Source organism: Patella vulgata, chromosome 2 (assembly GCF_932274485.2).
Source record: "Patella vulgata chromosome 2, xgPatVulg1.2, whole genome shotgun sequence".
NCBI lineage: Eukaryota > Metazoa > Mollusca > Gastropoda > Patellidae > Patella > Patella vulgata.
The window spans coordinates 30,145,106-30,384,412 of NC_065880.2; the positions used below are offsets into that span (position 1 = coordinate 30,145,106).

At 35.6% G+C, this 239,307-nt stretch overlaps 4 protein-coding genes across 7 annotated transcripts; 2 read left to right on the forward strand and 2 right to left on the reverse strand.

The window, feature by feature from the left end:
- Positions 1-7,563: 7,563 nt before the first annotated feature.
- Positions 7,564-14,467, reverse strand: LOC126811452 (nucleolar protein 12). The gene is made up of 5 exons (XM_050537090.2): positions 14,340-14,467; positions 10,263-10,368; positions 9,759-9,926; positions 8,393-8,484; positions 7,564-7,811 (listed from the first exon to the last, which is right to left on the reverse strand). The coding sequence occupies exons 1-5, from the start codon at positions 14,432-14,434 to the stop codon at positions 7,664-7,666; spliced, it is 609 nt and encodes a 202-aa protein (XP_050393047.1). The 5' UTR covers positions 14,435-14,467; the 3' UTR covers positions 7,564-7,663.
- Positions 14,468-20,693: 6,226 nt separating this feature from the next.
- LOC130010900 (guanylate cyclase 32E-like) lies at positions 20,694-56,136 on the forward strand. Its single transcript, XM_056099075.1, has 9 exons — positions 20,694-21,021; positions 29,846-30,149; positions 35,763-35,915; positions 39,134-39,327; positions 46,931-47,066; positions 47,350-47,501; positions 48,822-48,915; positions 51,165-51,243; positions 56,106-56,136. The coding sequence occupies exons 1-9, from the start codon at positions 20,803-20,805 to the stop codon at positions 56,134-56,136; spliced, it is 1,362 nt and encodes a 453-aa protein (XP_055955050.1). The 5' UTR covers positions 20,694-20,802.
- A 137-nt stretch (positions 56,137-56,273) lies between these two features.
- LOC126811449 (speract receptor) lies at positions 56,274-73,043 on the forward strand. Its single transcript, XM_050537087.2, has 13 exons — positions 56,274-56,358; positions 57,858-58,013; positions 58,662-58,766; positions 60,489-60,560; positions 61,095-61,260; positions 62,219-62,368; positions 63,020-63,200; positions 65,719-65,859; positions 66,370-66,493; positions 67,771-68,014; positions 69,419-69,517; positions 70,230-70,321; positions 70,576-73,043. The coding sequence occupies exons 1-13, from the start codon at positions 56,305-56,307 to the stop codon at positions 71,179-71,181; spliced, it is 2,190 nt and encodes a 729-aa protein (XP_050393044.2). The 5' UTR covers positions 56,274-56,304; the 3' UTR covers positions 71,182-73,043.
- A 793-nt stretch (positions 73,044-73,836) lies between these two features.
- On the reverse strand, positions 73,837-184,130 carry LOC126811438 (guanylate cyclase 32E). 4 transcript variants are annotated; one of them, XM_050537040.2, is made up of 22 exons: positions 183,815-184,130; positions 158,765-158,826; positions 120,864-121,417; positions 113,770-114,082; positions 108,662-108,808; positions 107,920-108,104; positions 107,356-107,497; positions 106,865-107,013; positions 105,202-105,295; positions 104,850-104,937; positions 101,965-102,073; positions 100,171-100,464; positions 97,761-97,832; positions 92,318-92,483; positions 90,674-90,823; positions 89,533-89,710; positions 86,564-86,716; positions 84,864-84,987; positions 79,597-79,840; positions 78,628-78,726; positions 76,825-76,916; positions 73,837-75,352 (listed from the first exon to the last, which is right to left on the reverse strand). In XM_050537040.2, the coding sequence occupies exons 3-22, from the start codon at positions 121,269-121,271 to the stop codon at positions 74,777-74,779; spliced, it is 3,783 nt and encodes a 1,260-aa protein (XP_050392997.2). In that variant the 5' UTR covers positions 121,272-121,417; positions 158,765-158,826; positions 183,815-184,130; the 3' UTR covers positions 73,837-74,776. The 4 variants fall into 4 exon arrangements, with proteins under 4 accessions (XP_050392997.2, XP_050393001.2, XP_050392998.2 ...); XM_050537044.2 differs by having other exon boundaries at positions 86,576-86,716; positions 183,815-184,128; XM_050537041.2 differs by lacking the exon at positions 158,765-158,826.
- Between the last annotated feature and the right edge of the window lie 55,177 nt (positions 184,131-239,307).

Below are 239,307 nucleotides of genomic sequence, written 5' to 3' on the forward strand. Positions count from 1 at the left end.
AGAAGCCTATTGAATTTCAGCAATTTCCGTTTACTACATCTAGTGTTATGGCCTTTGTTTCACTTTATTGAACCTTGTGAACGCTGTTTACACCAAAAGTTATCACCCAATCTTTGTGAAATTTATATGCATGATTCAAATTAGTGAAACGAGGAGACTATTGAATTTCAGGAATTTCTGTTTATTACATCTAGAGTTATGGCCCTTGTTTCACGTTATTGAACCTTGTGAATGCTGTTATCACCCAATCTTTGTGAAATTAATATGCATTTTTTAAATTAGTGAAACGAGGAAGTCTATTGAATTTCAGGAATTTCTGTTTATTACGTCTAGAGTTATGGCCCCTGTTTCACTTTGTTGCACCATGGGAATGATCTGTATGAAATATACATGTGTTATTTAAATTAGTCAAGAGAAGAATCCTATTGAATTTCAGCAATTTCCGTTTATTACTTCTAGAGTTATGGCCCATGTTTGACTTTGTGAACGCTCTAACCTCTAAAATTAACTGCCGATCTGTATGAAATTTATATGTGCCATTTAAGTTAGTAAAAAGAACAATCCTATTGAATTTAAGCAATTTCCGTTTATTAGGTCTAGAATTATGGCTTTTTTAACTTTACTGAACCTTGTGAACGCTCCAACGCGGAAAGTTATCATCGGATATTTGTGAAATTTATATGCATTATTTAAATTAGTGAAACCACGAAGCCTATTGCATTTCAGCAATTTACAATAATTACTTCTAGAGTTATGGCCCTTGTTTCACTTTGTTAAACCTTGTTAATGCTTGATTGATGAAAGTTATCATCCAATATGTATGAAATTTATATGCATCATTTAAATTTGTGAAACAGAGGTCTATTGAATTTCAGCAATTTCAGTCATTAATTTCTAGAGTTATGGCGATTTGTGAATGTTTGTTTCAGTTTGTAGAACCTTTTAAACCCTCAAATGACAAAATTTATAATCTGATCTGTATGGAACTGTCTTGTAAAGGCCCCCAATTACCTACTACCTACTACAAAGGAATAAATATGCGACAACCCTTGTCGATCGCTCGGACAATTTAGCTGCTGCCGGCGTATGTTTCGTTGCTGGCAACCTATCTTTACAGTCTCATGTGGTATTTGGATGACCTTATATGATAAGGTCTGTCATTGAGGGAAGTGGAATGGTTTCGAACCCATATTTGTTTATGACAAGAGGGTACTGGTAGATGCAAGGGCCACCAGAATAATTTCTTGACTTTTCTCTGGGACATCCCATAAACATGAGACTGTGGAGGCAATATTTTTGAATGACAACTTTCTAGTCTAATTCAGAGGGCTTTTTTTTTTTTTTTTTGAAGAATTGTAGATTTTTAGAATTGGAATATATAAGGGAGATAAAATTATGAATTTCCCCCAAAATGTATTATCCTGCAAATGTGGACACAACTCACCAAATATTCCTACACTGGTCACCAATGAATAAAAGGCGAAAACTATTTTTACCTGTAAAACTTTTCATACGTCTGCATTCTTAATGTGAACTATTATGCTGTCACCCCTGTGGGTAGCCTATAGTCCACAATTCTTAACGGATGGTCTTGAAATAAGCATACCTGCATACCCTATGTTGATCCCTATTGTTTTTTTAGAATTGTGCCATACCTCAAGGAACTTAGCCACATCCAATTTTTATACGCCCACATTGAAATGTGGTCGTATATTGTCGTCGCCCCCGTCCGTCGGTCCGTCGTCCACAATTGCTTGTGGACGCTCTAGAGGCTAAAGTTAATATCCGATTGACTTTAAATTTATACACAGTGTTTAAGGTCATGAGACGAAGAAGCCTATTGATTTTCAGCGATTCCCGATAATTACTGCCAGAGTTATGGCCCTTGATCACTTCAAAAAATCTTGTGGACGCTCTAGAGGTCAAAGTTAATATCCGATTGACTTCAAATTTATACACAGTGTTTAAGGTCATGAGACAAAGAAGCCTATTGATTTTCACCGATTTCCGATAATTACTGCCAGAGTTATGGCCCTTGATCACTTTGAAAAATCTTGTGGACGCTCTAGAGGTCAAAGTTAATATCCAATTGACTTCAAACTTATACACAGTGTTTAAGGCCATGAGATGAAGCCTATTGATTTTCAGTGATTTCCAATAAATACTGCCAGAGTTATGGCCCTTGATCCCTTTGAATAATCTTGTGGACGCCCTAGAGGCTAAAGTTAATATCCGATTGACTTTAAATTTATGCACAGTGTTTAAGGTCATGAGACAAAGAAGCCTATTGATTTTCAGCGATTTCCGATAATTACTGCCAGGGTTATGGCCCTTGATCACTTTGAAAAATCTTGTGGACGCTGTAGAGGCTAAAATTATTATCCGATTGACTTCAACGATTTTCAACGATTTCGGATAATTACTGCCAGAGTTATGGCCCATGATCACTTTGAAAAATCTTGTGACGCTCTAGAGGCTAAAGTTATCACCGATTGACTTCAGATTGGTACACAGAGTTTAGGGTCTTGAGACGAACAAGTATATTGATTTTCAATGAATCTTTATGACTTGAACAGCTAAATCCATGATGTTAAAAGTTTTGTATACTAAACATTAGCATGGGACAGAACTTTATAAAAACCAAACAAATTCTAATGGTTTTCTGATAATTACTTAATGAGTTGTTACTCTTAATCAGATTTTAATGTATTATAAATGTTTCATTACCGAAAAAAGTAAAAATATGCGACAACTCTTGTTGACTGCCCGGACGATATAGCTGCTGTGGGCGTATGTTTCATTGCCTGGAAACCTATCTTTGTGTTTATCGCATACAGGTAGCAATTCTGAATGGATTGTTTGGAACTTATTCCTTACACCCCAAGGACAGCCATTTAATGATATAATTTAAAAATGGAGAAGCGATGCTAAGACTTGAATATACAAGTAATAATAATAATAATAATAATGGACATTTATAGAGCGCCAACTTCCAGCTAGATTAGCTGCTCTGGTGCACTAAAAAAAAAAAAAAAAAATTGAAGATCGCATGGGGGAATCGTGAAAGCTTCGTTAAAAAAATGAGTTTTTAGTTTCTTTTTGAAAATGTATATGGTGTCTACACTTTTCAGTGTAAGTGGAAGTTCGTTCCATAGTGCCGGAGCAGCCACTTTGAAGCTTCGGAGACCAATATTACTTCTTACTTTTGGTACAACTAATAGGTTCTGGTTCTCTGAGCGAAGGCTTCTAGTTGGTTGGTATTGTTGTAGCAGTGTGGATATGTATTCAGGGAATTCAGTAGAGTAAAGGGAACCGTATGTGAAACATAAGAGTTTGAATTTAATGCGATACTCTAAGGGCAACCAGTGCAGTTCTTTGAGTACAGGTGTAATATTAGTGAATGGTTTTGATCTGGAAACAATTCTTGCTGCTTTGTGCTGAATAAGTTTTAATGGTCAAATAGATTTTGCCGGAATATTGATCAGGAGTGAGTTACAGTAATCTAATTTTGAGGTGATCAGTGCATTTACTAGAAGTTTCGTTGTTTTGAGGTTTAGGTATTTTCTGATTTTGCCAATTTGGTAGATATGAAAGTTACAGGATTTTGTTACGGCTGATATATGATCTTGCATAGAAAGAGTGCTGTCAAATGTGACTCCAAGGTTTTTAACAGTTTTACTGACGGGTATAGCACAGTCTCCAATATTAACACCGTCGTCGCCGATTTGATTTAAAATATGTTTTGTACCAAGTTTTATAAAGTCAGTCTTATCGTCATTTAGTTTTAACAGGTTTGATTTCATCCAGTGACGAATCTCAGCCACACAGTTTTCTAATTTGGCTTTTTCAAATGTTTGAGTAGATGGTTTAAGTGCGATATACAGCTGCGTATCATCAGCGTACAGGTGGAAGTCAAGTCCATGATTTGAAATAATGTCGCTTAAAGGAGAAGTATATGTAGTGAACAATAACGGCCCAAGAACGGACCCTTGTGGTTCTCCATATTTTAGGATAGTGGCTTTTGATTGAATTCCGTTGACAGATATAGTTTGTGTTCTTGAAGTCAGGTAAGATCTGAACCAGCACAGCGCAGTGCCTGAGATTCCGAAACGGGACCAGAGTCGCTCTAGTAGGATTTCATGATCGACCGTGTCAAATGCTGCGCTCAAGTCAAGTAAGAGAAGATATACACTGTTTTTATTGTCGATATGACATAAGACGTCATTGTATACTCGAAGCAAAGCTGTTTCTGTACTATGGTATGACTTGTAGGCAGATTGGAATTTGTTGTCGATGCTTTGACACTTGATGTGGGCTTTCAATCTAAATGAGACTATCTTCTCAATAGGTTTAGATAAAAATGACAAGTTGGAAATGGGTCTATAGTGTTTCAGAATGTCTTGGTCAAGTGTGGGTTTCTTTAAAAGTGGTGTGACAACGGCTTGTTTAACAAGTACTGTGGTTACGATAATAAGGAAAAGATGCACACATCTTATGAAAACTACAAACAGTAATAACTTGGCACAGAATAAAGTAATTTGAATAAAATTTTCAATACATTTGCATTATCTTTTTTTGAACCATTATAGCAAGAACAACCAGCTTTTTATCTAAATCTTACATAATGTATCTTTAAGTTCTACATAACTTAAATATTCTCTGCACCCACTGGGCAGTGCCTAGCAATATACTGTGGGAAATTTTACATGCATGTCAATGTGTACACAGGACCTAGGTTTTTTTTGTCCCATCCAAATGACTAGACAGTGTCCTTGCCAGGCCCTCCATCCTGTACCACGGATATGCAGAAAACAGAAAACATGATGGAAAAACACTTTTAGGGGCCAACCCCGTGATTGAGCCTCTGCAGCTCTCATCAAATACTGAAAGTATCAAGTTAAGAAGCCAAGTAAAACGAAATACCAGTAATAATAATTTATAAATATCAATCATTTTAATTTTAAAATATTAATATTTACAAACTATCATAAGGCCATATCAAAAATAATATTCTTATTGTCAGATACTCCTGCATCACTTAAGTGCTGGAAGACATGTTTTTATTTCTCATTAATTCACTCATGTATAAAATGAGATTTAACATCCTACTTTTCTGAACTGATTGGACTAATGAAGACGAGCTATGGCCTACTGTCCCAGGTACTTGTGAATGACTACACTGTACCATCCGAATGACTAGACACTGTCCTTGCCAGGCCCTCCGTCCTGCACCACATATAAGGGGAGGAACTTTCCTGACCAACAACCTAAGACCTCCTGGATAACGAGCAAGTGTCTTGATCACTGAGCCACCGACACCCTGATGTTACCAACAATCATATTCGTAAATAATGCTGGATAATCACACATTCCTTTAAACAGCATGATGATATAGATGTACGCTGTGAGAAGTCATTTAGCCCAGTTGTGTTCCTTTGACAAAATAAAATAACCAGCGGCTGCCAGACAGGATACGCCCACATTTTGCAAGAAATGGATAGAGAAAAAGTGAAACAAAAAGCAATTTTTTGAACAATCAAGGGCCATAATTCAGAAAGTTACGATCCGATATGCGCAAATATCGACAGGAACCAAGACCTTTGGGTTCTAAAGATATATTTCAAGTTTCATCAAAATCAGATCAAAATTGTGAATTCTAGAGGGTCTAAAACCTTGACATACCATATATTTACACTATTTTGTCTGGCAGCGGTCCGATTTTCACAAATTACAAACTCAACCATCAATAGGATGTAACGGTGATATACTAAAATGTTTTTTCAAATCGGATAAAAATTGTGACCTCTAGAGGGACCACAAGCTAAAAACATGATTTTTCGTACAATCAAGGGCCATAATTCAGGAAGTCAGGAATCGGATACGCGCAAATATCTAAACGAACCAATATCTGTGGATTATAGACATGTATTTCGAGTTTCATCAAAATCGGATCAAAATTGTGACCTCTAGAGGGTCCACAACCTTGATATACCAGATGTTTACACTATTTGCGTACGAGGGGCGGCCATTTTGTCCGACAGTTTTGGTCCGATTTTTACGAAATTCAAACTCAACCGACATTATGATGTAACGATGATATATTTGAACGTTTTTGTAAATCAGATAATAATTGTGGCCTCTAGAGGGACCACAAGCCAAAAAATGCTATACAATCTGGGGACATAATTCAGGAAGTAACGATCTGATATGCGCGAATATTGATAGCAACCAAGATCTTTGGATTTTAAACATGCATTTCCAGTTTCATCAAAATCGGATCAAAATTATGACCTCTAGAGAGTTCACAACCTTGATAATGATATACCATATTTTTACACTATTAGCGTACGAGGGGCGGCCATTTTGTCCATCAGTTTTGGTCCGATTTTCACGAAATTCGAACTCAACCATCATTACGGTTTAACGGTGATCTATTCACACGTTTTTTTAAATCGGATAATAATTGTGACCTCTAGAGGCACCACAAGCTAAAAACGTGATTTTTCGTCCAGTGAAGGGCCATAAATCAGGAATTTACGATCCGATATGCACAAATATCGAAAGGAACCAAGATCTTTGGGTTATAAACAAGTTTCATCAAAATCGGATTGAAATTGTGAGCTTTCGAGGGTTCACAACCTTGATATACCATATTTTGACACTGTTTGCGTACGAGGGGCGGCCATTCTGTCCGGCAGTTTTGGTCCAATTTTCACGAAATTCAAACTCAACCGTCATTAAGGTGTAACGGTTATATATTCAAATCTTTTTTTAAATCAGAATAAAATTGTGACCTCCATAGGGTCCACAAGCTAAAAAACAGATTATTTGTACAATCAGGGGCCTTAATTCCGTAAGTTACGGTCCGATATGCGCGAATATCGAAAGGAACCAAGATCTTTGGGTTATAAACTTATATTTCAAATTTCAACAAAACCAGATAAAAATTATGACCTCTATAGTGTCCACAAGCTAAAAACACGATTTTTCGTACAATCAAGGGCCATAATCCATTAAGTTATGGTCCGATACATGCCAATATCGAGAGGAACCAAGTTCTTAGGGAGATAAACCTATATTTCAAGTCACGTTGAAATCGGATAAAAATTGTGACCTGTAGAGTGTCCACAAATAATTGCGGACGTGTCCACAAATAATTGCGGACGGACGGACAGGGGCAACGACAATAATCGTCTACATGAAAATGTGGGCGTATAAAAACCTCCTTACCACATCATATCTTTTTGAAGGATTGTCTGAGAACCCGAATAATTTTGTTTATAGCCTAAATTGTTGAGACTGAAAAAATGTCAGTATTTTTGTTTTTTTGAGATGAACATGGTAATTCTTATTTCTATGGGTAAATGTGGAATAAAAGAGGTGAATGTGTCCTCAACAGCTGCAGTTTTGCCTTCTCTTCAAGATATCTCTATTCTCTAACATTCATGCTAATGTGTACATAGATGGACCAAAGAATTTCATCCCATCTGAATGACTTGCAATCGCCAATCTTGACAATAAACACACTTAAAAATCCCTACGTTAACTACTTTAACAGCTTCAAACACTTTCAAGTTCTGTATTTATTATGATAATACATATATATTCATTATGGTAATAACTACATAATTTTATTTACAGGATAAGTTAAAGACAAAATCAATTATTTCTTTCTACCGCCTTTCTTGTTTCCTTTCTTCATCTTTGACTTGTTGCCCCTGCGACGTTTTTTATGTTTATTTTTTGCTTTACATTCAAGTTTATCGGTTATCATCTTGTGTTTTACTTCCAATGTGCTGATGTGCTCCATTCTGTGAAAAAAATGGCAGTATTAAATCATATATTCTTTAGTAAGATCATTTATAATAGATCATATCTAGTGTATGATATTTAAAGTCTCATTGGGTCATTTTAGCGCAATAGGAATCCCTTTGAAAAACTACAATATTGTGAAAGATGAATCCCCAATAGGAATATCAGTCAAAAATTTAATAAGTTGTCACCATTTTGTTGTTCTTGAACATAACTGATGGTCCTGTTCTAAATCCAATTTAATCCAAGCCGAGAGATTATCTAGTGTTGGTATTTTGATATTTTCCTAATCAAATGTTAAATAATCAATCTGAGTACATATTAGTGTGGGTTAAGCCATGGGAAATTTGATATTGTAGCAAAAATGCACATAAAGCAATGGGACTTTAAAGACTGCAAAACTTTTTCCCTTTCCATTTGGCTTCATCAATCATCCAGTAGCTTGTTTGAGGCTTTTAATTTTAGCATGGAACAAAAAACCCCAATGTAACTGGACTATCTAGTCACATCATGAGCACATCGCATCTCGTGATAATAATGTAATAATAATCTAAGATTCCCCACAAGATAATCTGATTACCTTTTCTTCATAGCTGACTTCTGTTTGGTTAATTCTTTTACATCTTTATTTTGTTTGTACTCGGATGTATAATCTTCTTTTGCATCATTTACCTTTAACAAAAACATAGTTTATAAGTTTACTGTATAATATATGGGGAGTCACGGTGGCTAAGTGGGTAAGACGCTGGCTCGCTAGCCTGGAGGTTGCATGTTCGATCCCTGCATTGGCCGAGAAAGTGCATCAGGATTTTCCGACGTGTTTTCCCCATATCGGTGGTGCAGGACATTGGGCCTGACAAGCACAGTTGTCTAGTCAGTCGCAAGGGACGAAAAAACGAGGACCTGTGTATACATCATCGTGCACGTAAACTGTATAATATATATGGTTATATTTTACATGTAAACCATATAATATATGTGGTTATATTTAACATCTAAACTGTATTTTACATGTAAACTGTATAATATAATTATGGGGTTATATTTTACATGTAAATTATATAATTATGTGGTTATATTTTACATTTAAAATATATAGTATTTATGGTTATATGTTACTTGTAAGCTGTATTAATTATGTGGTTATATTTTACATGTAAGCTGTATGATTTATGTAGTTATATCTTACATGTAAGCTGTATGATGTATGTGGTGATATTTTACATGCAAACTATATGATGTATGTGGTATATATTTTACATGTAAACTGTATGATGTATGTGGTTATATCTTACACCTTACATGTAAACTGTACAATGTATGTGGTTATATTTTACATGTAAAACATATAATGTATGTAGTTATATTTTATTTGACTGTTAAGTCGCCATTTAATATCTTAAACCTAACAAAGAAATCTAAGTTTTATTTTACTTATAAATAACAAATAAATGTACCTAGAACTATTTTACCTAGAAATAAGTATCATTATTATACTTAAATATGAATGGCATCTAATATTTGAACGGTATATAGACATGATACAATTCTATGGAGTGCCGAGTGAGATTTTGGGTTTCTTGAGTATGGTGCTGGTTCATTAACCAGGAGGTCCTGTGTTGAATCAAATGCTGGCCAAGAAAGATCCTCATTTTTTCCAGGGTGGTTTCCCTTTGTCAATAGTGCAGGATGGAGGAACTGACAAGGCAAGTGACTAGTCATTCAGATGATGCAAAAAAGCAAGGTCCTGTCTATAAATTGGATTGCATATCAAAGAACACCTGCCACTTGGAATTTATAGATGGAAACACCAATGTCTGGTTTAAATTTATTTCATAACACACTGCATGCCACATGCCCATCTTCATTAGCCAAGTCAATGCAGAACAGTACTACACTAAACCCCACTTCATTTCATTTTCAATTATAAATGTGTTAATACTAACCAGATTTTTACCCAATCTTAGACCACATCCACCTGAGAAATCCACTTCTGTTATATCTGTTATAATAACTGTATGTTCTGGTAGATCAACAACAGTAGGCTTTACTAAGTCTTGAACATCAGGTAACATATCAGGCTCTAAATGAGCTTTACACATGAGTTCTTTAGCCTGCAAGTTGTCACAAATATAGCTTTACAAAAAATCAAATTTTCTGAAGACAGATATAATGTATTGGGTTCAATAGTGTCGGTTGTAAATTTATTTTATGCAGTAGAATTGAAATTTTTTTCAATTTTCCAATAGTTTGTAGGCATAAACCTCATTTTATCCCAACAGCAAAGGAAGAATTCTCTAGATACCATATAAGTTTGGGTTTAGTCATGGTATAATAGGCTTAATACAATCATTTGAAAGTCTTCATCAGCCTGATTGATGCATAAAAATACATTTAGGACATTAAACTTCATTTTATTTGTAGAAATGTGTATTCTATACAGTACTTACTTCTTTTCTGAATTCTTTCTTCTCATTTCTTATCTTATTTTCTAATTTCTCCTTATAATGGGTTTGTCTTTCCTTTTTACGTCTTCTGAAGCCTGTCAGGTAATCTCTAACAGATAATAAAAAAAAACAAGGTACTTGCAATAAGACAACAAAACATCTGTTTTACGACTGATGCTGATCTATTGTGAGTAGATTAGAGAGTAATTACTATATATTATCGAGACGAGTGCCAACAGTTTTTCTTCTGGTCGTTTTAGGCAAACCATGGGGCGTTTTGAGTATAAAATATTGGGCTGTTTTGTCTGTAACCCAATCTTTTATCAGGCCTACAATGTTAACCTTTCTAAAGAAACACTTTAAGTTGTTTGCCTTCTGGAGTAAAAATATAAACAGGAACTAAGATTTTAAAAGAAGTGAACCGTCATAAATTTTGAACGGATTTCTTTGATTATGAACAAACTACTTATTAACTTTGGTTATTATAAACTTATCTGTGTGTTTGAAATCACCTACTGTTAAATAAAATCCACGAATAATAGAGTTCACTCTTGTAAAATTGAAACCATCACACAAACTTGGACATCGAGAAATACAAAAATGGAAGCCAATTACGTCACTTTATTGGGATAGATCATTTCGTACAAGGAGGTAGCAGCAAGGCTTGTCTATCGTAATGGTGTCTGGCTCTTTTACGACAAATAAAATTTTGTGTATGAATAAGCTATTGCTCTCGGATCCATGCAGTAATGAGTTTGGGAGTTTACAAACATAAATACACCCTTAGTCTGTTATATTTTGTTTCTGTCTTGTATTAATTACTTGATTAGAGAGTTGGAACTTTTTTTTAACACAGGTGCAGAACAAAAAGAACGACATTTGTTTTACGGACCTTGAATCTGACCCTTTTGAATATTTTAATATTTCCTGTCAATCAACCTCAGCAATCGGCTGTAGCCGAGGTAAATCAGTAAATGCCAATGTATTTTACATTTTCTTCTGCAAAATAAATAACGGAGACCATTAAATCATTGAATATGTATATAACGTTATTTGATTTTTATAAATACCAAACATTATTTAACAAATCAACAAATCATACCGCACATCGGTTTAATTATGACAAATTGTTCCATTTCTTTTTATTTCTCTTCGTATACTATTTCCGTTGTTCAAAAACTGTTCAAATTTTATAATCGTGTGTCTTGGTAACACAATTTCAGAAAAGCCTGGCTTCGTTTTGATATTCACAGGGCAATGTTTTAATCACAAGTAGGGCCTACAACTCCATTTTGAAATCCGAGGAGAATGGAATTTTCTGATGGCATTTCGTAGATCACGATCATGCCTTAGCCAATCAACGCTTTGTATTCTAGTTTCCATGCCATTTGAGTTATTGTATACAACACAGATGCAGTGGAAATGGTTAAATTTAGTACGAAACTTGCACAAGTTTTTCTCACTGTCTGAATAATTAACACACGGGACCTAATAATATGTACGCGATGCCTCTTTTGACGGGTGATTTTTTGTTTTAAATTCATTTTATTAAGACAATAAATGATGTTTAGACATCCTGAACTATTCTTATCAAGAATATTTTGATTTCAGTATCTGTCGAATAAACAAAAAAAAAAACATAATTGTATCGGGAATATAATTGATATGAACAATCGGAACGTGAATTAAATATCGAAATTATTGAGAAGCTGCAACCTTTTTTTTTTCATATTTCATATGGTAATCATAAAACTTTGAAAATGGACTAATAATCACAAAGCATTGGGATCAGACCCCATTATGAAATATGATAAACTAAAATTATGAAATAAAGTGTGTTTATTTATAAATGTTGCCACTTTTTTAACTTTTCACGATAAGGGGGAACATCCGACCTCGCGCATGTTAAGTTCACCCAGCACCTTCATGTCATGTCCAACAAAGGATTTTGTGAGGTATTTCATTGAAGTTGAAGTTGCCTATAATTGACAGGGATGTACTGTAATATAATTTATAAAAATATGTATAATATACAGGGTATTTACAATTATGGGGTGATGATGATGTGAAAAGCAATATCTTATTTATGAGCATCCGGGTAATCAGTGATATATTCATTGTGAATATAATTTAGTAGACTGACAATTAAATTGTTTCCAAATTAATGTTATTGTCTTCAGTTGCTATTTTTTGTTGCCCAGACTCAAACATTGGAAAGGTTGCACGTTGTTTTGATTGAAGCACACGTAATTGTCAAAATTCTCAACCTTTACCCCCCCCCCCCTTCAACATCTTAGGATGGTTTAGCTCTCGTGTGACATGTGCAATGTTGTGACGAGCACAATCGAAAATGCAACCAAAAACATTGACTTTTCATGAGACAACTTTTTTTTCGTTGGGTTTTTAATTGGGCAATGGATTTTATTTAACGGGAGTTAATTTCAAACGATGGTTTAGCTCTCACGTGACGTGTGCAATTTCAAAACCAAAAACATTGACTTTTCAGGAGACAACTTTTTTTTCGTTGGGTTTTTTAATTGTGCAATGGATTTTATTTAACGGGAGTTAATATCAAACACATAGGCATAGGCAAGTTTTAAATAACAATTATTAAAGTAGCTAAGTCTCTAACTCAATATCATCCAAAATCTTCAACATTGAAAACACGATTTATTTGTCAAATTAAATCAACATTCATGTTGTGATCTTACCGGAAAAAGATGGGCTTTTGATATCCAATATTTAAGACAAAATAAACATTTTACCATTGGTACACGAATCGTGTACCATAGTGTGCTTCAGCCCCAGTTGTATCAAGAGACTCGAGGGACGAGGCTAGACACATTGCACCAAATCAAACGGCGTATGTAGACTGGAATAACCAGACGCTAGAAATCTGCACTCGCTTGAGACTGCTGGCTTATTTCGCCGAACATAACTGGTTTGAAATTAGAGTAAAAATGGAAACCATTGAATGTAAATCAGTTTATATACATTCATATCAGGGTTGTAAAAATCCACTAGCCCGACGCCCGGGGCTACCAAAAGTAACTTACGGGCTAGTGATCTATTTAGCCGTACTAGTCTTGGGCTAGTGCCCTTTCATTGGTTTATGACTCAAACTAGTGACGATATAAATAAATAAACTGTAAAATATCCCACATTTATTCCTCATATTCCAAGGAAAACTCAATCATAAGAATAGATTTTCTGTAGTATTTACTGTACCCCTTCTATTCCCTTTTATTCATTCATAATTGACATTTCATTTCTCCATCTTGCACGCTTTGACAGGTCATGTATAAGGTCATGTATAAACCAGTTGAAATCAGGTTGATTTAAAAACAAAAGACTCACTTATACTTTATATTAGATTAGTTCTGACATAAATATTTGAAAGCTTACCTTTGTATTTTTAAATACAAGATAATTTTGATTATTTAACATGTCGGGTATTTCCAAAGAATTTACTACACGTGTTCATTACACACACGCCATGATGAATGGTTCCAGTGATATGAAAACAAATATCGGTTTGTAGTTTTTTTTAACCGTTTCACCAGTGCAACCGAAGCGTTACCGGTTAACCGAGTAGCCGTAAACATCCTTAATTATTTGGCAATCAAGTCTACGATCTTTATTAAAAACGATAGGTTGGCAGGCAACAAAACATATGCCCAAATATTGAAGATTAAATCTTGTACCTTGTCAAACTATGGACTAGTGGATATTAATGCCAGGCTAGTGCCTGACAGTAGTACTAGTAGACTACTACAGCCCTGCCTAGTGGATTAAAAAAAAAATCTTACGCCCCTAGCTGATTCATATTACAGTATTATATGCGTTGCTACCCACTTTTGTCAATTTCTAGGTTCCAAATGTTAGCGATTTAGCCCCTTTAAGTAGTTTGTGCACAATCGTCATCGATTCATCGAAAAAATCGTTTAAAATTTACAACGGTTCAGAGACGTATAGTGAACCGACATGGTAGAGGTACGTTACTGAAATAGTACCCATTAGAATTAAATACTGTGTCTGGAACAACAAAATGTGTACGATTTTCAATGCAATTTTCTATACCTTCGTCTTGTTTCATCAAAAGATAAAATAAGTTTAGTTGCTCTGTTCTTTTTAGATTTATGTTTGGGTATTTTATTTTCTGTTTTATTCTCCATGCTTTATTTACTTGAGACTCTTTTCACCTTCCGGAACAGGTAACACACAAAGTCCTATAACTCTATGTTTAAATTCTATGGAGGCCGAAAAGGAGGCAGACCACCATTATTTTTCCATTGACTTCAATGTTAATTCTGGCCTCTTTGCCCACCTCCAACTTTTCCCCAAATTTTCGTTGGGCTGAATGCTTTTCACTACAGACAGAGGAACAAATGGCCATGTCTTTACACTAAAATTTGTATGAGGTTGACCACCAAAATTTTGAGATAAACAAACTTGAAAAAGCATACTAATACTAAAAAAATGTAACTAGTTGCCGTACATGTCACAGCAGCCAACCTGATAACCCCATTATCCTTCCGCCTCAAAATCATGAATATTTACCAAAACCTGACAGAAAATGTTAATTCAAACCCTCTTCGTCCATTCTAGACCAAAACATCAACAAAAATGGGCATGCAAAAGGGGAGAAAAGAGACAGAGAGAGACTTGCTATAAATAGACGAACTACAATTTAATGGTGGTCTGCCTCCAAAAGTGTTAAGTTGAAACTGTAACTGCTAATGATTGATGGACGACTTTAAAAACTATATATCAAATATGGAAAGCGTGCGGATTCCCACCCCACCCCGCGCAATGAATCAATAGTAATACAAATAAAAATAACAACAATCATAATAATTATCCTGGGGAAAAATAAAAGTCAATTTTTCTTGCACCAACCCGGATTCAAAGCTGCACTACCCTATGTGGGGAATATGTGGTGTGGAGAGAATATATGGGAAAAAGTGGGATGTAGGCCTAGATGATACTGTGAGATTTCCATATTATCTTCCCACATAAAAGTTAAGTCAAATACACATACTTTCCTTTATAATAATTTTTCGATCAAAAGCTAAATTGCTATGATAAACCTATTGACAATTGACTCGAACTGATCTAAAATGGGGTTTAACGTCATACTTTTCTGCATCGACTGGGCTTGTGAAGACTGACTCACGCCATACAGTGTGCTATGAGGGAAATTTGCCCGGAAAGTGGCGCTACGGTCTACTCCTATTTCGAATTATTCTTTATACTAAATTTATCTTTGGCCAATATGATATTCATTTGGCATTACACACAATAAATGAAGTCTAGCCAGAAAACAAGACTTAGTTGTTCACAAAATTTTAACATCATTTATTTGAAAAAAATCATCTATATAATCTATTCTTTGAATGGCATTTAGTAATTGGAACATAATCAAAAACACACTTTTATGGATAACAATTACTATGGTTTATTTCACTGCGACGTTTCAACAAGGTTTCACAAGTCGTTATCAAGCATATACACAAATCATATATGCTTGATAACGACTTGTGAAACCTTGTTGAAACGTCGCAGTGAAATAAACCATAGTAATTGTTATCCATAAAAGTGTGTTTTTGATCATCTATATAATCACTGAACAGCTTGTACATACATGTTATGTTATACTATAGTTTCCTACTATAGGCTGTGCTGTATAATGTGCATATCTAATTGTTGTCGTTATATGGAAGAATAGGCCTACATAATTTACATATATCAGACATAACGGAATGTTGTCTATAATTCCACATCTGTACTATCCGGGAGAATGGTATTGAATGGGGTTTAACGTCCCAACATGGTATTTTTATTTCTATGGTTATGTGTGCAATGGAATATATGCCGGGCTGCTGCGTTTTCCCCATGTATACTGTTCATAGAATTTCAGCTGCCAATGGTTCTTTTACGTGCACGACAATGTGTATACGAGTAGACACTGTCACATCCAAACTATACAACATTTGAGAAACAGACTTGAAAAATACCAGATGATCTTCTAGGTCCAAACGGGATATGAAACCGGGTTTTTCTGATTGAGGGGCCAAAGCTTTACCCCTCAAGTACAGCCTCCGTAGCCTAACCGAAGAAGCTAAATAAAATATAGTACAACTGGTCTGTTGTAAAAGCTAATCATTGTCGTTGTTATTCACCCGTGTATCATTTTTAAATTAACCAATCAAAAGAATACTATAAAACAAAAAATACATAGGTCGAAATTTTATACAGGTTGGTGTCCCCAGCTGTATTATGCGGTGTCTGGATAAAACCAGACATTTTTTAAATAAAAATAATATGTAGGTGAAATTTACCTTTCGTTATAAAGTACAGCACATGGGTCATTCACTGTATAGGCCCCTCAAGGAACGGGAATCGATTATTAGGTCACCCAACGTAAAAATTGACCCGAAATCTTAAAGGGGTTACGAGTCCGGATAAGCAGTTTTGACAATGAGGTCCAAACGACTCAATATTTTGAGTTGAAACTTTGAGACAAGGTAAATACACCATGCCTCTATATTTAGGCGCTTAAATTTCATACATACTCGGACTTTTATTTTTTAGACTCCGTTCAAATCGGGATAGTCCCTTTAATAATGAGTAATTGCTCCACCAATCCTCAGACATTCAGCAGTTCGTCGTGGCATGCTCCTAATCAACCGTCCATTCAGGATTTGGGGCAATCTGACCCACTCCTCTTGCAGTTTCACGACCAATTCTTGCAGTATTGTCGGTTGAAGTTAATGTCCCCCGATCAAATTAAACGTAACACACTAAAGCAAAGTTACTCTAAACAGTAAATCTTATGCAAGAACCGATAGGAAAGCAAACATGGTAAAGATAAACCAGCACGCGGCAGTTTTCATCAACCCTTCCTTGAAGTGTCAAATTTGACAATGAACGCCCCCCCCCCCCACGTGTATGGCGCTATTGCGTGTCGCATGTGCAGTTCAGTGGTTCTGTTGGGGCGATAACGTCTTCATCTGTGAAAATACTCTCAAAGCATGCCAAGTGTCCATGACTATTTATCATATCACAACCTGCATAGGTATTTGCATTTCAATATCCCCTACTTTTTTTGAAGAGTATATATACAGTTCTCGAAATATTTGGCGCTAAAATTTATTTTAGTTTAGATACGACTGATCATGAAAAGGTGACTTAAATTTACTTGTGCGGGTTGGAGTGTGGTGAACCCAAGTGCTGGTTCCCATTTTGTATCAAACCTTATTTGCTTATGAAGGAATCAAAAAAGGTTATTGAGCAGAATAGAGCCTTAAATTGCTCAGAATAAAGTAATTTGACGAAAGTTTCAATATATTCATGTTTCATTATCTATTTTTGAACTATTATATCAAGTAAAATATTATATAATGCACGTAATTTTAAAAAAGTAAGCGTATATACCGCCACACACTGTTGTGATACTGGATATACCTATTACGTATATAGATGTTGATTAATATGTAGCCTAGTCCATATAGTTTTAACAAGTTTCTTATTTTCTTAGCAATTGACATAACGTAATAAACACAAAAACATAATATGGAACACAATTACTATTTTAATTAAAGTGACGTTTCGTTGAGGGTTCTCTCAACGTTTTCAAGCAAATGATTGAAAACATGTGTGAAATAGCTTTATTTAACGTCCGCTTCCACCGAGGTGATATCGCAGACACATGTAATTTATTTTGTACGTTATTATAAGTTTCCCTTTGACCTGTAACTTTACTATGATTAGTGGTTTCCCCAATGGTTTATTGGCTATAATTAGTTGTTATATATGTTGTGTACATGATTTCATAAGCTTTTATTCTCATATCGGAGATTGACTTAATATATTAAATGGTTTTCCTGTTGATTATGATTAATTAGCTGTTACTTGTTTTTGTTCTGTACATTATTTTGATTATCTTGTCTGCGATATCACCTCGGTGGAAGCGGGCGTAAAATACAACTAACTTACACATATTTTCATTATCATTTGCTTTAAAACGTTGAGAGAACCCTCAACGAAACGTCGCTTTAATTAAAATAGTAATTTTGTTCCATATTATGTTTTTGTGTTTATTAAGTTTCTTATTGATTTTATGTATAATATTATGTTCTCCCAACATTTCCATTACGAAACTACACATTTTATTTTTGCCACATTTTCGAGCCTTTAGCGATAAATACACTTTATTATTATCAATACTTCCTGGTGTATATACAGACATTAAATGGCATTGTAAACAGATATGTAAACGTTTCTAAACCGTTGATCATTATTTGCATTTCTTCGGACAATATCGAATTTTTCACGGCTTAATCCATGTTAACCATATATATTAAAATTAAGTATTTAACATAACCTATAATTGTCTGCCAATGAATTATGTTATACTCGGATAAAACAAAATGTATAATATACAGAAACACTTAAAACCAGCTAATGTCGGAGTGAATTTAATCTAAGACAATATTTCGATATTATAATATACAAAAACGTATAAAACCTACTAACGTCAGAGTGAATATAATCTTAGACAACGTTTCGATATTATAATATACAAAAACATTAAAAAAGATATGAACTAGTCGCCCCTCCCCCCACACCGTCCCCAAACAATAAAAAAAATATGAAATATTTAAATATTTCCACCGAGGTAAAGATGAAATATTTTCACCGAGGTAAAGATGACATATTTTCACCGAGGTAAAAAGTCAGTGGTTACAATTATGCGACCTATTAGGAAGAATGTACTATCCAGAATGAATCCACCTGCTCCTGAATAAAGCTGAATCTCCCCTTTTCATCACCTGTATGACTACCGGAAATATCGCGGATAATAACAATAATTCTCTTTAGGGGTCGAATTAGCGTTCAAGAATCTCTAGCAGTTTGATACAAAAAAAATTGTAGGCGCACTGATCATATCATTGCACTCCACCCCACTTGCATATTTTGGTCTTTTCTTTGTTAAATATTAGTCGTTGGGGTTTTTTTATAACAGGGCGGTCATTTTTGTAACGCGACTCCAAATTAAAATTAGATATATTTGATTATAAAAAAATGTTATCCGAGATTCATTCCGTTATAATACTTTTAATACACTTATAGATGCGAGGAAAGGCATAAAGTGTTTTGATTCGCTTACTTAAAATACACAATTACATCGTAATTAGCGTACTTCGAGCTCGATTTGTCATTTTGATGTTCGCAAACAGCAAATTATACTATTTAAAGCTAGTCATGAATGACGAAAGGCGATAATCCAACAGTTTATCGCGAAATCGCCTGTATTGACTTTGCCCTACCCCGTAAATCTAACAAAGCTATAAAGCTCGTCAGAATTATTGTTAGGGGAGAGTTTACGTACTGGTGAGAATCGAAGCCCGAAGCATCGATGAAATTGGCTATAGATCGAGATAGCGATCGGATAGTTCACTGTTACTCGAGGCGGATATTGGCTGGATTTCACATCCAACATTGAGCAGACGACAAGCGAAAAGGTAAACTAACGACTACGAAGAGTCAGTTGAGCGTAGCCCGTACCCTTGGGCACAGTTGATGAGAAACCCTAAAGATAACATCTATACATGAATTCAATGACTGTCATACACTGACCCAATTGTGTTTCGTTGGACTTTTATTTATTTGGAAATTTTTAACTGTTATACGGACAAGTCGCCCTGACTAGAGCATTGATAATGATAATATTTTTTTCATGGAATGATAAAAGATGGTTATCAATCGTGACATCATGGCTAATGGATTAATAATATTATGTTCTTTTGGATATGCATTAAGGATTATGTTTTTTGATCCACCCAACGGAATCTGAAGTTAATACAGCACACTTCCGTAATCTATGAAGAACGCATGAAAAACAAATCGAAAGAGCAGGAAACGATCATATTAATAAAGAACGCAAACTTTTAAATATTATGAAATAACGGAATTCTTCATTAGTATACTGCAGGGTATTTTGAAAAAAAATCCAGGAACGTCAGTGCAGCAGCAATACATGCTTGACATTACAGCGTTGGAATCCACGGGATAATATTATCGGTGTAACGTACTTAACAACACAAAATGACATTAATTAATAGTGGAATATAACACGAGAGTAACGTATATTCTATGTTGTGTTTTGGGTAGTGTTTATATGGATTTTAGACGACTAGTGTAGACTTTTAATAATGTTATTAAATCGTGTGTGTTGCAGCAGGGCTAAAAGAAATGAAATAACAGAAAATTGTTCAGAAAAAATTGTTTAAGGTAATGTGAAAACGGTGATGCGTTTTATGCAAGATTTGAATTGGATAGTATCTTTATTAGTATCATAAATTACGACGCCATCTTAACTCGTCTTACCTGATTCAATATGCATTTTATATTAGTTTCTTGTGTAACTTTATTAATTTATTTAAAATACTGTAATTGTGATAACTTCACCGTGGGGTTTATCACAACTTTGAATATCGCGGATAGAAGTAAAGCTCAGGGCAGAAAAATAGCAGGGGCCATGAAACTGGCCATTGATCATGTAAATAGCAATCCCAGTGTATTAACTAATCATACCCTGCATTTTTTATTCGGAGATAATTTGGATGATCCCTTTGTTAGTATCAGTGTTGAAACGGAGCAATGGAAAAAGGGTGCCATCGCCTTTTTCGGCCCGGAAGATTACTGTGAAATTGAAGCCAGTGTAGCAGCAGCATGGAACCTACCAATGATATCCTACGTAAGTGTTTTAAAAAATATATTTTGTGTATTTTTTGTTTCAGAAATCAAATCATAAAAAAAGAACTTTCCTTATTCACCCGACCTTAGCTTTTCGTCCCACCGAACGACTAGACACTGTTCCTTGCCAGGCCCCTGCCCTGCACCATTGGCAAGGGGAAACCACTCTGGGGAACTCTCTCGGTCAACACTGTGACCCAACATCGGATTCCCTGGTTAGTCAGCCAGCGCCCTAATCACCAAGCCACAGTGGCTTCCTCCGAATCGTGCTATTTCTTCGGTCGGGCGGATCTTTGGGAAATATTATCATCTTTGCTTACACCGCGATTATACAGGTTTACCGTATTTAATTAACCCTGTGCATTTCCTTTGACAGATTCACTGTTTATGACCCGTATGCATAATGAAATACATCTCAGTCCAGAAATGACCTCTCTAGAGTGAACGTAAAAATTCATTTCTTTATTTGCCCCCTCCCCCCATTTGTGCTGATGTGGGCTTATATAGTATTATATTGACTAATATCTTTCGAACGCACAGCATGTGGTCTGCTGTTCGTCTTTTCCAGATATTAGATTATAAAAATACTTCATTCTGTGGTAATGTCTTTTTTCCCCGACATGCTAAAACATTAAATAGATTTAGTAAAGCCAGCCTTCAATAATTGGTAAACTAAATCCTGTCAAATTTCATCTGAACAACACGTGACAGGTTTTTATATTTCCAGACGTCTTTGAACCACATTTAGTACCATGTTTTATTACTGGTGTATGTTCTTTGTTGGCCTGGGATTGGGCATTGGATCACCAAAAACTTGTTGGCCATGGTTTACGACCCGTAAGAAATATGTTCTGCCTGAAGTGTGGTGATTAGATACTATATGATAGTATGTAAACTACGACACCGATGCCCGCAGCCATTTACTTTTTATTTATCCAATGGCTTACAATGTCAGTGTTTTGTTAATGTCAGGGTATTTTGTTGTTTTTCTATTTTGTGTTTATTTATAGATGTGTTTGTTGCAATCCTCCTACACTTGCTATCATATCTAATGGTAAAAGCGGGAGAACCGCAACACACACAACAACAGAACACTGCATAACCAAACACATAATACAGTCCCAGACCCAACGATATATGTTTCACTCAAAATGAAAACCATCTCATAACAAGGGAAACTACTCAAAAGCATTCCCAAACATTATGTTATTATACGGTATATCAAGACAAGCCGTGTGCTCATAAGAAACCTCAATGTAGATGCATTCATTTTGCTGAAATGATCGAAGTAATCGTTCTTTTTAAACTCACAAGTATTTGGGAAATATATGAAAATATAGGAATGAGTGTATTGAATTACCAAAATAGAAATCCCCCCCCCCCCCTCGCTCTTCAAAAAAAGAAAGAAGAAGAAATGAACTCTATACACTGGGCACAAGAAAGAAATGATTCAAAGAATGCGACTGATCACGTGACTCACGTCATTAAGCCACCATGGCAAAACCCTAGCAAAAATAAGGGCGGTAACCAGTCTATAATTTCAAAAGAAATGAACTCTATACACTGGGCACAAGAAAGAAATGATTCAAAGAATGCGACTGATCACGTGACTCACGACATTAAGCCACCATGGCAAAACCCTAGCAAAAATAAGGGCGGTAACCAGTCTATAATTTCAAAAATAATAGCTATAATGGTTAAAATTTACAATTAGAGAATAAATAAAAATTGCACTCTTTAATTGTATCACTCATTCAATCCATAAAATTATGATCAGTTATATACTGGTGGAAAATATAAATCTTTGTATGTTAAGATTTTTGAAATTATTGGTGGTATTGTCCCGTTAACCGGCGCCCCCCCCCCCACCCTGCTCCGCCCCCCACCCCCACACACCACCATCGACTTTCGATAATAATGCGTTTTGGTAAGAAATGATGAGTTTGTATGTATGATTTAAGGGCTAATTGGTTGAGTTACGTTGTATGTTCATTAACGTTGACCATTCTACGCCTAAATCGACGTAATAGGACAGCATATCGACTTACGGAAGAATCGCAATATTACAAATTGACATTATATAATGCAATGATACTATAGTTATTGATAAAAGGATTGAGATCGGATATTTAAGTCTAGAGTATGTTCGATCGAGCTAAATGAAAATCTTCAACCGTATATTGATATTGTTAGATTATCAATCACCATGAGCGCAAACCTACTTTGTAAGCGGTCCGATCTGAGAAAAAATATTTGGATACAGCCCATTTTTTCAAGGTGTATATCACCTAGGGCGAAAGCGACCTTATTTTAATAAGTATTAAAAATGAAATAATACTGTAAATTTATGACGACTCCTATAACTTGCCAGTGTCTAGGTGCGCTATTAAGTTGTACAGATCTATGCCTTTTTCTCTAACGGAGCAGCACTGGCTCAGTAAGGCGCGTTTTCACCAAAACAAAGTGTCCTGGGTTCGAACCCGATATTGGCGGAAGGATTTTCCCGGGTTTCCCCCCGTGTGAGTTCTCCTTCTTAGTGGTGCAGGACGAAGGGTCTAGCAATGAACAACGCCTAGCCAATCCAATGGGACGAAAAACACCAATTTCCCCCATAAGGATGGGTTTCTTTGGAAAAATGAAAAAAGAAGTTTACTCTGACGTCTTACAGTCTGTATGTAAAATGGAAAATAAGTAGTAACCGGTATCTTGCATTATGTCAGTGGTGCAGGAGGGAGGGCCTGGCACGAAACAGCGCCTAGTCATACGGATGTGAAGGAAACCCGAGGTCCGCGTACACGTAAGCGTGCGCATAAAAGAACCACAGACAGTTTGAATTCGAGCAGCGCCACGATCCAGAGAGAGAGAGAGAGAGAGAAAGAGATAGAGAAATGGGGCTTAACGTCCACTCGACACAAACCAGGTCATTTCAGGACGTACATATGATTCAATTTTATTTCCATAATTCGCTTGCACGTAGGAATCTTAACAGTGGGAGGAAACCGGAGGACCCGGAGAAAACCCACGAAGTTGGACAGGCAACCCTACTCCTTGTCACGTACAATCGGGGAACCGAAACCACGCCAGTTGACTCAATGACTGACAGACTTTATGGTACAGCGCGCACGTGCTAACCATTCAGCCATCCACCCCCCGCCGCGATCCAGGCAAACGTAGCCTCACAGAAGACTGTATTGTTTTTGCTCATCTTCATTAGCCCGGATGTTAAACCCTATTTTCATTTTTAACAGTTTCGTTTACCCTTTATACCTAAAACACTCCGAAAGAATTAGAAAGGCCTACATGTTAAAATGCACGAAGGAGTGTTAGTAATACGTCACAGCAATTTCAAACTAAATAATTCTTATATTGATGATATCATATATCGGGCAATCGTCAAAAATAACCGGAAACTATTTACCACTCACGTGACTCGTATAACAAATAAAAACTGATACCGAGGGGTAGTTATTTTAATATTCAATTATCTTATCTTGCCATCGTCAACAACCCTCAGTTTTCTTTTTATAACCGTTTTATTTCTACGCTTTGATGATAAAAAATAGGGTTGGGTTTTTAGTCGATGATCAGTTTTTCTTGAGGATATAAAATATGTGTTTTGTAAAAACATATTGCACATATATGTTTGTATTATTTTGGTATATTTAAAATATGAAGTTAAATCAATTGAAATGAGGTTTAACATCCTTATACTATTTTCGCCGATTGGGCTAATCATGAAGACGGGCATACGCCATACGGAGGAGATGCTAATTGTAGGCCGATTGGGGAGGTATACAATGGCCGCTTTTTATAAATGAGTATTTTGGGGGAATACTAACCCTAACCCTAACACTTTTATGAGTGGTAAAAGATAAAATTTAAGTCTTCTAAAAAGGGTTAGGCTTAGGTTTAGTATTCATCAAAATTATCATTTCCATAATGCAGCCATTGTGGACTCTGGAATACCCCAACCTCCCCAACCTGCTATACAATTAGCACGCCATACAGTGTGCTATGAGGGATATTTTGTCAGGACAGTGGCGGTACGACCTACTCTTATATCGAATTCCAATTGTTCCAAGGGTTCTTTTACGTGCACGCCAGCATGTGCACGTCCCATCCGAACGAATCTTCCATATGTTTGTGTTTTAACTACAAATTTTGGTGGATGTCATGCGTCAAGCAGGGCATGGTTGCTCTACAGGACCACCTTATGCTACGTTTATTAATTTTGTGAAAGTTATATGTGGTCTAGGTTTATCTAGTTAATAGCTCGAATCAGTTTGATGCTTTTGATTTAAATCAATTTGCGTTTGCTTTTGTTTGTTTATTTTTGTATACTTGTTTTTGGTTTCTGTTGTGTTGTTTTGTTTTGTGTGTGTCCGCTTTGCCAAATAGTTCCCTTGTTTAGTGAGTATACCTCAATTGATTCGATAAGCCTAAACATTTATCAAATCCATTTTTTAGGCGATTTGTCTTCTTAAGTTTCTAATAATATCAAAGAAAATTACAATTCGTATCAATATATATACTAATAATAGAAAGTTTGCTTGTATTGTTAAGACTTAGATTCATAGACGTTACATGTGATTAAATGTTTATTATTCCCTTGCAATATATTGGAATATAGAAATTTTGATATAAATCAGGAAAGGACGAGGCATATATTCTTTACACTTTAAATGGCCAACTCAAACCAACTGTGTAGAAGCCCCTATTGAAGCAATAGGACACCAAGTGACACGTTATATTTTATCGCCAACTCTATACGATCACCGGTGGATATTTAATTTTAAAAGTGACAATGTAACTACTTATTGAAATGAATAAACATGTTTTTAAAATGATAAAAGGACGGACGAAGCATATATTTCACACCCTTTAAAGGATCAACTGTCGAATTTGAGCTCCCGACAGCAGTACGGAACATCTTGTGTTTCTATGCTCAACGCAAAGATAAATATTTAATTTGAAAAGTGACACTGTAACTACTAATGGAAATGAATAAACATCTTTTTAAAAACATATCTAAGGTTAAAATAGGGACTGGCATATTTTATACAAAACAAGAATATCAGATAACGAATACATGGGATAAGGGGTCTGATTTTTGTATGATAAGAAAAACGCAATTTGTACCGTTACAAGTCAGGGTTGATATGTATATGTCCCCTGTCTACTATCCCTATATAAACCACTTCCTATTGATGTGTCAGTATTAAATTTGATACTCATCTTCCTATAACAAGTAGAGAATGTTTGGTGGTTTGCCGGTCAATAGATGACACATCCTTGGTGAAATTGCTTACTCATCTGTAAAGTTCTGAATTAACATCAGCCTATCTATGTATTATTTTTCGGCAATTGTTTCTCGTACCCCTACGGAGAACAGAGAGTGAATTCTATACATGATTAAATTACCCTTTTAGTTAAATATTTTAGGAATGTTCTGAAGTAATATGAATAATATATGCCTTCATCTTATAGAGAAATCTATTTAACCAACAATATTATACATCATTATCGTTTTCAACTTTTCTTAATAACCTGAAGTAATTAAATATGTACAGATGGCACCGATGTTCTATTTTATATGGGACATGGGCGACTGACATAAAGTAGATATATCGAGTGGCCCAGAAAAAAACCTGTACACCTGTTAAAGTTTAATAATTCAAAAAAGTATTATACCTACTATTCAAAAAAAGTAGGGGATATTTGATTTTGGGGGCATAATACTAAAATATGCAAATGACTACGAAAAAAGTCACTATAGAACCTAACAGAAGAAACATTTCCAGTTACATGTGACATACCAAACTTACCAATAGCTACCGCATGGAATGCAGGTGATGCTTGGGATCATCATGGGGGTCCAACCCAAGATTTGCACGACTCTGACTTTGAATGTTACAGTCATTGTGGCATTGAATTCCAGGGTGGAAACATCAGTTTAATTGTTTTAGTGACCAGAAAACAAATTTTGATATGCGTCGGCTTACCCAAAATGAAAGGTTACGTGCCCTTGGCATGCTACAGATCGGCACAACACAGGCGGTTGTGGCGCGGACGATGAATGTTTCTCAGTCTGTCATAAGCAGGCTATGGTCCAGATACCGTGATACACAATCTGTACAGGACAGACCACGCTCAGGTCGACCAAGGGCGACAACCCAAGCCCAGGATCGATTTATCCGTACCTTGGCCTTGAGAAATCGTGTCATCACAGCAAATCAGATCAGCGTTCGTCTTCAAACAGACACTGGTGTGAGAGTGAGTGGCCAGACGATTCGGAATCGACTGCATAGGGGTCACCTTCGCGCCCGACGTCCTCGCGTGATCCCTTGTTTGACAGATCATCACATTCAGGCAAGACGTCGTTGGTGTAGGGATCGTCAACACCGGGATAATCGACGCTGGAGCAATGTGATGTTTTCAGATGAGTCAAGGTTCACTGTTGATTTTTTGGACAGACGTAGGAGGGTGTGGCGTCGTCGAAACGAGCGCTTCCAAGACGTTAACGTCATCAGACATGATCGATTTGGGGGTGGTTCTGTTATGGTGTGGGGAGGCATCACTGTTGCTGGAAGAACGGCTTTACATGTTGTTGCAGGGCGTGTTACAGGCCAGTACTACCGGGACAACATCTTGGCAGTCCATGTTGTGCCGTTCGCACGACGTCATGGCCGCCGTTTCATCTTCCAGGATGACAACGCAAGATGTCACCTGGCCAGGATCGTTACAGGTTACCTCCAACAACAGAACATCACCACATTACCTTGGCCAGCACTGAGTCCCGACCTCTCCCCCATCGAGCATGTCTGGGACATGCTTGGACAGAGGTTACGTCAACGTCAACAACGTCCTGCCAATGTCCAAGAACTTGCTGCTGCGTTGCAACAGGAATGGGACAATCTGGACCAAAATGACCTTAGACGTCTCATTAGGAGTATGCCACGTCGGATCAATGCTTGTTTGGCAAACAGAGGAGGATTTACCCGTTACTGACTTGGTTGTGATGCTGTGGTAACTTTGCTGTTTGACCCCGGGTATCATTTTAGCCTTATAATGGTCAGTCTGTGCCTTACTTAGTCTAACGATCATTTGGAATAAATCGATGAATGTGAACTTCATTTCATTTTGTCATTTGTTTCTTCGTCAGTTTCATTAGGTGACTTTAATAACACTTAAAAATCAAATATCCCCTACTTTTTTTGAATAGTATATATCATTAAAATTTCACATGTGGTAAAAGTTCCCCACAACATGGATGTTTAACAACTTAACTCTAACTCCGATGGATTACTCCATCTGGAACAGTCTCTCGGATAAGGTTTATTAAGGACGTACGGAATCATTTACGGAAATTAAACCGAAGGATACAATTCGAGAAAATTGTGCAGAAAGAAGCCCTGTGTGTTTCTTTTTGTGTGTCGATTGAACAGAAATGTATTATATTTTGAAAATGTACGCCTGGTCGATATTTAAATAAAATGATTTTTTTTATGACATTTAAGTCTTTTGTTATGAATGAAAGCATCTTCTAGTATGAAGGCCAATAATAGGTTTAATAGTGGTCACGATAAGTTTCTATAGATTGTGGACAAAGAACGCAATTGGATTGTGAAATAATTGACTTATTGACAACATACTTTTTCTATTTTCTATAGCTTTCCCTAGATTTGTACAGAAAATTAGATGAAGATAATTGGAGTTATTTACTGGTCAAGATAGCCGTTAATTGTCCGTTAAATTGATCAATTTATCAAACTGTATAATTTTTTTTATCTCGTTTTAGAATTTTATTCTTTTGTCTTTTTTAAGTTGGCTTTACGTTTGTAGATAAATAGATATGGCGATCGCGTAAACATAAAAATTAATATAGTAGCCCTTGATAAACAGGGGGGTTAGCACGTGCGCGTTGTATGATAAGGTATGTCATTGAGTCAACTGGAGTGGTTTCGATTCCCCGGTTGTACGTGACAAGGAGTAGGGTAGCCTGTCCAATCTCGTGGGTTTTCTCCGGGCTCCCCAGTTCCCTCCCAGTCCCACTGCTGAAGACCCCTACGCGCAAGCGAATTATTGAAATAAAATTGAACCATATGTTGACTGTTGACTGTCATTTGCATTTTTAGGTCAATACTCAAATTGAGTATTTAACATTTAATTAAGAAAACAAAATAAAGATATCAACGGGAGATAATCTCCCGGCTTAGATTCAATAGGATTAAAAGATGGTCACGTAAGGATGCTACCCCGCATATAGAGGTGGCGCTAACTTGTTTCTGGTGATTCAGCATGTTGGGAAATGTTCAGTTCATCACATGTTTGTATAGAGAGATCATGATTCTATGGAATACAATTACTGCTTATGACCTGTATATTCCAGTTCAATTACTAAATACCATTGAAACAACATATCTTTGTAAATTCTGAAAGGAACTGAACAATTCTTGAACTGCTAATAATTGCAACAGCCTTCTTGCAGATCTCCGACAATGTCATTTTAAGCGCCTAAAACGAATACAGAACTCTACTGCCAAAGTGTCATTATGTTGACCAAATCAGCTAGATCCCGCCCCATCACATCCCTTCTAAATGATATAGAGTGCTCCACTGTTCCCACTTTTTTTTAAATGCGTAAATGGAAACGTCCCTATCCTTCACTGTTTGTTAACCTTCGCCAATGTACATCCTTAACATCATTCAAGAAACTGTATAAAGCTCATTTGTTTCAAACAAGTTATAACTATCAGCCAAAGACTCTAGGGGTATATTTCTGTGGAGCTTAATAGACATTTACTATTATGATTTTCTATTTTCAGAAATGTGATGATCCCGTTGTTTCGGATAAGGTGAGATTCCCAACATTCGCCCGAACTCAACCCCCAAGTACCTTATCAGCAAAATCTGTGATAGCTTTAATGCAACATTATAAATGGAATAAATTTACTATAGTCGTAGAAAGAAGAGACCTTATGATTCGTGCAGCTGAAAAACTGAAGGCGTTGGCCGAGTTCAACAATATGACAGTTAATGCTTTGGTCAATTTCACCGGTCCTTACGGTTCTTTTGAAAATTTTAATGAAATCCAGTCTCTAGTGATGAAGACGTACCTTCAAACTCGAGGTAAGTATATTCGAACATTTCCGTAGATACAAAGGTAATTGTTATTTTTGGCCCAGAAACTGGGCCACAAGAGCTACTCATTTTTTTTGCTGTTGTTCGTATGGGCTACACTCTTCAACAAAAAAATCTATGGCTCCGTCAATTCAAGTAAGATTGATATGAAACTTGGCATGTTCGTTACTTGATCATTTGCGCATCGGTTGAAGAACTCGATTCCAGAATTCCAATATGGTTGCGATGACGTCATGCAAGATTTCTGGCCAATACGGTACGCTCGAACTATATAATTTTACTATATAATTCACATACTTCGTAGTGTGTTATGTCGATAATTTATATTAATGGATATACGTATTGTAATATAATAAACATCTCCTTTTTCCTTTCCGTGACATAATTGTTTGGTGTGCATCAACACAGGGTCATAAATAGTTATGATTAATGGTTTCTTTTGTGGTATCATTTTTCTAAAATATAATAATATGTGTATTCCTGGGCGCAGTTGTTTATATACCCCTTAGGACTTCGATATTGTGGTGTATTACAAAGTTTCACCTGCTATTCTCTGTGACATCGAAAGGGGTGGGGAATAAATTCTTTCTGGTGAATAATGGGGCACGCTTATGTAATGGTGCTGCCACTGCTAACGTTCGCACTATTTAAGTAACATGTTTAATTGGCAAGATACCAGAATCCGTCCACCATTCATATTGGAATTGCAGCGAAAAGGAATAGAAGTAGTTGTTTGTTAGCTGCTAATGAACTGACTGTCACATCACCCCCTTGTATTTTATTCCATTTATAAATGAAAGTAAGGATCTCGTTTTAGTTTGTTAGTTGCTACATAGTTGCTTAGAAAGTCACGATTGCTCAGTGAGCTTGACACTGGTTCACGTACCTAACTAGGAGGTCTCGCGTTCGATCCCACTGTTGAACGAGAAAGATTCTCCGTATTTTCCAGTCGGGTTCATTTTCTTCAGTTGTACACGTCTAGTCATTCGGATGAGCCCCCAATAAATAGTTACGTACGTGTAGATGTTGACGTGCACGGAAAAGAGCCCTCGTCATTTGGAATTCGAGAAAATGAAATGTGGTTTAACGCCCTACTGTTCTGCTCCGACTGGACTAATGAAGACGGACATACGCCATACAGTGTGCCATGAAGGACATTTTGCCAGGACAGTGGCGCTATGGCAATCACTCTATAAAGCACAGGCATATATTTTGAATTTTGTATAGTTTCAAAAAATGTTATTATTTGGAAAAGTTATACTTCGCATTTCGAAACAGATATTAAATAATTATTGTATGTAATACCGGAAGGACCAGGCGTTCTGAAACAGAATATATAAAAATAGAAAAATAATTACTCTAAATATATTGGATTTTTCATGCATATATACAGATTATTTAGGAATAAAGGAAATATTATCCGTGTCACAATATGAAGCGAACAATACCCATGGTAACGACCTTAACAATCCCTTTCCTTATAACGAATTGATAAATATCCACGGGAGAAAACCGTATGCACAACCTACAATTTTCAAACATAAGTCGGAGTGTGTGTGTGTATGTGTTTAGGTGTGTGTGTGTGAGGGTGGGGTTTGGGGTGGGCGGTGTTTAAAATCATACTATATATATAGTAACTATATATATAACCAATATCTACAGTGTTATTAATGTCTCATTGCGTCATTTTAGTGCAAATGGAATCACTTGAAAACTACAATACTGTGAAAGATAAATCTCTAGGAATTTATGTCCAAACCGGGTTCAGTATTTACAAAAATATGTTGAATTAGTATTTCATCGATCTATGGTGCTCGCTATGTAATACGCCCGCCGCCATTTTGTTATGGGAGAACAGAATCGATGGGCGTGTTCAATATCCGATTGAATCTAAGCCAGGATATTATTTCTTGAATGTTAAATAATAAATCTGAATACATGTACATATGAGCGTGTATCTAACAGCCCTGACAATTTTAATATTATAGTGAAAAATACAAATGACGCACTGTTACTTTAATTAATTGAATGCTAAAGGATATTTAACACATTCATAGTATACAAATCAATAGTTCTATAAATACAACAATGAAGGCGTGTCATAATGACAAGAATGCCTACAGTCAGAAAAAGGTCAACCGTGATGAGACCATAGTTCGACCTGTAACTACTAGCAGTACAAAGTTTCTGTTCCATAAAACTTTAGTTCAATATTCCAAAGAACTGTACGAAGAGAATTCTGGAAAACTGAAATTTCCATGATTTTGCTTTATGAAATACAAGGAACTTAACTCTAGTAATGGGGGCCGATTGGAAAATAACTCAAACTTGATCTACACACTGTTACTTCAGTATCGCAACGCATTTTGGCAAAAAAAAATAAAGTTTCATGACTTTCGTTAAACACAACGCGAGCAATGTGAGGTATCTCAAACTTGATCTGTAACTACCCATTATACACCAGGTTTCAATTTTGAAAACTTTTCAAAATACTACAACACACTAGGAAGTTCAGCTCTTTTATTTATCGAACTTCTGAGTCGAGGCGGGGGGGGGGGGAGGAACTTTTGACCTTTAGAGATGAATTATTTATCATTTATCATCCTTTGGTAGTTGAGATCAAAGAAATGAAAGGGAATAGCTACATTAATCATTATTGTTATTCATGGCGAAAGACCAAACTTAACGCTAAAGTAATCTGGTTAAAAATTGGCGTAGTCTCAGCTTTTACATTGAAAACAGAGGGATGGGGTGTCAAACATGTGCACTTTAGATCATGGGGCCTGTCATTAAGTCGAGCGGCGTGGCCTCGAAACTAGGCCAGTAGGGTCGCCGGCCTAACCCTTTTGGTTTTCTCTCGCCCCCCCCCCCCCGTCCCACTGCTAATGACCCCTACGCACAAAATAATGGCTGAATTATGATTGTACCATGTTAGTCCCGAAATGACCTAGTTTGTATTCCATCCTTCTCTCTCACTCTTTCCTTCTCGCCATCTCTCTCTCCCTCTCTCTCTTGAAGAGTATTCTTTGATCGGTGTGAAATTGGTGTAGTGTAAAGTTTAAGTACCTACCACTTTTATATTGTCATTTTATACACTCTTTGAAACACTGGATTTTACCGGTAAAAGGTTTATACGTTTATCCGCTATTGTGGCAGCAAACGTTAAATTACCAGGGTTACAACAACTTCTATTACAACATCTACCCATGAATTACTGTTCTAAACCCGTAAATTGAAAGATGATCTACAACTAATTATATTAAGACAAAAACCACTTCCAAGAGAATTAGACAATGCCAGCCAAGATGAACCACCATCCTTATTTTGAGTTTCTTTACCGATTAGCCGCAGGCAATATGTTTTAACATACAACATGGTAAATCTAATTTGGGTACCGGTTAAAAAGTGCAAGTCTAGAATAAAACGACACATAATTCTAGCTTTAAGGCTGTTACATAGCAATGCCCTTTCAAGGAATTAAGAAGAATCACAGCATGTCATGTGTATTAAATGAGGGGTTATGGAATGTAAGTCACTTCTAGACTTATATAATGTTTAAAGTTCCATTTGGCCTAAACAATGCGCTATCCACTGTTTAGTTTCGAATCAGAGTTGAGATTCCAAAGTGTCCAGCCTGTCGATCATAACAACTGCCCGCAAGTGCACCATTAAGAGCAATGAAACGCCAAAATATGAAGTCTGCTCATAATCATAGAAGATGGCCTTCTGCTAGGGTATAATGACCTGGGAGCATGTTGTTGCAAGCGTTTATTTTTTTGATGATGAGAAAATGACTAGGTTATTAGATGAGTAGTTTCCTATTTAAATCTATAGCCGGTCGATAAGTAGCGTAAAATGACTACCTTAGAACGGGATATATGGCCGTATTACTTGCTAAATCACGAAATTCTTTAGTACATTTACAGACTACCGTTATTATACAAATTTATTTCATAATTTTATATTCTGAAAATACACATCATGGTAAAATTATTATTATGAACCCAAGAAAGTAATAATGAAATGGGGTTTAACATGCTACATTTTGACTCCAGTTGGGCTAACGAAGGCGGGCATGTTTGCATTCGAACAACTTGACACTGTTCCTTGCAAGAGCCCCGCACCATACCACTGAATTAAGGCCACTGAAAATCTTCTTTAGACTTAATTAAAACAACAAACGACAGTTACTAAAAATTAAAGATGGCGGTGTGAAATCTAAAGCAAGTAATGTAAACTTTAAATGGAGTTCACACTGTTGAATCTTTATCAGAAAGTTTGAAATAATTATATAAAATGAATGGGATTTAACGTCCTGCATATCTGCAAGACCCGGGCTTATGAAGATGGGTATACGTCATACAGTATAATATGTGAGCGAAATTTGTCCTTCACACAAACGAGTACATGACTAGACTTATTTGCCATGCAAATACTAACTAGACTGGACAAACCTGAGGAAATTTCATTCCCAATACCGGGATTAAACCCGTGATCTCATAGTTATTAAACCAGCACCATTATTTGGATGTGTATGCCGCTTATACGGAATATCAGATGAAAGGAAATCACGACCTGAAACGCCTTGAGAGCAGTTAGCCTACATATTTAGTTACAACCATATTCCTGATCATAAAATAGCTAATTCGTTGTTGGAGTTCTCTCTTTTATATGATTATACATTACACAGTTTGTAGATATGCTATTCCCCCAAGCCTTATCATCCTCCTAGCTCATATTTAATTTAATCTTAGAATGGATATATCTATCACATCACATTGTATTTCTACAGTAGTCGCAGACCTGTTTAAATAAAATAGGTTTTCTTGGAAATACCTAACATATTTACGTTGGGATTATTGCCTAAACGTACCATTATTATTTCCTAATCATCCCATTCTTATTTACTAATCAACCAATTATTATATACCAATCAGCCCATTCTTATTCAGTAACTAGCTCTTTCTCAATCTGATTGACAAATCCGCTCAATTTTATTCACCATTTATCTCATAATTATTGACCATTCAGCTCAATAATTTGTCTGAAATTATATCCCTAGCTATCGATAGAAGCACCCTTTTGGTATCTAGGGAGTGAGTCCCCGGAGAAAATGTTGCAGTTTTAAGCGCATTTTGCTCTAAATATTTGTTTAAATTCAAATTTAAACCCCTTGACAGCTTCATAAGGAACCAAGGTTCATGGAACGACAGCCCAAGTAAATTTTGCGACTTCGGCGACCCTTGAAAGGCTTTACCGTTCTACAGCCATTAAAATAAACCCAATAGAAATTTGACTTAAAAAGCTGGCAATACTTGTTTTGGTAATCACTTGTCCTAATTGTCAATTGGATACATTTACCCGGAAATGACATTTAGATTAAACCAGACTAGTTTCAACGATACCGTTTGATCTTGATGCCTTCATGAATACCTGTCCACATCCTATAATGGCCAATTTTTAGGGAACCTGGACATATTAACCTGACCATTTGGGACTGGGAAACTAGACTGATATTCTTGGGATTCATTTTTCTATTACCATTACTATTGATTTTCATTATACAATTTGACACTAAAGATTTGACTTTTTACCTTTCAGTGTATGTAATGTATTCGTATCCAGCAGCTTTTATAGATTTTGTGAGATTTGTACAGAAATTGGGTTTAACAGATACCGGAGAATATGTTATTATTGGTATCAGAGATGATGAAGTCTATGACGTGGCTGGTAATAACAATCTCATGTTTCAAGGTATCAGAAATCGTATATATTTATATCTAACTAGTCAATAATAACCAGATTTTCTATCTCTATTGTTCTTTTTATTTGTTTACAATTTGTTTGTTTTTTTCTATGTGGTGTAAAGAAAGTGTCGAAGGGTTAGGGTTTGGGGTTGATTTAACCAATATTTCGATACTATAAATTATTACCAAAAATAAGACCACGACACGCTTTCCTAATTTGCCACTACAACTGAAAAATACCGAAAAAAACTAATTACCTAAAAATACCGAGAAATTACCAAGCCCTGATAGGTTAGGGCTTAGGGTTGATTTAACCAATATTTCGATACTATAACTTATTACCAAAATAATAAGACCACGACACGTTGTCCTAATTTGCCACTATAACCGAAAAATACCGAAACAACTAATTACCTAAAAATACCGAGAAAAACCCCACTAATTACCGAAAAAATCCTAGGGCACACATGGGTCAGACCAGGCCAGGCATAAAAATTCTGGACACAATAGACGGGTATTGGGTCACGATCGGTCACGAATAAATAAAGGTTGGTTATGGATCATAATAGGTCCCTCATAAGACTTGTGGGCATTGTAGGTGGCTCATGGGTCAGGCTAGGTCACTTATAAAAATTGTGGGGTACTCTAGGTGGGCCACAGGTTAGGGTCTTTTCAGACGGCAATTTCTTCCGTTTACACCATTCAGCGCGGCATTTTCGTTATGAACTAATGGTCTGTGACACAGTCCACCAATGATGGTATATTGCGTCATAGTCCACCACTGAAGGTCTGTGTATCCCATTCCGTCACTGATGGTATGTGGCTCATCCCACCGTTGATCGTCTGCGTGTCCCAGTCTACCATTGGTGGTCTGTGTCCCAGTCCACCTTTGATTGTCTATTGTGTCATAGTCCACCACTGATTGTGTGTCCCAGTCTACCACTGATTGTCTGTGTTCCCAGTCCACCACTAATAGTCGGTGGGCCCCAGTCCACCACTGGTGACCTATTGTGTCATATTCCACTACTGGTGGTCTATTGTGTCATATTCCACTACTGATTGTCTATTGTGTCATAGTCCACCACTGATGGTCTATAACTCAAATCAGGGTGGGTAGGGTAACTTTAGAAAGTCCATATTTCCACAACCGTGTCCCCCATCAACGCGGAAACGGCCATATACGTCCTTTTTTGACTTATCTAAACGATTTTGACACTTTCGTGGCTCTAAATGGTTTCTAAATAGCAGGCCGCGAGATAATCGCTTAAGTTCACCCACAGACTCCTTTGCGAGCGTGCTTCGCCAACTTAATCCAGCTCAATTTTATGGCTAATATCTGAAACTTTCACTCGGGGTTTACAAGCGTTAAAGTTCAAATGAAAATAGTAGTAATGATCTATAAAAGTCATCACTAAAGGCACAAAGTCCACACGAAAAATAACCAGAAGTAGGTCTTCAATATGAGCACGTGGAATGAAATCAATGTTTGCATTTATTACAGTTAATGCAGTCCTGATCCCCTGTATATTTTTTTTCTGCATGTAGGGCATGGTCTTTTACTAGTAGGAAACCGAAAGTTATTTGATGAACTTTTAGGCTGCCCCGACTTTCCTCTTTTTTTCTTTGTTACCTCCAAACTTGGCATATCGACCGTCGGTTGATTGCTGAACATCAAAACACCAAAAACTAAAAGATGCTTACAACCTGCATTAGGATGTTTTATAACTAGTGTCCCACTATATTTAGGAGTGGCCTAGCGTGGCCCATTACCCACCTAGAATGTCCACCATTTTCATGCGTGACCCAGATTTCCCTACAATTTTTATATGTGGTCTATACCATGACCTATGACCCATTTGTATGTGTGAGCTAGGTATTTTTCGGTAATTATTGTTGTTTGTTCAGTATTTAGTGATGTTTCGGTATATAGAGTTTTTGTCGGATTTTTTTCGGTAATTAGTACCAAAAAAAGTATTTTCGGTGCTTTTTCGGATTTTTTTCGGAAGTTTTCGGTATTCTTCGGAATATAGTCCAGTCGATAAGGGTCACGCCTTATCTGGTAACGCTTAAAGTCATTCCATGATCTCTAAGGTAAAGTTCACTCGAATAAACAAAACTGTAAGATATGATTTGATGTTTAACACCCCCCCCCCCTCCCACATCTACCCAACGAAAAGAGCACCACTAAAGACACCCTACCGCTCAACATGACAATCATACACGGTAATAACAAGTCTGTTCGTGTTTTGTGTTAAGATGTCGACTCGTAGACTCGGATAAAGGATAACCAACAAAGAATAAGATAAATAATTCAACGATAACTGTTTGCAGTCTTTACTAATTACTATCAACAGTGTCTGAAGTCTTTACTTCTGTCAACTGACTGCAATATTTACTACTTACTGTCAACTGTTTGCAGTCTTTACTACTTAACGTCAACTGTTTGAAGTATTTATTAACTTCTATCAATTGTTTGAAGTCTTTACTAATTACTGTCAACTGCTTGAAGTCTTTATTAGCTACTCTCAACTGTGTGAAGTGTTTACTAATTACTGTCAACTGTTTGAAGTCTTCATTAGCTACTGTCAGCTGTTTGAAGTCTTTACTAACAACAGTTAACTGCTATAAAATGACCGTATCCCGATACACGATGGTACACAACATAACGAGTGTTTTTTGCTATCTACTATATGTTTAGAATAATACGTTAAACATACATTATGCAAGAGCTAAATCTGCCTATTGCAGGCCTTTCTTTAAGCGTGAAATGTTATCTAAATTATTAATTAGACATTAATTAACTTATCCAGAGCATAATCAACTCTCGATCTCAACGCTAGCCTGCGATTAGGATACCATTTACTGCTCCACTTTCATTCTTGATTTAATCATGAAATGGATAATCGAGACTATATTTTTTTTATCTTACCAACTTTAGTAATGATAATCGAGGCTAGACCGAAAATTCAATCGCTAAAATCTCGGTTCAGAGTGGATCAATTTGACTGAAATTTTAGGCCAATTCCCTTTACATTATCTAGTTGTTAACTATTATAGTGAGAACTGCCAGCTTTTTATCTAATCTCCCATAATGTATCTTTAAAATGCCTCACTGCTGTTGTAGTCACTGATTGGAACTTTGTATTTGAACTACGGGTTAGGATTGGTTGGGCTTCAATTTAATTAGTTGTATTATAAATAACTGTTAGATTTATATTTTATTAGATGTGGAATTCGTTCAAGATCGGTCGAATTCATCAGTTCAGGCATTCCGTCCAGTGCTACAACTAATGTCAAGTCCCCCAACTAATCCAAATTATACAGAATGGAAAAACGAAGTTAGAAGTTTGTTATATAAACCACCAGTTAGTCTACCCCCACCAAGCACCATTGAAATAATATTGGGTATTCAAGTTGAGGTAAGTTTTCAGACCCATTTAAGTATTATTCAAGTTGAGGTTCGTTTCTAGACGTATTTAAATATTATCAGGTATTAAAGGTCGAGATAAGGTTCTGTAGTAGTATTTGGTAAAACAGATAAAGTATGTTCATTTATATTTAAAATAACAACAATGAAGTAGCATTGAAGATATCCCCGGGTTGTTGATGTGGTATCAATGTTAAAGAGAAGGTACAGATACTTTGAGAACAACATTGTTAGAGTAGAAGTTTAATTCTTGATATATCATAAATCAATGTTAGAGTGATGGTACAGCCAGAAATCACTCAGAAAGCGTCTCTCGATCTAGACCCCAAGGAGTTTCGCTTCAAGGCCTAGGATGGTAGCTCCCCCCCCCCCACCGCAATCAAGAATTGCTTCCGCCGGTCCTGTATAAGTCTTGATATCAATGATATATGGTTTCAATCTGATGGCGCGCCATTATTAGAGGTGGCGGTATAAGTCTTGAAAGATGGTTTCAATCTGATGGAGCATCATTATTAGAGATGGTGATATAAGTCTTGATAAGTCTTGATATGTGGTTCGAATACTATAGATCATCATTGTTTGAGAGCGGTACAGATCATACAAGTGTATCAATGTTACAGGCGTGGTTGAAATCTTGATAGAGTATTGATCAATGTTTGAACGATGGTACACATGTATAGTGTCAATTTAGCTAGATGGTATATGTTTGGGTTATCAAGTTATTTAATATTATTTTGAAATTGCACATGGGAGAACATAAACTATCTATAAATTTTATGTGAATGTGTTGTATTTGTTTATTGCTGATTGAATAATAGATAGATGAGCATTACGGCGATAAATTCGAAACTGGCAATAAATTTAATTAAATGGTTTGCCGCTAATATTTTTACGATAAACATAGAATATATATACACCGTATTTTATTGGAGGAGATTTATTACATTGTTTACGACTAATATATATACAGTTAAGCCAAGAGCATGTGCATATGTATAGAATTTTATTTATTAGATTTGATCAAATATACGATTAAACTTTGTGTTCATATTTCTGGTTGGCGTATTACGCTATATCGTTTCGATAGTCGCTTTGGCTCACTGAGTAAGGCGCTAACCTGGTGTTCCAGGGTTCCGTCTCGTTGTTGGCCGATAAAGTTGTCCGGGATTTTCCAGTGTGGTTTCCCCTTGTCAGTGGTGCAGGATGGAGGGCCTGGCAATGACAGCGTCTAGTCGTTTGAATGGGACGAAAACCCGAAGTTCTGTGTATACGTAGACATAAAAATAACCATTAACAGTTGGGAGTTTGATATAAGACTAGGCCGTAACACCGCTGTCCGGACAAAATCTCTCTCGTAGCACACTGTATGGCGTATGCCCGTCTTCATTTCATTTTCATTACTGTAACTTTTATTTAATCGATTGAACAATTGTGCTACTTAATTTTAATATAATAATAACATGATCTAAATTTGATGTTATTACCCTGGGTGAAATTTACATGCTGAGAAACATGATAATATCTGATTTCACGCCAATGTGAATTTGAGTAATATTAATCAACAACTGCCTCAGCAAATTAAAAAAAAAACCAAAAAAAAAACCTATTGGACACAGTATTTATCGATTTAATTACTATAAAATAATATTTCGTATGTCATAGTGAACATTCATGCACGTCTTTACAGAAAATAAAATAAATATTCTAAAGATATATGTTAGTTCAACAGTAACGGATGCATAATGTTGAAGAAACGCTAATTCTCGCCCTTCCTATCTTTTTTAGTTTCTAGTACTTAAAGTTCAAGTTTTACATAGATTAAAGGAGCCCTTAAAGGGGCTAAGTCGCTAATATTTGGGACCTAGAAATTGACACGAATGAGTCTCAACGCATGTAATAATGTTATATGTAATCTGTAATCTCTAGCGTCTAGTTATTCCAATCTACACCGATAGTATTTATTGTTCATGCCCTCAAGATAGAATATGGTCCCTTGTTACAAATGGCGCTGAATCGCATTGTGGTACACGATTCGTGTACCAATGGTACAATGTTTGTCTTAAATATTGAATATCAGAAGCCCGTCTTTGCCCGGTAAAATCACAACATCAATGTTAATTTAAATTGACAAATAATTCGTGTTTTCAATGCCGAAGACTTTGGATGATATTGAGTTAGAGACTTCGCTACTTTAAGTTAATATATTTCGAGAATATGTGTAGAAAATGCTAAATATCAGGCGCGTGTCCGGGAGGTGTGTGTATGGGGGTGGGTTGGGCGGGGGTCGTTTAGGCCTTATTGCACTCTTATCCTATGCATGCATCTACTAAATGAGCCGATACTTGTCTCAAAGCGTCTCATTTTATAAAATTCCCGGGTAATCCGCCATAATTCACACAATACTTTGCATTGTCTCTATCTTGGAACACCCGCTGCTCAAATTGGGGAATATATGTACCACGAACTGATCCCTGTGGCAGCCCATTGGACAATGTTGTTGTACTATACGATTGATATTAGCAGATCGGCATTTTAACACACACGAGTTATTTTGAGAAATGCATTGTTTGAATTGCATTCGTGAATTAGTGTTAACTGTACTTGAAGAAGAAATTATTTAATGTTTGTTTTAATAATAAGATTTATGCCTGCAAGGTACGGTGACTGACACCATAAAGAGATTTGTCCAACATACTTAAAGGTGTGAAAAGAGATTATTTATCTGAGGATAAACATTAGCACGCATGGAATGATATGGATAATAGTACTTTCCTTTATTACCTATCATACACGACATTATCATTAATATATTGTACAGGCGGCGAGAAGACGATATCGATGATAATGATAGTCGTTTTAATGGGACATTCAGTCGAATATCTTTCCAATGCATATGAGTTATGTATGCAGTGAAATAAAATGTGGTTAACGCTCTACTTTTCTGCACCGCCTGGGCAAAATAAATTCGGGCATACACCACGCAGTATAAGGTACTGCCTACTATTCGTTCGAATTCCAACTGTCAAGGGTTCTTTTACGTGCACGCGAATGTTTACACGGGATTTAGGGTTTGCATCCCGTCCGAAAGAAAAAAAAAAGAAAAGAAAAAAAATTCGCATCGACCAGCCATATCTTTTGTTGCCAAGTAACGTAACAAGGGTATTTTTTTTATTTGGCCTAATAATATCCAAGCATTGCTGATCTAAATTTTGTCTCGCCTATCATTATCTTTAAACTTGATTTTACCCTTTTATGTGTTTCTTGAGGCATTTTGTGCCTATTAACATTATCTATGTACAGATCTAGATATTATATATTAACATGACATTGTCCAATATACCTTCTGTCACCAAACATTTCAATTACGCGGAAATTATTATTGTTGTTTGTGTATAGTTGTATTTTAAACCAAGAAAAACACACATTCAAAAGGAGCTAAACCTCTTAACACGATATTATCCAAAATATGTGAAATACAAAATGATATAAAAAAAACGTTGTAGAATGGACAAAGTAGGCGCAAACGACTGCTGTTCAATCTGGACTGTTTTGAATTTGAATCTCAACGAATTCTGGGCCGCTTTCCACTCAGACTAAAATGGAATGGTAATTGCGTTTCGTTTAATTTTGTAAATCCCGATATAACTTCACCTTTGAATTCCAAATCCCTCGTGGTGCACGGTTAACGCGCGTTCGTCGTCACATTCATCTATATAAAAAAACTGTGTTCATTTGCCTGGGTGGTTTCGAATCCCCGGTTGTACGTGGCAAGGAGTAGGGTCGCCTGTCCAACCTCGTGGGTTTTCTCCGGGGCCTCCGGTTTCCTCCCACTGCTAAAATTTATGTTAGTCCCGAAATGACCTAGTTTGTGTCGAGTGGACGTTAAACCCCATTTTTCTCTCTCTCTCTCTCATTTGCCTGGGCCCCGTTTCTCGAAATCTTAACTAAAGATAAAATCCAAATTTTAGTAGATAGTTCAATTTTGATTGGCTAAGCACTAAAGTCAACCTAATATTATCCAATCAAATTACTAAAATTTGGATTTTTATCTTAGTTAAAATTTCGTGAAACAGGTCCCAGAAATAAAATATCCTTAGCGTAAATAATCAACACAGGGTTTGTTTTAGTCAGATAAAAAAAGCGCTAATATAATTGCAAATGTATATGGTGTACGTATTTAATACCTAGTGATAGAATCTTAATATTATAATCAACTAAATTCATTTTTATAGAACGGGTGCGGAAGTTAAATATCCTCAAACAAACACGCAATCCGGTTTATAGCACTGGTCGGCATTATTGTTAACAATTAATGAAACGTTTAGATATTTCACTCATGTATTGAGCGAAAATGATATAATCTACATTTACTGAGAATATCCATTACGATAATAACTTAAGAACAAACCCCAGGAAAACGGTCACTTCCTATTTTCTAAACTTCTACATGTATTACCGGAATCAAATATCGATTATTTTAGCACCGTAAATTTATCTACACGCTACATTAATCAAAGGCCTTGCGTAAGGTCAAAAATAAAATGACATAATATACTCGTATTGATGAATTATTTCCCTTTGAAAAAATGATTAATCGATTATCGATAGTAAATCCATGATATTAGCAGAAGTGTATTAAAAAAATGGCGAGTTAAGACCATTAATAAGTTTACTATTGTCTGGTAAACATTTGAATCTCACAGAAGTCAATACGTCAATATTTCTTTCCTGCAAATCTGTTGACGCTTCCGTTGGATCCATGTACATACTTATGTATGTGAGTAATAGATCGTTTACTTGAGAATATTCTCAAAATAAGCGAATAACTGAAATAGGGTTTAACGTCCTACTTTTCTGCACCAATCGGGCTAATGGAGCCAGACAGCATTTGCCCGGACAACAAATGAATTCCAGCTGTCAAGGTTTCTTTTACGTGTACCTTCCTAACGACTATATGCTGTTCCTTGCCAGGCCCTCCGCCTGCACCACTGACAAGGGGAAATCACTCTTGAAAATCAAGGCCAACGCCGGTATCCAACCCCTGGCCTCCTTATTAGTGAGCCAGCACCCACTGAGCGACGAAGCTCCGAATATTCTCAGACAAATGATAAAATTTGCTAAATGCGCCGTATGACCTTTTCTCAAAATCTGAGTTTGTTTTGTTCAGACCATGTAACAAAGATGCGTTTATTGATTCGCCGGGTTCCTATTTCAACTTGATTTGATAAATGTAAAAATATAAACGTGATTAAACTGTTTCACATTGATTTATTTCTGTTGAGTAACATAGAACCGCTGTCATTAGTCGTTGATTCAATGGAATATTTATACGGATATAATTGAATTTGGATATTTTATTTATGCCTCAATAGATGGTTAATTTCTAAGCTGTCGAGCAAACATCAAAACATAAAAGTTGATATAAATAATTTGGTATCCTTCCATTGCGAGTAAACCGATACTTTGTGTCGAATGGACGTTAAACCTCCCACCAACCCTCTCTCTCTCTCAACTGCTCTTTGGCTCCTTTAATTGAGTACAATTTGCACTATCAGCAGCAATCTTCTTGATTGATATCGCCTTGTTAATTTATTTATTATCATTTATTAATGCTTTGCCAAGACTAAATAAATACTATTTGATTATTTGATTCGATGCCCCCCCCCACCCCCACTCCCAAGTTGTCTCGGTGAGTATTGAGCTAGCTCAATAACCAGGAAATCCCGGGTTCGATCTCTATGTTGGGATATTCCAAACAGGTTTCCACTCGACAGTGGTGCAGAGCATGGCAAGCAACAGACCTGTATGAAACGTTCTGTTCTGTCACAATCCCTAAATATGAATCTTACAGAATGATTATTATACTCAGAACCCACGAATAGATATTTTACCCCACAGCATGACCGGATTTTATTAGACGGTTGGTGCAGAACAATGCTAAATACCATTTTTATTCTCTCTCCCCCCCCCCCCTTCAGGAGTACTATACACATTAACAACGATTATATATTAATAATATACAAAAGCAGGGCTCGACAGCAACAAAAATAAATAAATAAATAAATAAAGATATTAAAGGCACGAAGCTAGAACCTACATATGTATTTCAAAGGTCACACAACCTATAGACGGTTGTTATGTAATTAGGCCGTATAACCCCACTTCATTTCATTTCATTGATATTTATATTAATCCGTTCAAAGTGTCCGTGGTCATTGTTAATGGTTGGATTTTCTCGATGATCTCCGCTAGGCAATAACTCTTTGATAACTCTATAATCGATTAACTGTGTAGGCCACGTTCTCTACGACCTTACTTAAGGCCAGAAAAATTACCCATGTTTAGGGTTAACCGCCCGGCCCTATATTGTGAACAAAAATCGCCGATCCTAAACATTTTTTCTCATTTCCCAGGTCGTATAAATCGGTCTTGGCATCGTTTTCTGCTGGAAAATTCGAACCCTAACATTTCGGTATTTACAACAATCAGTAGCGATATTATTTTCCAGAACCTACTCAATAATAAAGCTAGGAAATGAATTTGTGTTCTATATCACCCTAGGGGAAGCGGACGTCAAACGTCGATAAATAATAAACACTTTACCGTACTTAAAATGGTGTACAAAAGACTATAACACGCAAGAATCGATATAGGTTATTAAAGGTTTAATTTATCAGTCCAGTTTGTTCTGTCTAATCTTACCCGTCAAACCCCTTGAAAAAAATCTTTCGACCAACCGACTTTTGGGCCCAAGTAACGGTAAACAGAAGTATTATTTTTCTTAGCCTCATATCTAATTATACTACGACCTTATTATATGTGTTAATTTAATCATTTCTTTTTCTAATAAATCGCCACTTCTCGTTTCCTATACCATCAAATGCCGGTAGTACGTGGAATCGATGTATTGTTCCCTAAAACTTGACGTCATACTCATTTCCTGGAAGTCAATTTGCGAATAAAAAGTGAATGCAATGGTGCGAAATAACAATGGCTAGAAAGGAATTTAAGACAAAAGGTGAAATTATTTATGACCTTCTACCATGATGGACAGTTTATTGAAGACGCTCTTATTTTTATATTTCATTGTCAATCTTACGAATTTAGTAGTAAATCGATTTAGATTCAATATTTTATGTTCATGGCCGTACGTAGATTATAATAATTTGTCAAATAATACGTAAGAAAATTCTTATTGACCAAAACTGATTCTATTTGGGAAAAGCAAACGAAAGAGTGCCTCCTATATTTTAGAATTTAATTCTGATATACAGTCAAGTCAGGTTTCTGAGTTTAAAAAGTATTTTAACAAAACTGATTCCATTTTGAAATAGCGAATAAAAGAATGTCTCATATTAATTAGAATTCAATTTTGATATATGAGGTCCAGAGTTTAAGAAGTATTTGCAAGCCTAAATTTGATCTGCTATATCCTATCACCATTGTCATAATGTAAGGGTGTGTTAGGGGTCTGAGATATTCCAATCAGATTCGCAGAACTCATTTATTATATTATTACTGATTTATTGTTTTCAAAATCTTGTATTTGTCATTCAGATATAGGTCATATCTGCATTGCATTAATTTGTTTTCAGATTGATATATTTGCTGCATACTTATACGATGCTGTGATGGTTTATGCTCGGGCTTTAGATGAAGTGTTGCAAGCTGGGGGAAATCCGTATGATGGTCGAGCTATTGTCAACAAAATAAACGACAGAACATTTCAAAGTAGGTAAAACTTATACAAGGTTTGGTTCAAGTATTTTAAACTTAAACAATACACACTTCATTACATGTTTACATCTTTAAACTGAGAACTTTGACAAAGAATTTTATGTACCAATTCACAAACGATGTAAAAATATTAATTAATTTTGTTTTTGAGTGGGGAATACCTGTATTTATAAAACAGGACCGTTTGGTTTCCCACAACATTAAAATCTATAAATTATGACGTAAAATATGAATTTCTTTTTGCTTAAAATCTATCTCTTGTTTATACTTTTTGAAGGCATAATGGGGATACTGGGATACATAGATGAAAATGGCGATGCGGAAGCTAATTATACAGTATTAGCATTAGAACCAGATAACAGTAAATTTGGCTATGGTTTAAAACCTGTTGGTAGATTTCTCAGACATCCCGATAAAAATATAGACGTGGTGAGTATTTACTGTTAAACGATCTCTTTAATTTGATTGAATTATTTTCTTAATTTGCTTTATTGTACATAAAACAGTGTTTTGATAAAGATGTACTATGTAAGATATAGATAAAAAACTGACTGTTCTTGCTATACTAGTTCAAAAATAGATAATGAATATATTCAACATTTCAGTCAAATTACATTATTCTGAGCGAAGTTATGATTGTTTGAAGTTCTAACAAGAATAACAGAGCCCCGATTGACATTGCTTCAATGATAAACGATATCTCGATTTTCCATTTGTTGTTAACCATTCAAGTGGTCTAATCCAAGCCACCCGATGGTATAGAGAGTTTATAATGGGCTTGCCATTGGAAATGAATGTCTAAATAATAATTTAAATAACGTTTGAAGCCAGAAAAAAAGACCTTCAATAAGCAGATTTCGCTCTTACATAATGCAGCTTGAGAAATTTTGCAGTCATGCAATTGTTGAGGTATCCTGGATTTTGCGTTCGACAGTTTAGAGGCTTATATGAAAGGTATAAAAGCTATAACCATTTATATTGAATATAATCACACCAGGATCGAACCGGAGACATCTGGTTAGTAAGCCATTGTCAGTCTAGCTGAGACGTTGTGATCCCACTAGGACCATGCGCATTACAATCATAACGGTCATTTTATACAGTATGAAATACGATCACTAATATACATATAGCACAACGTTTCAACACGCATGCTCGTGTTGTTTTTAAGGACAAATGATGAAACGGACAAGAGAACACTTGCCGAAACGTCGTGCTATATGTATAACAATAAAGTGATTGTATACCATATAAATGGTTGTTGTGTTTTTATTGTGTTCACCCACTAAATACCTGTCGAAGATTGCTGTTAAACTTTGTTAAACTTTATAGACTGACACTGTAAGATTCTTGTGTTCAAATAAGATCAGTTGAGGGGAAATATACCATAAAATTTCATAATCGGTAATTTGTTGGAGCGATTTTTCAAAACCACGATTTTCATAACATTGATATAATTTATAGCTCTGACATTTTGAAGAATGATACAATAATCTCCCATATTAAAGTTGAAATTTTAATATTCCATTTCGAAGACTTTTCTGATGCAATTCTAGCAAGGCATAATTGGACTTTAATGTTTTGATTTTTGTCCACTGCCAGCCTGCTTGCACGTCTGTCCATTCGGTCAATTTTGTTAAAATATTCAAAACGTGTTCAACTTGAAATGATTTGTATTTTATTCCATATTTGATTTACAATACAAAAATTCAAATTTAAGAAATATTGAATATTTTTGTATATTTACAGGCTTATAATAAAGATATAGAAATATTTGGTGGCATTATACCTAAAGATGAACCGGCTTGTGGCTACGATGGGGCTAAATGTAAAAAAAACCCTAGTAAGTAAAATTACTGGATTTTTGGCTACTTTATAACCATGATGTAAGATACTACCTAGAAGAATCTTACAATTAATTTCATCAAATGAAATAGATTGTTGAGTGAAGTCTGTATCACTACAGGCCCGGAACTGTACAGCGCAGTGGGCGCTTACGGCTAGCCCCCGGATCCATTCACTTAATTTGATATGTTCGGTTGTTTGTGATTTCTGCGTATTGTGTCTTGTCCGTAGATTTGTTTTTATGTAAATTAGTACATAATTCAATAACTGCCTGCGTGACTGACAAAAAAGTCTAGCTCACTATTCAGGAGGTCCGGGGTTCGTTTCTGGAACCTCCCGGTTTGAATTCCGCTTGTCAGTGGTGCAGGAACAGTGTCTATTCGTTGGGAATGGGCGATAAACCGAAATCCCGTGTACGCGTTGGCGTGCTTGGCAGTTGTTGGAAATCGATGTAGAGTAGGCGGAAACGCACTGTCCAGGCAAAAGTTTCGCTATAGTACCCTGTATGGCGTCTGTCCGTCTTCATTAGATATTTTGATTTTGATACATATAAATAGGTCGTTAAACCCCGTTTCCACTCTGAACTTCCCGGTTTTATCCCATGAAATACGTCCATCACGACACTTTAATACCTTTTATCTTATAAGAAGTTTATAAAAGAAAATTTTTTTAATATTAATTTGAAACCCATGTATGCAAAATTATTATATAATGGAGAATGAGCTTCAAAGTATAATCAAGCATAACAGGAACTCTTGAAAAGTAATGAAAATGCGAACTGAAGCGCGTTGATGTCAAATTACAAGGTTTTTTTTTGAAGTTAAAGACGACTAATAACGTTCTATTTCCCGTACATGTTCCACGATATTTGATACCTTAAGTGTGGCTTAAAATATTCAAAGATAAATAAAAAAATACATTTTGTTGACAGTGACATTTGTCACGTTTAATAATAAAGTATATCAACTAACTTGATTAATTAACGATCTTCAAACATATCTTTTATAGATATTCGATATGCCATTACGGGAGAGAATTGTTAAAAAATAAACAAAAGTCTTGCGATGTCCGGTCTTCTGGGCGATATTGTCAATTACTCCCCGAGTAATTTATCTACCCATAAATGACACGTCGACCTATTGAAAATGGTTCGGTTAAGCTGCCTTCATTATTTTTCATACACTTTCCGTGATTGAATAATGGATTTTTATCCCACTTTACCGGATTTTCTGCCTATAGTTACGGAAGGATAAGTTTTTATAGTGTCTTCAATAACTGAGAAAATTTTCTATCTAATGATTAATACACGAACAAGTACCTAGTTTCGTGATTATATGGTGAATAATAAAAGATCGGCGTAGATCATTTAATTGATGATCAGCCTGATATCCTTTTCATGATACAATTATTGAAAATTATCTTCGTAATATAAAGGATATTTATGACGAGGTTTTTTATGCAGAATGTTCAACAATATACAACCATTATACGCCCTATATTGTCTTGCTTCTTGTTTACGTAATTGGTATAACGATTGGAGTTAGATTGTATGACTTATTATCGATATCCTCATTCTTATATATTTTAAAACATCGTTATGGTAATACGTATTCAGACATTTTAGAAAAATATATACTATATCATTCTTATACATATTTTTTTAAGACTTCGTTATGGCTCTACTATTATATATAGAAACAAATATATACCATGACTTGCAATTATATGCACCGACAATTTGAACTTAGACCAAAAAATCAAAGCTTCTTTATAGAAGGTATAGATCGACCGTAGAATATTTCGGGCTCTGTGTAGAGTATTCTGCCCGCCTTCCCCGTCCCCTGTCTACCTTGACACAAGCTAAATTTTCTTTCAATAATAATCATTTGATTTTAGTAGATTGTAAACAAACAATTTCACCAACAGATCAACAACCTTTACTACTATTACATACGTATTACTTTATTATTATCAAATACTTAAACTTTTAGACTCCCATCATCCCAAAGTTGTGGGCCCTGTGCATCCCGTACAATTTGAGGTTAATAATCCTTCAAAGAATCGGGTATTGTGACGCCCATCAAAGCATACGAAACACTGATCAAATGAAATAAATTATTTTGTGCGCATATTGATTTGGATGGTTACCCGTCTTGATTATCCCAGTGACTACACAAAGCGGGGCGCTAAATCCCATTTTAATTTTAGTGTTTATTTTAAAAGTGTATTAATATTTCTCTTATACAGGTTATGTTGGTTATATTGTGGGTGCTACATTAGGAGGACTTTTACTTATAGCTATTGTTGTATTAGTAATTGTTTACAGGTATTATATACTTTACCTATATTATTTATTGCTTATGTATTCTTATTTACTATATTCTATAATATAGGAATGCATGCATGATTTTGTGGATATACTTTATACAAACTACATAGATTCTATACATATTAAATATTACTTGTATTATTATAAATAAATTCTATATCCTTTACAAACAACTACATAAATTCTATACACTATTCCTCAAATGTTCTATAATTTTATTCATATATTCCCCATATATAACATACATACATTTTTATAATATAGTCTATACACTAATTATAATATTATTTATACATTCAAAACACTTTTTCCTTTATTCTTGTATTCTGTGTAGTATTATATTTTTATATATCAATGACAGATGTTTTTATGTTATTGATATCGTATGCTTATGTTACGTAAGTGATATATATTCTATATTATCTTATTCAAATAGTCTAGACCTTTTATACCAGATGGTTTTTAACCATCTTAGTAAAGTTAGAGTGACATTTATTATTATTCCAGTTCCTTGTCATTGCTACAAGCATCTGAACACAAATAGCTTTCACCCCATCCATGGCCTACAGAGTATATTTATTCGTATCGTAAATGTAAAGTAATTGTAATATACATAGATTATTAAGTCTAATGGAGAGCCACGGTGGTCCAGTGAGTAAGGCGCTGGCTCGCTAACCAGGAGGTGTTGGTCGCGGAAGTTCCTCGGGATATTTTCGGAGTTTTTACCTCTTGTAAGTAGGGTCTGGCAAGTACATCGACTAGTTGTTCGGATGGGACAAAATTAAACCCTGAGCATTGTTGGTTCAGAAAAAATTCACGTTAAACCCCCATTTCATTCATTCATTGTTTAACCCCATAATATAATCCAGATCCTAAAGGATTCCCTCATTATCAAGTCATTTATTTTCAGACAATATCTCATTTTCCACGGCTCAATCCATGCTAAAATGTATTCAAATTGATTATTTAACGTTTAATTAAGAAAACAAGACCAAAATATCAACAGTAGATAATCTAGTGGATTAGATTCAATCGGATTAAAAAGAGACCTATCAAAAGACAGGGCCGACGGAAGGAATTCATGATTGGGGATGGGGGCTACCATCCTAGGAATTTTACCTCTTCCCCATCCATTTCTTCCAAAATGTTGTCGTATCTTGCATGGAAACCGCTTGTTTTAACTGGCCATAAACAGTGAATTATTTGGGTATGGAACACACACAGAGTGTGAGAAAAACTATATCCCGTTGTGTTTTTTAATTACTTAATCTACCATAGATACAACGGAAATGAAATGGGCTTGAAATAAAGATCGACTGTTTAGTTAACTAATGGCAACTCTCGCAACTGGGAGATCAGTATAGAGTATAGCAGGTTTTTATTTTTTCTGAAAGTTTACATTCTAGAAGTCTCACTTCTATGATAAAATGAGGCTTCTTCCAGTTACATCATTGTATCTAACCGATTAGTTACTTGCGTGCAATAAACTAGAGAAAGGAGTACTTGTGGTCAAATTATTGGCGGACGGGCATCCCTTCGGAGAAGGGTCTTGGGTGCTCTTCCCCAGAAAATTTTGGAAAAAAGGGTTTGCACCTGAGGAGAGGAACTATGACAATGACATACGAATTTAGCGTACCTATAATAATTTATGAGAAAAACGAAAAGTTTCGGAATCGGGTAGGAGTGCGACTTGTATGAATTTTGAAGATTATCACGCCTGGTGCGCGCTTGAATCAATCTCATCCCCATCTAGGAGCTAGCTGACCGTTATTCCTAAACTCGCGGACAAAACTGGCACTATGCCTAACGGAGGCACCATGGTGGACGATGATCAGAATGGGAATTCTTAAGTTGCACATCCCCTGGGTTTAGGACCATACCCTATCAGTTGAAAAAGGAATCAAAGTTGTCCGTCATATTTGAAATAAACCTACGTACTCGGGTCACTAGGGGGCGATTTGAAGCCAAAAGCCAGGGGATTTTTTGTTCTGAAGGGCACTTTTAAAGTTTGCCTTAGCAACGTGAACATATGTAGCGATGATTAAGTTTGTCCGCAAAGATTTGAATTAAACCGACCTTTTCCGCGATTTCGGGGGCGTACAGCCCCTAAAGGAGAGGGAGAGAGAGAAATGGGGTTTAACGTCCACTCAACACAAACTAGGTCATTTCGGGACAAACATATGGTTTAATTTTATTTCAATAATTCGCTTGCGCGTAGGGGTCTTTAGCAGTGGGAGGAAACCGGAGGAACCGGGGAAAACCCACAAGGTTGGACAGGCGATCCTACTCCTTGTCACGTATAACGGCCCCTAAACCCAGGGGATGTGCAACTTAAGCATTTCCATTCTGAACATCGGCCATCATGGTGCCTCCGTTAGGCATAGTGCCAATTTTGTCCGCGATTTTAGGAATAACGGTCAGCCAGCTCCCCTACTAATCGTGAATTTGGCCTGGAAAATTCCTACATTCTCCAGTAGGTTTTCTTATAGTAGATTTTTTCGGGCGTAGGTATGCGGTCGGTTTCGTGGTTGGGCGCCTATGATCTCGTCGTGGGCGAAAAAACCAATCTCGGCATTATGGGCGCCCCTTCGCCATGGGGCACCCCACCAATCATGCCGTTTTGGGCGCCCCATTGATCAAGTCGTGGGCGCCCAACCAATCTCACTTGTCATTGTGTATTATGTACGGCTCGGCAATCATATATTGTCATTATAAGGCGCCCCACCAATCATGTCATTATGGGCGCCCCTCCGGGATAAGGCACCCACAGATCACGCCGTTTTGGGCGCCCCATCAATCAAGTTGACGGGGCGCCCATAAAACCAAGTGACATTGGTTTGGTGCCCCGCGAATCTCGCCGTGGGCGCCCAACCAATGACACTCGGCTTTAAGGGGCATCTATCTATACCGATATGGACACGTTGGTCGTTGGCTTCGTATTGCGCCCAATGGAAAGGGCACCCATTGGGTGCGCCGATTTTTTTCAATATGCAGAGGCAGCTGTCCCCTTGCCCCCTCCCGCTAGCTAATGATATAAGAAAATACCCAAAATATATAGGCTACTATATACTATTAACATAATGGAGGGTTAGCAAAATTAAAGGTTACTTATTCTTTCGATAATAAAAAATATATTGGCTGCTATTCGATATTAACATAATAATGGTTTGAACTTAATAAAAAGTTACTTATTCATTCATTCATTCATTCATTCATTCATTCAATAACAGACGAAAGTATCAATTATTGGCTACTATACAATATTAAAATAATGACCGGCTTTATTTGATTTTGCGATTGCTAATCTTGCTATATATTGTTTTAAGAATTAAATGTTATCACTGAAAGCCTCTGATCTTCATTTGAGGAGTTTTTGAAATGAAATGAAATGGGATTTAACTTCTCACTGTTCTGCTCCGAGTTGGGCAAATGAAGAAGGGCATACGCTATGCAGTGTGCTATGGGGGGGGGGGGGGTGCCTGGACAGCGGTGCTACGGCCTGCTCTTATTTTAAATTCGAACTGTCAAGGTTTCTTTTACGGGCACGCCAACGTGGACACAGAACCTCGGTTTTTCGCCCCATCCGAGCGACTATACGTTGTCCCTTGCCAAGCCGCCCCCCTCCCCCAAACATTTTTGGGCTAGCTACGGGCCATGAATGAATAAATAACTATCAATTTTTTCGAAACTCTCAATACATTGTTGGTGGATACAAAAATCCTTGTGTAATAATAATCGATCCTATTACTTTTTTTCTCTCCATTGTCAAACAATACCGAGTGATATAATCTGGAATGCCCCTAGATACTTTCAACTTTTCCATTTCTCCTACCAGTGTTACTTTGTTATTTTGATATCTTCATTAAGCTGAAGGCTACTGTTTGTTGTTTAAGCTCATTAACTAGAAAATTGAAGGAATTCTACGACAAACACAGTTATTGATAGGACTGTTGACTATTTATCGGTATAACAATCTTAAATTTTTGTCACTGGAGGTGAAAGGTCATCACCTCCACATGACATTGGGTCAGTGCTGTCTCACTAACCATATGAGGTTCCGGGTACGGATCCCCGTGTTGGTACAAAAACTGGGATCCATTCGTGTATTCGTGTAACAGAACCATAAGAGAGATTAAATTGGTCACGCGAAAACGACCAATTTAAACTTAAAATGACCATAAATTTGACATTGCAAACAAGACTTATTGGTCAATTTAAATCAACATTGATGTTGTTATCTTAACGTGAAAGATGAGCTTCTGATATACAATATTTAAGACAAAATGAACATTTCAAAAATGGCACACTAATCGCGTGCCAGAATGCTTTCGAGTGCCATTTGTAATGAAGCGACTCGATGAACGAGGCTAACCATATCCCATAGGAGAATACTACCAGTGTTGGCTGGAATAACCAAACGCCAAAGACTGCCATTCAATCTGGACAAAAACGATTGAATGTAAATCGATTTATATACATTATTATATATGCGTTGTGACCTATTTGTGCATTTGTGTCCATTTCTAAGTGCCAAAGAATAGGGATTTAAGTGGTTATGTTGCCCCCCTGCCCCCCTCCCCCTTTGCTAGCTACGACCCTGAAATGTATTTTGATCAAAGGTCTTAAACTCTTGTATTTAGCCTATATTTCTGTCATGTTAAAGACAAGAGAATTATAACCTGGTCAGAAATTTAGCTTTTCGTTAATTTTCAATTATTTCCTTTCGAATGTTTATAGACATTTTTCAAATATATTGCAAGTACCAGAGCTTAAACTGTAACAATTTCTAAATTATTAACACAAATATTAAAAACTATAGCAATTTCTAAATTAATAAATATATTAAAAACTGTATTAAGTTCTAAATTAACACAAATATTCAGCAATTAGTATGATAAAGAGCTGATGAATGACGACATATTTTTTTGCTTTGCCTAGACTTATTCTCACTGTAAGCTCGTTCTGGCTGTATTAACAATTTTGTTTGATGTTTGCAGAAATTGGAAATATGAACAAGAATTGGCTAGTTTAATATGGAAGATAGACTTGAAGGAGATTATGCTACAGCCGGATGCAGCACATTCAGCTCTATCATTTGCTAGTAATACACCAGTAAGTGTTATGAAGAACAGATTAAACCTCGCTGGAAATAAAAAAAATACATCTTCTGTATCCAGCAACTATATCCGTTTCCTGTCATCTATATAGCCGTATGCAAGAAAAATATTTTAATATGGTTAACGAAGATGAATTGTACTGTAATAGTCAATTTTAGTTCTGTGTTATTTCAAGGGCAAAATGACAATAAATGCTGTTATGATATTGGACAGGTGGAAATAAGGAACCATTATCTCACTATATACCTGTAATAATTATACCAAATTACCACAAGTGTAATTGGAATAATTTTGCAATTTCCCGATAGCTACATATCTGGCCAATTAACACGATAATAATAAGTAATGTAAGCACCCGCCCTTTTGAAGTCGTTCACAATAATGAGAAATATGAAGAAATTTAGAAGTTTCTGAGTGCGTTCCTGTTTTTATGTTCGCCAACTTAGTGTAGACACGTAAGACGTAATATCACTGTCAGGATACATCAGTCAATTTGTTCGCTTCTTTTGTGAACATTCCATAAAGCAGAGTTCGCAACTGACCTCTGCACAGAGAGAGAGAGAGAGAGAGAGAGAGAGAGGGTATGTCATTTCGGGGAGGGTATATCGTTATTTAAATCACAATATTGGTGTCAGTCATTATCACATTTCTGATAGAACTGTTTAAACACGTTCCAAATATAATTATTGCTACGATAGATGCGTTATAAAGATTTCAAAAACGGAAGTGACGAACGCAAAAAGAAAACATGGATTATCCTTCTATATAACTGATTGAAGTGACGAATGATAACAGATAAACGGGGGGATTTCTGCTCACTTATAATTCCTTCGAAGACGAAAAGCTGTTCTATGAGACTGTGGGAGGATATCTGAAAAACATTTTTTTTTCACTGTCACTAAATAAGAGAAAAGGAGAAAAATAGAAAAAGTCAGTGCATTACCCTGTTTTTATTAATGTACGGACTATTAAATATTTTTCTAGTTTTCCCTTATCTAGTGACATTCAATTTCTTTTGTAATTATCAGATATCCTCTCACAGCCTCACTTAACAACTTTTGGTCTTGGAAGGAATTATTAGTGAGCAAAGATTCGCCCATGTATCCCTTATCACTCGTCACTTCAGTCAGTTATATAGAAGGATAACCCGTGTTTTCCTTTTGCGTTCGTAACTTCCATTTATTGAAATCTTCATAACGTTTCTATCGTAGCAATGATCTCCGTGTTAAAATTATATTTGGAACGTGTTTTATTTGTTCTATCACAAAGCGGCCTTTAACATATTAATGCATATTGAAGTGAACATATTAACCCCTTGTAACCACACGTGAATTATTTATCCCCACGTTTAATAACACGTGAATTACACACTCATTCTTTCAAATCACACGCGAATTACTTATATATTGTTTGAATCACACGTGAACTACTTATCCTGTGTTTTACTACATATTAATATATTTTAACAAAGGTAATACATTTCTTTATTTTTAGAATATATTCAGCAGTCAGACCACAATAAGTCATGAACGTAATGAACAAACTTTTACACAAGCTGGTGTATATAGAGGTGTACTCGTGGCGTTAAAACTCGTTAAAAAGAAGAAAAATGTCGATCTATCACGAGAAGTTAAAATGGAATTAAAACAGGTAATTATAGATAAAATAACAACTATTTATACAAAACAGATTACTAATAATAATATGCCAACAGAATATATTACGCAGTAAAGTATTCACAGTGGCTTGCAGACTCGATTATACGGGCCTAGTACTCAATAGAAGATATTTTAAATTTTATGTCAAAATAAATAAACTATGAAATACATTTTTTATTCCAATTAAATATGGTAGCTTGTACAACAGAGTTACCAAACACCTTTTATTTAATTTCTCAGTGTGATTACATGCACCCCCGCCCCACCCCCCTTTCTCCTCTCCACTGAGTATTAAAAATGTCCAGTGGTACATATCAGTTATAGTATCTGAGATGTTTAAAGTACATATCCCCCCCGGCGCCCCTCCACACCCCCCCCCCCCCCCAAAAAAAAAAAATAAAAAAAAATAAGACGATCCTTATTCCAAATAGGTTAATCATCAAAAATATAGATTGTCCTTGTATGTAGTATATCTATCAAACTGTGCTTATAACAATAATTTTTGTTCAGAAATTAGCGGGGTATCCGGGATGTTGGTACAACACGATTACTTCCCTTTATACCTGAACTTATATTCACTTCCAAACGTTGATTTTGTGTCTTGTAATGTACATACTAAATGTCACTTCATTTTTTTTAGATGCGTGATTTACGTCACGATAATTTAACAGAGTTTATTGGTGCGTGTATAGAGTCACATGAAATCTATATTGTTACAGAATATTGCCCTAAAGGGAGTTTAGAGGTAACAAACCCTTTTTACATACACTCTCTTACTCACTAGTTATTCACCCTTTGTTTTAATTATGCGTGCGATAATCAATTATACTGATTCTCAGTTATACGCAAAAAGTGTTCCACTTAAGTTGTCATTACACATGAATTACTTACCCCTTCTTGATTATGTTCTGGATAAGTTAATTAATGTCTATTAGATAACATTTCAGGCCTAAAGAAAGACCTGCAATTGGCAGATTTGGCTCTTGCATAATGTATGTTTAATCACACGTGAATTACTTATCCTTAATTTTAATCACATGTAAAATATTTATACTTTATTTTAATTATACATGTACGTAAATAACTTATCCTTTGTTTTAATTACACGTAAATTTACTTTCCTTTGTTTAAATTTCACGTGAGTTACTTATTCTTAGTTTTAAGTACAATCACATGTACCATTAATTCTAATGATAATGTATTCTTGTTTTTTGTTAGAATAGTACCTTAATTACTCGTGCTAAGGCATCTTTGGAATATTTCAAAACTTGCGTCCAAACGAATAATTCGCGGATAGATCTTGACCCACCACCCACGTCCACATCCAGGCCAACAGAGTAAGAAAGTTTGAAATATTTCCGTTCATGATTCAATATTACATAATTAGCATTCAATTTATCATTTTCGATCCATGGTGTCGTCCAAGAATATCTACATGTGACTGGCGGAAAAGTTTAGCCTACTTAAAAAAATAACCCCTACGTAATTTACTCACCAATTGTTATAATTATTCGTGAATTGCATAACTTTACGGGTACGTGAAATGCCTTTACTTTAAATATACAATATGTACTTGAAATACCTTAACATTAAATATACATGATTAGTAACCCTTTTATTTCGAGACGCTGGCTTGGTAAAGAGGAGTTCTTGGCCGAGAAAGTTTGTTTGTGATTCAGGAAGGGGAAGGTCCAACAAGGAACAGTGTCTGTAGAAGGCACAGTCTACAGTGACTTGTAGAAGTAATCCCCTTGCGTTGTCCACCTAAGTCAAACACGCGTTCAATTTGTGAATAGGTTTATTACGTTTATTACATCGTTACGTTGAAATTGTTGCGTTGAAATACAGGAATGAACATTATTCGTTAATAATAAACACACACGTTATACGTTAATAACACACACGATATACAAGCGAAAGTAAACAGTTCAAAAAACAAATGTGTACAGTTCAACAAACGAACTAGTATTATCCTAACATTTTCAAAACTCTGCGGTATTAGGAAAATTGCCAAATCTTACAAAAAAAACATGTGGGAAATAGACCTAACAATATAAAATCCACCTACAACTTGTAAGGGGACTTAGGGACGTTTAACTTACCGTTGCGTTTTCTTTTTGACACTAGCGGCAGCCATTATGCGTCGATATGGTTACGCATAGTAAAAATTATGCACTACGATTCAAAGCGTCTAATTTATTGACCCGGATCAAATATTGATGCAAATATGGACTTCTGCCGTAACAGTGTCTAGTGGTTTGGATGAGGCGGAAAACCAAATTAGCTCGCACGTAAAATAAAATTTGACAGTGGAAATTTGAAATAAGAGTAGGCCGTAGTGCTGCTGTGTGGGCAATATTTCTCTCCTAGCATATGCCCGTCTTCATAAGCACAGAAACGTATGACGTTAAATCCCATTTCATTTCATTTCATTTATTCTAACTTCTTTTATACATTTTTTGACCAGGATATATTAGAGAACGATGATGTCAAGTTAGACAGTATGTTTATAGCTTCTATAATAGCTGATATCTTAAAGGTAAACCAGACTATATGCTTACTACTAAAACATATATATTATTAATACTAAATGTCTTAAATTTACAAATGCAGGAAACAAATTACAAAATATAGTCACTAGTATGTATTTGGTTATCATCAGGTCGGGTGCCTTTTAAAACCGAAATACTTAGATGTGGTTAAACACGTGTTTTGTGAACTGGACTGTTTTCATGTTTTCAAATAACAGTTATTATTTTTTCGGGATATCTTTTGTATGTCATTGAACTATAATCTATAGAATTAAGTAGATTTGTATCTCACCGTGCTAAGTGATTGGTCTTTTCAAACCTGAAGCGACACAGGACATAGCCCATGACATGGGACAGCGTCTAGGAACATTGGCGAGGTCCAATGTACACTATGCAATCCGTCAAAAGAAAAATACTGACAGAGTTTAGCAGTGAGGACGCTTTCATTGGTGCAAAAACGTAGGATGTTAAACCCTATTTCCTTATTTCCAAAATATCTCGTGTGTTGTTGATTGTGATCTCATACCTATGTCTTATTTCAGGGGATGATTTATCTACATATGAGTGTTATAAGATCACACGGTAATCTAAAGTCTTCTAACTGTTTAGTTGACAGTCGGTGGGTTGTAAAAATAACAGATTTTGGTTTGACTAAGTTTCAGTGTGGTCAGGAAATACCTTATCATGGCGAGCACGCTTTCTATAAACGTAAGTACACGGTATGTTCTTTCTTGATACAATTCAAATTATAATTTCAGTCAATTTATTAGGATTTCAAAAGTTTTAGCTAAAACTCCTTTTTTAATAAACAATATTTTTATTAAAGGAGCTAAATCGCTAATATTTGGGACCTAGAAATTGACACAAATGGGTCGCAACGCATATAATAATGTAATCTAATTGTATATAAACTGATTTACATTCAATTGTTTCAGTTATGTCCAGCGAAATACGGCATGAGTCTCAACTGAATGTCAATTTCTATCGTGTGGTTATTCCAGTCTATTGCGCATGCTCTCATGGCGTCACCGTTTGACATGAGTTATGGAATATGTCAAGCCTCGTTCTTTGGTCACTTTCTCGTTCTTTCTGACCACAACTTTAACTTTTAGTCAAAATGACCAAAACGTTTAGTCAAAATGAATAGCCATCCATAACTTTTAGTCAAAATGGCCATAACTAACTTTTCGTTAAAATGGCCATAGATTGGTCACAACGGCCATTAAACCCCGAATGAAATCTTTGTTATTTATTATGACCCCAATCATTTATGTAAATTTTGACCAAATTTTATTCTTTTGACAAACGTGAATTTTTGCCGTTTTTATTATACGTCGTTTTGACCACACCCCGTTTTTATCGATAGTACAGGTTTATGAATATTGATCGATAATTTGCATTCTTCTATCTTGGAAATTTATTGATCGTATGATAATATGCGCTGCGCAGGGTATCTTTTGGGGATTGTTTTTTCTCGTGTGGTGAACACACTTTCTGTCCTTACTTGATTGTTCTTAATTCATTTTATTGGAAATCGATTGTGCGTGAATTTTGATTTACCTTCTAGTTAATGTTCTTTTTTCTCCCGTCTACATTGACCCGGATGGAACAGACTAGTGGGACGTTAAAACTCCATTTCATTTCACTTGCTCTTGTTTCTATACAGGGTATCTTTGGACATCTCCTGAGTTGCTGAGACTAGATAAAGTTTTGTTGGGTGGAACGCAGAAAGGAGATGTTTATTCGTTTGGTATTTTACTGTATGAAATATTATCACGATCTGGTCCGTTTGGTAACAGTCTTTTTACACCAAAAGGTAAGACAGTTACATTAATCATTAGTTACATATTGGTTACATATTGGTTATAACTCATTTATGCGCAGACGTGGCCCTCGGATAGACGGAAGTCCGAGGGCCCAAATGGGGTTAGGGGCCCATTGGCCCTACTGGAAAAAAGATATTCACCTTCGCATCCACTGAAAAATATAATGGCCTAACCCCCCCCCCCCCAAAAAAAAAAAAATGATCTAAGGGTGGGGTACGGGAAAGGTGAATCGAGCTGGTTTCGTTTTCTCGTCATGACACATATTCTTCATTTTTATTTTAGCTTCATACAATATTATTATTTCTTTCAGCCAATAAAATAAAAATGTCTTTTGGTAAATTTTTCATAAATTATTACATTCTATTTACAAAATAATTATTTAATCAAATCTCCTGCTATTATTGGACGATAAAGAAATCCCGGTTTAAGGTTTTTGTTTACGACCAAATAGCATGATATGAGTTGTTAATGACTGACTTTCGTCGTTCGTGACCATTGTGAGGTGTAAAGTCAGTCAACCCCCAGAATATAATATGTATGCATACTTTACGAGGGCTATCGAAAGGAAAACTTGTCGTGAATTTCCAAATTCAAAGGAGTAACAAGTTAAAATAAAATGTTAATGTCATTTATTTTAACAGAAATAATTGAAAGGGTTAAAGCGGGACCAGAAAATGGGGTATATTTTCGACCTAGTTTATCTCAGTTAGATACAGAAGCTTATATACTGGAAGTAATGAGAGACTGTTGGTTGGAAGATCCTGAAATGAGACCAGATATGAAGACGTGTAGAAAAAGGCTTCGACCCATGCAGAAAGGATTGTAAGTAGTTTCATATTGGAATCCACTATATCGGATGGTCCAGAAAAAACGAACGGATCCAGAGGATGTTGTGGGGTTTGGGTTGTCCACGCTCCCCCTATCACTCACGGTCACGTGCGTTATTCTTTATCGTCACATGGTGGGATAGGATAGGCATTGAAAGCGCGAGATAATGTTATAGACATAGGCCTGTGTGATATAATAATTAATGCTTTGCATCAATGAAATTGAATCACAATGTAATCCTATTAATTCATAATAAAATTGTCTCTCTATAAAAATCTCAGTGTGTATGTATGCCTACTAATTTGGAGACAATGATGGTATCATGCATTGTCAACTGTCAAATTTCCTAACCAGGTCCTGCAAAAAATCCTGGATCCGCCCCTGATTGTATACTATTCAAAAAAAGTAGGGGATATTTGATTTTTAAGTGTTATTAAAGTCACCTAATGAAACTGACGAAGAAACAAATGACAAAATGAAATGAAGTTCACATTCATCGATTTATTCCAAATGATCGTTAGACTAAGTAAGGCACAGACTGACCATTATAAGGGTAAAATGATACCCGGGGTCAAACAGCAAAGTTACCACAGCATCACAACCAAGTCAGTAACGGGTAAATCCTCCTCTGTTTGCCAAACAAGCATTGATCCGACGTGGCATACTCCTAATGAGACGTCTAAGGTCATTTTGGTCCAGATTGTCCCATTCATGTTGCAACGCAGCAGCAAGTTCTTGGACATTGGCAGGACGTTGTTGACGTTGACGTAACCTCTGTCCAAGCATGTCCCAGACATGCTCGATGGGGGAGAGGTCGGGACTCAGTGCTGGCCAAGGTGATGTGGTGATGTTCTGTTGTTGGAGGTAACCTGTAACGATCCTGGCCCTGTGACATCTTGCGTTGTCATCCTGGAAGATGAAACGGCGGCCATGACGTCGTGCGAACGGCACAACATGGACTGCCAAGATGTTGTCCCGGTAGTACTGGCCTGTAACACGCCCTGCAACAACATGTAAAGCCGTTCTTCCAGCAACAGTGATGCCTCCCCACACCATAACAGAACCACCCCCAAATCGATCATGTCTGATGACGTTAACGTCTTGGAAGCGCTCGTTTCGACGACGCCACACCCTCCTACGTCTGTCCAAAAAATCAACAGTGAACCTTGACTCATCTGAAAACATCACATTGCTCCAGCGTCGATTATCCCAGTGTTGACGATCCCTACACCAACGACGTCTTGCCTGAATGTGATGATCTCTCAAAAGAGGGATCACGCGAGGACGTCGGGCGCGAAGGTGACCCCTATGCAGTCGATTCCGAATCGTCTGGCCACTCACTCTCACACCAGTGTCTGTTTGAAGACGAGCGCTGATCTGATTTGCTGTGATGACACGATTTCTCAAGGCCAAGGTACGGATAAATCGATCCTGGGCTTGAGTTGTCGCCCTTGGTCGACCTGAGCGTGGTCTGTCCTGTACAGATTGTGTATCACGGTATCTGGACCATAGCCTGCTTATGACAGACTGAGAAACATTCATCGTCCGCGCCACAACCGCCTGTGTTGTGCCGATCTGTAGCATGCCAAGGGCACGTAACCTTTCATTTTGGGTAAGCCGACGCATATCAAAATTTGTTTTCTGGTCACTAAAACAATTAAACTGATGTTTCCACCCTGGAATTCAATGCCACAATGACTGTAACATTCAAAGTCAGAGTCGTGCAAATCTTGGGTTGGACCCCCATGATGATCCCAAGCATCACCTTCATTCCATGCGGTAGCTATTGGTGCGTTTGGGCGTCACATGTAACTGGAAATGTTTCTTCTGTTAGGTTCTATAGTGACTTTTTTCGTAGTCATTTGCATATTTTAGTATTATGCCCCCAAAATCAAATATCCCCTACTTTTTTTGAATAGTATATATAATACTTGTTTGTCCCGCCAAAAAGGGAGTTGGCAGATAGCTTCGAAGTTATATTACTTCCGGTCAAGGCTCTACCCGTGCAACCTCGGGTCAAGGGTATAGTTGTATACTACATGTTTGTCCTTTCCAGAAGATCATTGACAGATCAATGTCGTTCGTTACTTCCTTCATGGTCGGTTAGTTTGAGTTTTTAATGTGTTAAGTATATGTCATTCGCTCTTTCCCACCCCTTTCCCGCTCAAATGGCAATTGTTTTGACTGGTTTGGATGAATATTTATAGTTTAAAAGCTCAATGTTAACAGCAAGGGTTGGTCACGGTGAGCTGTACGGCGAATAGTTACATGCTTACTAATATACTACTTCAAATTTTGACGCGAGACATTGTCCATGGTTACTCCTTCTCTAGTGAAGAGCAAGTCAGCCCTACTAAAAGTTCAGAAAAATTGGGAAGCAAAGTCATTGAAGTTAATATGAGAATATTTGTTGGTCTGCATCCATATAAAATTGTGTTATCTCCCCTTATCCGCGTGAGAAATCACGCTGCAATTGCAAATGACGGTTATTACATTAATTATATATTTCCAGGAAATCGAATATATTTGATAATATGATGATAATGATGGAGAAATATGCCAATAATTTAGAAACGATTGTAGCAGAAAGAACTGTAGAACTAGCAGAGGAGAAGAAAAAGACGGAAACTTTACTACATAGTATGTTGCCAAGGTAACACTATAGTTTGATATCAACAAATTCCGGAGGTTATGGTGGTCCAGTGCGTATGGTGCTTGATCATTATGGTTTGGATCCCGATACTTTCTTGAGAGAGTGCATGGCAAGAGAAATCACCCATTCTTTTGGCTTTACAGGAAAAGCAAGTACATGTGTATACATTCGCGTGCACATTGGCAGTTAGAATTCGAAGAGGAGTAGGCTATTTTATTTCATAGCAAATCCAACGATGCTTACTTTTTGTCTCATTTTCTGTTCTAATATATTGTGTTTTACCTGCAAAAACCGACCCAAAAAGTTCCCAAAAACAACGAATCAACAACCATATCCCTGAATCAAATATTAGCGCGAGTCAATTTTAAATTTTTAGCCATGTCCTCATATGAACCTTGTTCGAAATAAAGTAATTGGAACAATATATTAATAGGCAATCCGTGTGGATGGACGAGAGGCCTAAAAATAGCCCGATTTGGTGTTTACCATATAGTATTTTGATTATTTCAGATCTGTTGCTGCTCAGTTAGTACGAGGTCGGTCAGTGGTGCCAGAAGATTTTGATTCCGTAACAATATATTTTAGTGATATTTGTGGTTTTACCGCCATGTCTGCTAAAAGTACTCCATTCCAGGTAGGTGTCGTTTCTAGTGCCGAGAACTGGCAGTAAAACCCCCATAATGAACCTGCTCAATCATTCTTACGACGTTAAGCTAAGCCTTGGCTTATCGTCTAGACTTTAAATGTCCCACAGCGCTCCTTAACCTATACCATTCAGCTGACCCCACACACTGTCGTTTTTATGAGAGAGAGAGAGAGAGAGAGAGAGAGGGGAGTTGGGGGTTAACGTCTACGACTCAAACTTATTTCAGCAATTGGGATCTTTAGCAGTGGGAATAAACCTGAAGACCTAGAGAAAACCCACGAGGTTAAAAAGCGATCCTACTCCATGCCCCCTACAACACCACTTGACTCAATCATAGACCTTATGATCTAAATCATACGCGCTAGACTTTTGGACGCCCCCTCCCCCTGATTCTAGGAGTATTTATGACTTTTGTCCTGTCGCAGACTATCACGGGTTCTCGTAGCGTATCATTATAGCAAAAATCACAGTGTTTGTGAGCACGGCCTTACAAATATACATGATTAAATCTAATAGGTTTCTCTCAATGTTATATTTTTGTTATTTATATAGGATATATAATAACTCTTTGGATCTATTGAAAACTCAATCTTTAATATTTTTTTATCAATACGTTGGAAAAGGGAATTTAATTGTTTTCGAGGATATTTTTTATTGTGTGACAAGGAAGTCTGCGTAAGTTCCATATAAAATGTTTTTGTTTTTTGTTTTATAAATTTAAAACTTGGCAGCACAGCACAGACGCCTTGTCATGCTGTATGGCAAGTGAGTAATACTTCTGCCATGAAAAAAAACCCGATTCAATTCCAGCCATGTCAATTCTTAAAAAAACCAATTCTGTGTATATATCTTTCATCTTTACCGACATAAGAGATATATATATATATATATATATATATAGAGAGATAAATGAGGTTTAACGTCCACTCGATACAAACTAGGTCACTTTGGGACTAACACATGGTTCAATTTTATTTCAATAATTCGCTTGCAAGTAGGAGTCTTTAGCAGTGGGAGAAAACCGAAGGACTCGGAGAAACCCACGAGGTTGGACAGGCGACCCTACGCCTTGTCCCGTACACCCGGGAAATCGAAACCCCGCTAGTTGACTCAATGACAGACCGTATGATACAGCGCGCACGTGGTAACCATTAGGCCATCCACCCCCACCCCCCACCCATAAGAGATATAAGATGGACGTTAAACCCCATTTGATTTGCATTTCGTGTTGGTTAATTATGAGGGTTGTTTTTTTTTCTAACCAGGTTGTTGATCTATTGAATGATCTGTATACACTCTTTGATTCTATAATCAAGAATTACGATGTCTATAAGGTAGAGACTATAGGAGATGCTTACATGGTCGTCAGTGGATTACCCAATCGTAACGGATTAAACCATGCTGGAGAAATAGCATCCATGTCCCTACATCTTTTATCATCTATAAAACAGTTTAAAATTCGTCATATGCCAAATGAGATTATCAAATTAAGAATTGGATTACATTCAGGTAAATATACACTATATACATATAATAACCATATAAGAGTGGTAGGCATACTTTACACCACTTTCACACAAATCTAATTTGAATGAAATTTGTTTAAATGACTTTACACCAATTCCCACAAAACTGAGTAAATTATGCAATATATTTTCAATGGATTTGAATGGAAATTTGTATGAAATATATATAATCATACCACATTTACATGATCATTTTATGTACTATTTATTTGGTTGTCAAACTGTGCCAATCTCCTCAACAAGACCGACACATTATCCGGCAACATTTGCAGCTCTCTGTACTGCTGACCTTTGATTTTTACCCCTGGTTCCTACGTTTCACTGTAAAGTAAAGTTATTATAGGCCTATGTGGTCAAATCAATGGTGCATATTCGTTGCGTCTCTTAATCACATGAGTATTTCTTAAGATACAATAAATGTGCTTGGTAAGCGGTTTAATACTTGTGGAAGGGACGGATGGGTGTGTTATCGGTCCATGGCTTAGGGGGCGCAGTTCTTGACTTGCCGGCGCTGGCAATCCACGCTACTCCACTATTATTTCTCGATGATATTGTATTTTTGAGCTTTTAGCTCTGGGGGATAGCATAGTAACTCGTTTAATCGGCTGACTATATTAGCTTAAAGAGTACTGATGAAGTCAACATCTGAGGATTTCTTTGATTTCTGCATTTGCATATATTGGCATGCGAACAAAATGTTTAAAACTATTGTGTAAACATGTGTGTTTCCATGTCAAGAATATATTCTGTTAGTCAAAGGACCATAAGTGCAAGTCTCTTTGATCCATGTCATTAAGGAAACTCGTGTAGGTCATTTAAGTGGTAATCGTGAATTCGTTTGCTCGCATGTTGCACGACTGAAGTAAAATATTTATACACTGCCAGGCGTTTTGTTCTCAATAACACCAGCAATGTAGCTAACAAACAAAATTACAATAAAAACACCCAATATGCAATGTATCTGACGGTAATACAACATTAAAGGAGAACATAGCAGCTGCTAATTTAGAATATAGAATGATGTAATTATATGCCGACTGTGTAGAGAGTAATCATAATGCCAAAGGACAAAACAAATACAGCATTCCTGATAAACCAATTAATCATAAAGAACTGATGATATAAATAATGTTATCAGGGAAACTTCACAGGTGTCTCAGATCGAATTCGAACAAATTATATTTCAAGGCTACTATAAACATTTTAAAGCTAGTGAAACGTACACGGGAAAAGTTTCCAATGGAATGTTTAAAATGTTTTGGGATTGTTCATTACCCGAATTCACGATATACAAGATCAGATTACAGTGCTGTAGAAGTTCATACCGTGTTTTGTTTTATTATGTTTAATTATGTTTTTAATGAAATATCTTATTGTTATTATTTAGGCCCAGTAGTAACCGGGGTTGTAGGTTTAACTATGCCCAGGTATTGTCTATTTGGTGATACGGTCAATACAGCTTCCAGAATGGAATCCAATGGAGAACGTAAGTTCAGCCCCCCCCCCACCCTTTTGTTAAATTTTTGTATTATATTTTAATACATATTAAATTATTCTCTTCTGTCCACTAGTAAAACAAACCGTTTTGAAGGGATGACAATAAACCGGGGTCAATCTGTGAACACATTAGCGTGCATGTTAATGAACCACTGACAGTTGGAATTTAAAGAACCACTGACAGTAGAGTATGGGCCACTTCGCAACCATTGAAATGAAGATGACTTGTATTTTGTTGACACGACGTTTGACATGAAACGCTTTGTGTAATAAGGATGTGTGTGTAGTAGAGGGTGTTGTAGCGTTTATAGGGAGGACAGTTTGGTACTGTTTACAGCAAGGAGGTGTGGTAGAGAATGTGGTAGTGTTTATAGGGAGGAGAGTTTGGTAGTGTTTACAGCAAGAAGGTGTGGTAGAGAATGTGGTAGTGTTTATAGGGAGGAGAGTTTGGTAGTGTTTACAGCAAGGAGGTGTGTCAGAGAATGTGGTAGTGTTTATAGGGAGGAGGTGTGGTAGTGTTTATAGTGAGGAGGTGTTGTAGTATTTATAGGGAGGAGGTGTGGTAGTGTTTACAGGGAGGAGGTATAGTATGGTTTATAGGGAGGAGGGAGTGGTAGTGTATAGGGAAGAGGGCGTAGCAATGCATAGGACGGAGAATGTGGTAGTGTATAGACTACTGATTTATTAATGTTTTATTTCAGCTTTAAAGATTCACACTAGTGAACAATGTAAAGAAATACTGGATGAATTAGGTGGTTATGTTCTTGAAGGCAGGGGTTTAGTAGCAATGAAGGTTAGTTTCGTATCAATTCGTGCCTCTTTTTTCCTTTTTATCACATTCATGAAATTTGACTTAATACACATTCTCAAAGTGTATCGATTTTAGAAATTTAATAATAGTCCGACCAAGCATACGTTGCGTAATCATACATATCTCACGCTACACAGCAAATATAAAAACAGTATTTTAAAAAATATAGTATTCACACCTCTTGGTCAACTAAATATCTATTATCCATTTCAAGAAATCAACATTCTGTTTTTTAGGGCAAGGGAGAAGTTAATACGTATTGGTTGGTGGATGAAGATGAAACGGTGCGTGAAATACGCCTGAGTAATTCCACAGATAGTGGAGTCAACCTTGACCTTTCTTCTACTGTATTACCGGACCTTGATAGAAATATTCCTAAATTAAGGTCTAGTCTCAAACATATCTCACATCTCAATATGAATACAGCTATGCGTTCATCGGGAATATTTGACAGAAAAGCGTCACCCCGGACCAGTAATAACGAGTTCGATAATTTGCGAGTTTCATCTTCGGTCGAAACATCTAACGGAGAAACTGTTGTTCGCCCTCCAGCACTTTCGGACGTTGGCTTATGTAATGGCTACACAAATAACAATTTTATTATGAACGGCTCACTCAGGAGGTCAAAGAGTATTAAAAATGGAAATCTGAACATGGTTGAACCGGGGAAAAATGCCAATTCAAAAACATCATTACGGACAGGGTTGTTCCAGGTCAACAAGGTTCATCCCGAATCTAACGATTCTAATAACTTTCTAGTGGTCCGAGACCGTACAGACAGCAATGGGTCGCAGCATTCCAAACCCAACACAGTGACTTTCTCAGAGAACTCGTTTGTTTAATTGCGTAATTTGTATCAAACGGTTGCAATATGAACACGTTTGCTATTAGATAACTGAAGTACTGTTCACCTATGATCAGCAATTCAGGTATACTGAAAATTGGATTAATTTTTATTTCGTATTTTGTGTTGTTTCATTTACATTGTTCAGTTTCGTAATATTTCAATGGTTATCACGTAGTTGGTACAGTAACAACTGTGCTTGCAGCTTGACTTATTTTTTGTGATTGACCAAGATGGTATTATCAAACCGAACACATTGTTTAGTTTCGTAATATTTCCATGTTTATCACATAGTTGCAATAGTAATAATCGTGATTGCAGCTAGACTTACTGTTCGTGATTAGAATATTGAATATCATGAATTACGAGCGTATGTACAGTCAGAATCAGTATCAATAGCAATTTTGTTGTTGTCTATATCGGAGAGAAAAGACAAAGTACCAAACCCGCCACATTGTTTAGTTTCGGGATATTTCTTGTTTATCACATAGTTGCTATAGTAACAACTATTCTTGTAGCTAGACTTATTATCTCTGATTTGCATAATGACCGTGAAAGCAGTACCAATTTGTATTTTATTTTTGTCGTTGCTTAATTTGGAGAACAATTCAAGGTGGTAGTACCAAACCCAATCCAGTGTTTACTTTCGTAAAACAGTTCTAGCAACTGCTGTGAAAAACAATCCCAAGATGAAATTGTGAAATTCTACACTGCCGAAAATGAAATGGTGTTATTCTTTCTACAAAACGTTCTGGAGACCAATTGTTTCTTTGCAAAACTTGAAGCATAATAAAATAGTGTTCATAAGTATTTTTAGTATGTACATAATATATTATCAACATAAAGTGTTCATTTGTTAAACAAGGGTAGTCATAGCCCATATAGGTCGACTATACATAATTATAAAAACCCTTTCATAAATATAATAATAATTTTGTATTTTGCTGATGCCGTCAAATGTTGTGCCCATCTTATTATTGCCTTGGCCCTTCAGTTAAATGTTTTGATAACATAGGTATGTGCATAACCTTTTTGTGATATTGTAATAGTTGTTTTTCTAAAATTAATATCAGCCCATATGGTTCAATTCCCTTCAGTATGTTACAAAGACATACTAAATATAAATTTTCGCAACATTCAGCAGGCATTGCAGAAAATATAAAGAAGTTGGCGCCACCTATATGTGTTGGATAACATTTTGAAAATCAGGTTGTCAATGGGTATTTGTGGTGAATATATAGAACTCGAATATGACAATAAATTTCACCAGCTACAACCCTACTATACCACAACCAACAAAAAGCTCAAATTCACCTTAATATATAATAAGTGAATATTTTATACTGTCATGGAGAGGATGGGGGGGGGGGGCTGCTGGTACCTGGATCCACAATTGTCTGACATAAAGAGAGTGGGGCAGGGGGTGAGGGGTAACTAGGTCATTTCGGGATTGTCATATGTCAATAGCCGGAGAAATCCCACAAAGTTGAACATTTCCGGATTATCATATTTCAATACCCGGAGAAATCCCACAAAGTTGAACATGCGATCCTATACCTTGACTCGCTGCCAGACCTTAAACCATTCGGCCACCCAGCCCCCCCCCCCACATGATACTTGATTTGATTTCAAACCTGTCCACTCTCAGGTTGGGTTATTTAGCACCGCGATTTAGTTACGTGGTTTAAATTAGGTAGATTTTCTTCTGCTGCATTCGAGATGTAATTCCACTGATAGCGAAGTAAATGAGGTTGTTCCGATTGAACAAAAACCTTTTTGCGTATAATTGTCTCATTTGTCTTTTGTGAATGTAATTATTATAAGTTATTTCATGATTATTTTATCAATAAGTATTTTATTTTATTGTATATACATTTTATCAACATGTTAAAATAGAAATAATTCAATGTAAATAGTATATTATATGAATTAAATAATTACGATCTTTTATTGTAGTATGCATTATGTATTAAATACTGTGATCATTGAAACAAGATTTTTGGGATACCCATCATCAAGTGTCAACTCGGTGACTCTGGGAATTTGGGATTCAAATCTTCGATTTTTTATTGATGATTTCTGCTTAGGGCAGTCAGTGTACTCTACAAACGCTTGATTTTATTCCAAACTCGTCAAATGTGCGAGATGGCAATTCACCGAACCAGCGATGACATATTTATTTTATAGTACTGACTGTACTCAAAAGTTGTCTACAAACAGAACTTTGTTGTCAAAGATTCCCAGAGCCACATATTAAAGAATAAATGTGAAACAAGATGCACTCCAAATATAATAAAGTGATAAACTTTCAAAACTACTTAATTACTCAATGTAGAAAACATATTTTGAAAATGCCCTAGACTGAAATTTGTTTATTTTTGTTTCTTTACCATTTTGAATTTCGGAATCCACAATATTCTAAATTGTCCTGCTAATTATACATGAATAATTCATTTTATTTAGATTGCTTTCAAATTAATTTATGATATCGGAATCCCCAATGTCCACAAAATATTATGCCAATTTGAACTTTATTAATGTTTTTTAACACTTTATTGTTGGCAGTGTAGTCTATGGGGAATTCTATACGGCTGAATAAATACAGATATACAGTTATAACAGTAACAAATATTATCCGATGAACAATGATAAAAACAATAATAAGAGCATTTATTATAGCAGAACATGTTATCATAAGAACAATAATAAGAGCATTTATTATAGCATAACATGTTATCATAAGAACAATAAAAAGAGCATTTTTATAGCAAAATAAATATATGTTATCAGATGAACAATAATAAGAACATATCCTTTTGCAAAACAATTAAATGCTTCTATATTTAGATAACAATACAAGAATATTTTACAGAAAGCATTGAATATTCTGTTTAATGTGGACAATTATTCTTCAAATATTCTAAAATGTTTATTAAAAAATCAATCTCAATTATTATATAAACATGCTTATAACTATGTCCATTTTAGTTTTAAAGCCATTTATCCGGTATACAATATCTTGAAAATCTCGAAACTCTGTTTAAATTATGCACAATTAGAGAACGCCCTTTGGAATATACCCCTTTAGTAAACTCTTTATAAATTATGCACAGTAGGAAACGTTTTTTAAAATTATGCTTCTTTATTAAGACAATTTTTAAATCATACTAAATTTTAGAACAATAACCGCATATATCATTTATATGATTATAAATTGACACAAGGTTGGTTAAGGTATACTTATTGGTTAAGATCGAGAATAATGTATATAATAAGTTAAGTGTGTGTGTATTTATATGATGGATGCAACCCCCCCCCCCCCAGAGTAATAAACTTTAAAGGTTATATATTAAGTATTTTACTTCTGAATGACTTTTAGGATAAGAAGGACACTATATAATATTTAAAGTATATCTATATAAAACAAAAAATCATATATGAGTTATCCTTTCAACACAAATGATAATAGTTGTTTCTCAAAATAGGAGTTCTCCAAAAACACAATAATGTTGAAACACGACATGAGATTCAATAAAAATATACAAGTTGAAAATACTGCAGGCACCGAGAATAAAAACATGTTATTTAACTCATCACAGAATACTTTCTGGGACCGAACCATTCACTTGACTAAAATCATCACAAACATGACTTGGTTTCTTATTAAGCATGGAATTATGCTTTCTGACTTTATGGCACTGTTTGGCATGCTTAGTTTTCAATAGGCACTTCCGTTCATTTGGATCTTCAATTGTAAACGTCATTTGCTCACATTCGCTACACGTGGAGTCCGACTGGGGAGATCCTTCTCGGGAGGGTGTACCATTCATACTACTGGAACGACGTGGCAGATTTTCACGCACCAATAGAAAACTGTCCTTGGGGATTGTCGAATTAACGGTGTTTTTGTCCGTTATTTCCGGTCGTATGTCTGCTTGAACCACGGGATTCGAAGACTTGTCTGTTTGTGGCGGATTTTCAGTGGACTCTGAATTTTCCAGAAGAACATTGCCATTGACGAAGGCTTCATACGTTTTGAGCGAAGAGCTATAGTCAGGGTTACCAGATGAAACACAACGCTTGTCGTATTCTTTATCTGTTGAGATTCGACGAATTCTATGATTTTTATCTTCTCCGACTAGGAAATAAGTTAATCGTTCACCTTTACCCTGCAAAAAAAGGTCAAATAAACAATTCACTTATTTATTAAATTACAAATACGAATACCAGATGTCGCATTAGTTTTGTTTATGTTATTAGTGCAAAGGAGCAACTAAGGCGGTTTTAACCACGCGACCTTCTAGAATAAATGGAATACGGTTACGGAAACCTATATTACAAGCGTTCGGCACGACCGCTGTGGAAGCCACGGTGGCTAGGGGGTTAAGACGCTGGCCCGCTAGCCTGGAGGTCGGGTGTTCGATCCCTGCATTGGCCGAGAAAGTTCATCCAGATTTTCCGGCGTGGATTCCACTTGTCAGTGGTGCAGGACGGAGGACCTGACAAGGACAGCTGTCTAGGCTATAGTGCCGCTGCCCGGGAAAAATTTCCCTCATAGCACACTGTATGGCGTATGCCCATCTTAATTAACCCAGTATAGAAGCAGAACAGTAGGACGTTAAACCCCATTTCATTTCATTTCATTTCACGACCGCTGTGAGACGTATCAAATATTTATTCCCACGCATTGACAGGTGACGAGCACTAAACATCACTAAATTCCATTAAAGATCGTGTTAAAAAAACAGTTCTTTCATTCGTTCGTCCGGTGATTTAGTCGATCTCATTACTGGCCGAGAATTCCATATACAGTGTGCCATGAGGGAAATTAGTGAACCTGTGCCTTACACACTGAGCAAGCGCGACGCCCACATGACAATTTGCTATGATAGTGTATTTTACTTGACAATACTATAAAGAATTTCATCATTTTATTTCTTCACAGTGTTTAAACTCGTCCCCAAATAAACGTAATTAAATATTTAATCCCGAAGACCTAAAATAGCTATTTATAAGCCACATGCTATTGTGACATATGATTACGATGAGATTGATTTAAACTTTGGCTTTTGATTTTGATTTTCTGGAACATTGGACATAAGCTATAACGTTCTAATCGCATTTCAAAACTGGCTTTAAACGTACGTATTACCTTAAAGTTCCATCCTGCTCCCTAATGCTTAGTTACAGCCTTTTCAGATTTTTTTTGTAACAATAACATTTAACAGATTCTTGTCTCTGTTGCATGTTTCTGTGGGAATTAAGTCGAATTTAAGCTCATCGATTGATGGACTTGTACAGCCCACAAGATCCGAAACTTGAGCATGATCAGGATTAAAATATATTTACTTTTGTAATTCAAATCATGGTGTGTTATGACATATATCACAGTATGTAATACGTATTAGATGCATGTAAGATTTATCGCTTCAAACCTCCTGGTATGTTTCAGTTTCCATACATTTGAAGTTAATCTTGACAATAACAGGGTCACCACAATCGAATCATACGATTTATATTTAGTCTGAATTGGGGCGGCATCGCCTTATTCTAAATCATTAATGCCATCATGTTTATCGGCCATAACATGCTTTTTTTAAAATTTACTAAACTATACATTTATCTATAACATCAAAGTTACCTTCATTGCTGTAAATCCTCTCTCTTGTAGATTATACCCGCCCAACTTATCCAATATATTCTTTAATTCTTGACTGCAGTGAATCTTTAAGGCTGAAATTTGAAAATAAATATACTCAAGGCATTCTATATCGATAGACAAACATGTCACTTGCAAGCTGTCAATCAAACCACGTGATGTAAACAATTAGCCATGCGGCGTGAATTGAGGCACAGCATACGGTTCAGTATGAGTGAATTTACGCGACGGCTTTTTGTACTAAACGTTAAAAAAACATAAATTCCTGTTTATAATATCCTAACAAACAGCCCATTTGATCAGATTTTTGGCCAAAGGACGACGCTTGAACACAACACAGCAGTAAACTTATACCAAATCTGTACGCTTACTATAGAGCCCAGTGAGCGTGTTGAACCAACTATGTCACTTCCGGTTTTAATAAAAATTAATTTCGCGCTTACAAAACCATTTTTGCTTGTGTGACAGAGGGGATTATTTATCAATATATATTTAAGATTTATGGAAACCTTGTTGAAAATCGTTGGCCTTCCCCTTTGATTATTGTATTTAAAGTTGTCGTCCCATGTTCAAATTGGTGATTTGATGATTATGTTTATACTAAAAACTAATTAATTTATCAAAAAATGCTCCAAGTCCCTCTCACAACATTATATTCTCAAGGAAATGCCCCAAGCTAAATGGAAAGGTATTTAAAGAAGCCATGTTTGTGTAAATCGCCAAGATGAGGGAGAATTCATTGCATATAAAAGACGGTGTTGTCTTTGATCCCTGAGCCCATTTACCATAACTATCGCAGTCTAAGTAAATTCTGGGATTCTCCCCTGCCGTCAAGAATCTGTTTTATGTTTAAATCTCTAACTTTTTCTACGTCCGCTCACAGTCATGTTTATCAACATATACATAAAGCGCTCTCTAATGAAAAGTGGTCAGATAATCTACGCATGCAACATTTGACGTCACTCAAGCAGACAGCCCTAATCGTCAGGCTGCCAATTAGTGACATCATTACATTTTTGGGTGTCTTCACTTTCCATATTATACCAAAATTGCCATATTCTTATTGGAAATAACCACCCGATAAATACTTTTGTGGGAAAGTATCTTTAAATAGTGTAAAGCATCAATTAGTTTGCATTTCTAACCGATTTCAGAAGATTATGTAAGCTAGACTGTTTTAATTCTTCTTTAAATAAATATTATCACCAGTCCTGATCTGTCAATACAATAAGTATTAAAGTGATTATTGACCTCCTCATGCCAGTCAATTTTGTTGTTAAATTGTATAAAACAGTGTTTCTCGAATTGGAACGCCCGTCACAGCCGTGGGTCGTCGCGATGTTTTGATAGTGTGGGGAATTTAGGATTGAACTGTGGCAATTCTTCTTGGCAATAACTTTAAAACGTGTTTGAAAACGTTTAGGGATCACACCATGGATGCCCGTATATATCAGCCACGTCATACACGAGTATGCCCAATCGGACATCAAGATAGTTACAATTTTTTGTGAGGTTCTGGCGATTTTTCAGAGCTTGGAGTTTAAACGTTATATGCATTATTTTAAACAACATTCTGGATTATTTTCAAAGTTTGGTATGACAGCCATGGCAGAGAACATATACAGATACAGGGACTGGGCAATCCGTACAGCTAAATCGAAGGCTATTATAGCAGATTGGGCAATCCGTACAGCTAAATCGAAGTCGATTATGAGCGATTGGGTAACCTGTAAGGTGATTATGGATTTAATCAACCCCTTTAATCTTATAATCAGACTAGCTTACCTTCCCCCGTTGATTCCATTCTAGAAGCTGTATTAACTGTATCACCAAATAGACAATACCTCGGCATCTTATGACCAACCACTCCAGCACAACATGGACCTAATGATCAAATACAATATCATGAGGTCCTCTTGTCAATTTAAAGCAGCTTAATTTCTTTGATAAAGGTTAAAATAAAGTATTGAATTCGATAGATCTGTTGAGCTATTTGTATGACTAATGGTATGAAAAGCTTTAGGATTAAATTCAATTTCGAAAGATGAGGCGGAAGCGGAAGTAGGATTATTTACTAATTTTTAAATTCATTTTGTCTTACTGTGTCTACACGTAAACACACATTTCAACAGACCAACAAATGAAACCAAATAAAATCGGGACTTATAAATAAAAACAATGTCTTAAATATGTATGTTCAGACACTAACTTTCGTATAATAAAAGAATATACAAAGTTTGAATGACGAGAATGACGGGGGGGGGGGGGGGCCATTTTATTTTAAAGACCTACCAATTTGTAAAGGTTTAGCCTTTTCCATTGATCAATTTCTAGGATATCAGGATATATACTAAGAATATAATCAAAGATCGTGTAGATATTCTGGGTCACGAATTCAAAGTACACCTAACTTTGTGAACTTTCCGAATAATGAATACTTGCATCCATGGCTAAGCTAAATAATTATATTCGAAATAAAAAATAATTCGATTTCAAGACAAAAATTTGGTGCTTGGGGGATTATATTATTATTAAAAGACAGATAATAAAATTTCGTGATTTCGTTTCATTTCAATTTAATCTATATTTTATTCTACGAAATTTGATTCGTATCAGTCTCGTGCGACAAAATCTATAAATCATCAAAACGATATTATTTTACTGGAAACTACAGACACCCTATTAAAGACAGTAGGCCGGAAATTACAATTTAACATTTGACTTAAGTGACATGTCCAAATGGAATAATCTAACCTGAATGAATGCCGATTCTTATCTTAACTGATTGGTCTGGTTGATGACGAAGTCGGAACATTTCCAGACCACTTAGCAAATGTAGTGACATGGAGGCGATCTCTCCGGCATGATTGTCATGATTCCTAATTGGTAGACCACTGACCACGACGTAAGCGTCTCCGATAGTTTCCACCTTGTAGACGTCGTAGTTCTCTAATATGGAGTCAAATAAACTATACAGATCGTTTAGCATGTCAATAACCTGAAACACAATAAGAAAATAATAATTTGCAGGCTCAGATATTAAAGTTTGGATAAAAAAAGGATACATCCGCCATGTTTATTAATTAGAAAATCAATGGGGTCTAACGTCAACTCAATACAAAATGGGTCATTTCGGAACTAACATTTCGGTTCCTTATCAGCGGTAGGAAACCGGAAGACCGGAAGAAAACTCACGAGGCTAGACAGGCGACCTGACTCCTTGCCATGTTCAAGTGTACGATCGTAATCACGCACATGACGACAGATCTTCTGATCGAAGTTCTCGAGTTAAATCATTCAGCCACACAACCACCCTACCTGCTATACTAATTAATAATTACCAAACTCGAAAATTCTAAACATTTCAGTTGCATGTTTATTAGGCAACGTATCTATACTTGGTGGCAGGGGAGCACATATCGATTTTATTTGGGAATGTGTTTAGCAAACCTGTGACCGGCTGATGCACAGGCCCCTAATACGAATGACGCAGCCATGAGCCGAAAACAACTGGTGCGAGCTTTCTATTGGATGATCCGGGGGAAATTTCCTGGACTTTGGGGTAATTAATACTGTTGAAAAAAATTAAGTTACACGCTTATTAATTAGAAAAGCAATATGTCTATAATATGTCTATAATTGCCAAAGTAATTACTAATGTCAAGAAGTTAAGTTCTTTTAACACTTTGAAAACTAATAAAAACAGTACGGTTTTCAAGTTAAAACACACTCATCTTAGCGATATGGTGCGTGTCATCTGATATGAGCAGCATTATGTTAAATAGAACATTATGGGGGTTTAATGACAGCCCCAGGCCCCCAAACTCTAATGTTTCTAGAAATAGTTCTTCGCATTATTCTTATTACGTCTTTCATGTATATCATTCATTGTGTTATTTAGTCATTTTGAGTGAAGTCTGTATCATCACATGCCCATGACGGTACAGCTGCCGGATTCATTCACGTCATTTAATCAGTGTTCTTTATTTCTTGCAATGTCTGTGTAGTTTGTCTTTATCGTCGAAATATCACGTGTAGAATATTAATATACGAGCCACTAACGAACACTAATCACGATCTAGTTCTTTTCGGGACTATTATTTTATGTCGATAATACACTTACCAGAGAACCCAGTGTAAATCCACGAGGATAAGCAGCTAGACGACCACTTGAATATTGATGACAGGCCTTGGGATCTACACGCATGACACCCCTGCCTATTTTACTGAAGTGTTTTCCACACCTTTTTGATTGTATACAGACACAGACTACTATTATAATTATGAGCCACTGATAATAAATGATTGAGTTAGTTCAGCTCCAGCACAATTCCCACATATGGTACTTATCATTCAAACATTCCGACACAAACGAAAGAATGAGAACCCTGGAATATCAATGAAATTATTGCGGAATTTCGCCTCAGACAGACGATTGGAAGAAATTAGAATCTGGATGAGAAAGATGTAATATTTTTTTACGATAAGCTTTTCGATGTATATAATACAGTTATATAAGAAAGGTATTTTGATAACATTATATAAGAGACAAATTTCAGAGTAGTATATTAATTCTATCCGTAGCTGCTGCCTCTGCTGGGTGCAGGCTGTTTCGTAGCCTGGCTGTTTCGTACTTAGTTCATTCGTACCTCACTTCGTACCTTTACCTATGTTGTTGAAATCAGTTAAAAGAAATTGAATTTGCCGAACTAGAATTGGAATATGCACGAGATTTGTACCTCAAATTGATTAGTTCATTTTCCTAAATCCAACGGCTGCGCTAAATTTATAAAAAATGGCTGCCGAATTTTCATTTAAATATATTCTTGAACTTTATACCTTGAACTTTAAACAGCTGCGCGTCAATTTTACCCTTTTCTCCAAAACCTATACATATTGTAGAGGTAAGAGGCTTTGAGGCTTTGTGTAAATGCATGCGCAGTTGTTGCCTCTCTTACCCGAAAGTTATGAATCATAAACGTGTAATTGGACAATATTCTAGTGTAAATTGGAAAATGTCACATCAAGAGTGCCGTGGAAGTTTTCCACAAAGAAAGGGACCCAATGAGTTTTCGGACTAATTATTTCCGAAAGAATGCACCATTCTGTTCAAGTCCTTAGCAAATATCAGCAAATCATATTGTCCGATTTAAAATTATATATATCAAGATGAGATCAGGAAATGTAAACATACTTTTAAACTAGGTCAGGTACATACATGATAAGTACATTAAAGGGCAAAATTACACTAACACATAAAAATGGCATATGTATGAAGACAGTTTGATCATAAAGGCGAAAACATGTTTAGTCACACCACGGTTCAATTAAAAAGATGACTTAGTTCTATAGACTGATCATTTCTTATTCTCGCCTTATCGTATAAAATATGCAAATTAAAGTTAATATGCAAATATGGCACGGGAATTTAATCCACGGAGTTCATCTTGAGTGTCCTGTTCGCCACGTTATTCAATTATGCTAGATCAACTGTCTTATAATTCAGTGAAATGACGAAGATAACAGGACACACATACAACCGCGGCTTCCTGGTGATTTACAGACGATAAACTCGATTAACCAATCAACAATTGTAATCACCTGGTTTTATTTTGGAAATGAACAGAAGATAGATTATTCTCCTACACAGTTATATTAGTGTAATGTGCATGTATAAAATTGTAAACAAAGAACTTAGATTTCCAACGGGCAAAATGAGTGGTTTGTAAATAATCCAATTGATGATTGGCAACCTACAGTCACAAAAGTGAGGTGCTTTTAAGATCCGCGGCATAACTTTAATGACATTTTTGGAACACGCAATGGTATTGCTCTATTTCCGAATCCCACAGTAATTCAATGATGAACTGTTACCATGTATTATCGAAAACTATGAGATAAATACGGCATTGTATAAATTATTTCCCTTCCGTTTTGATTGAAAAAGAGAGATTAGGCGAATGAAGACGGGCATACGCCATGCATTGTGCTATTTGGAAAATGTTACCAACGTGTACGCGGGACCTCAGATTTTCGTCCCCCCCGAACGACTACACACTGCTTCTTTCCAGGCCCTCCGTTCTGAATCACAAGCAAGGGAAAATCACACGAACCGTGTATGAACATTGATTCTTGATGTAATTGTGTGTAAAACGGAGACCAATATTTGGAGTAAATGAGTTAATACGATCCCCCATGTCATTTATCTTAAATGTTGATTTCACGTGTCAGTCAACATAGATATAAATCAATGACGACAAGATGCTGTGTATTAATACCCCAGATAGTATAAACATAACACATCATTTCTCAACATCTATATTGTTATTGACATTCACAAACTCTACGATTACCCTAAAATGATCCCAGGAAGCCAATCTGGTACGGAACTCATCAATTAATTTAGAGATAATTCTAGTTCGTGTCAGTACATGAACATCAATCGATCAACTGGACTCGAATACAGCGTTAAGACTTAACGCCGAGTAGAGGGTTGTTCTCACACTTGGACAAAATTAATTCTTAGCAGCGATCAAAGAAGACAGTTCTTGAAATAAAATAAAGCGAACCCATCTGTAAATTATTTGTCACAAAAAGAATTAAGAGCGTTGTGTAACAAGAAACGTACCAAAGGTTCTTAAATACGATCAGATAATGGAAAATACGACATAGGATGTCCCGTTCTTTTATCTTTAAGTGGCATCAACGGTGATTGAGATTGATAGGAACATTAGGTTTTAGTTGAATTACATCATATACCTGGGAGTTCAGCATACCTATCCATTACAGAGATCCTATTAGACTAATTACGGTAATAAGAGAGATGGCCAACCGAAATAACCCCTTTCCCAAGAGATAAAACGGAGCAGATATATTGTACCTTGACGAAATGCGGTTATTTTCGGTACGAATTCTGACACGTCATGAAAAATGGAAGTATAAAAATAGACTTGCTCTAATTAACTGGGTAAGTTTACGAGTTACCGGAATGGAGTATTCCATTCTAATAATTTACACAAGCTAAAAATAAACTTGAAATAATAAGAGTTGTGGATTGAGGTGATAGAAGACCCGTTACTGTCTGATCCTATACACAACAAATATGAAAATAAGGCTTTTCCCACCACCTTGGTTCTAAGGCTATTTTGGAATCCTTACCGTTTAATATTATTATTATTATAATTTCTATCGCATGTGACAAGAAATGATTCCTTTTGGCGAACAAAGAAAGATCACGGTGAAAAATAGACGGTAAGGATTCCAAAATAGCCTTAGAATCGAGGTGGGGGAAAGCCTTATTTTCATATTAGTTGTATATAGAATCAGACAGTAACGGATTGGACAGAGTCAGATAAGAATCCGTTACTAAAGTAAATTGGGGAGAGTTGGTTCATTGTTTAACGTTTTTAGACATCATTGCCCAATAATTATTGAGTTTCATGGACTAGCATTTATATTGTGAGGATTAACCTACAACACGTAAATCTTTTTCCCTGAAAATGGAAGTATTCATTGTGTCCTACCTCCACCCCACCCAAACAAAATATTGTGAATTGGCACAGTAGTTTCGTGCGTGAAATAAAACGAAATGGGGTTTAACATCCTACTGTTCTGCCCAAACTGGTGGTTACATTGTGAGTATTGTATACTGTTCGTACCTTTAAACCCTGACCGGAAGATGGGAACACGTGATCTTTGGGTTGCGCCATTTATTAACAGCCGTAAAGTGAGAGTAGAATATAAAGTAACTATTGCATATTCAGGTTTTAGCATAATTTTGTTGTTTTTTTGTTTGTTTGTTTCTGCCCCACCCCACGCCTTACCCCCTTTGATAATTTCGCTTTCTTTCTACAGTCATTCCGACATATTTTCACTCCAGATCTCACATCTGTAGAAAGGAGGTGAAACGGTGCGATCAGTATACTAGTGTCCGTAGGCGTATTATATATCTAAATCTTTAGTGCTAAGCAAATTTTTAATCTTTTAAACAAAAAATGGTGAATAAAGAAAGTTAAACAAACCTGCATAGGTGTGCACTGTGCTGATAATGCTGTAAAACCAACAATATCGCTAAAATAGATACTGACACATTCATATTGTTCCGGTACAACCGGCTGTCCACGTTTTAATTGTTCTGCTACCGGTCTGAAAATACAAAAATCTATAGCCTATACTGCATTGACTATTTTATGTTACTTTAATTGCAGAAGGATTGAAGTTAAGCGGTCTTTGATAGCATAGAAACCATGGCGCAGTCAGGCAGAAGCAAATGAGCAAGAAGTACAGATTTCTTTGACGAGAGCTTTAATAGCAAAGACTCGAAATACCCCAGATTTTTAATTGCGCTGATACCAAAGGAGCAGGCAGATATTGTAAGCAAGAGAACACTATAGTAAATTTCAAATATTTCAAAATAAATTTACAACTATGTCAGTACAGTTTCCTCCGATAGGAATGCATCAGGATTTTACTCTTCCTCCCTCTGTAAGTTTCAAAAACAAAGATAAGTTGCCAAATAACAAATATACTTTTGTACGTATGAGACCATTTACTCAACACTAAAAACTGAACAAAGACAACAATATGAATAATTTATAGAAACAGTAAAATTTAGATAGATGTCAAGTTCTTCGTGCCGATAATATAAACGCTGATAGCGTTAACTGTCGGATTTAAGGGAATTAATAGATGTCTTTATCACAAGTATGACAGACCATATGGGTGACGACAATGTAAAAACATAAATTCTTCTTTTAAAAAGAAAATTGACAGACATTGTGGGAGTCAGCATTTGAAAGGTTAACAACTTGTATAAAAAAAATTAAATAAGAATACTATGGAGCTTATTATACGAGATATATATAAATAGGATTATATACTGGCCAATTTATTTAATAATACACAGTCTGTTCTCTATCATTCAGACACCCTCAAGACATCTTCTTACATATATTCAATAATGAGGCTAGAAATGCGTAAATGGCGAGGGAATCAGACATACGGATGACAGCTATTTGCATAATCAAGCAGTTACATGACCATGGAATGGTCTTAGGCTATCCTGAAGTCGATTCTATATGGATATCATAAAATATATTATAATTACTATTAGTATCAAATGGCGAACAGCCCAGAACACTTTTCAACACCATTGGCATCTAAATCATCTGAATCACTCAGACCAAGATGATATTTGTGTCATATTCTTAATGGTTCAACAGTGATCTATCACACTGTTCCCCTTGATTGCGTCCATTATCAACATGACTTTTATATTAATAAAACAATTCGCAATCATATTTATAGATCGAAAATGCATACAATTACTAAAATAATATAAAATTGAAAATGGAGATTGCAGATAGAATTACTGTGATCTGATAAAATAGATATTAACAAATGCCAGCAATTTGTCATTCCAGTGAAGCATATAACAGAAAGCGTAAATTGTAAAATATTATGATAGCTTCAAGTACTTAAGGCAGTTGATAAAACTATGCATTAAAGAGACTGTGTATTACTGCTTCATACTAATAGCTTTATCAAGTTGTTCTTATTAAAATAACTATTTGAAAGTATAGAAAGTATTTAAATCTAGAATTTGTATTAATTAATATAGATTATAAGAAATACTTAAGATAGCACAGATATTGAAATTAGTGAGTTGGACTGTTCTATTATTAGTGAAAATTTAAAAGGAAGAAATAAGTATAAAACCTACGACATATCATACCGTGGCAACATTCTCAATAGAAGGTTTTCTGTCATCTTTTTCTCTACGGATAATTGGTCAGTTCTTTCAGCTACCAAGGCTTCCAAATTATTAGCATATTTCTCCATCATAGCCAGCATATTGTCAAATATATTGGCTTTCCTAAAATGTATATACATGTAAACATGAATATTGGCATTCTTAAAATGTATTAAATGTACAGTTATATTGTTTTTAAACAATAGAAAATACAAAAGATTTCCACTGGCATCAATCATCGCTAAATCAAGTAAATGTTTAGACCATGTTATTCTTAAGGCCAGATTCACACAAAGATTATTGTTTGAGCAACAATATCCTTAAGGCCCTATTCACACTGGGGTCGCCAGATCAAACAAAGATTTAATTTTCTGAGCAACAATATTCACCGGCATCGCAAGAGTAAACAAACTTTTAAGTGTTCGAACCAGTATCCCTGAAAAATTGTCATTCAATAGAATGAACTTTAAATTCACTGGTCGATCAAACTAAGCATTTCTACTCGTTCACAAGCCACCATTTTAGTGGTTGCTACAATACGACAGAGCAGAACAAAATGCAAACAACATTCGAAGTGGTAGTTTCATTAGTAGTCCAAGAAAGAGTTGCCGTTTTCACTTTTTGTCTATTTTCTTAAAATATTGATTTTTGTTACTTGCTGGCAGTTGACCTATCAGTGCAATATTGCGCTACAACCCTTGATTGTTGGAGTTTGATGAAGAGTTGTCGGAAACGCCACTGCCCGTCTTTATTAGGGGTTTAACGTCCACTCGACACAAACTAGGTCATTTGGGGACTAACATATGGTTCAATTTTATTCCATTATTTCGCATGAGCGTTGGGGTCCTTAGCAGTCGGAGAAAAACGGAGAACCTACCCCTTGTCATGTACAAGCGAGGAATCGAAACCACGCCAAATGACTCAATTACAGACTTTATGACGCAACACACACGCGTTAACCATTCGCCCCCAAATGGATCAGTTTGTTCTTTTAGCTTGCTCTTTAAGTTATGATCATATTAGCCTTTTAATAATTTATTAGTTTTTTTTAGTTATATCATATAACTAGGGAAGAATATGGACTTCCGGTTTCAGCACAGAATACATTCATTATTATATTGTATTAAAGGGAACATCCGTGGGTACAGATGTTTTATATTTTACTAGCAGGATACCTGGCTTCGCTCGGGGGTCATAACTCCGAAACCGGAAGTGATAGACTAACGCCACCTGGCCTATGTTACTCCCCGGTCCGAGCTACCTGGCCTATGTTACTCCCCGGTCCGAGCTACCCCTATACCCCAAATTTCAGATTCGGGGCAGACCGAGTGTAGCCGCCAACCCCGAACAGACCGACTTCGCTCGGGGGTCATAACTCCGAAACCGGAAGTGGTAGACTAACGCCACCTGGCCTATGTTACTCCCCGATCCTAGCTACCCCTATACCCCAAATTTCAGACTCGGGGCAGACCTAGTGTAGCCGTCAACCCCGAACAGACAGACTTCGCCCGGGGGTCATAACTCCGACACCGGAAGTGGTAGACTAACGCCACCTGGTCTATGTTACTCCCCGGTCCGAGCTACCCCTATACCCCAAATTTCAGACTCGGGGCAGACCTAGTGTAGCCGCCAACCCCGAACAGACCGGCTTCGCTCGGGGGTCATAACTCCGAAACCGGAAGTGGTAGACTAACGCCACCTGGCCTATGTTAATCCCCGGTAGGAGCTACCGCTATACCCCAAATTTCAGACTCGGGGTAGATGTGCCCGCCAAGCCCGAACAGACAGACTTCGCTCGGGGGTCATAACTCCGAAACCGGAAGTGGTAGACTAACGCCACCTGGCCTATGTTATTCCTCGGTCCGAGCTACCCCTATACCCCAAATTTCAGACTCGGGGCAGACCTAGTGTAGCCGCCAACCCCGAACAGACAGACAGACAGACAGACAAACGACAGTCACAAATATATATATAGATAGATTTATGGAATTCGGCCATTTTGAAACATACATTTGGACCTCGGGTTTCCACCCCTTCCCGAATAATTAAGTGTTCAAACTATACATAACCCGAATGTCAACATGAGCACGCAAACGTGTGGACGGGTCCTCGACCTTTCGTCCCTCCCGAACGACCAGACGTGTTTCATTGTGACTCCTTATATCAAATAATTTCGATTTTCCAAACCTACCATAGGCGATGACCCCAAAAGTAATTATCAGATTATCCGTCTCACAATAATAAATGCAAAGGGAGTTACACGATTTTTCAAATAGATCAAGTGTCATAACTCCAACAGCAATTATTGGAAATCGCTGAAAGTCAATAAACACTGTGTATGCATTAAATGGTAACTTTAGCATCCAGAGCGTACACGCAGATGAAAGGAGTGACGACAATATACGATCACATTTCTATGTGAGAGTCTGAAACAGTTCACATATTAAATTTGTCCTTTAACCAATAACCAATATTGTAACAAAAAAATAACATAAACTTCAAGCAATAAATAATTAGATCATATTCTGATTGCTTGAATCCAAAACATTTCCGTGTATAGAATAACATTGATAGTATTGTATATTGAACTGAATTCTAAAAAAAGTTAATTGTATTTCTGTAGTCTAATGAATTTTATGAAACAAATAACCGAATGTTGCTACTCAAAAAACATTTATCGGCATTTGGACGTTGGACGTTGAATTTGAACTGGACTTGTTTAATCTTTGTGATAGGTTTAACCTTTATGATACGTTTAACCTTTATGATAAGTTTAACCTTTATGATAAGTTTAACCTTTAAGTTAACCTTAATCTTGATTATGAAGTTAAATCTTTATGATCAGTTTAATCTTTAAGTTTGATCTTTAAGCTGAATAGCATTCTACGATACGTTGTGATAACTGCATAACCTAAAGATTACCGTTAAAGTCAACTTACAATCCCTGTTGCATTGGCTTCAACCTCGTTCTAACTGTCTTAAAGTCGGGTCGGTATTCAGGATCTTCCGCCCAACAATCTTTGATACAGCTGGTGATGTACGATTCACACGTCATTTCCTGTAGGTCCGGTCTAAATGGCGGCGCATCTCCACAGTATTTAACACGTTCGACAATATCTGTAAATAGTACACACATATAAGATACAGGTGTTCGGCGAAGTGTTTGGTGGGACACTTTTTCATCCGTGTGAATCCAAGTCGTTGATATTCTGGTTTTGTTTTCTTAATTAAATTATGGCCATTTTAAAATTCAAATTATTTTCTACTGTCGTCATTCCGACATTTTCATTAGTTTGACTTATAATATCTTGACCATTGCCAAATCCTTTTATGCTATTATATTATGTACCCATGATTCCTTAATAAGACTGAATAAACAGACTATAAGTAGAACAAATAGTACAGTCTTGAGTTTTAAAATATATGTATTGGTCTTTGCCCTTTATCGCAACTGATAACTCTTTGAACTTAAATAAAATTAAGTATAGTAAATGATATGAAATGATTGGTTAACGTCTTACTTTTCTGCACCAACCGGGATAATGAAGACTAGCATACGCCATGCAGTGTAATATGGGGAAATTGTGCCATGGCCTACATTATTCCTAATTCCAACCGCCAACAGTTCTTTTACGTGCACGCCAACCTGTACACGGGATCTCAGTTTATTGTCCCATCGCATTTCGAGACACTGTTCCTTGCCAGACCCTCCGACCTGCACTACTGACAACAGAAAACCACAATCCAAAATCTCGAGAAACTTGCTCGATCGACACCTGGATAACCTTCTTAGTATGCCAGCGCCTTCATCACTGGGTCATTAGTCATGTAAATAAACGATAGCTCTTTGACTAATTTGATTATTGACGACAGTCGATAATTCACGATAGAAAAATACCACAGATCCATTATATAATATAATTTTTTTAAACTAGCTATTAATAATGCCCTGTTAGTTTTTTGACACAGAACCAGATTTAGAAGAGCAGAATCTGACTTCTGTTAAGTGGGTGTGAATTTGATTAAGTGCAATGCATTCGACTTTACATCAGTAATAACATTAAAAAAACAAATCAATACCTTTAAGATTTACTTTCACGTCGCCCCAAGGTCCTTTTCTGCCATGTATCTCATACAATATAATAGCGAAGGAATAAACATCCGCTTTCTGTGTGCCCCGAGGATGATGATTGGTATTGCGGAGTAATTCTGGAGCTTTCAGGACTAATTCTGCAAAATGAACATAGAGTTATTGAAGTGTTATGGACATTTCGAGTGTATTCAATATCGAAATGTAATGGAATTTGTTCTTTTTTTGGGACAAAAATGGAAAAAAGATCTCATATATTTTTTCATTAATTGAAGTGTTCGCTCTTGTTCCATTTGCTGGAGGCAGGGTTTTATTTTCATCAATCGATTACACACAGTTAAAAGGTATTTAGTAGGTTAATTGAAATAGGGTTATAAGTGTGATGACATTAGATTTGCCATTATAAACTTAGAGATTTTAATAGTTACTCATAATATGGAGATTTATTTGTTCTAATATACATCTACTACTAGTCCTATTAACCGTTTTTTGTTTCATGTGAAAGCCAGGGGCAAGACGCCACAGTGACCAAAGACTTCGTTAAACTAACTTGCCTACATAGCACAAGAGAATATAGATAGAATTGTGTGGTGCTGGTAGCCCATAATATGATCGTTTACTTGGATTAAATATAACGATCAATGTTATATTTTTATATCGCCATTGGGCATCGAACATTTATATATTTCTAGTTTTTGATGAATTAGCGAAAAATTTAATAATACATCTTCTGCAAAAATACAGAATCTGATAACCAATTAGAAATGTGTTTAACGTCCACACGACACTAGGTCATTTCGGGACTAACACGCTGTTCAGTTTTCTCTCAATAATTTGCTTGCACGTAGGGATCTTCAGCAGTGGAAGGAAACCCGAGGACCCGCAAGGTTGGACAGGCGATACCACTCCATGTCAAATAGAAGCAGGGAATAAAAACCACGCCACTTGACTCAAAGACAGACCTTGTGATCTAAATTACACGCGTTAAACTATTCGTTGTTAAACTCCCGGTTGTTATCATACAAGACGTGTTCAGAATTAACATCTTAATGGTTTGCGGAAAATATTCTTAAATTTCAGAATTACACTTCTTACGCACAATAGTTAAATGTATCCAATTTAATGATTCCGAGTTTGAACAACTTGCCATTTTGATTCAATTTTTATTCGCAAAAAAATTGTTTATTTGGTTATTTACAAGTAGTGTTATGTATGATTTTTGACCTTCATTTTGCAGGGGGGTTGGATGGCTTAGTGGTTAGCAAGTGCGCGCTGTATCATTAAGTCTGTCATTGAGTCAACTGGCGTGGTTTCGAATCCCCGATTGTACGTGACAAGGAGTAGGGTCGCCTGTCCAACCACGTGGGTTTTCTCCGGGTCCTCCGGTTTCCTCCCACTGCTAAAGACCCCTACGCGCAATCGAATTATGGAAATAAAATTGAACCATATGTTAGTCCCGAAATGACCTAGTTTGTCTCTCTCTCTCTCCCCTTCATTTTGCCAAGAATTTTTTTGAGATAAGTGATTGTGTTTTACCACTGTCCCAATAAAAACCTATTCTATGTTTTGGTTATTAATTTATGCCCTTTTCTCTCTTTTACAGGCACAGAATTAATTGGATGTAAACAACTTACTTTCATAGTACCTATCAACATCCTCAACAGCAGGGGGTGTAGAAGATAAGGCTGAGGGTAGACCAAAATCAGCAATTTGTAGAACCCATCTACTATCAACCAAACAATTACTGGATGTTAAATTACCATGGGATATTATATCACTGTCATGTATAAATACCATGCCCTGAAATAATAATATATTGCCTATAAATATAAACAACACCCTGTATTAGCAATAGAGTGGTTCAATGAAATTTAGTAACATAACTGGAAATATGTAGGGCACAATTCTATGGAATATAATTACTGTTTATAATGCAGCGATATTTTACTGCATTTTTTGGTCTTTATCCAGCGATGATAACATTAAAAAAAAAAACAAACAAACAAAGACGCCTGTCACTAATTAGGTCTTATGTCACTAATTAGGTTTCATGTGACTAATCAGGTCTCATACAATATAATTAATGTCATGTGTCTGATTGAGGAATTATTTAATTTACCATGTTCATTTTACCAGACACAAATTTTCACCTGTCTGCGTGTTATTTCTTTTTCCTTTATTTTCAATTCATGTCTGACCCCAGATTGATTTTTCCTGGCCATTACAGCATTAATTTGACACTTTGCGATAAAAATAAGTTGATAGTGTCAAAAAGATGACTTAATCATTCCCTAGGTAACGCATCTTACATGACTACACACCATGAAGAGGAAATCGTAATTTATTTTCATTAAACTATATATGATAATATAAATACACATTAATCTATATCTGATACAGACGATATTATTTTCTCATCAGCACATCACATAATTGTACCCAATGGCTGGGTGAAAACGATTGCTTCTTCATAATTCATATTATAAACTTGGAACATGCCTTATGTTTCGTAATATCCCAACAGGCTGATTTCCCCCGCATTAATCCCAAAATAATGATCAGAAACTCAATAATTGGTTTCAGATTTACCTTTCTGTACAGCATCTGGAAATCAAACTTTGCCTATGCAAATATGTTCATGACTGAATTTAATCAGCGCCCCAACATTTCTGTAACGTTTATGATTGAACTTAGTCAACGCCCCAACATTTATGTATTAAAAGATTAATAATGAAAAAGGGTATCATTGTATCATTGAAACGTGCACGACACAAAAAGACAATACATTTTCATGATTATATTAAAAAGTTTGAACATATCTTATGTCTCGTAACGCCCCCAACATTTATGGTTTTTTTTAAAATAATGAACAAAGGGTATACACTGTATATTAAATAATTATAAAAAGAGATAATCGCTATACATTCTCTGGAGAGTTTATAATCTGCGGCTTTCTTGAAATATCGCTTCCTTCTATCAACAAAAAGTTCAGGATACAGACATAAAAACAGAACACCAAACATTTCTTTTGATGAATTCCATTTCATAAAATTCTTTAAAACACCCTTTAAATGTTAATATGTCACAATTATTAGCTTTAAATAAACGGTTTTATGTTAAAACAATTAATAATGTTTCGTGACTGAGTTCAATAATATTACAAGTTAATAGTCCCAGAACCTTAAATGCATTAAATCAAGGCGAATTACTACGCAGGAGGGAACTGTTGTCAACAGGAACTTCGTGTTAAAGTGAGGTTCGTTCTTGTCTTTTAGGTTTTTTTTAATGGAAAATCGTGTCAATTTGTTTACCATAGAAAATTAATCTACAATAAAGGAAATTGACCACTGACAGTAATAACCAGTGTTCCTCATCATACAGCACAGGTAAGACTTATGTGTACGTGGACACGTCAATCAAGGAACTGACTGCACGCACTTGATAAACTTCTTGTTATTGCTGTTCTTGGAGTGACGCTCATTCAAAAAGTTCAAGGTTCCGCGAACTCGATTACGATGTTTGTTTTTTGGACAATGCCCATCGATTGAAGTCTCATTTCAAAGATAGCAGCGATGACGTTAACAGTAATACTAACCAGTAAGCCCCTATTTAACCACAGTGGCCCATATCTGTTCGGCCGAAACGAAGCTAGGTGAAACTGCAATCTTCCAATCAAACATTGTACTATATAATTCTATTGAAGGTGCACCCACGTGTGCGTAACGTGTCCTGTGCCACTGCAGTAACAGTAATACTAACTAGTAAGCCCCTATTTAACCACAGTGGCCCATATCTGTTCGGCCGAAACGAAGGTGAGAGAAACTTCAATCTTCCAATCAAACATTGTACTATATAATTCTATTGAAGGTGCATGCACGTGTGCGTAACGTGTCCTGGACCACTGCAAAGGGGAAACCATACTGGAAAATCCCGGAGGACTTTATCGACCAATACGGGTATCGAACCAGGACGAACTGGTTAGAGAGTCAGCATCTTACTCACTGATCCACCGCGGTTTCCTTTTATCTAATATCTAATCTGGTAAGGCTATGCTTTTGATATGTCGTTTCTAGATATTACTCTTAATATAGCAATTCTTAAAATCGGGGTCATGTGATGGCCCAGTGAGTTGGTTATGGGATTTTCATGTGAAAGAGGCATTATTCAAGAGCTAAATCGGCATATTGCAGGCCTTTATTTAGGCCTTAAATGTTGTATAAATTATAAATTAGATATTTATTAAGACCATAATCAACCCCAGATGCCATGATTTAATGATTTAATTTAAAAAATGGAAAAGCGAGGAAAAGCCTCGAATAACCAGCATCGTGGTCACCATAATAAACAATCAATGCACACATCTTTTCAAAATTATAAACAGTGATAACTTGGCTCAGAATGAAATTTTCAATATATTCATTTTCCATTTATCTATTTAGAACTAGTATAACAAGGACGGTCAGTTATTTATCCAAATCTTACATAATGTATCTTTAATAAATGTTTAATAACAATTTACATAACATTTGAAGCCAGCAAAAATTCCTGTAGATTTAGCTCTTTATGCATCTTTCAGCTAAAAGCCAAACTACATTTAGTAAACAAAACGACTTCCGATTGATATTTCGAAATGTCAGTTTAGTTATATAGATTTTGTCCCATCAATAATCGAAATAACACATCCAATTAACCCAATCCAACATTTTAGTTTAACCTAAATCAAATAGGTTTAGCTCCTTTAATAATGACAGTGGCTCTTGGGACTGAACCCGCATTAGGATGTCAATTTCGTTATCTAAAAGTTATCGTGCATTTTGCTGTATCTATTACACCATTAAACACGTGTACGTTAATAAAATGTGATTGCAAATCGTAAAATCATAATATAACCAACAGTTAGATTACATTTCATGTCACATTGTGATATCGGCATCGAGATATGGCCGTGTTCACATCTAAACCAAAATTTTCATGATTACAAAATTTAATGTCAATGCTTTTACGATAAAAAAAACTCTCAACATAAATTGTTACCACAGCTCTATCTAGCAACAAATAATCGTATTAAAGTGTGTTAATAAAGAAAGATAGGCTGCCAGGCAACGACGCATACGCCCACAACAGGTAAATCGTCCGTGAGGTCGACAAGGGTTGTCGCATATTTATTCTTTGTAGGTAATGGGGGGACATTTACAAGAAAATTTCATACAGATCAGTTGTCGTTTGAAAATTAATAAGGTTCTACAAACTAAAATAAGGGCTTTAACTCTGGAAGTAATTATAGAAAATGTTGAAAGTCGATAGACTCTTTCGTTTTCTTTAAATTTAAATAATGCTTATACATTTCATACAGATCGGATGATAAATTTTGTCGTTAGACCATTCGCAAAGTTCAACAAAGGGCCATGACTCTAGACGTAATTAACAGAAATTGCTGAAAAATGATAAATGTAGTCTGTTGAGTGTCCACATAAAATTGTGGACCAAGGACGGACGAGGCCGACGGCAATATGCGATCACATTTCCGTGTGGGCGTATAAAACGTGGAAACATTGGTCTTTTTCGTCCTATCAACGCGGCTCCTACAAATTAACAGGTGGTAAAGGCTAGCAATTGCAAATGTTAAGATATGTTGTCAGCCAACAAAAAATACCGCTGATAGAAGCTAAATCGTCCAAGCGGTCGATAAGGGTTGTCGCATATTTATTCATTTGTAGTTAATTGGGGGCATTTACAAGACCATTTCATAAAAATCAGATTATAAATTCCGTCGTTTGAGAGTTCAAAAGGTTCTACAAACTGGAAAAGGGCCTTAACTCTGGAGGTAATTTACGTTAAAATTTGATAGGATATAAACTTCATACAGATCGGATGATAACATTTGTTGGTAGAGCATTCGCAAGGTTCAACAAAGTGAAACAACGTCTATAACTCTAGAAATAATTAGCGGAAATTCAATAAACTTCTTCGTTTCACTAATTTAAATGATGCATATAAATTTCATACAGATCGGATCGTACACAACTTTTGTTGTTAGAGTGTTCACATGGTTTAAATAGATTTCTTCATCTCAGTAATGTTAAGAATACATATCAATTTCAAAACAAATGATGAATGTAATCTGTAGAGTGTTCACAAGAAAATGTGGACGACGGACGGACGGAGAGTCGGACAGACAAACGGACGGGGCGACGGCAATATACGACCACATTTCCATGCGGGAGTATAAAAATTGAACATTAACATCAAATAGATACTGACCACCATTAAGTAGCGATTACTTTTGGAGTGGAATCACAGAACAGGCTTTTAATTTACATTTTGTATTAGTTATTGCCTAAAAGATTAGTTTCTGTTTTGAATATTTATGAGTTTGGGGCGGATGGATAAAACAGTTAAGATGTTGGTTACGTTAGCTACCAGCAGATAGTCACGACTCACAAATCAAACAAAATATTGTAAGTTTATAATTTGTTATTTTGGCCTTGACGAAATGACATAAAATTGGATCTAACGTCCTAATGAAGATAGGCTTACGCAGTGTGCTCTAAAGGCAATTTTTCCAAGGTAGTGAAGCAACGACCAACGCTCTTGTCTATTTGATATGCCGACAACTGTAGTCTATACACAGAACCATCGAACAACTAGACATGTTTCCTGGCCAGACCGTCCCCGTTTGACACCACTGACAAGAGAAATCCAGGAGTGTAATTATCGAAGAACCCGGGATGTCTTGGTTAGTTAACTACCGCCATTATAACCGAGGCACCGTGGCTCCCCCTCATTGAAAATTACAGATTACAGATCAAAGAGTTATAGCATGCTGTTTTCTAAAATATCTGATACATCCTCAATGTTTGAAGCAAGAATAACGGCGGATGCCACATGCGTGCATTTTCAACATTTCAAATTGTGGACCATGTTTTAATTAGCACCATAACATCTGGAATCTCTGCGTAACTTAAAACGGCATCAATTATTTTAATCTAAACGTAGGCGTGGATATTTAAATATGTTGAAAAACGCCCAATGGTCAATTGGCGAAGATCGTTAAAATATGGTTAAAAGGAAACGAACCTTAATTAAATCAGCTACAAGTGAAGATACAAACATTTCATCAAGCTGTGAATCTTCATTCCGTAAAATATCCTGAAAATATAATAATTAACGCATAAAGTTAATGGGAGAAATCATCCAAATGAACGCAGAACGTTAAAGGAAAACTATAAAAAAAAACCACAGAAAGTTAAAGGGATTGAAATGAAATGATAAGGGGTTTTCTGCACTGATTTGTCTAATGAAGACAGGCATACGTCGTGTAATGTGCTATGCGTGACATTTCGCCCGGACAGCGACATACTCTTATTTCAAATTCCAACTGTCAAGTGTTCTTTTACGTGCACGCCAATGAGCACACGGGACTTCGGGTTTTCGTCCCACCCGTTGTCCATTGCCAGGGGAACCACGACGGAAAATCATGATGACATTTCTCTGTACTTTAAAGTAGCCCAGTCTCTAACTCAATATCATCCAAAGTCTTTGTCATTGAAAACACGAATTGTCAATTTAAATCGACATTGATGTTGTGATCTTACCCTGGAAAGATGGGCTTCTGATATCCAATATTTAAGACAAAATAAACATTTTTACCATTGGTATACCAATCGTGTACCATAATGCGTTTCAGCACCATTTGTAACAAGGGACTCGAAGAACGGGGCCATACATATCCCACTAGTCATGTCAAACGGTGACGGCATATTCTTATCTGGAGAACATGCACAATAAATACTGTCGGTTTAGACTGAAATAACCGGTTGCCATTCAATTGAAAATTCTGGCGTATTTCGCCGAACATAACTGATTTGAAATTAGAGTAAAAACGGAAAAGATTGAATGTAAAACAGTTTATATACATTCATATTACATTATTATATGCGTTGCTACAAAGGAGCTAACTCGCTAATATTTGGGACCTAGAAATTGGCACAAATGGGTCGCAACACATATAATAATGTAATATGAATTTATATAAACTGTTTTACATTCAATCTTGTCCGTTTTACTGTGAATTGGCATCAGTTATATCGGCGAAATAGCCAGAAGTCTCAACCGCAAGTCAGTTTCTAGAGTCTGGTTATTCCAGTCAACACCGATATTATTTATTGCGCATGCTCTCCAAATAAGAACATGATATCACCGTTTGACATGACTTGTGGAATATGTCTAGCCTCATTCTTTGAGCACCTTGTTACAAATGGCGCTGAAACGCATTATGGTACACGATTCGTGTACCAATGGTAAAATGTTTATTTTGTCTTAAATATTGGATATCAGAAGCCCATCTTTTCCAGGTAAGATCACAACACCAATGCTGACTCAAATTGCAAAAATATTCGTGTTTTCAATGTCGAAGATTTTGGATGATATTGAGTTATGGACTTAGCTACTTTAAATAAGATCGGTTGCATAATTTACCCTTAATTGAACATAATAACTGTAATTGCACTAGCTGATTGAGTTCAACCATTTTAATAAGATGATTATTAAACACAGTATTAATAACAATAAAACAGGTAAAATCTCATTAAAAAAATTAGCTATAATTTTGTCTCATTAAATGGTGATTTCTTTTTACTAAACCACACTGATAATACATTGCAGTTTAACATGCTATAAATTATTACTTAGACATTTTATTCATAATCAGCTCGCTAAGATATAAACTGGATTAGACAATATCTGTCATATTTTCGTTAAACATTAAAATGGTTAATCGAGACTAACATTAATTATTGCTCAGAATAAAGTAATTTGACTGAAATTTTCATTATATTCATGTTTAATTTTAAAAAAAACCCCAAAAACCCTATTATACCAAGAACGGTCAGCTCTTTATCTGAATCTTACATAATGCATCTTTATGTTAAAAAGAACGTCTATACATTAAAACATCTCTCTTCTCGAGTGAATAAAATATATACATAAGTAATCTGATTTTACCAAAATTTTCTACTTAGATAAGTTGTCTCTCTGATCGTTTGACATTCACAAGAATATGACCAAAGGCGACACAGACGTATAATCGGATGAAATGAGATTATGTTTTGATTAATGTAGTGGTACCTCACGATATAATCAACGTTGTGGCTCTAATTTCCCCGTTCTGTTAAGATACTAGTTGCGAATATAGGTGATGTTGCTAGAACATACATGTAAGTGGTGCAATATTTAATTTCATAATCGCACCCAAGTTGGGGACGGGGGATCACACCTTAGCTAAATCTACTTTCTATATACTCGTGTTAAAAATAAAATTATCTAAATCAAAAAAATAAAGATAGCCCCATAAGGCGTGGAAATACGCCCACTTTGCACCTATAATTTGAAATAAACTTTTGAGGTTTTCACCTTATTTAACAGATGGGTGCACGAACAGATAAAATTGTTAACGCGCAGGTTATTTGATAAATTAATTACAACATACCCGTAAACTTTCCCGTGCACAGTACTGTGTAACAATATAAACCTCTGGTAATTCAATACACGCACCAATAAATCTATTAATATTATCATGACTTAATTCTTTCCTTAGCTGTAACTGTTTCTTCATCTCTCTGTTAATATCCAAACTTCGTCTCGTCACTTGTTTGATAAAGACTATGGTTCCACGATACGATCCAACATGGGTGTTACTCTGTTTCTCTTTTCTGGACCCTGTTCTCTTTTCGCTTTCGTTATCACCCGAAAGTAAAAACTTCCAAGGACTTGACACCTTTTTCTGAAACAAATAATATATGCTCTTTTAATGCAAGCAGAGATTATAATATGCATTAAGATGATAAGTTGGAACTATGAAATTGTCATTAATACAGTCTCATTAAGACTACACCGTGTAACTATCAATTTTTAAGCACCATTTATCCAGTCTCATAGATATACCAGAAATATGAGAATCTGGAATAAGTCATAAATATAATTATGTGTGAAAAACAACTCTCGATAAGCCCGAAAGTCAGATAAAAACCCAAATTTTGGAATCAAACTCAGAATATGAAATTGATTTGTCACTCCATCAAGTCAGTGCATAAAGGAAAAATTGATTAAAAATGGTGCTTTAGTTCCATCAAAGAAAAGATCAAAATCCCACAGGTTTAAAATCATTTGAACAAACCACTTTTTATTATATTTCTTGTCGTCATAATTTGGGAACCTCAGAAAATATCTTTAATGAAACTTCGCCCAGGATTATCAATTTTCCAGTATTTGTGAATATATATTAAGAAAATGTAATTTAGAGCATAATGTAATAAAGTCACTTGTCGTTCTGTACACTTATACGACAAAGCACTATATACACTTAATATACAAAGCACAATGTCTAGAAAGATTCCTCGACGTAATAAAAACATCACAGATATTATTTATTCGCAAATATAGTATGAAATATGTGAATAAACTATATCAACCATATTAAGGTAAAAGTACAGTATTTTCCGAACAGGTTCCTTGTCCGATAATTTGCTTCACAGAATATTTCGCAAATATAGTTTGAAATACACTTTTAAACTGTAAGAGCACAGTATTTTCCGAATATGCTGTTACTGGTCCAACAGTTTGTCTGTTGGATAACAGCTTTATAAATTTTACACTTTGGCATACTTATTAATTAAAATTATAACAACACTTGGTTCCGTGTTATATTTCGATTGCTCTCTCCCACTTCAGCTTAGTAGTACCTTATTTCATGAACCCCCGCTTCCACAAAAGAGATATCGCAGAAGCTTCCTCCTGGATATTAGAATATGATTTTGCTATTTTTCCATTTGCAGCCTCTGGGTATGGATTGGTTTTGTGAAAGGTTCTTCCCTTTATTAATATAAAACCCGGCGTTTGGTGGTGGATCATTAGTTTCATCTTCGTCAAAAGGCATTTCTTTATATGACGCATTTAGTAATGCGCAGACTGTAATTGGTCGACATCAAATCAACCTACCAATCAAAACTCCCGATACCGAACATTCTACGAAATCTTTTGAGAGGCTGTGTTATTAGTTATCGGGGCATTACATTAGGAAATTAGGAAATACACCGATCCGGACTCCACTATTGATTTAGGCATCTGTGATATAGATTCAACTACTACGTCAGTGTCTCTTTTACGGTGTAAATTACACCAATCGCGTTCACAAGCCTATTGTTAGCGGACCGACGGGGGGAGAGGGGCGACCACATAATACTGAACTATGGGCGCATAAAATATATAATTTAATATTACTTACTCTTTGTCGACCCGGAGAATAAAATTCGCGAACGGAATCCACAAAACGTAAATCTTCCCTATCTATCTTCCATAATAAACTAGCCAATTTTTTCTCATAGCGATAATACCTGTAAAAAATAGTAATAAAAAAATAAATAAATAAATATATTCTAGAAACCAGACCATCAAAAGTTAAATATGATCTGTATTTGATTCGACGAGACCAGTTCATAAACATATCTCCATTGTGTACCAGAATAAACAATAATTATCGCTTAAAATTTGTAAGTAGTGAATTAATAAAACAAGGTAATGCACGCACGGACTTTTTCTCTTTTTTTCGCTTTCTCTTCTGGTGACAGTCAATTCCTTTTATGAATTGTTAGTTTCGAACAGATAACTTCACAAGCTAATATTACAACTTTTCATATTCAAAGGGATTATAATTGAGCTGAAAATTGACCGTGTATCTGTTATCGCTCTCTACTTCAGTCAGTTATATATAAGGATTACTCTTGTTTTTTTTCTTTTGCTATCATCACTTCCGGTTTGATCAAATCTTCGTCACGCATGTAATATTTGCTGACAACAACGTTGTCCTTTAATATGGAAGACGAAATGGGACAATACCTAAGATTTGCATTTGTCAAGGGCTCTTTTACGTGCACGCTAATGTGTACACATGACCTCGGTTTTCCGTACCATCCAAACGACTACTCTTGTTTAAGGATTAGTTATTACAGTATCTTTATCATTTGTATGGAAGATTTTGTTTGCATCTTGATATCATCGTAGACATCAATGGACCTCTTATGGCTTGATCTCATAACCCATATTCTCCAATGCTGACGTTTGTTTAACCACGCAGAGTACAGTTCACATGCCTCGGATTATCTGATTTAGTGAACGTTCAGAAGTCAGCATGCTGGGACGATACTTATATTAGATCTAGACAAGTGACTTCAACCTGGGTTAATAGAAGCAAGCTCCATATTCCACTTGAGACCATAAAATATTAAAATTTGTCTAGAAAGAGAAATAGTTCTTCCGCACGATTTATAAACTCTTAAAAGGGATTTTTATTTTTCCGTTTTCTTAATTAAACTCACAAGGATTGGTGAAGAAAAAATTGTCAGTTTAATAAAGACCTTTAAGCACGGTAAATAAAAAACAAATCCTGTCTTTTACACTTAACTAACCTTGATTCAAGCAATAATGAGTTTTAACAACACCTGTCTGGCGCTTTAAATGCCTTAATTAAGTTGTTTATAGACATGACATAACACAAATAAATGAAATACCAGAAATAAAGTAAAGTGTTTGGAATGATGTTTTCAAATCATCAATTATCCTTATCTAATTTTTCATTTTTAGGAAACACATCAACGCAAAAAACTGTAATAATTCACATTGAATTACATAAGAATTTACTCAATATTCTTCCAAGAATAAAGAAAGGTTGCCAACAAACGAGGGATACGCCCAGCACTACTAATTACGTCAGTCAATGGTCCATAAACGCCACATTGTGATTTTTTGGCCAGGATGAAACACCATCACCAGAGCCTTGACATGATTATACAACACAATCAAAGACAATAGGTATAAAAAGTAATCATCACAAATACGGATCACTAATCTGAATAAGGAATATATTATTGGCAGACTGGATGATAACTTTGGTTGCTAGAATGTTCACAAGATTCTGCAGAGTGGGCTTCTACACCACAGCTTCGAAAGTTTCTACAAATTGGGCAAGAGCGTTCTCGGCTAACACCGGGAGCAAATCCGAGACCTCCTGATTAGCGAGCCAGCGCCATACTCACTGAGGTACCGGGACTCCCCCGTATAAAGACAGGACATTACGTGTCTCGTCAAATTTCTTGGTTTTTTTTGTGTGTGGACAAAATACAATATTAAACAAACCTAAAACGGATGTTCATATACCACGATTTTCTAACTTAGAAAACATAAAGTAATACGAAATTCTGTTTAGTAAGTCATTGGTCTTGTTCTATCCTGACTTACGTTTTTAGACATTTCTTTCAATGAAATTGTCTCAGATTCCCCGACATTTGAAAAAATATGCCACCTTCGTATTTACTAAATCAGAAACTGGCAGGGCAAACAAAAAAACTTCCGCATCGCTTGAACAAAAAAAATCTTCGCTTGATTGATTTATGTCTTTCCTGAACAACGTAAGCTGATCATTTGATATTAAAATATGTCTGGAAATAATATAATATACAAGGGAAGAATGACTCACGGATAATCTATATACATTATATGACCGGGGATAAGTTTCAAAAACAGAATTAACTGTCATGAAATGGGGTAGAAAACGAAATCTATCAATGTTTCAATATGAAGTGTTGCTGAGACACAAGGGATCATTTATAACCTTTAAAGATAAGTCACGTATATCGATCAATTTATGAAATCAAATTCCTGGAGAAAACCATAGGTTGTAGGGTAATTGCGTGTTGTAATATAACACCGTTTCAATATGAAGTGTTGCTGAGACACAAGGGATCATTTATAACCTTTAAAGTTTAGTCACGTATATCGATCAATTTATGAAATCAAATTCCTGGAGAAAACCATAGGTTGTGAGGTAATTGCGTGTTGTAATATAACACCGTTTTCTATCTATATTGACATATTAAACTTTTCTGCGGTGACTTCATTCTGCATTTTAAATGAGCATCCATTGCAAAATATCTTTGTTTAGGTCAGAATACATTGTTGAGAGAGGGCGGAAGAGGGAGAGAGAGAGAGAGGGCGGAAGTGGGAGAGAGAGAGAGAGAGAGAGGGAGAGGGAGATGAGGCTTCTTTTCCCAATGCAAAACAACACATTTAATATAATTTAAACAAAGTTTACTCACTATTATACAAAATACTTACTTGGACACTCGCAATACAACTAAGCCTAAAGCTAACAGAACAATAACAGCCGCCGCTAAAACGCTACCAATGACAGCCAACTCCCAATCTGAAACATAAATGTATCTTTTAATATAAATATCCCACAAAATGGAAGGCCAAAAATTGCGATTGATTTTTGTTTGTGTCGAGCACATAGGAATAACCGAGAGACGAATGTAGTGGCAGGTGTCGATGGACGAATAAGCATACATCCCGAGTGCGTGCCACCATTATAAAATCATATAAATTGGCTGATTGAATAGCCAGACGATAAATGTCAGTGAAAAAGATATGCGATTGTCGTCGATTGGCCATGTTATCAAAAACTCACTTGTATTACATTTCTCTCCCTGGAAACCACATTGTGGTTCGCTAGGTGGTTGTTGACCTGATAACCAATTTATGTTTAATTTAAGATCCATGTTCTGCAATAAAAATACACAATAATGAATAATAAACTCAACCAAGAAGCCTATGGTCGAACCAGTTTCATTTTAGTTCTTCGGGGATTTGTTAAATAAACAAACTACTCAATGTTTGTGTCCGATGCTTTTTTTTTTATTTCAAAATCTCATAAGAAGAGCAACTAAATACTTTTTGTTTTTTAATTAGCTATTTTCCTGAAGAAATTTGAGTCAGAATTTTAATAGGTGTTTCCGAAGAACAGAAATAGAAATTGGTTTATCCTTAGAACAGAGAAATCGGGTATTCTCCAAATTTTCTGAATTTAAATTTCCAACGGTGTTCACCTTGACATCGCACACACGAAGAACAATTCAATGTTTGTTCATGCGGCTGAACTGACCGCATAATGAAGAATAAACTCAAAATATTCCAGAACCGCTAGCATGACAAAGATCTGATTCATTTAAATATATGTTCCGTTGGGATTAATTAAGTCAAACAATGAAACCCGAACCCTTTTAAAACTAAAATTATACACGGAAATGGTGTTCATTCACGCAGCTGCCCCGCTAGCATGATAGGGATCTCATTCATTTAAAGATATGTTCGCTCGGGGTTGATTAAGTCAAACAGAGCAATATGAACTAAAACTGGGGAAGTTCTTATGGCATAGAAACCTATAATTATAGATGGAAAGTGATTAGTAAGCTCGCACTAAATAAAATAAAAAATAAATCCTTAAAAATCAACGCCACGATTGGCAGACGGCCGGTCGCCAATAGCACGTGAACTATAGTTTGTTCTGTGTAGGGTAAAGCCAAATGGATGAAAATCTACAGGAACGGAGATCTTCGGGATATAAAATATATCGGATAAAAATTGTGACCTCCATAGGGTCCACAACCTTGGTATTACATACTTTTACACTGTTTGCGTACAAGGAACGGTCATTTGTCAGACAATTTTTTTTGTCCGGAGTTTCGTCCGATTTTCACGAAATAAGAACATAATCATCATTATGGTGTAACGGTGCTATATTTGAAGGGTTTTATAAATCGGATAAATATTGTGACCTCTAGAGTGACCACTAGCTAAAAACACGATCTTGTGTACAATCAGGGGGTCATAATCCAGGAGGTTGTGTTCCGGTATGCGCGAATATCAACAGGAACCGAGATCCGTGGGTTGTAAATATACATTTCAAGTTTTATTTAAATCGGATAAAAATTGTGACCTCTAGAGTGATTTTTAGTACAATCAGGGGCCATAATCCATGAAGTATCGATCCGATACATACCAATATCGAAAGGAACAGAGATCTTTTGGAGATACACCTATATTTCAAGTTTCCACACAATTGTGGACGGACGGACGGACAGGGGCGACGGCAATATACGTCCACATGAAAATGTGGGTGTATAAAAATGAGCCTGGCAACAAATGTATTTTCTCGATAGTTTTAATATATTTTCAATCAACGTCTGTGTATTTGTGGTGACGATTGCCAAGGGAATATACATATGTGTGGAACATGATAGCGTTACACGGCTTGAATGGCGATATAGAACTAATATATATGATACACTTACTGGTATAGAATTGTTAATTGAACGTGTATATTCACTAACAGAATCCATCCAAGCAACAGCTTTTCCATCTTTTACACGTACACTTAATAATGTATAATTACCATCATTATCACCCTGTCCATCGATATGTACGCTAAATCCTTGTACACCTTAAGTAAATAACAATATCACCATTAATATAACTGGTATATTGGTCAATATGCACATTAAAACTTCGTATAACTTTATTATACGACGCGTGCTGATAAATACAAAACCCCTTTAATTTTCAATTAACCCGATTAAAATACATTAAAACATTGTATAACTTTACACTAATAAGCATACGAAACCCCTTTAACACACCCCGATATTGCTGATACATAAATTAGCCCTTCAATATACAACACAACCTGATAAAAATCCAAATGTCAAAAAAAAAAAAAAAAAAAAATCACATTGAATCAACCAGTATCATTTATTCGCTATCATATTATCTAAATTCAACTCACTTCTGTAAGATCGGTTACGCAATTTTTTGATAACCATTTCAGGATTCCGGATATCTTCGTTGGCTGCCAATGTTTCATTCAAAGCTTTGGCATATATCTTCACAGCATCATATAAGTAAGCAACTGTGATAGGTATTTTGGGCTAGAGGTAAATACATCACAATATTATATTAAAGGAAATTACAGGTGAACATTGGGATGTTTTGCGAATACAGAAGTCGTTCGAGATCAATTCGCGAAGAAAAGTACAGCCATTGTTTATAGCCCCGGTTCAGCTACATCTTTCACAGTAATAGGCCTAATAGTACTACTGGTAGTCGTTCGAATGGGACGAAAAACCGAGGTCCCGTGTACTCATTGGAGTGTACGTAAAGGATCCCTCGGCAGTTGGAATTCGATATATGAGTAGGCTGTGGCGCCGCTGTTCGAGCAAAATTACATGAGATGATGAAGATCACAGAATCAGCCAAGGTTAGCCGAATGATGCTCGAGAAAAATAGAAATTATAAATTATTTTACAAAATGGAAATATCCTTTTATTATTATTATTTAAAGCGGACTTACTATTCGATCCTCCAACCCTGGAGGTATTTGCGGGAAATTCATTGGTGGTAGTTTATTTCTTTGGTATGTTTTATTGAGAAATTCAGGCCATTCCTTGTTTATGATTGGTCGTAATGTCAGTATAAAAACATTACGGAATGGTTCAAGATGGCCATCATTAGGTTCCTCCTCCTCTTCAAAAGGAACTGTCAAAGAAACACGTATACTTTTAGTTTTTGTGTTTTAAAGTATGCCCTGAAATCGTGAGTCTAATGTGGGCCTACAAGTAGATGACAATGCTTTTTACAGCATCTGAAGATAAAGTACAAAATTATGCGGCCTCCATTTTTTTAGGTTATTAATGCATTCACGGAAATCGACAATATAAACAGATGGGAAATTGTTGTGGGGTTTTTACCAGCGGAAACGATCTAAACATGTAAAGATAAAGCAATAAAAGATGGGCATATTTCCAAGCACTTGTGAGTATTTCTGTCATTTTCATATTACGAGTCGGAATACTTCGTTATTATCGCGTCTTCTCGGATGCCAGGTAGAGATTGTCGGGTTACCACGAAAGCCCTTCACATGTGATAAAATTTCATTAAAAACCGAAACTCGCACAGTGCTTCGGTTGATTGGACCAGTTGTTGGTTTAAACTGAATGTAAATCAAGCAGTTTTATGTACAAAATATGACTATGACTGACTTACAATGTAAATCAAACAGTTTTATTAACAAGATATAACTATGACTGACTTACGATGTAGAAAATATCTGTAATGCTCCGGTTCTGGCAGACGATCATCCACACCAATCAGAACATAATCTTTTCTGTCTTCACCAAGATTTTCAAACATGACTCTAGCAAACTCTATTAGAGCCTCATACTCTCCCAGAAATACATAAACTACAAGCAAGAAAAATAAGTACACATAATAATATACACCAAATGAAATTAAATAGTCGTAGTACGGCTGTCTGGGAAATATATATATATACCTCATAACACACTGCATGACGTATGTCAGACTTCATTAGTCCGGAAGTGCAGAAAAATATGACGCTAAGCTCCATATTTCATTTCATTTCTGGATAAAACTCCATATTTCTTTTCAATTCTGAATAAAACGTAACATTAAAACGCAACAAACATTTTGTGGCACGGTAATAGGGAATTTACTTTTTATCAACCAATAATACATTCTACAGTAGATATCGTTTGTGTGATAAATTTCATAATCTACTGCGATATTTACTAGGATATATTGCTTAACATGAATTTGATTGGTCAGTTGAAAGGGAACTACTTTTTTTTTTATTTTCAAAGAACAGTTCATTTCTTATTAAAAGTAACGTTTTTTTTTTATTAAAAATGAACTATTGTCATTCAATTGACCTTGATGGAAACACTGGGTCAATATAAAGGACTTTGCAACGGTTGAATTGCTGTCAAATAATGATGTATCACTACGCCGTAATGTTCAGTAAAAGTGAAATCTACAGCAAACAATTATCAGTATTTTTCGAGGCGTGTACACAAGTGCACCCCTTATATACTATCTTATCTTATTAAAGCGACAATAAGTTTATGCAAGCCAGCTTTTAATTGCTGAATATGTGTATTTATTTATGAATCATATCTGTTTGTGGCTCCGGTGTTGACAACACTCTTGAATAATGCCCAGTGTTTATCTCTCAATAGCGTCACTTACTGTATACAAACATTTAAGAATTAGGTTTTTTTTCAAGCGTTGTATTTGAGAAATGTGGAGGTTTGTAACATTCAATAAGTTTTATCTCCATAAGAAGGTTGGACGTTATTGTTTTTTTTTTACCAAATTAATAACAATATTGCTACTTTAACACGTCTTAAAGGGCACGTATCCAGAGTGTCAACGGCGACAAACACCTGCACATCTTAAACGAATAGCAGTGTATAAAACCAATTGTATGAACTATAATTTTTTATGTAAAGCAGACAATTATTTGTTATTTAACTGTAACAGTGTTTATGATTAAATCGAAGATAATTGTATTAGGATATTACTAGATAAATAGATATAACTCCCGAGGGTAAAGTTTGCAGCTTGTGTAATCTATTATCTAGCCATAAAGAAGTTTTCTTTAAATCCCCTATGACGCAATAAATATATCCAAGCCATAAAAAATTACATGGTAATAAAGGTTCAGATATCATCGTAGTTTAATTTGGGTAATATTAATCTAATATAGAGTAGCTAAGTCGTCTAGAGCATGTTAAATAGATCTATACTCTCAAAGTTTTAGTTTTGTGTATTCTGATCGACGAGGGGTTGTAATATAAGGAGAGCCCCCAGAGTGAGGTTCAGCAGGCTATCCGGTTTTTATTTATTATATAGGTAACTAAACAGATAACATTTTAAAGACACTATAAACAATGATTAGAATCAACCACACAGTAATTTAGATCGTTTGTACCACGCTTACATAAAACATGAACATAAATTTCAAGTCAATCGGAAAATAACTTCCGAGTACTTCCGAGTCTCCACAGTCTTTCCATTACAACAAACCATACTTATACCTTTAAAACGTTGCCCATTTTAATGTTGTGAAAGCAATACGAAAATGCATTCGGATATATTTTTTTCTAATTAAATCAGTTTAGTGGGAATGCAATGTGCTTCTAGGCAACATATTTATGTTCATCTACAGTCTCGCAAATCTTTTAATTCGTCATAAAAGACCGTGATCTAAAGGCAGTCTTAAGAATTCCATTTAGTGATTGCCAAGAGTCTAAATACTGATTTAATAACGAGCGACTTTCTTGATTAAATCCTTTAAAAGTCTCATTCATGGTCAGGTCGAGTGTGGTGATCTTTCCCTTGGTCATGCAAATATATTGTTCCAAATTTGTAAACATCATTAAACAAAATCTGTTGAACGTCTCTCTGGGAGCTAGTCTAGTTCCTATTGCAGCCTTTTCTTCGCAATACACAAAAATAGACTTAGAGAGTATAGATCTACCAAAGTCAAAGATGAAACATGCTCCAGACAATGTGGAGAATAACCGCATTTTGACCTTTCAGGGTCAACATTCACACAGTCAATAAAATTAACAAGGTACACTAATTTAGGACCGGTATTTACAGACTAGTGAAATAATGATACTAAATCCACGCAACTAGAAAGACGTAGTACACAGTCGAGGTGAGTAGGTTCCTTCTGTATTCCGGTGACGATTTCTATAATACGTTTATTTAGGATAAGGGCAAGGATCATAATATTAATACTGTTCACATATCCCCACTTTGATGAACTAGGTTTATTAGAATCATACAGGTCAAATCGTGACCAGTTTATTAATGAATGTCAACAAGATTTAAAAATGTTTGATCAGTAGCCCTCATATATGGAAGTAAACTAAAAACTGTTGTTATTCCAATTTATCGAATTCGTCCAATGGATAACTTGTTAGGATCGATTTAGCTTAATCTGTATTGTATGTCGTAGTTACGGTAATCACGGTTCTCAACCTTTTTTTGCCAACGGCACACCTTGAAACACATGAAAAGATAGGTTGCCAGGCAAAGAAACAAACGCCCACAGCAGCTAAATCATCCGGGCAGTCAACAAGAGTTGTCGCATATTTTTACATTTTTCGGTAATGAAACATTTATAATAAACTAAAATCTGATTAAGCGCAACAACTCAGAAAACCATTAGAATTTGTTTGGTTTTTATAAAGTTCTGCCCCATGCTAACGTTTTGTATACAACACTTTTAATATCATGGATTTAGCTGTTCCAAGTCATAAAAATTCATTGAAAATCAATATACTTGTTCGTCTTACGATCTTAAACTCTGTGTATCAATCTGAAGTCAATCGGATGATAACCTTAGCCTTTAGAGCATCACAAGATTTTGCAAAGTGATCAAGGGCCATAACTTTGGCAGTAATTATCGGAAATAGGATTCTTCGTCTCATGACCTTAAACATTGTGTATACATTTTAGGTCAATCGGATATTAACTTTGGCCTCTAGAGCGTTCACAAGGTTTTTCAAAGTTATCAAGGGCCATAACTCTGGCAGTAATTATCGGAAATCGCTGAAAATTAAAATAATTCTTCGTCTGTGTATAAATTTAAAGTCAATCGGATATTAACTTTGGCCTCTAGAGCGTCCACAAGTTTTTTTGAAGTGATCGAGGGCCATAACTCTGGCAGTAATTATCGGAAATCGCTGAATAGGCTTCTTCGTCTCATGACCTTAAACACTGTGTATAAATTTAAGATCAATCGGATATTAACTTTGGCCTCTAGAGCGTCCACAAGATTTTTTTTGAAGTGATCAAGGGCCATAACTCTTGCAGTAATTATCGGAAATCGCTGAAAATCAATAGTCTTCTTCGTCTCAAGACCTTAAACACTGTGTATAAATTTAAAGTCAATCGGATATTAACTTTAGCCTCTAGAGCGTCCACATTGCGTCCTCTAGAGCAATTGTGGACGCCGGGCCGACGGACGGTCCGACCGACGGACGAACGGACGGGGGCGACGACAATATACGACCACATTTAAATGTGGGCGTATAAAAATAGCGGCACACCTGGCTAAATATACGTGAAAGATATTTGAATTTTGTAAAATAAAAACAAGTCAGACGGCATACAATCGTAGACAGAGACTAGTCATAGAAACATAGATTGTCTTAAAAGGACTATCCTGATTTGAACAGGGTCTCAAAAATAAAAGTCTGAGTACGTATGAAACTTAAGCGCCAAACTATAAAGGAATGGTGTATTTACCTTGTCTCAAAATTTCAGCTCAAATTATTGAGTCGTTTGGACATGAACGTCAAAACTGCTTATCCGGACACGTAACCCTTTTAAGATTTCCGGTCATTTTTCTCGTTGGGTGACCTGATAAACAATTCCTGTTCCTTTTGAGGTGTATACAGTGTGTGACCCATGTGATGTACTTGATAACGAAAGGTAAATTTCATCTACACATTATTTTTATAAAATGAAAGTCTGGTTTTATCCAGACACCGCATAATACAGCTTGGGCATCGGTCTCCATTTCTAGATGAAGACTGATGGGTTTAAGTTGTTTAAAAATGTATCACATATATTGAGTTCGTGGCTCGGCCCTAAGGTAGAGGATTTTAAGGGATTTTAACACAAAATTAAGCAGTTTTATTCCCCAAAATATTATCGGGATTGGCCCTTTAAACTAAATAAAGAAAAACACATCTATGAACGTATCAGCAAATACTCAATTAGGATCATGTGGTTTTTCGCATTTTCTTAGTGTGCTTTTCACAATTCCGCGGCACACTTAGGAAGATCCCGCGGCACACTGGTTGAGAATCACTGTTTTAGACACTTCTGCCATTGCTAAATACTTTTGTGCAATTGTATATTTCTTTTTTAACAAGAAATATCAAATCATCATTTTTCTGTTTGCAAATAGTAGCTTTATACAGACTATTGGTTATCATGACATATCATAGAACTGCCAAAGGCTTCAATTCTGTTTTACACGATTACAATTCTGTCAGTTGGGAGAGTACCAATGGATAATGCCTACCGTTTAAATCTAGTTAAACCACGACTGCTCAAAATCGACAGTCTGGCGATCATGTGGTTAAAAGACGTTAACTTTATTGATACGGATTGAAAGCAATTCGTTACACTGTATAAATGTCGTAGCGTTGTTCCGGCAAACTGTGCCTTATAGCACACTGCATGGCGTATGCCCGTCTCCATTACGCCAGCCGGTGCAGAAAAGTATGACGTTAAACATCATTGCATTTCATGTGTTTCAAAATAAAGTGAGCGAAAATCAGTTACATTTCAAATAAATTCTAGTTCTAATGAATCTTACTTCTTGTTTTCTTCTTGGTGTTCTCCAGAAGGGTGTTAAAACTTCCTTTAGCTGCAGTTCCTGGGTGGAAAAAATCAAGATCTGCATCATAAGTAATATTATTAAGATGAATTTCTTCTTTTATAGACATCGTTTCCAATACTTTAGCAGTGTCCCTCCATTTCAATTCTAATCCACTAACAATGGAAAATGAATTCCATCTGTACTGTTTCAGCAGAGCCACTATGAATTTTGACACTTTGGACAGAGTTGGTTCTGTGCTGACAAATGTGTAGACGTTATTCTGGTCAGAAGGTAGAGCTTCGTGGCAACCCTGACAAAACATAAAATATAAATACTCAATACAATTTATATTCTTGTAAATTACGACCGATAGACCCCACCCCACCCCTTCTTCACTCCAAACTAACAAACGAAAAACAAAACAAACAAAAGAATTAAGAAGAAAAAAAAGCAAAATTGTAATGACATAGCGACTTTGTATTAAAACGACTAGACGGCTTTGATTTGGGTTTCCGTCTACATTAGAAAAGACGTTGCAGAAAAAGTGAGACGTTAATCCCCATTTCATGCCATTTGATTTGGGTCAAAAATAAAATGTGGATTTCGTTTGATATGATATATACTCTTCCAAAAAAAAAAAAGAAACGCATAGTAACATTTCGTTCAGTATATCCTCGCTCTAAAATCGCCTCGTTGCAACAGGTACCGCGACTCGTCGCTGAACAAAACTATTCTCCAGTGTTACTGTAGCTATGTATACCTATGTGTCTGAACCTATAGAAGTTGGATTTGACAATGTTGGCGTATTTCAAAACAACGGCTCTAACGGGACGTCTGGCTCGTAATCCGGTTTCACGTAGGCGTTTACGGACTGTCTGGTCTAAGATCCTACGTCGTCCAGGAATTGCTGCTGCAGTAGAGGTCGCTGTTGTGAACCATTTCCGTAAATGACGTAACCGGATTTTACGATCTAGGGCAGACTAGGCCACTCTTGTTTGGCCTGAGCTCGTTTGGTCAGGTGTTGAACTTCGCTGTCGGTGCCTATCCCAAAGGCGAGTGATGGTACTCTGGGAAAAATTCAGTAGCTTAGCTACATCTGTCTGGGATTCACCTGCTTGTAAGCGATCGATAGCATTGTTGTGTTGGTCTTCGTTCGGATGTTGCATCACATGAGCAACTGATTTTGAAACCGAAAACCCCGGGATTTTAAAGGACTTAGATTTGGGTTTCATGCGAAAGTAAACTTCGGCAAAATTTATGGAAACAACGATCCCGTTCAAATAAAAAAAAATGATGATAAATGGGCTATGCGTTTCTTTTTTTGAAGAGTATATTTATATGGTCAGTTATTTTGTGGGAGAGTAATCTCCCTTCGTAAAAAATATACGTCTGTAGATAAGGGCACAGTTGAGATATAATCCAGTTTGTGTTCCACTGTCAATACAATATGGTAATACTGAAAATTAGTAAACAGTCCGAGTTCCGGATAATGTTCGGAAACAAAGTATCACTAGCGATACTTTAATCACTACTTTTGATTTTACTGACAAATGCGTTTAAATCACTTTCACCGAGAAAATGAATGTAATTAATTTTAAATAATAAACTTGGATCGTTTCAACATTAAAGCTTTGACATTTGACATAGATCGTTAAACTGCTTGAAAAGCACTAAATTATTCACACGACTCGTAAATTAGCAGTTAAGGCGTTTACATTTCATACCATTGGGGGAACCTTAAAGATCACCCTGACAGTTTACAAATGGAATTAAGATTAGGTAGCAGTGCCGATGTACAGGAAAATTTGCATTATAGCACATTATAGCCATTATCACGGTTGATGGGTCAGATCTATTTGATAAGGCAAACTTTAAGTTTGCTCAAAGGTCACGAGATGTAAACATGGCTAGCGCTAATCCCAACCCTAACCCTAAACCTGGACCTAGCATCAATGCTTACCCTAATCCTAACATACAATCTCGCCAACAATCACGTGCACTAACCTTATTTACATTTCAGCGACATTGACGAAAAGTTAGCTGGCCTTAACAAATAGATTTATCCCGGTCGGTGCAAGAAAGTTAGACGTTCAACACCATTTCATTTCATTTTGCATTCCATCGTTGGCCCGGCAGATTCGCATATAATCCAAATAAAATGAAATTGGGTTTAACGTCTTACTGTTCTGCTCTGACTGGGCTAATGGAGACGGACAATCTAAATTAAACATGCACGATGTGTCTACTTAGTCAAATATTGTCCGAGGCTTTTAAAGTGATAATGCCTCTTTCATTTCTTCATATGGCGACACAGACGGTCGACCTGACTGATTTCAAATCTCTCACAGTACACTGGGGTGGGTTCTACTCTGCATATTTCTTAAATCTTTCAGGGAAACTGGGATGGGATTAACTCTGAAATCGCTTAAATCTTTTAAAAGATAACTGGGGGTGCAGTGTTGTCTTAATGCATGGGCAAGCTGGGCAGTTACCCGGGGTCCATGGGGATAGGGGACCCATGTTAATCTTTGTATGTTGTGACTTGCTGTTTAAACACTGATTTTATTGAAAGTCGGAATACATTAAATTAAATATGTTTAATTTTATCGACCATTGACATTTTTATTCCTGTTAGTGGCTGTGTAGGTAGGTGCCACAATGCACTGCTTTGCCCGGGGGATTATAAGGCGGTTAAGACGGCCCTGCTTGGAGGGGTCTCCAGTGTTCTAATCAGATGCTACATAATTTAATCTAACTCGAGATGACTTAAAGCAGTGTCCTATTGACAAAAAAGCTCCAACTATAATAAAGACTATAAGGTTAAGTTGGACAGGTTTTGTCTCAAGTGGATGATTAGTCTCGTTACAAATAAAAGGGTTACAATCATTTGACTTGCGTAAATTGGGTTTTCCTTTTTAGTAAAAACTAGTTATAAAAACTAATTTATGTTATTCGGATGAGCCACAGTGGCTCAGTGAGTAAGACGCTAGCTCGCTAACAAGGAGGCCTCTGGTTCGCTCCGGGTGTTGGCCAAGAAAGTTCCTCGGAATTTTCCGGCATGGTTTCCTCTTATCAGTGGCACAGAACAAAGGGCTGACAATTAACAGTCCCTAGTCGTTAGGATGGGTCAAACACATTTAACTGACGTGTACGTAAAATAACCCTTGACAGTTGTATTGTTATATAAAAGTAGGCCGGAGTACGGCTATACAAGTAAAATTTCACCGTGGCGCAATGTATGGCGTATGCCCGTTTTCATTAACTCAGTCGGTGAAGAAAAGTAGGACGTTAAACCCCATTTCATTTCATCATTGACTACTTTTCTGAGTGTTTCGGGAATATAGCTTTCGGTTATGCAGAGATGAGTAACCGGGTGAAATCTAATTTCAAGGCATGGCAAGAAATAAATGTACACGTACATCTTATAAGTGAAGATTAGCAGGCGGTCTGAAGCCTTTAACCTTTAACATTGACATACCGTACCGTAACACGGAGATTAATAGAGCGCTAGCGTGCCCTACATATATATTATAGGATTACACTGTAGATAATTATAACGCAGACGATGGAACATTTATGTTCACGAACAAAATCACCGAACAAATATTTTTGTTTTTGTTGTCCGCAGAGAGAAATGGTGTTTAACGTCCACTCGACACAAACTAGGTCATTTCGGGACTAACATTGTTTAATTTTATTTCCATAATTCGCTTGCGCGTAGGGGTCTTTAGCAGTGGGAAGAAACCGGAGGACCCGGAGAAAACCCACAAGGTTGTACAGGCGACCCTACTCAATGTCACGTACAACCGGGGAATCGAACTTTATGATACAGCGTGTACGCGCTAACTATTCAGCCATCCAACCCCCCTACTTTAGCTCGAACAGTACACTATTACCCAATGACATATAGTAAAAGGTTATAGTTAAAGCTACTCTCAGGTGTTACATATTAGAAATAAAGTTGTTTCAGGAAAGAAAACTAGGTTTTTGCGAGTAATTTCCGATTTATTAGGCTTCTTCAGACAAACTTGACCAATTCCAACAATTACAACAATCACTTGACTTTATGTGGAGGTAACTATGACGTATTGTAGCAGTGATAATCTTCGGTAATCACTAAGACTGGAAATATCCTTGAAACTATTTATTACCGAAAGACATTAAACATCATATACGGAGAACAGGACATCCGAGTGACTATCCTGGAAACGGGGTGAAATCTAGAATGCTATATAAATGTACAGATCGGTATTTATAATAAATTGGTATCTAAGGAATTAACAATATCCACCAATGTTACTAATAAGAATTAAAGGGGAAAGATTAAAATATAAAAGACATCGCAATAAACTAAAACAATATACAGCAATTAAACTCATTAATGTGTCGGCTGTCAAGCGTTTGTCATTAGATTAGATGAGGGATTAACAGAAACATGAGAATATAAGAATAATAGAAATGTTCGTCTGCGGAACCAAGTTCGTCGGCTGCGGTGATGTTTTTCGACCTAAAACATTCGTTCGTCTGCAGGACTATGATCGTCGTCTGCGGACAACAAAAACAAAAGTATTTGTTCGGTGTTTTTGTTCATCGACATAAATGCTTTTTGTATAAAGATAACAGCAACTCACACTGAAAATAATGTGCAGAGTCAAGATTGCCACAAATATATTTAAAAAGATAGGTAGCCAGGCAACAAAACATACGCCCACAGCAGCTAAATCGTCCGTCGGTCGACAAGTGTTGTCGCATATTTATTCCTTTGTAGGTAATTGGGGGTCTTTACAAGACAGTTCCATACAAATCAGATTATAAATTTTGTCCGTTTGAGGGTTTACAAGGTTCTACAAACTGAAACAAGGGTCTCAACTCTGGAAATAATCTACAGAAATTGTTGAAACTTGACAGGCTTTTTCGTTTTACTAATTTAAATAATATATATAAATTTCATACAGATCACACGACCACTTTTGTCATTCAAACGTTCACAAGGTTCTCAATTGCCATAACTCTAGAAATTATTGACGGAAATTGCTGAAATTCAATAGACCTTTTTCACAAATTTAAATGATGCATATAAATTTCATACAGATCGGTTGATAACTTTTGTCGTTAGAGCGTTCACAAGGTGCAACAAAGTTAAACAAGGGTCATAACTCAAGAAGAAATTAACAGAAGTTATTGGAATTAAATAGGTTTCTTTCTCACTAATGCAAACACATATTAATTTCAAAACAATCAGATGATAAATGTAGTCTGTAGAGTGCTCACAAGAAATTGTGGACGGACGGACCGACGGACGGGGGCGACAGCAATATACGACCACATTTCCATGTGGGCGTATAAAAATGCTTCATTACTTACCCCCCCCCCCCAAGAAAACAAATGTAGGTCATGTATGGGTGTTTAAATCAGAATGAAAATTAATAGGCTGGTTTTTTTTGCATAACCTTGAACACAGTGTATGAATTTAATGTCAATCGGATTTTACCTTTAACCTCTAGAGAGTCTACAAGATTTTAAAAAGTTATCAAGAGCCATAACTCTTGCAGTAATTATGGGCAATCGTGGAAAATCAATAAGCGTAAAGTCAATCATTTTTCAAAATGATTAAGGGCTATATAACTCTGGCAGTAATTATCGGAAATCGTTGACAATCAATAGGATTCTTTTGCTCGTACCATTAAACGCAGTGTATCAATTTCAAAGGCCTTAAAGCTGGCAGTAATTATCGGAAATCGTTGAAAGTCAAAGGCTTCTTGGTCTCATGTCCTTGAACACTTCTATAAATTCAAATTCAATCGGATATTAAATGTGACCTCTAGAGCTATTGTTGACGCCGGGCTACCGGACGGACGGGAGGACGGGGGCGACAACCATATACTACCATATTTTAATGTTGGCATGTAAAAATGGGAGCACTACCAAAATAAGAGTACATAATGGTGGCCTCTGTCCATATGCCGCTCTTGCAGACATGTTCGAAACTGTGAATTATAGCGCCAATGTAATTTTGTTCATTTACCGGCTATTGAATTTCATTTATTATGATGTATCGTCTAAGATTTATTATCTTTCCATTAATACAATCAAGAATGTTATAAAGAACCCATCCAATAGTTTCCTGGTTGTCTGGCGTGCATTTACATAACTACATTAACTACGTTAACTTAATACATGAAACTGTCTCATGCCATGACGTTGATTATGATACTGTTGATGTCTGACAGAATACATATTTTGACCGTGGCCCTAAAAACCTTGTCAAGTGTAATTCCACTTAAAGAAAGTTTTCTGTAAACATTAGGGTTACTCTTTCCAGCGTACCTGATAACCACATCACTATTTAGTATTAAATTTTTTGACAAAGAAACTTCGAGTACAGGGAACATCTACCACACAATTGAACTTAAATATGTTATCGACATAGCCGTGACCAAGGTACTTATTTGGCTAGTGTGTTATCTAGACCAGTCTGATAAAAGTTGTCTGATTAATGTTGCACACATTCTATAGAGTTATTGCGCTTGTTTAGCAACACATGCTTTGTGGGCAAATTGGGAAATCGACATGTTTCGACATGCCTCTAATGTTATGCGTTTTTGCGTTTCATTACCCCCTATATTACGTACGTGTGTATGTTAATCAATGCCTGGACCATTAATGAATATAGCGAAATCTTTTTAAAACCAGTACGAGCGTACTACATCGACTAAGAACGGAGCAATACTTGCAATTGTAATGTCATATTAAAACTCGAAGTGAACCATAATTCTCCATACGTTTCAAGCCGATCATACCTGAATAAGCGGACCCTTAGCCTCTTTTGCGGGGAGAGCGTCGCACATGAAAGGTCCATAAATTAGACTGTAAAAGTATATTACCAAATACTACCAAAATATTTAATAGTTTTATGAGGAATTGGGAACGCATTCAATTTGAAAGATAAGTTCATGGAAGTTCAGGAAACTGCTAGAACAGACTATAGTACAGTGAGATATCGAATGACTTAAATCATAGAAATAGATCTACTTCTATGCTTAAATTAAGTTCATAAATACATAAAACAAAGAAACTTTAAGATTACTTACGTAGGCAAAGTACGGCAGGTTGAAGGCTTTTGCTGCTAAGGCTGCGGATTCGCAATATCCATCTGGACCGATCAGAGCTGCTGTTGTATTGTCACAATATAAATCAGCTATTTCCCTTAACGTATCCCACGATTCCTCTGGTGTGTTCACAAAGGTATAATTAAGATGAATATTTTTATATTCGGCATTCACTTCATCCAAGGCATTGAAGAAGGCACCACCAATTAACATGCCTGGACCTGATCCAAGTAAGTTACGTTCGTCCGCATCCTTTCTCACTGTTGAAAAGAAAGCTATATGCAACGTTTCGTTTGCTTGGATTTCATTATTTGACTGTACCAGTGATATCACATCCCACAGAATTGCTAAACAAACAATCAAAAATACTCGTAGAAAGCACCAATACATCTTGCGCGTATCTATCCTTTTCTAGCAGTTGCTTTTAGATTATGTCCGAGAATGGTCACATTTGAGTTGTTCCAACATAATATTGGACTTTCTGGTCAACTTTACTTGTAAATGGCATAAACACAAATCTTCATTAGTTAGTTATACTGAAATTAAAATAAAATGTACAAAATAAAGGGTGTTTTTTTAGGATTCACATTTGGAAGCTCAAGAATGTAAACGATATGTTGTCCTTTATTGAATCATATCATTATGCCTGAGTCAGCTAAGTCAGCTTTTTCATTAAGATTCTCGATAATAAAAATGGCCACTGTGTTCCCAAGAAAGCAACCAAAATGACGGTAATATAAAGCAGATCGTCGATAACATTTGTGTTGTAGCATTCGAAATATGAACAAACTGATTATGGATGACATTAACTGATTATTAGCCAAATCACAAAGATTATGAATAACATAATATATTAATGTGACAACTCATGTAATTATATGACAATTCCCAATGTTTAATGATAACATAATCTATTTATTTGTCAAATTGCTATGGTTATGGATCGCATAATCCGATCATATGACAATTAGCTATGATTGTGGATAACATCTAATTATATGACAAATTAACACACAATTTGAGTGCGTTTGTGAATTAGCCCATTGCCTCTCCCCGTTGAAGGAAACATAATAAAAGAAAACGAACATTCTTTGGAATGGTAATTAATAACTGTAAAACCACGTGAAAACATATTAATGAAAGGTGTCTATTTTAATATTCATGTTATATCCGGGTATGTTTGTTCACGGGTCTTCGCCGTGGACAAATTTGTAGACGGTAGGCTTTTATTCAATTCAATTAGTGTAATAAGAGAATCTGGTTTGACAAGATTGAAAGAGATAGGAGTTGGCATCATCACGAAATTTTACAAGTTATCATGGCGAAAGATTAGATAATTTCCTAACTTCATATATACATGTCGAGAAAGCACACAATGTATAGGTTTTTGTTGAAATCGTATGTTATATTTTTAAAAATAAAAGTTGTGTGTACATGTCCTTTTCATGAAGGATTTAATTCGGTTATACAATTTTCAAAACCCCTGGCTTGTACAAATATGTTTGTAGCAGGGGCAATAACTTTGACAATAATTGGAGGCAGACCACCAATTATTTGTCCACCTCCAACTTTTCCCAAAATTTTCGTTGGGCTGAATATTTTTCACTACAGACAGATTAACAAATGGTCATGTCTTTGCACTAAAAGTTGTATGAGGTTGACCTCCAAAGTTTTGAGATTACATACTTCAAGAAGCATACTAAAAACATGTAACTACATGTAGTTGCCGTACATATCAGCGTAACCAACCTGTTATCCTTCCGCCTTACACTCATGAATATTTACCAAAACCTGGCAGAAAATGTTAATTCAACCCTCTTCGTTCATTCTAGACCAAAAACATCAACAAAAATGGGCATGCAAAAGGGGAGAAAAACGACAGAGAGAGAATTGCTATAAACAGACGAACTACAATTTAATGGTGGTCTGCCTCCAATTAATAGGAAGGACAGTTGGGGAAATTAGAGTGACACAAGTGTTGGCTTCACTAAACTTGAGTAATTAAAAGCGAACAGAATGTTGGGAATTTGGTTGAGGGCAACACAGTGTTAAGTTTCAGGTAAATAAATACAGTTTTAACTGCTTATCTCACATGAATCATATAATTATCCACTAATAATGTACTTAAAGGTAGATATAACAAACTAATCTACGATATCGTCCTTGTTGGAAGTGGACGCAAAACTCCAGGGACGAACGAACGAACGAAAATAATTATTAAAAATGACCATGAGTTTCAATTTTATTTCAATATTGAATATATTTTTGTTAATCTGAACATAAGATTAAGCTGCTCATGTTAACTCTTTCGCTGACACAAACTCTAACACTAGCCCTAACCTTTTGATCTGACCTCAATCAATATCCACGAGAATGTGAATAAAGCCCAGCAAGTTTGAAACTTTGAAATGTGGCATGACAACAAGGAATTGAATAGATTATACGTGGTCGTGTGCAGTGGCGCTCTGAGGTTTGGTGATGTCCGGAGCCAACCCCTTCATGCCCTCTCCTGGACCCAGGTACAGGGCATGCACTGACAACAGTTACTTAGAGAAAGGCAGACATTAAACATCTGTAAAAACTGACGAAATAACTTTGTAGTCAAAATAAGTAAGGTAGCCTGTACACCAAAGTTAACGCGGAAAATTTTCAATTTAAAAAAGCTTAATTTTAGTTTCACTTGACAGATCGTATGATCTGAGGCGCATACCTTACGTAGACCACTCGACCACCCCTGTCTAATGTAAAGCTAGCGAAATCGAACTTTGGAATTCATATATAATTTCAGATTCCAAGCAACGAGACAAAACTATCTCGAAATCCACCATAACAAGGTCAATATTAAACCAATGTTTACCAAACTTGTCACACTTTATTCTGGTCGAGGTGTTTTTGTGGACAGAAAACATACAGTGGTATTTACAACCTGACATGGTACGGATTAATCTTACGGTTTCCAGAACACTCAAATCAAAGTATGAAATAGACTGTCTATATGTACATGAATACAACGTCTTTAGTCTCGAGTGACTCATAAACCGTGCAATTTGATAGAAATCGGTTGGGTTAGCCCTTATTAACAATGGAAGGTTAACGAAAATGAAGTTAAATGTTGGACAAGCACACATAAACTGGATAATTTAATGGGTAAAATGCCGTGTGGTTACGGAGGTTTTTTTTCATGGGACGCTAATAGGTATAACTAAAATCCAGTGCGATGTCAATAGGATACAGATCGGTTCCATCATTAACCGACTGTTCGTTGAGCTGAAACCTCTTAACTATCTGACTATATCTTGCTCCAAAACTTATACGAAGTTGACCATGGAAATTTTGAGAAACACATGTTTGAATTAGTAGCAAACTAGTAAACGTGTAACTATTTGTTGTGCTTTTCAACGCAGCAACTTACCCCTGCCTCTAAACCATGAATGTCTTATTATCCTATAGCTTGGATATGTATCGGATTGCAATTGTTAAAAAAATTGCCAGTCTTTCAAATCATAATACAACCAAAATTGTGAATCATCTAATTTTTTTAAAGAAATATTGAGTTTAATTAATCAAGTAATTGTCATAATTGAAACCACAATCGCATTACCAAATAATGTAATTCCACTAATTATTCTTATTAATCAACAGAATTATCATATTAAAATATTCCCTTAAGATATTAACGCAGCGGCTGCCATTGTCGTTTTTGATAAATTACTTTGAATATTGTCTGACGTGTTAGTTAATTAAAAAGGCGCCGAACCTTCCCAGATTAAGTATTTCATCATGACATAATGTATGTTCTTAAGCAACCCCTGGAATTCCGTTCATTTAGGATATAAATCTTTTAAATATTTGACTACAATACATTGGTATCAACTTTTAATGGAGTAATCAAAACCCTAGACGGCAATCTAATGTATAATTTTATCAAGTTGTATAATAGAGTCAAAATAATGATTGTAATCTATTATCTTGAGAACAGTGGAAACTTGATTTACATGGTCATTACCCTCAATCACTTTATACATTCATTAATACAGGAGGCATAACTATCAGACTAATTAAAATAAGATTCTACTTTCGTTTTTTTGTGATTTATTTTTTTTGTGATTTATTATTTAGATTGAGCTTATACTGCTGTTTAAGATGAAGTTTATTTGTGGAAATAATACCTTGTTAGCCTAAAATGTACCGAGGTAAACTATTCACTTGTGCATTTCACGGTTTAATTCAAATAAGACTCTACTTTCTCTTTGTTGTGATTTATGTTTTTTTTTAGATTAAGACTATATTACAGTTTAAATAATACCTTGTTAATCTAAAATGTATCGAAGTAAACTATCCACTGCTGTATTTCATCATTTTCTTTCCGCAGATTCTACTTTCGTTTCGTTTAGTGAATTATATTGTTGATTTCTTTTAGATTCACAGTTTGAGATGACGTTTTTTCATGAACATTCTATTTTATTAGTCTAAAATGAAAACTTTCATAACATTACCATGGTACGGAACGGTATTTATATAGACTATAGAGTACAGTCTAACAACAACTAAAAATCTCACCAGATCCCTTAACTGGCCTTAACTAATCACAGTGAATTCAAACAGAACAGAGAAACGCCAAAGAAGTAGTTAGATCTTCATAGTGTAGGCCAACAAAATTAAAACGAAATAGAGCAATAATTTTCATTAGATAGCTTTCCTTCAACGAACGTTAATCGGTATAGTGTGAGAGACTTTCTATTTGGTTGTTTTATGGATCAATAGACGTATATAATTATTGAATATCATTTTTGTCTGGTTATATCAGATGATAAAAAAGATGAAATAGTCCAATAATACCATGATTATTATAGCAAATACATTTACAAATACAAGGAGACGAAGTTGTCATTTCCACATGGTGGTAAGCTTAATAGTCCCACATTCTTTTAACATTTAATATATTCATGTCCTTAATTATTTTGCTCTTATTCGCCATCTTAAAAAATGCACTTCTTCGTTATCTTGATATCAGTTTATCTACCTAAAGATATTATTATCAAAGTTGATGATTTTTCAATTCAGTTATTTTATCAAGCGTTGCTTAAAGTAGGGAACACAATATCACCCAAAGCTTTCGACATTGAAAACACGAATTATTTGTCAATTTAAATCAACATTGATGTTGTCATGTTACCAGGAAAAGATGAGCTCGAAGAACGAGGCTAGACATATTCCACAAGTCATGTTAAACGGTGACGACATATTATCTGGAGAGGATAATACTGTCGATTTAGACTGGAATAACCGGACGCTAGAGGTTGTCATTCGATTGAGACTTCTGACGTATTTCGCCGAACATAACTGATTTGAAATTACAGTAAAACAGAAACCATAGAATGTAAATCAGTTTATATGCATCCATATTACATTATTATATGCGGTGCCACCTATTTGTGGCAATTTATCGGTTGTTAGCCTGGAGAGTTGTGGCATCCCACAAATAGGCAGAAGTTATCAAAGTAGCCTTGTTGGCGGGAAATAATACAAGGAAAAATCAGCAAATGCGTCAAAATATCAATAATGTCACTTGGATTAATTTAATTCCACCTGTTAAGCAAATGCAATTCATAACTTATCTATAAACACAAACAAACAAAGATAAATAAATAAAATAGATGCAGTATGCACAAAATTAATGCAAGGAAATCTCAACCTGTTAGTAAAGCTAACACCCAACAAAGCCACATCTTTCTCACAGATGAGCAAATGTTTGAGTATTCTATGTTTATAATTATAGATATCGGTTCATATACCTCACTAGTACCTCACGGATTGCGTAATGTTCCGGAAGTGATGGGCTACTGAAGACAGGGCTGGATGTAATAGTTTATGTTGTATAAACAAAAAATACACGAAAAATGAGGACAATTCAAAATGAAATGGAGTTGAACGTCTTATACTGTTCTACTCCGACTGGGCTAATGAAGACGGTTATATTTTCAGTCACCTACTTGTAAAGTTTAGGTTTTTGAATTAGCAAACCTATTTATCATGTCAAATGTTATTGATCGAGCTTGGGAAATGAAATGAAATGATATGGGGTTTAACGTCCTACTGTTCTGCTCCTATACTGGGCTAATGAAGATGGTCGAGCTTGGGACGTTCTAAAAATGGGCTTCTCGGTACGAAAGAAGATGACGTACTTCTGATGTCATGAATGTGGGCACTGCAAAGCCGAATATAGGGCTTTTGACCACTGTAGCTGATAAACACCAATTCTTACGTCATCAATGCCACTAAATTTACATAAGAAAAATCAGGAATATTATTATGTGTTCGAGTAGGTGTAGACATACAAAGCTTCTATTACACCACGCAATTTTTTTATTATCAGACAAATCCCAGTTAGATGCCATTTAATGGTTCTTTTATTTTTGAGAAGACAGATCGTCTTAACCTTCTCAGGTGAAACAATGAAAATGATTAAAAACCATTGAATGTCGGTTGAGATCTGACTCGTTTTTGGCTTGTTTGCATTGTTTTACCGGAGACCGGCTTTGGTATGAAGATCGGGACGTCGTGTCTGTTTATATAACCAAAGTTTGAAGTAAAAGACGCCTGGCCGATTATCCTAGTTGTATGCTTTCACTTTACGATCATTTATTTTCAGCTAAATAAAGGCTCGTATTATTCAATACCACATAATAAAACGAACAATTCCACGCACTAACTATTTCAGCTTTGACCTCAATAAACTACACGGAAAGCAAAACATAAAATGCCTTAAACATGGTCTTTTTACTGGTATTATATGGCAGTGCTAATGACTTAGTGTCATAGTCAAGATTAAATTTATTTTCGAGCTTTTCGCTCGTATTAATTATGTAACATCTTACCTATTTTCTATTCAGAGAATTCTTAGAATTGCGCTTAACGTTTTAATTAAAAAAAAAACACCAAGCACGGAAGCATTAAACATACGTCTTCTTTCTTCGAGCTTTCTTAATTAAGTATTTCAGAGACTTCAAAATGACTTTATGATTAATATACCAAGTATTAGAAAGGATTTTTAATAACCTTGACAGTTAACATAACCTTGACAGTTAACATAACCTTGACAGTTAACATAACCAACAGTTACTTCGTACCAAATTAATGTCCGCAATTCGAAAGCAGCATACTTTAATAAATGCGTTCAAAATATCATCGATGTCTTGCACCAATCCAAACAACTTTTCGACTTCGACCTGGTGCCCCATGGCTAAACAATGATATCCTTGAAGCCAAGGAGATTCGTACTAAGGCTGAGCATAGGTGGCGGAATTCTGGAATGACGGTTCTCAGAGATATATACAAGAGTACCAAACTAAAAGTTACTCTTTAATTGAAAGTTCTAAAAATGATTTTTATTTGAATAAAACCGAGAATAGGGGAAATAATCAAAAAGAGCTGTATAAAGTGATAAATATCGTGTTAGATCGTAAAGATTTTTCCTACAGTTGACAATAACGATCTACCAACGCGTTCCTCGGACTACTTCTAATCTAAAATTGTTAAAATCAGAAATAACATGGTGACTAACCCGAATTACACGAACCTTTACAGTAATGGCAACATAACTTGTGACTTGAACTGTTTTAAACCCCTTCCTGTTTCTGAAATAACCACAATAATACGTACTATGGCAACTACATCGTGTTTACTTGATGCTATTCCAACATGGCTTCTATGTGACATTATTAATACCTCAAATACTACTGGGTGTTTTCCGAATATTTATAAGCATGCTCTTGTTACCACTCTCATAAAGAAATCTTCCCTTGATCCTAATATAGACAAAACATTATAGACCTGTTTCTAATTTAAGTTTCATTTTTAAAGTTCTCAAGAAATGTATAGACTATATCTGTTAATAATCTTTCAAGTAACTACCAACTATCGTAAATACCACAGCACAGAAACAGCACTACTTAAGTTGAAAACGATATTTTAATATCCATTGATGAACAAAATTGTATTCTTTTAATACTTCTTGACCCGTCTGTCGCATTTTATACCATCGACCACACTGTTTTATTTAACCTTCTATCCACTGATTTTAAAATTACTGATCTGGCTTTAGATTTATTAAAATCATATTTAACTAATAGCTTACAATCTGTCGTCGTAAATCATAAAACATCATCTCACAGAGGTCTTCGGTATGGAGTGCGCAGGGGTCAGTGTTAGGTCCAATTTTATTTAGCATTTATATAACTCCACTAACCCAAATAGTTCGCAGAGATTGTCTTGAATTCCATTTGTATGCAGACGACACTTTATATTTGTCTTTTAAACCTACTGGAAATAATAGGTCCAAACCCGAAAGCTGTGTTGAAGAAATCGGTGTTGGATGAGTAATAATTTTCTTAAATTGATTGAAGATAAAACTGAATATTTTCTGTTAGGTTCAAATAATCTTATTAACAAAGTCAATCATAATTGATAAATACGTAACCATGGAGCCTCATGTAAATAATACTTGTAAATTATGTTATTTTAATCTCCGCCAAATAGCCCGCACCCAGAAGAATCTCCCCACTCTTGTTCACTCTCTCGTCACCTCTCGTCTAGATCAATGTAACTCTTTACTAATTGGCACTCCTTTACGTATCACTAACAAATTACAAAAAGTTTAAATTCCGCAGCAAGGCTCATCACCGTAAGTAAATATGATAATAATATTACTCTTATTTTCCATTGGTTAGCGATTATTTTTAGAATTGAATTTAAAATTCTCCTTTTAACTTTTCAATGTATAAATGATATGTCACCTTCTTATTTATCTTCACTTTTAGAAATGTATACACCGAGTCGCACCCTGCGTTCATCTTCTGGTGATTTTTTACTTATAAGTAAATCAGCAAGACTTTTGGAGATCGATCTTTTAACGTCCAGACACCCAAACTATGGAATTAATAGATGCTACACCAATTTATTCTCTTTTAAGTCACTTCTTAAGACGTTTTTGTTTAAGAAAGCCTTCAACTTATAATTCTTTCTACTTTTAAAACCAATTTGTGATATCAGATTTTATTCAAAGCTACCCTATTATATTTTACTTTTATAGTTTTATTTAGTTTTCCTATATGTATATTTAAATTTATTTCATATTTGATTGAATTGTATTGTTAATAATAAATAATACATTTTCTATGTTTCTTTGCCCCCACCCCCACCCCCAGCAACAGTGGTAAGGGAAGTCAGTCTCCATATTATGAGAAACTTTCTCTTTCAACATCAGGATCGAATTCGGCACCGTCTTGTTGTTGAGCCTGTACTCAATAGGCCACTGCGGCGCCTAATTGGCACCTAATGTTTAAACTAATCAACTGATTCATGTTGTTGGAATTAGTTTCATTAATCAAAAAGCATGTATGTGTGTTAAGTTATTGTAATGTCAGAACTGATTGGACCCAGTGTCTCTATAGTGCCGTTTGACTTTAATTCGCTCGTAATTGACATATTATTTAAATAATGTGAACACTGCTTATACGAAATGTCCTAAATATAAAAACAAACATCTGATACCACTTCCCATTGGGGTCGAGGAGACGTATGCGTGAACCACTTCTAAACTTCCAAAGAGTTGACTATTTGTAAATTCTACCAAATAAACAAACGTATAAGCATCGGGACATCAGAGAAATACGTTCGAATGTATGTTTTGCATTTTTGTGCTCTAAATCAACCGTGTGCTATTTATTTTTCAAAAATCAATTCATTAATTAATTCCCCAATCGTGTAAAGACTAGAAAACCATTGTAAAATAACATTGTGTGTTATAATCAATCACACCAGGGTGACCTTTAATACCAGTAGAATCAACAAGGTCATTAACGATAAAACATTGTTAATCTTTATCATTGGTAACCTTATCAAACATTATCAAGCGATGGTTTGTAAGACAAAACATAACAGAAGTTAAATTGGTTCACCATGGTATTCAATATATTTATTGTCATTGGGGTGGTACACAACAACGAACATTTTTTTTTATGTTCCTTTTTCCATTTTTCATTATATCAATTCCTTTATAAATCAATGACTCTCCAATAGACATGGTATTGTAGCTTTATTTAAAACGATTGGCATAACAGTGTAGCCCATTTACGTATGCATTTATCTTGAACAGTTAAATTATAAAGAACCCAGAAGATCAAAAGTGATCATAATGGACTATTGTTTTATCTGGCTGTTTTTGTATTTTGAGCTGTTATCAATATTTATAAAAAAACAGGGCGTACAAGATTAAATTTAAATAAATGGAATATACAGGTAGTAGCCAAGACAGGCCGGTCAAATATAAATATCCAATGTACAAAATTAAAAAAAAATTGATTGAAACGATATGATGGGAATTAATAGGAGTAACAATCCTTTAGTGAAACTATACACTAAGTTTCATCACTCTCCATCAGTTAGAATCAAACTTATCTTACCCCAAAGCATCGACCAATGAAATTACGTAGCTCTGCTTAGCTTTAGAGGGAGACATTCACCTAATGAACACAAACATCAAGTTTTATTATTCTACCTTAAATAAAAGCAGAGTTGTTATGCCCCAAAGTCTTTACCAATCAAATTGCTTACCGCTACTTCGCCTAAGCAGAAAATCCCATTATCGAACTTAGTCAAGATATTGATGTAATGAAAGTATACACCATGATTCATCACTCTCACTATATTAAAACTAAAGTTATCGTATGCTCATCTTAGCTAAATTAGACGGAAAGTTATTGTGCGCCAAAAAGTGTGACGACCAGACAGACAGACAGGCGGAAACACGGATGGACGGACAGACTCATTCTAATAGTCCCTTGCTTTCTTCGACAGGCGGGGGACCATGAACTATAACACTTACTTATGGAAAACTGCTACTATCAACTGTATAGAGTAAGTAGCCTACTTAGAAATGTGAGAAAGGAAGATATTTTAAATATGTAAAAACAGACGAAAGGAACTTTTTGTTTTCAAATTAAGTCTGACAGCTTGTACACAGAAATTAATAGCGATAATGTTAGATTCCTAAGACATTTCACTCTTTCAACGCCACATAAGCACCGACCTACACGAAAACTTAGGACTGGGTTTAAAAACTTGTCGTACATTCTCCACACACTTAAAAGCAATTTAAAATGTTATCATTTGCTCGTCTAAATAATATCTGGCTAGTTTCGGGCAACTATTTCAGGAATGAAAATAAGAATTCCCAACACTTGAACACACACAGAGTAATAGCAAAGTTGGTTATCTCTACTACTAGGTGGTTAGTTCTCATCATCCAAATTCAAATCCCTTTTTATCTTTTACTCACGTGTACCTGAAGTAAGATGTGTTTATGTTTTATGTAACGTTGATGTATTACAATGCAATCATAGGATATGTTGATGTTTATAAAGGGTTAAATTATTATAAACATATATTAATGGTGGTATATCTGCTCGACAAATATACTATCTTAAATAAATAATCACCAAACTAGCAGACGAAATCTATTTATTACTCAAAAACATTTCGAGATACTTCAAAGAAGACCTTTTTTTTTAAAGGTTAAATTGTAGCTTGGCCGCCAAGATATAGTACACCTGTAAGACGATGAAATGACGTGGGGTGTTTCCTTATCATTAGAAAGATCATACTTCTAGATAACAATTACTTTAAAGGGTCGTATTTTTAACAGTTATACTACCACAAAGTCAAGGTCCTCATCGGTTTTATTTTTATATTTACTTTTTTTTATGTGCACTGAATTACTCAAATTTCATTATGTATAGCAATCGTCGTACAAACCAAATCGGAGAAATTTTGATTTTGACAGTTTTTAAGTATTTTTGAAACGGGGTCCGGAATGTTTTGGTCCTGATTTGCAAGATTTTTTTCGACATTCCAAAGTAAATATAGGGTGCTAAGATCCCTACAGATAAAGTTTACAAATGAGAACAGCTTTCTCTTTAGTTTTATGTTTTACGCTGATGTGTAGTGCGTTAAATCTTCCTAGTGCAAAAACAGAAAACCTGACCTTTTGACCCCAGGGATCACAAAGAACAATGGTGAATTTAGCAAGTTTACATTTTTATTGAAAAAGTGATTAGTTTCGATCATTTTCGTATTAATGATAAAAGAATGACTGCGTATTCACTTTCAGTGTAAATGACCTCATTTGACCCTTGACCCCGAATATCTCGGAACGCCCCGACGGCGGATTGATTACTACTCGGTAGAAAAGTTGGGTCTGGTTTTGTGCCCATTTGATGCCACCCTCACCGCTTTGAGCCTCCAGACTAGGGCAATGTATTCTAATATCTCCACAGCACATAGTAAATTACAACCGGTGTTGCTGTTTGACTCGGTACCCGGTTTGGCTCTGACACATGTGCAAGGGAATGAATTGAAACCCCGTGGTTTAGGTGTTTTTTAAGTTTTCCTGTTTCATATGGAACCTATCTGAAACAGGCAGGAATTGATTATCATGTGGTTTCGCTATTTTTTTTCTCTGCTACTGTTACTTATTAGTATACTTATTTGATTTAAGTGTTCTATTTCTTATTTAGTTATGTATCCTCTTTACTTGTTGTTATTATTAGGTTTATTTAGTTATATTAAAGATACATTATGGGAGATAAGATAAAGAGATGGCAGTTCTCGCTATAATAGTTAAAAACTAGATAGTTTAAAGGTAATTTGCTGAAAATGTCAGTCAAATTGATCCACTATGAGCCGAGAAAGAAACGGGTGAAATTTTTGCATAGTCTCGGTCATCATTACTAAAATCATTAATATAAACAGCATAGTCTCGATTATCCACTTTTTCTGATATAATTATCAATAGCCGTTAGCGGCATATAGGAATCTAATCCAGCCAACATCGAAGGCTAGCCATGACATCGAGAGTTTATTATGGTCTGGATAAGTTAATTAATGTCTAATTGATAATTTAGATAACATTTCAGACCTAAAGAAAGACTTATTATAATCAGATTTTGCTCTTGCAAAAGGAGTAGGGTCGCCTGTCCAACTTCGTGGGTTTCCTCCGGGTCCTCCAGATTCCTCCCACTGCTAAAGGCCCCTACGTGCAAGCGAATTATTGAAATAAAATTGAACCACGTGTCAGTCTCAAAATGACCTAGTTTGTGTCAAGTGGACGTTAAACCCCATTTCTCGCGCTCAGGCGAATTGTTGAAATAATGATACAAGGTGTGGGGTGGGTGTGGTTTTGATCAATTAGGCTTAAATATCGAGATCGAACCCGGTATTTTTTGGTTAATGAACCAGCGTCATACTAACCGAGCCACATCCCTTTAACTAAACGGCCATTAACGCTAACAAAGTTTCGCACTCCTCAATAGCATTATAGACAATAATGCAATGACGTGACTCAGAAAAAAAAAGTCAATAGCTTCGATCATGTTGAGGCATCAGCCAAACACCGTCCATTAACTAGTATGATACATAAACATAAAAAAGTCAAGGAAGATGATGGCACTGAACTTCAGGATAATCTGCTCCGTGTCTTCGAATCATATTATAATAACAAACATGATTACTAAAAGGAAATCTAATTATCACTGAATGTCAACAATCTTCTAAGCGAAATTCCAGGAAATTAATAATGTTCTTTGTTCATTATGTTTCTCCCACAAAAATGTAACACCATCCCAGGGTAATTCAAATATTTCTCCCGGCGAGCCGAGAAAGTTCATCCAGATTTTCCGACGTGGTTTCCCTCTTGTCAGAGGTGCAGAACGGAGGGTCTGACAAGGACAGCTGTCTAGTCCTTCGGATGAGACGAAAAACCGAGGTCCCGTGAAATATATTAGAATGCACGTAAAAGATCCCCTGGCAGTTGGAATTCGATATAAGAGTAGGCGATGGTGCCGCTGCCCGGGCAAAATTTCCCTCATAGCACACTTTATGGACCAGTAGGACATTAAACCCCATTTCGTTTCTCCCGGCGAAGGACTGTGCACAAATAAAATATTTATTAAATTTCAAAGGAAATACTTATTAAATTCCCGTGGTTCATGAAGTATTATTATGCTATGGATGGTCCAGATTGTGATGTATACTATTCGTCTTTCTTTCGTGTCCGACCTAGTCCCGAAATGACCTAGTTTGTGTCGCGTGGAGTTAAACCCATCTCTCTCTCTCTCTCTCTCTCTCTCGTGTCCGACCGTGCGCTTTAGATGATAAAATCTAAAAGTCTGTTATTGTGATGATTGGATTGGTTCCGATCCAAAGCCTTAAAAGCGACAAGGAGTAGGATTGCCTGCCAAATCTCCGCCCCTCCCCCTCCCCCGCTAACAACCCGCATTCGAATTATAGAAGTAAAATTAATTTGTACCATATGAAATTCCCGAACTGGCCTCACCCTCTCTCTTTCCACAAGAGAGCCAAGTTGGCTCCCTGTGTTGACCGAGAAAGTTACGGAATTTTGGGCGTGGTTCTCTCTTGTTAGTGGGACGAACCACCAAGGTCCCGTGTACACTTGACCGTTGGCATTCATAATGAGAGTAGGCCGCATGTCGCTGTCCTGGCAATCATTCCCTCGTAGCACACTGTATGTCGTATGCCCGTTTTCATTAGACCAGTCGGTGTAGAACGGAATTCGCCAGGTGGACATGCCAAAATATCTAGAGTTACCATGGCAATGTTGTATTGGACTAATAAACATACCCTGCCCCGATTACGACACGATTTAACATACTGTGGCCTAAGTAGCGCGACGTATTTTAATAACCCTAAATACCATGGGAATGATGGAAAGCCTTTATAGCCGTGGTGGACTAAACAAGGTGTTTGTAGTTGTGAGTGTATATATCGGATTAGTTAGCGGGTACGAAAACATGGCTGTCCCACAGTCACGATAATGCGTGTTAATATAAATGAACTTTGACATAAAATAAATGAGATATGCCACGTACTGCAACAACTTATAGTACGGTACATAGTTTACAATTATCTACGAAATAAAACTGGCAATGCTTTAACCCTTTGTACCTGCTTGGGCGAGGGACTGAAATGGAATGACCCATGGTAAGGCAGCCCACAAATGGGCTATAAGTTAAGTCAAAGAAAGCAAAAATGTTTTCCCTGGGCGTTTGATAATTACGACCCATCCCATGTTGAATATAATGAATATATTTATTTTTGTTCAGTTTGCGAAGTGTTCAAGTTTTCCAAAAATGTTTTTGCACCGAACCAAATTTTGTATTTGCACAATAATCTGGGGGTTTAGATCATAAGTCAGTTTAAGATGAGTGGACGTTAAACCCCATATCTCTCTCTTTCTTGTTTTGTAATCACGTGTTAAATTTTGATAAATTGGTGATTTCTTTTCACTTAATCAATATGGATCTCATTAAAAATTAAAATCAAATGAGATTTAGTGTCTTACTCTGTTTCTTTGCATTAATGCTTTCTATTCTATTATTTATTTTATTATTATTTATTCTATTTCTATTAAAATGACCTAGTTGAATTGACGAACATCTATTCTAAATAGAAACAAGGAAATAGGGTTGTTTATCTTCAATAATAAAACAAGATTTCTCCGGATAACGTTCACTTTTCATGTCGTCGCCTTTCATTAAGGAAAATATAAATGGGTTCCAACATGGCAATTCGTAATTTAAATGAAGTTTTGTGCGGAAACGGAAAAACAGACAAGTAAGGACAAGCAAGATCATTGTTCACGATACGCATGTCACGTTGATTTATGTTGCTAACGTTGTAGACTACTTTCAATTTCCAGCAATGTGACACCGTCCTTAAGTAAATTGTATTAACGTCCCATTTACACAATAACAAAACGAATAGAGCAGACCCGACATCGTGTGAAGATTACTTGAATGATACAATCTCATTTAATTAGTAGTTAGATATAGCTGCCGAGTGTTACCGTTATAAGTTCGGATCAACATTCGTGTACAGTGTATCTCAAATTATGCTATTGTGAACAACGGTATATTTGTTGGAATGACATGTTACCTGCAAGCTATGTCCATCGGGACATCTGCCTCCTGTGTGCCTTCGGAGATTATCGACGCATTATGTAAGTTTAAAAATAAATATAATGAAAATTTCAGTCAAATTTTTACAATAGTCTCGATTGTAAAGTACCATTGCTACGATAATAAGCACGGTCTCGATTTTCCATTTCAACGTTAAATTATTAAATGGCAAAAGTGTTTCAATCCATCCAGTAGCACAGCCATCCGACTGTCTGGATAATTGAGTATAGACTTGTCATGTCTAATTGATAATAAATGTATATTATATAAAGCTAGAATAAAAGACCTGCAATACGCATATTAAGCTCATGCATAATGCATCTTTAAGTGAAGAATTATTTCATTCATGAATGCTGAATCATAGATTCAGAAAACAAACCTGTCTATAACGTTAAGTGGTGGGGGTAAGAGTACATGTAAGCCCAGTGGCCTATAAAATCTTAATCCGGTTCTAATTCTGAAAATGAATTTGTAAATGCCTTATATGGCCAAGTGTGGAATTGAAAAGACATGATTGGGACATGCGAGGGGTGGCTGATCGAGATACTACATACCAATCTAACGACAGTCGTGATAGCCTGTGCCTGTGCCTTGAATGCATCCGGACATATTTTTCAGTACACTCCGTCCGGTTTTAGAAGAAACTGACGAAATCCTGGTAAATCCGCAATGAAAGATTGTTTCGGTGTCAGGCTTCCATATTATTGAGGTTATGACAAATACAGAAAGCATGTAGTTTAACTTACTCGACAGTAACCAGACAATTTCGTGATTAACACATGCCATTTGTTTAATTTAGCATTCAACTCGACTCAAACTAGGTCATATTGGGAATAACATATGGTAAAATGTATATAATTCGCTTGCACGTGGGGGGTGGCCTAGAGTAGGATCTTAACACGCCACTTGACTCAATGGCCACCTTACAACCAAACAGTGTTCCCCGCTTTACATGCTGGTACCACAGCTCTGCAAGTGTTGCCTCACATTATTTGGGCTTACCGTCCAACTGGGTTTATCAAGACGGGCATACACTATTCAGTGTTCTAAGAGGAGAAATTGAGGCCGTGCAGCGGCGTCACTGCCTACTCTTCATCTAATTTGAACTGTACAGTTTTCTTTTATATGCACGGGGAGGGGGAATGGGGCAAATCAGGCGGGAAAATCCCTAGGAACATGTCAGCCAATATCGGGATCGAAACCGAGACTTCCTGGTTAGTGATCCAGTGCCTTACTCATTCAGCCACCGTAGCTCCCCAAAATATCAAAGTTAATGACAAAGCCCTTTACAGTGAAATATAACTATATAATGCACCTGCTGCCAAAGTTATAAACAGCAAGTTTACGAGAACCTGCCACAAGAAGCTAAATATCACAACATAATAATGATCTATATATCTAATCAGTAAATAAAAACATGTCGCCATATCATCTTAATTTCTCGACATATTTGACAGAAACATTTATTTTCCTATCATTTTCTGGAATGTTCTGTAGATCTCGGATCAGAACATAGATCATAGATTCAAGAATAGTATCAACTTACATTCATTATTACGTGTACACCACGTTATTTTTTTTAATCTATAGCGAATATGGGATACCCATCAATCGGGTATTTAGGTTCACAGAACATTTCGCTAAAGAGTATTAACTAATAGGTTTCTTCCTGTTATGATCGTAAACACTGTGTGCGAAATTAAAGTATATCGGATAGTAACTATACCCTGTACAGTGGCCACAAGATTTTCCAAAGTGACCAAGGGCCATAACTCGGGCAGTAATTATCGGAAATTGTTGAAAATCAATAGGATTCTTCGCCTCATGACCGTAAACACTGTGTATAAATTTCGGATATTAACATAAAATTTTTCAAAGAACACTTGACATATAGTTGGTATTTGATGAAGAGCTGTCGGAAACGCCGCTATTCGAGCAAACATTTTCTTATTGTACACTGCATAGGTCCGATTTTATTAGTCATCATTCTTGACTGATTGTGCAGAAAAGTGAGACTTCAAACCCCATTTTATTTAATTTAATTTCGTATCACAGGCGTGCGTGTATTTACTGGACTGTACATGTATTTCATACAGCCCAGGACATGCTTATTCTTTCTAGAACACCAGACATCACTTCTCATTCGGCTGAAAAGGTTACAATCTTCTAAGATTAGGGACGTCTGCCCAATCACGTAGATTTTCCCTGAGTACCCGGTTTCCTCCCACTACTAAAGACCCTTATGCGCAAGCGAATTATTTGAATAAAATTGTACCATATGTTAATCGCGAAATGAACTGGAAGGTTAAACCCCACTTCTCGTTCTATCGCCAACAAATTTAGGTATATTGTTGTGGGCTACTATAGACTTAATGGATTTAAAAACAAGCCGAACCTTATATAAATTCATCTCCATAGTTAAACTATTGTACTATATTAGTATGTGCAGGAGAACCGCAATACAGACAAAACCAAACCAATAAGACAAACCTGCAGACAAGACAAACTGCACAAATATTGCAAGAAATAAACAACAATTATCAAATCAAGTAGGGGGTCACGGTGGCTAAGTGGGTAAAGTTCATCCAGATTTTCCGGCGTGGTTCCCCCTTGTCAGTGATGCAGGACGGGAGGCCTGACAAGGACAGCTGTCTAGTCGTTCGGGTGGGACGAAAATCCGAGGTCCCGCGTACATATTGGCGTGCACGTAAAAAATCCCTTTACAGTTGGAATTCGATATAAGAGTAGGCCGTAGTGCCGCTGTCGGGGCAAATATCCCCTTATAGCACACTGTATGGCGTATGCCCGTCTTCATTAGCCCAGTATAAGAGCAGAACAATAGGGCGTTAAACCCCATTTCATTTCATATCAAATCAAATGAATTGGTCCGGGAGCAAGTCGTAAGTGTCCACTGCGCTGTAGATAGAAGACTACTTACTGTTGTATAAACATGGCTAGTAGTAAATGATGAACACCACATGTTTTCAAGATACATCCTTCTATTTCGTTTTGATTATACCCTACACTTGGATCTATATCAAAACCTGTCAGTTTGATGATATAGACGAAAAAGCTGGTATACACAACATTCACCAGTGATTTATACACACAACATTGATGTTTTGACCAGTGGTCAGACATCCATCACTGCCTACTGCTTTCTTTTTTTTTGAAGAATGATCTGACAAAAACATATCATTCTATTTTAATCAACAAAAAAAGTTTGTCTGCTAAGAAAGGTAGCTCAAAAAGATGTTGAAGTACGTCTGTTAGCGATGAATTCTATTAGCTGGCGTCGAGGGTAGCTAAAATGACAGAATCATTATCTTTGAGAGCTAGCTGAGACACTGACAACCACTTCACAATGATTTAAATTGCTTGATTTAATCAGAAGGACATAAAAAGATATGCTTGATAATGTCGGCTTAAAAATAATCAGGTTAACGGAACAGCCGCCCTAGAGTGTTGTTTGGTGGAATATATATACGGGAATGAAATGAAATAGGGTTTAACCTCCCATTTTTTGCACCAACCGGGCTAATGGGAAACTGTTCGTCACATCCCAACTGTGAATGAGTCCTTTAGCTAAACGCCAACGTGCACATGAGACAACTGGCCACAAAAAACTGCTCGTTGTCAGCCCCTTGTCCAGCACCACAGCCAAAGGAGACTACGCCTACAAGGTCATGAGGGCGTCTTGGTTAGTGAGTAGTCCCAACCTCCACCTCCCCTCGATATTAGAGAGAAATTCAATATTGTGTCTGTTACGTTTATCGTATAAATATTTTCTAAATGGCTATAGAGATTTAATTGAAAGGCATTTCCCAGACATTTCATTAACCGGTCCTACAAAATAAATGTCATCTGACCACACAGCGATCAAAGTTTCAAATTTAAAAAGGGATTACTTTTGCATGATCGCAGGCCAAGATATAATCGAGAATATGTAATCACGAAATCTAATCTCTGAACATGAAAGAGGTGATTAACTACATAGAGCCTACAGATTATAGATCTAGGCAGATTAGAATTCTAAAATTAGAACATGCATTTTGGATACAGAAATACAACAAGAATTGCTAGCCATGTAAACTAAAGTCTTTAAAAAAAATTGGTATCGTGTATATGTACACGATTTGTTAAAGGGTAAATGGAAATTCGGCCATAACACAAACTATTTCTGGCATGTATCAGCTGTGATCGAATAGAATCACTGTCTCGGAGTCTTTAACATCAACTTAATTTTACAGATGGTTTGGGCAAGCATATCTATAACACAGATTATGGACTACAACGCATCAATTCAAGTTCAATGTTGCGGTTTGGTTATAGTTGAGTTATAGTTGTGTCAATCGGATTAAAATACATATCTATATTTAGTTTTTTTGGATGGCCTCCACTAAACGAAGATATGACAGGTCGCGTCAGAGGTCATAGAGCGACTTTTGACCTATGACGTCACACATTTGATTAACTAATCAGTATTGAAGTTTCTAGGGAGATTCCATACCCCGTACGCCAAGAACTCGCTGTAACAGACCGTTTCATTGGCTAGTCCCTCACATCAACCAGAACTGCGGTTATATAACAACTCTTCCAGATCCTAGTGTAGTAAAAACAAGTAAAACGAAATTCTATAAAAAACGAAACGAAATAGGATCCGTGTTTTAATTAGATTGTAGTTGTGTTTAACTGGCGCTATATACAAGGCTTTACCTGGACTAAAACTGTAACATTCTAACGCTTATGCCATTGTAAAAAAACGATTGTATATTGTATATGTATATAGCGTGCATGGCTATAGAGTATTTACGCATATGTGAACAAAATATGTATGATTCTCGAAGTCCAAATAATGAATTTTAATATTTATTGGCATATTTGATAAAATCTTATTTCGATATTCATTTCCTCGAATACTGTGGTACTTATACAAATAACAACATTTTAATATATTAAAGATTTAGATACATTAGATTTAGATAAAGACCTGATTAGTCTGTTTAAAAATAGATAATAATAATAAAAAAGAATATACGAAAATTTATTTTAAATTACTTTATTCTGAACCAGATTATGAATGTTTGAAGTTTTTACAAGAAATATCGTAAATAGCCTCGCTTAGCAAGATATGGTAGATATTATCTAAGCCACTCAATATCTAATCCGCTAAATGTTTAAATAATAATTCATATAAAAATTCAAGCGACAAAAAAGAAATGCGCCTGGCAGATTTAGCTCTTACATAATGCATCTTTAAATAAATGTCTTTGATAAATATTAAAGAAACTAATACAGATTCATCAAAGGTAATCCAGCTTTAAAGTTATTTCATTTCTAATAAGCACCAAAGTTGACAATTTTTTCCTCATATGTTTTCTTATTTTGACAATTTAATGAAGTATAAAGTACTAAGTTAAATAGTTCGGTCAATTACAATTCAATGGTTTTTATAATGAATAAATCTCTAAGCATTCACATCATGACTTAAAATAATTGTTTAACTCCTTAGGGTTTGTTATAGTTTGAACTTACTTTAATTATTAAAGTTATAATTTTATTTGAGACAAATTTTAAACACAAAGCTAGGAATAGGTGGATAACACATCCTGAACACCACACGCCAGTGCTACACTATGCTAACCAGTGTTAAACATTACACCACCTAAAACTTGAACAATCTGTACTTGGGTTTAATAAGTTTACAAATGACATTTTAGAGTTGGTACTTTATAAAGTTATTGAATGTTAATGGAAAACGTCGACAGAAATCAATTGGTTTTTTTTTGTATAATTAACCACGATTGAACGATGAGATTATCGTGAGCGCTAGATGGTTTTCTTGACACCTGGATAACACCCTCTAAAGTTAAAGACATAAAACGACGAAATCAACCCAATTGATGTATAATATTATTAACCTGTGTGGGGGTAACTGTGTAGATTTGTAGACAAAAACAGACCACTATCGACAACTAATCCACTCCTTCGTCTGAAGTTTAGAAGGCTGAACAATGATTGTATATATTTTACTTTCCATTATGATTTCACATTATGTTGTTCGAGTTGGCCACACCCCCACACCCCCACCCTTGACTTATTAGTGTGACTGCTAGTAAAAGCCAGTGTGTAAAAGTCTAACGTGTTGTCTTCTAAAAGATTTAGGGCGGGACAGGCTGTCTATCGCGTGGGTTGTATATCATACCATCTGTTATCTATATAAGTTTTATCACAGAATTGAACTTGACAAGGAATATGGTCAAACTCACAAAGTTCTTATTTAGTGGGCGTTTTCTTGCCAACTGATGTCTGGAAGCAGGGTAACGAACACACTATATTGGTACTTATGGGATATCTGTGGCGCAGATTATGCAGGTTTCAGTCAAGACGAAATGGTGCGATTTGTGTCATTGGTTTAAAGGTGTTGCGCTACTTTCGAATGTAAAAATAATCGCGAGGTCAATGCCGTTTTCAAATCTAATGGCATCATCTGATCTCCATTACTACATAATCCCATTGCTCAACCTGTGTCAAACATATACCGCGAACTATCTGAATCAAATAACATGATATGTAAAATAAAATACCATAACTCGATGCAGGCACAATATGTCGACCGCTTACCTCTAGCACCCCTACCTTAAAGACACCGACGATTTTTTATTAAAAACAGTTAAGAATCCCCGAGCACACGATTTTAACATGAATCGAGGTACAGAGTATGTACATCAACATCGACAATAACAGTTGAAACAGTTAGGAAAGCATTTCTTGGGAACCTGCAAGAATCCAGACCGGACGAAGAAATCCTCAAATTACTCGACATTTATCTTAGGAGGAGTGACTTTACTTTCAACGACCAAGTATACCTCCAGGAATCCGGAACGGTGATGGAAAACGATTTGCCCCGAATTATGCAAATCTCTTTATGGCTGAGTGGGAAAGGGGAGTTCTAGAGCTCTGCCCATTAAAACCAGATTTCTATGGACGTTTTCATATTCATGACGTGCACACTAGACGAATTTTGGACGTTTTTAACATTCTAAACAATCATCATCTATCTGTCAAATTAACAGTAAATGCAAGTCATAACAGCATAGATTTCCTTGACACCAACGTTTTTAAAAGCAGCAACACCAAAAACACAAGCAATTTAGAAACTAAGGTATCTTTCAAAGAAACCGACACACATCAACTACTGTTCAAAAGCTCCTTTCACCCAAAACGTAAGTATACGTTCTCTGTCATCATAAAATCTCAGATTCTCCGATTTCATAGGACATATACTCAGACGGCCGACTTTGAGTCTGTATGCACAAGAGTATTTAGCAAACTAAGGGAAATGGGTTCCTCCAAACGCTATCTCCAACGTATAAAAACAATACTCTAGCTGAACTTGCCACCAAAGAAACAAACAATATACAATTATCAGTTAAAACCAAAACTTGTGACCACCCCAGATATCAAACATAGTCATAAACATATCCGACCACTTCTATAACAAAATACCTGACAAACAATTCCTAACATTAGACCAACTTTCGTGTAGCAGTTCAAACATAATTTATCTAATTTCCTGTACAGAATGTGACAAACAATACGTAGAAGAGGCCCAAAATGTACTTAGGGAAGATTAACGGTCACTGATCAGACATAGTCACCAAAAAGGACAAACTGGTCTCAAGTCACTTCAATCAACCAAATCATTGTTACGCCAATAGAAAAGACCAAGAGCGAATTTGAAACACCAGAAGAAATTAAAACATTTAGGCTAACAAGAGAAACATTTTGGATTGACAAATTGAAAACAACAGCCCTCCTAGGTTGGAATATTCATACGGCTAGCGCAATAGCTCCCCACCCCCTTTGTATCCCCATTTAGCGCAACAGTAGCAAGTGCATCCCAAATCATCAAAATACACCATACTGGTCCTCGGGAAAATCACGCGAAAATCTTCACACAGAAACTTATAATTCCAGATACTAAAAATACAAATTTGAACGACATCTGAGTACACACTAAATAAGGCCAGCCCTCACCCTAACCCAAAGCCAAAAAAACATATCAATCCCAAGCCTTAACCCGTTGTAAATAAAATCAAGTAGATATAAGAATCCCTAGCCTTAATCCGTGGATAGTAGAACAAAACCATTTTTAGAAAATCCGATCCCTAGTAAGAAACACACTAATGTGGCTCAAATTTACCCGAGAGCCTCAAATTTATTCCTTTTTCTTCAGAAACAAAAACACCAGAAAACCCACAGGCGCCACCTAAGGAAGACCATCAGCGCTACCAACACCGACCCCCCCCCCCCCAAAAAAAAACAAAAAAAAAAACAAATCAGCGACCATTACCACAAGTCAACTTTGTACGTAAATTTAACGCATATTATGTATTTTTTATATATAAAACTAGGAAATATCACGTACCACGAACTAAATTTCCATCGTCCTAGGTCATGGAAGCTACCGAACACTCATTCTACCTGTTTATTATACAAGTGTCCCAATAAAAAATTGTCCCGACCCCAACTCTCAATACTGTGGTTAAGAATGGCCTCTTCAATAAGTTTGAATAGTTATGTCTTTTGTCGCAAATGCATTGCTAGAATCTCAAGTGTTATCTTATCTTTTATTTCAATTTAATCTTTACACATTGAGGAACGCATCTCAACATAAAGAATCAATGTTTAAAGAAAACTTAACATCATATCGGTAAATATAGATCAAATCAGCTAATACTGGCGTGATCACTGTGAAGTTTAAAAAAATCTTCAAAACTAATTAGTTTAAATCTATTAAGATTTCTGAATAAAAATGGAGCCACGGTCGGCTCGGAAATAAAGCGCTGTCCGGGCAAATATCTATCATAAAATACTACAAGGCGTTTGCCCACTATCATTTGCCTAGTTGGCGGAGGCGAGTACGACGTTAAATCCCTTTTCAATTCATTTTCTGAACAAAAATTGAATATTTGCGACAAAGTAAACAGTAAAATAAAACAAATCTTTTTGAAAGAAAATATTAGCACATTTGTTTGTCAAAGAACAATAATACATAAACACACGTTAAGAAATAGACCAGACTTACCGATTAAGTGGTGTCTCTTATTCCGTTTATAATTGAATTACAAAGTTATGCGTAATATAACTGTCCCTTAACTATCACTATGATCACACTGTCACTCGGAAATACCGAGTTAATAATAACTCCACTCTTATCTCGACAATCAATATATATACTCTGTACCATTTACAGTCCATCGTTTATCTTGACTTATCATGGTGTGTCTTAACCTTCTTATTACTTTCCGTTCATCACTAAATATTAATAAATAAAAGTAGCGCTTCACTCTCTCTTTACACTCTTTACAGTGGCGACCATGATAGTACTAGCACAGATGTAGTTTTGCTAATCATAAACGCACAGCCTACGGGAAATAAAGCTAGCGGTTTCGATAGCATTATAATACTTATCAATAACAAATTATTAGTGTTTTAAGTGTTCGGGGAAAAATGATGACACTGTGTAAGAATATATTCCACCACTAAACCAGACTTGACTACCCAATGCTCCCGACTGACTTTGCTTAGTAGCCAAATTGCCGCGGGTAGGTCACCACATGGCGAAGCAAAACGGGGGAAAAAAGTTAATATCGCGCGCGCTGTTCACTTTTTGTTGTTCTTCTTGAGGCAAGTTTTCTGTTTACCTGTCCGGGTATACATAACATACTCAATCAACACAGGTAACAGATGCGACAACTATTTCGCCGAAAGGCGTTCGAACGAGATCGTTTCTACCGATTTCTGATGATTTCAAGATGTTACACAGTGTTAATACCAGCTCTATATCAATCTTTACTACACCTTACTGTATATCCAGAATGTTCTCTTATCTCTACTGTTTAGACACAGAGCAATAATAATATTTATTTTTATTTATTTGTGTTATATGCTTGATAACGACTTGTGAAATCCTCTTGAAACGTCGCAGTGAAATAAACCATAGTAATTGTTATCCATAAGTAGTGTGTTTTTTGATTATGTTCCAATTACTAAATGCCATTTAAAGAATAATGAATAATATTTGGTAGTCTAGCATGAATCAGAATAGCCTGTCTTATTCATTATTTAATCCATGTAAGAGTCTAAAATAAAGATAAACGAGAAGTGGTATTAAGTGGTCTAGAATGAATAAGAATAGCCTATCCCAGCCACAAAACATTATTTTAGCGAATTTCTAAAATAAACGAGATGTGGTATTAGCTGCTCTAGAATGAAGTCTGCTCCAGCTGTCAGAACTCTAAATATCTTTCATAGAAAATAAAGTAATCTAAATGATGTTTTTAATTATATTAACTTATATAATTCGTAATCCCGGATAAAAATAGACAATATAAAAAATCAATAAAAAAAAACGTCCAGGAAGTAATGTTAATTACTATTGAATGACAATATTAGTAAAATTATGAAATAAGACCTACGCTGGTCGGGTTGGAATGATTGCGACACCCACCCACCACACCACTGTGTTAATTGACGATCCGGGTTTTCATAAAAAAATGAATGGCTGGGTCTACAAGCTAATTAGGCACTGATTTAGAATGTTGTTATGGCAACCAAAGAACTTTTCAAATGCAGAATGAATCTCTAACATTTTTTTTTATAGTTGATGAAACAATAAATTTAATCATAATATGGTGTTTTCCAATTCGCCTTTCGTCTTATTTCATTTTTACATTCCGTACTCAGTTTTACTTACTTAACATCTGACAAGTTTTATCATCGTGGCGTGTTCTATGAGTGTACTGTCAACAAAAATGAAAAATGAAATGGGTTTAACGTCCTACTGTTCCGTACAGACTAGGCTAATAAAGAAGGATGTACGCTATGCAGTGTGCTGTAGACGACATTTTGTTCGGACAGCCGCGCTACGGTATAACAACTTTCTCAACCATCACCCGAATCGTGGTAGGTGGGCCAACGCCTTATTCACTGGGCCACCCGGCTTCCGTACTGTCAGTCAATAGACAATGTAAATGCGGCCAAGACATCGTCCACTGATGTATCAATAATCTCACTAAAAGTGTCGTACATATACTTAATAAAGAAGAAACGAAACAGAAATAATTGTAATTAGATTGTTAAAACGTTGAAAAACATATAATTCATCTGTAAGATTTTGGGTCATAGAATGATAGATCGTCAGAATATCCAGAAGGAAAGATGTTGTAATTCAATTCATGAATTACTGATAAAGTATAAAATTCAAACGAAGATTATTTCGCTGTTTTGTGGATCGATTCTGTTACAGCACATTTATATGCTAAAGTTAAAACGTTATGTTCAATTTAAAGTATCAAAACCTCTAACTTCTCTAACTTCAATATTGGTCTATTTCAATCAATATTACCGTGGAATGGGCTCCAGATAAGACACAATGAACATTTTAAAATCAGTGAGCGAAGTCGTTTTCTCTGTGGTTTCGAGCACCATTTGTAATAAGGTGCCTTGGTGAACGAAGCAAAACAATGTAAATCAGTTTATATACATTCGTATTACATTGATGACCTGTTCTCGTCCATCTTTATTTTATTAACACAAATGGGTCGCAACGCATTTAATAATGTAATATGAATGTATATAAATTGATTTACATTCAATTGTTTCTGTTTTTACTGTAATTTCTAATCAGTTAGGTTCGGCGAAATACGCCAGTATTCTCAATCGAATTTCAATCTCTAGCGTCTGGTTATTCCAGTCTACGCCGATAGTATTTATTGGGCATGCTCTCCAGCTAAGGATTTAGCGTCACCGTTTGACATGACTTGTGGAATATGCCTAGCCTCGTTTTTCGAGTCCCTTATACCAAATAGCGCTGATACGCATTATGGTACACGATTCGTGTACCAATTGTAAAATGTTTATTTTGTCTTAAATATTGGATATCAGAAGGCCATCTTTCCCCGGTAAGATCACAACATCAATGTTGATTTAAACCGACAAATAAATCGTGTTTTCAATGTCGAAGATTTTGGATGATATTGAGTTAGAGACTTAGCTTCTTTAAGTTCGCTTAAAAAGACACAAAAACAACTGCATGTACAGATAATATTAGTCTGGACAAATAGCGTCAAATTTGACACTAAATACACATTTGACGCTATCTGTCCTGACTAATATTGGTTGTAGTCGAAGCGCAGTCATTTTTTTAAGGTGGACTAATAAATAGATCTTGTCTATTAATCGATTTTGGAAGAGTTCATGTCGGTTAAGGTTAAGACTATATAGAAGTACCTACCCCAACCTTAACCATACCCCAACCCGTACGATGTCTAACTCGTCGTGCTTAAAATCCAGATCACATGGTTGTTGATTGGGGATTTAATGTCCACATTCATTGTGCGTGATATCGCAGACATACGTTAGGTTTAGTCAATTCAGTGCATGCACATGGGTCTTTCCTGTGGAAGGAAGCGATGTTGGGTGAAATGAAATGGGGCTTAACGTCCCACTTTTCTGCATCGACAGTGCGCTATGAGTATGAGGGACATTTTACCCGGAACGCGACGTTATTGTCTAGTTTTATTTCGAATTCCAACTGACAAAGGTTCTTCTACGTGCACGCCAATGTGTACACAGGACCTTGGTTATTCGTCCCATCGGAACGACTAGACGCTGCCCTTGCCAGGCCCTCCGCCCCACACCGCTGACAAGGGGAAACCACGCTGGAAAATCCCGGGCAACTTTCTCGCTTAACACCGGGTTCGAACGTCGCACAGTTAGTTGAGAAGGCGCTCCGTATCTTCAATTCACACACGCTCTTACCAAGCATCGAACCCACGACCTCCACACAGAGGTGACCGGTGAGCTAGAACGCGACACCCTAGACCTGTTTGAAAATGAACTTCCCTTTTGTTATTTATTTTGTCATAAGCCGATTCTGACGATTGGTTGAGAAAACGAATGACCCTCACTTAGTTTTCGAAATATGCAAAAAGCATGGTTAACTAGCGGGCTGACACTTATATGAAGGGCCAAGCACCAGTTACTATAAACACAATGGATGCTATTTTTGTGTCCAGACTATAATGTTCGTGGTAGTCGAAGCGCAGAAAATTTAGGCAGGGGCATTCGAGGGTACTTTGTAAAACGCTTTGCAGCCGAATTCTCCGCCCGATTCACCAGTCGATTGCGTCACCTTTCGCGTCACATGATTAAACATGGCAGCGACCAAGACAAAGAAAAAAAATAGCTGCAGCGGTGGCATTTTTTTAAATGTTAGTCGTATGCGTCGGCCTAGGAGTGACTGGGCGGAAACCTGGATGGATCCGTCGCCGAGACACTGTTCTTTTCTTTAACAATCTCGTTCGAGATTTGGCCAAGGAAGACGTTGGTGGTTAAGAATTCGTGACAAACTAGGCGAATATAAGAGTAGCAAAAGAAAATTCGGCCGAAAATATATCAAATATATTTGATTCGAGCGGGCGAATACAAATTCGGCATCTGGACACACAAAACGAATTTCGGCGGTGATTGATTCGGCCGAACGGTCCGGGCAAATGATTCGTCTAGTGGGCCCCCCTGCTAAGGGCAGACAAGTGTTTTCTTTTTTCGTCTGATCGCGCCGATTGAAATTCGCCAGCGATATTTTATGACCGATCACGAACTGGCACATGTGGCGATCGTCTCGAGAGCGTACGCGAATAAATTACGTCGATCATGTGACATGTACAAAATGGCGAGTCGTCGAAATCGTAGGATTTCTGGGGTATGTGCTATTTATTTGCTACTAATAAAAGGCGGAATACGTACCGTGATATCGTGAGGTCAAATAGGCAAGGCCTTTCTGACCAAAGAATCGCCCATGTGATATCAATGATATCTCCGATTGGCTTTTTAAAATGTTTTGCTCGACAATATACGCTGGATACGGACAGTCGAGCGGATTTGCCCGGCGAATGGAGCGCCGAACCCGAGCAGAATCGTCGTCACCGTGAACGGGCACATAGGCCATTTTTTTCGAACAATTTTAAAAATCGGCGCGATCGGACCAATAAATACGCTCGTGTATCCTAGGCTTAACATAATGCATTTTTAACCACGCAGTGGTGTACTTAAATCTGGCCTCGTTTCTTATAAACCGAGCATGCTGAGGTCATGTTAAGGAACAGCATTACCTAATCCGGCGTAGAAAGCAAACACGTTTTATTCTCCTTCATACAAGCCTGGGGATTAATTGTCAATGGTTTTCTTAACATGTTATGAAATGATCGATTTAATCCTCTATTCAACGGCGATTTTTTTCCTCTATGCAACACACACCGCATCATAACATGGTGAACTGGTGCAAAAATTCAACCGATAATCCTTTAATTCATTTAGCACGCCAGGGGATTAGTGTTAAAAACACACAAACACTGATTAATGAAATCAGAAGGCGGGGGTCGGGGCGTTTTCTTTCTAAACGTGACAGTTATAATCTATTGACATATGTTAAAAAAGGCATATATTTTAAGGTTCATTACCTTAATATAGACGAGACATTTGAACCCTATTTCTGTATCAAATATTCATGAGCGTACTCTAGCCTTATTTAGTATCAAAACAAATTTAGATTGTCGTCGTCCCTTACTACGGGACAGGAAATTGACTTTGTTATTACTGTAAATGAATATTTATAATTTTTGACACGTCCTGATATTTCAAAACCAATATTTGAACAACAAGTTTAAAACGTGGGCTAATGTTTATATAATAATAATATCGCATGTTTCATTTCATAGATAAAATAATATAAGACCACTCCCCACCCCTCCCAATACAAATTACATAGTTGTATCTATTGAGAATTAGGTAATAACGCAGAATGTGCTGAACTGTAGTTAGACTATTATAAACGTTTGTAAAGCATTAATATAAAATATCAATGTTGAATTCAATTTTCATCTGAAAACATCCCTTTCAAAACAATAATTGAATGTCACTAGATAAGAGAAAACGAGAAAAATAGAAATAGCCCATACATTCTCTTGTTTTTATTCTTACTATACTTAATAAATACATGGTAATGCGCGGACTTTTTCTGTTGTTTTTGTTTTGTTTTCTCTTCACCAGTGACAGTCAATTCTTTTTTATAAATTGTGAGATATCGTTTTCTCTTCACTAGTGACAGTCAATTCTTTTTTATTGTGAGATATCGTTTTCTCTTCACTAGTGACAGTCAATTCTTTTTAGAAATTGTGAGATATCATCTCACAGTCTCATATAACAACAGTTGATCTTCATGGGAATTATCAGTTAATAGAAAGTCGCCCGTGTATCTGTTATCGCTCGTGTTTTCCTTTTGTTTTTGTCACTCCCGTTTCTTGAAATCTTCGTTCCGCATCTATCGTAGCAATGATCTCTGCATCATCCTTTAAAGTAGCTAAGTCTCTAACTCAGTATCATCCAAAGTCTTCGACATCGAAAACACAAATTATTTGTCAATTTAAATCAACATTGGTGTTGTTATCGTATCTTGAAAAGATGGGCTTCTGAGATATCAATATTTAAGACAACATAAACATTTTACCATTGGTACACGAATCGTGTACCATAATGGGTTTCATTGCCATTTGTAATAGGGGACTCGATGAACGAGGCTAGACATATTCCACAAGTTATGTCAATCGGTGAAGCCATATTCTTATCTGGCGAGCATGCGCAATAAATACCATCGGTATAGACTCGAATAACCAGGCGCTAGAGATAGCCATTCGATTGACACTTCTGGCATATTTCGCCGAAGATAACTGATTTGAAATTAGAGTAAAAACGGAAACGATTGAATGTAAATCAGTTTATATACATTCATATTACATTATTATATGTATTGCGACCCATTTGTGTCAATTTCTAGGTCCAAACTATTAGCGATTTAGCTCCTTAAAGGGTTCGAATGCGACCGATCTTTAATTGTTAGGGATGGCGCTTGAAGGGCTGACACTAAAGCGTACCTAGTCATTCAGATGGGACGAAAAACTAAGGCCCTGTATACATTGGCGTGCACGCAAAAGAACCATTGACAGGACCAGGGCAACATTCTTCTACTTCGCATTGCATACGAAATCATGGAAATAAAAATTACCATATGTTTGCCAAAAGAACCGCAAGTGTTGTGTTGACACATTAAGCCCCATTCCATTTCTAAGGCCATGTTAAACAAAAAATAGGTAAGTTCGTTAAAAAGGGCGTAACACTATTGTGAGTGCAAGTACATGTTGTATATTTAACCGTGAACGTGTTCTTGTAATTTAGACCCCTTCGATAAACATTATTTTAGTGTGAAAAAACTCCGTATTGAAACATTTGAAACAATACCTAATCTTATCTTTACCAGCCCATTTATGCATTTACAATTACACAATGTACCATAAAGAAATAGAAGTTGTTCCATATTAACACAGAAAATATCCAGACATAACAACTTGGTATTGTTCTACTTATAAAAACATATTGACATACCTTATTAAAACCACATTAAAGACTAAATGCGATATCATGTCGTTGCAATACCAAACATATGCTTCACCTTCATTCAAACAAATCAAAATCACTTGACTAAATCTGTGCTATTTTATCTGAACATAGAACGAAGTAATTCATTCAGTGTTGAATAACTCTAAATCTAGCCAATACTGCGTCCAATTGCAGCGAAAATAGCTTAAAGAGTCTGAAAGACCAACCGATTTGATACGATTTATGTCATCAACTCAATCAATCAGGGCGCTTTGTGTTTTCACTTATTATAGTCCGAAGTCAACCACTGGTATTGTGACTCAGTCCATGATTTGTTTTTTTAAAGCGGAATTAGTTGATGGCAGTTCTCGCTATAATAGTTAAAAACTAGATAGTTTAAAGGTAATTTGCTGAAAATTTCAGTCAAATTGATCCACTATGAGCCGAGAACGAAGCGAGTGAAATTTTCGCATAGTCTCGGTCATCATTACTAAAATCATTAATATAAACAGCATAGTCTCGATTATCCAATGTTTTTATTTAATTATCAATGGCCGTTAAGCGGAATAATATAGGAATCTAATCAAGCCAAAATCGAAGGCTAGCCTTGACATCGAGAGTTTATTATGGTCTGGATAAGTTAATTAATGTCTAATTGATAATTTAGATAACATTTCAGGTCTAAAGAAAGACTTGTAATAAGCAGATTTTGCTCTTGCATAGTGATTTATTAACCTAGATTTTAATAAATTTTTAAAGCTCTATCTCAAGTTCACCATACACCCTTATTTTTTTTTTATAAAATTGATAAAGTAATAATGGCTGGTGAATTTAGTCATGTAAAGGACAGACTGATCGTTGAATACAAAACTAATTTGATCTCAAGAACATAATTTTAGCTCAAGATCATCAAAATTTTATTACATGAAGTAACTTTTGTAACGCATAAAGGTTTTCATTCAAAAAATTAAATTAGCCCGTAACATTTAATCAAACCAACACGTTTATAAATTCAACTTTGAAGTTTGGTTCGAAGGTGTGTGTGTGTTTACAATGTTTTTAAAATACAAATGTGACGTCATACGGGCAACAAGTCAATCGTCCATTTGTTTGATACTAGATGACATATTGAACTGGCGTGACGATTTTATTAAGATGCATGTGCGTAATATATTGAAACAGCACTCGGGCTTACGTCCTCGTGCAATATCGATATTTTTACTTATTGTCCATATGCGTCATTGTAGCGCTATACAATCACTTGCAAGCTAGGACCTTTTTAAATATCCGACTGATTCCAGGCCAGAACATTATCTAGTGTTGGTATATTTTGATTTCTTAACTGAATGTTAAATTATCAATCTGAGTACATATTGGCGTGGATTAATCCGTCAAAAATGTGATATTTAAGCAAAAACTACAAATGGCAAGCTTCCAATATTGAGCTTTAATATTTGTCAACACAACGAATGTTACTATAGCTCACTATTTCTGTAATAACGATTGGTTAGCTTTTAAAGATGCATTATGTAAGATTTTGATAAAGATATGGTCGTTCTTGCTCTTTTGATAAGAGTCAAATCTCCGGTTATACGAGACAAAGAGTAGGGTCGCCTGTCCAACCTCGTGGGTTTTCTCCGGGTCCTCCGGTTTTCTCCCACTGCTAAATACCTCTACGCGCAAGCGAATTATTGAAATAAAATATGTGTTAGTCCCGAAATGACCTAGTTTGTGTCGAGTGGACGTTAAAACCCATTTCTCTTTCGCTTTTGATAGAGAAGATATCAGTGTTGGAAGTTGTGACATGATGTAGCGTAGATAGTCTCGATTGTCAAATACCATTGCCACGATAATAAACAAAGACTCGATTATCCATTTAAACAATAAATTATTAAATGGAGCAGGTGTTTTAATCGATATATTATAGGCTTGCTCACGGGCTTGTCAAGTGAATAAATGTTAAATAAAAGTTTACAGAACAAATGAAGCCAGGAAAAATGCAATAGTTGGCTGTTGTATAATGTATCTCTAAAGAAACACTTCATTGTATATCACAGAGAGAGAGAGAGAGGGAGAGAGAGAGAGAGAGAGAGAGAGGGGAGGGGGTGGGGTTTAACGTTCACTCGACACAAATTATGTCATTTCGTGACTAATAGTATGGTTAAATTTCATTTCAATAATTGCCTTTAGCAGTGTGAGGAAACTGGAGAACACCCACGAGGTTGGACTGGTGACCACGTACAAGCGGGGAATCGAAACCACGCCCCTTTTTTCTGACACTATTTATTCAAAAAATATTTACATACTATAAAAGTACACTATAAAATCGTGGGATCTTATATAAATTCATCTCCCCAGGAATATAATAAAGTACATTGTATAAAATTGTAATCATAAATAATATACTGGTATAAAATTACAAGGTAAATGTGTTTACTCTCATTTAATTAGTGAAAAGTTATATTGGATATAGTATAAATCAGTTAAAGTACCGAATGTAGTAGAAACGTAGTGTGATTACCGAAATAATCATGTGATGTTCATAGTACGGAAAGGGTTTGCGAACACCACGTTGTACGGAGAAAGAAAGAAAGAAACTAATATCAGGAACGGGGGACATCAATGACAATGACAGACCTTATCATGCAACGCACACTCTTAACCATTCGGCCACCCAACCAACTCCTGCAAATCACAGGGTATCATAGCCAACATCGCAGTGTGAGAAACCGGCTTACACTTTGTTTTCAATGCACAATAAACCAGATTTAGGAATCCTGTCTTTGTTCCTTTAAGAATAAAAGGAGTCCAATATATCTTTTATTATCGTGAGAGGCTATTGCATTTTTATGTGTTAGCTTGCATATATATTAAAGACACAATAAATGTTATAAAATATGAGTTTACCTTCAATGTTTCAGATGATAGTTCGTTCACAAAGGGTATGATGTTCTAATAATAATAAACATAGAGGGGTATATGTTTGTTTTATTGTAACGTATCTTAAACAATGAGTATATATATATATGACTGCTGGAAAGCTGGTTTAAAGACGGAACAAGCAACATCGTTTACATTGTATAGTCGTTCGGGTGGGAGGCAAAACCGCAAAACCGAGTTCCTGTGTACACACGTTGGCATACACATACAAGAATCCTTGAAACAAGAGGAGGCCATAACAAAAAATAAAGCCGCTCCACCCTCACGGTGATTTTCGCTATGATACAATTTCTTGTGATAGCCTGCTTTAGCGTGTGAGGGTATATGACATACGAATTTTGCTATATAAGCTGTTTTACTTAAGCTATTACGATTACTTTCAAATCGTATTATAGATGATGGCTAAACGCAGCATGTGAGAGTAAAATATGGCGTTACGATCTACTCTTATTTCGCTTTCCGACTGTCTGCGGATCTTTAACGTTCTGCCTATTGTATACACGATAGCTTCGTTGTTTTTGTACAACGTGAAAGACTAGGCGTTTTTTCTTGCCAAGCTCTCGATCCTACACCAATCATACTTGACAATCAGGTTGAAAAATCTCGAGAGACTTTCGAGACTAATTCTGGTAACGAACCCAGGGTTTCCTGGTGAGAGAGAGAGAGAGAGGGGTTGATATCAATATGTCCATCACCAATTAACTGTCTGGATTAGGGTCGTAAAAAGTCAATTATTACACAGCACATGACAATAAACAGTGGTGTGTTGTCGATCGCAGTCTCGAATTACGAAAAACGTTGACAATAGCATTGTAGTTTTATATACGACCGCGGAAGTCGATCGGTCATGAAACTGGAATCCCGACTAGAATGTATAGGGTTCGAATTCTAGTATAGGCCGAAAGGAAACTTCGAAATTTTTCAAGCCAGACCACTTCTCATGGATGACGTCTGTGGGGCAAACAAGAAAAGGGTGGGACAAAAGAAAAATCAAAATCCGAGAGAGAGAGAGAGAGAGAGAGAGAGAGAGAGAGAGAGAGAGAGAGTTTAACTTCCACTCGACACAAACTATGTCATTTCGGGACTAACACATGGTTCAATTTTATTTCAATAATTCGCGTGCGCGTAGGTGTCTTTAGCAGTGTGAGGAAACCGGAGGACCCAGAGAAAATCTACGAGGTTGGTCAGGCGACCCTACTCCTTGGCACGGGGATCTAAACCACGCCAGCTAACTCAATGACAGACCTTATTATACAGCGCGCACATGCTAACCATTCGGCCGTCCATCATCACTCAGAATCTGATGTGTATATACATTAACGTGCAGGTAAAGCAACTTTCGATCATTGGAAATCAAACAAGAGTATATAAAAACGCCGCTGTCCGGGAAAAATTCTTCTACTGGGCATTTCACATATAACCATACAATTAACCGAAGTATTGCGTTGGTGAGACATTAAATCCAATTCCATTCTTTTTCTAAACGGAGCCGTGGTGACCAGTAGGTAAGACATTGGCTCACTAACCAGGAAGTCCGGGGTTCGATCCCGGTTTTGGTCGAGAGAGTTCCCCGAAATTTTTCAGCGTTGCAAGGACAGCGTCTAGTCGTTCGGGTGGAACGAAAATCGAAGTCATGCGTACATATTGACTACACAAAAGAAGCATTGACAGTTGGAATTCGAAATAAGATTAAGCCATATAGCAAAATATATGGTGTAAGCCCGTCTTCATTAGCCCAGTCGGTATAGAAAAGTAGGACGTTAAACCACATTTCATTTAAATTTTTAAATCTAAATCTGAATATGACAGCAGGCAGTCGCAAATAACAGACAAGAGAAAGAATACGAGAGGACTTTCTTGATATGCGATCAGATAAATCAGACAGCGTGATACCTATTAAGCCAGGTCTCCATGTCTGTTGTGTTAAAGGGTATTATTAGTTTGATATAAATATATATTTTTGATTCAGCCGGGTATACTGGCAAAATTACAGAGCGAGCTGGGCGAGAATGAAGCCAAGCTTCAGAACCAGCGGAGAAAAGACCAAGATCCGTTGGGGTTTTTTTATTTTGACTTTTACGTTTACCGTATTAAAGTTAAATTTTATGCAGTCTGGGTGTCGTGTTAGCTAATTGGTACAGATAATTATTATTCGGAGGATACACAAATATAATATAACTTTACATTCTGAAGCTTTGAAAAACATTTATATTAATAAAATCAAAGTGTGTATGTGTGTTTGTTCGTCCATCACGCTTCGTCGCTCCGCGCCACCCCCAAATATGGTGAATCAAATTAACCAGTAGAAATCCGTGAATGTTTAAGGCCAGTGAATATAAGCCCCGGGTGAATTTGGGCCCCTGGTGAAACGGGCCCTGTGCAAATTTTTAAAAAAGAAAATGTACTCACTCAGATGTATATCATGAAATCTCTTGCGTGGTTGATGGTTTATTGTTCAGATAACCATTTACCTATAATATATAACAATGTTTTTTTTACTACACCTACTTAACGAGACAAAAACCTGTCCAATTTTCACTCCCAATTGCAAATTTGAACACACTATCTCGGTGTTGGTCGACAATGTTTCCCGTGATTTTTCAGTGTGGTTTCCGCTTGTCAGTGGTGTAGGACGGAAAACCGAGGTCTCGTGGAAATGCTGGCGTGCACGTTAGAAATCGTTGACAGATAAAATTGGAAGTAAGTAGCACCGATGTCCGAACAACTTTTCCCTCGTGTGACAGTACGTGGTGTATTCCCGGCTGGCACAGAATCGTAAGAAGTTAAACCCCATTTCATCCCAAGTGGCCAATGCTACCACCCACCTATCAAATATAATACAGGGAGTACAATAGGGATGGACTGGACACCTAGTTACGCGATCTTATATAAATACAAACTGGAAACGAACACTCGTCAATATTGTATTTCAGTGCTATTTATTTCACCATCAAATGTGATAACAAACAAATTTGTTCTTCAGCCTGTCTTTCACACCTGTTACTGACAGAGAATGGATAATGTCACGTCAACACAATACTTCCGTCACTGTGAGACTTATATGGCGAGATTCATTCATATGATCTGCAATGAGAAATGGGGGCGGGGGGATGGTGTGGGGGGGGGGGGTCTGCTACTGTCTATAAAATAAATAAAACTACCATATATTTCTGTAATTAATTGAACATAACTAAGACCATCGTTAATTATCTATCTGTAGTAATTTAAGTATAATTGATATTCTCGTTGAGTATCTGTAATTGATTGATATTATCATTAAGTATCTGTAGTCAACTGAATATAACTGAGATATTCAACTGAACATACATATAATGCATGCTATTGTTTTATCTGCATACAAATCTTAAAATTGATATTTAATATGCTTGATTTAATTACAAATACTTTTATATACACATACTTCATAAATCCCGCTAAAGTTAACCCTTGGTCTAAGGACAAAAGAATTATCTTACTACTATCAAACATCCTACCATCACTTTCTCGTCTTTGGTTACATGCTTTACATTTTAAAAGGGGTTTTATATTTTAAATAGATTTGGTTCTATTCATACTACGGTAAGTTAATCCCACGACGTTATTTACCATCGAATTAAAAACTTAATTGACCGAAAGATCTTATTTTACGCCAGGTCGTGATATACATGATAAACTATTAAATCCCACAGACAAGACGATGACAAATTATTGCCATGTGCAAGAGTTAATTGTCCCTGAACTGTGTATAACCTTCACCATATGTAAAAGAAAACCTATTAATTGCGATAAGTATAATACATAGCATCAATCAGCGTTTGGTTCTGTTTGGTACGCACATTAAAATAAGTTATATACACTGTTGATTAAAGTTTTAGAGATAATGATTCCTTTGTTGTAACTTTATCTTAGAATGTACAAGATTAATATCCCGAGTGGGACGAAGTTGAGGCAATCTGATTAAAACACAGCTCCATATTTAGTTTCTATTTTGTACTTTCGATGGCCTTCACTAGTGCAAACATGTAAAACTATATTTTGAATTTTTAAAAAACGAAAAAAAAAATAGGATATGTGTTTTAATCAGATTGAAAGTTAAGAGAATGATATTGAAATAGACTCCGCGGCTCCGCCCACTTGTACTTTCGCCTTTATTTTTGGAGCATATCTTATAAATTGTTCAAGATATATTATATGAAACTATCTACAAACATCAAAGTTTTTATAGTAGTGTTGCCTTTTGCTAATTAAAAGATATTCTAATTGGTTTTAATATAACCTATAGTCTTCTTGTTACTCTTGAAAATCTTGATCAAATTGTGCCACCACTGAGATATACCTTATACCTGTATTTTCCCATCATACCTCTTTCTAAAATGCCTCATACTTTTACCTATTTTTGGGGAAAAATTTAAATGAGAAGCTTTGTTTCACCAGTACTGGTAACGTATAAGTAACGGTAAAGAAGCAAATTACACATTAGACTGTACGAATGTCACACCCCTTCTCTTCAAAATCCTCTATGGATTTAATGGACTTAACATAATTATTTCTTGATATAATCCGCCTCAGAAATGACACATAGTTCTCTGGTGAGCTATCTTTAAAAGTTGAAAAAATGTTTCTATTTATAAGGGATTCAAAAATAAAAGCCTGTCTTAAACCACGTGTGGCTACATTTTTGACACAACCATTTAAAAAATAAATTCTGAGTATATTGTCAAATCTAGGTCGGGGGCTATAATTAAAACTATTTCTTTCGTTTCTAAATGTGCTTAATAAACAATGTTTAAAATGGGTTTACATACTTTAATTTAAATCTGCGCGCAAGCAATTGAAATTTGCTTAATATATATGAAGAATATAAACCAGTAACCGAGCATGACGTCATCGCAGCCATATTTGTAACGTTTATCCAACGAACAACCATGCCAAGTTTCGTAATCGAATTGGCGAACTACGGAGTATTTTGTATTTTGTTTCAAAGAGCGTCGCTCCAAGAAGAAGAAGATTACCAAGTCTATGCAAGAAAAGTTCCCGGTTTAAAGAAAATGAAAATGAGTTTAACATCCTACTGTTCTGCTCCGACTGGGCATACAACATACAGTGTGCTATAAGGAAAACTTTGCTAAGGGATCTTTTACGTTTACAGAAACCTCGGTTTTTCGTCCCATCCGAACGACCCTTGCCAGGTCTTCTGCCATGCACCACTCGCAAGGGGGACCCACGCCGAAAAATGCCGATGAACTTTCTCGGCCAATGAATGGATCGGACACGAGACCTCTAGGTTAACGAGCCAACGTCTTTCTCACTTAGCCACTGTGATTCCCTCCTGGTTTAAAATGTATTATACCAATTTATTCTAATATAAATTTAATGCACACATGATTACTTTTATGATGCTATAATAGGTAAGGGTTTAATTGGTTCCCCACCCTCTCTATATCATCCATATGACCCAAATTATAAGTTTTTATAACGCGGATACAGTATTAGTCTGCTCTCTCACGTGATTATTATTTTAAATTACGTATTAACATACAGTAATACACATCGCTATATGAACCCCAAATTAATGGTGCTTTCTTAGAAACAAGTTTAAATAATTGGGAAACATTCGATGGAATATTTTTTAAAGGTCTACAAACTGATCAAGTAGAGTGTGCTACTAAGAATCGGTTGAAGGTTATAATCAACCTCAAAATTAATGGCGTGTTTGTTTTTTTAAATAAAAATAAAATCCAATAATTGACAAATGTTCGTCGGATTATTCTTTTTAAAAAGATTTGACTTGAACTTTAAAAGGGGCGGACTAAGCGAGTAAATTGTGCTGCTGAGAATCGGTGAACGATGTCATGCATTATATAAGTCAATTCTAACCTGATCCTACCAGATTGCCAAATTGAAAAGCTATGCTTCCTCTTTAAATGAGACCTGAAGTGTAATTTATATATTTTGTTCCAATCTAATACGGAAAGGAGATAAATTTCAAAAGAATTGAACTAAACAACCATCTGTTTCCCCCTTTTCCACGAACACGAAAAGAGTTTTAGTCATTCAGGTTTCTCATTTCTTAACCTCCTTCTCTTTATAAACCTCTGTAACACTTTTATGGTTTGGAATACATTTCAACTAAAACCCAATTGACTAGAATCATTTGTGCATCTGTCCATAAAAGAGATAAAAACACATTAAACGATCATTATAAGACATGTCTGTCTATGCCGGTAGCCGAAAAGACCGAGGTGGGCGTGACCCGAATAATACTCAAAATTTAATGTTCCAGAAAAACGGAACTTAATGAATTAAATTAGGGAATGTCTAATGACAATACGTGAAATGAAATCGGGTTTTACTTCTTACCTTCCTGCACCAACCGCTATAATAAAGGCGGGGCGAAAGCACGTGTCTGGTGACTCAAATACAAATTGATCTACGGCATTCCATCAATATAAACCAATGATTATTGTTTTTGAAGCGACGGTGGCTCTGTGAATACGGCGCTTGCTTGCTAAAGAGATGGTCTGCCTTTCGATCTGGAATTTGGCCGACAAAGTTTTTCGAAATTTTCCGACGTGGTTTTCCGTTGTCGATGGTGCGTGTGTGTGTGTGTGTGGGGGGGGGGGGGGGCGTGTATACCTTTGAAGCATACACACACAGCTGAAAATTGAAATAAGAGCAGACCACAGTGCTACTGCTCTGATAAAATATCCATCTTCATTAGCCTGCTTGGTACAGAAAAAGTAGGATGTTAAACTTCATTTTACATGTATTTCATTTCATATTCAGTATAATTTTATGTCTAAGTAACCGTAAGAGGAAAGTTGGCGTTTGCTGAAACCTTGAAAACCACTACAAAATCTTTACGACTCGTAATAAAACAATCCCTGAAAACCATTAACAAATTGAACGGTAAACCGACGTTTCCATCACACAGAGATTTCAGGCCACCGGTGTTAAGAAATGGAATATATATAATTTAATGTAATTTAACATATTTTTCTACATCGACTATGGGAAATTTTGCCCGGACAATATAAAAAGTGCGATGTATTATAATAAAAACACCTATTTGTATATTCAAAAGTGTAATAGCAAGTTGTCAGCTACAAATAACACGCTATAAATTATAAAACCAGCTAAAACAATTCTGTATATCACATGCTGATTTCTGACATGTATTTCATAAAAAACAAAACATTTTCTACATTGCGGGATTTCTTTTTCGTCTAACGTGTTTGTTCTGTAGTCTGTAACCTGATTAAAAACACTTGATGTTGTGAGTGATGTGCATAATCTTCATTAAAAGATCTCGACATAGTTATATGGTATAGAGCTAATAGCTTTTTAATGATTGTCATGCTGAGACAACGATATTGAAATATAATATAAATGTTTTTTAGCATGATAATGTGTAAATGATTGTATTCACCGCCCAGCTCCGAAAATAGCTATACCATCGAATGTGTCGTTGAAATTTTTCGTAATAAATGCCCCTGATTATGAGGAACTGTCTGAGCAATTATTAAGTCGAATATGGTAGTTAAATGAAACTATCATATTTTTAACTTAAATCAAGGAATATAAACAAGCATAAACAAATACACAAGACAACCACGAGGACAAGACACACAATATACACAGCCCTTTTAAACAATGAACAACAAACGTATATATTATGTATTCATATACATCGATTGGTGATTACACGTCGCATTACAGCTACGTCAGTACCAAGATAAGGACCCATCCAACAATAATAGTAAAAACAACCATAGGGCATAGCCTACTCTAAATGGCCAACTTGATTCCATACAAGTACATGTATGGCGCAACCTTTTTTTCTTTTCTTCTAGAAACAAATCATGTATAATTTCAAACAAAATGTATATGTCCATAACCAACGCTACTGAATCAGTCCAAGACAAAATCATTTAGCCTCACAGGACGCCTTCTCTCGCGAGTAGACCTACGTGGGATTTGTTCTACGTGTTCGGTTTCAGATGCAAACGTATCTACAGTGGTGAATTTCTAGACTTCTTTCCCCATGTCCTTCCAGCAACTAGAAACTGAGCGAATTTTGCATCTAGTGACAGGGAATATATTAAATTCTGCCTCCAATTTTCGAAAGAATTCACAGTTTCATTCTTTGACAAACACTGCTGTTGTGAGGTGGCCATACTGGTATGTCATATTAATATAAAGCAGCATGTTTGTTCAAACCTGGAGTCGAAAGTCTCTCTTGGCAGTCCTTGTGTAGCACATGTTCTTGGCAAAAGGGGGTGGGTGGATGGCCGAATGGTTAGCACGTGCGCGCTGTATCATACGGTCTGTCATTGAGTCAACTGTCGGTTGTATGTGACAAGGAGTAGGGTCGCCTGTCTAACCTCGTGGGTTTTCTCCGGGTCCTCCAGTTCCTTCCACTGCTAAAGACTCCTACGCGCAAGACTTCCGTTTCCGCCCTCATCCCGTGCACCGCCATTCTGCTACCAAGCAAATATTATTATAAATTAGATTATAATATGTGACACTTCAATGATTGTACTTTCGCCTATATAATTATTTCATGTATATATAGACTAATAGGATACTGCCATTAAATAGTAAATACAAATTTCAACTGAACTGGATTATGTATAGTATATAATATTACCATTAAACGGAAACAAGGTACATTAGACGAATAATAGTATAATTATTTTATCATAAGGATAAAAATGTGTTATCTCGTTTGTAATCGAGAAGAACAAATCACTGTTGGTGGGGTAATCTTCTGGCATCGATGTCAATCGATAAAAATATATTTTGATTTTATTTAGTCAGAGACGCAAGACACAATAATCAGATAATCAAGCTCAATCTATGTATATTACAATAGACCGAATCCTTTGTTGATTTTGGAGCCACAGTGGCTCGGTGTGTAAGGCGCTGGCTCGCTAACCTGGATAACCTGGGTTCGATCTCAGAATTGGCTGTGAAAGTTCCGACACAGTTTCCCTATGTCAGTGGTGCAAAACGAAGGGCACGCGCGGCAAAGAACTGCGTCTAGTTGTTGGTATTGAACAAAAAAATGAGGTCCCGTGTGCAGGTTGACTTGCACATAAAATAGCCCCTGGTAAAATATCATTTGATCATAAACTGCGCTAAACACATCATAAACTGGAGAATTATATACAAAGCGCACAACAAAGTGTTAGATATTTTTGTGAAATCCTAAATAAATGGGAAAGAGCCGTTCTAAAGATGGCTATCACCTTATCTGACGGAACCCATCCATAGCTGCGTCTATAATAATGTACTAAAAGTTCCACTGCGTATACACCGTCAGTTATATAATTGTCAGAAAAATTCAAGGAACAATTACGCACCTGTAGCTCCTTAAACACTGACATATACCGTAATATACATCATCATCCAATACATTTAATAGAATCGTTTGTTATGTAAAACATAATGTCAAACGTTAAGGTAGCATAAGTCTTGCAGTATATACTCAGTAACCTAGTTGTGGCAATTTGCAGAATCTCCTTGAAACTCACTCAGCTTACGTCACTACAGTTAGGTATTGTTACTCTTGCCGTATAGCTTGTGTCGTACAACTGTTTCATGTTTTACGATATTCGCCGGGCAGCTGATGTCTTTCAAGATTCGATTTGAGCCTTTGACATTCGTCGGATGGTCCAAAAATCCTTAACATATCTAGATATTTCGACATTCGTCGGACAGCTTATGTCTTATAAATCTTCATCGTCTCTAGGTTTTACGACATTCGTCTGGCAGCTTATGTCTTAAAAATCTTCACCGTCTCTAGGTTTTACGACAGGGTTTTACGACATTCGTCTGTCTTAAAAATCTTCACAGTGTCTAGGGTTTACGACATTCGTCTGTCAGCTTATGTCTTAAAATCTTCACTGTGTCCAGGTATTACGATATTCATCTGAAAGATTATGTCTTAAAATCTTCAAGGTGTCTAGGTATTGCGATATTCGTCTGACAGCTTATGTCTTAAAATCTTCAACGTGTGTCTGTCCTAAGTTTCCTTTCCAGACCCTGCATCACCGTAAAGGGGAAACCACGCTGACAATACCGAGAAACTTTTTCGTCCAACACATGGATCGAAACCGGGATCTAGTTGTCAGTGAGCCTTAGCAATCCCCACTGAGCCACCGTGGCTTCCGGTTATAAATCAACAGATAGTAAAGCTATCGACCAACTATCGACGTATTGTTAGATCAAGTGTACTTATGTCATTGAATTTTGGAATCGTTTAGGAAGGTTGTGACAATATTCTACTGAAACAAGTGTATGAAATCAAATTTAAATTCAAATATTTCATTGAAGTTTAACCACTTTCATAGGTCAACATAAAGTATTTAATTTGATATATCTAATGGGTTAGTAATGGAACATCGGCCTTTAGATTACGTCGAGTTAAGCCAAAACAATTTTTATTTCGTCGGGATTGATCAATAATTAACACAATCAATTATTTTGTGCATTGTTTTGTTAAAAGTGCAAAACTTAAATATTTGGAACTAAAAGCGTTTGAGAAGAACAGCTAAGTACTTTTTGTTTTTTCCTGAAGAATTGGCGGCAGAATTTTTGGACAATCGAGAACACAACCGGTTGTATCTCAACACTGGCTTTATAGATGTACAATTTGAAGCGAAGGTAAAACAAATGAACATGTGAAAATAAAGGAAATCGACAATTCTAATTAAAATTGAAGTCTAGTCATTTTAAGTATTTCTGCATAAACAATTTCTCTAATCAGTGATGAAAATGAGGTTTAGTGTCTTACTTTACTGCACCAACTGGACTAATGAAGCCGGCTGATCTAATCAGTTTCTATCTTAAGGCAGAGGCAGCAACCTCTCACAGACGCACATACACATACACCAACATCGATGGCGTAAATAAAAGTCAAATGTCATTATGGCTGCGAATTGCGCCAGTACCTTACGCGACCAGTAGCTACAGGCACTAGTTAGATCATACAAACTTTAAAACGCAGTTATTTCCAAAAGTAAAGTTACGAACCTTTTAGATCGCCCCCTCTGGAAAACAAATTGGCTTGATTATGTTGTCAACTTACGTTCTATTCCCAAACTTAATAACATAAGATCATAATAACATTATTGTAGAGGTGGTCGTTAGATAAAGGTATTTCATGCGCATATTCAATGGCAGTTTTATTTTCATGCGCCTATTCAATGGCAGTTCCGTGTACAAGAGAGAGAGAGAGAGAGAGAGAGAGAGAGAGAGAGTTTAACGTTCACTTGACACAAATTAGGCTATTTCGGGACTAACATTTGGTTCAGTATTATGTTAATAATTCTACTGAGAGTAGAGGTTTTTTAGCAGTGCCAGTGGAAGGAAACTGGAGTATCTGTAGAAAACCCACAATGCTGGAAGACAACCCTTACTGGGAATGAAAATCACACCACTTGTCTCAGTGATAGACCGTAGAATTAAAAGCGCACAACCCCCGTTCTCAAAAGGTAACTCTGATATTAGACAGGGCTAAGGTGAAGCATAATATTATTTAGGTGAGCTGGTGAAGGTTTTTAAAAGCTGATCTCTGTTGCTACCTGGACAATGATCCTCTGAAGTTAACAGTTGCCCCGTAATTTTTTTTATCTTCATATTTTGAACAATACGGCAAATATCATTGACCTCACCCCCAACAGTTAAGTTTTACCCTGACAGAAATTAGCAATTATCATTCTTATTATCTTATAGACCAAGAGCCAGTGACGAAAAAACTGCCTCATAAGTAATAGAAGGTTTGACCATATTAATTGGTAGGTATTGATAGGGCAAATTCAAAACACCCAGTCTTACGAGGCTTCAGTGGGGCATTTGGCAGGGAGGGAGAGAAGTTTCGGGACTAACGTTTGGAATAATTCAATTGTGCATATGGCTCGTTAGCAATGGGAAAAATAGCGAGGGGGGGGCGGAGAAAACCCACGAGGTTGGACAGAAGACCCTACTCCTTACATACTCTATCACCTAATACTCCCTACACTGTAGTTTTAGCCGATTTGATTAACCAAAACAGCTGCCAGCTTAAGTTAGACAAAATACCACCTTTATATATCGTTGAAGAAAAAGCGGTGTAGTCTACATAGTTAATAGTTGAGTTAGTTTATTACACAGCAATATGTAAATACATGTTTCAGATCTAATACCATATTACTTGAAAGCCAAGGTAACAAATTGTATTTTAAATGATTAAAATTACTTGGAATAAAAAGTTTAATCGCAACATTTTTCAAATAAAACATTTAAATTGATGACTACGGTGCTATTTATTTCTAATACTACGTATAATTATTTTAGAAAAGTTATAACCACTTAGAAATTTCGACGACTTTGGCGTTGTGTATTCCGACAGGAAAAGTGAATAATTATTATATAGCCACTTAAAAATTTGGACGACCTTGGTCGTCTGTATTTCGATAGGAAAAAGTAAATAGTAGTTATCGTGGTCTACTTCTTCTTTAGTGTCTAATGTACATGTAGTTAAAGCAGACAGGATTATAACAAAGAAGGCAATGCATACTTGAAGCACATCGGGTTGACAATAACACTTGCTGGCTTGACAGCTCCAGAAAATTTTAAAAAAACCTTTACTAAGTACTGGATGTGTTAGTACCCTACCTGTTGTGTAAATTATCCATTAAATCCTATTTTACTTGTCCAGAGGGTTCAAAAATATTTTTAAATCCAAGTCGCATTTGAAAAGCCTTACGTCAGGCTTTTCAAATCATTTAGTTGAATTTTTCCAATTTTTTAAATTAGGTATGTTAAGATGAAATTTTTATCATCAATTAATTGGAATATTGTAAAATAGTGCAATTTGTTGACCAGAATAAAGATTGGGACATATTATTCAGTTACAACAAGAGTGGTATTGAGCCTTTAAAGTATTCTCAATATTCTACAATGTTAGCAAGGGTAATAACTCTAGATTTAAATGAGGGAAAACTTGAAAGGATTCATCGTCTCACCTATCTAAACAATCATATACATTTCAAGCAGATCTAGTGATATTTTTGTCGACAGAGCTTTCATGATATTGGACAAAGCGAGGAAGCGACATATTTCTAGAAGTAATCAGGGGAAATTATTCAACATCATTATTTGACATCATTTCAACAGTGTATATAGATTTCTTTAACGTCTGTTTATTATCTTTTACCGTTATCAAGAACAATGACAATTAGTAAACTTGAGGTTAATATATATTCGAAACGTCGTGCTTATATTTAAATCAGTGATTGTTTCCGATGTACATTGTGTTTGTTAAAAACCTGATAACCATTTTTGTCTCTTGCACGTTAAATATTAAGGAAAAACAACACCCCTAGAATTAATTAACATGAATAAAGCATACCAATGTCAAGCAATTGGAGTGATGAAATCTGCCGCTAGAGTGTTTACAGAACAATAATAAGCTTATAGTTTATAAGTTAGTTTATTACACAGCAATATGTCAATAAATGAAATGAAATGAAATGGGGTTTAACGTCCTACTGTTCTGCTCCGAACTGGGCTAATGAAGACAGGCATACGCCATACAGTGTGCTATGAGGGAAATTTTGCCCGGACAGCGGCACTACGGCCTAGTCTTATATCGAATTCCAACTGTCAAGGGATCTTTTACGTGCACGCCACTGTGTACACGGGACCAAGGTTTTTCGTACCATCCGAACGACTAGACAGTTTCCTTGTCAGGACTTCCGTCCTGCATCACTGACAAGGGGGAACCACGCCGGAAAATCTGGATGAACTCTCTAGCCAATGCAGGGATCGAACACCCGACCTCCACACTAGCCAGCCAGCGTCTTACCCACTTAGCCACCGTGATCCCCAATATGTAAAAACATGTTTCAGATCTAATATCATATTACTTGAAAGCCAAGGTAAAAAATTGTATTTTAAATGATTAAAATTACTTGGAATCAAAAGTTTAATCGCAACATTTTTCAAATAAAACATTTAAATCGATGACTATTGTGCTATACTACCATGTATCGAAACATGAAATCTGGGATAATAAAGGCGGACCTACGCCTTACGGTGTGCTACGAGAAAAAATTTTGCCAGGGCAGAGGCACTACGGTCTAGTCTTATTTCTAATTCAACTAGGGTCCTTATACGTGTACACGGGACCTCGTTTTTTTCGTCCCATCCGAACGACAAGACACTGTTCCTTGTCGGGCTCAGCGTCCTGGACCACTGACTAGGTGACAAAACACCCAAGATACTCAATTCCTTACACCAGTAGGCTATTCCCATAAATCAAAATCTTATTAACTAAAATATCAAACATGCTAGCTCACTGCCACTATATCCGTCTAGTAAGGCAACTGGAAGTCAAAAGTTGGACTTGGAATACCAAAGTCGAATTAAAATGCAGCCATACGAAAATATATATATTTGCCTTTAGAAATCAAATTTTGTAATAAAATAAAAGTTATTTTTAAAATCCCCATAGTCGAATTAAAATGGAAAAACCAGGAAGCAGTTTTTTTTTCATTTGTCGACACCGCCAAAGAAAAAATACATTTTCCGTGTGATATCATATTTTGTAATAAACCAAAAACTATTTTCGAAACATCCATTGAAAGAAACAATGATCAATTACGGACATTATGACAACGATCACGTTTAGTTCTTATTCAGTTTGTGCCTACTATTGTGAAATATTATTGATGAGGTGACGGACAAAAGAAATCATGGACGCAGGGATTGATAATCTTTATCTTGCTGTGGTCATCAATCACAGACGAGACGTTGCAGCTATCTAAAAAGGTAACTGTGATATTAAGAGAGAGAGAGAGAGAGAGAGTGAGAGAGAGAGAGAGAGAGAGAGCGTTTAACGTCCACTTGGCACAAATTAGGCTATTTCGGGACTAACATTTGGTTCAGTATTATGTTAATAATTCTATTGAGAGTAGAGGTTTTTTTTAGCAGTGCCAGTGGAAGGAAACTGGGGGATCTGGAGAAGACCCACAATGCTGGAGGGCAACCCTTACTGGAAATGAAAATCACACCACTTGACTCAGTGATAGACCGTAGAATTAAAAGCGCACACGTTAAACTAATCGACCGCCCAACCCCCGTTCTCAAAAAGTAACTCTGATATTAGACAGGGCTAAGGTGAAACCTAATATTTTTTAGGTGAGCTGGTGAAGGTTTTTAAAAGCTGATCTCTGTTACTACCTGGATAATGATCCTCTGAAGTTAACAGTTGCCCCGTATTTTTTTTTTATCTTCATATTTGGAACAATACGGCAAATATCATTGACCTCACCCCCAACAGTTAAGTTTTACCCTGATAGAAATTAGCAATTATCATTCTTATTATCTTAGGTACTCTGGTAGAAATCAACAGTTATCATTCTTATTATCATAGGCACTCTGGCAGAAATTAGGTTATCATTCTTATTACTTTAGGTACTCTGACAGAAATTAACAATTATCATTGTTATTAACTTAGGTCTGTGGTAGTTGAACCCTGGGGTGGATTGAGAAAAACCTCCAGAAGTTCTGAATGTTCTTTTTATATCTAGCTGCCTGTTGTCGAGAAAGGTTAATTTCTAAAGTTTAATTCATACTGCTAACGTTATGATGTTGATTCGAATCTGTAAAGGGCATTTCGTACCCCTACTCGACTAATGTAGTCAAAGTATCACAATACCTCGTCATTGTGGAGATACAGACGTAAGTCGGGCTACTGACCGTTATCCATTTATTAAGAGCACTCTATTGTACCGATCGGGTGATAATATAAAAAAAAAATCATTCACACAGAAACATGTACGCTTAATCCTTCTTTCATTTCCACAATAATGACACTACAAAACTATAATAACACCACAAATATTGTAAAGAGACGAAATCGATTAACATACGACATAATTATATAAATAATAGAAGCGAGAGAGAATAGTTAGAAAACGAAAGAATTTCCAGGTGTGGAGTACATACTTATCATGACTATGTTACACACTTTTCATAGAGTAATCATATTTTCTGGTAAATGTATTTAAGAGAGAATATTGGTTAAGTGGTATAACAAAAGTGTTCTTTCAAGTGGCTTTTTAAGATACCGATTGGGACCACAGAAATCACCCACACTATATCAATCCCAAGAGCGCTAGATTATATATCTGTTCTGTTCCCAATTAACTGTCTAAATTTACTTACTCTCTATCTCTCTCTCTCTCTCCACAGTTTATGTGTACTGTTTTGGGAACACCTGATTACACTTCTAAGATAGCATGAAAATTCACACAGTTAACATTTTTTGCTACACTTTTATATTGCAGACACAATTCCATTATTCTGGTTGTATACAGCAACGCCTTAATTGGTACCAATAGACATGACGTTACTTATGGCACCATAGTAGTTGGAGTGCTCGTTCGTGGTAAGGAACCCACAAATGATCATAAAAAATGATAATAAGATGTCTACTCACTGAACTTTGCACGATTTGATAAAGGGGCTCAACAACACACCGAGAAAAAAACATATCATTAAAATTATTATGAAGCCATACCAAGTGCACCAAGGACAAGCAGTGGAACATTTGTCATGTACATTACAATACATATTGTGTAATTTAACACAGCTCCACCGTCTATAGCTAGTTGAACATCCGTATATAACATATTCAAGTTTAATCTAGGTTGATGTACGGATATCCTTACACTAATCATAGTAACATATATATAATTGTACGTAAATATAAACATGCAATGAACAAGGAAGCTAAAATGAGTAACAGCTTTCAACTTAATGTGGATCAGATAAGTATAACTACAATACAATATAGAAATAAAAATATTGACACAAAAATAAGCTATACATGTTTACAGACGGCTACCAAGTTTTGTGCAATAAAGACCGCTCCATCAATCCACAAATTTTTAAAGAGGGAATATTAGCACGTTGGAAATCAGGAAATGGTTTTTTTTATTGTTTAATTTTATTACACAGGAGCATGGTTCAAATTGAATTGAATGTAAAGTATAAGACGGATCTGTCAAGTCACAGACTAGATGTAAATGTTTTAACTTTCAATTTATTAGTCATAGAGATTGTCCAGCAGTATACATTGGGTTATTGCGTATAAGTAATCCATCGCTAGGATATTCGGTTATTTGGGGAGTATTAGGGTATTTGAATAGACTATTGTTTAAATTAATTACACCCATTTTCTTTGCTGAAGTTCTATTATGTCTCTTTAAGCCAGGCAAACATTCGAAAGCAGGCCACTGCAAAACAAAAACAGATTGGGTGGCAAAACAATAGGTCTAACAATAACAATCATAGAAACCATGTTGATGATGATTTTGTTAATGTATTTACTAGACTGTCAATCCATTATTTGTGTGTCGGGTCGAGATCCTTTCAAAAATCTCAGCTAATTATAGCAATAACAGCCAGACATTTCTAACACGTTTATTATAAAATTACATGTTAATAAACGTCTTGAGGAATAAATATGCCAATCTATATTACCAATTAATGTCACACGCATGTAGAAAGCCATCAAGATGACGGGCGATTCTAAACCCAAAATGGTAATAAAACCATGCAGAATATGCAGGTATTTCAAGCCAATTAAACCATTCGTTAAATTGTATTAATATTGTATTAATTGTATTAATATTAAGATACTGAAGAAATCGTTATAACCCGTTAATTCATTTTTTTAATCATAATAATATATAACCTTTTTAACTCAACTCTTGCACATTGCTCAATATTTAGAAGACAACACAAAAAATAATATATTTCTTTTAGACCTTCCTTTCAAGGAATGTTTTAAAAAAATATACCCGGTAGCTATTTTCTCTCTCTTATTCATTTCTATTTTCATATACATGTATACCAGTTCATCAAGATCGACCAATTCGCCTGGCTTACTTCTTTTGGGCACATATGCGGATATATTTGCGACAACGGTGCCATGTGCAATCCACGAGATCTTCATAACCTACTCTCTTCGTCTGTTCTTTATTATTCTTTTTGTTTCATATTACATAATCCATTCTGTTACATTGTGAAAAGGGAAGGGGACATATGGCTTCCTTGATGTACTCCATATGTGACCCTGAACTACTCTAATTCGTATTTCCTACAGTCTAGTTCACCGTCAACTTGCAGTTGACTTCATTCAAAAAAGTTTTAATAATGAGCTTAACACTAGCGTATTTTCAGCGCCTTTTTTTTGGTTTTTGTTTATAAAAAAGACTGTTCTATTAAAGTGCGTTTTCAGGGAACAATGTCGATAGTTCTGGAACTTTCCGTTAGCACAATTGTTATTCCTGGCGGATTTTGGTCTTTTAAATCGCGTTTAGCAGTGTATTACATATCCCCGCACATTAGACGATTTGTTTCTAAACTGAAACAGGGATTTGGGAAGGCGGGGGGGGGGGGGCTGGAGTAAGAATTTTTTAGCCTTCTCATTGTCATCTTTGAACTAAAACACCAGGTGCACTAATTCCACACTATTATAACTCTAACAGTTAATAAAGCAAAATTGATTGGACGACGGGAAACTATTAAGATTAAACGTGAAATCTAGTGTCTTTTCAGGGAACTGAGAGACTGGATAGATACCCGTGGCCAAAATCCATAGGGCGAACGAAAAAACGTATTCAATCAAAGCCTGAAATCTAACGTGCTTTAAGAGAAATGAGAGTAATAGTCTACACGTAACCCACCAAAGTGAAATATAAAAGAGAGAGAGAAAAATGGGGTTTAACGTCCACTCGACACAAACTAGGTCATTTCGGGACTAACATATGGTTTAATTTTATTTACACAATTCGCTTGCGCGTAGTGGTCTTTAGCAGTGGGAGGAAACCGGAGGACCCGGAGAAAACCCACGAGGTTGGACAGGCGACCCTACTCCTTGCCACGTACAACCGGGGATTCGAAACCACGCCAGTCGACTCAATGACAGACTGTATGATACAGCGCGCACACGCTAACCATTCAGCCATCCAACCCCCCGTGAAATATAAATTACATGCATATGCGCAAATAATACCCGTACAACAATAATCAGATCGACGCACGTGTAACCATCAACATTGATCCGAACAAAAAATCGGTTAATTTACACAGACCTAGGCGACCCTTTCGCTTTTTGTCAATAACGTGTACTTTATTCATAGAATTTTATTCTTAGTCCCCGTTACATTAGTTTGAACTTCATATGGAAATCATATCCTATGGTGTATTATAAGAGTTGTAACCTTTCTGTGACAGAACGTAATACACCGACCTAAACCTGCAATGTGTTGCTGGTTTCCTTCCATACAAAACCAGGACAACGTAAGATTTTAGGATGATAAAGTGCAAATATGACAGATATGGTTATATTTCGCCACCTACATGTCTAAGAACATTTATACAGACTAAATCAATTACCGTAACCTTACCAAAAACTTGTTATTAATGTAAATATAGGTTTTATTCACTTCATATTTATATGATATAAAATCTAATAGTCTGGTCTTAGCATTAAAGTCACACCAAATTCAATCGTTACCAGATGTAAACTAAATGGATATAAGCATCCGCATGACGTAAATCGTTATTGCATTAATGACATTTGAAACGTTCCTCTACCGGCGACAGAATTGTCAACGAAACATTAGTTCCATTAAGAGTAGTTTTAGAGTTACGGTGTCCACAATCAACCTGTCTTTCAATCCACATTGGGGGGTTTGATTTTTAAGAAGTCATGTTCAATAACTGACAATACTTATCCTCTGTTTTGAATTACATGTACATTTACCTTAGGACATAAGCGATTGTCTTCCGAAGTATAATTATCACTTTTCATCAGCTGGAATATCCCCTCCCACCCACCACTTCAAAACAATATAAAAAAACCACACCATTCTTAAAATACCAAATCTTGTATCTGTATTTTCTTAATTCCAGCCATCAACTATTCATGACATAGGTATTTAATTACACATTGATATTTCTTTCTTTTTTAAAAAAAAAAAACATGATTATCCTGCCATTGTCAGAACATCATCTGTATATAGGTTATTTAGAGTAGCCTTCTTAGCAAATATATCTGTCGTAATTAGTATCGGTAATAGATGATTAATGCACCTCTCCCGTCAGTATCCAGATCAAAGGGTTGGTGTGCTTCGTCAATAATAGAAGCATCAACAGTTTTCTGCATTTGATCCTGTGATAGAAATGAACTGAAATGGGGTTTAACGTCATGCTGGTCTGCCCCGACTGGGCTAATAAAGACTGACATACGCCATACAGTGTGCTATGAGGGAAATTTGTCGTACTCTTATATCGAATTCCAACTGCCAAAGGATCTTTTACGTGCACGGCAATGTGTACACGGGACCTTGGTTATTTGTCCCACCCGAACGACTATGCGTTGTCCCTTACCAAGCTCTCTGTCCTACACCACTAACAAGGCGGAACCACGCCAGAAAATCCCGATGAATATCTTACTCATTTAGCCACCGTGGCTCCTCCCTGTGGAAGAGTGTGCCCATGCTAAAGAACCATATATGCACCCGAATTAGTAGTATAAAATCAAATGGGGTTTAACGTCCTATACAATAAAACCATATAATATGTATATTAGTCCAATTTTGACCTCTCACTGGTATCTCGTCTTCATTATCCCAGTCGGTACAGAAAAGTAGCACGTAAAAGTTGGTTACATTTCATTCCTCTCCCAGATTATGATATACATTCATCAAAGCGTATAAGCTCATTGCAAATCTTTTATGAATGTTTGCGATTTCTTTGTTTTTACAAAAGTCTTAGTGATGTATCGTGATTTTCATCAATGATATATTTTTACTGTCAATGTAGAAGTAGATCACCGAATTCTTGTAATTGTGAGAGCAATGGGTGATAGCTCTTATATACTGTTATTTCATCTTGGTTCAGCCCTTCACGCACTTCAATTATCAAATATTTAAGCAGTGTGAATCTAGTACAGATGAATATAATGATCTATATATTATCTAGTGAGTCTGGTCCTCTAAATTCATATCCTGCTTAGAGTTATAAACGTATTTGATGTTTATTTATTCTCTGCAGAATTTATGAATGCTCGTTATCAATGAAACCATTTTGCTGGTCAACCGAGACGTGATCGCTTTATATTTCTTTTCATATTATTCAAATAGTGTTTTGGCTGTGTTAGCGTAAAGGTTGTATTAGCGAACCATTTATTCGTAATAGAATAATATGAGAATAATAGCCTTAGTTCTGTTGTTATTTAAATTATTATTCTGTTAAAGTCGGATGATTTATTCTGAATCATAGTGATAATAGAACAAAAACTAGATGGCAGATTATAGATATCATGCATTAAGGCTAAAGAGAGTACAAAACAAAATTGATATAAAAACAACCTTTATCACTGCATTTGATTAAATAACTATAATAACACTTGAATGATAAAAAACCCTAAAATTATCTGTAACAACATCATGTATATATGTAAGGTGTGTGTGGGTGTGTGTGTGTGTGGGTGTGTGTGCGGGGAGGAGGGGGGCTAGAATCGTTATACCGGTAACTAACGTAAAGGTGGGGCAAATAAACCAATTTAAAAACATCAGCACTATTCCTGTCTTCGGAAAGACTTTTACTACTAGTTGTTCTACTTAGGGTGTCCTACAAATGAGATAAAAAGTGAACGATTCAGATAGAATTTTAATATTAACAGCAAATAGGGGAATACCCAAATTTGCTTTATCTATTGCCCTATTGTTGTGTGTTCCCGAAACTTTAAAATAACTAGAACTCTTTATAATTTGCTTTACCAAAAAATTGTCGACTTCATTGAAATGTACCAATCTCCACGCACGTCTGGCGAAGACAACTATGGTTTATCTAATGTTTTGTTTTATGGGATAACAGTTTGTCTTCATCGAACATCACTGACGCTGTATATAGTAAGTAAAATATTACAATTAAATTAGTTAACAATGTAACTGTCGCCTAATCTTCCCAAATAAAAATATAATGGTAAAGAGCTTGCGCAATCACATTCTTGTCACCTTAATGTTAGATGTTTAGCTCCCTTTAATGTTTTAATAACTACCGTTATCTGTATAATATCAGTTCTAACATAATGTTTTTGTGTCTGTTATTACTATTAGCCATAACTTGTTATCTTGAATTAAGTGTTTCAACAGTCAAACCATCTTTAATATACTGTAAAACACGCTTGACTTAAATTATGTAAGATTTAGATAAAGAACTGGTCGTTCTTGCTGTAATAGTTACAAAATAGATGATTCAAAATTAATATAATGAAGTTTTGACTTAGATTGGCTAGTATCGCAGCAATGTCACTTGTTAATCGAAACACGGGTCCCTCCATTTTAAATTAACCCTTGTGCGGACAAGTCGCGCGAAAAACATTAGAGACTTTTTATGGCGGTATATTAGATTCAAAATTCTAACATGCTATCGTCTAATTTCTAACCTCCGTTCATGTAACTTCTAACCTTGATTCATGTAACTTCTAACCTTAATTCATGTAATTTCTAACTTCAATTCGTGTAATTTCTAAATTAAGACAATGTATAATCCAACTTCTTTATTTGTTCAGTGTAAATTTTAATTCTGTTTCGTCTTATTTTTATTGTTAAGACGAAAAATGTCTACTTCATTGTCACTTTACATGTTAATCATGAACGTCGAGCAAATTTAGAATTTTGATACCTCTACGTAGCAACCATCATTATGACGTCGTTTGGTGTCGCCACCGTGTGCTCAATTTGGTGATTGAGCACTGAGCGGGATCATTATGTTGCCACAAACGACTCGCTCTTCGTCAGGTTGAATGGTTTGGCGGAGTGTAAAAATTGAAAACAACATCGAACGTGATATGGTTTGCAAATACTGTTTTAAATATAAGCTAAACAGCATTTGTTATTTTTTTAAAGACAAGTGCAGGATTTCGAGAATTTTATTTTATTTTTATTTTACAGTTAAGCCAATTACTACTTATATACTGTTGATCTATAAATTATTCTGTTAATGCTCTAAAATATGTCTCTTTATACTACCCGAACGACTAGCCACTGTCCGTGTCAGACCCTCGTCTTCTTTCAATAACAAGGGACGGATAACCACGCCGGAATATGGCGGTTATATCATAAAAAAAATATATGTCTATGGGTTATATAATATCGTCAGCTAGTATACACACTGGCAAAACTCGCTTTATAATATTTCTGACATTATTAGTTCCGTCCTTGTGATTTGCGGAGGTTGCCGTTATTGTAGGCATATACAGTGTCTAGTAGTTCGGGTCGGACGAAAACCGTTGCAGCTGTTATTCGTAATAAAAGTAGACCGTAAATTTCACTCATGGCACACCGTAAGTTCGTCTTCATTAGCCTGGATGGTGTAGAAAAGTAGGACGATAAACCGCTATCTATGAATTTCGGTATTGCTTTATGCAACTTGAATAAAATATTTTTGGAAAAAAAACTACCATCAGAAATAAAAACTCCATCGCTATCCACATGAACAGATTATCCCAGTCTCCCGAAAAGGCCGTTTCATCCTTACAGTATGAGGTTTCTAAATTTATATCATTGAACCATATCAAGAAAAGGTTTATCATTTTTGTTAGAGGTAATAGAATACAGATTAACAGTAAATAAATATTATTGATGGCTTAACTGTCTTCAAGAAAATTGAAAAAAAAAATGCTGTTTGGCTTTTATTTGAAGTAGTATTTACCAACCATTTCACGTTCGATGTTGTTTTCAATTTCACCATCGATTCCCTGGTTGTACTTGTCAAGGAGTAGGGTCGTCTGTCCAACCTCGTGGGTTTTCTCCCGGTCCTCCCACTGCTAAAGACCCCTACGCGCAAGCGAATTGTTGAAATAAATTGAACCATATGTTAGTCCAGAAATGACCTAGTTTGTGCCGAGTGGTCGTTACCCCCCCCCTCTCTCTCTCTCTCTCTCTCTCTCTCATCACTCCACCCAATCACCAACCAGGCGAAGAGCGAGTCGTTTATATAAACATAATGGTCCCTACCAGGTGCGCAATCACCAAATGAGCACGCAATGGCGACACCAAACGACTTCATAATGATGGTTGCTAGGCAGAAGTGTAAAAATTCTAAACGTGTAAAGAATCAATGAAGAAGACGTTTTTCGTCTAAATAATAGAAATAAGATGAAATAGAATTAAAATTTACACTGAACAAATAAAGAAGTTGGATTATACATTGTCTTAATTTAGAAATTACACGAATTGAAGTTAGAAATTACATGAATTAAGGTTAGAAGTTACATGAATTAAGGTTAGAAGTTACATGAACGGAGGTTAGAAATTAGACGATAGCATGTTAAAATTTTGAATCTAATATACCGCCATAACTTTTGGCAAGGGGATTTTTTCCCATCCGTATCACCTATCCGTATCGTCGCGTGATACGTTGCGTCAATGTAGTTTTAGAGTTTTGGCAGATTTTCGTGCCGCGTACGTATGAGTAGCTGAGCTGAGCTTAGTTCTATTGCAGCATGATGGCAGTATCTACCAAGATCACCATCAGTACTAGTCAAGTGCCTAGCCTACAAATTACTGGCGGGGTGAGCTGAGCTATAAAAAAAATAATGTCGAATCATATTCAAAATCTTCGACTTCAACTCGGAAAGTTTATACCCCTTTACCATAGAATCACATCATTTACACATTTGCAAGGTCCAACTTCCCTAAATTTAGCGCGTAGATCAACCAGCATGCCGACAGACAGACAGACAGGAAAAATATGAAAATTCCGAGAAAAACTCATCAGAAATAACGATTAAACTCCCGTCTTAATCATGGTTAAAATCACATCACCACCTTCGTGTTCTAGGATACACATAGATTTATAAACAAATGGCACAACATTTCAGGGTCTAAAAGTAGCAAAAAAGACGGTAAAAAGGCAACAATTAATGTTATACGGACCTTTTCCCTATGAAAAATATACACACAGTGATGACGTCACACGCAAAGTCGATACGGATACGCGATACGGACCAGGAATTTACGCTTGCCAAATGTCTCTATTGTCGGCAACAAGGGGTAATATAAGACCCCAGACATAAATTGGTTTTTAGATGCATAAATTTTATTCAAAAGGGATCAAACTGTGCAGCTTAATAGAATATTTGAGGTATTAACAGTGAAGATATGATTTATTAGGTAATTTTGAAACCATACAAATCTGCAAAAAACTTGATTGTCATTTCCAGGTAGAATCGTCTTTTGATAGGTTTGGTTGAGTACCTAGATTTGCTTTCAGATCTAGATTACTAGAATGACCAACACAATACCATCAGTAAGAAAGATTCCATATCCAAAGCTAGCACCGAGCGCAGAACAGATTAGACACTTGTAACCAGCAAAATGTTTACAGGAAAGGGGAGAGGGTCCACAAGACCCCTTGTTTCCTATAATGTAATACTCGTAGTATCTTGTCAAATGGTAAATGTTGCCACTGCGTTCTATTTGCAGCATTATACTCGACGTTAAGTAGTTGACAATATATAAAATTCCCGCTAGACAATTATGCAGTATGAACCAGTTCGTCACAAATGCTAAGGATGTTGTCGTGGGGTCCCGAAATATCCTTTGTATACGCACAAGGGTTTAATCATTAAATGGCGACCGTATTCTAATCTGTTTATATCTGTGCCACCTGATGAGAGATAGACTTGTTGTATTAATACATGTCTACTGTTATTTAATTTGAAGCCACAATAAAACCCTGTTATAGACAGATTTCGCTCTTACACAATGCATCTTTAACAAATAGTAAATCAGTATAATTTCGCCCTTTACGACAGCAAACCATACTGCACATCCTACCATACATTATAGTCATGATGAACAGTAATCGAAAGTATACAATTAGCTTCGCTTGGGAACAGACACGAAGTCAATTGACCGACATTACTCGACGATTTTAGTCTAAAACACTAAGTATATACTTCGAGATTTTGGGATGTGTTTATGCTGCTTCTATTTAATAAAATCGATAAAAGACACGAAGTAAATTGACCGACATTAATCGACGATGTTAGTCTATAACAATAAGTATACTTCGAGATTTTGAGAAGTGTTTATTCTGCTTCCATTTAATAAAATCGAAAAGAAATATTTAGTCTGTGTGAATATGAAAGATGTAAAATGGATTAGAACTAAGTTTTGAATAATAATATGGCGGCTCTTCATGGTAGAATGGCAGGAGAGGGGTAAAAAATAGGTATATATATCAAATCGACAGCATATGTAATCAGAAATATAAAATTTAACCCATAATAATATGCAATAATGTATGATTTAATTTCACCAGTGTTCCATTGTCTATGTTCATTCATTTATATTTATTAGTCGACGAATAAATAATAAAAACCTATTTCAACGTATGTACAATTGTTAATCGATATAGGTTTTACATTAATTGCACCAATATTCAGTTGAAATTATCTCCTTAAATTTAACATGTATTGTTAAGCAGCTGTACAGGCAATAAATTATATATATTGAATGTAGCCGGTATATAAATCTATATCTATATCTACGTATATGGGCATCGTTACAGGTGTTTACTTATAGAAGGATCAAAAGCGCAAATTAGTTTTAAGAGATAATCATTTTCACCTCGTTGCCAACTCACGTTTTTATGCATATGGAAACACAGATGTTAAAAAACTAACGACACATTTGCCCCACTTTTATTGGCTGATTCCTAGCATAATATCATTAATAAATGCTATAATAAAAATCATCAAAAAATTTGATACAAAAAAACAAAACATATTCGCAGACCTTTAATGTAATGAACATATTCTTGATCATAATTTAACCATTATTCTTTTCTTGTAAATATAATCAAATTAAACTATTTCATAAAAATCATCCTACACATTTCATCCTATCAGACATTTCAACGAGCAGTAATTGAGCATGACCTCATGTTTTACCGAATAATCTTTCCCTATAAATACTACCAAATTAAACGTTTTCATAAAATTAATAAATTATTTAAATCTAAAATTTTTATTCAAGGATCTTTGGTTAGCAAAGTTCCCGATTACGTGTATGCATGTGTTGAATTGTAGTGCAACACTTAAGATAGGCAACGTTTCATGTATTATTTTATTGAATTTTAAGTATAATCTATCTATATGTTAAACTGTTATATTGAAAGACATTTTGTAAGCAATGTTTCCGATTAAGTGTTAATTTATCGTATATAACATACACGAATTGTATCTATTACAAAATGCAGTTTGTATCTACAACTTAATCCTAAGGAAAATATGTAGACCGTGACATTTCAAACCACCATTTAACAAAAAGTGAAATTAATTGACAGAAATAGAGAAGAAATGAACGAAAATACTTCACTGACCTGTTAAACAGAACTTTTAAACCTCGACAATATCTGCAAATGTAAGTATAGAGCTATATGGACCGTGTATCCATTTAAAATATCATATGACTCTTTCTAAGACGGATTTAACACATGGTCTTTAACTGCTTTGTATTGTCATTTTACACTCTAGCTGAACTCGTACCGCTATAAAGCGTTCTCAGAAGGGACTTTATATCCGTTACTCTGTCAAAGTATTATCGTCGGTTAATCCCGTCTCATATACAAACGCACGCGTATAATAACAACAAAATATACAATAACTCCCATACAATGAAAGTCTCTTATTCTGGGTTAAGCGACTAGTTTACATTTCTTTGTACTGAGAATGCACAGCTATAGAGCTGGAACACGTGTCCTGGTTGTCCAGTCTCATTCGAGTATTATGCCAATTCATGAATCGGAAGAAGGTCGGGTCTCAGTTACCCAGTTTAAATTGACACATTTAGAAAAATAGGATAACAACAATCAAAGAAATTGGCTGATGGTTTGAAACTTGAGAAATATGGAGTGGTGTATGTTTAACTAAAGTATACTCTACAATTGAGGCCAAGTCAACCAGGGGTCAATATCTTCCCCCCCTTTTTAGCTTCAGGGTTATATTAAATATTTTATACGACACTGAAAATTCATTTTAAACGCATATTGATGGTTCGCAGTAATATCGGGTATTCCATGGACATCGCTTAAAGAGGAAATGCGTTTTGCTTTTATTCATTGCAACACAGGATGGGTTGTAAAATAGCTAACAAATAAAAACACCCTATCTATGTGATACGATGCATGCATTACTGATTAAAAGTGTGACAAAGTTAAACAGGTTATTGAATGTTGATATGATAAAAAACAGGTGTCAAAAAACTGTCTTGTTTACACCATCTTTATTACAATGACCTTAGTGACCTTGAACAGTTAAACAAGGCACACAGGTGTGTTACAACCTATTGTAATAACTGTAATACAACGTTTCTTAACACTGTATACCTTATAAAAAACATTTGAAACGTACCTTAATGCATTTACACAAATAACGAATGTATAGAGGGACGGTGACCGAATATTTTAACGCATGCGCTTTATATGTCAAGGGGTAGGGTCCTCTCTCTCACATATGTTATACATTATGTCGAGAAATTTGATTATCTTTTCCATATAAAAAATATCAAAAGTCCAAAAGCTCAAGAGAACGCATTTCATATTTATTACAATATTTCTATCATTAAAAAATAGCATTATTACAATAGGGGAAAATATCACATTTGTTGTTGCACAGGTGCAAAACCCCGAGGAGATATATATATCTGCCAACAATTAGATCGAACCCTGGATCCACACGTTACTAAGCCAGCGCCCTAATCACTGGGCTACCGTCAATCCAGAACACTTTATTTCTGCACTTTAAGTTAATGCCCTATTCTTGGGCAAGTTACTGAGCAAGTCTGAAATTAGATTCCCTGGAAATTTTCTGTGGCAATTGCTCCTTTTGGCGGTGAATTATTAGTGGAGTAATTGTCAGAAGCCGTCGAATTAACTGTCGTCGATTAACTATATATATATATATACGACAACCAGGGGTTATGTTTCAGAATTCCGTTTCTATCACGAGATATAACAAATGTACGATACAAAATAACATCAATGGGTAAAGGCCAAGACTAATGTTAGTCTGGAACAGTTATATAGTACGTATAGGAGGAGCGCACCACATATAATTACACAAGACAAATCTTCGAACATGACATAATATACACAGACACTGCAAACAATACACAATGAACATGTGAATGGATCCACGGGCTAGCCGTAAGCGTGTGTTTATGAGCGTGATTCAGAAGAGGTTTTTTTTTTATTTTCCTTTACATGTATCAACACAAGACTCAGAAATTCCTCCTATAAAAGTAGTATGTCGCTGTTAGAAATGTTATCTACTGTGTACTCAAGTCAATATATTTGCAAATTATTTACCATTAGAAGTGCCATTGGGGAAATTTGAAGCATAATTGTCTGCCTTTCCATGAAAAACGATAAAAGTTGCTCATGCGAACTGAAGCAAAAAAATGTCCATTTTTAAACAGGGAAACTGCGCAAACAAAATGTCTTCTTCTCAAATGAAATTCAAAAGTTTGGCACCTCACTTCAAGCAAATGTTATGCACCTTAAAAGGCCAAAGCGTCTAGGTCATTCTACCTAATACACTCCCGTTAAACATTTCCATTTAAATCCATTAAGAAATCGTGTTAATCTGGCAGGACTTCACATGTGGTTAAAACATACAATAAACCAATTTTATATACATTAATGTTTATTCAAAACCGAGACTATTTACTGTTTATATTAATTAAATTAAGCCAAGAAAAAGTCCCAGCGTCTAATTATTATTTACAATACACTGTACATCAAAATTTTGACGTGAATCCGATATAGATGCAAATATTCTTAAAACGCCTAAGTGACTTATATACCATACGTATAACAATGACCATTAAGTCAAACATTAGTTTTTAATTGCGAGCTATTGTGTAAACGTCTCTCCTCCAGTGATTGTCTAATTATATCCGTTAATTTAAACCAATCTCGACCCCCATAAGAACCACTTATTATTCTGTCATTTAGTCTGTTTCTACAATTACATAGACAAACTCAATTTGTGGGCAAACCGCAATTATACAAACAGAACGGAGCCCCGTGTCATAATGATGTTATGTCTTATCGAATTCAGTCTAAAACTAGTCCCTGCAAATTAAATAATTCTAGATGAACAAAACATACTGTTAACTATTCTTGTCAAAATCACGTCCGGGGTTGGCGGGGTGGGGATTGCTTGAGAATTAGATTTGAATCAAGGACGAGTTTGTATCAATGCATGTGAATATTCAAATTCATCTAACGCAACTAAAACACGCTTACAAAGTTAAAAAGTAGTGTGATATTCCGGAGTAAACTTGACTTGTTGAAGTACATGTAATAGGACTAATACGGAGCCAGTTCGTTTGAGAAAAACTGTTAAAAACTGTATAGTTTAACAGACGGAATCTATCTGGGTAAAGCCTGCTTTCTTCAAGATCTATAGATGCGTAGAGGATCCAGAAAAAAGTAGAACATATCAGTGAGGGGTCCCCCGAGCTTGTTAAGATTAATCTCAAACACAGTTCAAGTTCTATAATATATCATAAACCATTATGCATCTGGTGAAGGTCAATTGAGACGAAGCGTTGTGCGATTAAACACTACCAAACAACACAGCATATGTTTGAGGGAATGCGAAATAAATAAATATGTTTGAGGGAATGCGAAATAAATAAATTTGACCGATAGCTTAAAATTGTAAAAGATCGAACACCATTATTACAAAACGTTAGCTCAATTGAAGATCAACAGCGACAAATATAACTAATATATATGCTCTTTTACAAATATATAAAAACGCCCACAGAATGTCCTGACCTGGGTCGTTACTTGTAGTTGTCGTTACTCGCGTTCATTAACCATAAATATCGAAGCCTACGTAAATTCTTTTTTCCGTCGTTTAATCGCAGTTTCTGTCGTACGTTTAAGTCTCTCAATGTTCTGGCAACCTTTTGTCAATCGATTAACACACACAAATGACTCGCGTCGTCAACAAGCAGACGGATTGCCAGATAGTGATACCCATACATTTTTGCCGACATGTGCGCGCCCCCAGTGGGGGTTTTTCTAGTAGCATTGAGTATCTCTACTTTCATAGACCCAATTTATCATCATTGACTGGGGTGTTTCTTGGCAATCTGATTCAGTGGTTCAGTCAGTCTATGTTAAAGATCATCAAATGTCAGATCATTTCATGATCAAAATATCTTTGAACTGTTTTAAACCACCAAATCCGAAGCCGGTGATAGATTGCAGGAACATTAAGTGTATATCATAGACAGATTTTGAAAAGAATTTGTTAGATTCAAGCCTTTTTAAAAATAGACCTAAGAAGGTTGACGAACTCGTTGACCCCTTACCTCCCTTTTGGACAAACGCTCTCCATGTAAATCCAAAGTTGTTCGTTTCAAATCCCACGCCCAGTGGTACACTGATGAAATTGCTGTATTGAAAGGTAAGCGTCGGGTAGCTGAGCGAAGATGGCGGAAGACAAGACTTGAAGTACACAGACAAATGTTCTGTCAAGCTAGATCAGATGTGAACAATAAACTCCGACGTGTGAAAACCCATTATTCACTCATCCGTTTGATGCATTAGGACAAAGAATATCGTCTCCACTTTCAGCAGCAGACGATTATACCTTAAATATACCCCCCCCCCCCCGGCAATGACTTTACATGTTTTTTCAAAGGGAAACTTGATAAAATCCGAGATGACTTGATTAAATCAGTACGGAATGATACTACATATACATCACAACACACATCTAGGCCGTCTCCATTGTCGCTTTGTTTCTTCAAACCTTATACGAAAGATCAAGTATTGAAAGTAATTAAAGATTCTAATCCTACAAGTTATGAGTTAGACCATGTTCCAACTAAATTCCTCATGGATGACTGAAGTGTGCTTCTCCCAGTCATTACGTGTATCATTAATAAAAGCTTGTAATGTGGCGTTGTTCCCCAAAGTCTCAAAGAAGCAGAGGTTAATCCTCTGTTAAAGAAACCTTATTTTGAAGTTTCCTCCCTATCAAACTACCAATTTGTCTTTTCTTCTAGATACTAAGATACTGGAGAAGGCTGTCAAGTCTCAATTTGTGCACCATCTAATTCATCTTGATCTTATGGATGAATTCCAATCCGCATATCATGTTGGATACAGCACCGAAACAGGACTGTTAAGAGTTACAAATGATATTCGAATAACTGTGGATGGTGGACATATATCCCTATTGGTTCTCTTGGACTTATCCGTAGCTTTCGACACGACCAATTATGACAGGGTGTTCGCACTGAAACAGGACTGTTAAGAGTTACAAATGATATTCGAATGTCTGTGGATGGTGGAAATATCTCCCTATTGGTTCTCTTGGACTTATCCGTAGCTTTCGACACGAGCAATTATGACCGGGTGCTTGGGTGCCTTAAACATGACTTTGAACTAGATGGTGTCATATTAAATTGGTTTCATTCATACCTTACTAATAGACTCCAATCTGTTCTAGTAGATAAAGTGAAACATCTAGTGCCAATATTAAAAAACTTCAACTTGTGCAAAATACCGCAGCTCGAATTGTTACCAGATCATCAACATACTCTCATATAACTCCTGTTCTGAAATCACTCCATTGGCTGCCAACAAATGAAAATAATCATCTTCAGAATTCTGTCCATGACTTATTAGTGTGTAAACGGCTTAGCTCCAAAATACGCATCAGACATTATGCAAATACATGTTCCCTAGCGCAACCTCCGGTCAAACAGACGTCATCAGTTGTGTTGCCCATGGTGGAAGCTAAAATCATTCGGATACAGATCGTTCTCGGTGAATGCGCCTAAACAATGGAACGATCTACCAAAAATCATTAAATCATCTCAAACTCATTCTTGTTTTAAATCAAGACTTACAACCCATCATTTTGAGAAATGTTATCTGGATTAATCAAATTAATTTAATTATGAGCATGTCCCTGTGCATGGAGTACTAGCGCTATATAAATGTACATATCATTATTATTATTATTATATGATTATTAGCCTAGCCTATAAACCCGTTCGTTAAAAGGCATCTTTACCATAAGTTGTGTATTTCGGTTTAATTATCATTTTCCAAAAGTAACTTGATGATAAGACGTGGTCATATAAAGTTGCTGCCTTTAAGAGTTGTTTACAAATATCAAAAAAGACAACATAATTTTGAACACAATATAATTGGTTTTGTCATGAACTTGAAACAAAATCCTATTAATCTTTCTAACTCTGTAACATAATAAGTGACGCATGAGGATTTTCTATTCAGCAATGACATTTTTCATAAGATCTGCTAAATGAACTGGTTCGGACGAAAACGGAAGCGTGTGGGTGTGTAAGAACTGCACCACGTAAATGTAAGGTCCCTAAAGAGACTTGAAATCTTATTTTTAAATCTATTTTATATTTGAAAACGTCAGAAATCCTCTAGCGGGTGCATTTTCGGCAGCGTGTAAGTTCAGGTGTTATGTATTGAAAGATTTTTCTTTATAAATACATAAAATTATCCAATGTAAGCATCTTTTTTAAGTAACTTCCAATTTGTTTTAGTAGCTTTTACAACATCTATACTAATGTCTGTTTGTTTGTCTTTCTGTCTGTTCATATCTGAAATTCGATGTATAGGGGTAGATCGGGGAGGGGAGTAAGACAGATCTGGTGCCGATCGACTACTACTCCCAGTTTCGGGATTAGGCTACTTCCGGTTCATGGCTATAGTGCTACGCCGGGTCAAACTCTGGATTCTATATAATGAAGAAATTTAGCCCGGAAAACGGAGCTTCGGTCAGCCCTTAATTTGAATTCTTGAACATAATAATAAGTTTTAGTCATACATATTTTACACTGTAAATAATATTTGTGTATTTTTACCGTAAATTGACTGGCAGAAAGTCGACTGTATTTTAACCCTGACTTGTAAATTTACACCTAAGTGGTAGATTTAGATTTACAAACAGCATGTAAATTTACAGTGACTGTAAAATAACTTTTTCTTGTAAATAGAAAGTGAGGTAAATTTACGTTCACTGTAAATTTACACTGTGGTTGTAAATTTACCTCAAAGTTATCTTCCACTCACTGTAAATTTACGTGGTGTTTGTAAATCTAAACCTACCATTTAGGGATACATTTACAAGTCAGTGTTAAAATACATTGATTTTACTGGCAACTTTCTGCCAGTCAATACAATTTGAAGAGTAATTTACTTGAAATATACTTTGAATGTGTTTGTCCCCACTCGGCTAGGTAGTCCTAGGTTAGATTATGGCGAACACATACAGTTTTGCTGACCTTTCAGCCAAGCATGCAAAACATCATTCGATAATGGAAAGAAATTGTTGTTGTTGTTAGTTAGTTGTATTTTACGTCCGCTTCCACCGAGGTGATATCCCAGACAGAAATTAAATGAAATGGGGTTAAACGTCCTACTGTTCTGCTTCTTACAATGGAAAGGGTAGGAGGTATGACAGGAAGCAAAATGTCCCACACAACCGTATGTATGGTATATCACTGTCTCCATACGCCAGTTAGGTGCATTCAGATTTTGAATAACCCTTTTCTCTAAAATAGACTAATCTGACTGATATAACAGTAAATATCTTGCACAAAATTCGATGTGTGGTCGAAGGGAAATAACCGATTTGAACACTATTTGCCAGTTAATTTACAATTTGTTCTAAAATACTATTTCAAATGGCATTTCTGTTAATATACAGCTCACATAATGTAAACTGACATAATATGGTTGTATTTTTACATTACGTTTGATGTAATCTTACATGTGGCCAAAGAGGGAATAACCGATGTGGTCAATATTTGAAAGTTAATTTACAATTTGCTGTAAAAATGATAATTCAAATGGCAATTCTATTAATATCCAGCTCACATAATGTAAACTGACATAATATTGTTGTATTTCTACATTACGTTTGATGTAATCTTACATAAGCTTTGTATTCATATGCATTTACATCGTTTTAAATGCAAATTAACAAACTATGTGATATTACAAATCGCATACTGTATTTTAAGTATACTTATAACTGTAAATATACATATATAATTTTAACAGTTTAATAGGGATCTTTTACGTGCACACCAACGTGTACACGGGACCGCGGTGTTTCGTACCATCCGAACGACTAGACAGCTATCCTTGTCCGGCCCTCCGTCCTGCATCACTGACAAGGAGGGACCACGCCGGAAAATCTGGATGAACTTTCTCGAACAATGCAGGGATCGAGCACCCGACCTCCAGGCTAGAGAGCAGGTCTTACCCACTTAGCCACCGTGACCCCCTCATAAGTGGACTATAGTATAGACGAAAAGTAATGAAGCCTAAAAGGTTTATCAATGTTAAAGTTCTAAAGAGATGTACAATTACACCTTTCCTGTAATTGTACACAAATCACGTATTTAAACATGTCTGAATAGTAGAATTACCCATAAAAACAGTTAAAGAACAACATACATGTAGTTTTAATCAACATAGATGTATCCATACAGATTACATGTAATAAAAATACGGTTATAACTTGTAAAAGTACACTTTTATTGTTAATTTACCAATATTTTACAGTAATCCCATGTTACCTCACTAATACAGTAAATTTATAGTATAAAAACATGCAGTGGTATTTTTACAGCGTTATGTTAAAGAAATTACATATTTTTCACTGTAATTTTACATTTATTTTTAACTGTGTACCATATATAATAATCAGTTTTGAAATGAAATGAAATGAAATGGGGTTTAACGTCCTACTGTTCTGCTCCTATACTGGGCTAATGAAGACGGGCATACGCCACACAGTGTGCTATGAGGGAAATTTTGTCCGGGCAGCGGCACTATCGCCTACTCTTATATCGAATTCCAACTGCCAGGGGATCTTTTACGTGCATTCCAATATATACACGGGACCTCGGTTTTTCGTCTCATCCGAAGGACTAGACAGCAGTCCTTGTCAGGCCCTCCGTCCTGCATCACTGAAATAATCAGTTTTAGTTATACATTTTTTACCATAATAATCAGTTTTAGACATACATTCCTTAACATAATAATCAGTTTACACATACATTATGTACAGACATAATTCATATTTTTGATTTGAATCACAATCAATGGTAAGACAATGTGATATGTTGTAAAAGTAGCTACAATAATTAACATTAACCATTCAATCAATAGGGTGTAACTATCAGTCAATGTTTAGTAAAGTTTTCGTTCGCCTTTCAATCAACGGTTAGTAAAGTGTTCGTACCTGTCAATCGATAGTAAGTAATGTGTTCCAACCTTTCAATCAACGGTAAGTAAATTGTTCATCTCTTCCATTCACTAGTATGTAAGCTGATCACCGCGTTTATTCACTGGTGAGTAAACTGTGTATCACTGCGAAGTAAGGCATTCATACGTTTCATTTAACGTACGTAAGGTATCCAGTCCTAGGTCCATCTAGAAATCAGCCAGATTTCTTCAAGTTTAGGAATTTGACCTCAAAGATAATAGAGATCTGTTGAAGAGAATCTTGTCATCAACTTCTCAAAGATAATAAATTGTCGCCCAATTATTATCTATTTAGATGGTGCAGTGTTTAAGTGTCATATTACACTGCTCTATATTTAGAACGTACAAGCTACATGTAGATGGGTTTGAGATTTTCAATTCAAATTGAACTAAAATAAGGAAATAATAGAAAATAATCAAATTGGAAGTAGAAATAAACAAATTTAATAACAAATTAATATAATGAAAATAAAATTGATTCAAATATTACATAAAGTAATAATAAGATATAATTAGATGTAATATCTAATGCATCTTATTTTAGCCAGGTTATACAAATATCAGGTTCTATGAGACTTTCAATTCAAATTGAAATTGAGTAGAGAAATCAATCAAATTAAATATAGAAATAAACAAATATAATAACAATTTAGTATAATAATAAAAAAAATGGATTCAAATATTACACAAAGTAATAATAATAAGCTTATATAATGAGATGTAATACATGTATGTACAGCACCTTGTCTAAGCCAGGCTATAAAATATCTTACACTATTTTACTCATATACTTTGATATTGACCAATTTGATGTTAACCAATTAAATGATTTTGGATTTTTTTCCTGGGGAGAATACTATTCATAAGTAAAACAAGCGTTGTTGAGCACATTATCCTTGTATAACTCTTGCCAGTGGCACTTTACATTCACCTATGAATATTTATTTCCATAGAAAGGGCTCAATGTCGAAATATTTACGGCCTATTGAGCCATCGTACATGTATATTATATGTGAACACAGGGTACAAATTTACAAACTTATCAATTATTATTTAAGAAAATTGGATCCAAAAATATCTTATGTTGGTTCATAGATATGAACATTTAATGATTTTTTAAATAGAGGGAGAGGTTACCAAAAACATATTTAATATACAGCGTTGCCATGCAAGAGACGCCAACATTTTGCAAGAGATGGACAGAGAACAAGCTTTAAAAAAATGTTTTTCGTACAATCAGGTATCATAATGCAGGCAGACACGGTCCGAAGTATCGACTGGATTCAAGAACTTTGGGATATAAACATATAAGCGGACAAGATAAAAACGTGATTTCTCGTACAATCGGGGGGGGGGGGCATAAGACAGGAAATTAGGTCTGATATGCGCGAATATCAAAAGGAACAGAGATATTTGTCGGTAATGAAACATTTATAATACACTAAAATCTGATTACGGTAACAACTCATTAAGTAATTATCAGAAATCATTAGAATTTGTTTGGCCCATGCTGACGTTTACTACACAAAACATTTAATATCATATATTTAGCTGTTTAAGTTATCAAATAGCATTAAAAATCAACATAATTGTTCGTCTCAAGACCTTAAACTATGTGTATCACTCTAAAGTCAATCGAAATAATCATGATATAGGCGTTAACACGGTGTATAAATATAAAATCAATCAGCTGATAACTATCTGGCAGTAATTATCGGAATTCATTGAAAATCAATAGGCTTCTTCGTCTGATGACCTTAAAGACTATGTATATACTTAAAGTCAATCGGATATTTACTTTAGCCCCTAGCGCGTCCACCAAGGGCGTGGATTTGTCATAACTTTTTTGGGGGGACGAACCATGGAACCTTTCATTACCAAATCAAAATAATAATTACGAACAGTTTACCAGTGTTATCTCGATGAAAGCTGTAACTAGGGGTAATATGATGACGATATGGTAAAATTGACTACCTACAATTAAGGAGGAAGATATCGTGAAGATGAATTACTGTGGCGAGACCCAAGACAGTGGTTAGATAGCCTTCAGAACGGGACATTCATGTGGATATAAACCTGAAAATCTGTCCTGGTGATCAAAATCATGGGGGGGGGGGGCAGAGACCCATTCGCCCCCCCCCTTCCGATTCTAATGGGGGACCCGTCCCCCCCACTCCTCCCTAATCCCTCCACAAGATTTATCAAAGTCATAAAGGGCCATATATGTAACTCTGGCAGTAATTATCGGAATTCGGTGAAAATCAGTAGGCTTCTTCGTCTCATGACCTTAAACATGGATATAATTTAAAGTCAATCGTATATTAACTTTACCTCTAAAGGGTTCACAACCTTGTGTTACATACTTTTACGCTATATTTCAAGTTTCGTCAATATCGGATGAAAATTGTGACTTTAGAGTGTCCTCAAAAAATTGTGCACAGACAGGTGCGACTCAATATACAAAAATTAGGATCGGAGGAATATGAGCACTTATATTAAAATAACAGCTCTTGTCTAGTATCGGTGTTCTTCCTGAAATAAAAAAAAACATGTTATGTATCAAGTTGTTTAGAAAATTGGTTTTAGTGCAGTCTCAATAGTAATAATATAATTGGCATTTTACTTTGCATCATGCTACTGTTTTCGTAGCAAGCAAACTGCAAATAATGCTTGCAGTACAAGAAGATATAAAATTGGGATAAATTGCTTACCTTGGAGTAGAAGTTTGTGGTCTTGTCTTCCGACGCCTTCCTTTTTGGGGGGTTTCATTTGGTTTGCGCTTAGAGGTTGTAGATAAGGATGTTGCAGACGAGGTTGTTGCAGATGTGGTTGTTATTGTTTGAGATAATGATTGTACCTTCTTTTTGTGTCGTCCAATTTTGTCTAAAAGTTCGAACATGGGACCTCCAGGTTAGCGAGCCAGTGTTTACCTCACTGAGCCATCATGACTCCCGAAATAAAGTTAAAACATTTTACATACAATAAATAAAGAGACTTGCCTTTAAATCAAAACAGAGTTCTAATATTGCAGTTATTAATTCAAGTGACGATTAGATGTTCGTTCGTCATTTGTTCCTGAGGTTTTACGTCCACTTCCACCAAGGATGATATTCTAGACAAGACGATTTAGACTAATACTACTACCTGGTGCTTTAACGTCTGCTTCCACAGAAGTGATGTCACAGAAGATTTGTCCGCGAATATAAAGGCTGGAATTTCCAGCCTACTTATTTTCTAATAATTTGATTAGTGGATGTGTAATCATTTTTCTAAACACCATTGGAAAACTAGAGGTTTATCCATTGATTGGTTAAAAACCAATCTTGACTAACTTAAATCCTTCAAGTGTCATATTGAGTAATTTGTATATAATTAGTGTTAAGCTGTTAATAAAAATGTTATATATAAAAAGAGCTTTTTATTTTAGAAATTAAAATGTTGTCATTTGATACTCACAATGGCAGGTTTATAGCTATCAACACTTATCTAACTGAACTATTTATATCAGGCCAATAATGCCACTCAAGTTGGACATGTTGTTTAGATTAGCATTCCAGGCAATTAAAAATCAGTGAACCGGGCCAAACCCAAACATCCAAAATTTAGCTCTTTTTTCTAGATGGTCCTAGGGGTGTATCCATGACTGTCATTCATATGGTGACGTAGGGTGTCCACCTCTTTCATTCAGAGTGGAACGTAATGTTTTCCTCTTTCATTCAGTGGTAATTATGCTTATATGTATTCATTCAGTTTTATGTTTTTAAGATTTCTTTAGCTTAACTACTTTGATGTAAATTGTTTTTCGGAAGTGTTTTATTTTTATGCCTGATAATTAATTGCTGATATGAGTAGATCGACTACACTGTACAATAAATGTTGAAAATAGCAAATGCTGAATATAATAATATACAGAATGGGAGGTTAATTGCCCAAATGCTGTAAAAAGTCACAATTCATCAAAACTAGTGATTAGTTAGCTTGTTAGTTAACTGTAATTATGATAAGAATCTTATGAGAAACAGATGCCGTTATGTCTTCATCTGTTTACCTCAGATTTTAAAGAGACATTCTGATGAAACATATACAACGCATTCGTGAAAGACAGTTTTCTTGTTAATTCTTCATGAATGTTCACCAAATCCAATTACCTCGATTCTAATCCAAATCTCATTACAATCTCCACGCAAAAGGAGTGGTAATCATGTCCTGCATCAACGCACAAGGTAACAGGCCACCAATCATATCGTCGTCGTCGTTTACGGGAGAGAGAGAGAGAGAGAGAGAGAGAGAGAGGTTTAACGCCCACGCGACACAAACTAGGTCATTTCGGGACTAACATATGGTTTAATTTTATTTCAATAATTCTCTTGCGCGTAGGGGTCTTTCGCAGTTGGAGGATACTGGAGGACCCGGAGAAAACCCACGAGGTTGGACAGGCGACCCTACTCCTTGTCACGTACAACCGGGGATCGTCGTTTACGGTGATATGCACTCAGCTTCAAATAATAGTATATTTGTAGCAAGACAATGCCATATGTTGTAAAAGTAGCGACAAGAATTAACATTAACGTCAATGGGAGAATAATGCGTGGTCTGCTTCCACAGGTCAAGCAGAAAAGTAATGTCACTGAGAAATTTAACCACAAGGAGGGTGAACTGAAGAGTCAAAGAATTTGTAAGAATGAACAAAGGTCAATTAGCTGGCTTCATCTTGATTCAACTAATCTCAGAAAAGAAAGGTTGTCGTATTGTTGGTCTCTGATGACCAATATGTGGAGAGTTCGTGAATATTTTATGAAATTCTGTCGTTTCGTCGAGACACTTTGGTTATTGCCAGAAAGAGTGGTGACAGTGCCTGGGCTGAAAAACTGTAAACAAGGAAGGTACTAAGACCGTCGAGGAAAGAAGAATGCATACTATAAAAAAAAAATACAGTATCAAATTAAAAATCCCTAACTAGAAAGTTACAAAGTAGTATAACATTGACTTTGACTGAGAAATATGTCAAAATAACCTAGTATCCCTTGTTTCAAAACTAGTTAGCATGCAGGTGAACATTGTCATACTGGAAGATACAATTTGATTCATATGGAATACCCCTTAACAAGTTCCACCCTACTCATAAACATTCTGCCATGTCAATTAGTACAGACCAGTAGCCCGATTTATTAGATCTTTGCCAATTGTTGATTTCTTGTAAGGTAAACACACTATCGTGTTCTATGTAAAAACATAACATACCGTATGCACCCATTTCAAATACCTGCGTTCGTATTCAATTAATTTTAAATGTACTTAAGATAGAAACTGTCTTATGATTCAGTTTAAGATCCTGGACACATTTGTTTGTGTTGTTATCAGCGGATTAAAGGCTCAATACCACTCTTGTTGTAACTGAATAATATGTCCCAATCTTTATTCTGGTCAACAAATTGTACTATTTTACAACATTCCAATTAATTGATGATACAAGTTTCATCTTAACACACCTAATTTAAAAAATTGGAAAAATTCAACTAAATGATTTGAAAAGCCTGACGTAAAGCTTTTCAAATGTGACTTGGATTTAAAAATATTTTTGAACCTTTTGGACAAGTAAAATAGGATTTAATGGATAATTTACACAACAGGTAGGACACTAACACATCTAGTACATAGAATAAGGCTATTTTTTATTTTCTGGAGCTGTCAAGCCAGCAAGACTGTTATTGTCCCTTTAAGAAATCATTCAATCATCGAACAATTTAACTGCAATGTCAAAAGTTCAAAATGCGAACATTCTTATTTGACGATTTCAAGTTGAAAAGGTGGACGTTTCATTTTTAGGTACACAATCCTTTTAGATAAGCATTAATTTTTCTCTTTAACTTTTGATTTTCTACATCTTTCCATAGATTGTCTGCTGTATTTGGTAACTTTTAAACTAAATGAATAATACAGGTTCGGATCCAAGATTATCAGTAGAAGGTTGTCCAGAATTTAGATCTCCATATTGAAGTGTGGTAGTGAAATTTGCGAGCACCACAGGTTCCAAAGCACAATGTCTGGGATCTGGAGCCCTAACCCAGAGATTTTGGGAAAATGGAACGCTGTAGATGTCATTTCCGACTATTTAGGGTCCCAGACTCCCTAAACTGAGTCTGACCATCCTTTGGATCCGGTTTCCAAGAAATGTGCGCAGTAGGTTCGTTGAGAGAAAACCCATAATGTTTCTCACAAAGGACGATTAAAGACCGTCGATTGCATTTGTCGGCCAATGTCTAATTTATAAAAGCTAAATCGGCTTTAAAATGTATACAAATTGGTAAAGTAAGCTTTAATTAAGACCATAAAACCAAAATATCAACGGCTTATAATCCACCAGCTTGGATTCAATCGGTTTAAACAGTAACCCACGTCGTTAAAATTTTAAAATGCAATACAATAGTTATGAATCAAAATATCTTCGATATTAATAACAATGTCCAAGACAGTCGTAGCACAATTTTTGTTATTTAATAAGAGTTCATGTTGGTCATTATCTTTCACGCGCGCTATGAATCATAAGGTCATTCACTAAGTCAAGTGGAGTGGTTTAGGTTTCCAGCTTGTGGCAAGGCGTAGGGTCGTCTTTCGAACCTAGTGTTGTTTTTTTTTCGGGCAGTCCAGTTCCCTCCCACTGATAAAGACGCCTAGGAGCGAGCGAATTATAGAAATAAAATTGAACCTTATGTCAGTCCCAAAATAAGCTAGTTCTGTGGACATGCCCCCCTTCCGTCTCCCTGTTTTTCTCTCTCTCACTCAATTTTGAGCGTTCGGGTAACAACTTAGATTTTCTTCGCGCTTCAAGAAAATGTCATTTGATTTGTTATCGATAGCATCATGTCCGGAATGCCCGCGGAATGCCCGATATAACTAATCATTACTAACAGGAGTTTTTTTTGTTTTCTGCGTAACGCATCTTGGCAAGTATGCTATTACTGACAACACGGTGTATACACATCCGTGCTTCAACTATTTTTATATTGCACGACGAAATAAAGATCCAATAGAACAATAATTGCCAAGAAAATTGGTAGTTCCAGAAAGTCCCATGTATTGTTTTGCCATGCGTAAAAATAAATGTCGGAACTGTTTATTATCTCAGAAAATTGATGCCGCCCCCGAGAAACGGAAGTTGCTAAAATTATATCTAATTAACGAAATAGTTACTTACATTGCTGCTTTATTATTTACAACTATAGATAACTTCTTCATCTAATTGTCTCATAAATTCAATGTCCATACGGTGATTCAATCTTAGCCTTTCTCTACCTTTTCTTATTTGCAACTATAGATTACTTCTTCGTATAATTGTCTCATAAATGGCCATACGGTAATTCAAAAGGTCAAAATCATTTAGGTTTTAGATTTTATATTTTATCCTTTCTCTCTCTCTCTCTCCTCTATCCACAAGTTATGTTCGCACACCCGTCCACTAGTATTAACATCATGTAGCTAACTGTATCCCCTTCTGTATATTAATTCATTTGTACTTATCTAAATGACGATGTATCCGAGATAACATTTTGATATATTTGAAACATTGATAGTATTCATTTATTTGGTAGTTTATGAACCTTGTCTTCCGGGCAAAGTTTCCCGCATAGCACACTGTATGGCGTATGTCCGTCTTCATTGGCCCAGTTGGTGCAGAAAAATATGACGTTAAACCCCATTTCACTTCTTTTCATTTTGTAAAGAATAGAGTGGTTGGGGAGTTAGTCTGGGTTCTGCGGGTTTCTCCCTTTCCTAATTCCCTTTGGCGTACAATTATTGAAATAAAGACAGTCCACGCTAGTATGATTAGAACATGAACTATAGGTTAGATATCGCTCAATGTCGGTGGAAGCGGAAATAAAATCAAACTAAAATACTATTTCCTGTTACCTCGTACACGTCAGACGAAATTATCAAGACCAACACAGTTTTAACACAAGCCGTCCGTCCTAATGGATTTTACCATCTTAATTCAAAAGCGCCCATCAATTTAAGACTATAGTGTTATTGCCTCGGAAAACACGAAAACCAGATTTCATTTTATTTAGAGGTATATTACCCATTAGGTTTAAAAGGGCATTATAGTCGCTGGTCCTGTAAACTCTAAAAACACTTTTCAAAATGGCGATGATTGCTAAGTAATACTATATTCATGGGCGGACTGGGTAGCTCTGAGCCCTTGGACCAAAGTTCTGATTCACTATGTCCCCATCGTGGTGAAGAATTCGTCACGTGCCCAGAAAACGAAACTACCACCCATTATAGGCCACTGGATGCTAAAATGAATTTTATATATTTTGAAAAAAAGTAATGTCAAAAAAATATGTTACATTCGGGACCGATGATCACATGCCCAGCTGTTTTCTTTTCAGATGCTCCTTTAAATTTGCAATAAATAGTCGATGATGGCATATACCTAAAAACCTAATCAAACAAAATAACACAACTTAAGACGCACAACATGAATGCCATTCATTAAAACATTAAATTTACTAGATTTATTTTTGTTAAGAAACAGGAAATGCTTTATATTCGAAAACAATATGTATTAATGACGAATATCGACTCTCTTGTACACGACTTATCTTGTAGCCTATCCTAACTCTCAAAAACAAAATACCAAAACTCCTACAGTATATTTTCCTTAACAAACAAATCGGATTTATTTTGATTATGTGGTGTTCTGTGTTCCGTGTACACGCACGGTATTTAAATTAAAACAACCAGCAAATAGTTGTTAATAAAGGAAACCATAATGTTATTTCTAGAAAAGACAGCAAGGAAGAAATCACATCGACGGCTAATCATTGATTAGGTTTCACTAATACACAGCTGAACTTGAATAAATATTTATTCCTAAACCACTGACCCTGAATAAACTTACAACGGAAGTAAAATAATTAAATTCGAAACCTTAAAAGAAACATCAATCAACGTATTTGTTAGAAGAAATCATATGAAGTTGTGTTTGGGCTGTTTGAAAGTGGGGGAAGGTGCTGACTCGCTAAAATGTTAGTCTGGGGTTCGTTCGAAAAGTTTCTGGGATTTTCCAGCGTGGTTTCCCTTTGTCTAGTCGTTCGGATGAGACAAAAAAACGTTGAAATTCGATACAAAAGTAGGCCCCCCCCCCCCCCGGAGCACACTGTATGGCAGTCTTCATTAGCTAAGTTGGTACAGGAATGTAATTGCTTACATTAAAAGTAAGTCACGTTCTTGTAAATAACGATGAACTCAACGTTTCTAATTAATTATCGCTAATTCTTGGACCTTACAATACATGGTTAATCCAATGGCGGGGTCTGCCAGAGGCATCTAGAATTAAACAATTAACTCCTGGCCTTCTGACAGTTTTCATAATATCTAAACAAAGTGTCAACTTTAATTCAGTTTATCTTAAAGAAGCGTTATCTTGAAAATGAACTAAACTGCATTATGTAGTTAAAAAAAACATGGTTAGTTTTTCAAAAGTTAATGCATATTTCATTCTTCTAGTAAATCCTTTAAACGTTAGATAATTCATTGTTTTAGTACACATTTTAAACGTAAATATGTTAAACAAACTTATTTCATCATAGTAAATATATTAAACGTTATATATATTAAAAGTATATTTCATTCTTTAAGTTAAACGTACATATCATACTAGTAAATATATTAAATTTTAATGTTAATGCATATTTCATTATATTAGATCTTTTAAACAAACATCATACTATTAAATATATTATACGAAGGGTCTATTCGTAGAAGTCCAGTGGGAGGTTTGTCCGAGGCAGCTGGTGATGCAGATTTCACTTTGTAAATGAAAACTAACAGGATAAACCAGGGACTACTATATTGCGTTGTTTCACTGCAAACCATTTCACAATATAATATCCGTGATGTGCTTATAGAAAGTGTCAATCGTGGTTTATTACGAAATCAGCTTTAGAAGGCACATCTGTCTTCCGCTTTTAGCAATATATTTTAGGATACATCTTTTAACACACCACGATAAATTTCGTTTTAGATATAAAAAGTGAGAAAATGTCCATTAGTTTAGCAAGATATCATTGATATTTGCCATAATAGTCATAATATTTGATCGGAATCGGTTGTTGATTAGATAATAACTCTGTTTATATTGTCATAGGATGGGTTTCTCTGACAAACCCACGTAAAACAAATAATTAATTTGTTACTGTGTCTTAACTACACGATACAGCGCGTAAATCTTCTCAATTGGATAAACATTTTGTTTTTCTAGGATAAATCAGATTTATGTGCTATTTTAACATGTCATAAATTATACAATTTTCCCACACTTTAAAACCACTAGAATTGCTTAGACAATAACGGCACGGCATGAACAACTGCTCTTAAAAATAATATGTAAAAGAGACAACATCTCATAAAAAGTAAAATATTACATGATCACCAGAGCTCTTATTAAATTAAAACATATAGCTATAAAAAACATTCAAACGCCGATTTTGAAATTGTATTGCGTTTCATTTAAAGCCGCAATATGTCGAATAAAAGTTAAGTGTCGGGTTTCAAATGATACACAACCAGCCCGTAGCCTGGGGGGGGGGGGGGCAGGGGGTCCTCTGGGGTCTTCCCCAGTGACGGATCATGAGGTCGCCGGGCCCTGAGACTGCATAGTTGCCGGGCCTCAGTAAAAAGATGACACCCTAAGGGGAGGGGGGCTCCCCTCTTGGGGTTTAAGGGGTTTGGGGGTCCTCCCCCCGAGAAATGTTTTGAATTTTTGGCCTGAAATAGTATCCGAGGCGGGAAGTCAGATACTTAGTTCAAAGCAGAAAAAAGCTATCGCAGAGAGGGGGCAGTGGGAAGGGGGTCCCATTACCAGTCCGGGTCCGATGATATCGGTTCGCGATTCTAGTCGAGCGAGCTGGTTGAGTGAGAAACGGGGGCCTGACTGAAATATTGGACAATTAACAAGACCGCTACCTGTCAACCAGAAATAGTTCTGATAATAATAATTTCAAAACTCAAAGGCCAATATGTTTCACGATTTTTGGGTCTTCATTATTTTTTTTTTTCTAACAAATGTAAAACAAAAATATTTTTTTGTCACCAAATCGCCGGGACCCTTCGGAGCCCGGGCCAAGGCATTTGCCTTTGTTGCCCTCGCCATGATCCGTCACTGCTCCTTCCCCGGAAAATTTTGAAAATTAGACGGCTGCAAACGCTCTCTCCAGCACAGAAAATCGTGCTCTAGCAAACTCTGAACAATGAACATAGTGACAAGACAGGGACCCCACGACAGTGGGCCATTGGGCAAGTCAGTACAAAATATATGGTTGATAGATGTCAGAACATATGAGACCGGGTCCCCAAATCAATACTCCACATGATGATCCCTGACTGCTGTCTATTACAAACAGTAGGTATTTTTAGAACTATGGTTGGAAAATTTTTTCGGGGGGGGGGGGGGCAAATCTTTTTTAGTGGGGATGGGGGGGGGCACTGCCGCCACTTGCCCCCGGCTAGCTACGGGGCTGATACACAAACAGAAGTACTAAAATATAACTAAAGAAATACAATCTAGATTGGATGACATCATTTCTTGGAACTATCAAGGGGAGACAACTCCCGGGTCATCAATGGCGCTTTTAAACCGTTTAAGTCGTGCACAAGACAAACTATTCATACTATTTCTTATCATGTGTTACGTAGAAAGAGAACAATTTTTAAGTTGGTTTATATTGACGGGGATGGAAAGCGTCTAATCGTTCGGGTTGGACGACAAACTGATGTCCCATTTACACGTTGACGTGCATGTAAAAAGCGCCTTGGCAGTTCGAATTGAATTGGTGCCCGACGTATGCCCGTCTTGATTAACCTGTTTCGGTCAGAAAAGTAGGGCGTTAAACCTCATTTCTTCAATTCAGTACTGATTGAGCTACTTTCTGAGCACCGCGGCAGCTGCGGAATATCATCAGCAGCAACACCATAAACGCATTATCTTCTAATCGTTCTAGTAACCGGTTTTATCAATATAAAGCCGTACTATATCCATAACATTCGCATGGTTCATTTAATTTCATGGCTGCCTTAAGGCTTCTTTAAAGATCAGTCATAGAAGTCAAGAGCATGATGGAAGATTTTGAAGTAGACATGGCGCTCGTAAGCTTTAAGAAGCAAACTGCCACACAGCCAATACCATATTTCAGTATGTATACGACAGACATAAAAGGTGGGCGAATAAAGCAAATTATGTGCTTAAGTGATCCCTTGATATCGATGTCAGTGGATACAAAACAATCATTTCAAATCAAATCAAAAGCAAACGCATAAAGATGGACTAAAACGGCATGTGGTCATAACAATCAGTTTGGATAATATTTGGATCAATAACGTTTTGATCAAAATTGCGTATGGCCTTAATCTCAATAGTTGACTTTTATTCCAGTATGCTGCCTCTTTAAAGTAATACTCGAGAGTTTAAATAGGTTAATCTACCAGAATCTATAATAAGAAATTAGGCACTGAGACAATGATTTGAATATCGCCAATGACTATATTAAACGGCTTAATAAATATCACCTGATTGTGTGGTATCTACATATTGATCCATGACATCTTACAGACTACTGTAGAACAGTTTACACTTCATCGAAGGTATACGAATAACCCACGACACTTTGGATTTTTGCATGCTGAAAATTGTTAAAGATACATTATGGGAGATAAGATAAAGAAATGGCAGTTCTCGCTATAATAGTTAAAAACTAGATAGTGTAAAGGTAATTTGCTGAAAATTTCAGTCAAATTGATCCACTATGAGTCGAGAAAGAAGCGGGTGAAATTTTTGCATAGTCTCGGTCATCATTACTAAAATCATTCATATAAACAGCGTAGTCTCGATTATCCAATTTTTCTGATTTAATTATCAACGGCCGTTAGCGGCATATAAAAATCTAATCCAGCCAACATCGAAGGCTAGCCTTGACATCGAGAGTTTATTACGGTCTGGATAAGTTAATTAATGTCTAATTGATAATTTAGATAACATTTCAGGCCTTGTAATAAGCAGATTTTGCTCTTGCATAATGCATGTTTAAGTTGATTAATAAAATATTCAACAACTGAATTTAAAAGATTTACATTTACAAACAATCCAAATTGAACGACAGTCGTTTGTGACAGTTTAGTCCAATCCACACGTTTTTTTCTTGTTTTTTTTTATTCATTTAAAAAATTACTATTTTCTCGTGTGTTAATTACTTCCGTGTTGTCTTCTGGGATATGTCTTTCTTTCTTAATTACAAACATTGCTGTCTGTTTTAAACATTCTAACCGTAAACACTACAGGAAGACAATTATTGGATAGTTGCCTTTCTTTCATGTGCTTGATAACGATGAAAACAGAACCGTAGCTCCGAATAAAATTAAATAATCGTGTTCTGATTTATGTCATAGTTTTTCGTAACTGAAGCGTACAAACCAACTGTTCTGTTGACTGAACACACGTTCAAACAAGAAAATAAATTCTAGTTAATTTAATAATAGCGATAAATGGTGCTCATCGATTAATAAGTGCTTAGTTCGAAGAAGGTGGGGGGTAAACAACACATGGGATTTTGGGGTTCTACAACAGATTTCTAACTTTTAAGGTCTGCCGATAGTAAAATCTTGGTTTGTCTCTACCAGTCAAAATGCTTGTAATTGTTTAATAGAAGTTTCCACATACTTCTTTAGTAGGAAAGGAATCTAGATGTTTGTTAGGAATAAGTCCTAATAATAGCGTAATGCCTTGTGTTGTGAGTGGAATTTTGCCATGGCAGTTGCGTTTCAGGCTGCTCCTAATCGATTTCCAACTGACAATGGTCCTTCGGGTGCACGCCAAAGAATGCATGAGTACGCATGAATGATAGAATGCCTTCCGTCCCGTATCATTAACAATGAGAAATAAGTCCAGGATTCGATCGAACCCAAGAACTCCTGGTTATTGAACTATCGCCATACTCACTGAGCCATCGTGGCTCCATCTCAAAAATGAAATGAGGTTTAACGTCCTACTGTTCTGCTCCGAACTGGGCTAACGAAGACGGGCATACGCCATACAGTGTGCTATGAGAGAAATTTTGCCCGGACAGCGGCACTACGGCCTACTCTTATATCGAATTCCAACTGTCAAGTGATCTTTTACGTGCACGCAAATGTGTACACGGCACCGCCATACCTAACTTTGGTCGTGTACAACCATCTTAGTTTGTTTGGGTCAGCCAAACTGCTTGTATATTTTATAATGGGCATTTTGCTTTGTTGAGAAATTTCCAAATACTGCTAGAATAATCTTTAAACGGCATTTAGTAATTGAGAAAACCTTACGGGACACAATTGTTATGGAATAGAATCGCTAGTTTTATTACATAAGCACGACATTTCGACAAGTATCCTCTAGAGCAGGAAAGAAATCTCAATGTTTGTAAAGAAAAATTAGTCGTAACAATAAACAGAACAGTACTCTTCCACTAGAGAGCGCGTTGTAGAAAACCATGGGCCGGGTTATATTATTATAGAAAATACAGATGATTGTAAATGTCGGAATCTTAAAAACTATAATTGAAGGATCGCAGTTGTTTTCTCATTATTGCTAAGAAAAATGGCAACATTCTTTAATGAACTCAACCCTAGAAGCACTAAATAACGATTACAACTGGAAACACGTCATTTAGTTTTCAACATAACTTACAATTGTTTATCATCGAGGGTGAACTGTTGATGCACAGAAGCCATTCGTTTAAAAAGATAATAAATGGTTAGATATTATCTACAAATTACTGTTGAAGCATGTCATTATAACTGAAATTTAAGCTTAAGTAAAGACAATGTGCTGAAATGTTAGACAGAAATAAATTAGACAACAAAGAAAGTTCCTGTTTCGATTTTTTTTTCTTTTGAATTAGACAATACAAAATGAGGAGGTCCGCGTTTCGATATCTCCGCTTTAATTACGTTTTAGCCCATTAATTATAGCCATTTAGCTAAGTAAAATTATGTAGATTATACACAGTCTATGTGCCCTTGGTGGGTTCCAGCCACAACCCAATTCACAATATCTGAATATAGAACTTAAAGTGTTTATGACGATAATGGACACCTGAGGCAATTGTATGTATAAAGTTTAGACTGAACACAAAACATACAACACACCCCTACCCTACATGGTTAACAATTCTTAATTTAGGTATCTTTTATAGAAATGATAAGCAATTTACGTGGTTGTAGGTATTACGCTCCAATAATAAGATGGTATCCATATATTTATGACACACGTGATCTCTGAAACCAATAAACAATTTCCAAGAACATTCAAACAACGCAGACCGTCCCAGGGACGCTCTTTGAAGAACGCAATTAACGTTACGAAGTTTATATATTGTGCATATCCATTTATCCATTTCAGATTATATTTAGTTTGATTTTCATATTCCAGCACCAATGTAATTGGTATCTGCACTTTATTATGCTTCCCGTCTTTGCATAGAGTTAAAGTATATTATGGTCAATCTTATCGAATCTTAAAAACCCACACATTACACGTTTGAAAACTTTTAAATTGGTCGGCTATCAAAATAACTTTTGTTTACAATATGTGGTGTTCTAGAGGGAGAAAAATGGCTATTGTTTAAGCATATTGCTAGTATCGGAGATTAAACTATTAGAATTTCGAAATTGGTATATATTGCCCACATTTATCTCTCTTTTTGCAGCCAATCAATTCAGGAATCAGAGTTTTAATATGAGAAATGTGGAGGTTTGTAAGATTCAATGAATTTGTAGATGACCATAATATAGTATGTTTAGAGGCTGATCAAAGGCATCAAATTACCCCGCCTATAGTATAGACTTATCGCCGCTTTGACACACGAATTTTGCGTTAAAGACGAAAACATCCATAAAACTAGTGGCAATAGGATTTGATAGCCAATCAACACAGATCCTATTTCGTTTCGTTTGTTTATAGTTCAAAGTTTCGTTTTACTTGTCTGGGGCCATCGAAAGTATTAAAAAATGAAACGAAATATAGATCTGTGTTTTAACCAGATTGTCTAATTAGCGCAACTACTTGTTACTCTATACTTTTTATGCCGAGATAAAATGGTTACACATTCAAATTGAAAAACAAGATAGATTGTTGCCTTTTATCTAAGTATACAATATCCAGTTTATTTACCTTGGCTTACTATTTGACTTTTTAAAAGATGTACTAATATCTATGTATATAAATAGCTTTGTTTTATAAAAAAAACTTCAACATCTGAACACAGGTGTTGTGGTGAATGGTTCAATTCTCGCATTACGGTCTCCCACAGAGAGGAAAATGTCGATAGATTACATGCAATAATCTGGTAACTTATTTTAGGACTTTTGGGCAATTCTCCCCATTATTTGAATATTAACATTTACCGACGTTCTAAGAACTTGGCAAACGTATCGACAAAAAGCTATGAATAGAGTCTGTAAGCCATGATTCAATTGGATATGTACTCAGAAATATTTGTTGATCGTTTATCGAGATTCTATCGAGCCAATCAAATGAAGTGGGGTTTAACGTCCTATTTTATTTTTCTGCACCGACTGGGCTAATGAAGACGGGCGTGCGCAATGCAGTGGACATGAGCAAAATCTTGCCCGGACAATGGTCCTTTTATGTGTACGCTAACGTGAACGCGAGACCTCGGTTTTTCATCCGATTCGAAAGACCGGACCACTGACCAGGGGACACTACGCTGGAAAATCGCAAGGGTCTTTCTAGACCAACATTAGGACCGAACCTCGAACTCCCCGCTTGGTAAGAAATAGGGTTTAACGTCCACTCGACACAAACTAGGTCTTTTCGGGAATAACACATGGTTCAATTTTATTACAGTAATTCTCTAGCGCGTATGGTCTTTAAAAGTGGGGAAACCGGATGACCCAGAGAAAATCCACGAGGTTAAATAGGCGATCCTACTCCTTGTCACGTACAAGCGGGAATCATGGACATTATGATATTACGCGCGCGCGTTAACCATTCGCCACCCCCACCAATCCACCCTTGTGAATAAAGGCGATTGCGTTTAACGTCTTATCGTTCTGTACAAACTAGGTTAACGATAACAGGAATATTCCATGTAGTGTTTTTTAACGGAAAACTTGCACTGACGACGACGCTACGGTCTATACGTCTTTCAATCTATACGGGCTTCGGTTTTCGGTCCCATCCGAACGACAGCACGCCAGGCCCTCGGTCCAAACTAATCAGCAATAAAAATTCGCTTAGCCGCCAATATCACTGACATGGATGACATCGGGGCAAGTTAATTAGTTCTCAATGAATTTTAATATTTAATGATATATAAAAGTTATCGATAAAACACCGAAAATAAAACATAAAGTCAATTTTTTGTTTAAAATGTTAATTTTTTGCATGAAATGTTGACATAAGAATGTAGAAACAAGAATCATTAGTTTAGAATGTTGCGTTCGTGTCTAAAATGTTCAAACTGTAATGTAGAAACTAGAATCATGGATATTGTCCCATTTGGTCTTCCATAGGAAACAAGTTGAAATGAACAGCTACATCTCCTTGAGTACAAAACAGGCCTTGTCAGACAAATTCTCCTCCGCATAGGGCACGTCAGACACTCCGAAGGGTCCAAAATCTTTCCGGTACTCAGATATTGGTACCGTGTTCGTTTGACCAAAGTGCTTTGGGCTGCTGATCTAGATGTCACGTCACACGAAGAACTTTGCTGGGCGTGACTGTGAAGGTCAATCATCTTGAACGGTGGTTAATGAAGGTTTTCGTACTACCGCAAGGTTGCCGTTGGTACTGCAACACTAAAGCCATCCAGGCATATCCTGAGGAACTTTCTCGGCCAGCACCGGGGTCGAAGCTGGGACTTCCTGGCTAGTAAGCCAACATCACACACATCGAGTCACCGTGACTGTATGTTTGTTGGGGGTACTTATTTTTCAGATAACATATGCAACGAGGCATCAAGGGTTTTTACTGCCCGATACTACAGAGTCAAACAAAGGGGAGAATCAAGCTAATGGTCTTTCGATCAGGTAATTAGAATTCTGTAAAGTCAATAAAGGTCAAGTCAAGAACCGTTTTATTATTATAGAAATAGTTGTATAGGCCAACAACACTAATTACACAACACGCTATTATCCGGGTACTCGGGGTCTTGAGATGAAAAACATCACGTTTGCCGCAGTTTCGCATTCGTGCCAAATAACAAGAGAAATGTTATAGTCCAGCTGAGTACCAGACACGTTGGTATTGGTAAAACATGATGTCTACATATATTAATACTATGGGAGTCAGGGCTGTATTTAAAGGGACAACATACATAATGTGGTCAATAAGTATTTTAATTTCAACAGATCAACGTATGTGTGAATAACTAATACACACGAATTGTAATTATGGTTTTTAATTCAGCTGGCGGTATCCTCATTAATGAAGACACATTGAGTCCCAGAATACCATTATTCACTCTGAAGCGAAATGACTCGTTTTTATTCCCTAATATTCATACAAAACAGTATAAATGTCTGTCGGATGCACCATATAATAATGCATTGTTTTAGTCTATTATTATTTCGCCTGTCCAACCCCGCGGGTGTTCTCCGGTTCCTCTGGCTTTCTCCCACTTCAAGCGAATTTTAGAAATAAAATTGTACAATATGCTAGTCCTGTTGAGTTGAAGTTAAACCCCTTTCGTTTGCTCTCTCAATCAGATCTATTTAATCCAATACTTTACTTAGGCCCAAATCGAAGAGATGTAACTGCTTTAATTTGCGTATGAGAGAATTTATGCCGATCTGATCAGCCATTTATGATCCTACCGTTCAATGTCATATAATATTTTCTTAAAATAATTGTATTTAAAGATAAACACGCCATCATCGTCGTTTCTATGTTTATATTATTCTGTCAATATATATTCCTTCATCTCGTGACGAATATGAACATTTATTTAATGGAATAATCAAAGACGTGGTGTGATATATTATGTTAACCCGAAATGACCTCACCCACGAACATAATTATATTATCAGAAAGTGAAAGTTTAATAGATTATTGCAAATTCAAAATAAATCTAGTTCAGGGATCTTATTTATTGTTAAACATTCAAATAAAACAAAGATGAAATATTATAAGATTTAGGCTAAATCGATTACCAACATATTTGAATTTGCATAGACGAAATCAAACTACTTTTCCATTATATCCATAACATCCATCAATGAGATGAAGATTTGTTTCATTTCATGCTTGAATGCATAGAAACGAAAAACACCAGAGATGTCTGTTTTGAATGTGTACATTTGGTAATATCAGTCGTTGTAACTTCCTAAACATGTCAAATTCTAGCGATCCATGTATATTGTTACCGATTTCCAATTATATAGAAAGGGTCACCAAGTATCATATATTTAAATTGCTGTAAATATTTATGCCCGTGCCAATTGCTTGTTTGTAAATATAGTCTACTCGTTTGCATATTGCTACCAGTATATTTATTTATACAGATGTTTTGAAATTTAATTTAATAACATAAACATACGTTCTAGAATCGCACCTTTTAAAATATAATTGTACATATCATTTTCTGTTTTATTCAAACTTGCAAATTTTGGTCTTTGACCTATATTATTGCATACTGCAATAAACGTATTCTTATTCTTATAGACATAATAAAGGGAGCCGCTGTCGCTAACCAGCAGTTCGGCGGTTCGGTCCTGGTGGTAGCCAAGACAAATTTTTAGAAAGAGCACTATACATGTATATAAATTGATTCTAACAATTTATCCCTTTAATAAATTTCCATTATAATGTTTTTACCGACTCTACAAATAACATATAAAATGGCTGCCTGGAAATAAAAATATACTTTAACACATATAAATACCATTTAAATCTATAATTATTAACCATTAGTATAATGTAAACTGCAGACATTATTGTATTAACAATAGTTATAACGAGGCTTGCTTGGAACATTTCCTTTTAAGGTCACACCAATTTGATTTTCTGTTCTTCGGGGCCGTGATATATAAATATCCACTTAAAAGATGTCTTGTCTAACATTTGGAACTAAAACCTTTTGAACAGCACAGTACTTTTAGTTTTTAAATAAGTCATTCCAGAAGAAACAAGATGGAACATTTTAACATGTGTTCCCAAGAACAGAAAATCAAATTTGTGTTGCCTAAACGTAAACCAATTAAGTCTATTCCGGACTAGGTTTAAATATTGATTCTCGATTCTCTCAATCTTCGAGTTATAATTTCAAACTGTTCCAGGTTATTATTGATCCCATTTTCTCTTCCTCATGTTTATTTATTTATAATGAATAATATTCATGCAAATCATTAATTCGACAAAAATAATCCAAATGTAGCCGAACAAATTGAGACGTTCATCCAGACACGTTCTTGCCGATGCTGTCATAAACATCACGTAGACTACAACTCAACCCAAGTTGCCCCCCATGAATAAACTAAATATAATTTAATTTTAGATCTACTTTCTAAAAATATCCCAAAACTTTAAAACACCTCGTGTCAACGTAGGTGTGCTAACTGTTAATGTTACGACGATAAAAAACACCCATTGTTCATTTTATAACAACCGTAGTTGTGCTGTTAAAAATATAAAATCACGCCACGCCATACTTTTCGGAACGAACCGGGATAATTAACAGGGAAATACACCGTTCAGTGTGCTATTAGGGGAATTTTGCCCTGACATCGAAGCAATGACATACGCTTATTACGAATTCATACTTTACTTCAACGCCAGTGTGTGTGTGAACGGGACCTTGGTTTTTCGTTCCATCCGAACGACAAGAAGCTGTCCCTTGCCAGCAACCGTTAGTGATTCAGCGACTTATTCACTGAGCCACTATGAAAGTAAAACATGGTTAAGGATTAAATAAATTTCTTGCTGATTTGTAAGTTTGAACTAAAGCGAGCGCTCAAACAGGTCCATGAAAAAATGCGCGTCCCCGGAATTGTTCAAATTGACCGAGGTATTTTTTGACTGGAATTTAAGCTTAAGCTCATATGTTGAAAACTACAAAACATAATTTCTGGCCTTATGTCCAGTTTGCAAGCGAAAAAAAACACGAGATTACAAAATGCTAGAAATTATTTTTATACTAAATACAATATTTATCGAATCAATCTGTTTCGTTTTTATACTTTCGAAGGCCTACACTACATGAAGAGCCGAACGGTTGTAGTGGAAGAACGCGTCAGAAGTCATACGAGCCATGTTTGACCGTGTGACGTCAGACATTTGATTAACCAATCAGCGTTGATGTTTCTAGTGGGTTACCCACAGTTCCGTGCACCACAGATTCTAGTGTAGTAAAGACAAGTAGAAATTTTGAACTTTAAAAAAACGAAACGAAGTAGGATCTGTGTTTTAATCAGATTGTTATGGAATAAACCTCGAAATCACTTTTTACAAACATTCTGAACGAATTTGTTTTTTTTGCTCTGTAATGCCCTCGTCTATAATGTCTTTCTAAACACTTAAGATAATTTACACTGCAGTTCAAATAGTCATTATATCTTTTCTAAATTGGATATTAATCACATTATTATAAAACAAGGCGATATTTTTAGAAAATATGTGTTATTTTTCCCAACATTTTCCTCAACAAGTCATTATTTAAACGGTCCATATAATTTTTGTAAATACATGTACGCCATTTCTTCAAACAAGGTATCATCTGAGAAGTCAATGTTCCAATCGTCTCTTGTCATCCATGTCCTCATACATCACAATTATTTTGTATATGACAGCCACCCGGCCAATCCATCTTATGACCCTACCATTTAATGTCATATAATATTTTCTTATAATAATTGTATTTAAAGATAAACACGCCATCGTCTTTTCTATGTTTATTATTCTGTCAATATATATTACTTCATCTCGTGGTGAATATGAACATTTATGGAATAATCAAAGACGTATGGTGTGATGGTTTCTATATTAATTTACACTATAGAAAAGTTTCATAGAAAACTGGTTAATGTTGAACGTATGTCGTCAACGTTTTATTGGAGGTGGTGTTAAAGATTGATCTATCTATCACATCTCAAATTCACACCAGCACCACCGTGCCCGCAAAAGAACCCTTGACAGATGGAATTCGGTATAAGTGTAGGCTAGTAGCGCCGCTGTCCTGACAAAATTTCCCCCATGACACACTGCATGGCATAATATGCCTGTCTTCATTAGCCCAGATTACAAGGATTTGAAGCACACCTTTCGGATGGAACATACAATCATATATAGGTTTATGTACTGAATATGAATAAAAGCGACGTATCTTTAATTGGTTTGTTCCAAATCAACATTTAAAGGGCGCATGTCTCTATGCTTTGGACCTTATAGCACATACTAATGTAATATGAATTTATATAAAGTGATCTACATTCAATTTCAACTATTTTCGGTGAAATACGTGAACAGTCTAAATTGGACGGCGGTCGTTTACGCCTGCTTAGTCCCCTCTACACGTTTTTTTACAAACAAATTCTATTTGTTGTTAGTAAATCAGTCATTACTAATTACTTCCGCATTATCTTGTATGATATGTTTTTCTTTGTTCATTACATAGAGTACACAACTCGTGTACTGATTTTAAAATGTTCATTGTGTCGTAATTATCTGATATAAGGATCTCATATTTACATGGCATATTGATTGAACTAGACCAATATTGAATTCTAATTCGTGTTTTTAATATTGAGTTAGAGGTTTAGCTCCTTTATTATAGTTCCCTACTAAGATTGGTCTACGCATGATTAATTCCAATCAATTTGATTGAAAATTCAAGTAACAAAGATAAGTCTACGAATCAATAATAAAACAGCGCCTGTTAGATCTTGATTTGTGTCAAGTAAACAAGCAATTATTTTGCTGTAAAACTTAATTCAGCAAACAAATTCAATCTAAAAAAAAACTCAATAATTTTTTTTTTGTTTGTTGTTGTGATTTAAACCCTGTTGATCCACAATACACGTAGGTTTAACGACATCTCTTTGGTGATTTATTCTGTTTGGAGACATTGTGAATAGATAACCCATTAATTCTGTATTATCTAGATGTAAAATCAGAGATGCTCTATTGACCACAAACGCCTTTATGATGTTGTCATGACTTTTTGTAGTACTAATAATATCAACAACGTAAAATAAACGAAACACAATAATCGGGAATTCTCAATTGATTACTAACGTCTTAAAGACCTTTCTGCAGTGCAAATTTTAACAACATAAAACAAACGAAACGTAATAATACAATTTTAGTTAGCCCAGTAAATATTAAACCTATACGAAGTATTAATATTTTGGGGTTAAGCTTTAAATAATAAATTAACTTACCTTTTAAATATATCGAAAATTAATCTTCGAAAGTTGATCAATATAGGCGAATTGCTTTCATTCCTCTACAGATTTAAAATGAATAGACATTATTTTAAAGTTATAACGTTAATGTGATTTTTTTTTCAACTGCTCATTGGTCCACTGAGAAAATAACCCTAATGTCGCCCAAAGGTCAAGTTTATTTATCGTGTATTAGGTGGATATAAATATTTCGCTGTACAGACACGGAAGCTTTTGTGGTAGTAATTGAAGCTGATTTCGATGTTTGATTGGATAAGTATGTTTACCTATGAACCTGTATATATCTACATGTATATACAATGTTTATACGTACTTTTTATATACTTACTATAGTAAATTATATAATTGTTATTCATTGTTTCAATAGTCTATGTTATAGCCCATTATTCTCTCTCTTTGGGGTCATTTCCTGCTTAAGCTCTGTATAAAGTATTTATTACTAATTTTATTTTCAGATGACGAACGAACAAACAAACCACCAATTAGCGTTATACTTCCAAATTAGACAATTGCATGTTATCTCGCTAGACTTATATTATAATATCTATTATTATTTTTGACATTTTCAATGATATCCATATTTGAATGGCCTATGGGTTTGAGTTTGAATCATGATTCGAAGATTTTCTCTTTAGCACAAAGACATTACACGGAATCCATGTTCTTCTATAGTTTCTTCGTTTAAACAATATTTTTAAGCTTAAAATGGGTATTTACAATATTAACAGTTATATTGGATTTGAAAATAAACGGACACTTCTAGAAATGTATCTACATCATGTATTTTATATCTCAGAATATAAATGTTAGTATGTACAAATGCCATGCATAAATATAACTTACGTAGATAGAGAACAAAAAGTAAGAAAAATAAAATAGAAAAATAAATGAAATAATCAATATGATTAATTTTGGATTTTTTGTAATCCGTGTACTGACTTGTTAAGTAAGCAGTAACGAGTTAAACCCTTCCATTATCATCAATTTTATCAGATAATCGTGTTGGTAAATTGTATATTTTTACTTAGCTGCAATATTGTAGCGTCGATGTGGTGTCTGCCACGCTTGGCACATTCACTGATACTTTGTGCTAGTAAATATTGTCTCAAACGAATAATTTTCATCACAAATCGTCATAATTTGTATTAAAACAAATGCTTTTATCACAATAAACCAGTAACCGCTGAACGGTTTCTCTTTGTGTTAATACGTTTTACTTTTCTGGAGCGCCATTTTTTGTGTTTTCAAGTTACGTTACCCACGTAAATTCTCGAGTAGCAGGTGGAATTTTCAAAATCATAGAATTTTGCGGTATGGTAATTTGTAGCAGGCCTACCTTTTGTGGCAAGATTAATTGGCAAATAAGGGAGTTACAGGCCTGTACTTCAAATCTTTTTACCGAGAACAAATGCAAAATTCATTGGAAGCGTTTATTTAGTTTGAAATATTTGTGAACGTGAATAAAATGTTGTCGTTGTACGAGTTACTTTCGGTCTAATTATCATAAAGTTGTCGCGTATTTCGATTTTAATGGAATGATATTTATGTTGTAGCTTGGAATAAAATTCTGCAAAACGGCCGCGTTTCCGAAATTCGAATAGAAACAGTCAGTGGATGGATTACTATACCTGCCCCGCTGACAATCAAAATCACACTGGGAAGCACATTTTGATTTTCCTTTGACCAATCTTTCATTATATTTTGGTTCAGGTTATTAAGAAGGGTGGATGAAAAAAGGCTACTTGAATTTTTTATTGGTGGACCCGGCACACTGGTCAAAGTCCCCGCCCCGCCTATAAGATCCATTCTTGACGCAGTTCTCTTTCTAAAGTTTATACATAACATTATTTAAGTCCCATAATGAACATACATAACTTTAAATGGAAGTCAACAGTTCATTGTGTACTATAATGCTAAATGTCAGATAGTGATAGCTTTATAAATATTCAAATTAAATAGAACCACGCACCATTTCAATCTCTTTTACTTGTTTAACGGTAATAACGACATTTGATTATTTAAATATATAAGCTATATTGCTTGAATGTCACACACTCGAAAACCGCATCTATCATTGTAACCGTTTAACATGGGTTTCAAGAGATTGGAAAAGTAATACAAGAAGAATTAATTTACTGAAAATAAATTGATATCAAATGATTGAGATAATCAATTTATTATAAATCCACAAACATCATATCCGATTGCCAAATTTAAAGGTTAAAATGCATGCTCCATCATTATTCACATTCTCTCTCTCGACAGATTTGGCTATATTTAGATGCCTTTTAATAGTGCATATATCACACTATTATAATATTATTCTATTAACTTATCTTTTAGTCATAATTACTTTTAAAATATTCTATATCTGTAGAAAGTGGGTAGTTAAGACTATTATGGATTCTATAGTGTGAAATTTTCAATACCCATAAACCCACCCTTTGCAAAAATAATAAGGTTTTAGGAGCCACGGTGATTCAGTGAATGAGAAGCTGGTTCGCTGACCAGGAGGTGTTGTCCTAGAAAGTTCCTCGGGGTTTTTCAGCGACAGCGTGGTTCCCCGCAAAAGAAACAGCGTCTGGTTGTTCGGATGGGACGAAAAATGTACACGTTGGTGTACACGTAAAGAACCATTGGCAGTTTGAATTTGAATTAAGAGTAGTCCGTAGCGCCTCTGCACAATTTCCTAACAGCACACTTCATACCGTTTGCTATTCTTCATTAGCCCGACTGGTTAAGGAAAGTACCTAGGACGTTAAATTTAAAGATACATTATGTAAGATTTAGATACAGAAATAGCCATTCTTGCTATAACAGTTCGAAAGTAGATGATGTAAACTGAATAATTTGAAAATTGCATTCAAATTACTCTATTGCAAGCGAAGATATTAGCGTTTGAAGGTTTGACAGACGTGTGCAATAATTTCAACCACTGTACTGGTTGATCGAAGCTAAGTCACGGTCCTCCATATTTGATTAAATCAAAGTATCGCTGAACCATTCTAATCTAATTAATATCGGAGAAATCTGATGCCATCGAGAGTTGATTAAGGCCTGGATCAGTTAATTAATGTCTAATTAATACTTTAGAAAACATTTCAGGCCTAAAGCAAGGCCTGCAATAGGCAGATTTAGCTCTTGGATAATGCATGTTTAATTTTATTCATTTCAGAAAACCCACTTTGGAGATATTTTGAAATTAATAATTTCCAAAAGCGAACAATCGTGTTGTAAACGCTGACCTGGGTAGGCCCGTCCATCCATTGTCGATCATTGATCTGTTTTTTCTTATTAATCTCGTTTTTACCAAGAAAGGACTGTGCCACTTTAATAAGTGTCCAGTACGTATTTTATACAACATCTGGTAAGCATTTTTCACTCTAATGAGATTTTATGGATATGAACAGAAAAAACAAAACAACAAACGACTTCCATAATTAATAGGGTGGTTCAGTAGGGACACCGACGTACCTGGGGTTAGTTTAGTACACAAAACCATCTACAAGTATTGTTTTGCAACGTATTGTTCGAGATAATTGTACCATCGAAGTCGTAATGGAGTGCAGAGAGGTGAAAATTCAAAATCCGACTGCAACAATGTTCACTATTACGCGGCCTACATTTCTCTTTGTATTATTTTGATCTTCAATCGGTTACTAACACGTGCAGAACAGATACTGCGGTGTGCACTCACTGTACACCGTTGCCTACTTAATTATCGATGCTGTGTTTTTTTTTTAAAATGTTGATCCGGATATAAGCCACAGAAATACAAACCCAAAACTTTTTTTTCAGAATGATAACATCATTTATTTAATTTCTTAAACCTTTAATGGAACTAAAGAAAAAAAAAATGTAATACGTAGTCGATTAAAGTATTTAAAGGGAGATAACTCTTTTTTGATCCAGGATTCACAACTAATTTTGCTATAGAACCTCACCTGTGTCCGCTCTAGGTAATTTGTCGGCGATATCATTTCGGTGGAAGAGGGCGTAAAAGAAAGCTACTTCACACACGCCGTTGGTAATGGGTCTTAGAGTTAACAACTCATGTCATGTTTCACCATTCCAACAAGGTATACACCCGCCAAACTTTACATGGGAAAAGTGCTCACACATTTTATGTGAATCGCTGTTTGAGGGGCATGTTCGGAGCCGTATATGGACCCTTTAGAAAGTTAAAATACAGATTTTACCCCACACCCCTCCTCTACTTCATAAATGTCACCAGGTCAGAATTGGGTGTGGATATACAATCGATTTCATGACCTAAGATAGGTTGCAACCAAATACATATACCTCTACCAACATCTTAGTCGTCCGATCTGTTTATAAAGAGTTTCACCAGTCTAATTAAAAAAATACATGCAATACATTAGGTTTATATACATAGTTGGTTTCGCTGTTTTTTGGTGTTGGTGGCACTGGTGGTTTTCCTTCGGTGTCGCTTGTGGTATTCTGGTATTTTGGTTTCTGGAGAAAAAAGAGCGACGTTGAAACTACAGAAGAAATTAAAACGTTTAGGCTAAAAAGAGAAAAATTCTGGATTGACAAATTGAAAAAAAACGCCTCCCTCCCTTCCCTAGGTTTGTATATTCATACGTCTAGCGCAATAGCCCCTTTTGTAGTCCCATTTCGCGCAACAGCAGCAAGTTCATCCAAAATCATCAGAAAACACTCTACAGATGTCCACAAAAATCACCCGAAAATCTTCACACAGAAACTTATAATTGCATATTCTAAAAAAAAAAATCTGAACAACATCCTAGTGCACAATAAATTAGACTAAATAACACTAGTCCTCACCCTACTCTACTTTTTTGTCCTAAAGAGAGCTTCTCATTCCTTCTTTCTAATCCTAGTTTAAATTCCTTATCCAGCAGTTGATGATCTCTCTGGTCGTGTCTGGGTTCCAGTGGATGGCGTCGTTACCTTTCAGTTCTATTTTGCCCTTGAAGTTTGGTAGTGTGGTGGCATTTGGTGAAGGTGCAGTGGAGATCAATTGGTTGTTATGTTTTGGTAGGCCTTATCATTTAGCACTAACAGTGAAAAGGGGTATTTCGGGCTACAACCAACGCATGCATCGACTGAATAAGAAACTATCTCAATAGCCCAAACATATTTGTTGTGTTTAATTACGTCACGATTCTACTCACACAACCTCCGTGGTCGGAACCGACAGAACCGTGACAGGACTGAATTCCTCGTCACTTGATTGCAATTCTGTCAATTCGGGACATTCTGGACTGAGAATCGAGCATCCCCATTATGTCGACAAGAAAAGGGAAAAAAAATGAAACGGGGTTTAATGTCCTAATGCTTTGCTCCGACTAAACTAATGAAAAGGGCATACGCCATACAGTGTGCTATAAGGGAAATTTTGACCAGGCAGCGGCACTATACTGCCTACTCTTATATCGAATTCCAACTGCTAAGGGGTCTTTTACGTGCATGTCAATGTGTACACGGGACCTCGGTTTTTCGTCCCATCCGAACGACTAGACAGCTGTCCTTGTCCGACCCTCCGTCTTGCATCTCTGGCAAGGGGAAATCACGTCGGAAATTCCAGATGAACTTTCTCGGCCAATGTAGCAATGCAGGGATCGAACATGCGACCTCCAGACTGGTGAGCCAGCGCCTTACCCATCTAGCCAACAAGAAAAGGGAAAAGAATGCGGTTGGCGGCTAGAAAGACCCCGTATGGTGCTAGAACCACAGCATAAAAAAATTGATGGGCGACGCAGAATATCAATAGGGTTCATTATTATAAAATAATTATAACAATCTCAGCAAGTTCACAATATTATAGTCCCAAAAACGCTGGACACAGAGGATATTGCCAGCTTTTGGTGACAAGGGAAATAACCCTGCAAGTAGCTTTTGATTTCGAGAGAGAGAGAGAAATGGGGTTTAACGTCCACTCGACACAAACTAGGTCATTTCGGGACTAACATATGGTTTAATTTTATTTCAACAATTCGCTTGCGCGTAGGGGTCTTTAGCAGTGGGAGGAAACCAGAGGACTCGGAGAAAACCCACTAGGTTGGACAGGCGACCCTACTCCTTGTCACGTACAACCGGGGATTCGAAACCACGCCAGTCGACTCAATGACAGACTTCATGATACAGCGCGCGCACGCTAACCATTCAGCCATCCAACACCCCTTTTGATTTCGATAAAGTCCAACCTTATGTATGACCAGTAAAACAATACCAACTAAGTTTTACCTACAGACTTAAATTATGAACTGGCTGACAGAAACCATAATAACTGTGGGAACATTGATGTTCGAATATCAATAAGGTTCATGAATACAGGTAATCTGATAACTGATGATTTAATAAGATCAAAATAATATCAGCAATGTTGTATGCTACATTTTTGGGGCAACATATATACTAGGTTACACATTCTTTTGGTTTGATCTAATCTGCTTGTATTGAAATGGATAACCAGTTGGGGGTTAAGAATCTTTGGTGATATGGCTGTATTCCCCCAGCCCCCTTTAATAGACACCAACCCATATAATTATGTTCAAAACAAATTAATTTTTCAGGGTACAAATATAAAACCATTTACCCTCAAGCTAATAATTATATCTTTAAATCTATGTATTAAGAAAAAAAATAGGTTATAAATTCAACATGTATTTTATTTTCGATCTCCTTGTGTCTCTTTAACAAATCTGATGAAACATCTGTTTTACAAATAATTATATAATTATACAGTCCATGCTTTGATTTTGAGGCTGCAATCATACACCATTCAATTACCTTCTGCTATTTTTACAGTTTATATTTCACCACTTTAAATAATTCAATGATACATAAAAAATGCATGTGAAATAATTATATCATGAATAATAATAAGATTATAAATTATCTAACATGACAAAGGTTATTGAGTACAGTTAAAGCCACTAAAATATTCAGTAACTTATTTTCTAAATTCAAATGTTAATGCTTCTTTTTTTTTAAAGTCAAACAAAGAGAAGAAACCTTGTAAGTTCTCAAACTAGCATAATTCGTCCATTACTGTGAGCAATTATTTAATTAACAGCCAGGTATTATAGAGAAATTTGGGGTGATATAATCAACACAATGTATTTTACATTAAAGATTAAGATCACCAGTGGTGTAGCATAATTGTTATATTGTGTACAGAGATGTATGAACATATTACATGTTTTGATTTACAATTTAGAAGAAAATAACAATTTATATTTCAAATAAATAACACCTGTACCTTTTAAATTAATACCAAAGGTTAAATATATTGACAATCAGTTGATATTGTTATAAATAATAAAACTGATTAGCATATGATTAGAGATATACAACATTATACAGAAATAATAATAACAACAATGCCCTATAATAAATAATACAAATGATCCTTTTATCTAATTGGACTGTATTTATAGTCAGTGTAGCTATAATTGCTGCATATATGGAAATTACATAAACGCTTTAAAAAAAAGGTTCTAATATATAAAGAAATATATTTTCCTAACCAGGCTGTATTAAGAGTCAATATAACACTACAATAATTAATTACTGCATATGAAGCTACATAAAAGCTACACAAAATTTTCTCAAATGCATAGATAAATAAATACATTGAAACTGGTCTGTATACAAATAGTCAAAAGTAAAACTAGGATACATGTGGAGGAGTTATTACATTTTATACAGGGCTGTATAAATCAATTCAGAACTAAATGAATTCTTTTTAAGTAGGCTGTATTAATTGTTCTTTTTAAGCAGGCTGTATTAATTGTTCTTTTTAACCAGACTGTAGTCTTTTTAACTGGGTTTTTTATATGGAGGAGTTAAAGCTAAATAAATCAATTGAGCTGATGCATACTTGTAATTTCTATAAAAATATTCTTAAAAAAAACACGCAAGTAAAGCTAAATTGGAAGCAAATAAAATAGAAAATATATCTGGAATATTTTTCACCCAAATTATTTTTCTCCAGTATGAGTATTTTAAATTATTGTCGACTTTTTATCTCAATCTGGAAAGTTCTAATCTGCATTGGATTGAGTGTAACAGTTAGTGAATCATCCAGCCGGCTTGATTTAAACTTTAAAGAAGTATCTGAAAATATAAATCCAAATGTTTTAAATAGTTAGAGAAAACTTTCTGTAAATAATTCTCTAAAATGAAAATGATAGTGCAACACAAATATAATTTTTTGGTTATAAACAGTAATATTATAGGAATAATAGGTAACATTAATTTATGGCTTTATACAATAGGCCAATTTATGTAGTCCGTCAGCAGGGTTTTGAGAAATAAATAGCCAGTTTGTTTTGAATTTCATACCTTAAAAATCTAACTAAAAGCCTTTAACAAGAGTCACCGAGTACCTCTTTATATAAAATTGGATTTTTCCCAAAGAAATAATTTAGGAAGCAAATTTTTAACAGGTGTTCCTGATGAACCAAAATTCAAGGTGGCATGATGGTGACAACACAAGAATAGCCCTTCAATTGCTCACATAAATTAAAACAAAAAAAAAAATACCATGAGCTTTGGTTGATTCTGTATCAACATCAACAGCTGACATCCATTTTAATCTTTGTAATTGACTTAGGGGAAGATTGGCACCTAAAGTAAGTTCTGTTGCTGATGTTATTTCAAATGTTGTAAATAAATCCTGAAAATATAAATGACATCTTGTACCAGCAAGACGAGACTGTCTGCTAAATATATAGCAGTAATAGTTGTTTTATTAACAAAAATAATGTTATTCTGTTGGTTAAAGCAAACACTGCTCAATTTTACTGACTAACAAAGCCCCACTGCTTGAGTGTCTACAGTCTGTCATGTATTATTAATGTTTTGTTTTGTATTAATTACATGTACCACTTCAGCCATCTTAACTTCACATTCTGCAGAAGTCAGGTTTACCATCCAGATGTAGAAGAGTTATTACATTTGGTTGATGTTAATCACTAATTCAAACTACAGGCCTAGCCCTGTTCCAAAAGCCCCAAACATTATGTAACTTGCTTTTTGATTGGTTATCCAGATTAAGTCATATGATTTGCTGTCAATTTTTACTGATAGCTTGGCTATAGTACATTATTAGTATATACTTAATACCCATCAACAAACAGAAACAGATCTCTAGTGAAATAGTTTGTGAAATAACATAGTGTAAATTGATCACTCATGAAATAGTGACTGTTGCAAATATCCCTCTAATGAAAACTTAGTGAAAAGACATGATGTAAATAGATCTCTAGTGAAATAACATCTTGTACACAGATCTCTAGTTAGTGAAATAGTGCAATTTGTAAATAAATCTTTAGTGAACTAACATGTTGTCAATAGATCTCTAGTGATACAAAATGTTGTAAATAGGTCTCTAGTGAAATAACATGTGGTAAAATAGATCTCTGGTAAATAGATATCTAGTGAAATAATTTTTGACATAACATTTTGTAATGAAAACAGATCTCTAGTAAACAGTTAGTGAAATAACATAGATCTCTAATGGAATAATTATTGAAATAACATGTTTCAAATGATCTTTAGTGAAATAACATGTTGTTAACAGATATCTAGTGAAATAACATGTTGTAAATGATATCTAGTGAAATAACATGTTGTAAATAGATCTCCAGTTAAATAGTGAGTTAATTAACATGTTGTAAATGATCTCTAGTGAAATAACATGTTGTAAATGATATCTAGTGAAATAACATGTTGTAAATGATATCTAGTGAAATAACATGTAAATGATATCTAATGAAAAACATGTTGTAAATAGATCTACAGTTAAATAGTGAGTTAATTAACATGTTGTAAATGATCTCTAGTGAAATAACATGTTGTAAATAGATTCCCAGTTAAATAGTGAGTTATTAACATGTTGAAATGATCTCTGGTGAAATAAAATGTTGTAAATGATCTCTAGTGAAATAACATGTTGTAAATAGATCTTACCTGAATAGACACATTAACTGGTTTAGATAGGGTAGCATCTTCATCTGATTCATACATATGTTCTAATCTCAGTAAGAATGGCTGACTCTCAGATGGTGCTGGTCCAGTTCCTGCAAACTGTTCCAATGTCAGCAGATGGACATTTCGTGGTAAGGCTTGTTTTACTCCGGACCACTGAAAATTATTAACATAATAATTTATATACAAAGCTAAAAGTAACTAATTACATTAATCTTTAAATAAATAAAATAACCAAAAATAACTAACACCAATCTTTACATAAATAAACATAACTAACATCAATCTTTACAAATAATCTGATTATAAAATTCACCATCAAATTGATATGAATTTGCATTTGCATACAGCATTTTCTGGAGGAAAGGTTTATAATCTTTATAGTTTGGTAAAATAAGTTGAAAAAATTTCAGTAAAGGAAACAGGGCTTAACATCATACTCTTTTGCACCAACTGGTATAATGAAGACAGGCATATGCATTGTAGTGTGCCATGAGGAAATATTGCCTTGACAACAGTGTTCCTCTTTATCAAACTTCAACCGTCACAGGTTCTTTTACATACACACCTACCAATCCACAGATGGATCTAAATCTTTCAAGACATCTGAATGACTAGACATTCTTCCTGGCCATGCTCTGTGTGTCCTCCACCATTGCCACGGAGGAAACTAGGCTGGATATCCTGAAGAACATTGTGAGCCGACACTGGGATCTCATTGGTTAGTGAGACAGCACACCATATTTACTGAGCCACCATGGCTCTGGAATATCAGGGAACCTTTGTTTGGCAGGTTCTCATTGCAATATTACAGATATCACATTCTAGACCAGACAGCTTGTATGAGAAGAAGACCAAATCTGTCTGTTAAAGCCAGATAACTTTTAGGCATTAATTTCATGTTTTTTAAAGAAAGCATTAAATCATAACGAAGCTGGCATCCTAGGAGGGACACAATTAATACAGATCTATAGAAATATTAATATTTGTGATCTAAAAAAAAAACATTTAAGAAGACATTTAAATCCCTAAAAAATTTTATACCATAGTTTTGAAGTTTTTAGTCCAGTCACTATATTTAGTTTGTTCTGTAGTAAAAGACAATTGTGGTGCCATAAATAGTTCTTCAGCCTTTTCTCTATGTAAAGCTGCAGATGCTTTTAAAGTGTCCAAAAATACATAATGGCTACCTGGAAGTAACAAAGACAATATAAGCCATTGGTTATTCACAAAATACACTTGAAGAAGATAGAAATATGCCCACATAGCTGCTTTGTCTCGAATAAAAGACAGCCATAGACAGCATTCAAGTTTATCCGAAAGGAAAAATTATGGCCAAAAGAGAATGGACAAGCAAAATTACGCTAATTAAAGGGTCATAACTCCAGAAAGAAAATAGCAATTGCGCTCAAATTCAACCCCAAATGGCCTTGACTATAAAAATCATTTTCCCAATGTTTGGAACGATTTGTCAAAAAAATGGTGGCCCCTAGGAGAGCGGACAATATTAAGCTAATTTAAGGTGATTGTACTCCCTTTCACATACAAAACTTAGGATCGAAGCCATCCCACTTGATTGAATGACAGTTCTTAAGATCTAAAGTCATAAACTCATACATGTGAATTTAAACTTCTATTTTTTACTCAACATGTTGGTATAGTTTTACACTTCATCATGATACAATGATAAGTTTGAACAGATTTAAGTTACAGGGAAGATATCCTATACCCAAAACTATGATATCTAATTAGGGAAATGGGGTTTAACATCCACTAAACACAAAATAGGTCATTTCAGGACTAAAATTTATACATGTATGTGGTACAATTTTATTTCAATAATTTGGTCTTTAGCCGTGGGTGGAGACTGGAGGAAGTGGAGAAAACCCATGAGGTTAGGCAGGTATCCTTACTTCTTGTCATGTACAACAGTGAGAACGAAACCACTCCACTTGTCTCAATGACACACATTATGATCTAAAGGCACCCGCCCCACCCCATCTCCAAACTATTATACAAAATTGCATTAAATTTACCTCTGACAACAAGACCTTTACCATCTGATCCTGTTTCATTTAATGGTTCTCCAACGCCTAGTGAATCATCATGTAATAGTCTACGATGAACCTATATTAATATAAATCAAACCAAATGTACCATTAATTAAAATGTCTATAAATTCTATTTAGTATAACGTTTTGTTGTCATTTTAACATATTCTATATCAAGATCAGCATAAATATTGGTTTCATTAAAAACAGATTAAAAAATATTTTAGAGGATAAAATTTACAAAAATATTTCACCTGTATAGAAATATAATAAGGGTAGGTGAGCCCAGTAAAATAAACATTTATATTTACCATTATCTCTATTTCACCATCCTGAATACTTCCACCTCCTTGCGATCTATCATTTAATATAGTTAGCTGTTTATTAACTGTTTGATCCTGTTTGATAATATACAAATCATTTAATATAGGTGTTTGATATTTAAAGATACATTATGGGAGATTAGATAAAGAGCTGGCAGTTCTCACTATAATTTCAGTCAAATTGATCCACTCTGAGCTGAGATTTTAGCGATTGAATTTTGGGTCTAGCCTCCATCATCATTACTAAAGTCTGTATGATAAAAAACATAGTGTCGATTATCCATTTTTTGATTTAATTATCAATGAGCATTAAGCAGCAGATAGGATTCTAATCCAGAAAATATCGCAGGCTAGCGGCATCGAGAGTTGATTATGGTCTGGATAAGTTAATTAATGTCTAATTAATAATTTAGATAACATTTCAGGCCTAAAGAAAGACCTGCAATAGGCTTTTAGCTCTTGCATAATGTATGTTTAATATAGGTGTTTGCCATTTAATATAAGTGTTTGATATTTAATATATGAATTTAAAACTGTTTGATATTGAATATAGGTGTTTAAACATGTTTAATATTGAACATATGTGTTTAAACCTGTTTGATATTTAATATGTTTTTAAACCTGTTTAATATTTAATATATGTGTTTAAATCTGTCTAATATAGTTTTTTAAAACCTGGTTAACCCCTATGATATTTAATATAGGTGTTCAACCCTGTTTATTATATAACATAGGTGTTTAAACCTGTTTGATATTTAATATAGGTGTTTAAACCTGTTTATTATTTAATATGTGCTTAAACCTGTTTGATATTTAATATAGGTGTTTAAACCTGTTTGATATTTAATTTAGTGTTCAATGTTTAATATTGATGTGTAACCTTTTTAATATTGAATGTAGGCGTTTAAACCCGCTTAATATTGAGTATAGGTGTTTAAACTGGATTGATTTTTAATAAAGGTGCTTTAATCTATTTAATATTTAACATAGTTAGATGTATAATGACTGTTATTCTCAACTGAGTTAAAAGGTAGGTGTTGGTTGCATTACAAATTAAATGCAAGAAAGGTGCCAGAAATTGAAATCATTAATAATTTTACATTGTTATTCTAAATCAAAACTATTCTATGAAATCATTTGCTGAAAAAATTTAAACTGCAGGATTTATTTATGTTAACATACTCCCTTTTCTTGTATATTATGACATAGTAATGATTTCCAAGCTATAACTTTATCAAGTCAAAATAATCATTTGTAAAACAGTAATAAACTTTTGATCATTCTATAAGCATCTCATACTACAAACAATTAACTAAATAATTTACCTGTATAAATATTCGACTGTTTATAGGATAATAATTGCCAGATATTGGTTCAGATTGATTCAATGCCCATGTATCTCGATGATCTCGTCTGAAATGTATTAATCATAATTTTCTTATCAAGAGGAAAAAGATAACTTAAAGTGTGTGAGTTAGTTGTATTTTACGTCTTCTTCCACCGAGGTGATATCCCAGACAAGAGGTAACTTAAACTATATTTCAGTTATAAATGTAAGTTTTAAGCTTACCTTCTCTCTAATATCTCTCGACCATTAGCATCAGTATAATAAAATCCTTGATTCTTAAGATCTGTTGTGAATTTACTGATTACTTCTTTACCCATTTTATCACTTATTAAAATAAATAATATGATAAATATTACATTTTATCATTGATTAAAATAAATAATATGATAAATATTACATTTTATCATTGATTAAAATAAGTAATATGATCAATATTACATTTTATTACTGATTAAAATAAATAATATTACACTTAAATCAATAGTGAGTATTGGTATTACATAGGTGTAAATATAAATTTTAATAAAAATATGTTTAGTGATTTTATCATTTTAACACAGATTTTAAATTTAAAATTCATATTTAACATAGTATTACTGCAAACATTCAAAAGTATTAATGCAAACATTCAAAAATATTAATGCAAACATTCAGCAGAATAACTGCAAACATTGAAAACAGACACTTACTCTATTGGTATAGGTCCAACAGTCCACTGAAACTCAGCAAATCTGGCATTTTCATATAGAATAACTGTTTGAGTAGCCCAGGGACTAAAGGATTGAGCCAATTCCTGAACTATTTGTCCCTATTAATATACAAAAAAAACCTTATCACACTTAGCCATTGATTGTATGCTTATTTACATCTCATAAAAAGAACCTGAAGGTTTGGTTCTAGGGCCATTTCTTGAATTTCTTGTAATCAGTTCAAGCAAATGAAATGAAATGGGGTTCAAAGTCTGAATTTTCTACACAAACCAGGCTGATAAAGATAGGCATAGACGGACATTTTGCACCAACATTTCCACTACAAGCCTACTTTTACTGCGATTTACAACTATATTTTAACATGCTGTAAATGGACAAACAGAAGAACAAACTTTTCAACACAAACCGGACTGATAAAGACGCCAGCAAGTATTGTGAGGGAAATTACAGTGGCATTACGGCCTACTTTTACTTTGATGTCCACTGTCTGTTGATCTTTAACATGCTGCCACTGACAAACAGAAAAATCACTAGAAACTTCTCACTTATCATTGGTTAGTGAGCCAGGAACATATTCACCAAGCTACCAAGGATCCCTCGATGGCCAAGCACAATTATTTCTGTTCAAATTGTTGGGACCTCCAAATTGAACATTAAATAGTACATAATATTTTGAATTTGAAATTGCATAAAAGAGTTTCACAGAAAATTAAGATGAAATACAAGACCAAAGATATTTACCGCTTTAACATAACTTTTAGTAGTAAGTGATGGACTGGAAGAGAAATTATAACTCAGTGTATCATTGGGACGGAATACATAAGCACCAGATGCCTGAAATTCATCTTTGCTGTTATTTCCAGCTTGACTAAAATAGTACCGAAACTCTTGACTAATCTTCAGTGATATATTTTTCTCCAAGTTCTGCATCAACATCAGCAAACCTGTTTGACCATCAAAGGTTAGTGATATATACTGAAACATGAAACAGATTGATTTAAACAATTATAAATACTGTTTGGCGGCAGATATTTTCTGTCCCAAATGCAGTGTATTTGTAATAATAATGTAGATTCATAATGTGCTCAATAATCCATCCATTTACGCATGCTCAAAGCATTGCATTTGAGAAGTTTATTGTCAATTAAAACAAATATAAAATAAACAGTTTCTAATCTAGATAAGATAGTTTACACAATTGAGTTTTTAGTTTTGACTTAAATATTGTGCCTTGAGACTAAAATAGTATTTACCTTATTTTGTAGTACGACTTCAGCACTCGTAGCTGATAGTGGAAGATTTTTAGTCCCATGGTCTGTTTTTGCTTTCTTGCCTATTTGTAAACAATGTTAAACAATAAAACTTCTTCTGAGCAGTAATTTGAATTAGACATAATAACCTCAATGATTTACAAACATTTTAAAAATTGATAATATGTAATATATAACATAACAGGGCAATACTACAAAAAAACAACAACATATAAGTCCAAAGGCAATTGATATCAATTAACTATAACATAAATCATTTAAAATTTAAACTAGTTTTTAAAGATTTCACACTTCTGGGGCAGGCTTAGGGCATGTTAATTACATTTGGTTTTTAAATCAAGGCAATAATATTAATTAAATAAAACATTTTAAGTCATTTATGCTTAATGTAAACAATGAAATATTCTGGACGAACAAATGGTTAAAATTTATTTAACACTACTCCTTGTCACATATAAGCTGGGAATCAAAGTCCACTCCACTTGACTTAATGACTGGCCTTATGATCTGAAAGCACACATCTTAGATACCCCCCCCACCCCAACCCAAAGATATATATATAAAACCTAAATATATATAAAATACAAAGTATAACAAGGAGACAGGAGGCAATAATTACCTGCTGTCATTTGAATAAAGTAAGTTGTAAATCCTAGAGGTTGTAATGTTGTAAGGAAAACCAACTCATGTTTAGCTAAAGAACCAGATCTTTCTGGTATTCTCATAGTATCAGAGGATATTGGCACCACCTGCAAATACATAAATCACATAATTTCAGTTACTGACATCTTAATTAAATAAGTAGTAAGTAAACAATTTTCTTCTGCCTCTTAAATGAATATGGTCAATTATCAACATTAATGTTTCTGTGATTCATTTTCATTTTTCGGAAAATGTCAATTTTCCATAGATTAATCCACGCTAAAGATGCATTATGTAACAATCAGATAAAGAGCTATAAAAGTTCAAAAATAGCTACCCAAAATGAACATATAGAAAATTTCATTCAAATTACTTTATTCTGAATGAAGTTACCACTGTTTGAAGTTTTTACAAGATGCAGCATAGACTAAGCCTTGATTCACCATTATTAAATTAAATCATTAAATGGTGATCATGTTTCAATCCCTGCCATCTAATGATCTAAAGAGTTGATTATAGGCTTGCCATGTGAATAAATGTCTAAATAATAGTTTATATAACATTTGAAGCCAAAATAAAGACCAGCAATAGGAAGATTTAGTTCGTACATAATGCATCTATATTTAAAAAAACAAAATCAAATTATGAACGAAGATAATCTTCTGGCTTAGATTAAAAGCAGATTCTAAATCCAAACCGCTGACTGACCTACCTGTGTTTCAATAGCCATGCCATCTGGTCCAACAACAGAATATGTTTTACCAACTACAGGTAGTTTAACATAATAATCGACTGGTCTAGCTATCGGGTTGTAAATGTGTAGCTGAAACTGTACATAGATTTTCATATAGTTTTAGACAAGAAATAATATATTTTTAACAAATGACAACTTGAAACCATTACTTCACTGAAATTTACAGATAATTTAATTTGTGCATACACTACTGGTGTACTTAAAGGGACAATAACACTCTTGCTGGCTTGAAAGCTCCAGAAAATAAATAATATCTCTATCTAAGTACTAGATGTTTAAGTGTCCTACCTGTTGTGTAAATTATCCATTACATCCTATTTTACTTGTCCAGAGGGTTCGAAAATATTTTTAAATCGAAGTTTCATTTGAAAAGGTTTACGTTAGATGTTTCAAACCATTATGTTGAATTTTTCAAAATTTTTAAATAAGGTGTGTTAAGATGAAATTTGTATCATCAATTAATTGAAATATTCTAAAATGGAACAATTTTTTGACCAGAATAAAGATTGGGACATATTATTCAGTTACAACAAGAGTGGTATTGAGCCTATAATGAGAGGGAAATAGGGTTTGATGTTCATGCAGCACAAATTAGGTCACTTTGAAGCTAATTTGCTTACACACAGGGATCTTTAGCAGTGGTAGAGAACCAGAGAGCCCAGAGAAAACCTATATGGTTAGGAATGCAAATCTACTCACAGGAAGACACACACACCACACAGACACTGCAAGTAATACACAACAAATGTATATATCAAATCAAGTCAATGGATCTGTGGGGCAAGCTGCAAGCGTCCACTGCGCTTTACAGTCCCGGGTCTGCAATGATAAGGACCTCACTCAAAGTGGAATACACAGATACATGTAATGGACAATTTTGCAACATACCATTTTATTATTCTCTGTAACAGAACAAGAACTAATGTTTAACAGAGTACAGAATTGGTGACTTGGTGGTTTCTGACTTCCTAGTGGCATTAGTTTACCATAAGCATCATTGATAACTTTCTGCAAGAATGAAGATACAAATATGATAGAATCCAAATCATAGAATGGCAATATTTCTAATTTTGAAATTGTAAGACACACATTTAATAACATATTAAACCAAAAATTATAATTTATATTATTAAATATGTGAAAAAATACTTTCCAAGATATTATATTGATATGTACATTTAAAAGTTTTAGTTAGATCAAGTTTACTGACAAAATGCCACAATGGTAATGTTTACTCTAAGAATTATAAAACTCTTTTATAGATATCCTTTAATTGAATTCTGTTTTTAGTAGCCCAGTTCGAGCAGAATAGTAGTAGGACGTTAAACTCATTTCCTTTCATTTAATTCATTTATTGTTCTAAATCTAATGTTTATATACCTCACATTCATTAATACCATTAGCTAATCTTGTAGCATAATCATAAGCTACTGCTTGTTTCTCGGTTCCTCTGTTAATAAAAAAAAATGTTCATTATTAACTATCTTATTTGCAAATCCCATGCAGCACACATGGATTTTTTTTGTATTCAACAAATCAGAACATACCTTACATAAAAATGCAAAAACACAAACAAAATTTTTTAAATATTTTCTCACTTACACCCTCCCCACCTTGAGTTGAATAAAAGCCGCTGATCACAAAGATCATTTTCATTTTTCAGACAATTTCTAGTTTTTCACTGTTTAATCGAATGCACGTAAACTGATTATTTATCATTTAATTCAGCAAGCAGAACCAAAGTATCAACAGTAGATACAAAGAGTCCCTCCAAACGAATTCACAATAGTGCAGGACAAAGGACCTGGCAAACAATGTATAGTCGTTCAGATGGAACGAAAACAAGTGTGGTCCTGTGTACACATTGGCATGCACGTTAAAGAATCCTTGGCAGTTGGAATGCGATATAAGAGTGAGTAGGCTGTAGTGCTGCTATCCTGACAAAATTACCCCCATAGTCCAGTTGGAGTAGAACAGTATGACGTTAACTAAAGCCCATTTCTTTTCAAACAATTTCAGTGGAAATTACAGGTGTCTATGGCCGATTTTGACTTTATCCTACTAAATCTACAGTGGATGCTTAATGTGGACAAAGTTTCAATTAAACAATTCTTTGATTGAAATTTCTTTAATAGATTCAACTTTCAACATGATAATCAGAGACTATAAAGTTATTCAAACAATTTTCTTCAACCTGAAAAATCCTGCAAATGAGGATCAGAGACTTTAAAGTAGCTAAGTCTCTAACTCAAAATCATCCAAAATCTTCAACATTGAAAACACAAATTATTTGTCAATTTAAATCACCATTGATGTTGTGATCTTACGGGGAAAAGATGGGCTTCTGATATCCAATATTTAACGCAAAATAAACATTTTACCATTGGTACACAAATCGTGTACCATAATGCGTTTTAGCGCCATTTGTAACAAGGGACTCGAAGAACGAGGCCAGACATATTCCACAAGTTATGTCAAACGGTGATGTCATATTCTTATCTGGAGAGCATGCGCAATAAATACTGTCAGTGTAGTCCGGAATAACCAGACGATAGCGATGGCCATTCGATTGAAACTTCTGGCGTATTTCGCCGAACGTAATTGATTTGAAATCAGAGTAAAAACAGAAATGATTGACTGTAAATCAGATTATATACGTTCATATAACATTATTATATGCATTGCGACCCATTTGTGTCAATTTCTATGTCCCAAATATTAGCGATTTAGCTCCTTTAAATAAAACATATCATGCTAGAGCTGGCTGCAGAATTAAATAATATATACTTACGATACTGCATCATGATGTTGGGCAACCCCCATAGCTTCTCCTGTAAATAAAGTCCATTATATGATATCTACAGACAAATTATGTTGTATAGGACTACTGCTACATTAGGAATATATACATATATTAAATTTGAAAATTTCTGTAGTCTTTAAGTAACCCAAAAGCATGTATATAATGTATATTATGTCTTCCTGCCACCAGCTCCCACACACATGTGCAAGTACTATGCAAAGAATAGGGCTTCTAGTTCTAACTTTACCCCTGCATACCCAGATTAGGGTATCAGAAATCGGATCAGCGGTTCTGTGGCACAAATACTGGCCATGCCAACAAAAAAAAAACAGAAAAAAAATATTTATGGGCTCCCTGGAGCTTTATGAACCCCAGAGCAATGTACCAACTGCACCTCCCTCTACTTTGGCCAGATATTATGTAGGCTAATGGCGACAGGTTTTACAGTACATATTAGTACTTACTTAAAATAACTATGTTGTATGTACTATTATCTGTATCCTCTAATAAGGCTAGAGCATCCATTTGTTTTGTAACCTAAAAAACAACGTAACTTTATATTAAACACTAGAACTGAACAAGGACATGTATGGCAGTTTTAAAACAAATGATAAAACTGAAAACTACTGACAACCCGTGGCAGCCAGGCAGGATATGTCCACATTTTGCAAGAGAAAGATAGAGAACAAGCTAAAAACAAAAACAATTTTTTGTACAATCAGGGGCCATAATCCAGAAAGTTTTGGTCTGAAATGCGCAAATATCACAATGGACTGAGATTTTTGGAATATAAAGATATGTGTTCAGTTTCATCACAATTGGATACAAATTGTGACCTCTAGAGGGTCCATAATCTTTGCATTATATACTTATACACAATTTGCGAACAAAGAGCAGCCATTTTGTTGAGCAGTGTCATTTCGATTTCCCGAAATTCGAATTAAACCTTCATTATGGTGGAATGGTGATATATCTAATTGGAAAAAAATTGTTACCTCTAGAGAATCCACAAGCTAAAAATGCGATTTTTCGACCATAATTCAGGAAGGACCATAATTCGATATGCGCGAATATCCAAAGGAACCAAGATCTTTGGGTTATAAACATGCATTTCAAGTTTCATCAAAATCAGATCAAAATTGTGACCTCTAGGAGGTCCACAACCTTGATATACCAGATGTTAACACTATTTGAGTACAAGGGACGGCCATTATGTCCGATAGTTTTGGTCCGATTTTCACGAAATTCAAACTCAACCATCATTAGGGTGTAACCGTTATATACTAAGACATTTTTTTAAATAGGATAAAAATTGTGACCTCTAGAGGGAACACAAGTTAAAGACGTGACTTTTCGTATAATCAGGGGTCATAATTCAGGAAGTTACAATCCGATATGCGCAAATATTGAAAGGAACCAAGATCTTTGGGTTATAAACATGCACTGCAAGTTTCATCAAAATCGGATCAAAATTGTGACCTCTAGAGTGTCCACAAGCTAAAAACGTGATTTTTCATACAATCAGGATTCATAATCCATGAAGTTATGGTCCGATACATGTCAATATCGAAAAGATCCGAGATCTTTGAGAGATAGACCTATATTTCAAGTTTCGTCAAAATTGTGAAAAAATTGTGACCTGAGAGTGTCCACAAAAAAAATTGTGGACGGACGGATGGACAGGGGCGAAGACAGTATAAAAAAGAACACTGATAAGAACCAATATAGATAAACAGAAACAACAAACAACATAGCTAAACAGATACAACATAGCTAAACAGCAATAAAATTGATAAACAGAAACAACATAGATAAACGGAAATAAAATTGATTAACAGAGAAACAATATAAACAGGAACACCATTAGATAAACAGAAACAAAATATAAATAAATACCTGGAGGAAATTATTGGTTCTCCTAACATAGTACTTTAATGTTGTGCGACTGGTGAAATAACCTGTCCAGTAGCCATGACCTCTACTAGCATACGGAAAGAAATCATCTTCCTTTGTTGTCCATTTTAAACCAGCTTTATTCAATTGATCCAAATAACATGATGGAGTGGAATATAACAAATTTATAGTACTACCATTAGATTGCTATTAAAATATAAAATATCATCTTATAAATATAAGTTTCTAAATTAAAACCGATATTGAAAAGACTGCATAATTATATTCTGTCTTTACACCAATGTCCCAATACAATATTTTGGTATAGAACATAATGGTCATATTATGATATAAGGCTTTTTCGAACTATTGTTTAGGTGATGTGTAGTAGAAGGCTACATAAATGTAAAATTCAATAAATGACATACACTGGTAACTACTGTATAAATTAGAATTCCAACGATAAACACTGGAAGTATACACATACTTATAACTCCTAACGTTTTACATTTCAGGCTTTCTTGTAATATTGTTATTAATTAATAATAATAGACATCAACCTACATCCATTCCTAGCATGGAGTCAAAATATTCTACATTATGGTATCTAAAACTTTGTGAATTGAATGTTTGAAGTCTCTAAATCTTAAATGACATCATAGCGAGATAAACAATGGACTAATGGACTTAATTCTAGAACATTGCAAGGGTCAGAGATTAACATTTAATATGACTAAAAGACTTTTTGCTGCCTACATATCATATTTAGCATTATATAATTATATATAGGCTAAAACTTAACGATGACAAATCCGAATTTCTTATATCATCAAAATCACAATCCAGTAAATTGTTTAAAGCGGATTCCATTCAGATCGGTGATTGCTCTATATCTCCCAAGAAGCAGGCTAAATATCTCGGCTATGTTACTAATGAATTTATGTCCCCAGTTCCCCAAATCAATAGTATCATACGGAAAATGCATCATCAAATGAGAGCTATTTCGAGAATACGCTCTAATCTTAATACTGATGCTTGCCAGAGTGTTGCTAGAGCATTAGTAACATCGCACATGGACTATGCAAATTCTCTTCTAGGAGCACCAGAAACAGCTTTAAACAGACTACAAATAGCGCAAAACAATGCTGCATGTCTTATAACTAAAACACGAAAATTTGATCATATATCAGCTAAGTTACAGAAACTCCATTGGCTTCCAGTTCGAGCGAGGGTTCAATTTAAAGCTCTTGTGAATGTGTTTAAATCAATCTATTCTGACACCGCACCCAGTTATTTAAAAGA

Coding starts and splice junctions, on each gene's coding strand:
- LOC126811438 (XM_050537041.2), bottom strand. CDS start 121,271: ATGTATTGGTGCTTTCTACGAGTATTTTTGATTGTTTGTTTAGCAATT. Junction 108,105..108,661: donor TTACAGATATTTTCTACATC/GTAAGTCAGTCA, acceptor TTTCTTTGACAG/TTCCTTTTGAAGAGGAGGAG. Junction 102,074..104,849: donor GTTGTATTGCGAGTGTCCAA/GTAAGTATTTTG, acceptor TATTTTTTACAG/GTATTATCGCTATGAGAAAA.
- LOC126811449 (XM_050537087.2), top strand. CDS start 56,305: ATGCTACAGCCGGATGCAGCACATTCAGCTCTATCATTTGCTAGTAAT. Junction 56,359..57,857: donor CATTTGCTAGTAATACACCA/GTAAGTGTTATG, acceptor CTTTATTTTTAG/AATATATTCAGCAGTCAGAC. Junction 70,322..70,575: donor GGGGTTTAGTAGCAATGAAG/GTTAGTTTCGTA, acceptor TCTGTTTTTTAG/GGCAAGGGAGAAGTTAATAC.
- LOC130010900 (XM_056099075.1), top strand. CDS start 20,803: ATGAAACTGGCCATTGATCATGTAAATAGCAATCCCAGTGTATTAACT. Junction 47,502..48,821: donor CCGATAAAAATATAGACGTG/GTGAGTATTTAC, acceptor GTATATTTACAG/GCTTATAATAAAGATATAGA. Junction 48,916..51,164: donor TAAATGTAAAAAAAACCCTA/GTAAGTAAAATT, acceptor TCTCTTATACAG/GTTATGTTGGTTATATTGTG.
- LOC126811452 (XM_050537090.2), bottom strand. CDS start 14,434: ATGGAGAATAAAACAGAAAATAAAATACCCAAACATAAATCTAAAAAG. Junction 10,369..14,339: donor TTTGATGAAACAAGACGAAG/GTATAGAAAATT, acceptor ATTATCTGTTAG/AGATTACCTGACAGGCTTCA. Junction 9,927..10,262: donor AGAAAGAATTCAGAAAAGAA/GTAAGTACTGTA, acceptor GACAACTTGCAG/GCTAAAGAACTCATGTGTAA.